Here is a 217,719-nt window from a genome sequence, read left to right as displayed (position 1 = left end):
GGTAGGTTATGCAAGAAACTGCAAAATATATATTCAGGACAGATGAATCTGTAGTTGTGGTTGGTTATAAGCTGCAGTGGTTTTGTACTGATAGAACCGTCATTCCAAAGACCTGCTGCTCAAGCAGTTTTCTGGAATGTCTTGTACTCACTATCAACTCCTTGCATAGCTGGTTGGCAAGAGCACATCTGCTACCCATCAAGAAAATAGAAGAGCAGATAACAAGTGTCTCTGGTCTGTGGCTCATACCCCCAAACTTGGTTACTCCAGCAAAGTGGTTTTGGGATTTGACTCATCTGGTTTTTTATTTGAGGAACTATTTGGGGGAGGTAATGCTGCGAGTAGGTAAGTGAGGGTGGATTTGGCAAGTGTTTAGTCATGATTTTATCCCAACTGCCCAACCTGAATTTTTTTTCAGTGAAGTCTGCCAAGTGGTTAGCATTTCAGTTCTATTACCAATGGGAATTGTTGCAATTGGAAGATAACGCCTATAAATTGTTCCTATCTGTTTAGTTGTGTGTGGATTGATGACAGTGTTGACTAGAAATAGAAGAGGATCCTGCAGGCGCATTTTTTACATCTTAATATCATTTGACCTCACTTATTAAGCAAAGAGGATTCTAAGCAGCTTTTTCTGAATAGAAGCCTTGTTCTAATAAAATGGTTCTGTCTGAAAAAGTGTGACCAATAATAGAGCTAATGAACATAGGAAGCAACGTTTACATTCTTTAGTTAGGCTCCTTGGTCTCGGAAGTATCCCTATGTAAGCAGTTACTTAGCGTCAGAATTCTGTATTTTTATCTTCTATGTAAAAGACACTCCCAATTGAAAAATAAGCAAGCACTTGATCGTAGGGCATTGTGCCAAGCTAAATCGGGAAATACGAACATAAGATTATTTCCCTGGCTTTAAAGAGTTTCAAGCTTAGGTGTGCAGAGAAGAGCGAGAGAGCACTGCTTTGCAAGAATAAGGAAGGAGTAAGAAGACACTCGCCCTCTGCAGCCATTCTCAGGAGGCCTCTCTGGTAGGTGAGACTGAGAAGGGTAGGCTAACAAGACACTACTATTTATCAATTTTATATGGATTTTCTTAATACCAAAATAAGATCTCTGATATGGTTTGACTCTGTCCCCACCCAAATATCACATTGAATTGTAATCCCCATTGTTGCAGGAGGGACCCAGTAGGAGGTGATTGGATCGTGGGGGTAGATTTCCCCCTTGCTATTCTTGTGATAAGGAGTGAGTTCTCAGGAGAGTTAGTTGTTTAAAATTGTGTAGCACTTACTCCTTTCTCTCTGTCTCCTGCCGTCATGTGAAGATGTGCCTACTTCCCCTTTGCCTTCCACCATGATTGTAAGTTTCCTGAGGCCTCCCAGTCATGTTTCATGTTAAGCCTGTGGAACTGTGAGTTAATTCAACCTGTTTTCTTCATAAATTACCCAGTCTCAGGTAGTTATTTATAGCAGTGTGAGAACACACTAATACAATGTCTCTAGTCACCTACCTCAAAATTTTTACTAAGCAAGATCGTTCTCACAAAAATCAGAAATGTCAAATGATTTTTTTTTTTTTTTTTTTTTTTTTGAGACGGAGTCTTGCTCTGTCGCCCGGGCTGGAGTGCAGTGGCCGGATCTCAGCTCACTGCAAGCTCCGCCTCCCGGGTTTACGCCATTCTCCTGCCTCAGCCTCCCGAGTAGCGGGGACTACAGGCGCCCGCCACTTCGCCCGGCTAGTTTTTTGTGTTTTTAGTAGAGACGGGGTTTCACCGTGTTAGCCAGGATGGTCTCGATCTCCTGACCTCGTGATCCGCCCATCTCGGCCTCAGATGATTTTTTTTAACACAAAAGCCTAGTACAAATGTTGGGTTTCAGAAGTTGAAGCAGATTTGTGGATTGTTGCCATTTAAGCTTGTGCTGCTGTTTTAATAATCCCTAAGTTGATTTACTGGGCGACAAGGGGCTGGGGAAGGAAAGGCTGGCTCAGAACCACAATATGGAAGTCCTGCTTTAGCTTGAAACTGTCTTAGGAACTGTGCTTTGGTTCACTGCTAACTTTGAAAAGCAAACTGGTTCCTGCTTCCCCAAGTAGGAGTGTCTGAGTCTTTGTGTGTATTTTAGAGACAGAGGCTCACTGTGTTGCCCAGGCTGGACTCAACTCCTGGTTTCAAGTGATTCTCCCACCTCAGCCTCCCCAGGAACTGGGACTACAAGTACACACAGCTGCACCCAGCTTTTTTTTTTTTTTTTTTTTTTTTTTTTTTGTTGAGAACAGAGTCTCGCTCTGTCGCCCAGGCTAGAGCACAATGGTGTGATTTCAGCTCACTGCAACCTCTGCCTCCCAGGTTCAAGTGATCCTCCCACCTCAAGCCTCCCACGTAGCTGGGACTACAAGCACGCACCGCCATGTCCAGCTACTTTTTTGTATTTTTAGTAGAGATGGCATTTCGCCATGTTGGCCAGGCTGGTCTTGAACTTCTGGCCTCAAGTGATCAGCCTCCCAAAGTGCTGGGATTACAGGTGTGAGCCACCGCGCCCGGCCAATGCCCAGCCTTTTTTTTTTTTTTTTTTTTTTTTTGATACAGAGTCTCATTCTGTCGCCCAGGCTGGAATGCAATGGCACAATCTCAGCTCACTGCAAGCTGTGCCTCCCGGGTTCACGCCATTCTCCTGCCTCAGCCTCCTAAGTAGCTGGGACTACAGGCGCCCGCCACCACGCCCGGCTAACTTTTTTTTTTCTTTTTTTGTATTTTTAGTAGAGACAGGCTTTCACCGTGTTAGCCAAGATGGTTTTGATCTCCTGATCTTGTGATCTGCCCACCTTGGCCTCCCAAAGTCCTGGGATTACAGGCGTGAGCCACTGCGCCTGGCCCTATGCCTAGCTTTTGAGTGTTAGTTTTTCATGATAAACCACAAAGTATATAATCCAATCTAGGACTCTTAAAAACAGGCCTGAGAGGAGGTTGGAACTGACCAGATTACTAAGTGAATTGAACCCAGAATAATAGTCTATTATTCTAAGCTTCAAACATTGTTCTGTAGACCTAGAGTCTGAAATTTTATGAACTAGATGAGGACACATTGATAATGTGTAAAGTTGAGAGGAAAAGATATTTGTTTTTTAGAACATTATTAAATATTTATTAAGCACCAAGTATGTGCTCAGGAATTTTGCTGGGGAATACACATTGAAAAGGTAAATTAAAAAAATGGTTCTTAGAACAAAGGTATATAATCACTGTGACAAAAAGCAAATTATATATAAAAGAGGGAGAACAGAAGAATCACGATGTCTATTGCTACATGTCTTACATATATCATAAACATCAAGTTCAAAACTGAGTTATTTTTCCTCCAAACTATCCTTTTTTTTTTTTTTTTTTTTTTTTTTGAGACAGAGTCTTGCTCTGTTGCCTAGGCTGGAGTGCAGTGGCAGGATCTTGACTCACTGCAACCCCCATCTCCCTGGTTCAAGCAATTCCCCTGCCTCAGCCTCCCGACTAGCTGGGATTACAGGTGCGTGCCACCATGCCCAGCTAATTTTTTTGTATTTTTTAGTAGGGATGGGGTTTCAGCATGTTGGCCAAACTGGTCTCGAACTCCTGACCTCAGGCAATCCTCCTGCCTCGGCCTCCCAAAGTGCTGAGATTACAGGTGTGAGCCACCATGCCCGGGCCCTCCAAACTATTCTTAATAGCTCTATCCCCCACTCCAAACATTCTCCCAAAATCAATACTTTAGCACCACATTGTCTACCTTGATTCATTTTTTCCTCTCAAATACTCAAAGCCAGTCCGTCCCTTCATCATGTCTCTAAATCTCTCACCATCGTCAGTCACTACTGTAGGTACCTTAGTCAAGCCATCACACTTCGTAAAAAACATTTTTTTAAGAGGCAGAGTCTTGCTTGGTTGCCCACGCTGGAGTACAGTGGCACAATTACAACTCACTGCATCCTACAACTCCTGGACTCAATTGATCCTCGCACCTCAGCCTCCCAAGTGGCTAAGACTATAGGGATGTGCCACCATGCCTAGCTAATTTTAAAACAGTTTGTAGAGAGGGGGTGTTGCTAGGTTACCCAGGCTGGTCTTGAGCTCCTAGCTTCAGGTGATCCTTCTGCGACAGCCTTCCAAAGTGCTGGGATTACAGGTATGAGCCACTACGCCCAGCTTTCTAGTCTTTTTTTTTTTTTTTGAGATGGAGTCTTGCTCTGTGACCCAGGCTGGAGTGCAGTGGCACAATCACGGCTCACTGCACAGGCTCAGCCTCAAGACTCAAGCAATCCTCCCACCTTAGCCTCCCAAGTAGCTGGAACTACAAGCATGCACCACTGTGCTTGGCTAATTTCTGTTTTTCTCGTAGAGATGGGGTTTCACCATGTTGTCCAGGCTGGTCTCGAACTCCTGAGCTCAAGCAATCCTCCCACCTCAGCCTCCCAAAGTATTGGGACTACAAATGTGAGCCACCACGCCCAGCCAATTTTTAGATTTTTTTTTTTTTTTTTTTGTAGAGCCAAGGTCTCACTATGTTACCCAGGCTGGTCTCCAACTCCTGGGCTTAAGCAATCTTCACACCTCCCACAGTGCTGGGATCACAAGCGTGAGCCACCATGCCCAGCTGGTTGTTTTATTATTGTTAAGCTTGAAGAGTTCTTTGTATATTTTGGATAACAGTCCTTTATCATATAAATCTTTTGCAAATATATTCTCCCAGTCTGTGGCTTGTTTTCTTTCTCTTGAATGAATTTTGAGAACTGTACTTTGAACATTTAGTTTTCTTTTTTGCCCAGACTCCAGAAAAATAATATTATATATGTTGATGAGAGTTTTCTAAAGAATTAAAAATAAGAGATAAATGTTGATGAGGATGTACAGAGAAGAGAACCCTTGTAAACTGTTTGGGGAATATAAATTGGTACAACCATTATGGGTAGCCATATGAAGGTTCCTCAAATAATTAAAAATAGAACTACTGTATGATCCAGCAATTCCATTTCTGGGTATATATCCAACGCAAATGAAACTGGCATGTGGAAGAGATGTAAGTGTCCACCAACAGTTGAATGTATAAAGAAAATGTGTATATACACAGTGGAATATTATTCAGACTTAAAAAAGAAATGCTGTCATTTGCAAGAACGTGGATGAATCTGGAGGACATATATTAAGTGAAATAAGCCAGGCACAGAAATACAAATACTGCATGACCTCACTTATGTGTGGAATCTAAAAAAGTAAAACTCAGAAGAGCAGAATGGGCCAGACGCGGTGGCTCAGGCCTGTAATCCCAGCACTTTGGGAGGCCAAGGTGGGCAGATCACGAGATCAGGAGATCGAGACCATCCTGGCTAACATGGTGAAACCCCATCTCTACTAAAAATACAAAAAAAATTAGCCAGGCGAGGTGGTGGACACCTGTAGTCCCAGCTACTCTGGAGGCTGAGGCTGGAGAATGGCGGGAACCCAGGAGGCGGAGCTTGCTTGCAGTGAGCTGAGATTGCGCCACTGCACTCCAGCCTGGGCGACAGAGCGAGACTCCGTCTCAAAAAAAAAAAAAAAAGAAAGCCTGGGTGACAGAGCGACACTCCGTCAAAAAAAAGAATAGAATGATGGTTGCCAGTGGCTGGGGTTTGGGGTTGGAAATATGTTGGTCAAAGGGCATAAAGTTTCAGTTAGATGAAGGAATAACTTTAGGCAATCTATTGTTAAATATGGTGACTATAGTTAATAACAGTGTTTTGGCTGGGTGCAGTGGTTCACCCCTGTAATCCCAGTACTTTGGAAGGCCGAGGTAGGAGGATCACTTGAGGCCAAGAGTTCAAGACCAGCTTAAGTAACATGGTGAGACCCTGTCTCTAAAAAATAAAAAATAAGATGAGTTGGGTGTGGTGGTACATGCTTGTAGTTCCAGCTACCCGGGAGGCTGAAGCGGGAGGATTGCTTGAGCCTAGGAGGTCAAGGCTGAAGTGAGCTATGATTGTGCCACTGCACTCCAGCCTGGGGGACAGAGTGAGACCCTGTCTCTAAAAAAAGAAAAAAAAAAATTAATAATAGTGTTTTATGTACTTGAAAATTGCCGAAAGAGCAGGTTTTAAATGTTCTCAGAATGAATGAAAAAATAAGTATATGAGGTGATGGATGTGTTAGTTTGATTTAACTATTCCACGATGTATACACATATATCAAAAACGTGTGTATACACCATAAATATATAATTTTTATTTGTTAATTTAAAAAATTAGAAGGGTAATAGAAGGGTATATTCTTCTTTTAGAGATCTTCTAGATTTTTTATGTAAATGCAAGTGAGTAATAATGTGATGACTTTGTTGTTGTTTGTTGGTTTGTTTGAGATGGAGTTTTGCTCTTGTTGCTCAGGCTGGATTGCAATGGTGTGATCTCGGCTCACTACAACCTCTGCTTCCTGAGTTTGAGCTATTCTGCTGCCTTAGCCTCCCAAGTAGCTGGGATTACAGGTGGCTGCCACCATGCCCAGCTAATTTTTTTTACATTTTTAGTAGAAACAGGGTACATTTCACCAAGTTGGCCAGGCTGGTCTTGAACTCCTGTCCTCAAGTGATCTGCCCACCTCGGCCTCCCAAAGTCCTGGGATTACAAGTATGAGCCACTCCCCCAGGGCCCTTTTTTTTTTTTTTTTTTTTTTTTTTTTTTTTTTTTTTTTGAGACAGAGTCTCACTCTGTTGCCCAGCCTGAAGTGCAGTGGTACAATCTCGGCTCACTGCAACCTGTGTCTCCCAAGTTCAAGTGATTCTCCTGCCTCAGCCTCCTGAGTAGCTGGGATTACAGGCATGCACCAAGACGCCTGGCTAATTTTTGTATTTTTAGTAGAAACGGGGTTTTGCCATATTGGCCTTGAACTCCTGACCTTAAGTGATCCACCCACCTCAGCCTCCCAAAGTGCTGGGATTACAAGCTTGAGCCACAGCACCCAGTCGACTTTTCTTCTCTCCTTCTCTCCCTTCCTTCCTTCTCTCCCTTCCTTCCTTCCTTCCTTCCTTCCTTCCTTCCTTCCTTCCTTCCTTCCTTCCTTCCTCTCTCCCTTCCTTCCTTCCCTCCTTTCCTCCTCCTTCTCCCTTCCTTCCCTCCCTCCCTCCCTCCCTCCTTCCTTCCTTCCCTCCCTCCCTCCCTCCCTCCCTCCCTCCCTCCTTCCTTCCTTCCTTCCTTCCTTCCTTCCTTCCTTCCTTCCCTTCCTTCCTTCCTTTCCTCCCTTCTCTCTCTCTCTTTCTTTTTCAAGGTCTCCCTCTGTCTCCCAGCCTAGAATGCAGTGGTGCAGTCACAGCTCATTGCAGCCTTAACCTCCCAGGCTCAGGTAATCCTCCTGCCTCAACCTCCAAAGTAGTTGGGACCACAGGTGCACACCACCACGCCTAATTTTCTAAAATTTTTTGTGGAGACAATGTCTCACCATGTTGGCCAGGCTGGTCTCAAACTCCTGACCTCAAGTGAACTTCCTGCCTCAGCCTCCCAAAGTGCTGGTATTATAGGCATGAACTACCATGCGCAGCCTAGTTCAATTTTTTTAAATGACAAAAAGATCCACTTGCTGGATTTACCTATATTCAGAAGATGTGGATAGACAATACAAGATATAAGTTCAGAACATATCTTGAACATTTCAGATACTCTACTAAGTGTATTACATGAATTAGTTCATTTAATCCCCAAAACAATAGAGCTAACATGAGAAAGACTTCGTTAGATCTAGGGTCACCTAGATCATTGATGATTTTAGTGAGAGTGTGCTCGTTGGCCTTTTGAGGGTGGAAAGCCACATTGCATGGGGCTGAGGAATGAGTGGAAGGTGTGGAAAGGGATACTGCATGTATAGGTAGCTTGTTTTAAAAGTTTAGTTGTGAAACTGAAGACAGAGGCTGGGCACGGTACAGATTCATGCCTGAAATCCCAGCACTTTGGAAGGCTGAGGCGGGCAGATTACGTGAGGCCAGGAGTTTGAGACCAGCTACTTGGGAAGCTAAGACATGAGAATCGCTTGAACCCGGGAGGCGGAGGTTGCGGTGAGCTGAGATTGCGCCACTGCACTCCAGCCTGGGCGACACAGTGAGACACAGTCTCAACAAAAAAAAAAGAAAAGAAAAGAAAAAAAGAAAATGAAGACAGAGAGAGAATAGACAAGATAGGGCTGGGATTTGTATGTTTATATTTTAGAAATTGTATAGATATGGGAAGAGAAGTTTCACTTCATATATAGGACAAGTGCTCACATTACTAGATACTGTTTAAAAATTAATCACCAGTAATAAGTTTGAAAAAAGAACTATGAAAGTACCCAGCCAAGCCAGGCGCGGTGGCTCACGCCTGTAATCCCAGCACTTTGGGAGGCCGAGGCGGGCAGATCACAAGGTCAGGAGATCGAGATCATCCTGGCTAGCATGGTGAAACCCCATCTCTACTAATGCTGGCGGGCAACTGTAGTCCCAGCTACTCGGGAGGCTGAGGCAGGAGAATGGCATGAACCCGAGAGGCGGAGCTTGCAGTGAGCAGAGATCACACCACTGCATTCCAGCCTGGGTGACAGAGCGAAACTCCGAGAAAGAAAGAAAGAAAAGAAAGAAGGAAGGAAGGGAGGAAAGGAGGGAGGGAGGGAGGGAGGGAAACAAAGAAAAGAAAGAAAGAAGGAAAGAGTGAAGGAAGGAAGGAAGGGAGGAAGGAAGGGAAGGAAAGGAAGGAGAAAGAACCCAACCAATAATCCTGCCTTCCTATTCTTTGAATCAGCTACCTCCCTATCTGTGCATGTTATTTTTTCCCTATGCTTCTGTAGGCACTAAAGCTGTGCATATTATACTATGCACATAATGTTAAGTATTTCTTTTTCTTTTTTTTTCCGAGACGGAGTCTTTCTCTGTCGCCCAGGCTGGAGTGCAGTGGCGCAATCTTGGCTCACTGCAACCTCCTCCTCTCAGGTTCAAGCAATTCTCCGAGCTGCCTCGTCCTCCTGAGTAGCTGGAATTACAGGCGCCCACCATCATGCCCAGCTAATTTTTGTATTTCTGGTAGAGACGGGGTTTCACCATGTCGGCCAGGCTGGTCTCGAACTCCTGACCTCATGATCTGCCCACCTCGACCTCCCAAAGTGCTGGGACTGCAGGCGTGAGCCACCGCACCCGGCCTAGTGTTAAGCATTTCAGAGTGGCATCTTCTCAGCCTGGTTTTTTCCTTAAAGCAATGCCTAAAACACATCACTGTTTTCTATGCTGTAGGTTTATGAGATCTATATTAATATTTTCCATTATTTTCCTGTTATTTGCCTTCAAAAGTTCATCTATTTTTAAACCATTAATTAGTTTCCAAGCAGATGGCACAACAACTGAAATCTTTTTCAGAGTCAGAGGCTTTGGTACATATTGTTAGAACCCCAAACTTTGTGGCTCTTTGTTCAGACATCTTATTAACAATAGGTATTGCATCCAAATTTTAGTTATAATACAAATTAAAATAACTACTGGTGGCAAAAAAAAAAAAAAAGAAAAAGCTACTAAAAATTTTTAAATCACCACCCCCTATTTTTTGTTAAATGACATTTTGGACGGTAAAATGGCAGGTCTTGTAGGAAGGCGATATTCCAACGCCCCATAACAAAACACTTGAGCACAGAGCTAGACAGCTCAGAGCTAATTTTGGAGCTCAGCCGTCAAAGCAAAATTTTTCAAAATGGTATCTGAGAAAAAACAGGGCTTAAGTTTACATTCTGTTGTTTAAACTCCATGTGTACAAAACTAAACTCAAACTTTCCCCAGCAAATAATGCCACAACTGTGGAGGAGTGTCTTCCTGGCGCCCATGCCAGGCACCAAGTCGTCTTTGCTGTGCCCTTCTTGCCCTCACGCCTACATCTCATAGGTTTCTACGCTCTGTCAATATTGCCATCAGAATGACCCTTGAATCTGTCCTTGTCTAGCTTTTCAGTGTCTACTCTTTCTTTGATCCTTTATTACACACCCCCCAATTAGTCTTTTTCAGTCCCTTCTCTGTCACCCTCGCTCATCCTGGATATTATCCAGGATATTCCCGGATATGATTATCTTTTTAAAACAAATGTAATCATACATGAAAATATTCCCAATTTTACCACTTGTAGTTCCCTATAGATTGCAGGATAAAATCAAAATTTAATTTGCCCATAGTCCCTTCATGCTGTGGCCCTGGTCCACAAGCATATTTCCAAGCCATATTTCTTTCTGCCCTCTATATGTCCCCTGGGTTCGCGTGAAGCTCAGCTGTCTTTTTTTTTTTTTTTCCTAACACAGGTCTTGTTTCCTTACTTTCTTTTTCTTTTCTCTGAATAGCAACTCTCTAACATTCTGGTATTTTCTGCCTTTTAGGTCAAATTCCACCTCCTACATTAAGCTTTTTTTGTGTGTGTGATTTTCTTCCTTTGAATCCCTATTATTATTTTACGCTTCTTTCTCCCATATCGCATCTGCTGCTCTGCATTATAAAATTATGTCTACCTGTCCTCTCTTTCCCTGGACTAATCACATCTTTCTTCAATATTTTCTAACTCATAGGAAGGTACACGCTGAATGTTTAATTATTCTCGAGTCTTGAGGTACAGTAACTAGTGAAGCATTAGTATGTGATTCCAATCTGTAATGATGGAGCCCTGTTGCTCATCTACAGCTGGATGTAAATGGACGGGCCAAGATGAAGTTTGCATAGATTCCAATGCCTTGGATTTTTTTTCTTGATTGGAGGTAAGAAGACATTCCAGCTGCGCTGCTCTTCCTCTCTTTTCTCTAGATCTGGACACAAAAGCAAACTTGCTGGACTGTCAAGGTATGCAAGGATGCAAGGTATGTGTAGATGCTAACAGATGGGATTTGGCCTAACACAGAAACTTCTATTCCATTTACTTTGAGCTGAGTTTATCTACGCTGTGGTCCTACAGTATTCAAAGGTGATGGGGATCAGTGCTAAATTAGTGATACTTGGATCCTCTCTCAGGGAGGACTGGAATAGTTTGGTTTGAAGAGCCCTCTATTTCCAAATGCTGCTTAGCAGGGAAACATGGTGATATTTTATATACATATATATATATATATATATATATTTTTTTTTTTTTTTTCTTTTTTTTTTGAGATGGAGTCTTGCTCTGTCGCCCAGGCTGGAGTGCAGTGGCTGGATCTCAGCTCACTGCAAGCTCCGCCTCCCAGGTTTACGCCATTCTCCCGCCTCAGCCTCCCGAGTAGCTGGGACTACAGGTGCCCGCCCCCTCGCCCGGCTAGTTTTTTTGTATTTTTTAGTAGAGACAGGGTTTCACCGGGTTAGCCAGGATGGTCTCGATCTCCTGACCTCATGATCCGCCCGTCTCGGCCTCCCAAAGTGCTGGGATTACAGGCTTGAGCCACTGCGCCCGGCTGATATTTTATATTTTTTACTGACATGTCAGTCCATGGAGATACAAATGTTAATTTCTACAGATGTGTCCATTTTGCTCAGTAAAAGGTGTCAGGACATTGTACCATCACCAAAAATAGCTTCTTAAAGGCAATGGGTCCCTGGATGTAGAAAGGTTAAAAATAAAACAAAAACATTTTTATATATTTTTCAAATGCTGGTAAAATATGCTCTACACAAGGACTTTCTCAGTGTACTTCTTATCAGGATAGTTTCTTGCATAACCCAAATGACAAATATATCTGCCAAGTTTTCATAAATTCCCAGGGAGTTTTCATCTGCTTCTTTCCTTTCGAGCTATTTATTGATACGGGAAGGCTTATTTAATAGCATTTTGTTATCCGTGTGCATCTTAATCCAGCTTGGAAGATAATTTGGTTTTGGCTGCTATTCAATTCCAAGACAACAATTTAAGGTAGGTGACTGGATAGCCGGTTGGCAGCTGGGGTTTAGAATAGCTTTGTTCTTAATTTGGTTTGCTTCAGTTAGACATTACTCTAATTTTCTTCTTACATTCAAACAGCAACAATAAGATTTTACTAAGTATTGTCAAAGTAAAGGAGAACTGACGAAAATAGGAAATAGGGTGAATTTATGGATATGGAACCACATTACACCTTTGAAAACAGAGGATGCCTTTTTATGACATGAAGTTGGCCACAGTAGCAGCACCATGTCACTACATATATTAGGTTTTACTGTGACTGTAATCATTTCCCCTGAAAATTAACAAATGCAGTTGGCCCTTTGTATTCCTGGGTTCCACATCCATGGATTCAACCAACCTTGGGTAAAAAATATTTGGAAAATAAATTACATCTGTAATAAACATGTGCAGACATGTGTTCTTATCATTATTCCCTCAGCAATACACTCTAACCACTATTCACACAGCATCACATTGTATTAGGCAGTATATGTAATCTCAAGATTACTTAAACTTCCGCCCTCGAGATGACTGAAAGTACATGGGAGCCAGGCACGGTGGCTCATGCCTGTAATCCAAGTGCTTTGGGAGGCCATGGCAGGAGGATCACCTGAACCCAGGAGGATGAGGCTGCAGTGAGCCATGATTGCACCACTGTACTCCTGCCTGGGTGACAGAGTGATACCCTGTCTTGGAAAACAAAAGTGAAGTATATGGGAGGATGCACACAGGTTATATGCAAATACAGTGCTATGCCTTTTTTTTTACATCAGGAATTTGAACATCTGCAGATTTTGGTATCACAGGAGGTCTTGGAACCAATCATCTGCGGACATGAGGGACAACCACACAATGAAAACTTGATATGATGTAGTGTATTAGTCTGTTTTCAAAATGCTGATAAAGACATACCCAAGACTGGGCAATATACAAAAGAAAGAGGTTTATTGGACTTACAGTTCCACGTGGCTGGGGAGACCTCACAATCATGGCGGAAGATGAAAGGCACATCTCACATGGCAGCAGACAAGAGAAGAGGGCTTGTGCAGGGAAACTCCCCTTTTTAAAACCATCAGATCTCCTGGGACTTATTCACTATCACGAGAACAGCACGAGAAAGACCTGCCCCCCGATTCAGTTACCTCCCAGGGGGTCCCTCCCACAACAAGTGGGAATTCAAGTTGAGATTTGGGTGGGGACACAGTCATGTATCACACAGGTCATTTCCAAAGTGTCTCCACCAGGTATTGGTGCATCTGATATTCCAACCCAGGCAGCCTCTGGAGCCTGTGCTCTTGAAGTAGGTGCACCAGTATTGCCACCTAAGTCCATGTTACACCTCTTTCATCTGCTATTTGTTTGTATTGCTCTTTGCATATTTGTGTTTCTATTATCTTCTGGGATATGCATAAAATCCAAGGTCTCTACCATGGCCAGCAAAGGTCTACATGATCAGGGCCTGACCTGCGTCTCCAGCATCATCCATTGCTCTTTCCCCATGCTCATTCTTTGCCATTCCTCAGACAGCCCCAGCTCATTCCTACCGCAGGAGCTTAAAGCACTCTGTCCCTTTTGCCTGGATTGCCCTTTCCACAGATTACTATCACTTGCTCACTCAGTTTACTTAGGTTTCTGTCCAGTGTTACCTCCTCCTTGATTACTCTATAACCCCCTCCCCGGTTTTATTTTTCACTGTAACATTTATCACTCTTGAAATTTTCTCTTTGTTTATTCTTGTTTTTGTCAATCTCCCGTTCCACTAGAATGCAAACTCCACGGAGGTGAGGATTTTGTCTGTTAATTGAATCATGGGGGCAGATATTTCCCATGCTGTTCTCATGATAGTGAACAAGTCTCAGGAGATCTGATGGTTTTCAAAAGGGGAGTTTCCCTGCACAAGCCCTCTGCTCTTGTCTGTTGCCATGTGAGACATGCCTTTCATCTTCTGCCAAGATTGTGAGGTTTCCCCCACTATGTGGAACTGTAAGTCCTATAAACTTCTTTCTTTTTTGTCTGTTTTGTTCATGACATGACTCTGGTGTCTAGAACAATGCCAGGCAAATGATAGATGCTCTGTATTGATGGAACAAATAAATTTAGTTTCTCCCAAGAGTCCGTGAGGTAGATAAGACAGAGAGTATCATATTCCCTTTAGAGTTGAGATGGTCTCAGAGAGATGAAGTCAATACCTCAAATGTATTGGCTAATAAGTGGTTGGGACTAAAGTGAGACTAAAATCTCTTCTTCACTATCAGGTCTGGGCATTTTTCACTGAACCAGCATCGTTTCTCTGATGTCATCTGTTTTTCTTTTCTTTGCCTCCAGTGTGGTTACAAAACATTTCTGAAATGACTGCCTGCTTCACTCATGACATCAACCATACCACAGGTAAGACTGACTACAGAGTTTGACAATTCTGAGTTAGTGGCTCTAACTTTTGCTATTTCCTGACATGATTCTTCTATGACTAAAACTTTGACAGGTTTATAAATCTGTATCCTTTTCCCCATCTCCCATTTCATATGCAGCCAGAATATTTAGATAAACCCAAATTTTTGCTTAATTTGAATGAATTTATTTATTTAATATGGATTAAATCTCAGTTCTTCTATTTACTGTTATAAGTCATTTGATCTCTCTGGGCCTCAGTATCCTCAGTTAGTAAGAGGGGATAATAATAGTAACTACTTCATAAGGCTGTTCTGATTTTTTTTTTTTTTTTTTGAGATAGAGTCTTGACCTGTCGCCTAGGCTGGAGTGCAATGGCATGATCTCAGCTCACTGCAACCTCCCGCTCCCAGGTTCAAGCGATTCTCCCACCTCAGCCCCCTGAGTAGCTGGGATTACAGGTGCACACTATCATGCCCAGCTAGTTTTTTATATCTTTACTAGAGATGGGGTTTCACCATGTTGGTCAGGCTGGTCTCGAACTCCTAATCTCAAGCTCCACCTGCCTCGGCCTCCCAAAGTGCTGGGATTATAGGTATGAGCCACCGTGCCTGGCCAGCTGTTCTGATTATTAAATAAGAGTACATAAAGTGCCTACTGTATAATAATGGCTCAATAAGTAGTAGCTCTGCATTGTTTTGCTGTGTTCCGTGCACTCATAGATGTGAGGATACAACAACGAGGAAGCTAGATTTGGGGTCTTCTCTGTCAGAACTTTCGGTGTGATAAGGAAGACGGTTGAACAGTTGAATAAAGGAGGCATCTGTCAAGTACTATAAGCAGGTGGAGGGTCAGTCTTGGAGTTATCCTTGACTCCTCTTCTCTCACACTCCACATCCAGTCCCTCAGCAAATCCTGTCAGTTCTACCATCAGAAAAAGGCCAGACCTTGATCATATCCTGCCACTTCTTCTACTGGCACCCAGGTCTGGGCTTTGATCAACTCTTGAGAACCTGGATTATGCCAGTAGTCTCCTAAGTATCTGTCTCCCTGCCTCCACCCTTGTCCCCTATAATTTATTCCCCACAGAGCAGCCAAGGGTGATCCTGTTAAAACTCTTCAGATTATGTCACTTGCTATAGGCGGAATACTCCCTCCCCATCACCAAACATGGCCGTGTCCTAATCCCTGGGGCTTATGAATGTGTTGCCTTACATGGCCAAAAAGATTTCACAGGCCAGGTGTGGTGGCTCACACCTGTAATCCCAGCACTTAGGGAGGCTGAGGTGGGCGGATCACAAGGTCAGGTGTTCAAGACCAGCCTGACCAATATGGTGAAACCCTGTCTCTAGTACAAGTACAAAAATTAGCCAGGCATGGTGGTGCACGCCTGTAATCCTAGCTACTCGGGAGGCTGAGGCAGGAGAATTGCTTGAACCTGGGAGGCGGAGGTTGCGGTGAGCCAAGATCATGCCACTGCACTCCAGCCTGGTGACAGAATGAGACTCCATCTCAAAAAAAAAATTTTTTTTTTTAACAGATATGATTAAGGACCTTGAGCTAGGGAGATTATTCTGGATTATTCAGGTGGGTTCAACCTAATCACATGAATTCTTAAAAGAGGATAACCTTTCCTGAGTGTGGTCTGAGGGAGACATGACCACAGAAAAACAGTCAGAGAAAGGCAATGTTGCTGGCTTCGAAGATAGAGCAAGGGGACCTTTAGAGTCTGGAAGAGGCAGGGAAACAGACTCTGCCCTAGCGCCTCCAGGAGGAATGCAGCCCTGCCAACATACTGATTTCATCCCAGTGAGATAACTTCTGACCTCCGGAACTGTAAGATAATAAATTTGTGTTGTTTTAAGCCACTAAATTAGTGGTAATTTGTTCTAGCAGGAATAGAAAACTAATACATCAGGCTTCTGCTCAAAATCCTCCAGCGGCTCCCCAGCTCACCACAGGGTAAAAGACAAAGAGACCTCCAAGGCCCTAAGCCATCTGGGCCCCGGTATCTTGCGGATCTCACTTTCTCCAGTTGCCCTTGGCTTACTGTGCTCCAGCCACACTGCATTCCTGGACCATCCAAGCATTCTTTCCACTCAGGGTCTTTGCACCGGCTGTTCTCTCTTTCTGGACTACTCCTCCCCCAGAAATCCACAAGGCTGTCTCATACTTCCTTTGGTCTCTCTGCGATGTCACTTCCTCCATGAGCCCATCCTCAGCCTCCCGATGAAATAGGCACGTGTCCAGCCCACCTAACCCTGCCTTTTCTCGTTAACACTTATCACCACTTGACATATTATTTAATCGTTTATTATCTCCATACTCCCCCTTCGGAAAATATGAGCTCACGAGGGCGGGGACTTTGTCTTCGTGGCTGCTGCATCTCCTTGCATGGGGTAAGTGCTCAGTAAATAATTTATTGTCAGATAAATTGAATGGACAGGCCGGGCGTGGTGGCTCACACCTGTAATCCCAGCACTTTGGGAGGCCGAGGCGGGTGGATCACATGGTCAGATTGAGACCATCCTGGCCAACATGTGTGAAACCCCGTCTCTACTGAAAATACAAAAATTAGCCGGACAGAGTGGCATGCGCCTGCAATCCCAGTTACTCGTGAGGCTGAGGCAGGAGAATCACTTGAACCCTGGAGGTGGAGGTTGCAGTGAGCCGAGATCACACCATTGCACTCCAGCCTGGGCAACGAGAGTAAAACTTCATCTCAAAAAAAAAAAAGAGTACCTGGTACATTGTAAGCATGGCGTGAGTGTTAGCTAGTATTATTACCAGCAACAGGGGGATGCTGGAATTTTATTAAAAGGATTAACTTGATAGGCCTTAAGTTTTCTGTTTGTTTTTTGAGAAAGGGTCTCACCCTGTTCCCCAGGCTGGAGTGCAGTGGTGCGATCTTGGCTCACTGCAGCCTTGACCCTTTGTGCTCAAGATCCTTCCACTTCAGCCTCCTGAGTAGCTGGAACCACAGGCCAGCACCACCATGCCCTGGCTACTTTTCTTTAATTTTTTTTTGTAGAGACAGGGTTTCACTATGTTGCCCAGGCTGGTCTTGGACTCCTGGGCTCAAGCGATCCTCCCACTTTAGTCGTCCAAAGCATTGGGATTACAGGCGTGAGCCACTGAGCCCAGCCTTGTATGGTACTTTTTTTTTTAATTCAATTTTAATTTTATTATTTATTTATTTATTTATTTTTATTTTTATTTTTTGAGACAGAGTCTCGCTGTCTCCCAGGCTGGAGTGCAGTGGCGTGATCTCAGCTCACTGCAAGCTCTACCTCCCGGGTTCACGCCATTCTCCTGCCTCAGCCTCCCGAGTAGCTGGGACTACAGGCGCCCGCCACCACGCCCAGCTAATTTTTTGTATTTTTTTAGTAGAGACGGGGTTTCACCATGTTAGCCAAGATGGTCTCGATCTCCTGACCTCGTGATCCGCCCACCTCGACCTCCCAAAGTCCTGGGATTACAGGCTTGAGCGCCTGGCCTTAATTTTATTTTATTTTTTAGAGATGAGGTCTTACTATGTTTCCCAGACTGGTCTCCAACTCCTGTGCTCAAGCAATCCTCCCGCCTTGGCCTCCCAAAGTGCCATATTACAAACAAGAGCCATTGTGCCCAGCCCTGTACAGCGGTTTTTAAACTTAAGGTTGTGACTCATTAATGGGTCATCAACCAATTTAGTGGATCAAAAGCAGCTAAACGATCCCCCACAAGAGGCTGGGCGTGGTGGCTCACGCCTGTAATCCCAGCACTTTGGGAGGCTGAGGCAGGTGGATCACCTGAGGTCAGGAGTTTAAGACCAGCCTGACCAACATGGAGAAACCCTGTCTCTACTAAAAATACAAAATTAGCCAGGTGTGGTGGCGCATGCCTGTAATCCCAGCTACTCAGGAGACTGAGGCAGGAGAATTGTTTGAACCCAGGAGGCTGAGGTTGCAGTGAGCTGAGACCACGTCATTGCACTCCAGCCTCGGCAACGAGAGTGAAACTCTGTCTCAAAACAAAAAACAAACAAAAAAAATCCCCCACTCAAGAATACAAAGTGGAACATAGGATTAGGATTTAGAAAGGGTAAGTAATGTGTGTGACACCTCTGTTTCAATTATCTATATATATGTATGTGTATATATATACACATACACACACACAATTGAAGGATATATTATAGATATAATTGAGGATAAATATACATATATATATACACACATATGTTTATCCTCACACATATGTATATTTTATACTCATTGCTCATCAGGTAAAATGTATACCTGCCTCTGGATCCCAGTTTCCCAAGTTTAAGAAATGCTGCTTCATGGGACCTGCTCTAATTCTTGTTCTGCAAGCTAGTTGTGCCAACCTGGGTGAGTCCTTTCCAGGATCTTTGAAGTTCTTATAGCTCTGTAAGACGATGACTCTAGATGTAGGAAATCCTCCCTGTTTGGGTGTGTGGCTAAATGTCTTGCTGTGATATACAGTGAGTTACAAGCAAAGCCTAACCACTCCTCAAGGGACAGCCCTAAGGAAGCATTTGGCAAAGCATAAGTCATAGCACAACAGCTGAGGGAGGCTGATTCCAGATCCCAGAGCACCTTGTGTTTCCAAGTTAGGGAGTGGGAGGCAATATGGGGAGGTGTGAATTGCTTATCTCCATAGTGCCACCCACCTCTGCTGTGTTCGAGAGTCACATCGACAAGCTGCCGACAGCTCAGTGGGCAATGCCCCTGCCTACCCAGGCTCCCCTTTTAGTTGCCAATTATGGAATCCGCTGAGGAGGAAAGTAGGGCTGGTATGATCACCAGAAGATTGGAGGCCCACATGCCCACTGGTCATCTCTGCCGAACTCCTTTGCCAGATAGTTGCCTGGCAGGTCAGCTGTTCCATGGGTGGAGGGAAGGGTTGACTCTGACTAATTGCATGTATGTAGCAATTTAGCCAATGCAGTAGTGCTACACACCCGCTTTGTCAGTGGCAGCATGCCCTTGGCACTAGCCTACCAGTTAGTTTTGCTCTAACAAATCTAATTATCTGAGAGCAGTTAAGAAAGCCAGGAGACAAAACCATGAGGATCCGGAGCAGTGGGAGCTGGGACCAGGGGAGCTGGACAGTTTCTGTTCTTTGAATTAACTATGTTGTGACCAATCATGTAGAAATCACAGTCCACTGAACAGCAGTGCACTTGGAGGGACAGAGGCTCAAGGGTGGGGGTGGATAACTCCTTGCACTTCTGGACTCTGCCATTTCTCTAACAGTTTATTCCTCACTCTGGCTATTTTTACTAACTCAAAACATCATTCTTCCTATTGCATACCCAGAGCACACACTTTTTTTTTTTTTTTTTTTTTTGAGACAGAGTCTTGCTCTGTCACCCAGGCTGGAGTGCAATGGCGCAATCTCAGCTCACTGCAACCTTCGCCTCCTGGGTTCAAGTGATTCTCCTGCCTCAGCCTCCTGAGTAGCTGGGATTACAGGTGCCTGCCACCATGCCGGCTAATTTTTGTATCTTCAGTAGAGAAGGGTTTCACCATGTTGGTCAGGCTGGTCTCGAACTCCTGACTTCAAGTGATCCGCCTGCCTCAGCCTCCCAAAGTGCTGGGATTACAGGTGTGAGCCACTGTGCCTGGCCACATCTTGTATTTTGAATATGTAGTTTTGGACTTGTAGCATTTTGGCAAGCATTTGTTTTGGTGCAAAGGGCTATTAGTAATGTTAACATTAGAACATTTTAAAAACGAATACTTCTTTCTGGTGAAACAAAACCTCTTTTTAAAAAACTTTTTTTGAAGTCATGATGGTAATATAAACTTGTACTATGACATAGACAGTGTCTACAAAGGGACTAATAAATTGGTAAAATTCATCCCCTCAACACACATGTTTTTTAAACAAATATGACATCAACAACAATCTCCTGTCATTTTAAGAGATTAAGGAATGAGGCATCTACAAACCATATTTAGGAGGTAGTTTGGGGTAGGGAGCTGATCTTTTCTGGTAAGGGTCATATTTGGCTCCATTCCTATTGTTTACAAAAATTAAAGAAATGCTTTAACTTCAGCAAAGAAGTAAACAGCTTGGCTTTATCGATCAGTACCAGTTTGATCACATGATGGGGGAAGAGGAAGAAATAGACAAATTCATTTCTATTGGCTTATGTTTCCCTAGCACCTCCACCAAGAGGCAGTTCAAGGGAAAAGGCAGATAAAAGAAAGGCAGTATATGTTCATGTTGAAGGTGGTAGGTGACTTTTGGCAGGTAAGGAGAGAAACACGAGTGCCCCAGGCATCGGCAGCAGAGTGGGAAGGGCAATTACTGGTCACTGCAGACCCCTTTGTACTATGTGCAAACTCTTACAATTTTAAAATAATAAACAATAGCAACAAAACTAAAGCTCCCTAATATTTGCATTAAACCTTTTCATTTTTGTATTTAGGAATATCAACATTAAAAAAAAAAAGTTAAAATAAGGTATGTAATTTGGTGCCTCCTCAAAGGAAATATCAAAATGTCCTTGATAATATTGCATGCTTATGTGGAAGCGCTTTCTTTTATCTTTTTTTTTTTTTTTTTTTGAGACGGAGTCTTGCTCTGTTGCCAGGCTGGAGTGCAGTGGCACCATCTGGGCTCACTGCCACCTCCGCCTTCCGGGTTCAAGCAATTCCCCTGTCTCGCCTCCCGAGTAGCTGGGACTGCAGGTACGTGCCACCGTGCACGGCTAATTTTTGTATTTTAGTAGAGACGGGGTTTCACCATGTTGGTGAGGATGGTCTCGATCTCCTGACCTTGTGATCCGCCTGCCTCCCAAAGGGCTGGGAGTGCTGGGAGTATAGGTGTGAGCCACCACGCCTGGCCTGTGTAAGCACTTTCAAAGCCATGAACTAAGCATGAAAGTGAGGATCCAGTGGAAGGGCATATTTGCCAGCTAACAGGTAGTAGGAACAGAAGTTAAGTCTTATAATTTCCTCTGAGTTTATTTTTAAAAATTCTTTATTTATTTTAAAGACAATTGCTAATCTTCTCTGTGTCATTCCAATTTTAGTATATGTGCTGCTGAAGTGAGCACATTATTTTCTCTTGGAACTGAAGAAAATATTTGTCTTTCCTGACAAACTGGTATGAGCTCTTTTCTCAGTTACTTACAACAATATCACAGTGCATTTTACTTTTTTCTTTGTCTAAAAAATGAAAAAGCCTGGGTTCTCACTATAACTTTTTACTCTCCTCCTTATAAGTTTTTCATTGTTTAACTTTCATTTTAACTTTGTTATTATTTAATTTTTTTAAATTCAGGAGACATACACGATACAAGTGATTAAAAGAAATAAATAAAAATTGAAATTCTTCAGGGTCCACCTTTCTTGGAATAATAGGTCTGAAATATTTTTTTCAATTGGAATTTTTTTTTCTGATTATAAAACAATCTACTTGTTTACCCTAAAAAAAGGAATAAAGCAAAAGACATAGTCACTGCTAACACTGGATTGACTTCCTTCCCCCTCCACCTTTTTTCTTTTTTTTTTTTTTAGGACTAAACATGCTCTACATGGTATTCTACTGTATGGATATACTGTAATTCATTTAACCCATCTATTAGTGAAAATTAAGGATGTATCCTTTTTTTTTCTCTAGAAACAACATTGCAACAAACAGCCATATTTGTGTGTGTGTGTGTGTGTGTGTGCGCGTGTGTATCCTTATCATTTGTCCTGTCCTTTTCTGAGGATAAATTCAAAAGATAAACATATTTAAAATTTGGATATATATTGCCAAACTAGAAAGGTTCTATGATCCTACCAATAGGGTGTATGAGAATCTCTATCCACAGAGTCTCACCAATACTTACATAATGTTTCCTCTTAGATGTTTCCTGTTTCGTTTTTGAAGGTAACTTATCTTCTCCGGAACCAGCACTTTCAGAACTGCGCAGCACAGCAAGCCAGGCTTTTTTTTCAGAACAGGCATTTCCTAATGGACTGTGTGTGTGAGAAGGAGGGCTGGAGGATTTGGATTTGCTCACTTCTCAGCAATAAGGAAAGCTCATATCTGGCAGGTGTGCTAGTTGTATATTAAATATTAAATATGAATTGAGCCTAACTATTGGCCAGGCCCAATGCCACATGATAGGGATATGATGGTGGAAAAAACAGTTGCTCTCTGCTCTCAGGAAGTGCACATTCTCATGCAGTATTTTCTAAGGCATTCTCTTCTATCTTGACCATGTGATAGGGGACGAAGAGGTGCACCTTTCTAACTTGCATGTGTTTGATTTTTGAATTCAATTTTTTTTTTTTTGTCCATTTGTATTTCTTCCACTTTTTAACATAACTACTTTTTGGGCTTTTCCTTCTTTCCCTTTTGGATTTGTAAGGGTTAAATGCATTAATCCATTGCCATTGTAACAGACACCAGCCCCTGTCTTTGTCCTTGGTAACGGAGCTCTGATTTTGTTTCAGGACTGTGTGAACAGGGTAAGTGGAGCTGGACTCAGTGCCTGGAGTTTGAGGAGAAACAGGAAGCGGTGCACTGAGCCCTGGCCCCAGCACCGAATCATGTGAGCTCACAAATGCACCGTTTACTCTTACAGGGCCTCCATTTCCTCACCGGTAGAATAAAGGCACTAAACCAAGATAATGCTTTTGGGTTCCTTCTAGCTCAGGTGGTCTATGGTATTTAGGAACTTAAGAGTATAGAAACAAATTTAACAATATTTATAGAATGTTTGCAGTGCAAGAAACTATTCTAGGCATTGAGAAAACACTGAAAACTAACACACTGTCCCTACTTTTAAAGAATTCATGGGCCGGGCACGGTGGCTCACGCCTGTAATCCCAGCACTTTGGGAGGCTGAGGCGGGCAGATCACGAGGTCGGGAGATCGAGACCATCCCGGCTAACACAGTGAAACCCCCGTCTCTACCAAAAATTAAAAAAAATTAGCCAGGCATGGTGGTAGGTGCCTGTAGTCCCAGCTACTTGGGAGGCTGAGGCAGGAGAATGGCGTGAACCCGGGAGGCGAAGCTTGCAGTGAGCCGAGATGGTGGCTCCAGCCTGCACTCCAGCCTGGGCAACAGAGCGAGACTCCATCTCAAAAAATAATAATAATAATAATTCATGATGGCCGGGCACAGTGGCTCATGTCTGTAATCCCAGCACTTGGGGAGGCCAAGGTGGGAGGATCACTTACAACCAGGAGTTGGAGCCAGAGTGTGCAACATAGTGAAACCTTGTCTCTAGAGAAAATAAAAAATTAGCCAGGCATGGTGGTGCATCCCTATAGACCCAGCTACTCAGGAGGCTGAAGCAGCATTGCCTGAGCCCAGAAGCCCGAGGCTGCAGTGAGCCACAATTGTGTCACTGCACTCAGCCCAGGTGACAGAGTGAGGCTGTGTCTCAAAAAAGACCAAACCAATACAAAAAAGAATTCATAAGCTTGTAGAGGAAATAGAGCTATAGACATGAATGGATTTTCCAATGCACAGAATTAGAAAAAATTAATTATCAATTTTTTTTTAAGTGTTATCTTTTGGCCAGGTGTGGTTACTCACACCTGTAATCTCAGCACTTTGGGAGGCCATGGCAGGTGGATCACTTGAGGCCAGGAGTGAGAGACCAGTCTGGCCAACATGGTGAAACTCCATCTCTACTAAAAATACAAAATTAGCCAGGCATGCTGGCGGCGCCTGTAGTCCCAGCTACTCGGGAGGCTGAGGCAGGAGAATTGCTTGAACCCAGGAGGCAGAGGCTGCAGTGGGCAGTGATTGCATCACTGCACTCCAGCCTGGATGACACAGCGAGACTTTGTTTCAAAAACAAAATAAGTTATCTTTTTATATTGAATATTGACAATGAAAAGAAAAAATGTTATCTTTCTTATACCATTGACAGAAATTGATAACATGTGAGATTGAAGACTTACATGAGTAAAACAAAACTTTTAAAGAACATATAAAAGAATGTCCTCAGAACTTCAGGGTATGAAAGAATTCCTTCAGGCACAAGAAGCACAAATCATAAAGGAAAAGATAGATTTGACTACATTAAAATTAATTACTTCCATTTATCAAAAGACACCATAAAAAAAGAAGAGTATCCTGACTAGGTGCAGTGGCTCATGCCTGTAATCCTAACATTTTGGGAGGATTGTTGTAGTCCTAACACCAAGGCTGGAGGATGGAGCCCTGGAGTTTGAAACCAGTCTGGGCAACATGGCAAGACCGTGTCTCGACAAAAAATAAAAAATTAGCCAGGCATGCTGGAGCATCTGCACTCCCAGCTCCTCAGGAGGCTGATGCAGGATTGCTTGAGCCCAGAGTTCAAGGCTGCAGTGAGCTATGATAGCCATTGTATTCTATCCTGGGCGACAAAGCAAGACTCTGTCTTGAAAATCAACCAACAGGCCAGGCGCGGTGGCTCATGCCTGTAATCCCAGCACTTTGGGAGGCCGAGGCAGGTGGATCACAAGGTCAAGAGATCGAGACCATCGTGGCTAACATGGTGAAACCCCGTCTCTACTAAAAATACAAAAATTAGCTGGGCATGTGTTGCGGGAAGTCAGGGATCCCCATTGAATTATCGGGGGCGGGTTCCCCTGATAGCATGGTGGCACGTGCCTGTAGTCCCAGTTAGTCAGGAGGCTGAGGCAGGAGAATTGCTTGAACCCGGGAGGCGGAGGTTGCAGCGAGCTGAGATGGCACCACTGCACTCCAGCCTGGCAACAGAGTGAGACTCCGTCTCAAACAAAACAAAACAAAACAAAAACAAAAACAAAACAAACAAAAAACCCCAAACCAAATCAAAACAAAAACACTTGGCAAACAAGCTGCCTGTTATAAAGTTGAAGACATACATCCTCCCATGGCTCAGCAATTCTACTCCTGGGCGCAGGCCCTGAAGATATTGGGTAAATGTGCGCTAGGAGGTATGGACAAGAATGTTCACAGCAGCATTGTTTCTGAGAACAAAGAACTGTAAACAATTCAAATGTCCAGAGGAGAATGGATCAAGAAATTATACTCACAGAGCAGTGAACATGAATGATGTAGAACTATAGGATCAACATGGGTTGGCTGGGCGTGGTGGCTCACGCCTGTAATCCCAGCACTTCGGGAGGCCGAGGAGGGCGGATCACTTGAGGTCAGGAGTTCAAGACCAGCCTGGCCAACATTTTGAAACCCCATCTCTACTAAAAATACAAAAATTAGCTGGGGGTGGCGGTGTGTGCCTGTAATCCCGGCTACTTGGGAGGCTGAGGCAGGAAAATTGCTCAAATCCAGGAGGTGGAGGTTGCAGTGAGTTGAGATCATGCCACTACACTCCAGCCTGGGTGACAGAGCAAGACTCCATCTCAAAAAAAAAACACAAAAAAACAAACAGGCTGGGCACAATGGCTCACGCCTATAATCCTAGCACTTTGGGAGGCTGAGGTGGCCAGATCACGAGGTCAGGAGATCGAGACCATCCTGGCTAACACGGTGAAACCCTGTCTCTACTAAAAATACAAAAAATTAGTCAGGCATGGTGGCAGGCGCCTGTAGTCCCAGCTACTCGGGAGGCTGAGGCAGAAGAATGGCATGAACCCAGGAGGCGGAGCTTGCGGTGAGCCGAGATTGCGCCACCGCACTCCAGCCTGGGTGACAGAGCGAGACTCCATGTCAAAAAAACAAAACAAAACAAAAACAAAAACAAACAAAAAACAAAGTAGGTGAATCTCACACGATTTTTTCATTTAAAAAAAGTTGCAGGTAATATATACAGTATTGTATCACTTATATAAAGATCCAAAATAAAACTAAATAATAGAGTGTTTAGGGATACATATAAAAGTAGAAAGAAAAGAAGGGAGTAGTAAACACCGAATTCAAGACAGTGGATATTTCTGAAGAGTTGGTAAGGAGAGGCAGTCAAGGAGGAATTCACGGTGGGGTTCAACAGAGCAGGTAATGTTCCATTCCTAACACTGGTTGTGCGTATGAGGCACACACATGCACACACACAGGCACTTACAGAGGCTTTTGGGGGTGGCAAAGGGGGAAAAGGTCATTTGTTGGATGAAGGGACCCCAAAGCCTTGAAACGACATGGTACACCTGGAAACTACAGGCAGTTTGTCACTACTTGAGCATAAAGTGTGCGAAGAGGAATGGTGAGAAACTGCTTCGACATACGTTTGTAGAACGTGCACTAAGAGCCGGGCGCTGTGCTACACTCTGGCACATGCAAGTAAAAGGGTCACTTCCCGCCCTTGAGCTCACACTCTATGGATGGACAGACTGGTAAGTGCTATGGTGGGGAGGGTACAGAAAGTGTATGGAGAGAACAAATAAGGAGCCCAAATCCAGAGGCAGGTTTTCTGGAGAAGAAGACATTGCAATGGATTTTGAAGAATCAGTGGCAGTGATCCTGCTGAAGACCCGAGGAACACTGATCCCAAAACAGGGAATGCTGTGTACTCGTAAGAAAATAGAGTAGAGGCCGGGTGTGGTGGCTCACACCTGTAATCCCAGCACTTTGGGAGGACGAGGAGGGTGGATCGCCTGAGGTCAGAAGTTCGAGACCAGCGTGGCCAACATGGTGAAACCCTGTCTGTACTGAAAATACACAAAATAATTAGCTGGGCATGGTGGTGGGCACCTGTAATCCCGGCTACTCAGGAGGCTGAGACAGGAAAATCGCTTAAACCTGGAAGGCAGAGGCTGCCGTGAGCCGAGATCACACCACTGCACTCCAACTTGGGTGATGGAACGAGACTCTGTCTCAAAAAAAAAAAAAAAAGAGAGAAAAGAGTTAATACAGTAGGTAGGGTCAGGGTAATGAACATTAGCATCCTTTTTTGGTCACTGTTAGGGACTGAACTGTGCCAAAATTCATAGGCTGAAGTTCTAACCCCAATGTGACGGTACAGTATTTGGAGATATCCCTTTGAAGAGGGAATTCAGGTTTCAATGAGGTCAATGGGTGGTGCGCTAATCCAACATGACTAGTGTCCTCATAAGAAGAGGAGCAGATACACCAAGGATGTACAAAGGGAAAGGCCACATGAAGACACAGTGAGAAGGCAGCTATCTGCAAGCCCAGGGGAAAGGCCTCAGGAGACACCAAACCTGCCAACACCTTTCAGCTCCTGAACCTTGAGAAAATACATTTCTGCTGTTTAAGCCACCTAGTTTGTGGTATTTTGTTATGGCAGCCCTAGTAAACTAATACAATCATCCTGCTTTGAACACCTGAATTCCTGGGGAATCCTCCACTTAGACAGCAGAGTCAACCTGCCACTTTCAAAACAGGAAGCTGACATTGTCTCTCCCAGCCCTCACACACAGGGAGGATTGTGACCTAGGGCTGGTCAATGAAAAGCACCCTCCCCAGACTTGGTCTCAAGCCACAACAGAAGGAGCAGCAGTTGCACAGAATCCAACAGAAGCGGCAACAATGGGAGAGGCATGTTGATGCCCAAGGCTCAGTGGCATGGCTCAGGCTCAGTGGCATGGCTCAGGGTGGCAGTGTCCTGGGTTAATGATGGTGCAGGCTGTAATGTCTGGAGTGGGTGGCAGAGGCATATTATCTTCACTGGACTAGTTCTAGTTGGTGGGTATAGGCCTTGTCACTGTCTTCATGGACCCCAAACCTCGATCTCTACCCTCCTGGTGATCTTGGGAATTACCTAATAGACTTTTTGTAATTTCTTAAAAATCAAATTTTGCTGGGCACGGTGGTTCACGCCTGTAATCCCAGCACTTTGGGAGGCCAGGGCGGGCTGATCATGAGGTCAGGGCGCCAACACGGTGAAACCCTGTCTCTACTAAAAATACAAAAAGACTCCGTCTCAAAAAAAAAAAAAAATTTTTTTTTGCCAAGCATCATGGCTCACACCTGTAATCCCAGCACTTTGGGAAGATGAAGTGGAAGGACCACTTGAGCCCAGGAGTTCCAGACCAGCCTAGGCAACATTGGGAGACCTTGTCTCTGAAACATACAAATAAATAAGTAAACAAATAATCAAATTTACTCTGGTATGGTTTACAAATTAAAATATACCTATTTTAAATGTGTAAGTTGATAGGTTTTGATGAATGTCTATACTTGTATAATTATCACTACAATCAAGATGTAGATCAATCCCATCATCCCAAAAAGTTCCCTTGTACCCTACTGTAGTTAGTCCTTCCCCACCCCCTGTCTAGACAATCACTGGTATGTTTACTGTCACTATAGATGAGTTTTGTGTTTTCCAGTATTTTATAGAAATGGAATCATACAGTATATACTCTTGTGTCTGGCTTCTTTCATTCAGTGTAACATTTTTAGAATTTGCCCATGTTACCTTTTTAATTGCTGAGTATTGTTCTGCAATTTGTTTATCCTTCTACCTGTTGATGGACATGTGGATTGTTTCCAGTTTGGGGCTACTATTAATAAAGCTTCTATGGACACCTAGCAGCATTTCAAGGAATACTTTTCCTGCTTAGACTAGCCAGAGTTGGTTTCTGGTGCTTGTTGAAGGCCATGGCTGAAATGGTTTGTACGATCAGAGTTTTGGAGGTGGCGGTGAGAGGATTAAAGATGTGGTTGGTGAGAAAGGCCAGCGCCTGCTCTTGTGAGCTGGAAACAATGGGAAGACACTACAGATACTACAGTATTTTGAGTCTGGAAATGACTGACCAGAATGGCTTTTAAGTTTTTTGTTTTTTGTTTTTTGTTTTGAGACAGAGTCTTGCTCTGTCACCCAGGCTGGAGTGCAGTGGTGTGATCTCGTTCACTACAACCTCCGCCTCCTGGGTTCAAGTGAGTCTCCTGCCTCAGCTGCCCAGGTAGCTAGGATAACAGGCACCCACGATCATGCCTGGCTAATTTTTGTACTTTTAGTAGAGATGGGATTTCACCACATTGACCAGGCTGGTCTCGAACTCCTGACCTCAAGTGATCCACCCATCTCAGCCTCCCACAGTGCTGGGATTACAGGTGTGAGCCACCACACCCAGCCCTAAGGTAGTTTTTAGTAGCAGAGAGAGGCTAAGTTGGAGAGAGTGAGACTATGGCAGGGAGACCAGTTGGATGCCATTTGGAGTAATCCAGGCAAGGAAGAATAAAGGCCTGAATCAAGGAAATGTCCCTGGGGTTTGGAAGGAGGGCACAAATGGAAGAGTTGTCACATGAAAAGAGTTCACAGGATTTGAGGGTCAATTAAATGTCATGGTTATGAGACAGGAAGACTTTCAGAAGGGCTCCCAGAGGGTAGGCTGCAGCCAAATCAAGACATTAGGAAGCAAATTCTTAGAAACCTGGGTGTTTTGGGGTTTGGGGGTTGTAGCTGGGTAGAGTACATTTTTTCCTTACTATGTAATAAAAGCAGGAAGCGGGGCAGGGGTAGAAGGAAGCAGGAGCAGCAGAGTTCACTCGCACACAGATCCAGCAATAAGGAACCCAATTGAATTGTGGTCTGGGTCCCATTAGCCTCAACCTACCTTCTTACCTCAACCTCTTGGCTTGTTAGATATAAAAATGGTCCCATTTTGAAAGTGGGAAACATCTTTCAATTTAACTCCACCTATATTTATTGAACACCTACTATGTTCCTGGTCTCTGTGCTAGGTCCTAGAGTTACAAAATGAGCCTAAGCACCTGAGTTTCAATTGTGAAGGCTGGGCATCAGAGTCATCTGTGAGACTCACGTCCAGGCCCCACCCCTGGAAAACCGGATTCAGGAGGTAGGACCCACTCATCTATATTAAATCAAACAAACAATAACCACAGAAAATGATACAGACAGTTCTGTTATATGGTCGTAAACCACTGATGAATCAGGCCCTGTTATCTGTATCTTATCCTAACAGCCACCCTAACAGGTCGGTATCATCTGCTAGGTAAATATACGCATGTGCACAAGTAATTATAGAAGCAGAGTCATACTGGGAGAAGAAAATATCTATTTATTCAATATTTATTAGGCACCTAGTGCTATGGTTTGACTGTGTCCCCCAAATCTCATGCGCTGGAAACTTAATCCCAGTGCGGTAGTACTGAAAGGTAGGGCATTTAAGAGGTGGTTGGATAGTGAGAGCTCTGCCCTCATGAATGAATTCATGGGTTAACGGACTAATGGGTTAATGGATTAAATCAAGAGAGTAGAACTGGTGGTTTTCTAAGAAGGGGAAGAAAAGAGGCTGAGCCCAGTGGCTCATGCCTGTGATCCCAACACTTTGGGAGGTCGAGGTGGGAGACGGTTTGAGAGCAGTAGTTAAAAACCAGCCTGGGTGACACAAGGAGACCATGTCTCTACAAAAAAATCAGAAGCCAGGCGTGGTGGCTCACGCCTGTAATCCCAACATTTTGGGAGGCCAAGGCAGTGGATCACTTGAAGTCAGGAATTTGAGACTAGCCTGGTCAACAGTGTGAAACCTCATCTCTACTAAAAGTACAAAATTAGCCTGGTGTGGTGGTGCACACCTGTGGTCCCAGCTACTTGGGAGGCTGCCGCAAGAGAATCGCCTGAACCCAGGAAGCGGAAGTTGCAGTGAGCTGAGATTGTACCACTGCCCTCCATCCTGGGCAACAGAGTGAGACTCCATCTCATAAATAAATAAATGAATAAATAAATAAATTAGCTGAGTGTGGTGGTGCGCACCTATAGTCCCAGCTACTCCGGAGGCCTAGGTGGAACGACAGCTTGAGCCCTGGAGGTCGAGGCTGCAGTGAGCTGTGATCACACCACTGCACTCCAGCCTGGGTGACAGAGTGAGACCCTGTCTCAAAAAATGATTAGTAGTAAATACACTTTGAAAATGAAAAAAAAAGAAGAGGAGAAAAACCTGAGCAAGCAGTAGCACGCTCAGCCTCTCACCATGTGATCCCTTGCCCTACCCTGGGGACGCCGCACAGTCCCCACCAGCATGAAGGTCCCCCCTGCCGAGAAGACCTTGGACTTCTCAGTCTCCATAACTGTAAGAAATAAATCCTTTCCTTTACAAATTACCCAGATTCAGGGATTTTGTTATAAGCAACATAAAACTGACTAAGACGCTAAGAGTATCAGGTGCTGGGCTAGGTTCTAGAGCTACAAAGATGAAATGAACACAACATCACCGCGCAGAAGGTCTGGCAAGTATACAGGCATAAAAATCTCAGATCGTAATACGGAACTGAACCCTGTTCCAACAGTTATGTACAATGGGTGACGGAACAGCCAGAGTCCCAAAGTCACATCACTGTGATGGGAAAGTACCTGAGGAGATCCCATTTAAGCCAAATTTTAAATAATAAAGAGGAGTTCACCAGGTCCACAAAAGGGAGAAGGCCCATTCAGGCTGAGGAAACCTCGTGTACCCAGATGGGCGTGAGAGAGAGGCACGCTGAAACAAGCGAGAGAATTCAACTGCTTCATGGATGGATGAACCTATTTGGAGTAGAGAGACCGGAGCAAAGAAGGCAGGAAAGGTTGGCAGGTGCTGGATACTGAAGGGACCTTATTTATGAAATTAGATATTCAGTGTTTGTCCTACAGACCTGTGGTTTTCAAACTATACTCAGTGGAACTGTGAGTGCTCCTTGGAGTCCACACAGGGGTCGTCTGGGGGTGGGCAGTGGGGCCAGGTGGGCAAGGCTCTGGGTCTCCCATTCCTGTTTCAATCAACTTTGCTTTTACTTACTTTATGGTTGGCATCAGTGAAATGCTTTTTCTTTTAAATAAAGGGTTTCACAATTGGGGAAAGTTGAAAAATCATAGCTTAGGCAATGACCAAGCCTTGAAGAATTTTAAGCAGGAAAGCGGCATGAGTTTCCAAGGTGGAAAGACTTGGAAACAGCGGCAAATGCTGAGGAGACGTCAGGAAAACAAGTACTGAAAGTGTGCTTTGGGTTTGGCTATTGGAAAGTGACCTTCCTGAAACAGTTGGTAGGGAGTACGGGTGTTGGAGAGAGCGGAGAACAGAATGCAGAGGATATTGGAATAAATGGGAGGAGAAACTGTGGAGCTAGGGAGTGGAGACGGTGCTCTTAGTCTTAGATATAAAGCAACAGAAGGAAATTTGGCAATAGCCAGGGGGAATTTCTCTAACTCACAAGTCCCTCTTCTTAGGTAAGCGATTTCCCAACTACAAGGTCACAGGGGCAGACTCTCAGGAGCCATGTTTGTACACAGCTGCCTCCTTAACTATGGTTGATTGGCCTTTGGTGGGGGTACGGCATCCAAGCTGGGCCAATACTTTCCCCAAGAAATTCAGATTTGGGGCCTAGAGAGAAAGCCCATCCTCTCTGGTTAGTTGGGTAGTGTTGGGAGCTGCTGCCTGGAGAGTCAGATGAAGTAAGCTGCAGATGTGCAGATGGACAGACAGGACAGACAGGAATGAGCTGCTGGCTTTACAGGCCCCCGTTCTAAATCCTTCTCAAGGTTCAAGGAAAGCCAGCCATTTGGGTTCTGGGTGAAACTAGCCCAACAGGAACCCTTTGTTTTCATTAACTCACATCGTTTCTCTTACAACAAAAATAATCCTTTCTGGTACAGATGGTGTATGATTTTCTTTCCCTTTTTTCCAAAGAGAGAAGAATGGTCAGTAGAGAGTTTGAAGACATAGAGAAAGAGTGGATAACTGATAGAGCCATTCTCCAAAAAGAACAGAAGGGGTGGAGTCCCTAGAGCACAGATCAGGAGTGGCAGAAAGAGATGCCACCTTCCTCTGAGACAGGTGGGTAAGAAGTGAGAAAAGTGTGAACATAGATGAGTATGTGGGCTGGGGGCAGAAGAGTGTTCCTAATGACTCTTATTTTCTTTTTGAAGACTCAATGTGGTCTACAAATCATGAGTAGGGTGGGGCACATTTGCTGGGAGACTTGAGGAGAGTGGCAAGGTTTGAGAACAGCCGTTGTGCCAGCGGGCCAGGGATCTGGTCACAGACAAATAATACAAAGACGGCTGCGGCCGGGTGCAGTGGCTCACGCCTGTAATCCCAGCACTTTGGGAGGCTGAGGCGGGTGGATCACCTGAAGTCAGGCATTCGAGACCAGCCTGGCCAACATGGTGAAACCCCATCTCTACTTAAAATACAAAAATTAGCTGGGTGTGGTGGTGGGCGCCTGTAATCCTAGCTACTCAGAAGGCTGAGACACAAGAATCACTTGAACCCAGGAGGCGGAGGTTACAGTGAGCCAAGATTGCGCCACTGGACTCCAGCCTGGGCGACAAGAGCAAAACTCCATCTCAAAAAAAAAAAAAAAGACAGTTGAGAATCCTAAGCATGTGCTGGTGAATGCAGTGATAGAGTCTCCCTAAAAGCCTTCACTGATTTGCCTACCTATTCCCCCTTAAAATACAAATCAGGCCACGGACAGCAGCTCATACCTGTAATCCCAGTACTTTGGGAGGCTGAGGCAGGGAGGATCCCTTGAGCTCCGGAGTTCCAGACCAGCCCTGGCAATAATAGTGAGACCCATCTCTACAAAACATACAAATATTAGCCAGGTGTGTGGCAAGCACCTGTAGTTCCAACTACTCGGGAGGCTGAGGACGGAGGATCACTTGAGCCTGGGAGGTCGAGGCTGCAGTGAGTTATGATCACACCACTGCACTCCAGCACAAATTAGATGATATCATTCCTCTGTTTAGATTTTTCAAATGGCTTCCTACTGCTTTAAAATAGAAATTATTTCTAATCTTGCTCAGTAACTAGGAGAGGGGAAAGCAGAAGGAAAATGTATGGATCGATCCCAAGCTGTGGGTATGAAACTGCCCTGAGGTGGAGGGTGAGACAGGGTGGATACCAACAGCCTGGGAGAAAAAAGGAATACTGGGGTGGGGGTGGGAGTGGGAATGTGAGTATGAAGTGAATATATGGGAATGAGACAACTAGAGACATCTGTGCTGAGCTTGTGCATGGGATGTTCTGGGTGAGACAATGGCACAAGGTGGGAACATTTAAGGACTTTCTGAAGTGACATATTTTGAGATAAATTTCTCCCCTTTCTATGAATAGCACTAGCTATTACCCAGTCACCCAGATCTGCAACCTGGAGTCATCTGAGGAGTTGTCTTTATTTTTAACTCCTCCTCACATTTGGTTGGCCATCAGATTCCTTCAATGTTATTTATTTATTTTTATTTAGCTTTTTGAGACGGAGTTTCGCTCTGTCGTCCAGGCTGGAGTGCAGTGGCCGCCATCTTGGCTCACTGCAAGCTCCGCCTCTTGGGTTCACACCATTCTCCTGCCTCAGCGTCCCGAGTAGCTTGGACTACAGGTGCCCACCACCACGCTTGGCTAATTTTTTGTATTTTTAGTAGAGATGGGGTTTCACCGTGTTAGCCAGGATGGTCTCGATCCCCTGAGCTTGTGATCTGCCCGCCTTGACCTCCCAAAGTGCTGGGATTACAGGCGTGAGCCACCACGCCTGGCCCTCAATTTTATTTCTTAAACATCTCTTGCTTGCAATTGCATCAGTTGAAAATGTCCCACTCTCTATTAAAAGACAAATAACATTATGTCATTCCCATGCTTAAATTCTTCCAATGGCTTTCCTTCACTTTAATATACACAGTCCTTAGCATGGCGTACAAGGTTCTTTGTAATGTTTGTATTGATGGTACGATCCTTTCCGATACAGATGGCGTATGTATCAGAAATTCATTTCTTCTTTTCTAAAGCCATATTCTCGATTTACAATGCTTGAAGATCATGTGTTTCTTTTGCTTCTGTGCTTCAGTCAAAATAGTTCCTTGTGACTAAGTCTTTTGATCCTTTGAAAGACATTACTTGCCTTTTCTTGGATCTTACTTTTTCAAGACTGTTCATATCTACAGAGATATGAGAACCCTAATTTCCTTCCTTAGTAGAAATGACTATCAGATTATAGTAGGCCCCTGTAAATACTCAAAGACTCCTGGCACAGAACTTACCATAGTCTGAGAGTTGCAGGGGTAAAAGATTATTTATTTCACCTATAAGTCTCACAGCCTATTTATTTATTTAGAGACAGAGATTTATTTAGAGACAGCTCTTGTTACCCAGGCTGGAGTGCAATGGTGCAATCTCGGCTCACTGCAACCCCCACTTCCTGGGTTCAAGCGATTCTCTTGCCTCAGTCTCCCAAGTACCTGGGATTATAGGCATGCGCCACCATGCCTGGCTAATTTTGTATTTTTAATAGAGACAGGGTTTCACCATGTTGGCGAGGCTGGTCTTAAACTCCTGGCCTCAGGTGATCCGCCTGCCTCAGCCTCCCAAAGTGCTGAGACTACAGGCGTGAGCCACCGCGCCTGGTCATTTTTTTTTTTTTTGAGATGGAGTTTCCCTCTTGTCGTCCAGGCTGGAGTGCAATGGCATGGTCTCAGCTCACTGCAACCTCCGCCTCCCTGGTTCAAGCAATTCTCCTGCCTCAGCCTCCCAAGTAGCTGGGATTACAGGCACGTGCCACCATGCCTGGGTAATTTTTGTATTTTTAGTAGAGACAGGGTTTCACCATGTTGGCTAGACTGGTTTTGAACTCCTGACCACAAGTGATCTGCCTGCCTTGGCCTCCCAAAATGCTAGGATTACAGGTGTGGGCCACCGTGCCCAGCCTCCCAGAGCCTATTATAAGGTCTGGCCAGAATAAATGCTCAATGAATATTATTGAATGAAAGAAAAATGAGTGAATGTTGATGTCCCTTAGTTGATGGTAGAAGTTGGGGTACAGGACTGTGAGTCAGGGGCCGAAGTCCTGGATGAGTGTGAGTATTAAATAGCTGTCTTTTGTGGGGCTGAGCCATCAGCATCTTCTTACAGGGAAATTGCCTTGAGTGCTAGTCAGCCGTCCTGCAGCCCCCACCCTTGTAGAAATGATTAGCTTGAATGTTTCCATCCCTCTACTGGCTTGCCAGGCACCCACTACCTGTGTGGCCTGATATGAGAAGATGAGCTGGGCGAATGCAATTGTCTCCTGGGATCTGGGAGTTGGGAAACAGATTGAAGCAATTAACACCAGGAGCCTAAGTTGAAAGGCTGTATAAAGAATTGTCAGCTGGGCACTGCGGCTCACGCCTGTAACCCCAGCACTTTGGGAGGCCGAGGCGGGCAGATCACTTGAGGTCAGGAGTTCGAGACCAGCCTGGCCAACATGGTGAAACTCTGTTTCTACTAAAAATACAAAAATTAATCGGGCATGGTGGCATGCACCTGTAATCCTAGCTACTCAGGAGGCTGAGACAGGAGAATCTCCTGAACCCAGGAGGCAGAGGTTGCAGTGAGCTGAGATTGTGCCATTGAACTCCACCCTGGGCAACAAGAGCGAAACTGCGTCTCAGAAAAAGGAAAAAAAAAAAATAATAATAATTGTCAAGAAATATCTAGCAGAAGTTGCAGAGTGGCCCTGAAACTTATTTTTATAACCTGTACAATGTTTTGTAATATTTTGAAAGGGTTGTCAATATTTGAAAATAGGGAGATTTCACATGAAAATCAGGCTGTTTGGCTTCTCTCATTAAATCTGAGGTCTGGTATGGCAGGAACTGACTGGAACTGAGGATACAGGGCACATGCTTTCTGTTTGTCATAGCCTCCACCACCCCATGCTGCTCACACCTGGAAAGTTTCATTGTTTTATACTACCTGCTGGGCATCTCTAGAGGAATCAGTAGCAATGATAGATTCTATGCAAACCAGGTTCACAGGGGAGCAGAACCTAGAAGAAAGCAGAAAGGAAAGTTGATGGGGTTGGGCAAGTAGGAAAGAAAGAGGATGCAGATGACAAGAGACAAAACCAGTTCTAAGAGTTGCCTGAGTTTCTGCCCTTGTGAATTCCAGTAGTGCCCACAGTCACCCTCATTGCAATTTCCTTTTCTTGAGATAATCTGCAACGCAATTAGCCAGACTAAGTCAGGGAGTTACTAGAAATTGTTGGATAACAGCAACAAGGAAAGTAAGACAGTGTAAGGCTCTTGCTGACTGTGTATCCTGACCAAGGAGTACCAGGGAGGAGAGATTGAACAACCTCTGCTCAAGAGGATGTATGGTCAACAGTGTTCTCAGAGGAAATCAGCAGCTTTCAGGAAGAACTATGGCTGTCCAGGGTTCCAGAGGGTTCATAGAGAGGGACTGAGAAGTCTGGGGAGAAGAAATTTGGAAGACTTTTAAGGTTTGATACTTTATATTCTTTTAGAGTGCAGACTGGGCCTAGTAAGGAGCTTTTACTGTGTGTTGAATAGAGAGGTTTGTATTTCAGCCAAGAAAGCTTCCCGAGGGGGTGGCATAAGAGCAGTGTTTTACAGAGAAGATGAAAGGGAGATTGCTACACGGGCAGACAGAGTTACAACTGCAAAGGCAGAATTCTTAAGGGGAGGGAGGGCAGTTAGCAGTTAGGATCTGGCGTCATGCAGCCTGTGTTTGGCCTGAGTCACCTGGCAATTTATTTTCATATCTTGGGACCTTGGTTTCCATTATTATACTAAAAATACAAAAATTAGCCAGATGTGGTGGCACATGCCTATAATCCCACCTACTCAGGAGGCTGAGACAGGAGAATCACTTGAACCTGGGAGGAGGAGGTTGCAGTGGGCCGAGATTGTGCCACTTCACTCCAGCCTGGGCAGTAGAGCAAAAGTTTGTCTCACCAAAAAAAAAAAAAAAAAAAAAAAAAAAAAAAAAAAAAAAAAATTGAGGATAATAATATTGTATTTCTTTTATTCTAAGACCCACTGCTCCCACCCCATCCCACTTTAATGTTTCTTTATTTAGGACCTATCTTACAATTGACACCCCAAAATGCTTGCTTTACCACAGGGCAAGGAAAAAAAATTGTGACAGTGTTATCACTAACTGGGTATATGCAAATTTAGCCATCCACAGAAAGATGTTCACTTGATAATTAGCTTAGTTATTTGCCTTTGTGGTGCCATGCAGTTGAATTTTAATTTGAACCCCAAAGTGTCACTTTAGGTATCTTCTAAAAGGCTACACTGTGGTGGAGTATTAAAATAATAAGTTATTGTATATGCAGATTAGCTGTCACACATCAGGAATGCAACCAAATGTAGCAGAGATTGCCAACGCTCTTGGTAAATCTGACATTGAAGTTACAATGTTGGGGAAGCTAGGCCTGACCACTGATGTGCTTGAGGACCCTGAATATTTAACAGTCAATAGTCTGTTTTTAGCTAACAAGAAAAGCTGTATAGATTCCAGGGATATACAATTAAAAAAAGAAATCAAGTGTATAAGCAAAGAATAAATGTATATAATGCTTCTATATTCTTTGAAATGCCTCAAAATTATACTGTTAATTTTTCTTTGTCCTTCCTTCCTTTCTTTTTTTCCCTTTCTTTTTTTTTTTTTTGTTTGATACAGCGTTTTGCTTTGTCTACCCAGGCTGGAGTGCAGTGGCACAATCATGGCTCACTGCGGTCTTGACTTCCTAGGCTTAAGTGACCCTCCCACCTCAGCCTCCTGAGTAACTGGGACTATAACTGGGACTATAGGCATGTGCCTGGCTAATTTTTGTATTTTTTTGTAGAGTTGTAGAGACAGGAGTTCACCATGTTGCCCAGGCTCGTCTGGAACTCCTGGAGCAAGGGATCTGCTCACCTCGGCCTTCCAAAGTGCTGGGATTACAGGTGTGAGCCACCATGCCCTGTCTATACTGTTAATTTCTAAAGATGCTAAAAAGATCAAGATATCTCTTGATGGGTTATAAAAAACAGTATGTCATCATGCCATACTTAGCCAGATGGTCAGAAAGTTATATTAAGACTTTAGAAGGCTAGGTGCGTGGCTCACACCTGTAATCCCAGCATTTTGGGAGGCTGAGACAGGAGGATCACTTGAGGCCACGAGTTTGAGACCAGCCTGGGGAATGGAACGAAATTATTTCTGAGACAAACAAAAACCTCAGACAGTGAAAGTGAGAGAGCTTAGACTTAAGCCCTTTGATTATAGTACTGAAGAGGCAAATGGTACAATTACAATAGCCAACATTTACTGAATGATTGATATGTGGCACTGTGTTAACCGTACAACTTTATCACATCTGTGGTGTTATGTTCATTTTAAAGTGAGAAAGCTGGGACCTAAATCCAGGAGGTTTGCCTCCAGATTCTCACTCAGAGCCACTATGCTGTTAGAACACCCTACGTATGCATTTTTATAGATACGCCCATGCTTTTTAGGTTGCCTTAAAAATTATTCATTACATATAAGACATCCTTGTACTTTTTACAATCAATGGCATCTTAAAATCAAGGAGTATGGTAAATACCTGCCGTAGGATCAGATGATAAGTATCTTAAAGTGCTTCTAGAAAGAGTGGATTAGAGGGGCAGGTGTTACAAGGTGAGTATGCTGAGCCTGGTCTTCAGAACCCCACCACTGCAGAACAGGTGAAAACCACCGGGAGTAGTGTCAGTAAAGCCGGAGTGCTTTCTGCAGTTTTGAGAGGAGTTCCTCCACACGAAGCACCCTACCTCCCCTACCCGCCTAAATCTATGTCCAACCCAAACGGCAGCTCCTTCAGGAAGTGGTCTGTGGCTATATGAGAAGATGCACATGGGAGCAATTTTCAAATTATGAAGGGATGGAACCAATACGTGAAAGATGGATTTTATCACTAAAGTTATCCTCGCTCCTCTCCTGGCCTCAGTTTCTCTAAACTGAAAGGAAGAGGTGGCTTAGCCTATCTCTTCCTTTTATAATTTCTGCCTCTAACCTCTTCAGATTTCTGCCAATCTGCTTTGAAAAGCAAATTTCCTTCCTCAGACCTGCAGGAGGCGGCTCCTCCGGGCTGGCAGCTCAGCAGGGCGGGGCTCGGGGAGCAGGAGAAGAGGCGGGGGCTCGGAGGGAAGCGCGGCCGCAGCCACGTGACTTCCTTCCCAAGGAGCCTCAGCTGCCGGCCTCCCAGCAACCGGTACGTCCCGCCTAGCGACGCCTGCGCATCCCGGTTGGCCCTCGGGGGCGGTTGTGGCAAGGCGGTGCCCACGGTCGGGATGCTCATTGGCTCGCGCTGCCGTCGATCAGACCCGTTGCCCGGGCGCCCGCAGGCGGTGCTGTCGGATGCCCCGCCCCTTGGCCGCCAGGTTCGTGGCTGGCTGGCCGCTGCTGTCACTCCCCGGCCGTTTCCCTGCGGCCAGCGCTCTACTTGGGGCGGGAGGAAGAGGGGCCGGACTGGGGCCTGACGAGCCGTAGCCGTCTTCGCGGCTGCTATGACCAGCGGGCTAGGCGCCCTCCGCAGCTCCGCGCAACGCTAGTCGCGGCCGTGCGCCCGCCGTAGCCGTCTGCGTCCCCAGCGCGGCCGCTCCCGCGGCCCCCTCGGCTCCCTCGGCTCTGCCAGCGCCGCCTGCGAGGCGAGGCGAGGCGGAGGCAGGATGAAGATGACGGTGGATTTCGAGGAGTGTCTGAAGGACTCGCCCCGCTTCAGGTAACCGGCACGGCCGCCCGGCGTCACCGCGGAGCTGCCTTCTCGGCGCTGGGGGCGTGAAAGCCGGGCCCGCGCACCGGGAGGAGGCCCCGCCGTCCGCGCCTTCCGACGGGGCGAGCGGCCGTTGCCGCCGCTTCCAGCCTGCGAGGGCACTGCAGTCCCCACCGAGCCTTCCCGAGGGGCGAGGAAGTGGCGGGGACGGGGACGGGGACGTCGCCTCCTCTTTTCTTTCCTCGCCCTCTGCCGGGCCGGAGCGCCCCGAAGGCCGGCGCACCCGCTCCCGCTGGGGGAAATGGGGTGCAGCCGCGCTCCCGAAGTCTCGTCCCCTTCACGGGCGCTCGCTCTCGCCCCCTTCCTCCTCTGGCTGCTCTTCCTTCCCCCTTCCTTCCGCCCCTTCTTGGTTTCCACCCCCTCCCCACCCCCTCTTTGAGGGAGCTTTCAGGGCATCCTCTGGCAGTTCACTTAGTTCCTCTTTGCGCTTTTCTGCCCCGCTTCCCCGGGGAGGAGGGAGTAGGGGGCGAACTGGGACGCCGGCTTCTGCTTCGCGGTGCCCCCGGCCAGAGCGACTCTCCGGAGGGCGCCGGCGGTGGGTGCGTGGGGGAATCGCGGGGGGAAGCGCTGTGACCAGCCGCGGTCCATGGACCCTAGTTGGTGACTACCTGCTTTTCTTTCCACTTACGCTGGTTGAAGGGGGCGCAGCTGTCGAGGGGTACTGGGCTGAGGGCGGAGGACTAGGAGAAAAGTGCATTTCTGTTTTGAGAACGGAAGTAGGAGGGCCGTGAAGATTGCCTGTGTGTTCCTCTTCCAGCAGCCTCTGCCTTGGAGGGCCCGGATCACAGTCGGATGCTCCCAGTGGATCTGTCACAGAGCTGACAGGGGGGCACTACGACTCACATGGGCTGCCCTTCTTTCCATGTGAGTGGCCGTCCAGGACACAGGTTCTTTCTGTTTGGAGTATGGTAGGAAACTCTTGAGTTGTTTTGGACAATGGAGTTTTTTCTAGGTTGCATTTTACAGGGCTGGCCACAGTCCTTACAAATGTAAGGCCTTAATACTTCCGTTAGATAGTGACATTTCTTGAAAGCTTCCTCTGAACGTCGGCGTGTGTGTGCCCGCTGATGTCTGGGCCAAACCTGGATTGTAAATTGCATCTTCTGCCTGGGAACTAACTGTTCTCATCCTTAACACTGTTAATTGGATTTCTTATTCTCCTTTCAGTGAAAAGCAAGGAAAAGAATTGTAAAACTAAAGAACTGATACTTAGAAAAAATTTAAGAACACTTTTTGCCTTTGCCCTTTGATGATTTTGGGGTGTTAATTTTATTGGAGCTTAGGGCTATTGCTTACTTAACAAAACCCACTTCCTTCGATAGCTGTTGTTGCCATTCGTTTTTGAAACTTTGATGTTCTGCATAATTGAAGGACTCAAGAGACACAAATAGATTGGCTAGGACAGGCGTGCAGGTTGATTTCCAGAACAGTGTGGCAAGTAGAGTAATTTTTAAAGTGCACCTTAGAAAGCTTTTTGTGAAATTTTGTTACTATGACTCAGCTATTTATTTTTAAGTGAAATAATCACAGCATTTTTCTCTTAGAAGATGTAGCTTTGAACTCCCTTTGTTTCACATTAAATTTTTTTTTTTAAAGTTGAGAGAAGTGATTTGGAAATACTTCTAGCTACTGGGGTTGGTCACAAACCATGTGATGTCTTTTTGAAATAAAGGAATCATTGAATATAAAATGAGAGGGCAAGATACTGATTAAAGTTGTAGGGAATATTATAGTGAACTTTTATTAAGCTCGATTGTAACATAAATTCTATGTTAATTAAAATATTAGAGGTTTTCAAGAGTTGTTTCCCATATTCCAATTATTGTTAGCTGCAAATTGGGAAGAGATATCAATTTCAATAAATTCAACATCTTATATACATTTTGGGGACAAATTAGATTTGCAATAGAGGGAAGACTGCCAAGAAATAGAAGTTTCATTATTCATATTCTTAATTTTTTATGTTTTTTCCATAATCCTGTTACTATGAGGACTTGTGTAGCATTTGAAAAGAATATTTCAGAAGTCTTCGTTCACATGTTGTATGTATAAGAAGAGCTTTACTTTTGAGCGTATTGTGTATGTTGAGTGATAGTGAAACTTGCATCAAAATGAAAAAACTTGTGAGGTCTGGGGCTTGTTTTTTGATAGTAAGGCAGCTGCACTTGTCTCCTGATCTATTGTGCTGTCTTTAAACTAATACCTATTTTTATTCATAAATGAATCTTACGGCTTTTAAGTCTAATGTGTGCACATAACTGCCTTGGTGCTGTAGAATTAATGCAAAAGGCACATCTTGCTGATGAAAATTTCATCACTGTTGGAGCTTTAAACATTCATTTTCCTGTTAAATCAATGAGGAGAATACAAGGGGACTGGTTGAAACAGGGAGAAGGATGTTGCAGTTGCAACATTGTCTTTTGTAGTTTGAATAGTCAATGGTTACTTTTACATCCCAGTGAACATTTTTTTGTTTTGGATTGGAGGGTTCATTTCGTTGTGTAATTTTGGGTTCCCTTTTTGGTTTTTTAAATACCAGTTTAAAATCAGCTTAAAGGTCAAAATCTTGTTCATCTAAAATCTAAAAACCTTGTTCATCTAAAAATCTACAGGAATGTAAAGTGCTTAAGTATACTTTTTTTTTGAGTGGAAATTTTGTATTTTGGCCAAAATATGTTGAAGTTTGAATTTGTTTGGGCCCTACATTGTATGTAGTTGCATGTAGTAGGTCTTTAAAACTTTACAAAACCTCCGTAAAAATACTGCTTTTGTTTTATTTAAACATACTCTTGGACTGAACACTGTGGCTCACATCTGTAATTCAAGCACTTTGGGAGGCCGAGGCCGGCCGATCACTTAAGGTCAGGAGTTTGACACCAGCCTGGCCAACATGGTAAAACCCCATCTCTACTGAAAATACAAAAATTAGCCAGGTGTGGTAGTGTGCACCTGTAATCCCAGCTACTTGGAAGAATGAGGCATGAGAACTGCTTGAACCCGGGAGGCAGAGGCTGCAGTGAGCTGAGGTCGCGCCACTGCACTCCAGCCTGGGCAACAGAGGGAGACTGTCTCAAAACAAACAAACAAACAAAAACCCAAAACGTATTCTGTTTTATTTAGGAAGTGAATATCTGTTTGAAATAAAACGTAAAATAAATCAATAAATAAAAATCTTTCTGAATTATGAGAGATTTTTGTCCTGAGCAGTGTTCAAGTATAAAAATACTATGGCTGGTGCAGTGGTTCATGCCTGTAATCGCAGCAGTTTGGGAGGCTGAGACAAGAGGATCGCTTGAGGCCAGGAGTTTGAGACCAACCTGGGCAACAAAGTGAGACTCCGTCTCTACAAAAATAAAACAATTAGTTGGACATAGTGGTGTGCACCTGTGATTCCAGCTACACGGGAAGCTGAGGCAGAAGAATTTGTTGAGGCGGGAGGTCAAGGCTGCAGTGAGCTATGTTCACACCTCTGCACTCGAGCCTGGGTGACAGAGCTAGACTCTCTCTCTCTCTCTCAAAAAAGAAAAAAAAAATTGGCCTTAGCCTTAGTATGCTTTAGTTTTTATCTGATAATTTATTTTTATCGTTTAACAATGTCTATCATACACCATCCTGAAGGTTTTTCATTTCTAGATTCTATTTCAGATATGATTCTTGTTCAGTAACTTAGAATCACTTGTTTTTTTAAAAAGGTGTTTGTGGGTGAATTTTGTTTGACAGAGTGAGTCTTACTTTGCTATCCAGGGTGGTCTCCAACTCCTGGACTCAGGTTCCCCTGCCTCAGCCTCCTGAGTAGCTGGGATTACAGGTATGAGTCACCATGCCCAGCCAGGTGAAAGGTTTTAATGGGTGAAAGACATTGTAATAAAATGTGAGTACTAAATACACCTCAGTTATGTGTTGCTATTAAGTCTGGATTGGTGCCAATCCTGTCTCCTTCCTTTGCCTTCCATCTTTAGAATAAACTTTTAGCAACTGGCAGTTAATACAGTGGGCAAGGGCTAAGGGGAAATGTGTGTGTGTGTTTTTTAATCTCAGAAGCAGTAGAATGGAATTATAAAGTAATTTTATTATGAACCAAAATACAGAAATCCTGACTGGGTGTGGTGGCTCACACCTGTAATCTTAGCACTTTGGGAGGCCGAGGTGGGTGGATCACTTGCAGTCAGGAGTTTGAAACCAGCCTGGCCAACATGGTGAAAAACCATCTCTACTAAAAATACAAAAAAATTAGGGGGGTGTAGTGGCGGGCACCTGTAATCCCAGCTACTCGGGAGGCTGAGGCAGGAGAATCGCTTGAACCTGGGAGGTGGAGGTTGCATTGAGCTAAGATGGTGTTGCTGTACTCCAGCCTGGGGGACAGAGTGAGTGTCAGTCTTGAAAAAAAAAAAAAAAAAAAAAAAAAGTCTTGTAGGTGGGGTGCAATGGCTTACATTTGTAATCCTAGCACTTTGGGAGGCCAAGGTGGAAGGCTCACTTGAGCCCAGGACTTCGAGACCAGCCTGGGCAACATAGAGACCTTGTCTCTAATTTTAATCTTAAAAAAAAAAAAAAAAAAAAAGCTTGTAAAGTAGGACTTATCCTCATTTTAAAAATGTGTGTGTGTGTGTGTTTTGTTTTGTTTTTTTTGAGACGGAGTCTCACGCTGTCGCCCAGGCTGGAGTGCAGTGGTGCGATCTCCGCTCACTGCAACCTCCACTTCCCGGGTTCAGGTGATTCTCCTGCCTCAGCCTCCCAAGTAGCTGGGATTACAGGTGCCCACCACCACGCCTGGCTAATTTTTTACTAGAGATGGGGTTTCACCATATTGGCCAGGCTGGTCTTGAACTCCTGACCTTGTGATCCGCCGGCCTTGGCCTCCCATAGTGCTGGGATTACAGGCGTGAACCACCTCGACCAGCCTAAAAAATGTTTTAAAAAATCCGCAACTGGACATTTTGATAGATGAGTTGACTTTTTAAAAATAGTTACTTCTTTTGCTAGTAATTGACTTTCTTAATGGTGGACTTTCACATGGTGGACCTGGAAGGGAATTCACTCGTTTACTCTGTATGTTAAGCCAAAGGCTTCAATTTCATTTGTTAGGCTGGGTGTGGTAGTTTATGCCTATAATCTCAACAGTTTGGGAGGCTGAGGAGGGAGGATCACTCAAGGCCAGGAGTTTGAAATCAACCTAGGCAACAGAGTGAGACCCTGTCTTTATAAAAATTAAAACAACAACAAAAAGTAGCCAAATGTGGTGAATGTGGTGGCCCACGCCTGTAGTCCCAGCTACCCAGGAGGTTGAGGCAGTAGGATTGCGACGCCCTGGAGTTTGAGGTTACAGTGTGCTATGATCATGCCACTGTACTCCACCCTGGAAAACAGAGCAAGACCCTGTCTCTTTAAAAAAAATTATTTAAGAAATTGTGTCAGTTAAATTTGCGTTGTTTATGGTATCTTTTATCATATAGAAATTTAAAAGCTGGCTTTTGTTTATTGCCTAGAAAAGTCTTCCCTAACCCATTATAGTTTTCTGTCATTTTATAGTGATTTTAAGTTTCATGTAATGCAACTGGGTCTTAGTTTTGGTTGTAGAAGATAATCTATTTTCTTCCTAGTGAAAACCACTTGTTCTAACACCTTTGAAAAAATTCATTCTTCATTGATTTAAAATGAATCGCACACCCCTTTTGTGATGTGTGGGAGAACAAATTTCCCCTTGTTACATGTTTTACAAATTTAGTCTTTACAGTGCTTTCTTCTTCAATTTTAGAAGAGGGTATGTCTTTCTATGTATTTTGGCCTTATTTATTTAAAACTTTTATTATGTAAAATTTCAGGGATGATTCAACTACATGGTATTTAGGAAGAGACATACTTTAGATTTAAAGACATAAATAGGTTGAAAGTAAAAGACAAACCATGCAAACAGTACCCAGAAGAGAGGTGGAGTGGCTGTGCTAATAGCAGAGAAAATAGACTTGAAGACAAAAATTACTACAGACAAGTATAGTAAGAGGGCTGGGCGTGGTGGCTCACTTCTGTAATCCCAGCACTTTGGGAGGCTGAGGTGGGCAGATAGCTTGAGCTCAGGAGTTCGAGACCAGCCGGGGCAACATGATGAAACCCTGTCTCTACCCAAAATACAAAAAAATGTTAGGTGTGCGTAGTGGCACATGTCTGTGGTCCCAGCTACTCAGGAGGCTCAGGTGGGAGGATCACTTGAGCCTGGGAGAGGTGGAGGTTGCAGTGAACTGAGATTGTGCCACTGCACTCCAGCCTGGGTGACAGTGAGACTGTGTCTCAAAAAAAAAAAAAAAAGTGTGTGTGTGCGTGTGTGTGTGTGTGTGTGTTGTGTGTATAAATAAAAGGGTCAATCCATAACAAAGACATAATGACTATAAATATATATTCACTTAGTTGAGCTCCAAAATACACGAAACAAAAACTGACAACATTGCAGGCAGAAATAGACAATTCAGCAATCATAGTTTGAGATATAAATACTTCCAATAATGAATGGAACAACTAGGCAGATGATTAATAAGGAAACAGAAAATGTGAACAGCACTATAAACCAAGAAGACTTAATAGTTATCTATAGGACACTTCATACAGCAGCAGCAGAATTCACATTCTTCTTGAGTTTACATGAAGTTTCCTTCAGCATAGACTATGATGTTAGGCCATTAAACAAGCCTCAATAAATTTTAAAGTATTGAAATCATACAAAATGTTTTCTGACCACAAGGGGATAAAATTTGAAATCAATAGCAAGGAAATCTGAAAAATTCACAAATATGTAGAAATTAGCAGTACACTTCTAAGTAAACAGTGGATCAAAGAAGTCACAAGCAAAATGAAGAAATGCTTTCAGATGAATGAAAACAAAAATAGAACGTGCCAAACTTACGGGGTACAGCTCAAGCACTGCTTACAGAGAAATTTATACCTGCAAACGCCAATATTAAAAAAGAAAAAGAAAAAAAGAGGCTGGGCGCAATGGCTCACGCCTGTAATCCCAGCACTTTAGGAGGCCGAGGCAGGCAGATCATGAGGTCAGGAGATCGAGACCAGCCTGACCAACATGGTGAAACCCCATCTCTACTAAAAATACAAAAATTATCGGCATGGTGGTGCACACCTGTAATCCCAGCTACTCAGGAGGTTGAGGCAGGAGAATCACTTGGGGGAGGCAGAGGTTGCAGTAAGCAAAGAGTGCGCCACTGCACTTCAGCCTGGGCAACAGAGTGAGACTCCGTCTAAAAAAAAAAAAGAGAGATCTCAAAATAGTAACCTAATCTTTACCCCAACAAACTAGAAAAAGAAGAGTAAGCAAATCTCAAAGCAGCAAAAGGGAAGAAACTAAAAAAGGTAGAGCAGAAATAAGAGAAAACAGAGAAGAGAAAAATCGAGAAAAATAATTGAAACCAAAAGTTGGTTCTTTGAAAAGCCTAACAAAATTGACAAATCCTTAGAGTGACCAAGACAAAAAGAGCAGTGATTCAGATTACTACATTCAGGAGTGAAAGAGGGCACATCTCTATTCATTTGAAGAAATAAAAAGGATTATGAGGAAATACTACAGATAATTGTATGACAGTAACTTAGAAGAAATGAATATATTTCAAGAAAGACACAAACTACTGAAACCGACTCAAGAAATAGAAGATCTGAACAGAACTATAAAAAATAGAGATTGAATTGATATTCAGAAAGTTTCCCAAAAAGAAAAGTCCAAGCCAAGATGACTTCACTGGTGAATTCTACCAAGTGTTTAAAGATGAATTAATGACATTCCTTCACACTCCTTTAAGAAATAGAAGAGGAGACATCACTTTCCAAGGCATCCACATTCCTCATCATTAGTCCATTGTTACCCTGCTACCAAAGCCAGGTGATATATCACAAAAAACCCTACAGACCAGCTGGGCACAGTGGCTTATGCCTATATTCCCAGCACTTCGGGAGGCCGAGGCAGGAGGATTGCCTGAGCCCAGGGGTTCAGTCTGGGCAACATAGTAGAGAAACTTTGTCTCTACCAAAATAATAATAACAATAATAATAATAAATAAATAATAAAAGTAGCTGAGTGTGATAGCATGTGCCTGTGATCCCAGCTACTTGAGAGGCTGAGATGGGAGGTTTGCTTGAGCCCAGAATGTCAAGGCTACAGGGAGCTATATTTGTGCCACCGCACTACAGCCTGGGTGACAGAACAAGATCCTGTCTCAAAAAAGAAAAAAACAAAACCAGGCCAAGCATGGCGGCTCATGCCTGTAATCCCAGTACTTTGGGAGGCTATGGTGGGAGGATTGCTTGCATCCAGGAGTTCGAGACTAGTCTGGGCAACATAGTGAGACCTTGTTTCTATAAAAAAATTAAAAATTAATTGTGTGTGATGGTGCACGCCTATAGTCCCGGCTCCTCAGGAGGCTGAGGCGGGAGGACCACTTGAGCCTGGGTAGTTGAGGCTGTGGTGAGCTGTGATCGTGCCACTGCACTCAGCCTGTGTGACAGAGTGAGACCTCATCTCAAAAAAAATGAAACAAATCCATCAAAAACAAAGCAAACAAACAAACCCTATAGACCAGTATTCCTTATGAATGCAGATATAAAAATCTTTGACAAAAGTACTAGCAAACTGAATATAGCACCATATAAAAAGGATTGTATACCATGACCAAGTCATATTTATCCCAGGAATGCAAAGTTGATTTAATATACAAAAATCAATTAATGCAATATACTATAATAATAGGGTAAAGGTTTAAAACAACACAGTCATCTCAATAGATGCAGAAAAAGCATTTGACAAAATCCACTCTCATGATAAAACTATTCAAAAAACGAAGAATAGAAAATTTCCTAACTTGATCCTAATTTGATAACGGCCATCTTTAAAACACCCTCAGCTAACATCATATTTAGTGGTGAAAGACTAAAAAGCTTTCCCCTAACATAAGGAGCAAGAAGCCTGTCACCCCTTCTGTTCAACACTGTAGGAGAGGATAGAGCCAGAGCAGTTAGGCTGGAAAGACAAATTAAAGGCATCCATATAGGAAAAGAAATAGTAAAACTATATTTTTAGATAATATGTCTTATACAATCAGCCTTTGTATCTATGGGTTCCACTTTTGTGAGTCAGTCAATCATGGATTGAAAATATTTTGGGAGGCCGGGCGCGGTGGCTCACGCCTGTAATCCCAGCACTTTGGGAGGCCGAGGCGGGCGGATCACAAGGTTAGGAGATCGAGACCATGGTGAAACCCCGTCTCTACTAAAAATAGAAAAAAAAAAAATTAGCCGGGCGCAGTGGCGGGCGCCTGTAGTCCCAGCTCCTCGGGAGGCTGAGGCAGGAGAATGGCGTGAACCCGGGAGGCGGAGCTTGCAGTGAGCCGAGATTGCGCCACTACACTCCAGCCTGGGCGACAGAGCGAGACTCCGTCTCAAAAAAAAAAAAAAAAAAAAAAAAAGAAAATATTTTGGGAAAAAAACAATAAGAAATAACTATAACAATTAAAGTACAAATAAAAAATAGTATAACAATTATTTACATATAACATTTACATTGCATTAGGTATTAGAAATAATCTAGAGATGATTTAAAGTATGTAAGACCATATATGAAGGTTATTTGCAAATACAATGCCATTTTATATACAGACTTGAGCATCTGTGGATTTTGGTGTTAGTGGGTAGTGCAGGGGGTTGACAGGAGGAGTCCTGGAACCAATGTCCTTTAGATACCAAGGGATGAAGGTATATAGAAAATGCTAAGGAATCCACAAGGATCAGTTATAACTAGTCAGTTCATCTAGGATATAGTGTATAAGGTCAATGTACAAAAACTATTTGTATTTCTGTATACTAGCAAAGAAAACCAATCTGTCTACGGTGGCATCAAAAAGAGGAAAGTACTTAGAAGACAGTACACTGAAAACACCAGCGAAAGACCTTAAAGACCTGAGTAAATGGAAATGCATCCCATGTTCATGGATCAGAACGCTGAATATTGTTAAGATGGCAATACTCCCCAAATTGATATTCAAACTAAACACAATCTATTAAAATTCCAACTGGTTTCTTTGAAGAAATTGTCAAGCCGATCCTAAAATCCATGGGGAAATATAAGTAACCCAGAACAGCCAAAACAATCTTAAAAAAGAACAAAGTTGGAGGATTTAGTTTCCAGTTTCAAAAGTTACTACAAAGTGATTGTAATGAAGACGGTGTGGTACTGGCATAAGGATAAACGTATAGATCAGTGAAATAGAATTGAGAGTCTAGAAACAAATCCTTACATTTATGGTGAGCCAGTTTTAACAGAGGTACCCAGACAATTCAATGTGTGAAAGAATAGTCTTTTCAACAAATGGTGCAAAGACAACTGAATATCCACACGTAAAAGTATGAAGCTGGAGCCCTATCTTATGCCATAGGCAAAAATTAACTCAAAATGGATCACAGGCCTACATGGAAGACCTAAAACTATAAAGCTCTTAGAAGAAAACGTAGAATTAAATCTTTGTGACCTTGAATTAGGCAATGGTTTCTTAGATATGAAATCTGAAGTACAAGCAACCCAAGAAAAGATTGATAAATTGGATTTCATTAAACTTAAAAACTTTCATGCTTCAGAGGACACAGTAAGAACATTAAAAGTCATGCACAAAATGGGAGAAAATATTTGCACATTATACCTGTTAAGGGATTTGTATTAGAGAATATAAAGCTCTGCAACTTGAAGGGCAAATAATCCAATTAAAGAATGGGCAAAGGATTTGAGTAAGTATTTCTTCAAAGAACATGCCCAGATGGTCAATAAGCACATGAAAATATGCTCAATGTCATTAACCAGCAGTGCATATAAATACAAATGAAACCATGATGAGATACCACTTCATACCCACTAGGATGGCTGTACTGGAAAAGACAGATAATAACCAGTGTTGGGAAGAATGTGGAGCTGTTAGAAACCTTACACATTGCCAGTGGGAATGTAAAATGGTGAGCCACTTTGGAAGAGTTTGGTGGCTCCTAAGATAAGAAGTTAAACATAGAGGCCGGGCGCGGTGGCTCACGCCTGTAATCTCAGCACTTTGGGAGGCCTAGGCGGGTGGATCATGAGGTTAGGAGATCGAGACCATCCTGGCAAACATAGTGAAACCCCATCTCTACTAAAAATACAAAAAAAAAAAAAAATAAAATAAAATTGGCATGGTGACTCGCGCCTGTAGTCCCAGCTGCTTGGGAGTCGGCTGAGGCAGGAGAATGGCATGAACCCAGGAGGCAGAGCTTGCAGTGAGCCAAGATCACGCCACTGCACTCCAGCCTGGGTGACAGAGTGAGACTCCGTCTCGGGGGGGAAAAAAAAAGTTAAACATAGAGTTACCATATGAGTTCTAGCCAGCCATTCCACTTCTAGGTGTATACCCAAGAGAAAAGAAGGTATATACCCACAAAACTTTGTACAGGAATGTTCATAGGAGCATTATTCACAGCCAAAACAATCTGTGTCCGTACATGGATAAATAAAATATAGATTATACAAATAGAGTGAAGGTATTCAGCTGTCAAACGGAATGAGGTACTGTTAGATGCTATAATATGGATGAACCTTGGAAACATTTTACTAAATGAAATAAGCCAAACACAAAAGCCACATATTATATAATTTTATATGAAATGTCCAGAATAGGCAAATTTGTAGGGTCAAAATAGATTAGTGATTTCTAGGGATTGGAGGGTGAGGGAAATGCAATTAGTGATTGCTAATGGATATGGGGTTTCTTTTGGGAGTGATGAAGATTTTCTGGAGTTAGATAGTGGTAATGGTTGTAGAACTACTAAATATACTAAAACCCACTAAAGTGTATTTTTAAATGGTGAATTTATGTTGTGAATTAAATCTCAATATAGCTGTTACTGAAAAAGGTTTGAAGTGTAGAACATTTATAATCAAATGCATAGGTAGAATAGAAAATACATGTTGAGCCTCCATATTCCTTTCACCCTGACTTAACAGTTATCAATGCATGATGATCTTTAAACCCCACCCCCTTGTTTCCCCATGTATATGTGTGTGTGTGTGTGTGTGTGTGTGTGTATATATATATTTATTTATTTTATTTTTTTTAAGTGAGACATGGTCACACTCTGTCACCCAGTCTGGAGTGCAGTGGTGCAATCTCGGCTCACTGCAACCTCTGCCTCCCGGGTTCAAGTGATTCTCCTGCCTCAGCCCCCCGAGTAGCTGGGATTACAGGCACGCACCACCATGCCCAGCTCATTTTTGTATTTTTAATACAGATGAGGTTTTGCCATGTTGGCCAGGATAGTCTTGAACTTCTGACCTCAAGTGATCCGCCTACCTCGGTCTCCCAAAGTGCTGGGATTACAGGTGTGAGCCACTGCTCCTGGCCTCCCCATATGATTTTTGAAGCAAATCTCAGAGTATAGAATTCCATCAGTATGTATGTGTATGTCTCTGAAAATATATACACTTTAAAAAAATTATATAGGCCGGGCGCGGTGGCTCAAGCCTGTAATCCCAGCACTTTGGGAGGCCGAGACGGGTGGATCACGAGGTCAGGAGATCGAGACCATCCTGGCTAACACGGTGAAACCCCGTCTCTACTAAAAAATACAAAAAACTAGCCGGGCGAGGTGGCCGGCGCCTGTAGTCCCAGCTACTCGGGAGGCTGAGGCAGGAGAATGGCGTGAACCCGGGAGGCGGAGCTTGCAGTGAGCCGAGATCCGGTCACTGCACTCCAGCCCGGGCGACAGAGCAAGACTCCGTCTCAAAAAAAAAAAAAAAAAAAAAAAAAAATTATATAACTACACACCATTATCACATCAGAAAAAAGTGACAATAATTAATAGCATCAAACATCCGTCAAATAAGCTTCATAGCTTATGTAGGATTTATTTTGTGTCCTTTATCATGTTAGAAGATTGTGTCCCTTCTTTATCAAGTAAATTCCCTCATTCCCTCCCCTATAATCTGTAGATAAGAAATCCCGGTAGATCATCTTGGCAGAAACAAATCATTAGAGAACATTTGGCAGTCATCCATGGACTGTTTTGGACCTATACTTTTCATACTTGTTCATCTTCCTTTCTAACCTGAATTTGTTGCTGTCCTGGTATTTTGCACTTAATTTTTTGATTATAGAAAATTTCAAATATATACAAATTAAACAGAATAATATTAGTGACCCCTCATTATCCAGTTTAAGCAAATACCAATGTTGTGTCATTCTTGTTTCATCTATGTTTCTATTATACTTACTCTCTCTTATGCCATAGGCAAAAGTTAACCCAAAATGGATCATAGTTCTAAATGGAAGACCTAAAACTATAAAGCTCTTAGGAGAAAACGCAAGATTAAATCTTTGTGACCTTGAATTGGGCAATGGTTTCTTAGATATGAAACCTAAAGTACAAGCACCCAAAGAAAAGAAATTAAAAAGTATTAATTTGTATTCAGTTTTTTTCACGATAAAAACTTGCATACATTGAAATGCACAATTGTACACTACCCATCACCGGCACCTCTGTCTCAATACAGCCTGTTTTCCATCTTCCCGGAATGCTTCCGCCACCACCCAAAGGCAACCACTGTTCTGCTTTTTTTAAACTTAGATTCATTTTGCCTGTTGTTAAACATTATAAATAGATTCTTACAGTTTATATGTCAATTACTATTCTCAGCAGTTTGGTACTTTTGCTTAGCATTTTGACTATGAGATTCATCCATGTTTTTCTGTGTGTCACTAGTTCATTTTTTTTTTTGAGATGGAGTGTTGCTCTTTCACCCAGGCTGGAGTGCAGTGGTGCGATCTCGGCTTACTGCCTCCTGGGTTCAAGCTCTTCTCTTGCCTCAGCCTTCTGGATAACTGGGATTACAGGCACACCCCACCACACCCAACTAATTTTTGTATTTTTAGTGGAGATGGGGTTTTATCATGTTGGCCAGGCTGGTCTCGAGCTCCTGACCTCAAGTGATTCACCCACCTCAGCCTCCCAAAGTGCTGGGATTACAAGCGTGAGCCACTGCACCTGGCCAGTGTCACTAGTTCTTTCTTACTGCTATGTAGTATTTCTTTGTGAATGTACCATAATGTATTCATTCTCCTGATGATGAATAAATTGCTTCCATTGTTTGACCATTGTGAATAAAGTTGTTATGAACATTCTTATACAGCTTTTCTTATGGTAGGTTTTCATTTCTCTTAAGATAAATACCTAGGAGTTGAATTGCTGTGTCAAGGGATAAACGTGTTTATAAGAAATTGCAAAGCATTATTCCAAAGTGATTATACTGTTTATAAATCTGCCAACAATGAATGTTTGAGGGTTCCTGTTCCTCCACATTCTTGCTAGCATTTGGTAATATCACTTTTAGATATTACCCATTGTGTGAGTGTATAATGTATTCTTGTGTGTGTGTGTGTTTAATTGCAGTTATATGTTAATGACCAGAATACCTTCTGAGATATGCATCATGATTTTGTCATGTAGACATCATAGGGTATATTTACACAACTTAGATGGTATAGCCTACTACACATCTAGGGTATATGGTATAGCCTCTGGGTCCTAGGATACAAACCTGTATGGCATGTTATTGTACTGAATAGTGTAGGCAATTTTAGCACAGTGGTATTTGTGTATCTAAACATACCTAAACATAGAAAAGGTACAGTAAAAATATATAATTCCATGGGACCACTGTTGTATTTGTGGTCTGTTGTTGATTGGAATATAATTATGACTGTGTGTGTGTATACATATACACACACACACACGTATATATATACACACATGTATATGTACCTATATATGACTATATATACGTATATATAATTATGACTGTATACATATACGTATACATGTATGTATATATATACAGTCATATTCCAGTCAACAACAGATTGTGTCATATATTCTGTTAAGTTGTTATGACATGATACTGCTGAGTCCTGTTTTGGACATGTTGATACCCTGCTTTTCTGGATTATTGGTAATTTAATAATTTTATATTACTTTTCTGGAGTGTAGACTGATCTTTTAGACATGTACATACATATGCATCTCTGTGTGTGTATATATACATACAGATGCACATAAAATTGAATGCATTGCTTTTTCTTTTTTTTGAGATGGGGTCTCACTCTGTCACCCAAGTTGGAGTACAATGGTGTTATCTTGTCTCACTGCAACCTCCACCTCCCAGGCTCAAGTGATCCTTCCACGTCATTCTCCTGAGTATCAGGGAACACAGGTACACATCACTATGTCTGGCTAACTTTTTGTATTTTTGGTAGAGATGAGATTTTGCCATGTTGCCCAGGCTGGTCTCGAACTCCTGAGCTCAGGCTGTCCACCTGCCTCAGCTTCTCAAAGTGCTAGGATTACAGGAGTGAGACACTGCATCCGGCCGAGATATGTTTAGATAACACAAATACCATTGTGTTACAATTGCCTACAGTATTCAGTAAAGTAACATACTGTACAAGTTTGTATTCTAGGAACCGTATAGGCTATACCTTGTACCCTAGGTGTGTAATAGGCTATACCGTCAAGGTGGCTTACAGTCTGTGATGCTTGCACAGTGAAGAAATCCCCTAACAGTGCACCTCCGAGAAGGTATTGCCTTTGTTAAATGATGGATGACTGTAGCTTTTTATTGCTGTTATAGCAAATTACCCCAAACTTAGTGACCTAAAACAACACAAAATGATCTTACAGTTCTGGAGATCACAGTTTTGATACAGATCTCACTGGGCTAAAATTAAAGACCAGTTGGCAGGGCTGCATTCTTTTCTGGAAGGTCTGGGGAAGAATCCTTTATTTTAGTGTTTTATACCTTGCCTTCTCCAATTTCAAAGGGCTGCCCATATTCCTTGGCTCATGGCCCCTTTCCATCTCCAAAGCCCGCAGTGGTTGTGATACTCCTTCTTCTGTCCTCTTCTTTTACTGATAAGGACCCTGGTGATAATGTTGGACTGATGTTCCAGAATCATCTCCCAATCTCAAGGTCAGATGATAGCAACCTTAATTTCCTTTTGCCGTGTAACCTAACGTATTTGCAAGTTCTGAGGATTCAGATGTTGACATCCTTGCCGGGGGCGGGGGAGGGGGGTTATTTTGTCTACCACAGTCCACCCCCTGGCTCCCCAAAATTCACCTCTATTCCACATGCAAAACATACTCACCCTATCCCAATATCCTCAAAAGTCTCAACTCAACACTTGTTTGTAATTTTGCCAAAGATCTAATCTGTGTTCATTAGTTTGCATATGACCTTATAATCATAGTGCAAATTTTGGTGGCTTTGCTATTTTTAATTTAAGAGTATATTATAAAATTTTCATATTGTTAGGAAGGCTTTTCTTTTTTGGACTACTCAATGGTTGTAGTGAGAAAGGGGAAAAGAGTAGAACTAGCTAGGAAAGTTCTATGGTTAAAGACTGCATCATATATTCTATGAAGTTGTTGTGACATAATACTGCTCTAGGTTATTGATAATTTGCTAACTAACAATTTATGTTAGTTGCTTTTCTGAAGAGTTTAGACCAATCATCTTTTAGAATGACCCCCTTTCTGAATTTTTCTGATTGTTTCCTTGGGGCGGAGACAGTTTAAACTTCTTTGACACGAATACTCATTGGTGATGATGCATTGTGTCATCTCCACCTGGAAACCCATGATGGTTGCCTGTCTTCCTGTTGGGAATGCAAGGTTTGATCCCTGGAGTTATGGGTAGGAAAGGGTGGCTAGCAGGTGATGGTGGTTATGGGGAGAAGCTTATAGATTAAAGGCTCAGGGAGAAAGGAGCTTGATCTTCAAGGAACAGAAGGAAGGCCAATGTAGTTGGAGCAGGGTGCGCAAAAGGAAGGGATAGTTAAGAATTAAGATCAGAGGTAGGCAAGGATGAGGTCATGTTAGGTATTATAATTCGTCTGTAGTAATGAGTTTGAATGTTGTGGTTAGTGCAATAGGAAGCAATTAGAAAGCTTTTAGCAGTGGTGGGAGATAAGGTTTATGTTTTAAAAATATTTTGACTACTGTTGGATAATGGATTGTGTGGGGAAAGAGTGAATGGAGAGAGACTACATAGGAAGCCATTGTAGGAAACTAGTTATCAGGCTGGGCCATGTGAGAGACAACTTGGGAGATAGCTGAGAACATTTTTTGGTACAATCAAGAAGAGTTGCTGTTGACTTTTTTATAGGGAATTAGAAGAATAAAAAAATAGCATTTTTGGCTTTAGCAACTGGGTGGATGGAGGTTCTGTTTATTGATAAAGAGGAAGGCAAGGGAAGAATAGGTTTTTTTTGGAAAAAAAATCAAGAGTTATATTTTTTACATGTTAAATTTGAGATACCTAGTAGACACCGAGGTAGAGTTGTTAAGTAGGGCTGGCATTGCTGTGCAGCCTTGTGTAATTTACTTTAAAAACTGATGTGATTCCATCTTATATTCCCTTTTAGATGGTAAACGCTTTGGGACAGAGACCTCCAGTATCTTTTTATTCCTTTGTTCTTGAGCACGATGTCTTGCAAACAGTAGATAGGCAGCAGGCTTTTACTGCCAGTAAGTACTTTCTTAAAATAGTTATACATTCTCCGTTTTCACATAACATACTATAATTTTTATTTTAGGAATTTTTCTGTTATTGTACAATTGATGAATTACAAAACTGTAAGTAACTTATGACAGCTGCTAGGGCTTATTTAAATTTCCTTTCACAATGTAGTAATTAAGTCAGTCCAAAATCTTTAAGTCTTGATGTGTAGTTGTCATAATTCTTGAGAAACTCTGACTAGTCCAAGCTACCAGGGTATTTTTATATGGGGACTCTACGGAAATATTATATTTAATTTCATAAACATTTTGACAAACAACTATTCAGATAATACTTGTAGTTGTATAGCAAGTTTAAAAAATGTGTTTGATATCCTGCTACCTTCATCAACTCTTAAAAACTTTTTTTTTAGACAGGGTCTCACTCTATCACTCGGGCTAGAATGCAGTGGCACAATCATAGCTTACTGCAGCCTCGACCTCTTGGCTCAAACGATCCTCTCACCACAGCCTCTTGAATAGCTGGGACTGCAGGTGTGTGTCATTGTGCCTAGCTAATTTTTAAACTTTTTTGTAGAGACGAAATCTCACTATGTTGCCCAGGCTGGTCTTGAACTCCTGGGCTGAAGCTATCCTCCCATCTTGGCCTCCCCAAGTGGGATTATAGGCGTGAACCACCACACCTGATCTTAAAATTTTTTTAGTTGACTATAAGTAGTCAAAACTAAAAATATAAGACAACTTGAAAAATATAAGACAGTCTTTTTCTATTGTCCCTGGACCACCTGAATCAGAATGAGATATTTGAAAAAAATGCAACTAAGGTTCCTTGAGTTATTATTCGTTTGTTTATTTATTTATTTATTTGAGGCAGAGGCTTACTCTGTCACCCAGGCTGGAGTGTAGTGGCACGATCTTCACTCACTACAACCTCCACCTCCTGGGCTAAAGCAATTCTCCCACCTCGGCCTCCCTAGTAGCTGGGACTGCAGGCGCCTGCCACCATGCCTGGCTAACTTTTTTTTTTTTTGGTAGTGACGGGGTTTCACCATGTTGCCCAGGCTGGTCTCGAAACCTGAGCTCAAGTGATCTGCCTGCCTTGGCCTCCCCAGAGTGCTGGGATTACAGGCACGAGCCACCACACGCAGCCTCCTTGAGTGATTTTAAAAGACGCTTTTGGGCAGTCCCCAGATCATTAGAATAAACATGTTTTTCTAAGGTAATCTTTGAAAGCACAGATCCATTTGGAGATCTATAATCCTGAAAATCAGTGTTTACTCTTAAATCATATTCTGGTTATCTATTGCTGTGTAACAAACCAACCTAATATTTAGTAACTTTTATTTATTTATTTATTTATTTAGAGACAGAGTTTTGTTCTCTCGCCCAGGCTGGAGTGCAGAGGCTTGACCTCGGCTCTGTGTCCTCTACCTTCTGGGTTCAAGCAATCTACTGCCTTAGCCTCCTGAGTAGTTGGGACTACGGGCATGTGCCACCACACCTGGCTAATTTTTATGTTCCCATGTTGGCCAGGCTGATCTTGAATTCCTGACCTCAAGTGATCCACCTGCCTTGGCCTCCCAAAGTGCTGGGAGTACAGGTGTGAGCCACCGTGCTTGGCCTGATAGAGCTTTTTTGAAGGATAAAGTAGTAAGGTATTTCAGAATTTAAAAAATACATATATTTTGATTTAGCATTTTTACATCTAGGAATATCTTCTAAGGAATGACAGGACAAACATGCAATGTTATATGAACAAGGATTTTGTTTCCTGGGTTGTTTATCAGAACATAGGAAAAGCAAAAAATAATGTATGTAGTATGTTGGCTACGTAAAATACTGTTTTTGTATTTTGTTTTTGTTTTTTGGTAGAGGTGAGGTTTTACCTTGTTGCACAGGCTGGTCTTGAACTCCTGAGCTCAAGATGTTCACCCACTGTGGCCTCCCAAAGTGCTGGGATTACAGGTATGAGGCATGGTGCTTCCTGGTCAATACTGTTACTAAAATATAATAATAGCTAGCATGTGTAAAAAATATATACGAGGACTGGCCGGGCGCAGTGGCTCACGCCAGTAATCCCAGCACTTTGGGAGGCCAAGGCAGGCGGATTGTCTGAGGTCAGAAGTTCAAGACCAGTCTGGCCAACATAGTGAAACCGCATCTCTACTGAAAATACAAAAAAAATTAGCTGGGCATGGTGGGCAGGCGACTGTAATCCCAGGTACTTGGGAGGCTGAGGCGGGGGAATTGCTTGAACCAGGGAGGTGGAGGTTGCAGCGAGCTGAGATTGCGCCACTGCACTGTAGCCTGGGTGACAGAATGAGACTCTGTCTCAAAAAAAAAAAAAAGAGATATACACACACACACGACCATTCTAAGTATTTTATATATAGTAAATCATTCACAACTCTGTGAGATACATACTATTTATACTAGGGGACAGAGAACACAACTATTAAGTGGTAGGAGGAAGATTTGAACTCTGTCATTTCTGCTCTGAATCTTGAACCATCTTCAGTAGAATCTAAGCCACGAGTTGGTAAACTATGGCCTGTGTGATTTGTGGATATGCATGCTTTGTAGTCATACAGGGACCCTCCCTGAGAAAGGCCCTGTGCTTGGTTTAGTGCTCTGCTGTTACTATTTTGAAATTCTTAATAACTTTTAAACAAGAGACTCCATGGTTTTTTTCTTTTCAATAGTCCCTGCAAATTATATCATCATTTCTACATGTGAGCTAAGGTTTTACATTTTAAAAGTCAAAAAAATTTCATGACTTAAGAAATTATATTTTTTTGTAAATATGGTTTTATTGGAATATAACCATGCGTATTTATTTACATATTGTCTGTGGTTGCTTTTTTTTTTGCTACAACAGCAGAGTTGAGTAGTTGCAACAGGGACTGTATGACCTGCAAAACTTAAAATATTTACCTTTTTTTTTTTTTTAGATGGTGTCTCACTTTGTTGTTTGGGCTGGAGTGAAGTGATGTGATTGTGGCTCACTGCAACCTCCATCTCCCAGGTTCAAGTGATTTTCGTGCCTCCGCCTCCCAAGTAGCTGGGATTATAGGTGCCTGCCACCATGCCTGGCTAATTTTTGTATTTTTAGTAGAGATGGGGTTTCACCATGTTGGTCAGGCTGGTCTCAAACTCCTGACCTCAGGTGATCCGCCTGCCTCGGCTTCCCAAAGTGCTGGGATTACAGGCGTGAGCCACTGCGCCCAGCTGAAATATTTGTACAGTGAACAAATCCAAGAAAGGATTGTGCAATGAACACCTGTCTAACCTTCATCTGGAGTTACCAGTTGTTAATACTTTGGCACATTTGCTTTATGTGTGCCTCTGTCTCTCTATCTTACACACATGTATACGTAGGTATATAAAATACATCCCACATGTACTTTTTCTTCCTGAATCATTTGAAAGTTTGACCTGCATCTCCTAAAAATAAGGACATTCTCCTACATAACCACATTTATAACACTAAAAGTAATTTCATGTTGAAATGTTCCCAGTTGTGCCTGTTATACCTGTTGTAACCAATTTGACTAGTTTTATTCCTTTGAATCAGGATATTCCATCAAGGTTCATGCAGTGGGTTGCTTTTTCATTACATTTAGCCAGTGGCACATTCCTGATCTTTTAATCCATCATATCTCATTGGAATGATTTAAAAACTATGAAAAATTTGGATTATGGTGGAGCCTAGGAGAAGTCTCAGTCATATCTGAGGCCTTGGATTTGAATAAGGGCCAAATCATGCAAGATATTTTATGTCATGTTAAGAATTTTGGGGGATCATCATAGAAAACGTAGTGAGAAGCTTTTAAAGAAATGTGACATGTTCAGATTTGCATAGTACATATGACATTGACTTTTAGCCTGGGCAACATGGCAAGACTTTGTCTCTACAAAAAAAAAAAAAAAAATTAGCCAGGTGTGGTAGTGCATGCCTGTAGTTCTATAGCTACTGGGGAGGCTGAGGCAAGAGAATCACTTTTGAGGCTGCAGTGAACTGTGATCAACTCACACTGCACTCCAGTCTGGGCAACAGAGCAAGACTCCATCTCTAAATAAAAAAGAACACAGAATGGACTTTCCAGGCAAAAATATTTTAGCGTTTCACAATATGGAACAAAAAGATACAACCTTGAGGGAAAACTAGTGTAAAAATACATTCAGAGACAATACGGGAAAGTGAATTATGAAATGAGCGTGAGGCATTAAGGATTTTTTGTTATTATTATGTGTGATAATGATAAAGAGGCTCTGTTAAAAAATCTTATCTGTGAAGGATCAATAAAATAATACAGCATCTAGGATTTGCTTTAAAATGCATCAGTTAAAAAGGGACAGGACCGTATGAAGCAGGAATGACAAAGTTCTGATAATTGAAACTAGGTAATGGGTACAAAGTAGTACATTATACACTTCTCCATTGTGTCTGATTCATTTCATAAGAGGTTAGAAAAAGACATAACCTCTGATACCTCATTTTTTTTTTTTGATACACAAAAAATGAACTGGAAGGTTAGCTTGTATGTGAAAGTTGTCTCTTATCCAAAACTTTTGTTTTGGATATAACAGAATAGCAGAAATGTTCTTTATATAATAGTGTCAAGATGTGTATAACAAAGGAACTTATTTCTAAATATTTGGTTAGGAAAAGAATTCAGAGCAAGAATAACTTATGTATTTCTGAATCTCTTGAGCATATTTTAAGATATTAAGAAATAATCTTTCCAGGTGAAGTGTGCAAGAAAATTTTTTTAAAAATCTTGCTTTTACAGTATTCATTTAAAAACTCAAATCTTTTAGGTATGGAAGAAAGCTAACTATGACAATAGAAAACTTCTGTACAAATTACAAAACTGTTTAATTCAAACCACCACTCACAATTGTACAGCAACAATTGTAGAGATTTCTTGCTCATCAATCAGCTATTGTGTAAGTAGTATGTAATCTTTCCTATGACTACAGCACTAATGCATTACTAGTACTGCTTTCCTATGATTCCAACAGATACAAACAATGGCATCTCTTTTGGTTTGAACCCAGCAGCTGTATCCTGGCGACAGGTGCTAGTAGCGATCATTGAAGTAAAAGTTATGACGGTAGAGTTTGATCCTAAGAAAGATAGCAGATGACTTCGTGTCAAGACCTTTGCCTTCTATATTATTAATGTTTTCATTTGGCTTATTTTAATGTTTATTTCATCATTTGAGAAGTCAGATAGGCGATGCACATCAGAATGACCCAAGGAGCTTTTTCCAAAACGCCTTTGTTTGGACTCTGCCCCAGACCTACCGAATGAGAACTTCTGGAGGTGAACAGGACTCAGGCATAGATACTTTCAAAATGCCCTGTAGGTGATTCTGATGTGAACCTTTCAGGACCACTGTTCTAAAGGTCTCAGAATGAATTACATACTATTCATTATATATAAACAGATAATAATAAAGCGCAATGACTTTTAGTCCTTTCTTCTCTTTAACCTAATGGTTAAAAAGGTAAGGCATAGTTTTCCATTGGCTGTCTATAGCCCTGTTTCTTATTCTATCACTATAGAACAAGTAAGTCATTCAAAATTGCAATAGGGCCGGGTGCAGTGACTCACGCCTGTAATCCCAGCACTTTGGAGGGCTGAGGCAGGTGGATCACTTGAGGTCAGGAGTTGGAGACCAGCCTGGCTAATATGGTGAAACCCTGTCTCTACTAAAAATACAAAAAATTATCTGGGCATGGTGGCTCGTGCCCGTAATCCCTTCTACTTGGGAGGCTGAGGCAGGAGAATCACTTGAACCCGGGAACTGGAGGTAGCAGTGAACTGAGATGGCGCCACTGCACTCCAGCCCAGACAGAGCACGACTGTCTCAAAAACAAAAACAGGGCCGGGCGCGGTGGCTCAAGCCTGTAATCCCAGCACTTTGGGAGGCCGAAGCGGGTGGATCACGAGGTCAGGAGATCGAGACCATCTTGGCTAACACGGTGAAACCCCGTCTCTACTAAAAAATACAAAAAACTAGCCGGGCGTGGTGGCGGGCTCCTGTAGTCCCAGCTACTCGGAGGCTGAGGCAGGAGAATGGCGTAAACCCGGGAGGCGGAGCTTACAGTGAGCCGAGATCGCGCCACTGCACTCCAGCCTGGGCGACACAGTGAGACTCCGTCTCAAAAAAAAAAAAAAAAACAAAAAAAAAAACCAAAAACAGAATTGCAACGGATAGCCATTAAAATGTTTCTAGCAGGCAAGTGATACGTTAACATTTGTATTTCAGTAACAAATTATTAGTAGCAATTAGTAACAAAAATGAGCCTGCCCGTTGGCTCAGGCCTGTAATCCTAGCACTTTGGGAGGTCGAGGTGGGCCAATCACTTGAGTCCGTGAGTTCAAGAGCGGCCTAGGCAACATGGCAAAACCCCATCTCAACATAAAATACAAAAGTTAACTGAGTGTGGTGGCATGCACCTGCAGTCCCAGCTACTCAGGAGACTGAGGCAGAAGGATTGCTTGAGCCCAGAAGGCAGAGGTCGCAGTGAGCCCAGATTGAACAACTGCACTCCAGCCTGGGTGATAGACCGAGACTCTGTCTAGAAAAAAAAAATCAAACAAAATTATTGTATCACACCCCAAACTGATGTCAGTAACAAACCCTCTATAGACAGCCTCATCATAGCTTGTTTTGAGATAATCTGTCCACCCCACTGCTACCTACTGTTACATTGTATTAATGATAGTCTCCCTGTGATACTCATTTCATCATTTTTGCTTTTATGCACAAAATTTCTCAGTTTACATTTCGTTTAAACTTTGCTAAAGCCTTCTAATTTACGCCCCCTGGTGTGTCTTCTACTCTCTAATAAACTCGTCTTTCATGTCACCTAAACATTGCCATAGTGACCGCTTCAAACATTCGTATGTATTGTAACTTCAGTTGGCAAGCCCCTGCTTTTTCTCTTGTCTTTGAAAAAAAATTGTGAAGCTTTATTTTTTCTTGTAAAAGTTTTAAAAAACAATTTGTTAGTTGGAAAAATAACATACAAACATTTAAAATAAATTCTAAGTAGTATTAACTTAGCATTTGATTTGGGGTGTAACTATGCTAACATGTTTTTCTGTCATGAATGGGATCAGGTTTTATTTGGTCTTCTGTACTTGGCTTTTTTTTCACTTACCAATACAGTATTCATTTTTCTTTGTTATCAGTGTATATAGATCCACCTTATTCTTTTAAATGGCTGCACACTAATTCAATGGCTGTATTTTAATTTGATTAACCAGTCCCTTGATGGGGTTTTCATTTTTGGTTTATTTACTTTTTTCTATAAACTTCCCTCTGCACTTCTGTTGTATTTGCCTTGACATATCTGTAGCATAAATACCTAAAAGAGTCATAATAATTTGGTTCAAAGAGGGTATTTACTTAAAATTCTAGAAGATGTTCATAAATTTTGCTCCATTAAAAAAAGAAAATGAGGGAGATCAAGTTCAACTACATATACTATCTTTCTTTTGTGAGTGTGCATTATCATAGTTATTTTAAAAATTATTTTTATTTTATTTTAGAGACAGGGTCTTGCATTGTCACCTAGGCTGGAGTGCAGTGGTGAGATCATAGCTCACTGTAGCCTTGAACTCTTGAGCTCAAGCGATCCTCCCACCTCAGCTTCCTGAGTAACTAGGTCTATTGGCTTGTGCCACTGTGCCCAATTTTTTAAAAATTTTCTTGTAGAGATGGGCCTTGCTATGTTGCCCAAGCTGGTCTCAAACTCCTGGATTCAAGTACTAATCCTCCTGCCTGAGCCTCCCAAAGTGCTAGGATTACAGGCATGAACAACTGTGCCTGGCTGTCTCTTTTATTTTTAAAATAGAATTTTAAATCAGGAATGGCTAATTTTGTCAAATGCTTTTTTTTTTTTTTAAACCCAAGACAATCTCACTTGGTCACCCAGGCTGCGGTGCAGTGGTGCAATCTTGGCTTACTGCAACTTCTGCCTCTCGCGTTCAAGCCATTCTTGTGCCTCAGCCTCCCTAGTAGCTGGAATTACAGGCACATGCCACCAAGCCTGGCTAATTTTTCTTTTTGTATTTTAGTAGGGGCCAGGTTTCACCATGTTGGCCAGGCTAGTCTCGGAACTCCTGACCTCAGGTGATCCATCTGCCTTGGCCTCCCCAATTGCTGGGATTATAGGCATGAGCCACTTTGCCTGGCCTACTATGGTGGTTTCTGATCATTATATTACTTTGATAACTCCGCATTGCATAATGTAAAGCAAAGACTGTAAAATGTCTTAATAAATGAGACTTAATAAAGGTTTTTTTTTTGAGATAAGTTCTCACTGTGTTGCCCATGGCTGGAGTGTGGTGGCATGATGTCAGCTCACTACAACCTTCACCTCCTGAGCTCAAGCGATCCTCCTGCCTCAGCCTCCTGAATAGCTGGGCACCACCACGCCTGGCCAATTTTTTGTCTTTTTGGTAGAGTCTGGGTTTCACCATGTTGTTTAGCCTGGTTTCAAACGCCTGGGCTCAAATGATTTGCCCACCTCAGCCTCCCAAAGAGCTGGGATTACAGGCATGAGCCATTTCACCCAGCCAGACTTAATTAATGTAATTCTCATTCCTGCTTTTTCCATTCTAGTAATAATAAACTAATTATTGGGGATGAAGTGGGGAGTGTGTGAACATTCCTTAGTAGAAAGCAAATCTCAACATTTCTAGCACCTGGACAATGGAGTATGTTCTGTGTTCTAATCCTTACTGTCATTAATTTGCTGTCATATTGGTCTATGTACTTTACATCTGACTTGTTTATTATCTATAAACATCCAGTTAATATCATTGACTGGGTGTGGTGTCTCGTACCAACATTTTGGGAGGATGAGGTGGGAGGATCACTTGAAGCCAGGGTCTTAAGACCAACCTGGGCTACAAAGCAAGACCCCATCTCTATTAAAAAAACAAGAAAAGAAAAAAATTATCCTACTTCTCTCAAAGAAGTTTTCTTTCTTGTTTACTGTTTTTTGAGACAAGGTCTCACTCTGTCACCCGGGCTGTAGTGCAGTGGCATGATCATGGCTCACTGTAGCCTCAACCTCTCAGGCTCAATCGATACTCCCACCCCAGCCTCCCGAATAACTGGGACTATAGGCATGTGCCACCATGCCTGGCTGATTTTGTTTATTTTTTTTTGTAGCGATGAGGTTTCAATGTGTTGCCCAGGCTGGTCTTGAACTCCTGACCTCAAACAATCCTCTCACCGTGGCCTCCCGAAGTGCTGGGATTACAGATGCGAGTCATTCTGGCCTCAAAGTTTTGAGAATCCTAAAATCTGAGCTGGGAGACATCAGAGAAATAATAACCCATTTTAACTCTTTATTTTAAAAATAGAGAAAACAAATCAATTCCACTGAAGTGCTTGAAAGGAATTAGATAAATACAAAAGAAGAAAACACCCAAAATAAAGAATTAGACCAGGCGTGGTGGCTCATGCCTGCAATCCCAGCACTTTGGGAGGCCGAGGCGGATAGATAACCTGAGGTCAGGAGTTCGAGACCAGCCTGGCCAACATGGTGAAACCTTGTCTCTACTGAAAATGTAAAAGTTAGCTGGGTATGGTTGCGGGTGCCTGTAATCCCAGCTACTAGGGAGGCTGAGGCAGGAGAATGGTGTGAATCTGGGAGGCGGAGCTTGCAGTGAGCCTGTATTGTGCCACTGCACTCCAGCCTGGGTGACAGAACGAGACTCTATTTCAAAAAAAAAGGATTAGCTGAGCATGGTGGTACTCTCCTGTAGTCTCAGCTACTTGGGGGGCTAAGGTATGAGGATCCCTTGAGCCTAGGAGTTTGTACTTCAGTGAGTTATGATTGCATCACTGCATTCCAGCCTGGGTGATAGAGCAAGACCATGTAAAGAAGAAGGAAAAGAAGAAAGGAACTAAGAAGTGGGAAAGTGATTCTTTGGTTTGAGCCCAGGAATTTGAAGTTTCATTGAGCTGTGATCATGCCACTACAGTGGTCTGGGCAGCAGAGAGAGACCCTGTCTCAAAAAAACAAAAAACGAGATTTATTATGATTAGCATAATCAAGTCATTAATTTTGATCGTGAGTCTCTGAAAGGGTATCCAAATGCCCAAAAGAAGGAAAAGCAACACAGCTATCCTCCTCACCCCAAAATCAACACAAAAATCATTCCAAATAGTTCACCACTGAATACATTTTCATTATCTTTCTATCATAATTTGTTCCAGATTTAGTGAGATTCCTCTTAAGGATATGTTTTCGTGGCATGTCAGTTTTTTCCCCCAGGAAAATAAATATATGTCAGTTTGTTAGAAAAATTCAGTATTTCAAAGTTAAGTAGTAAGTCGCTTTTTTTTTTTTTTTTTTTTTTGAGAGAGAGAGAGTCTCGCACACTTGGCTAGTTTTTAGTAGAGATGGGGTTTTACTGTGTTGTCCAGAGTAATCTCAAACTCCTGACCTCAAGCTGTTTGCCCGCCTTGGCCTCCCAAAGTGCTGGGATTACAGGGGTGAGTCACCGCGCCCGCCTGTCAGTCACTTTTTTATGGCAGATGTTCATGGCTGTGTAATTCATTCTGCTGTTTATTTGGAAATATCTCCTGTCTTCCTTGGGAGATTTAGCTTGTTGAGTATGGTTACAAGTGGGTGTATTTTCTGATTTTATCCCTGTATGCCTTTTTCAGCTTAGAATATTTCGATCTGATTATAAAATAGATGTAATAAAAATTGGTCAGGCACAGTGGCTCATGCCTGTAATCCCATCACTTTGGGAGGCCGAGGCGGGTGGATCACGAGGTCAAGAGATTGAGACCATCCTGGCTAACATGGTGAAACCCTGTCTACTAAAAATACAAAAAATTAGCCAGGTGTGGTGGCGGGTGCCCGTAGTCCCAGCTACTCGGGAGGCTGAGGCAGGAGAATGGTCTCAACCTGGGAGGCAGAGATTGCAGTGAGCCGAGATTGCGTCATTGCACTCTAGCCTGGAAGGCAGAATGAGACTCCATCTCAAAAAAAAAAAAAAAAGATATAATGAAAATTAATAAAATAATTCAAAAAGACCTCTAAGAGGGTGTATACATTAAATAAAGTAAGGAACTTTAATGTATACCAGTAAGCAGATAGGAAATAAGTAGAGGTGAAATTCCATTTATATTAATAACAAAAACTATAAATAGAAATGAAATTAACATAAAATGTGTGGGACTTTATAATCTATTTATTTATTTATTTATTTATTTATTTATTTATTTATTTATTTTTGAGACGGAGTCTTGCTCTGCCGCCCAGGCTAGAGTGCACTGGCCGGATCTCAGTTTACGGCAAGCTCCGCCTCACAGGTTAACACCATTCTCCTGCCTCAGCCTCCCGAGTAGCTGGGATTACAAGCGCCCGCCACCTTGCCCGGCTAATTTTTTTTGTATTTTTAGTAGAGACGGGGTTTCACTGTGTTAGCCAGGATGGTCTCAATCTCCTGACCTCGTGATCTGCCCGTCTTGGCCTCCCAAAGTGCTGGGATTACAGGCTTGAGCCACTGCACCCGGCCAGGCCTTTATAATTTATAAAACAACTATAAAACTTGACAGAAAGGGGGAAATATGAGTAAGGAATCATCTGTTACATGAAGACTTAACATTGCAAAAATATCCGTTCCTCCTAATTTATAAATATAAATGCAATGTCAATCAGCATTTTAAAGTTTGTATAAAAGAACAAACATGTGAGACTAGCCAAGAAGATTTTGAAAAATTAAAGCAGTGAGGACAATGTCCCATATCAAACTTCAAAATGTATTGTTGAAGTATAGAGATTGATCCTAGAACAGACAGATGAACAGAATTTTTAAAAATCCAAAGACAGACCCTAGTGCATATAAGACTTTAGAGAATGGTGAAAGTACTATTTAAAATCAAGGGGAAAAGTATCGTTACTAGATAATAATGAGAGACAACTGGCTGTTTGGGTAGGATACATACATTTCCTTAGAATAAATTTTAGATGGTGTAATGCTTTAGATGTTAAAATTGAAGCTGTGAATGTACTATTGGAAAATATACGTGAAAATATATGCTAGCTTGGGACCAGGACAGTCTTTCTAAGCATGACAGCAAAGACAAAGGCCTTGAAATAGATTTTACTATATAAAAATATTACTGCTCCCCCAGCCAGTCTGAAGGTAGTCAGTGATCTCAGTTCAGTCAGTTACGGATTGATCTCCTGGTTCTGCTCTTTCCCCTCTTCTCACTACTACGTTTAACTAGTCTTAAAAAAAAGTTTCTTCTTCCCCAGCAAGTGAAAGATAGGAAAATATTTGAAAAAATGTGAAAGTAGTTTCAAATCCTGTATATTTGGAGAGCACAGAAAAATGTCCTGCAATTCCAGTTGAATGCAATGTTACGTATAGGCTGATCTACCCAGACAGAAAGTCGATTAATGGTTGCCTAGGGCTGGGCGCAGGGAAAGAGGTAATGGGAAGTGACTGCTAATGGGTATGGGATTTCTTTTTGGGATGATGAAATGTTCTAAAATTAGATTGGGGTGATGGGTGCACAACTCTGAGTATGTTAAAAACTATTGAATTGTACACTTCAAATGGGTATGGTATTTGAATTTTGTCTCAACAAGGCAACTAAACATTTTTTTATGCTGATACTACCTCTGTAGAAAATGGGCTAATATCATAAAAAAGGAAATTGAAGCAAAGAGAAATAGAATAGAAAACAATACAGTCTATTGCAAGCATCTCCATGTTATTATATAGTGTCTCAATATTTTTGAATAGCCCCATATATAATTTTTAGGAGGTTGTACTCACTACAAAACACTTCTACAGGACAGTGTTTTTATCTGGGCTTATTGTTTATCTCTTTAATAGTTAAGCGACTATTAGAAACAATCTTGAAGATGCGTTTTAAGGCAGACTGAGCAAGGACCTGAAACAAGTTAATGGCAAATTGATAGAGTAGTGACTTGGCCTGGGCGCGGTGGCTCCTGCCTGTAATCCCAGCACTTGGGGACGCCGTGGTGGGAGGATTGCTTGAGGCCAGGTGTTTGAGACCAGACTGGGCAACATAGCCAGACCTGTTTCTACAAAAATTAAAAAGTTAGCTGGGTGTGGAGGTGTGTGCCTGTAGTCCCAGCTACTTGAGAGGCTGAAGTGTGAGGTTGGAGGATCACTTGAGCCTTGGAGTTTGAGGCTGCAGTGAGCTGTGATGGTACCACTGCACCCCTGCCCTAGCAAGAACAACAAAACAACGGTTTCTTCCTTGTTGAAGGAAAGTCTACCTTTTAATCCTTTGAGCTAGGTTTTGCAGCTTTACTGGTGAGCAAGACTCCCGTCTCTGCCCTCATGTAGCTTGTCATATCTGGATTATTGAAAAGCAAATGGACACTTAAATTACAGTGTAAGTGATGTAATTTAAGTGAATCCTGGGAACTGTGGGAGAAGATAAGAAAGCCTCTGTCTTGCATAGGAAAGGAAAGCTTCTTAAGGTAAGGAGTATTTAAATTGACAGGTGAAAGACAAATTGGGAATTACCAAGGTGAAGTGCAGTTTAAGAGGAGAAGAGGACTTCTGGCAGAACTGTAAGTTCAAAGGCCCAAATGTAGGAAAAGAGTGTAGAATGTGGAGGATGGAGGCATTTTAAATAAGGGTCAGATCATGGGCCTTTTGAGTCACGTTAAGGACTGTAACTTGAGGATAGTGGAGTGCCATAGAAAAATATTAAGTAGTAGGTGACAGTATCTTTTTTTTTTTTTTGAGATAGGATATAACTCTGTCACCCAGGCTGGAGTGCGACTGTGGCTCACAGCAACCTTAAACTCCAAGGCTCAAGCGATCCTCCCACCTCAGCCTCCTCAGTAGCTGGGACTACAGGTGCATACCACCACGCCTGGCCAGTTTTTAAATTTTTTTTGTAGAGATGGAGTATCTGCATGTTGCCCAGGCTGGCCTTGAAACCCTGGGCTCAAGTGATCCTCTGACCTTGGCCTCCCAAAGTGCTAGGATTACGGGTGTGAGCAGCTGTACCCAGCTGTTGACAGTTTCTTGATCATATTTATGCTTGTTAAAGAACATGATACTTGTAGCGTGTCAATGTAATTAACTTCACTGGGGCAGGAGAGTCCTTTAGAAGGTGGTCGCTGTAATCCAGGTGAGAAGAAATGATGGTTTGCTTTTGGTAGTTAGTGGAGGTAAGAGTGAGATAGCCTCAAGGTATTTAGTAGGTAGACTGATAATAGGACATTGTGATTGCTTGGACATGGGGCACGAGGAAGGATTTCAGGATGATGTCTAGATTTATGTCTTGAGCACCTGTGAATGGTGTTGCTGCTCACAGAGAGAGAACAACATATTTTTGGAGAATTTGATGCCCGTTTTTGAGTTATGCATGGCACATTCAGGTAGAGATGGTCATTAGGCAGTCTGAAAGCTCTGAGAGAGATCTAGGTTGGAGATAAAGATTTGAGGCCAGGTGTGGTGGCTCACGCCTGTCATGTCAACACTTTGGGACGCTAAGGCGGGAGGATTGCTCGAGGCCAGGAGTTCACAATCAGCTAGGGCAACAATGGGAGACCCAGTCACAGTAAAAAAAAAAAAAAAAAAAAAAAAAAAAAAATTCCAGGCATAGCGATGCCCAGCTGTAGTCCCAGCTGCTCAGGCAGCTGAGGCAGGATTGCTTGAGCACAAGGGTTCGAGGCTGCAGTGAGTCATTATTGTGTCACTGTACCTCAGCATGGGTGACAGAGACCCTGTCTCTTAAAAAAAAAGACTTGAGATCTTGATATTTATGATCTTGAAGGTAAATTGGCTTTACAAGTGAGGGTAATTTCTTTTACATTTTAAGATAGATGCATATTAAACTTAAGTTGAAAGAGCTGCTCTTTTGTTGGACATGTTCTAGTGTTGTGAGATTCAACCAAATTGACACATTCCTTTAGTTTTTTTTCACAGTTTTTTTGCCACTTGGAAATTCATTATAAGAAAATACTTCATTGCAGTTATCCATTCTCTTCTGGATATTTATTTCCTATTTTTCTTTGTGAAAAATGAACACTTGTGTTCATAGTGTTACTATGACATTTCCATGTAAGTTTGTGCACAGGTGAGAGCTAGGGAGTGGAACTACCACGTTGAAGGGTATGCGTCAAATGCTTTCTAAAGGCGTTATATTAGTGTACACTCCTACAAGCTGTATAGGAGATGGTATATGTTTCATATCCTCTCCTATGTTTTGTATGGCCAGACTTTAAAACTTTTGCTAATCTGATGGGTGTGAAATGGTATTTCGTGATTTTAAATTTGTGTTTCTTAACCACTGGTGATGTTGAGCATCTTTTTTTTTTTGGATGGCGTCTCGCTTGGTTACCAGGCCAGAGTGCAATGGCATGATCTCGGGTCACTGCAGCCTCCGCCTCCCGGGTTCAAGCTATTCTCCTGCCTTAGCCTCCCAAGTAGCTGGGACTACAGGTGTGTGCCACCACACCCAGCTAATTTTTTGTATTTTTAGTAGAGACAGGGTTTCACTGTGTTAGCCAGGGTGATCTCGAACTCCTGACCTCATGATCTGCCTGCCTTGGCCTCCCAAAGTGCTGGGATTACGGGCGTGAGCCACCGTGCTCATCTGACGTTGAGCATCTGTTCATGTTACTTGTTCATTCATATTTCCTCTTCTATAAGTTGCCTATTTATATTTTCTTATTTTTCTGTTGGCCTGTTTGTCCATTTCTTTTTGATTTGTAGAATTTGTAGACAGTCTAATCCTTTGTTAATAAAAATCACACCTCCCAGTTTGTGGGTTGTATTCAACCTTATTAGCATTCTTTTTTTCCCCATCCTAAAATTTCACCTTCTGTGACTTGAAATTTTAAAAAATTTACTGACTCATGAAAATACATTTATCATTTTGTATGTATGTTTTATTTTTTCTAAATAAAGTTTTTGTCTTTTGCACATGCAAAAATTTATCCAGTCAATGGTATGCAATAAAATCATATATCTGAAAATATTTAAAAATAAGTGATACAAATGTCAGTAAGTGGTTTATCTGGTTTCTCTTTAATAAAAAGAACTTACCTTTTTTGGCTGAAGGCAATATTTACTTTTTAAAAAAATGGACGAGGTCAGGAGATCGCAACCAGCCTGGCCAACATGGTGAAACCCCATCTCTACTAAAAACACAAAAATTAGCTGGGCATTGTGGCGCACACCTGTAGTCCCAGCTACTTGGGAGGCTAAGGCAGGAAAATCGCTTGAACCCCAGAGGCAGAGATTGCAGTGAGCCACTGCACCACTGCACTCCAGCCTGGCGACAGAGCGAGACTCCATCTCAAAAAAAAAAAAAAAAAAGACTATGTTTTAGAGCTGTTTTAGTTTCACAGCAAAATTGAGCAGAAAGTACAGAGAATTATATTCTCTGCTCTGACACATAGAACCTTCCCCACTATCAACATCCTGTGCCAGAATGGTACATTTGTTACAAGCAGTGAGCCTGCTTTGACACATTATCACCCAAAGTCCGTGGTTTCCATTAACATTCATTCTTGATGTTTAGACAAATGTATAATGACGTGTAGCTACTGCCATAGGATCATGCAGAATAGTTTCACTGCCTTAAAATTCTTTGGGCTTTACTGATTCATCCCTCCCTTTACCCCAACTCCCAGCAACTACTGATATTTTACTGTCTCCATAGTTTTGTCTTTTTTTAGAATGTCATGTTGTTGAAATAATATAGTGTATAGCTTTTAAAGATTGGCTTCTTTCACTTAGTACAGGTTAAGTATCCTTTATCTGAAATACTTGGGACCACAGGTGTTTTGGGTTTCAGATATTTTTGATTCTGGAATATTTGGATTATACTGGTTCAGCATCTCTAATCCATGAATTGGAAATCTGAAATACTCCAGTGATTATTTTCTTTGAGTGTCATGTGGTTTCTCAAAAAGCCTCAGATTTTGTAGCATTTTGTATTTTCTATTTTTAATTTAGGGATGCTCAACCCTATGCATTTAAGGTTTCTTCATTTCTTTTTAGTGCTGAATGATACTCTGTTGTCTGGATGTACACACTTTATCCATTCACCTAGTGAAAGACATCTTGGTTGCTTCCAAAGCTGGTGTAACATCCTTGTACAGGTTTTTGTGTGGATATGTTTTCAACTCATTTGGGTGAATACCAAGGAGAGTGATTGCTGGAATGTATGGCAGGAATGTATTTTGTAGGCTGGGTGTGGTGGCTCATACCTATAATCCCAGCACTTCGGGAGGCTGAGGTGGGAGGATCACGTCAACTCTGGAGTTCGAGACCAGCCTTCACAACATAGTGAAATCCCGTCTCTATAGAAAGTAAAAAAAAAGGGCCGGGCGCGGTGGCTCACGCCTGTAATCCCAGCACTTTGGGAGGCTGAGGCGGGCAGATCACGAGGTCAGATCAAGACCATCCTGGCTAACACAGTAAAACCCTGTCTCTACTAAAAATACAAAAAATTAGCCGGGCGTGGTGGCGGCGCCTGTAATCCCAGCTACTCGGGAGGCTGAGGCAGGAGAATGGCGTGAACCCGGGAGGCGGAGGTTACAGTGAGACAAGATTGCACCACTGCACTCCAGCCTGGGCGACAGGGTGAGACTCTGTCTCAAAAAAATAAAATAAATAAATAAATAAATAAATAAAAAAGAATGTATTTCATTTTTTAGGACACTGCTTAAGTCTTCCAAAATGGCTGTACCATTTTTTTTTCCATCAGCAAAAAATGAGAGTTCCTTTTGCTGAACATCCTCACCAGCATTTGGTATTGTCCGTGTTCTAGATTTTGATCATTCTAGTAGGTGTGTAGTGGTTTCTCCTTGTTTAATCTGTAATTCTCTGATGACATATTATGTGGAGTATCTTTTCACCTACTTATTTGCCATCTGTGTTTCTCCTCCTTTCCTTCCTTCCTCCCTTCCTTCCTTCCTTCCTCCCTTCCTTCCTTCCTTCCTTCCTTCCTTCCCTCCCTCCCTCCCTCCCTCCCTCCCTCCCTCCGGCAGGGTCTCATTCTCTTGCCCAGGCTGCAGTGCAGTGATACAGTCATAGCTCATTGCAGCCTCAAACTCCTGGCCTCAAGTTATCTTCTTGCCTCAGCTTCCAGAGTAGCTGGGACTACAGGTGTGCACCGTCATGCCTGACTTGTCTGTGGATTTTCTTTAGTAAGGTGTCTGCTCAGGTCTTTTGCCCAGTGGGTTTTTTTGTTTGTTTTTGTTTTGAGAGACAGAGATCCTCACTCTGTTGCCCCAACTGGAGTGCAGTGGCGTGATCTTGGCTCACTGCAGCCTCCGCCTCCTGGGTTCAAGCGATTCTCCGTGCCTCAGCCTCCTGAGTACCTGGGATTGCAGGTGTACCACCACACCCGCCTAATTTTTTGTATTTTTCATAGAGACAGGGTTTTACAGTGTTGGACAGGCTGGTCTCAAACTCCTGACGTCGAGTGATACGCCCGCCTCAGTCTCTCAAAGTGCTGATTTTATAGTCATAAGCCATTGTGTCTGACCCCCTTTTTCCCAGTTGTTATTTGGGTTGTATGTTTTCTTATTGTTGAATTTTAAGAGTTTTTTGTATATTTTGGGTAACAGTTCTTTTATCAGAAATATACATATAATTTTTTTTTTGGTGAATACTTTCTCTCAGTCTGTGGCTTCTCATTGTCTTAAGCAATATTTACTTTAAAATAAATGTCAGGCAGTTTAGTCTGTGGACTATAATTTTCTAATGAACTGATGAATGTCGTGACATAAGAAATTAAGACTGTGGTGTCCCTCAACCAAAGAAAATACGGCAATAGCAATACAATTTTAAATAAGCAAAGACTTTCAACCAAAACTACTTACAAAAGGAACAAAGTTTAAATGCCTTAAGGTCTAAATTTAACTATTTTAATATAACAAAAATCACATTAAATTAACTGTTTTCATCACTGTATCTTTATGTTGTTGAAGTAGTTTCTTTTCATTCCTCAGTATATTTCAACCATGAATATTTTAATTTTTCTTAAATATTTAAAATTGAATCTTCTGTTACTCTGTGTCCTCTTATCCTGCTTTTCTTAAAAGCACTTATAACCCCTTACATGTATACGTATTTCATGTCTGTTTACTAATTGTGTTTCCTTCACTTAGACGCCATGAGATCAGTGGCTTGTTTTACCGCTCGCTGTTTCCTAAGTCTCTAGTACAGTGTGTGACGCCCAGTAAATGCTCAAGGGATTTTTTTCGAGGAAACAAAAAACATTACTTTACTATTTAAGTTATTTCTTAAATTACTGCTTATTTCAAAGGTAATTGTTATGGTTTTAATTTGTTATCTTCAAGATGGATTTTACAAAGACTTCTTATAGCTCAAAAGGGCTTAAAATCTCTGCTTATTACTAACTACTGCTTCAAATTTCACATTTCATAATCTTATTTTATATTTTGTTTTTTGAGGCAGAATCTTGCTCTGTTGCCCAGGCTGGAGTACAGTGGCACCATCTCAGCTCACTGCAACCTCCAACTCCCGGGTTCAAGCAATTTTCCTGCCTCAGCCTCCTGAGTAGCTGGGACTACAGGTGCCTGCCACCATGCCCAGCTAATTTTTGTATTTTTATTAGAGATGGGGTTTCACCATGTTGGCCAGGCTGGTCTCAAACTCCTGACCTCGTGATCTGCCCACCTCGACCTCTGAAAGTGCTGGGATTACAGGTGTGAGTCATCATGCCTGGCTCACATTTCATAATCTGAGCAACAAATTATGCTACCTAATAGAGTATAGTATGAGCCAATTTTTCTTATTTATTTATTTTTGCAATTTACTCATGTAACAGGCCAATTCTTTTTGAGACAGGGTCTCACTCTGTGACCCAGGCTGGTCTTGAATTTGAACTCCTGGCTTCAAGCAGTCCTCCTTTCTTGGCTTCCCAAAGTGCTGGCATTATAGGCATGAGCCACTGCACCCAGCCCCCAGTTCTTATTTTTAGCCAAGTGTAGATTCTTAAGCATTTTGCTGACAGGTCTGTGTGGTAAGTGATGATACAATCCTTTACCATCATCAAGACCCAGCTTAAGAACAATTTGTTTTTGACATTCATTGTGAGTTTTTTTTTTTTTTTTTTCCCCTTAGTACTAAAGAGAGACAATGTCTTGCTTGTTGCCCAGGCTAGTCTCAAACTCCTGGCTTCAAGAGATCTTCCTGCCTCGACCTCCCAAAGTGCTGGGATTATAGGCATGAGCCACTACTCCTGGCCTTACAGTGTGTTTTAATCCTGCATATTTATTTTATTTTGTTAATTATCTGTAAGTCTCTCCATGGTTTGATCTAGAAATTTGTCTGAAATTGGCGTGTACTAGGAATATGTCAGTTAGAGGAAAAATACTGTAGATTACCAAGGAAATAGCTAAATAAATGTGTGCCTTTTGATGTGAAAAATTGTTTTAATGTTTTTTTCTTCCAATTTAAAAAATTGTGTTTAAATACAAATAACATGAAACTTACCGTCTTGACCATTTTTTAAGTATACAACTCAGTGATACTAAGTACATTAATTTTGTGTAAAGGATGCATATTCTATTATATGCATATGTCATGTTGTGCTTATCCATTTTTTTGTTGGTAGACACTTGAATTGCTTCCACGTTTCATCTATTGTGAATAATGCATCTGTGAACATGGGTATACAAATATCTCTTTGATACCCAGCTTTTGGGTTTTTTGAGTATATACTCAGAAGTGAAATAGCTACATCGCATGGTAATTCTTTTTTAATTTTTTGGAGTGTTGCCGTAGTGCTTTCCACAACAGTGGTACCGTTTTACATTCCCACCAGCAGTGCACAAGCGATCCAGTGACTCCACATCCTCATTGATACTTGTTATGCTTTTTTTAGTAGCCATCCTAATGGGTGTAAGATGGCTTCTTAGTCTGTTCCTGCATCGATGACAGAATAGCATTGACTAGATAATTTATAAATAATGTACATTTATTTCTCACAGTTCTGGAGCTGGGAAGTCCAAGATAAAGATGCCAGCAGATTAGTGTCTGGTGAGGGCCAGCTATCTCTGCTTTCAAGATGGCACCTTGTTGATGTGTCCTCATATGGCAGAAGGTGGAAGGGCAAAAAAGGGAGCATTAGGACCCTTTCTTCAACCTCTTTTATAAGAGCCCTAATCCATTCATGAAGGCGGAGCCCTCATGTCTTCATCACTTCCCCAAAGGCCCCACCTCTTCACACTGTGACAATGGAGATCAAGTTTCAACATGAATTTTGGAGAGACACAAACATTCAAACCATAGCAGGTAGTATCTTATAGTTTTGATTTGTATTTCCCTAATGATTATTATGTTGACCTTCTTTTCATGTGCTGATTGGCCATTTGTATATCGTCTTTGGAGAAACGTCGATTCAGATCCTTTGCCCATTCTTGTATCATGTTGTTTGTGTCTTTCTTGTTGAGTTTTAGGAGTTCTCTGTGTAGTCTGAATATTAATCCCGTACCAGATGGTTTGCAAATATTTTCTCCCATTCTGTGGATGGATTTTTTACTCTGTGTCTTTTGATACACAGAATTTTTCAGTTTCATAAAGTGCAGTTTGTCTGTTGTCTTTTGTTGCCTGTGCTTTCGGTATCATATCCAAGAAATCATTACCAAATTTAGTGTCATAAAGCTTTTAATTTATGTTTTCTTCTAAGAGTTTTATAGTTTTAGATTAAAACTCTAGATTTAGATTTAACATTTCAGTCGTGGATCTCTTTTGAGTTAATTTTTGTATGTGGTATTAGGTAAGGGTCTTCATTCTTTTGCATGTGGATATCCAGTTTTACAAGCACCATTTGTTGAAAGGACTGTCTTTTCCCCATTGAATTATAGTAACACTCTTGACAAAAATCATTTGACTATATATATGAGGGTTAATTATGGACTGTGTTCTATTCTGGAGGTCAACATGGCTGTCTTTATGACAGTATTAATCTGTTTGATTACTGTGACTTTGTGGTAAGTTTTGAAATCAGAAAGTGTGAATCCTCCAGTTTTACTTTTCTTTCTCAGAATTGTTTTGGCTATCCATTGTCCCTTGAAATTTCATATGAATTTTAGGATAGGTTTTTCTATTTCTTTTTTTTTTTTTTGGAGATGGAGTCTCACTCGCTCTATCGCCCAGGCTGGAGTGCAGTGGTGCAATCTTGGTTCACTGCAACATCCGCCTCCCAGGTTCAAGCAATTCTCTTGCCTCAGCCTCCTGAGTAGCTGGGATTACAGGTGCCCACCACCACACCCAGCTAATTTTTGTATTTTTAGTAAAGATGGGGTTTCACCATGTTGGCCAGGCTGGTCTTAAACTCCTGACCTCAAGTGATCCTCCCACCTCGGCCTCCCAAAGTGCTGAGATTACAGGCGTGAGCCACTGTGCCCGGCCAGGTTTTTCTATTTCTACAAAAAACGTCATTGTAATTTTGACAAGAATTGCATTAAATCTGTAGAAGGCTTTGGGTAATTGACATCTTAACAATATTAAGTCTTCCATTTCATTAACGTGGGATATGTTTCCATTTGTTTATTTCTTTTATACTTTCTTTTTTTTTTTAGGTATGTCTCATAGTTTCTATTGTACAAGCCTTTCAACTCATTGGTTAAGTGATTTTCTATGTGTTTTGACTGTTTTGATGCTATTATAAATGGCATTGTTTTCTTAACTTTCTTTTCAAATTGTACATTCTTAGTGTATATAGAAATGCAACTAATTTTTGTGTGTTGACTATATCCTGCTACTTTGATGAATTTATTTATTCTAACAGGTTCGTTTGTGGAATCTTTAGGGTTTTCTACATACAAAATAAGGTCATATTTTCTGTAAACAAATACTTTTACTTCTTCCTTTCCAATTTGATTGCTTTTTGTTTTTCTTTTTCTTGCCTAGTGACTCTGACTAAGACTTCCGGTGCTATGTTGAATAGAAGTGTTGAAAGCAGTATCCTTGCCTTGTTTCTAATCTCATAGGGGAAGCTTTCAGTAGAGTATGATGTTCACTGTGGTTTTTTAGTATATGGCTTTTATTTTGGTGAAGCAGTTTCCTTTTATTCCTTTTTGTTAAGTGTTTTTTATCATGAAAAAAAGAATTTTGTCAATATGATTTTTCTGCATCAGTGGAGATGATCATGGATTTTTTTCCCTTCATTCTGTTTATGTGGTATAGTACGTTGTTTTTTCTTCATATGTTGAATTATCCTTGCATTCCAGGAATAAATTCTACTAGGTCATGGTGTATAATCCTTTTACTATGCTGTAGAATTAAGTTTGCTAGTCTTTGTTGAGGATTTCTGCCTCAGTGTTCATAAGGGATATTGTTCCATAGTTTTCCAGTTGTGTCTGGCTTTGGTATCAGGGTAATGCTGGCAGCATAAAATGAGTTTGGAAGTTTTCCTCCTCCTCACTTTTTTGGAAAAGTTTGAGAAGGATTGGTGTAAGTTCATCTTTAAATGCTTGGTAGAATTTGCCGGTGAAGCCATTAGGTCTAGGACTTAATTTTTTTTTTTTTTTTTTGAGACAGGATCTCACTCTGTCACCCAGGCTGGAGTCCAGTGGCATAATCTCCACTCACTGCAACTTCTGGTTTTTGGGCTCAAGTGATTTTTGTGCCTCAGCCTCCCGTGTAGCTGTGACTGCAGGCTGCGAGCCACCAATGCCCGGCTAATTTTTGTATCTTTTCTAGAAACAGAGTTTCGTCATGTTGTCCAGACTGGTCTCGAACTTCTGAGCTGAAAGCAATCTGCCTGCCTTGGGCTCCCAAAGTGCTGGGATTACAGGCATGAGCCACTATGCCCTGACCTGTTTTGGAGATTTTTGATTACAAATTCAGTCTCTTTACTAGTTATAGGTCTATTCAGATTTTCTCTTTCTTTATGAGAAAAGACTAAAGTCTTGATAAGTTGTGTTTCAGGGAATTTTGCATTTCGCCTGGGTAGTCCAGTTTGTTGGCATGTACTTGCTCACAGTACTCTCTTATAATCTTATTTCTCTGGAATTGGTAATAATGTCCCCATTTTCACTTCTGATTTTAGTAATTTGAGTCTTCTCTTTAAAAAAAATTCTGTGTAGCTAAAAGTTTGTCATTTTGTTGATATTTCTAAGAACCAGTTTTTGGTTTCATTGACTTTTCTCTGTTGTTTTTCTGTTTTCTGTTTCTTTTATATGTGCTGTAATCTTTCCTTATTTCCACTTGCTGGCTTTGGGTTTGGTTTGGTCTTCTTTTTCTAGTTCCTTAAGTCGTAAAGTTAGGTTTTTGATCTGAGATCGATTTTTCTTTTCTCTTTTGAGACAGAGCCTTACTCTGTTGTCCAGGCAGGAGTGCAGTGGCATCATCTCATCTCACTGCAACGTCTACCTTCAGGCTCAGGTGATCCAGCCTCCCAAGTAGCTGGGGCTACAGGCATGCACCACCACGCCTGGCTAATTTTTGTATTTTTTGTAGATGTGGGGTTGTGTCATGTTGCCCAGGCTTGTCTCAAACTTCTGAGCTTAAGTGATCCACTTGCCTTGGCTTCTCAAAGTGTTGAAATTACAGGTGTGAGCCACTGTGCCCAGTCCTTTCTTGTTTTTTAATATGAGCATTTATAACTGTATTTTAATGTTTTTTTTTCCTTTTCTTAATTTAAAAAATAACTCAAACTTTTTTTTTGTGGAGATGGAGGCTTGCTATGTTGCCCAGGATGGTCTCAAACTCTTGGGCTCAAACAATCCTCCCACTTCAGTTTTCCAAAGTGCTGGGATTACAGACATGGAGCTACCACCCCTGGCTTGTTTTTTTTGTTTTGTTTTTTAATAACAAAATGTTCTTTCCATAAGTTTAGTTTCCAAATTTTATTTCCATTCACTACTAAAAATTATTTAACTGCATTTTTTTATATTGCATGTACAGAAATTTAAATTTTTATGAAGTGAAAATGTCATTTTTTGCCTATCTGCCTTACTTCCTTCCTCCCTCCCTCCCTCTTCTTCCTGTTCTTCCTCCTCCTTCTCCTTCTCCTTTCTTCCTCTCTCTCTCACATAGGATCCTTTTATAAGGTGGGTCATTAAAGACATATTTAAATATGTTGCATGACAAGATTTAAGCTATAGGACAAATAATATTTAAACATTTAAGCCAATCTATCAGTCTGCAAAGATTTTAGTAGTTTATATTTCTTTCTCCTTGAATTCTGTTAAACACAACATATTTTGAACTTTTGTAGCGTGTCTTAGTTTATACTTCCTTGGAAGTGTCATACTTAGGAGTTTTGTGAAGCTAAGTACGTGACTTACTGTCAAAGCTGTCAGCAGACTTACTCAAATCCAATCAATGTAAAGTGGTAAAATCTAGGGCCAAGAATAAAGTCATATGAAATATTTACTCAAAATACGAACACTCGGGAACAAAAGGGGAACTGAGTGATCAAACCTGTAGCTTAGAAGAAAGAAAAGAAGGCTCACCCTTGTAAACTCAGCACTTTGGGAGGTCAGGGTGGGAGGATCACTTGAGGCCAGGATTTTTAGTTCTCTCAATCTGGTGTCTTGCGATGAATAGTTTTCTGTTATTTAGGTGGTAATATTAAGTATCACCAGGAATGTGCAACTGTGAGACTGTAGAGATCAACAGGTGTTTTAATGAGTATCCACTGTATCTGTAGTCCTTTCCTAGCCATGGTAAATCAGTGGATTATATCTAGTGATAAACTATGGAATATAAATAAACGCCCAACCTGAGTACACATGACTGAAGTTTTACAATCTATCACTTATATTACACAATCTCCTTTTAGAATATGAAGATATTTAAATAAGAGGGTGAGGACTTATTGATAGAAAATAAATTTTGAAGTATAAAGATTCTTGACTCTTGATTCTTGATGTGATTGCATTAAGGTTAATGTAGCTAGATTGATTATTCAAGCAAAGGTAACCCAGTTTTCCAGTTATGTTTATTGCTGAAAAACAAGATTGCTAAATTTGTAGAACAGAATGTATAATCCACCTGATGTGGTTTGGATCTGTGTCCCCACCCAAATCTCATGTTAAACTGTAATCCCCATTGCTGGAGGTGGGGCCTAGTGTGGGGGTGATTGGATCATGGGGACGGTTTCTCATGAATGGTTTAGCATCATGCTCTTGGTGCTGTTCTTATGATAGAGTTCTCCCGAGATCTGTTCATTTGAAAGTGTGTAACTCCTCCCCGTGCCCCTGGCTCCTGCTCTAGCCATGCAAGACGCGTTTGCTTCCCCTTTGCCTTCTGCCATGATTTGGTTTCCTGAGGCCTTCCTAAAGCCACTATCACACTTCCTGTACAGCCTGCAGAACCATGAGCCAATTAAACCTCTTTTCTTTATTAATTACCCAGTCTGAGATACTTTCTTTTTTTTTTTTTTTTTGAGATGGAGTCTCGCTCTGTTGCCTAGGCTGAGTGCAGTGGCACAATCTCGGCTCACTGCGACCTCTGCCTCCCAGATTCAAGCAATTCTTCTGCCTCAGCCTCCTGAGTAGCTGGGATTACAGGCGTGCACCACCACACCCAGCTAATTTTTGTATTTTTAGTAGAAATGAGGTTTTACCACGTTGGTCAAGCTGGTCTCCAACTTCCGACCTCATGATCTGCCCACCTTTGCCTCCCAAAATGCTGGGATTACAGGCATCAGCCACCGCACCAGGCCTCAGGTATTTCTTTATAGCAATGCAAGAATAGACTAATACATCATCCTTAACAGTTAATGAAATTAATTGGAAGTGATTGGGCTTGTATATGTGTTCCTTTAATTTTGAGAGTTCATCAGCAAAGGGCAACAATAACCATAGCCATACAAAATGAAACATAGAGTTGGAATGCAATCAATCCTAATTTTATAGAAAGACAAGAAAGCACAGATCTCAGTGTGTCTATGCCTTGTCTCGTGGAGAGTGAGAGCTAGATCAGGAGTTCTTATATTTGTAGGAGTTAGACCGTGTTTAATGTAAGTGGCAATAGGTTGGTTGCAGTGGCTCATGCCTGTAATCCCAGCACTTTGGGAGGCTGGAGTGGGTGGATCACTTGAGATCAGGAGTTTGAGACTAGTCTGGACAACATAGTGAAACCTGTCTCTACTAAAAGTACACAAAAAAGTAGCCGGGCGTGGTGGTGCTCACCTGTAATCCCAGCTACTCATAAGGCAGAGGCAGGAGAATTGCTTGAACCTGGGAAGCAGACTTTCAGTGAGCGGAGATTGCACCATTGCACTCCAGCCTGGGTGACAGAGCAAGACTCTGACTCAAAAAAAAAAATTATATATTATAATTATATAGTTAAATTATATTTGCATTATATAAATATGTGTGTATATAAAATAAAATATATATGTATATAAATATATGATGTGTGTATATATATATAAATATATGTATGTGTGTGTATATATGGCAGTAGAACTTTTGCCTCAGCCTTCTGAGAAAGAAAATGAAGATTTCTTTTTCATCCAATGAATTACCTTTCACTTCGGGGAATGGGTTGAGAATGGAAAGAGGAGGCAGGGAATCTGCTTACTTACCTTTCTTCCTGAATGCTACAACGCATTTTCAGGGTATCTAGTTGGGAACATTTTTATTCTCATGCGCTGCCTATAATTCAATAATTTTATATTTCTGGGATATTTAAAAATATTTGATTAATCTCTTCCTTAGAAGCACATTTTTGGTTCATCAAAATATCAGGCCAGAAGTGTTTTTCAATGTTTCTAAAATTGTTTTTCAGCCATTTTAATTTGACTTAAACCTGATGTTAATTCTTAGTCCTCTTGTTTGACCTGTCAGCAGCTTTTGACATACTTGATTACTCCTCCTTCTTTGATACACTTTTTTCACTTCCCTTCTCTGTGGCACTCTCTGGGTTTTCTTCTTACTTTATGTGTGTATATATGTGTGTTGCCTAGGCTGGTCTTGAACTCCTGGGCTCAAGTGATCTTGTGCCTCAGCCTTCCAAAGTGCCGGGATTGTAGGAATGAGCCACCTCGTGGGGCCTGGTTTTCTTCTTATTTCATCAGTTGCTGCTTCTCAGATTCTTTTCCTCATTCCTTTTGTTCTTCCTGACCTTTACTATCAAAATGCCCCAAGCTTAAGACATCTCTGCCTTTACTTTTTATTTTAATAATGTCCAGTCTTATCGCTGCCGATACTGTCTATGTGCTCTTGATTCCTAAACTTACACCTCCAACTCAGACTTCTAAACTGGAGACTCATGTGCATCCACCTATTTGAAGTCAAAATTTATTAATATTTATCTTAATAAATATTTTGGAGTCAAATCCAAAACTGAGCTCTAGATCTTCTCTCCCTAAATCTGTTATGCCTGTAGTCTTCCCCATCTCAGTTGGTTATAACTAGTTTTCTTTTTGCTCCAGCCTGAAACTTTGGAATTATACTTGATTACATATTTACCTGTACCTGGTGTACCCATGCATATGCTTGCATGTCACATCTAATTCATCAAGAAATCCTCTTGGCTCTACATACAAAATATATCCAGAATCTTAGCATTTCTCACCACTGATTGCTACTTACCTTGCGCCGTCTTCATCTTTCATCTGGATGACTGCTGTAACCTCCTTACTAGTCTCTTTGGTTCTTCCTCTTTTGTTTCTTTGCAGTCTTCTCCACATAGCAGCTGAATGAGTCTTGACAAAGTATGTTACAGCCTGTTTCTTCTCTGGTGCAGACCTTTCGGTGGTTACCTAGTATAGCTGCTGTTATCATTGCTATGGGCCTACAAGGCTCTGATTGTGATGGGGCGCTCCGTTAGTATTCTGACTTTTTCTGCAGCTCTCTCCCTTTCTGGTTCTGTTTCGGCCATACAGGCCTCCTTGCTACTGAACGTTCCAGGAATGTTGCATTGGTGGCTTTTTCGGCCTGTAACACCCTTGTCTGCATGGCTCACTGTGTTACTTCAGGTCTTTGCTCAAATGTCACTTTCTCAGTGAGAACTATTTTGATCAATTTTAAATAGTAAAATTGTAGCCGTCCCTCTCTCCCCTTGTTTCGCTTTTCTTTTTTCCCATAGTACTTACCACATTATCGCATAGCATCCAATTGACGTCTTGATGATGTTTACTGTTTATAGCTTGTCTTCCCCTTCAGAATGTAAGCTCTAGGATGGCAAGGATCATTGTTTATTTTGTTCTTATATTCCAAACAATACACATTTGCTGCCATTTGTTGTTAGAGAAAAGGGAAATTTCTTCATTTGCCAGAATTTTTCTAGGAATGGTATTTTTTTTAAATAAATTTTTCGTTGTTGGTTTTAAACTTTTCCCTGCTTCTGATTAGTGTGACTTGTTTGATTCTTTTCTTCAAGTGTCCGCGGATCCTGTCTGATCGTAAATTGAATGCCTTGAAGAAATCATGATCATGTAATTTTGTGCTCCTGGTGGAGCAAATACCTCCTTAGCTCACGTCAAATTTCTGTCAAGGCCTGTTTTAGAAGCCCAAATCTGTGTTATTCTAGAAGAGTATTACATTATAAAAATTTTCCTTTTCTGTCAGCTTAAAAAATTATACCTATAATAATGGTTACACATAGGTAAATAGGTACGACCTTGTATGTCAAAAGAAGACTTTTTCCTTTTTTCATTGTAACTTTAGTTTTAAGGTCTATGCAATTATGTGTAGTTCTTTATTATTTTATTTTTTTCTGGTGACTTTTATAGTAACATTTATATAAGGCTGGAGAGGCCATAGCAGATTAGAATAACAAGGCTGCATGCAGCAAGAGGGAATTGGAAAGTTGCACATAAATACATGTATACTGAGATACAGGTATGTAACCATTTTGAGTGACCCCAGGCCACAAATAACAGTTGTTTTAAATGCTCCATTCATCCACCCATTCAACAAGTGTTTACCTGGTAACTAACTGAACTAGAGATAGCTAAATGAATCATAGTGTCTGCTTTTGAGGCCCTCAGTCTAGACATAATGACCAGTAATTTAATTATCATTAGTAAATTGAATGTCAGGCGCTCTATTTGAAGTGCGCCGAGTGCTCTGTGGAAATGGTGGTGGGGGGTTGCTCATTCTGCTGGGGAGTAGAAGGTGCTTCGGTGTTAGACGTTTACCATCCCAGGTGGTTTATGTGTGAAGATTGTCTTTAAAACCCAGAGCCTGTTTATTAGGCTCTTAAATTTGTATTCAGCTTCCTCTTTACAGATCTTGTAAAATTTCTGGGGCTTAATGGAGATGAAATACTGTGTAAAATGATTTTTTTAAACACAGCTGCTTTACTTTCATCTAATAGTTCTGTCATTTAGCAGCTAAGTTTTCTCTCAATTCAAGATTCTGTGATTCTGGGGTTGTTGCTCATGTACTCAATGCTTTTCTCTTTGTGTTTTGCATTACTGTTCTGTAGTCATCTCTCTTTGTTTTGGAGACAGAGTTCACTCTGTCTTCCAAGCTGGAGCGCAGTGGCACAGTCTCAACTCACTGCAACCTCCGCCTCCTGGGTTCAGGTGATCCTCCTGCCTCAGTCACCAGAGTAGCTGGGATTACAGGCGTGCACCCCCACGCCCGGCTAATTTTTTTGTATTTTTAGTACAGACAGGGTTTCACTGTGTTGGCCAGGCTGGTCTCAAACTGCTGACCTCAAGAGATCCACCTACCTCGGCCTCCCAAAATGCTAGAGTTACAGGCGTGAGCCACTGTACCCAGCCTAGTAGTCTTCTCTGAACATACAAATGTGATACCATGCATGAAGGTGGCATGTAGATGATAAAATATAGGGAGATGTAATGCAGATTAACTTTTATGTATTAATACAGATGTTGGTTGTTTATGGAGGAGCCTGGGAAAGTTATAAATGTGACTGTTGAGCAGCCCATGATATGTTGTGGAGAGAACCCTGCAAGGCTGAGTATTTGGTTCCCTACCTGCTGTGATTTGCAGAATATTTTGTGCCTCCAGTATTACTTCCAATTCCTGAAAAGGGTAATGGGAAACAGCCATAAAAGCAGGAATGTGGCAGGTTTCTGATTATAACGTAGTTAATTAGTTAATTATAGAGACCAGAGTCTGGCTCTGCTGCCGGGGCTGGTCTGAAACTCCTGGGCTCAGGCTGTCCTCCTGCCTTGGCCTCCCAAGCTGCTGCCAGTATTACAGGCATGAGCCACCTCGCCTGGCCTCTGATTCTAATTTTTGACAGTTTTGTCTGGGCCTGTCCCTAAATACTCCACCATCTTGCTTCCTTCTCTCATTGAGGGTCTGCTTATATCCCATCTTTGAAATACTTGGTCGTCTTTTCATTATTATCAGCCACCATGTTCTTTCTTCATGGAAATCTCCTCTGCCCCTTTTGTGAATCATGAAGTTTACAATGCTGTCTTCTCCTTAGATGTATTGCCTGTGACACTCTACTAATAACACCAAACTTTAACTGCTTTGGTTGAAAATTTGATTTTAACCCTTTAAGCAATGATAAGCTAATTTTCCTGTCATGTTGAAGCCTACTACAATGGTAAGAATTCTTGGAAATGGAATGATTTTGTAGAAAGTCAACTTTAAAAAAAGTTTTTTTTAAAAGACTTTCTCCCTGTAATGCTCATTTTTCTCATTAACGTAACCTTACCCCTCTTTAGATGACCAGTGCCTTCATTCTAGTTTTACACCCTGTGTGGTGAAAACTGGAAGCGACTCTTAGCCATTTGTCACCAGTTATTTATTTATTGATCCCAACATGATAAATGGCCATGCCTTCTTCTGCCACCTTTTTCTTATGGCACAGTAGAATGATGTTAACTGGCATTGTAATTATAGTGCCATTTTGCCTACTTGGGTCTGCTAACTCCCTGAACAAGAAACACAGGCTGTTAAAGGAGGAGGGTGAAATAGAAATAGAGCTTTCTAAACTAGAACGGATTTTTTTTTGTTTTTTTCAGGGAAAAAGAATAACTTAATATCTGATCACACTTAAAACATTACTAGTATTTCCTTAGATTAGTATTCTGTAAATAATGAATATTTGCCACTGCACATGTTAAAAATGACTGTATATAGCTACTATCTTTATGCAGAGCAAATTTGGAAGTGACTATTGAAATCATCTACCTGTTAATATGAGAAGCTGAAGCCCCAGGAACAGAAGATTCTATAGACCTCTCCTCCCACCTCAAATTCTCTATGTAGGATGATTATCTGGAACATATATATATATATATATATATATTTTTTTTTTTTTTTTTTTTTTTTTTGAGATGGAGTTTCACTCTTGTTGCCCAGGCTGGAGTGCAATGGTGCAATCTCAGCTCACTGCAACCTTCAACTCCCAGGTTCAAGCGATTCTCCTGCCTCAGCCCTCCGAGTAGCTGGGTTTACAGGCATGCACCACCATACCCGACTAATTTTGTATTTTTAGTAGAGACAGGGTTTCATCATGTTGGTCAGGCTGTCTTGAACTCCCAAACTCAGGTGATCCTCCCACCTTGGCCTCCTAAAGTGCTGGGATTACAGGCGTGAGCCGTTGCACCTGGCCCTATTATCTGGATAATATTTTAAGTTCTTCCTTTTTTTTTTTTTTTAAAATCATGAGCTGGGATTTAAAGGGGTTATTGATATCTGAGTTATGACTTAAGAGTGTGATATTCATTCACCAGGGCCATACCATTTGCATCTCAACCTTGTGCTGTGATTTGGTTGCTTTTTCAATTATACACCTCCCTGGCTCCCTGATGGTTTTATTTTGGATACTATGTATTGACAGGGGGAAATTTGAGGGCGAAAGGGTTATAGATTTTTTTTTTAAGCTACTTTTTTTAAAAAAAGTTTTTCCCCTCCCCCCTCCATCACTGGGAAGTGGCAGAGTAATGTTTACAATCCGTAAAACAGAAATATAATGGAGCTTGCTAAGAAAAATACAAATGTGGATGGAAAACAAAATTTTTTTTTTGGCCAAGTGTGGTGGCTCACACCTGTAATCCTAGTACTTTGGGAGGCTGGGACGGGAGGATTGCTGCAGGCCAGGAGGTTTGAGACCAGACTGCTCAACAAGACTGGTCAACATAGTGAGATCCTGTCTCTACAAAAAATAAAATACATCTGTTTTCCTCCAAAATATTAAGCCAAACAAAAAACTTGAAAAATCCCACTATTTTCATCTATATTCGTACTCTTGTCTTTTAAGAAGTATGCAGAGGAGACTTTTGAGAAGATGGATGAAACTTGTTAATATAAAATCTGGTGAGGCTTTTTTTTTTTTTATGGCTTAATCATTTTCTTCCCCCCTTAACTCTGTTGAGAGCACAAGCAAGGGCCACCTGGAGGAAATCTTACTTAGAAGAGAAACAAATCCAGGTTCTATTAGATTGGTGCAAAAGTAATGGCAAAAACCGCAATTACTTTTGCACCAACCCAATAGCTTTCCTTTGAATACTTAATCCTGAATAATAGAATGTTAGGTCTTGAAGTGATATTAAAGATGTTCCAGAGTGAGAGAACTGAGGTCTGGTGTGGTTAAATGATTTTCTCAGGGACTCATATTAGTTGACAGACTAAAATGTTGGTTTTCTTTTTTTTTTTTTTTTTTATTATTATTATACTTTAAGTTCTAGTGTACATGTGCATAACGTGCAGGTTTGTTACATATGTATACTTGTGCCATGTTGCTGTGCTGCACCCATCAACTCGTCAGCACCCATCAACTCGTCATTTACATCAGGTATAACTCCCAATGCAACCCCTCCCCCCTCCCTCCTCCCCATGATAGGCCCCGGTGTGTGATGTCCCCCTTCCCGAGTCCAAGTGATCTCATTGTTCAGTTCCCACCTATGAGTGAGAACATGCGGTGTTTGGTTTTCTGTTCTTGTGATAGTTTGCTAAGAATGATGGTCTCCAGCCGCATCCATGTCCCTACAAAGGACACAAACTCATCCTTTTTTATGGCTGCATAGTATTCCATGGTGTATATGTGCCACATTTTCTTAATCCAGTCTGTCACTGATGGACATTTGGGTTGATTCCAAGTCTTTGCTATTGTGAGTAGTGCCGCAGTAAACATACGTGTGCATGTGTCTTTATAGCAGCATGATTTATAATCCTTTGGGTATATACCCAGTAATGGGATGGCTGGGTCATATGGTACTTCTAGTTCTAGATCCTTGAGGAATCGCCATACTGTTTTCCATAATGGTTGAACTAGTTTACAATCCCACCAACAGTGTAAAAGTGTTCCTATTTCTCCACATCCTCTCCAGCACCTGTTTTTTCTTGACTTTTTAATTCATTTCTAGTTTGTTTTTCCACTACTCCCTTTCCTATTACAGGATTGAATTTCTCGTGGATCTTGCTAGGTTTGCTTAGTAGACCAATTTGAGCACATAGGAGCAGTTACAACATTTCTAAGATAATAAATAGAGAAGAAAGGCCTTTTAATTTCATCCATTGAAACTTCTGAAAACAATGAAGGCAGAGACATTTATTTTCTTTATTTATTTAGAGATGGAGTTTCACTCTTGTTGCCCAGGCTGGAGTGCAATGGCACGATCTTGGCTCACTGCAACCTCTGCCTCCCGGGTTCAAGCGATTCTTTTGCCTCAGCCTCCCGAGTAGCTGGGATTACAGGCGCACACCACCACGCCTGGCTAATTTTGTATTTTTAGTAGAGATGGGAGTTTCACCATGTTGATCAGACTCAAACTCCTGACCCCCCGTGATCTACCTGCCTCAGCCTTCCAAAGTGCTGGGATTTCAGCCGTAAGCCACCACACCACACCTGGCCAGCAGAGACGTTTATAAAAGATTATTATTATATAACAAATACACAGTTGCTTCTTGGCCTTTTGGCTAAGATTAAGTATAAGTATAAATTTAGAACTATAACCTTCCTTTTTACTGATTCTGTATTGGTTCTGCTCTGTTTTTTAGGCTCTTACAGGAGCTGGATAGAACCTACCTTGATAACCCTAGAAACCAAGTGGATTTTAAAATATATTATCATCGTATGTATCATACATATGTAGTCCTCTAGCCTAGATTGAAGTTAGGAAATTAGAAGAAGACTCCAGTCTGTATTTGACATGTGATCTTTGGAAAGGGATAGCAGTATTGAAGTGTTTTTATCTTTCTTCCAGTAAGCCTTTTGTACTTCTAGAAGTGTTTTCTCTTAAAGAAAATTAGATTTGCTGTTTTAATTGCTGATTTTAGGCCTGTTTTAACTGTTTTTTGCCCCTTTTTCACACTATTTCAAATTCATTTTGGAAGTATGTGATGATCTTACTACTGCTTTCTTCTCATGTGGCCCCATAACATGAAAACAAAAAGAGATTGTGTATTTTCTTTAACACTGTGTAAATGATCATAGCGGACATTCACTGACTACTTAGTGTTTTCACATGTATATTAACATTTGTCAATGTCTCTGGGAGAGACTGTTGTTTATCTGTGTTTTAAAGAAGAAACTGAAACACAAAGAACTTGTTCATCATTACACAGCTAGTACGGAGTAGAGTAGGGATTCACACACCAGCAGTTTTCTTTCTTTTTTTTTTAAACTTTATTCTACTGCCTCTCAACATAAAGATGTTGTAGAGTCCCAGCATAAAGGACCCAGAACCTAACCAAACTAGTAAGGGGTGGCCATTCACATTCTAAAAGTATTTAATGGGGGATTTCTATTAAAAAGCAGGTTTCTAGAGTGTGTGTTGTGTTGTTTTGGTCCAAAACAGAGGGAATAATCTCATTGGTATAGGGCCTTTTCGTGACTCTTTTTTTAACCACTTAACAAATCTCAGGATTACCTTTGGGTCAGTGAGCCTTCCTTGGTGCAGCTGTTGTCCTTTCCTTGCAAAGAATAGTCCAGCATTGCCCAAGGTGCGTAAGGCTGTTGAACTGAAAGAGGAAGCTGGCTTAGGATGATAGGTACTGTGATTGACACATACATACAGGCACCTTTCCTGAGTCTCTAAACGGTTATTCAATTCACATGCAACTTTTTGAAATACATGTATTATATAAAACAAAGGAATACAACAGTTTCAAAATCTGCACATTTTGAATATCTATTTCTATTTGATGATTTTTTATTAGGTAGTTATGACTTAGAGCCTGAAATCCACCTTTAATGTTTGAGGATATTTATGTGCCTATTAATGATCTTGAATATCCTTCTATTGGCAATTTAGATTGCATCACCATGTGACCTAATTTTAAATTATTAATTTTATTTTAAAGCTATTGCCAAGTTGGAATGAAGGGTTTTTTTTTTTTCTTGGTTGTTGTTGTTAGTTTTTAAGGATTTTAAATGAATGGGAAAAATAATTTTTTAGCATACTACTTCTTCTTTTTCTTTTTCTTTTTCTTTTTTTTTTCTTTTTTGAGACACAATCTCACTCTGTCTCCCAGGCTGGAGTGCAGTGATGCGATCTTGGCTTACTGCAACCTCTGCCTCTTGGGTTCAAGCAATTCTCCTGCCTCAGCTTCCCAAGTAGTTGGGATTACAGGCATGCGCCACTGTGCCTGCCTAATTTTTGTATTTTTAGTAGAGACAGGGTTTCGCTGTGTTGGCCAGGCTGGTATTGAACTCCTGACCTCAAGTGATCTGCCCACCTCAGCCTCCCAAAGTGATGGGATTACAGGCGTGAGCCACTGTGCCCTGCCCATACTTCTTTTTTCTTTCAAATAATTTTATAAAGAAAATGTAATGCTCATATTATACATACTATTTAGTTATTTTAATGTATACTCTTTTATAAACAGTAGCTTAAAAAGTTGATTGCTACAACAAGGATATACAGTTATCTGAGTGGAGAGAGTTCTGTTTTTGAGCCTCATTCATTTCATAGCCATGTCTTGGTGTTAAACTTGCTATTGGATTTTTTTCTCTTCTAGTTTTCTTCTTCTTCTTTTTTTTTTTTTTTTTTTTGAAATGGAGTTTTGCTCTTATGGTCCAGGCTGGAGAGCAGTGGCGTGATCTCAGCTCACCGCAACCTCCGCCTCCTGGGTTCAAGCGATTCTCCTGCCTCAGCCTCCCTAGTAGCTGGGATTACAGGTGTCCGCCAGCACGCCTGGCTAATTTTCGTGTTTTCATTAGAGACGGGGTTTCACCATGTTGGCTGGGCTGGTCTTGAACTCCTGACCTTACGTGGTCCACCCACTTCAGCCTCCCAAAGTGCTGGGATTATCGGCATGAGCCACTGCCCCGGCTTCTTTTCTAGTTTTATGTTTTGAGGTAACTGTTTTCTCAGTTGACAATAACAAACTATGATGCATGAATAGATAAAAGAATGAAGGTATTGTTATTAAAAATAAGTTATCTGTTTTTTTGGAATTCTGGGCTTATTCAGCTTCTTAGAGTACAGACAACTAGAGCTAAGTCCAAATTTTATTTTCTTTTATGTATTTCATATATGAGAAAAGATTTTCATTCATGTTCTTATATTTGACATTCATAATAGTCAGTAAACTTTTTCTGTAAAGGGCCAGATAGTAAATATTTTATGCTTTGTGGGTCATATGGTCTCTCTTGCAACTACTCAACTGTGCCATTATGGCGTGAAAACTGCCATAGAGAGTACGGAAGTGAATTAACTTGTCTCTGCTTCCTTAAAACTTCAGAGGAACAGAAATTTGAGTTTAATATAATTTTCATGCATCACAAAATATTATTTTTTAAAAATGTTGTTCAGCCACTTAAAAATGTAAAAACCATTTTTAGCTTACGGACTTTGTAAAAACAGGTTATGGGTCAAACTTGGCTGTTGGGTAATTGTTTGCTGACCCTTGTGACTGTTCATTGTCTTCTCTTTTCTTCCCTTTCTCTTAACATCTGTCTCCTTTATTTCTTACTTTCTGTTTTGCTGCTCAATCGTGTATTTTATTTCATTGTTAATGTGTGTATAACTTGATTTTTTTAGATTAAATTTTAAGCTATGGAGGGTAGGGGTCTATAATTTTGGCCTCTTTATTACCTTGCATTTTTATAAAAGTTATATGCTTAGTAAGAATTTGGGAGGATAGCAGAGAAATAATGTCTGTCATTTAATATTTGAAAGATTGTTGTGTAAATTCTTTTATTTCACTTATTAGTTTATTAAACATATGTCCCAGAATGGTTCTATCTCATTAATGAATAGAAGTCATCTCAGTGGTAAGCTAAAGGAGAGGAAGAATCTGTGAATTGATTTTGTTCCTTGTGTCATGTACTGTGATTGATGATATGAACAGTACTCATTTAGTCTTTACACTCCCTGTTTTTTTGTTTGTTTGTTTGTTTTTTAAACGAGATGGGGTCTTGCCCTGTGGCCCAGGCAGGAGCGCAGTGGTGCAGTCATAGCTCACTGTAACTTGAAACTCCTGGGCTCAAGCGATCCTCCTGCCTCAGAATCCCCAGTAGCTGGGATTACAGGCACACACTACCATGCCTAGCTGACATTTTTTATTTTTAATTTTTTGAGAGACTGGATCTTGCTTTGTTGTCCAGGCTGGTATCAAACTCCTGGACTGACACTACTTTTTGTATTTTTTGTAGAGACTGGGTTTCACTCTGTTGGCCAGACTGGTCTAGAACTCCTGACCTCAAGTGATCTGCCTGGCTGGGCCTCCCGAAGCGCTGGGATTACAGGCGTGAGCCACTTTGCCTTGCCTCTTACCTTTCTTTAAATGTGTTGTTTCACAAAAGTGAATTAGTAGAATCGCGCAGTGAAATAAGATTGGAGAAGTTACAAACAGTTTCTACCAACCCATTTGTTTAGTAGAAACCAACGATTAAATCTCAAACTGGTCATTTCAACTAATTTGCTTGAAAGAAATGGAAGATTGAGTAAAGATAAATAAAGATTAAAATGTAAATGAAGAGGGTATCTGATAATTAGAGTACTTGGTGAGTTTCTCCCTTGGCTCAACATTTTGTTTGTGTGTCTGTACTGATATGGGGAACTGAGACTGGTGAGCGAGGTGCACAGTGATAGAATGTGTGTGAGGTGCTGGAGGGGCACAGGAGGGTATGCTATTCAGCTTGAGTGGTTGAGGGGTTCCAAAAGGACCATGTATTGGGGAGGTGGTATTTGGACTTCTTTTTCCCCTTTATTAGCTTTAAAAGTTACTTAAAAATGCATAGTTATTGAAAATAAACAATCCAGAATTTAGTAAAAAGTGCAAATCCTTATTTATCCTTTCTGCTGTCAAATTCCCGTTCTTCAGAGTTGTAGTTTGTTGACTGATAAATATGCTTCCAAATTGAGCTTTTGCTATGCATATAATTTTGTAGCTTGCTTTTTTCCCCCCATATAATACTCCATCCTGTGCATATTTCCATATTAGTAGATATAGATCAATCTCATTTAAGATCTTCTGCCTCACGTAATGGTATGGATATATCGTAATTTATTTACATTATTTCCTATTGCTGCACATCTAGGTTTCTAACCTGTTACAGTGAATATTCTCATACATATACATTTGTTCTCTTGTGTAAATTAAGTTTTAGATGATGAGTAGGTAAAGGGACTGAGGACTGATGTGGATGAAAAATGTTTTCTAGGTTAAGGGGACAATGCATAGTTTGAAAAACTTTGCTGAAGCGAATGAGAAGCTTTTAGTCAGGAAGAAGTGTTTTTGTTTCTGCGCTAGAGAGTGCAGCACCTTCTATTTTCCCCAGTTGTATGCTAGTGCATCTCATTTTATCATAGGCATTTCCTTACTGAATAATTCATGGTTATTTTCTGATTTTAGAGATTTAAAAACTTCTTAAAAATAAATGTTACCCGATGGGGAAGCAGAATCACAAGCCGATAAGGTGATGATTATTCAGAGGTGTCACAGAGGTGAAGTGGGAGTTCTGGAAATAGAGTTTTTTGTTTTATTTTGAGACAGGGGCACCTAGGCTGGAGTGCACTGAAGCCTCAACCTCCCAGGCTCAAGTGATCCTCCCACTCAGCCTCCTGAGTAGCTGGGACTACAGGCATGAGCCACCACGGTTGGCTCATCTTTTTATTTTTTGTAGAGACAGGGTCTTCCTGTGTTTCTCAGGCTGGTCTCTAACTCCTGGGCCCAAGCAGTCCTTCCCCTCAGCCTCCCAAAGTGCTGGGATTACAGGTGTGAGCCACCACGGTTGTTCCGGAAATAGTTTTTATCCTACCTCTGTCTCCTGAGAATATCTTACTCAGTGTAAATCCCCCATTACTATCCAACTTTAAAAAAATTTAGTTAAATCTTAAAATACCTCTTTGAGAATTGCTAGTTTATCAAGTAGATATATGAAAATGGCATAAATGATTTAAAGTAGATGAATTACATTTTGTTATACATACTCTTGAGTGTAAAATGTTTTCATCCCTAAAAACTTAGTTGCTACTATTTTGTTTGAGACAAATTTCCAATTTTGAAATGTTGTCTTATAGTGTGATATGAAGTGCTAACTGCCATTATAATTGTATTCTCTTTTGTCAATAAAGTATTTGGCTTATTTAATTTCTGCATTTTTCATAATCTAACCTTCGCTAATTTTTCTGTATTAAAATTATATTGCTAGGAGAAGAAGAGAGACTAAAATTAGTGTTAGGTGCTGATTAAAAAAATACTTTGGAAACAAAAAAGGGTGATATTTTTCTGAGCTATTTCTAAAAGTAAAAGCTCTTCTTTTTGGTTGCCGACAATGCCTTGCAGTTTGGTTGCATGTGTTTTGTTATCAAGAAATCTGATTCTTTGTACGCCTCAACTTTTAAAATTTCTCCTTTATTTAAAAAGTGCATGCTAAATAGCTGTATTTAGTATTATTAATTGGAATAATGCTAATGCTTTGAGTATAAATTAGCGTAATGTGTTCTGTCGTTGTCCTAAACAATAATTGTGTTATCTGTTGTATTGCATGATGATGAAGTATTTATACTAAATTCCAAGGTAATTATTACTTCATGTGAAGTGTAATTTTTAAGCATTCATATCTATCTTTTCATTTAGAGTTACTTTTCAAGAGTAGAGTATACATCTGAACAAATGAAATAACTTATTTTATATTTAACTTTTCTAGGGCAGCTTTGGAAGAAGTAGAAGGTGATGTGGCAGAATTGGAACTAAAACTTGATAAGGTAAATTTTACATGTGTAGCTTTTTAAAACATCGATTCTTGTTTGCCATAAATAACTATTAGTACCTACAATAGTAGGTACCGTTTTTATTTTTTGGAGACAGAGTCTCACTCTTGCTCAGGCTGGAGTGCGGTGGCATGATCTCAGCTCACTGCAACCTGTCTCCTGGGGTCAAACGATTCTCCTGCCTCAGCCTCCCAAGTAGCTGGGATTACAGGCATGCACCACGCCCAGCTAATTTTTTGTGTTTTTAGTAGAGACGGGGTTTCAACATGTTGGCCAGGCTGGTCTCAAACTCCTGACCTCAGGTGATCCACCCACCTCGGCCTCCCAAAGTGCTGGGATTACAGGCGTGAGCCGTCACACCAGGCCTGGTAGCTTTTTATCTCTATGAGGGTAAATGCTATTATTATCCCAGATTTACACATGAGGAAAGTAAGACTAGAGACACTAAGTAGCTTGTGTAAAGTCTAATCTAAGTGCCAGAGCAGGAATTCGAATCTATGTCTGACTTCAAAGCTCACTAAACATCCTTTATGTTGTTAGAAGCTTTTTCTGGGGCCAGGCGTGGTGGCTCACGCCTGTAATCCCAGCACTTTGGGAGGCCGAGGCGGGCAGATCACCTGAGGTCGGGAGTTCGAGACCAGCCTGACCAACATGGAGAAACCCTGTCTCTACTAAAAAAATACAAAATTAGCCGGGCATGGTGGTGCATGCCTGTAATCCCAGCTACTTGGGAGACTGAGGCAGGAGAATCGCTTGAGCTGAGGAAGCGGAGGTTGCTGTGAGCTGAGATCGCACCATTGCACTCCAGCCTGGGCAACAAGAGTGAAACTCCGTCTAAAAAAAAAAAAAGGGAAGCTTTTTCTGTATTTTCTACCAAAAACATCTTTCTTTTTTGTTGCTTAATGGATTTCATATATAACCTGACCATTGTATAAATTTGGGTGTGACCACGTTCAAATATAAATATAATTTAAAATATTCAATTTTTAAGCTAATGCCAGAAATGCTTAAAATATACTTAGTAATCAGTATGGTCATATTTTATGGAAGGATAAATGTACATTGATTTCCTCCATCTATATTATTGATGATTTTTTTGGTGTCTGTCCAAGAAACATTGTTTGCTATATAGTAGGCAGAAGTAGTAGAATGAGAAGACAGCTTATGATCCATTTGTTTAGATGTACTTCTGAAGCCACTGCTCATTAAAATGTTTCTCTTTAAATTTCTGGAGATAAATCAGATGTATATATTTGAAATACCTTTTCTGGAAATGATTTTCTAGTTTAATGATTATTATAAATGGCATTGCTGTGTAACGTAGTGCTTCTCAAACCTAAACTTTGCATAGGTATCCCTTGGGGATCTCATCTTGTGAAAAAACAGATTCTGCTTCAGTAGCTGGAGATACCTGAGATTTTGTGTTTGTAACCGGATTCCAGGTGACGCCCATACTGTTGGCCCATGGGCCACACTTTGAGTAGCAAGGATATAAAATACATTAAGCTGAAGGTTTTCAAACGTTTTGAAACCATGAAACACAAATCTTTATATCATATAAATAGTCTAGAAACTATATAAAATAGCATTCGTTCTATATGTAAACAAATTACATCAAAATTTTAGATGTTTAGAGATAAGTTATTTTTGTATAGTACTCTATAATTTTTAAAGCCCTGTAATATGTAGTATCTTTTTAATTTTTACAATAATCCTGTAGTGTAGGTAGGACAAGTGTTATTATTCCCATTTTATAGATGAAGATAGCAAAGCCCAAGGAAGTGACGGGGACTTGCTTCAAATTACAGAGTAGAAGAGGCACGACCAGGGTTAGAACCCCTTTTCTTTTTTTTTGGGGGGACAGAATCTTGCTCTGTCACCCAGGCTGGAGTGCAGTGGCATGATCTCAGCTCACTGCAACCTCCACCTCCCAGGATCAAGCACTTCTCCTGCCTCAGCCTCCCTAGTAGCTGGGACTATAGGCTCATTCTGCTATGCCCAGCTAATTTTTTGTATTTTAGTAGAGACGGGATTTCACTGTGTTGCCCAGGCTGGCCTGAAACTCCTGCACTCAGGCAATCTGCCTGCTTTGGCCTCCCAAAGTGCTGGGATTACAGGCATGAGCCACCGCACCCGGCCCCCTCTGTCTGTATGATCAGTTCAGTGCTCTTCTTGTGCACCCTGCACCTCAGGATCCGTGCCGGGGGAGCACACGCCACTGGGAGATGTTCTGAGGAATGCTAGCTAGCCTCCAGGCAAGTCTTTGCAAAAAGTAATGTTTTAATTTTGGATAAGGATATTTGAAAATGCCTTCCTTCGTTTTCCACTTAAAAATTACATGTCTGGCTTTTTATTACTCTTTTATTTTATTTTATTTTTTACCCTGAGGCATTACATTTGTTTTCAAGTACTCTTTGAAACAAAATTTTAAACTCTTAAGGTAGAAAACAGAAAATATAGTTTTGATTTTATGGAAGATTTATGAGAGAGTATGTAGAGGGGCAAGGCCTTTTAAAGAATCACAGTGGTGTAAGAAGGATATCTTAGTACTTATATATACAAAAATAATACATATATTATTACATATAATATACATGAAATAAGAGTAATGTAATAAGGTAGAACTGCATGTAAATCATATGAAACACTGTGGTGGGACACCTCAGAGTTTAAAATACCTAAACAGATAGAATCCACTGACAGTGTTTTTGCTGATTATTTTGCTGTTATGAGTGAATTCTTTTTTCCTTTGTATTATTCACTTGGGGTAGTGCACACTGCTAGAATCTTCAAACCAAAAGATCCAAATCTAAAACAAGTTACTGAAGTATTGACATTCAGTACTAAGAACTATAAGCCCATTCTAGAGTCTGTCTTACCCAAAGGGCTACTAAGGACACATGGAAACCTGACAGCTTAAAAAATATCACCTATTTTCCCTCCCACCGAGGTTCCATAGTTACTTTTATATTTCTCTGGTTTCTGTACCTCTCCCAAATTCTTTTTTTTTTTTTTTTTAATTAAAAAAATTTTTTTTTGAAATGGAGTCTTGCTGTGTCACCCAGGCTGGAGTGCAGTGGTGTGATCTCGGCTCACTGCAGCCTCCACCTTCCAGGCTGAAGCAATTCTTCGGCCTTAGCCTCCTGAGTAGCTGGGATTACGGGAGCACGCTACCATGCCTGGCTAATTTTTTGGTATTTTTAGTAGAGACGGGGTTTCACCATATTGGCCAGGCTGACCTCGAACTCCTAACTTCAGGTGATCTGCCTGCCTTGGCCTCCCAAAGTGCTGGGATTACAGGCATGAGCCACCATGCCTAGCTCAAATTGTTAATCTATTAACTATTATTTTTATTTTAGAAACTATGGGGAGTTAGCATAGAGAAGAGAGGCTGAGAGGAGGAAATGGTTGTTATTGAAGGTAGTGGCATTGAAGGACTAATAGGGGTGGTGGAGGGGTTGCTCCAAGTCTAGGTTAATGATTGCATAGCTTTGTGTGGGGCAAGTTCCACCTATAGTATCATTGTAAATCATACCAGGGACAGGTTAAACTAGCTTGTTGGCTTTGCCTATAATGTATGCCACCAGTAGTTCCATTCTTTCTGGTGAATAATGCTTTATGAGTGGCATTGCTCTACTGAGTTCAATTATTGATCCATTCTTCCTGGTGTTCTGTCATTGACAGCATCATAGTGCATCATCGTTGCCATCTAGACTTAATTTCTGCATGTGTTGCATTGTCTCACTGGCATGCTTGTCCCCCATTGAGCAGATACTCTTTAAATCTCAGCCGAGTACTACCAAGTGTTGGCTCTTTTTCTTCTGTTGCGTTATTTCGTGCATGTACTTCGATTTAAGCTGTTATAATATTGTAATTTTGGGGGGCAGCATAGCCTGGTATTAAGAACACAAAGCCTGGAGCTGCTGCTGGGTTTGAATCTGGCTCTCTCATTTACTAGCAGTATGGCCTTGGACAAGCTCTTCAACCTTTCTGTGCCTCCGTTTCTTCTCTCCAAAATGGGGAAAATAAGAGTGTCTATTTCGTAGGATTATTATGAAACTAAAGTGAGATGATACATGTGAAGTACTTAGCACAGTTCTTGGCATGTGGTAAATTCTAAGTAAACAATGATGCTGTCTCTTCAACAGACTGTTAGCTCCTTGAAGACAGACTGTCCTTAGAAAGGAAAAAAACTGGCCCGGAGTGGTGGCTCACACCTGTAATCCCAGCACTTTGGGAGGCCGAGGCAGGCGAAGCAATTGAGGTCAGGAGTTCGAGACCAGCCTGGCTAACATGGTGAAATCCTGACTCTACTAAAAATACAAGAATTGGCTGGGTATGGTGCCCCTGGCGTGGTGGCGTGCATGTGTGCGTGCGTGCGCCACTGCACTCCAGCCTGGGTGATGGAGCAAGACCCCGTTTCCAAAGAAAAAGAAAAAACCCTTATTCGTTTTGTATACTTAGTGTATACAAAGTCCTATGTTTTACTTATATTATTTCTTACCATTATAGCAATATTGCAAAGTGGATACCCTAATTTGCACATGAAAAAACAAGAATCGGAGAGTATGTTACTCAAAGATAGTCAGCAGATCAGTTGTTTGTATTCCTATTATCTGGCAAAGTATCTATGACATAGTAATTGCTTAGTAAAAAGGTGTTGAATGAATTAGGGATATTAGTTTGATAATTTAGATGGACTTGACGTTTAATCTTGTTGTAGGTAAAAATCTTCCCTCTTTGTAGGTTTATATTATTCAGTTATAATCTCGTTTATCAGCATCATCTAACAAGTATTTTGACAGCTGGCAAAATCTCAGTCTTCTCTCTTTCTGCCTCCCTCCCTCTTCATTGCCAAGTCCATCCTTCCTCCTGGATAGCCGCAGTGTATATGTGGTTCTGCTGTATGACAATTTCCTTTCCTCTGTAACTCCTGTGATAGTGACCACTGTTCTACTTCTGCTACCTATTTCATGGCTATGTTCTGTGCCCCCTCACCCAGGGTTCTAATCTTTGAAATCTGGAATGCTGGTATCCTACTTTCTGACTTGAGTCTCCAGTCCTTCCAGTTCTCAGCCTCATTACTGCTTCTGTTTTTCAGTCCTATCTCTGGTCTTTCACTATCCACGTGTGATATTTCAGATCACTTTTTTTTTTTTTTAAATTTTAAGTTCTGGGATACATGTGCAGACTGTGCAGGTTTGTAACACAGGTATACATGTGCCATGGTGGTTTGCTGCACCTATCAACCCATCATCTAGGTTTTAAGTCCCGCATGCATTTGTCCTAATGCTCTCCCTCCCCTCGCTCCACCCCCGAAAGACCCCGCTGTGCGATGCTCCCCTCCCTGTGTCCATGTTTTCTCATTGTTCAACTCCTACTTATGAGTGAGAACATGCGATGTTTGGTTTTCTGTTCCTGTGTTAATTTGCTGAGAATGATGGTTTCCAGCTTCATCCATGTGTCTGCAAAGGATGTGAACTCATTCTTTTTTATGGCTGCTCAGATAGTTTTTAAATACACTTCAATGTATTCCTCTTTTTTGTAATTAAAAAAAGTTGAGATAAAATTAACCTAACATAAAATCCACTGTTTCAAAGTGTGTGATTCATGGTTTTTAGTATAGTCCCAGTGTTGTACAACCATCACCACTATCTAATTCCAAAATATTTTTCACCCCAGAAAGAAACACTGTATCTATTAGCATTCACTCCCAATTCTCTTCTCCCTCTATCTTCTGGCAACAGAATCTACTTTCTGTCCCTGGCATGGTGCATTTTCTGAACATTTCAAATAAATGGAATAATACAATATTTGGTCTTATGTGACTAGCTCCTTTCTCTTAGCATAATGTTTTTAAGATTCATCCATGTTATAGCATATATCAGTCCTTTGTTTTTATAGCCGGATAATGCATCATTGCATGGATGTACCTCATTTTGTTTCTCCGTTCATCAGTTGATGGACATTTGAGTTGTTTCTCTTTTTTGGCTGTTGTGAATAATGCTGCTATGATCCCTTTCAGAGTACCCTTAATTTTATTACATCATTATTTCTCTTCAGAGACTTTCATGTCCCTTCCGTAACACCTACTCTGCAGAATTCTCCACTATTTTAAGTCTAACCATCTATATTATTTGTCCCATATCTGGCCTACAAAACCCTACAGGGGAAGTTACACAACTGTTTGGTGAAACCAACTGATGGTGCTACACATTCCTGGAATTCTTGATATAAAGCAGTTTCCCCCAAACCTAGTCAGGTTCCTTTCTTGTTACCGTTAGTGGCTCTTCAAGACCTCAAGATTTGCCACATTGTTCTTCATTCTTAGCAGATGACCTTGTCTCTTCTTCTGCTTGGTGAGAAATGCCTTTATTTCTTGCTCCTAATCTAGAAGTTTAACAGGATCTGTTCTTAGCATTTTAGTTTTTCTGCTTCTTTGAATGATAAAAGTATCCCTTTTTCTATGCATTTGCAAGCCCCCTGCCTCCTCAGGACTTCGCTTTAGCATCTCTCTCCTTTCCCTTCTCTGCAACCTCTACCTTAAATTGATAAAGTTTATTTATTTGTTTATTTTTTAAATAAGTTTGTTTCTTAGTAAAACAAAACAAAAGCAAGCAACAATAAGAAAACCTCCCCCTCTGACAAGGAAGCACAAATCTCTATTGAATAATTACCATGTGCCAGTAACAGTTTGTGCTAAGAATCTTTTTTTTTTTTTTTTTAAAGACAGACATAGGGTCTCACCATGTTGACCAGGCTGGTCTCAAATGCCTGGCCTCGAGAGATCCTCCCATTTTGGCCTCCCAAAGTGTTGGGCTTACAGATATGAGCCACTGACCTGTGCTAAGAATCTTTATGCGCATTATCTTACTCTTTTTTATTTTTTAGTTACCATATATGGTTTGGTACTATTGTTACGTATGATACAGAAGAAGAAATGGAAGTTTGTTGAGGTTAAGGTCACTCAGGCTCACTTAGATGTTTAACAGTAGGTTGAACCTAAGCAGACTTAGCTGAGAACCCTATGTTTTTTACCATATGTTTTACTATTAACCTGTCTCTCTTTGTTTTTATGGAAACTTTTAATTATTTTTTAATTTAATTTGTTGCATAATACGACCTGTGTAGTACACAATTTGAAGGTAAAAAAGTGTGTACCCAGTGAAAATCAGTCATTTTCTAATCTCTTTCCTAGAGGAATGCACTGAACTAGTTTCTCTTGTGCCCTTGCACAATTCTCTTTTTTTTTTGAGACAGCCTTGCTCTGTCACCAAGACTGGAGTACAGTGGCATGATCTCAGCTCACTCCACCTCCCGGGTTCAGGCAATTCTCCTGCCTCAGCCTCCCGCCTAGCTGGGACTACAGGTGCGCACCACCATGCCTGGCTAATTTTTGTATTTTTAGTAGAGATGGAGTTTTGCCATGTTGGCCAGGCTGGTCTTGAACTCCTGACCTCGAGTGATCTGCCCATCTCGGCCTCCCAGAGTTCTGGGATTACAGGTGTGAACCACTGTGCCTGGCCTTTTCACAAAATTTTCTACGCATATAAAAGTATTTGTACTCTTCAGTACAAATGACTGTCCCCATTTCAACAAAAATTTTAGCACTGTTCTACGTTTTGATTTTTCTCTTAATATATCATGGATGTTATTTGTTGTTATAGAGCTGTCTCATTTTAAAAAAGTAGTTGAATTGTGTTACCTTGAATGGATATATCGTAATTTATTTAGCTGTCCACTGACGGACACTTAGCTTGCTACCAGTATTTTACTGTGACTGCAGTGAATAACTTTACATGTGTCATATGGCTATCTGTAAAATATAATTGTATAATACATTTTAAAAAGTGAAATTGCGAAGTTAGAAGGTATGTGTGTTTTAAATTTTGGTAGCTCTTGCTAAACTGCCTTCTGTAGATATTGTACCACCTTGGATCCAACAAGGGTGCGTAGGAGTGACTATTTCCCCATACCTACCCTCTTTAAAACAGCATGTTATCAAACTTTTTGATCTTTGCCGTTAGTTTTAAAAAAAAAAAAAAAGTAATTTCTGTTTCTTTTATTATGAATGAGAATGAATATCTTTTCATGCGTTTAAGACACATGTATTTCTTTTTTTGGGGGGGGATAATTATCTCTGCATGTATGTTATCCATTTTTTCTAGTGAATAGTTGGATTTTCAAAATAATTTATATACCCTTTCTTATGGTAGGGAAATTTCTCCTTTGTGATTTATCTTAATATTGTTCTCCTATGTTGTTTCTTTTGATTGTGTCTGTTTTTTCCTTATAGGAATGTCTTATATAATTGGATCGATCAGTTTTTTTTTTTTTTTTTTTGCATAGTATTTGAGCTTTGCATCCTTCTCTGACTTCCCACTTTGAGATTATTGAAAAAAAAGAAAAACCTTCTGTTTTCTCTTTGATTTCTGATTTTGTTTTTATGTTTAAATCTTTATCTGTAATTAACTTGGGGGTCTGTAATACAATTTAATTTCTTTTTTTATCGCCTTAGGTTGACTATCCAGTGTCCCTAATATCATTTATCAGATAACTTTTCCCCCACTGGCTGGAATATTACTTTAATCAAATATGGCATATTTGTATCTGTTTTTTTGACTGTGTATTCTCTTACATTATCAGTTTGTCTATTTGCATTTACTACCAGACTTTTATTTACTTTCCTTTTATAATATATTTTAATATCATATAATAGTAATGTTCCTACCTTATTACTCTTCTTCAAATATTTTTTTTGCTCTTCTTGCATAGCGGTTACTCCATATGAACTTTAGAATCAGTTTTTCTGGCAAGACATTTTATTTCATATTATAAATAGCAAACGATTTAAAAGACATCGGTGCCAGCATTTCTCACGGTGGGTTTTGTGGAACGTTGGTCATATAATAATGCTTCCTCTCACACGAATTGTTTTTGGGAAATGCTACCTATTGTATACCTCCCCTCTTGGATGCACACTGATAAATCAAAAGCCCGTAAGAGTATAGCAATATCTTCTGTTGCCTTTTCTAGGAATCTTGCCCTGGTCCCCACAGCCCTGGTTAGATGGTCTTCCTTTTTTCTTTCATGCATAGTTTTGTCATAGTAGTTGTGTTTGTGCTCTATAGAATTTATCTACTTGTTAGAATTATAGAATTAGAGTTTTTGAGAGCAGAGATTATGCTTTCAATTTCTGTTCCCCTAGGTCTTAGGGCAGCAGTTTTAATTTATACTCTTGAGATCCTTCAGGGGTTTTCTAAAGTTTTTCTTGGCTCTTTATCCTCTTCTTGGTGACCCCCCTTTCCGTCCCCTCAGTACTTTTCTCTCCTTTGTCTAGAACAGTTTCACTTTCATCTGTTTTTTAATATTTGACATTTACCCAAGATTTTGGTAAAAAAAAAAAATGTTCTGTGCCTGAAAGAAAGGAGAGAAAGAAGGAAGGAAGGAATGGAAGAACAGGGAGATGGAGGGATAAAGGGAATGAAAAGAAGGAGGGGAGAGAGAAAGAGAAAGATGAAAGAAAGAGAAGAGCCCAGTACGAAGGCGTAGACGATGCCTGGAACAATGGGTATTAGAGAAATTTTTTTTTTGAGTACATGGTTGATCAATCACTTTAGACATCTGCTTTGATAGACTAACATTGAAATGATCAGTAAGCTATCATACTAGTTTACTTGCCTTTCCTCCAACATACTTTTGTTATTGTTATCACACAACCTCTGGATCCTAAAAGGTCAACTTCTTTGGTACAACTCTGCTATGGATTTACCTTATAAACCAAAGGAGAAAAGAATACTTTTCAATTAGTCTGTTTTGAGTTTATTGATGAAACAAATTGAACTTAACTAGGTCACCTCGTATAGTTACTGCCAGCACTTGTTCAGCTAAGTAATTTGTAAAATTATCTTCATCCTGATGAATATTTTTTTCTTTTTCAGCTTGTGAAGCTTTGTATTGCAATGATTGACACTGGAAAAGCCTTTTGTGTTGCAAATAAACAGTTCATGAATGGGATTCGAGACCTGGCTCAGTATTCTAGTAACGATGCTGTAGTTGAGGTTAGTATTACTGAAATTACAGTTAAAAATGAAAAAAAAAAAAAAGCAATAAGAGATTAAAGAATTGTGCATTCATCTACCTCATTTAGTTATGGAGATACTTAGAAGTAGAAAAGTGATCACCCCTAGGTGCTGTCTTGTATTATTCTGTTTTCTACGATAGAAGTTGATGGTTTATTTGCAGTGCGCATTATCTAGCATGGCTCTTCTCACCTAGTTTCTTACTATTTTGTTTAGTTTACTAAGTTTACTTGCTGCTAGGTGAGCTGAAGCACCTGTCAGAGGGCCTGAGCAGGAAGATCAAGATCATGCCTCCTAGTAGCTGCTTATAGGGACACGCAGAGGGCATTAACCTGAGTGTAGTGTCTAACTCTATGTATGGGGGCTGTGTAGGTACTGGTCAGCCAGCTTATGCTGGGTTACCTTAGATCCCTTGGTGTACTGTGTGGTGTTATATTTCTTTCATGAGAAATAATAACTGGTGAAGAAATGATTGTAGTTTGATGATTATTTGATCCTAGATGCCTACATGGGTCATCTTGATACACTCAAAACAGTTTTACCTTAGGTTTATATTTGCCATTTCTATTGGTAGCATAATACTATTGAAGGGGCAGTACTAATTCTTTCACATTTTTAGGGTTTTATTTGTTACCACATGTAGACTTGACCTCTGCAGAGTGTACCTGTGAGGTAGTGAGATTGTCCCCGCAAATAAATGTTACTGTTTACAGTGTAACTTGATCTGTCAGAAATGCTGAGGTCACATTTTTGTGACCTGTTTAAATGGCTCTTAAATGATTTGGTTTTCTTTTGATTTCTTTCTTATAGACAAGTTTGACCAAGTTTTCCGACAGTCTTCAAGAAATGATAAATTTTCACACAGTAAGTGTCAGTAAGTAGGTGTTAACTATGACCGTATTAACATTTTAGTATTTTTCTTGAGTCGCAATATTTTATGAAATGACTAAAAGTGAATTACATGGCTTTGATTTGTCATCAGCTTTTTAGTTGGGTGAATCTAAAATGTACACTGTGTATGTATTTGTGTGTGTGTGTGTGTGTGAAAGAAGAGAATAAGAGTATTATTTTCCATTCTAATACAGTGAACTTAATATAATTGAAGGACATACCCCCAAAAGTTAATTTTTTTTCCCTTTAAGTTGTGGTTTTTAAAATTTTTAAGCATGTATTTTAAGAATAAAGAAGCAAAAGTCATTTTAAATGTAGCTATTTCTTTTTAGATACTTACCAATATATCCCCTTTATCTAAACAATTACCAATATTAAAGAGTGCTGTATTCTTTGAGCTATTTATATGTGCATTTAAGATTTGTGGGCATTTATCCTTCAAGAATGAGGGATATATATTACTTTGGGAATGTACAAAATTCCTTTACAAAGTTTATGAAAGTTTACTGCAAAAATCACAGCTTATAAGCTGTATGTTTCTTATATTTTTAAAAAAGCTTAACTGATATGGCTGTTGTATAATTATTTAATCAGTGCTTTAAAATTTATTAGCTGCTGTCTGTACTAAGAATATCAATACTTATAATCTTCATAAAATCTGCTTGTTTTTGGTTCTTAATTTGATTTTCTTAATTTTTTTGTTGGTTAACATATTTAGGATGAAGTAATATGACAATGTTGATTTTAATTGCAGTTCAAATTTTAGCTATACCAATATTGACATGTACAAGTATCTGCTTGAGTGACTGTTTTCAGTTCTTTTGGGCATGTACCTAGGTGTAGAATTACTGGGTCATGTGGTAATTCTATGTTTAACTTTTTGAGAAACTGCCAAACTGTTTTCTACAGAGACTATACCATTTTACATTTCCACCAGTAGTGTTTGAGTGTTCCAAGTTCTCCGCATTGTTATCATCACTTGTTATTTTCAATTTTTTTAAAAAAAATTTATAACCATCCTAGTAGGTGTGAAGTGGTATCTCATTGTAGTTTTGATTTGCATTTCCCTAGTGACTCATGCAGTTGAGTATCTTTTATGTGCTTACTGGTTTCTTGTGTATCTTCTATCATTGTTAGCATTGTTGTTTATTGAAGTCCTTTATTTATTTAGAGATAGGGTCTCACTCCGTCACCCAGACTGGAGTACAGTGGCACAGTCATACCTCACTACAGCCTGGAACTCCTAGGCTTAAGTGATCCTCCTACTGTAGCCTCCCAGTGAGCTAGGACTACAGGCGTGTGCCACCATGCCAGGCTAATTTTTTTTTTTTTTTTGGTAGAGATGAGGTCTTGTTCTTTTGCCCAGGCTAGTCCTCAACTCCTGGGCTCAAGCCATCCTCCTGCCTCAGCCTCTAAAGCACTGGGATAATAGGTGTGAGCCACTGCACCCAGTCCCTTTGTCAGTTATTTAATTGGGCTTTGTTGTTGTTGTTGTTGTTGTTGACTTATACTTGTTTTACATAGTTTGGATATTAAACCCTTATCAGTATATGTTATACAAATATTTTCTCTCATTTTGTAGGTTTTCTTTTTTACTTTCATGAAAATATCCTTTGACACACAAAAGTTTTTAGTTTTGATGAAGTCTGAAGTTCAGTTTCTCTACTTTGTCTTTTGTTGTTTGTGTTTTTGGTGTTATGTGTGAGGGAATTCATTGCCAAATTCAAGGTCATAAAGATTTAGCCTTACGTTTTCTTCTAAGAGTTTTATGATTTTAGCTCTAGTATTTGACACCATTTGACCACATAATAGTTTTCTTTTTGCCTTCTGTTGAATTTAGATGGCAGTGTTTGGTATATTTGATTTCTCTTTAAACCAAATGTAATTTAGTAAGAAAGTTTTTTTTTTTCTTTTTGATGTAAGTGATTGACTTTAAATTGACATAATAGACTAGATGTTTTCTCTATAATTTATTATCCTTTGAAATATTCCTCTCCTTAAAGCAGTAAACCTTATGCTGTTTCTTTATATAATAATACCTTGCTCTTTGTTACGGTTTTATATGTGAAAAGTTATGATTAAGATAAACTTTTGGTAAATTTTTTTTTTTTTTTTTTTTTTTTTGAGACAGAGTCTGGCTGTGTCTCCCAGGCGATCTTGGCTCAACACAGCCTCCACCTCCTGGGTTCAGGTGATTCTCGTGCTTCAGCCTCCCAAGTTGCTGGGGCTACAGGCATGCACCACCGTGCCTGGCTAATTTTTGTACTTTTAGTAGAGACGGGGTTTTGGCATGTTGGCCAGGCTGGTCTCAAACTCCTGGCCTAAAGTGATCCACCCACCTTGACCTTCCAAAGTGTTGGGATTACAGGCGTGAGCCACTGCACCTGGCCTTGAAGCAAGGTATATATGTATTGTTTCCTTTGGAGGAATAGAGATTGGTCTTTGTTTTGTTTTGTTTTGTTTTTTTTTGTTTTGTTTTGAGACGGAGTCTCGCTCTGTTGACAGGCTGGAGTGCAGAGGCGCAATCTCAGCTTACTGCAACCTCTGCCTCCTGGGTTCAAGGGATTCTTCTGCCTCAGCCTCTGGAGTAGCTGGGACTACAGGTGCCCGCCACCATGCCCAGCTAATTTTTTTGTATTTTTAGTAGAGTTGGGGTTTCAACATGTTGGCCAGGATGGTCTCGATCTCTTGACCTTGTGATCCACCTGTCTTGGCCTCCCAAAGTGCTGGATTACAGGCGTCAGCCATTGTACGCAGCCGAGATTGGTCTTTTTAATACCAGTGCTCTTAATCTTAATGTGCACTTACACTCCTGAAACCTGTGCAGATTCCACTTTTCTCACTTTTCTTTCTCTCCTCTTCCTTCCTCCCTTCCTCCACCTCCCTTCCTCCCTTCCTCCCTTCCTCCCTCCCTCTTTTTTTTTTTTTTTTCTATTCCTTATACTTGAGAAACCTCATACTCTCTGTTGACTATAAAACTCGTTGCTTTAAAAAGATAGTTTGTATACTAAGAAAAAAATCACTCTTTGTCCATCTGCCTGGAGGTCTGAAGGCTGCATGTTGGTCAGCTTGTTTGTGTTTACATACATGTTTCTATACAAGAAGAACTTTTTGTCTGACACTATACCCAGAAGTCCACTGTGTATTTTATTCTCTTATTCTTTTTGACAGCATCTCAGAAATTTTCCTTTTAATAGATATAAAAATGAAATTGTGAGTCCTTGGTTTACTTTCTTTTAATTTTCTTCTTTTTATAGTTAACATGCCATCTAAAATCTGGTCTTTTTGTTGTTTTGTAACCAATACTTTAAATTTTTTTCAGTAGGAATGACTTGTGTCACTTGAACTAGAATTCCTATATTTGTGGCAAAAGTTCTTCCCTCATCATAGCCCTGTTATACTTCACTTTAATTAGACTATGGCTAGGGATAACACTTACCTTGTTTACTGTTATACTCCCGGTAGTTACATAATTCTCATTTTAGGGAAGTCATTTAATTTTTCTGAGATTCACATTCCTCCTCTGTAGGCTGGGCGTGGTGGCTCATACCTGTAATCCCAGCACTTTGGGAGGCTGAGGTGGTTTGATTGCTTGAGCCCCATTAGAGACCAGCCTGGGCAACATGGCGAAATTTGGTGTCTACAAGAAATAGAAAAATTAGCTGAGTGTGGTGGCTCACGTCTGTAGTCCCAGCTCCTCAGGAGGCTGAGGTGTGAGGATAACTTGAGCCTGGGAAGTTGGGGTCACAGTGAGCTATGATTGCACCACTGTACTGCAGCCTGAGACACAGTGAGACCATGTCTCCAAAAAAAAAAAAAAAAGATTTACATTCTTCCTCTATAAAATGAAGGGGATTTACTAGATGACTTTTCATTATTAAAAATTTATTATATGATTTCAATTTGTTCTCAGAGCCATTTGTTAGAATGCAGAAAAAGCCTAGTTATATAAAATGCTTTTTTTTTTTTTGTAGCATTCTCTGGAATTCTAATTGCATAGCATCCCAGTAGAAAGGATGATCAAGAAAAACTGCTTTCTGAAACAATAAATAGTGTAACCTGCATTAGATTCTGTAGCAGAGCTCATAACAATTGGGCTTTGGTATATCAGTTTGTGTAAGGATAAAAGTCTGGATATTTCAGAGGGGTCATTTATGAACTTTGTGGGCTTAAATAAACATTTGAAAATAATAAAACCATTTGTGTTATTAGCCAAATAAAGATTAAACATATGTTGGAGTCAGATTGTCCGGTCATTTAATACAATAAATCATTTAGATTATCATGTAATTTATTTATTTATCTGTAAAAATGGATAGAACTCTTCTTACTCCTTTTAGAATGAGAATATCCTAGGTTTCTCTTTAACTCATATGTTGTTGTTGTTGTTGTTGTTGTTGTTTCTGTGAAATGGAGTCTCGCTCTCTCTCCCAGGCTGGAGTGCAGTGGCGCGATCTTGGCTCACTGCAACCTCCACCTTCCAGGTTCAAGTGATTCTCTTTCCTCAGGAGTATTATGTTTAAAATTCTTTTGTTTTATCACTATACATATATATGTATCTTTTTTGAGACGGAGTCTTGCTCTGTTGCCCAGGCTGGAGTACGTGGTCTTGGCTCACTGCAACCTTCGCCTCCCAGGTTCAAGCGATTCTTATGCATCAGCCTCCCAAGTAGCTGGGATTACAGGTGCCCACCACCACACCTGGCTAGCGTTTATATTTTCAGTAGAGATGGGGTTTCACCATGTTGGCCAGGCTGGTGTCGAACTTCTGACCTCAAGTGATCGGCCCACCTTGACCTCCCAAAGTGCTAGGATTACAGGTGTGAGCCACTGCGCTTGGCCTTAACGCATATATTTTTATAAGATGTGAGCACACATGACTTTTTCAGAGCAGGTCATGTATGCTACATTCTACTAGATATTAGAATTTGTTTGAAGAGTGGCTTATTTTCCTAGAATTTAAGAGATTTTGGTGATTCCATTGATGACACTTTTGGATTCTAACTTGCTGTTGGTATAAGGAACTTGGAGTATTTATTTGATTATTATCTTTGCTGAATGCAGCTTTAAAGTTGATTTGGTACATAAATTCTGTGAACATGTATGAGTCTTTTTGCTATCTGTCTGTCAATCATTTTTGAGATGGGGTCTTGCTCTTTTGCCCAGGCAGTTAGTGTGATCATAACTCACTGCAGCCTTGAATTCCTGGGCTTAAGTGATTCTCCTGCCTCAGCCTTCTGAATAGCTGGGACCACAGGCATTCACCACCATGCTCAGCTAATTTTTTAATTTTTTTGTAGAGATGGGGTCTTGCTATATTGTCCAGGCTGGTCTCAAACTCCTGGGCTGAAGTGATCGTCCTGCCTCGGCTTCCCAAAGTGCTGGAATTACAGGTGTGAGTCATTGTGCCTGGCCAGTATTTTTTTTTTTTTTTGTACATTTGATTTTTCAATTTAGAGCTGTACACTTACTCAACAAATGGTTTTAGACAGTGAGAACAGGGTAGTTTCAGTGTTTCCCAACTCCTGTCATCTCATGGCACAGATCGAAAATGACAGTCATGTTTGTATGGAACACTGGAGAAAACTTCATGGGGAGATAAGGGCACCTATCTGGGTGAAAAAATTTTAAGTTTCTTTTTAATCAAGTTATATTTTTAGAAAACACAGTGTTAGGGAAGATATTGTGTATTGAATGTGTATAACACTTCCAGATGTTTTATTTTTATTTATTTATTTTTTATTTTTTGAGACAGAGCCTTATTCTGTCACCCAGGCTGGAATGCTGTGGTGCGATCTTAGCTCTCTGCAACCTCTGCCTCCCGGGTTCAAGCGATTCTCCTGCATCAGCTTTCCAAGTAGCTGGGATTACAGGTACCTGCTTCCAGGCCCAGCTAATTGTTGTAGTTTTAGTAGAGAAGGGGTTTTACCATGTTGGCCAAGCTCGTCTCTTAACTCCTGACCTCAAGGTGATCTGCCCACCTTGGTCTCCCAAAGTGCTGGGATTACATGAGTGAGCCACCATGCCTGGTCCAGATGTTTTAAAAAAATAGGATTGTGGCCGGGCGCGGTGGCTCACGCTTGTAATTCCAGCACTTTGGGAGGCCGAGGCGGGCGGATCACGAGGTCAGGAGATCGAGGTCCGTACTGGCTAACACGGTGAAACCCCATCTCTACTAAAAATACAAAAAATTAACCGGGCGAGGTGGCGGCGCCTGTAGTCCCAGCTACTTGGGAGGCTGAGGCAGGAGAATGGCGTGAACCCGGGAGGCGGAGCTTGCAGTGAGCTGAGATCGCGCCACTGCACTCCAGCCTGGGCGACAGAGCGAGACTCCGTCTCAAGAAAGAAAAAAAAAAAATAGGATTGAGCTTGCTTCAATAAACATAACTTTTTAATAAAGGTCTTTTACGGGAGGCTGAGACGGGAGAATGACCTGAGCCCGGAGAATGACCTGCGCCCAGGAGGTGGAGCTTGTAGTGAGCTGAGATGGCGCCACTGCACTCCAGCCTGGGCGACAGAGCAAGACTCCATCTCAAAAAAAAAAAAAAAAAAAAAAAAGAGGTTTTCTGCATGAAATACTTTCAAGCAATTCCTGGTCAAGATTTAAAATTGATGATCCTATCAAATTATTGGTCATTGTTAATGATGAGAAACTGCCTATATAGGCATATTAGCAAAAGGCAGAGGAATATTCGTTGCCCTTTTCTTCTGACTCTCAGGGGCTCCTCTCTCACATGTAATTAGAACTTAAATAATTGTATCTTCTTAAGTTGTATTTCAAAGAGGCAATCATTCATAAAATGGAAGTGCTCTTCTTTTTCTCTGATTGACACGAGTAATGCTTATATTTTCTGGGACAAATTGGATTTTTTGTTTTTTAGGTAGCGTCTTGCTCAGCCCCCAGGCTGGAGTGCAGTGGCGTGATCTCGGCTCACTGCAACCTCCGCCTCCCGGGTTCAAGTGAATCTTGTGCCTCAGCCTCCCTAGTAGGTGAGACTACAGGCGCTTGCCACCATGCCTGGCTAATTTTATTTTTTATTTTTTATTTTTAGTAGAGATGGGGTGTCAACAAGTTGGCCAGGCTGGTCTCAAACTCCTCACCTCAAGTGATCCACCCGTCACTACCTCCCAGAGTGCTGGGATTACAGTGTGTGACCTGGATGGATTTTGAATAAAATAATGAAGCCTTTCTGCAGGTTTACACAGAAGTTGCTCTACCTCTTCCCCCTTCTACCTACTTTTAATGATTCTCTTTTTGAATTCAGACGATTGCACTGACTCACTTAGTGACTCATTTTCAGCTTCATATTTCCACAGTCTGAATCCATAAAGTTTGTCAGTATATGTTTTTTTGTTTTGTTTTGTTTTGCTTTGTTGGTTTTTTTTTTTTTTTTTTAAAGACAGAGTCTTGCTCTGTCGTCTTGGAGTGCAATGGTGTGACTCTGCTTACTGCAACCTCCGCTTCTTGGGCTCAGGCAATTCTTCTGCCTCAGCCTCCTGAGTAGCTGGGATTATAGGTGCCCACCACCACACCTGGCTAATTTTTGTACTTTTAGTAGAGATGGACTTTCACCATGTTGACCAGGCTGGTTTCCAACTCCTGACCTCAAATGATCCACCCGCCTTGGCCTCCCAAAGTGTTGGGATTACAGGTGTGAGCCACCGCCCCTGGCAGTGTATGTGAATTGTCAAAAATTTTAAGGACTGCTTCATATAAGTTAATCGGATAGCAGGGTGCCAGTTAGTAAAGCCATGTTTTACAGTCAATAACTAGTGTTAAACAAATCTGCAAGTTGAGAATTATTCCTCCCAAGCTGTTTGAATTCTACTTTTAATTCATAAAGTTTAGCAGAATTTGTTCTCTGGAAGTCAGTGCACTTTTGTATGAAATAGAAGATAATGATATTCTCATAGTATTTCTTTGATGATACTAAATGTTTAACTAGTCTTAGATTTATTATTTTGATAACATTTAGTTTGGGATTAATATGTATCATATCTCTATGCATACTTTTATATATGAAAGATCCTCTGTGAAATGTTTTACTAGATCATCAGAGTTTTCCAAATAAATTTATTTTTATTTTTAAATGAACTTCTGGGCTCAAGCAATCTTCGCATCACCAAGTGCTGGGATTACAGATGTGAGCCACTGCGCCTGGCTCCAAATAAATTCTTAATGTAAATTTATATCTTGCGGTCATTGTTAGCTACACTATCAGTATGCAAAATTCAGTGTTTCCATAATATCTTTTTTGTTTCAAAGTTTTTCTTCAGCATTTTTACTTTCATCATTAGGCCTTTTTTTTTTTTTTTTTGAGACGGAGTCTCTCTTTCTCGCCCAGGCTGGAGTGCAGTGGTCCCATCTCGGCTCACTGCAAGCTCCGCCTCTTGGGTACATGCCATTTATCATTAGGCATTTCTTTAGGTAGTTTGCAAACAGTCAGTGCTCTTCCAAGATACCATATTCAGAATTTATTTATTTTGATTTGAGATAGAATTTTGCTCTGTCACTAAGGCTGGAGTGCAGTAGTATGATCATAGCTCACTGCAGCCTCAATCTCCTGGGCTCAGGTGATCCTTCTGCCTCAGTCTTCCAAGTAGTGGGACTGCAGGTGTACCACCATGCCTGGATAATTTTTTTTTGTAGAGAGGGGTGTCTTGTTGTGTTGCCCAGGCTAGTCTTGAACTCCTGAACTCAACTGATGTTCTTGCCTCAGCCTCCCAAAGTACTGGGATTACAAGATGTGAGCTATTGTGTCTGGCTTTTTTTTTTTTTGTAGAGACAGGGTCTCACTATGTTGCCCAGGTCACTATTGAGCTCTTGTGCTAAAGCGATCCTCTCTGGGACTCCCAAGTGCTGAGATCAGAGGCATGAATCGCTGTGTCCAACCTCAGATATTTTTTTCTGCTATTGAGCACAGTTACTAATGTGCAGAAGCATCACTCAGCAATGAAAACTTTTTGATAGAGTATTTAGGATTAGCCATTATGCATGTGTTTATCTGGCATGCCATAAAATGTTATTCTCTTGATGAAATGTGGCACCGTTTCTATTTCTTGTGCTGCTTTGGGAATTAACAAAGTTCTTGACCTTTTTTTTCTGTAGGCTGGTACATTGTACAATTCTGCAATTGTATGCAGCATTCTGGCTGTAGCTCTTAATTGAGTAACCTTGTAGTTAGCTTCTTGATCTGATATTATTGTAACTAATCTTGGAAAATAACTTTCTGTCTAATTTTGTGTTTGCAGAGGTTTAGCATGCAAATCTTTCTGTATGAATGTACTTCTGCATTCTTAAAATGTTTCAATGTAAGTTTTTTTGAAAGACTATAAAATTAAGAATTTTGGGCTGGGTGTAGTGGCTCATGCCTGTAATCTCAGCACTTTGGAAGGCCACGGCAGGTGGATCACTTGGGGCCAGGAGTTTGAGACCAGCCTGGCCATGGCAAAACCCCATCTCTACTAAAAATATAAAAATTAGCTGAGCTTGGTGGTGTGTGCCTGTATTACCTATATAACCAGCTACTTGGGAGGCTGAGACATGAAAATTGCTTGAACCTGGGAGGTGGAGGTTGCAGGGAGCCGAGATCGCACCACTGCACTCCAGCTTGGGCGACAGAGGAATACTGTCTCACACACACACAAAAAATATATATATATATTTGGGAGCATTCCCCTTGCAAGCCAGCATAAGACAAGGATGCCCTCTCTCACTACTCCTATTCAACATAGTATTGGAAGTCCTGGCCAGAGCAATCCGGCAAGAGAAGGAAGTAAAGGGCATCCAGATAGGAAGAGAGGAAGTAAAACCATCCCTGTTTGCAGACAACATGGTGCTATATCTAGAAAACCCTATAGTCTCAGCCCCAGAACACCTTCAGCTGATAAACAACTTCAGCAAAGTTTCAGGATACATAATCAACGTGCAAAACTCAGTAGCATTTCTGTACACCAACGACATGCAACCTGAGGGCCAATTCAGGAACACAGTCCTGATCACAGTTGCCACAAAAGGAATAAAATACCTAGGAATACAGCTAACCAAGGGGGTGAAAGATCTCTATAATGAGGATTACAAAACATTGCTCAAAGAAATCAGAGATGGCACAAACAAATGAAAAAACATTAAATGCTCATGGGTAGATAGAATCAATACTGTTAAAATGGCCATACAGCCCAAAGGAATTTCCAGATTCAGTGCTATTCCCATCAAACTACCAATGATAGTCTTCACAGAACTAGAAAAAAAACCTTTAAAAACATTCATATGGAACCAAAAAAGAGTTTGAATAGCCAAAGTAATCCTAAGCAAAAAGAATAAATAGAGCTGGAGGCATCACATTCCAGACTTCAAACTATTTTTTTATTTTTTATTTTTTGAGACAGAGTTTCACTCTAGCTGCCCAGACTGGAGTGCAATGGCACAATCTCGGCTCGCTGCAACCTCTGCCTCCCGGGTTCAAGCAATTCTCCTGCCTCAGCCTCCCAGGTAGCTGGGATTACAGGTGCACACCACCACTGGGTCTGGCTAATTTTTTGTATGTTTAGTAGAGACGGAGTTTCACCATGTTGCCCAGGCTGGTCTCGAACTCCTGACCTCAAGTGATTCTCCCGCCTTGGCCTCCCAAAGTGTTGGGATTACAGGCGTGAGTCACCACACCTGGCCTAGACTTCAAACTATGCTACAGGGCCACAGTAACCAAAACAGCATGGTACTGGAACAGAAACAGACACATAGACCAGTGGAACAGAGAAGAGAGTCCAGAAATAAGGCCGCACACCTACAACTATCTGATCTTCAACAAAGCTGACAGAAACAAGTCATGAGGGAAAGGACTTCCCTATTCAGTAAACGGTGCTGAGATAAGTGGCTAGCCATGTACAGAAGATTGAAACTGGACCCCTTCCTTACACTGTATACAAAAATCAACTCAAGATGGAGTAAAGACTCGAGTGTGAAACCCAAAGCTATAAAAACCCTGGAAGAAAATCTAGGAAATAACATTCACGACATAGGCCCTGGCAAAGATTTCGTGACAAAGATGCCAAAAGCAGTTGCAACAAAAACAAAAATTGACAATTGTGACCTAATTAAAGAGCTTGTGCACAGCTAAGGAAACTGTCAACAGAGTAAACAGACAGCCTACAGTGGGAGAAAATATTTGCAAACTACTCATCTGACAATGCTCTGATATCCAGAATCTGTAAGGAACTTAAACAAATGAACAAGCAAAAAACAAACAACCCAATTAAAAAGTGGGCAAAGAACATGAACATTTTTCAAAAGAAGGCATATACAGCCAAGAAGCATATGAAAAAATGTTGAGTATCACTAATAATTAGAGAAATGCAACTCAAAACCACAATGAGATTCCATCTCACACCAGTCAGAATAGGTATTAATAAAAAGTAAAAAAATAACAGATGCTGCCAAGGTTGTGGAGAAAAGGGAATGCTTGCTTATACACTGCTGGTGGAAGTGTAAATTGGTTCTACCATTGTGGAAAGCAAAAAGGTGATTTCTCCTTTATTTTTCCCATTTACGGGGACTGTATCTGCCATGACACACACTGAAGAGTGGTCCTTTTAATGTTAGTGAATGTGACTTAGTGGTTTAGCTGCCTTTGATGAATTCTTCTCAGTAAAGTAGTGGTGGATGAACCAGGCTGCAACACGGGCTAATTAAAACCAGATTGTTTGTGAGTAAGAAGCAAGCATTAGTAATTTTTAAAGCTCCCCAGGTCATTCTAGTCTGCAGCCCAGTTTAAGAAACAGTGGATTTTTTCATGTGTCTGTTGGCTGTATGAATGTCTTCTTTTGAGAAATGTCTGTTCATATCCTTTGCCCACTTTTTGATGGAGTTGTTTGTTTTTTTCTTGTAAATTTGTTTGAGTTCCTTGTAGGTTCTGGATATTAGCCCTTTGTCAGATGAGTAGATTGCAAAAATTTTCCCCCATTCTGTAGGTTGCCTGTTCACTCTGATGGTAGTTTCTTTTGCTGTGCAGAAGCTCTTTAGTTTAATGAGATCCCATTTGTCAATTTTGGCTTTTGCTGCCGTTGCTTTTGGTGTTTTAGACATGAAGTCTTTGCCCATGCCTATGTCCTGAATGGTACTACCTAGGTTTTCCTCTAGGGTTTTTATGGTATTAGGTCTAACATTTAAGTCTCTAATCCATCTGGAATTAATTTTCGTATAAGGAGTAAGGAAAGGATCCAGTTTCAGCTTTCTACTTATGGCTAGCCAATTTTCCCAGCACCATTTATTAAATAGGGAATCCTTTCCCCATTTCTTGTTTCTCTCAGGTTTGTCAAAGATCAGATGGCTGTAGATGTGTGGTATTATTTCTGAGGACTCTGTTCTGTTCCATTGGTCTATATCTCTGTTTTGGTACCAGTACCATGCTGTTTTGGTTACTGTAGCCTTGTAGTATAGTTTGAAGTCAGGTAGCGTGATGCCTCCAGCTTTGTTCTTTTGACTTAGGATTGTCTTGGAGATGCGGGCTCTTTTTTGGTTCCATATGAACTTTAAAGCAGTTTTTTCCAATTCTGTGAAGAAACTCGTTGGTAGCTTGATGGGGATGGCATTGAATCTATAAATAACCTTGGGCAGTATGGCCATTTTCACGATATTGATTCTTCCTATCCATGAGCATGGTATGTTCTTCCATTTGTTTCTGTCCTCTTTTATTTCACTGAGCAGTGGTTTGTAGTTCTCCTTGAAGAGGTCCTTTACATCCCTTGTAAGTTGGATTCCTAGGTATTTTATTCTCTTTGAAGCAATTGTGAATGGAAGTTCATTCATGATTTGGCTCTCTGTCTGTTACTGGTGTATACGAATGCTTGTGATTTTTGCACATTAATTTTGTATCCTGAGACTTTGCTGAAGTTGCTTATCAGCTTAAGGAGATTTTGGGCTGAGACAATGGGATTTTCTAAATATACAATCATGTCATCTGCAAAGAGGGACAATTTGACTTCTTCTTTTCCTAACTGAATCCCCTTGATTTCTTTCTCTTGCCTGATTGCCCTAGCCAGAACTTCCAACACTATGTTGAATAGGAGTGGTGAAAGAGGGCATCCCTGTCTTGTGCCAGTTTTCAAAGGGAATTTTTCCAGTTTTTGCCCATTCAGTATGATATTGGCTGTGGGTTTGTCATAAATAGCTCTTATTATTTTGAGGTAGTTCCATCAATACCGAATTTATTGAGCTCATCATCACTGGCCATCAGAGAAATGCAAATCAAAACCACAATGAGATACCATCTCACACCAGTTAGAATGGCGATCATTAAAAAGTCAGGAAACAACAGGTGCTGGAGAGGATGTGGAGAAATAGGAACACTTTTACACTGTTGGTGGGATTGTAAACTAGTTCAACCATTATGGAAAACAGTATGGCGATTCCTCAAGGATCTAGAACTAGATGTACCATATGACCCAGCCATCCCATTACTGGGTATATACCCAAAGGATTATAAATCATGCTGCTATAAAGACACATGCACACGTATGTTTACTGCGGCACTACTCACAATAGCAAAGACTTGGAATCAACCCAAATGTCCATCAGTGACAGACTGGATTAAGAAAATGTGGCACATATACACCATGGAATACTATGCAGCCATAAAAAAGGATGAGTTTGTGTCCTTTGTAGGGACATGGATGCAGCTGGAAACCATCATTCTTAGCAAACTATCACAAGAACAGAAAACCAAACACCGCATGTTCTCACTCATAGGTGGGAACTGAACAATGAGATCACTTGGACTCGGGAAGGGGAACATCACACACCGGGGCCTATCATGGGGAGGGGGGAGGGGGGAGGGATTGCATTGGGAGTTATACCTGATGTAAATGACGAGTTGATGGGTGCTGCCGAGTTGATGGGTGCAGCACAGCAACATGGCACAAGTATACATATGTAACAAACCTGCACGTTATGCACATGTACCCTAGAACTTAAAGTATAATTAAAAAAAAAAAAAATAAAGAAACAGTGGATTGTTTCCTATAAACAAACCACCTGGAGATCTTGGTAAATGGAGATTCAGATTCTCCATTTCTAACAAGAATGGGGTGGTTCTAGAGATTCTGTAGTTCTGACCAGCTCCCAGGTGATGTGGATAATGTTCGGTCACACCTGGCAAGCTTTTAAAATAGTGATTCTGGAGTCTCACCAATGTCTCTAATTATTGCAACATCTGTGTATTTAAAAGTTGCCTAAGTTATTTCAATGTGCAACCAATTTGAGAACCTCTGGGTAGAGCAGTTTGGTACCAATGTTTGTATGACAGAATCATCTAGCAAACTTCCTAAAAATGCAGAAGCAGCCTGTATTTCTTCAACACGGTTGCGTCTTTGTATTTTCTTTTAGCTTTCCATGTGATTGTGATACAAACCTAAGCCAGAGGAGAACCACTGCCTTAGAGGAAGGAAGAAATGGTTTGGAGAAACAGATTAGTAGAGGTAGAGGGGCCAGATATGGTAGCTCACACCTGTAATCCCAGCACTTTGGGAGGCCGAGGGGATGGGTAGATCACTTGAGGTTAGGAGTTCGAGACCAGTCTGGCCAACATGGTGAAACCGTATCTCTACTAAAAATACAAAAGTTAGCTCGGTGTGGTGGCGTGCACCTGTAATCCCAGCTACTCAGGAGGCTGAGGTAGGAGAATTGCTTGAACCCAGGAAGTGGAGGTTTCAGTGAGCTAAGATTGCGCCACTGCATTCCAGCTTAGGTGACAAAGGGAGACACTGTCTCCAAAAAAAAAAAAAAAAAAAAAAAAATTAGGCAGAGAAAGTAGAGAGGACTAAATAATACTCATTTACATATTGGGACCAATCTGATGATGATTACAAAGAAGAGTTCTCTTCATTGATTTTAGGCCTCTCTATTATAGGCCTAATGAGATTAACCGAAAGATCCAGTGAATCTGTAGTGGCACAAGCCATAGCCTTGCCCTTTGCTGTATATTCTGGAGAGGACAGGAATGATTGTGTCGTGGAGAATCATCAGAAGAGCGTGCTGTGGTAGCTGGGTAATACTTAATGTGTGTTTTTAGAGACAGGGTCTCCCTTTGTCACTCAGGCTGGAGTGCAGGGCCATGATCATAGCACTGCAGCCTTGAACTCCTGGGCTCTGGGAATCCTCCCACCTCAGGATGGTAGGTGTATGCCACAATGCCCTGCTAATTTTGTTGTTTAAAACAGTATTGAAAACAATTTTTTTATTTAAAATGTTTGTGGGTGCATAGTAGGTGTATATATTTAGGGGACATATGATATGGGATATTTTGATAATGGATAATAATCATACCAGGGTAAATGGGGTATCCGACACCTCAAGCATTTATCCTTTATGTTATAAACAATCCAATTATACACCTTGTTATTTTAAAATGTGCAATTAAATTATTTTTGACTATAGTCACCTTGTTGTGCTAGCAAATACTAGGTTTTGTTCTAACTATATTTTGTACCCATTAACCACCTCCATGTTCCGCCACCCTCCACCTAGCCTTCCCAACCTCTGGTAACCATCATTCTACTCTCTATGAGTTCAATTGTTTTAATTTTTACCTCCCACAAATAAGTGAGAACGTGAGAGGTTTGTCCTTCTGTGCCTGGCTTATTTCACTTAATATAATGACCTCTAGTTCCATCCACGTTGTTGCAAATGACAGGATCTCATTCTTCTTTATGGCTGAATAGTACTGCATTGTGTATATGTACCACATTTTCTGCAACCATTCCTCTGTTGATGTACACTTAAGTTGCTTCCAAATCTTGGCTACTGTGAATATGCCACAGTAAACATGAGAATGCATGTATGTCTTTGATATACAGATTTCTTGTCTTTTGGATATATACCTAAGAGTAGGATTACTGAATGGTATGGTAGCTCTATTTTTAGTTTTCTCAGGAATCTCCAAACTGTTCTCCATGGTAGTTGTACTAATTTACATTCCCACCAACAGTGTACAAGGGTACCCTTTTCTCCACATCCTCACTAACATTTGTTATTGCTTGTCTTTTGGATAAAAACCTTTATTTATTTGTTTATTTGAGACAGAGTCTTGCTCTGTCACCCAGGCTGGAGCGCAGCGGCAGGATGTCAAGTTTACTGCAACCTTCACCTTCCGTGTTCAAGTTATTCTCTTGCCTCAGCCTCCCCAGTGGCTAGGATTACAGGTGCCCACCACCACGCCTGGCTAACCTCAGGAGATCCGCCTGCCTCAGCCTCCCAAAGTGTTGGAATTACAGGCATGAGCCACTGCACCCAGCCTTAGATAAAAGCCATTTTAACTGACATGAAATAATCTCATTGTAGTTTTGATTTGCATTTCGCTGATGATCATTGATGTTGGGCACCTTTTCATATACTTGTTTGCCATTTGTATGTCTTTTTTGAGGAATGTCTGTTCAGATCTGTTGCCCATTTTAAATTAGATTCTTAGATTTTTTCCTAGTTATTTGAGCACTTTATAATATTCTTGTTATAAATTCCTTGCTAGAGGGATAGATTGCAAATATTTTCTCCTGTATTGTGGATTGTCTCTTCACTTTGTTGACTGTTTCCTTTGCTGTGTAGAAGGTTTTTAACTTGATGTGATTCCATTTGTCTACTTTGCCTTGGTTGCCTGTGCTTTTGTAGGGTATTAAGAAATTTTTACCCAGTCCAATGTCCTGGAGAATTCCCCCTATGTTTTCTTTTAGCAGTTTCATAATTTGAGGTTTTAAAGTCTTTAATCCACTTTGATGTGATATTTATATATGGCAAGAGATAGGGCCCTAGTTTCGTTCTTCTGCATTGGTGTTGTCTGAGCTTTATTTACTGAACAGACTGCCCTTTCCCTGTTGTATTTTCTTGGCACCTTTGTCGAAAATGAGTTCACTTTAGATGTATGGATTTGTTTCTGAGTTCTCTATTCTGTTCCTGTGGTTCATGTGTCTGTTTCTATCCCAGTGCCATGCTGCTTTGGTTACTATTGCTCTGTAGTATAATTTGAGGTAATGTGATTTCTTCAGTTTTGTTCTTTTTGCTTAGGATAGTTTTGGCTCTTCTGTGTGTGTGTGTGTGTGTGTGTGTGTGTGTGGTTTCATATCAATTTTAGGATTTCTTTTTCTATTTCTGTGAAGAATGTCATTGGTATTTTTTCTTTTTCTTTTCTTTCATTTTTTTTTTTTTTTTTTTTTGGGATGGAGTTTCACTCTTGTTGCCCAGGCTGAAGTGCAGTGGCACTTTCTCGGCTCACTGCAACCTCCGCCTCCTGGGTTCAAGCGATTCTCCTGCCTCAGCCTCCCGAGCAGCTGGGACTGTAGGCGTGTGCTACCACGCCCAGCTAATTTTGTATTTTTAGTAGAGACGGAGTTTCTCCATGTTGGTCAGGCGGATCTCGAACTCCCGACCTCAGATGATCCACCCGCCTCGGCCTCTCAAAGTGCTGGGATTACAGATGTGAGCCACCGTGCTCATCTGTCATTGGTATTTTGATTGGGATTGCATTGAGTCTGTAGATTCCTTTGCGTAGTATGGACATTTTAACAATATTAGTTCTTCCAGTTCATGAACATAGAATGTCTTTCCATTTCTTTGTGTCTTCGACTTTTTGCATCAATGTTTTATAGTTTTAATTGTGGAGATCTTTCACTTCTTTGGTTAATCGCTAAGTATTTAATTTTATTTGTAGCAATTGCAAATGGGATTACTTCCTTGATTTCTTTTTCAGATTCTTCACTGTTGGCCCATGGAAATGTTACTGATTTTTGTATGTTGATTTTGTATCCTGCAGCTTTACTGAATTTATCAGTTGTAATAGTTTTTTTGGTGGAGTCTTTAGTCCAAATATAAGGTCGTATCATCTGCAAACAAGGATAATTTGACTTTATTCTTGCCAACTTGGATGTTTTTTATTTTCTTCTCTTATTGCTCTAGCTTAGGACTTCCATAATATGTTGATTAACAGTGATGACAGTGGGCATCCTTGTCTTCTTCCAGATCTTAGAGAAAAGGCTTTCAGTTTTCCCCCATTCACTGTTATACAAGTTCTGGATATCTTGCATATGGACTTGATTATGTTGAGGTATGTTTCTTCTATACCTGGGTTTTTGAGAGTTTTTATTGTGTTGACTTGTATCAAATGCTTTTTCAGCATCAATTGTGAAGTCATCATATGGTTTTTGTCTTTAATTCTACGTATCAAATTGATTTGCATATGTTGAATCATCCTTACATTCCTGGATTAAATCCCAGTTGGTAATCCTTTTAATGTGTTGTTTAATTGAGTTTGCTCATATTTTGTTGAGGATTTTTTCATCAATGTTCATCAGAGATATTGGCCTGTAGTTTTGTGTGTGTGTGTGGTTATTTTTTATGCATCTCTGTCTGATTTTGGTATCAAGGTAATAACTGGCCTCATAGAATGAGTTTGTAAGCATTCCCTCCTTTGCTATTTTTCAGAATAGTTTGAGTAGGATTGGTATTAGATGTTCTTTAAATGTTTGGTAGAATTTTGAAGTAAAGCCATCTGGTCTCATGTATTTCTTTGCTGGAAGAATTTTTTTTTTTTGAGGTGGATTTTTCACTCTTGTTGCCCAGGCTAGAGTGCAATGGTGCGATCTTGGCTCACTGCAACCTCTGTCTCCGAGGTTCAACTGATTCTCTTGCCTCAGCCTCCTGAGTAACTGGGGTTACAGGTAAGTGCCACCACGCCTGGCTAGTTTTTTGTATTTTTAGTAGAGACGGGGTTTCGCCATGTTGGCCAGACTGGTCTCGAACTCCTGACCTCAGGTGATCCACCCACCTTGGCCTCCCAAAGTGCTGGGATGACAGGCATGAGCCACCAGGCACAGCCTGGAAGACTTTATTTGAGCTTTGGTCTCGTTACTGGTCTGTTCAGCTTTTGAATTTCTTCGTGGTTCAATCCTGGTAGGTTGTGTGTGTCTAGGAATTTATCCATTTATTCTAGGTTTTCTAATTTATTGGCGCATAGCTGCTCATAGTAGCCTCTAATGATCCTTATGATTTCTGCAGTATGGGTTATAATGTGTCCTTTTCCATCTCTGATTTTTTTACTTGGGTCTGCTCTCTTTTTTCTTAGTCTGGCTAAAGGTTTGTCAGTTTTTTAATCTTTTTGAAAACCAACCTTTTCATTGATTTTTGTATTGTTTTCTTCTTTTCAAGTTCATTTATTTCTGCTCTGGTCTTTATTATTTATTTTCTTCTGCTAACTTTAGGTTTAGGTTTGGTTTCCTTTTGCTTTTCTAGTTAAGATGCATCATTAGGTTGTTTATTTGAAGGTTTTTTGTTTTTGATGTAGGCACTCTTAGCTATAAACTTTGCTCTTAATACTGCTTTTACTGTATCCCATACAAAGGCTTCAGTTTGTTGTGTTTCCATTATCATTTGCTTCAATAAATTTTTTAGTTTCTTTTTTTTTGAGATGGAGTCTCGCTCTGTCACCCAGGCTGGAGTGCAGTGGCGCAATCTCTGCTCACTGCAACCTCTGCCTCCTGGGTTCAAGTGATTTTCATGCCTCAGCCTCCTGAGTAGCTGAGATTACAGGTGCGTGCCACTATACCTGGCTAATTTTTGTATTGTTTAGTAGACATGGGGTTTTACCATGTTGACCAGACTGGTCTCAAACTCCTGGCCTCAAGTGATCTGCCTGACTTGGCCTTGCAAAGTGTGGGGATTACAGGCCTGAGCTACTTCCCCCAGCCCGGTTTCCTTCCTAATCTCTTCATTCACCCACTGTTCATTCAGGAGCATATTGTTTAATTTCCATGTGTTTATATAGTTTCCAAAATTCCTCATTATTTCCAGTTTTATTCCATTGTGGTTAGAGAAGATCCTTGATATTATTTCAAGTTTGTTTGTTTTGAGTTTCTTACCACTTGTTTTGTGACCTAACATATGGTCTTTCCTTGAGAATGATTCATGTGCTGGGAAGAAAAATATGTGTTCTACACTCCTTCAATGAAATGTTCTTAGATATTCATTAGGCCTGTTTGGTCTATAGTGCAGACTTTTTTTCTTTTTCTTTTTTTTTTTGAGATGGAGTCTCACTCTGTCGCCCAAGCTAGAGTGAGTGCAGTGACACGATCCTAACTCACTGCAACCTCTGCCTCCTGGGTTCAAGTGATTCTTCTGCCTCGGCTTCCCAAAGTGCTGGAATTACAGGCATGTGCCACCACACCCAGCTAGCTTTGTATTTTTAGTAGAGATGGTGTTTCACCATATTGGCCAGGTTGGTCTGAAACTCCTGACCTCAGATGATCCGCCCGCCTTGGCCTCCCAAAGTACTGGGATTACAGGCGTGAGCCACTCTGCCTGGCCAATAGTGCAGATTAAGTCTGATGTTTCCTTGTGAATTTTCTGTCTGGATGATCTGTCCAGTGCTGAAAGTGGGGTTTTGAAGTCTCCAGCTGTTATTATATTGGGGTCTGTCTCTCCCTTTAGCTCTAATGATACTTGCTTTATATATCTTGGTGCTCCGGTGTTTAGTACATATGTAATTACACTTGTTATGTTCTTTTGCTGAATTGAACCGTTTATCATTATCATGACCTTGTCTCTTAACATTTTTTTTTTTCCTTGAAGTCTGTTTTGTGTGACATAAATATAGCTGCTTCTGTTCCTTTTTGGTTTCCATTTGCATGGAGTATCTTTTTCCATTCCTTTGTTTTCAGTTTATTTGTGTCTTTATAGGTGAGATGTGTCTCTTGTAAGAGAACAGATTATTATGTCTTGTTTCTTTATCCGTTCAGCCATGCTTTGTCTTTTGATTGGAGGGTGTAGTCCATTTACATTCAATGTCATTATTGATGAGTAAGGATTTACACTTGCCATATTGTTATTTGTTCTCTCCTTGTTTTGTGGTTTTCTCTTCCTTTGTGTCTTCCTTTTAATGAAGGTGATTTTCTCTGGTGATATGTTTTATTTTCTTGCTTTTTATTTTTTGTTTATTATATGTTTGTAGATTAGAGGTTACCATGAGGCTTGCAAACAGTAGCTTATGGTAACAAATTAACACTGATTGCATAAACAAACCAACAAAAGGAAAACTAATAAAAACTCAATACTTTAACATTGTGTCCTCACTTTGTAACTTTTTTACTGTTTCCATGTGTATATTATTGTACTGTCTCTGTTGGAAAGTTATACTCATTATTTTTGGTTTATTTTCTCATCTTTCTATTAATACTTAAGATAGGAGTAGTTTACACAGCACAATTACAGTGTTATAATGTTCCATGTTTGTCTCTGTACTTACTGTCACCAGTGAACCTTGCACCTGCAGATGATTTCTTCTTGCTCGTTAACCTCCTTTCCTTTCAGAGTGAAGAACCTCCCTATAGCATTTCTTGCAGGACAGGTCTGGTGTTGATGAAATTCATCAACTTTCGTTTGTCTGGGAAAATCTTTATTTTTATTTTTGCTTCATATGCTATTCTAGAGTAAAAAATTTTTTTGCTAGCACTTTAAATATGTCATGCTACTCTCTCTTGGCCATAAAGTTTCCATTGAAAAGTCTACTGCTAGATATTTTGGAGCTCCATTGTGTTAATTTGTTTCTTTTCTTGTGCTGCTTTTAGAATCCTTTCTTTATCCTTGATCTTTGGGAATTTGATTATTAAACTAATAATGGATTAAATCTTTAAATCTACTTGGTATTCTATAACCTTCTTTTACTTGAATATTTGTATCTTTCAGTTTCAGAAATTTTCTGTTACTATCCTTTTGAATAAACTTTCTATTTCTCTCTTTCTACCTTACTCTTAGATTTGTCCCTTTGAGGCTATTTTGTAGATCTTATAGGCATGCTTCATTCATTTTTATTCTTTTTTCTTCTCTGTTTTTAAACAGGGCACATAAGTCTCATGAATTCTTTCTTCTGCTTGATCAGTTCTGTTGTTAAGAGACTCTGATACTTTCTTTAAATGTCAAGTGCATTTTTCAACTCTAGAATTTCTGCTTGGTTTCTTTGTTAAATTTATCTGATAGGATTCTGAATTTCTTCTCTGTTATCTTGTATTTCTTTGAGTTTCCTCAGAGCAGCTGTTTTGAATTCTCTGTCTGAGAGGTCACATATCTCCAATTCTCCGATTTGCCCCTGGTATGTCGTTTAGTTCTTTTGATGAGGTTATGTTTTCTTTAATGGTCTTGATGCCAGTGGATGTTTGATAATATCTAGGCGTTGAAGAATTAAATATTTATTGTAGGCTTCACAGTCTGGGCTTGTTTGTATTCATCCTTCTTGAGAAGGCTATCCAGGTATTCAAACCTACTTGGTTGTTATGATCTAAGTTTTTGGTCACTACAGCTGCATTAGAGGGTACCCCAAGCCTCGTAATGCTGTAGTTCTCGGACACTTACAGAGATACCAGCTTGGTGGTTGATATGGTTAGGCTTTGTGTCCCCACACAAATCTCATCTTGAATAATAATCCCCGTAATCCCCACATGTCAAGGGAGAGACCAGGTGGAGGTAAATGGATCATGAGAGTGGTTTCCCCCATGCTGTTCTGGTGATAGTGAGTGCGTTACGTGAGATCTGATGATTTTGTAAGTGTTTGGTAGTTCCTCCTGTGTTCATTCTCCTTCCTGCTGCCTCCTGAAGAAAGTGCCTTGCTTTCCCTTCACCTTCCACCAGGATTGTAAGTTTCCTGAGGCCTCCCCAGCCGTGTAGAACTGTGAGTCAATTAAACCTCTTTCCTTTCTAGATTACCCAGTCTCAGGCAGTTCTTTATAGCAGTGTGAGAATGGACTAATACTGTGGTCTTGGATAACATCTGGAAGAATTCCCTGGATTACCAGGTAGAGACTCTTGTTTTCTTCCCTTACTTTCTCCAAAATGAATGCAGTCTGTGTCTCTCTCTCTGGCTAAGCTGCCTGGAGCTCGGAGAGGGGTGACACAAGCACTCCTGTCGCCACCATTGTGGGGACTGTACTTGGTCAGATCTGAAGCCGGCAAAGCACTGTGTCTTGCCCACATCCTGCTGTAACTATTACCTGGCTGCAACCTGTGTTCTCTCAAGACCCTCAGGCTATACAGTCATTATTTCAAGAGTGGCTGGAGCTAGTCATTCTTGTGTATTTCCCTTCAGGGCGTGTGCATTCCCCTGGGCTCCGGGCTCCAGACAGGCTCAGAGATAGTGCCTGGAAGCCAGGGCCTGAAATCGGACACCTTAGAAATTTCCCTGGGGCTGTATTCAACTATGTTTAAGCTGGTACTGAAATCACAAGACACAGTCCTTTCCAGCCTTCCCTTTCCTCCCCCAGGCAGTGGAGTCACCCCCGGGGTCCACCTCCACACAGGCCCACAGGGAGTACTGCCCCAGTGTTGTCACTGGTCACTTAAGGCCCAAGGGCTCAGCTTTTCATGAATGTCGCCATTCCTGGGACTCACCCTTCAGGGCAGTGAGTTCCCTTCTGGTTTAGGGTAATTCCAGAGGTGCTGTCCAGTATTCTCTGGAATCAGGGACCCTAGAAGCCCACTTGGTGCTCCTCCCAACTGTGTTTGTGGTGGTACCTAATCTGCAAGACAAAATCCCCTTTATTTTTCTCTCCCCTTTTCTGAAGCAGAAGGAGTCTCTCCTCATAGCCATTGGAATTGTAAATGTGCCCGGTCACACCTGGAGCCTGCGTGTGTCAGAGAGTCTTAGCTGAGGCCCACAGTGTGTATTACTTGGTTACTGCTGGTGATTATTCAGGGTCTAAGGTCTCTTTAGTCAGCAGGTGATGAATTCTTCCAGGCCTTGGTCCTTCCCTTCAGGTTCCTTCTGGCCCAGGGTGTGTCTAAAAATATCATCCAGGAGTTAGAGCCTAGAATGGGGACCTCACGACTCTGCCTGGTGCCTTATTCAACTGTGGCTGAGGTGGTATTTATGTTGCACAACAGAGTCCTGTTTATTCTTTCCTCTCCTCAAGGAGAAGGAAGGAATCTCTTGGAGCTGGGAGCCTTGCTGCCTTTGGTTGGGGAATGTGTGACACAAGCTCCCTTAGCCACACTGGCTGGTGTCTCACTAGGTCATGTACCTCCAAGTCCACTGGCTCCGAGCCCAGCACAGCACTACAGCTTGCCTAGGAGTTACAGTCCTTGTGACCCAGCCTGCCTTTTCATGTTATTTAGGACCCCAGAGCACTTCAGCCTGTGGTGGCCAGGCTTGCGGAAACTCCACTTCCACCCTCCAAGCTGTGTGATTGTCCGGTCCCGGGGCTGGTCTCAGTGCTGCATTCATCGGCGCTGGCTGAGTCCTGCTGGGGTTGGCAGCGCCGCATTCCGGCGAATGGTCCCACGGTGGCTGTGCCCTTTCCATGCGCAGCACAGATTCTTCCTCCTGCCGGGTGGTTGCTACGAGCGCATGGGGGAGGGCTGGGGCCAGCTATTGAAGACTGTCTTTTCTATCCTTTTCACTGCCTCTTTCAACAAGACGAAGGTAAAAGCAGATACTATGATTGCTCACATGATTTTTGGTTCTTATGAAGGTGCTTTTTGTGTACGTGGTTGTCAAATTTGGTGTTCCTGCAGGGAGGACCATCAGTGGAGGCTTCTGTTTGGCCATATTGCTCTGCCTTTTGTTGCGATGAAGTCTTATTATGTTCCCTAGGCTGTTCTCGAACTCTTCGCCTCTAGTGATCCTCCCATCTTGGCTTCCCAAAGTGTTAGGATTGCAGGCATGAGCCACTTTGCCTGTCCCTGAATAATATTTAAATAAATCACAGGGACTTTAAACTACAAAATGTGTACTTAGAGCCAAAGACGCCTTACTTGTAAGAACTGAAAACGGGGATAATGCTGTCTATGGATATGCAGCCTATTCTTTTACTAACCTTTCTGGACTAGATCTTTGAAGTGCATCTTAGCTTTCATCCTTTCCTGAAGAGAGCAGAGATAGTGCCGCTTTAACTGTGTTCATACATGTATGAGGAATAACTTTAGTGTGAGCTGTTGGTTTTAAAGAATCATACATTATTCTGTGCACTTTTGTAAGTTCATAATGAGCAGATTGGTCAACTGACATTTTTGATTATTTGTAATATATATGTTGCTTGGAATAAAACTGTTAATTTCCAGAAATATAAGTGAACCTTAGCTTTTCTGTTGGTGGCTTTTAAACTTTTATGATGGGAAAATGTGTGAATTTTCTTCTGGGAAGGTATAGACTACAGATTTAGATACCAGTAGACTAATTGCAGAATTTCTGTGTAGCAGTTTAGTATAGCAAAGACTTAGCTGTCCATGAGGAAGGGCTTTAAGAACAACAACAACTACCAAAAAAAAAAAAAAAGAAAGAAAGAATTAGCTGTTAGGTAGCGGTGACTTGAGAATTGGCAAGTCAGAGACAGAATCGTTGCTTTATTGACAACATACTTTTCACACTAATGGAAGTATTGAAAGTATATAGCCTACATTATTGTGGCTGGGTGCAGTGGCTCACGCCTGTAATCCCAGCACTTTGGGAGGCTGAGGTCAGGAGTTCGAGATCAGGCTGGCCAACACGGCGAAACCCCGTCTCTGCTAAAACTACAAAAATCAACTGAGCATGGTGGCACATGCCTGTGTTCCAGCCACTCAGAAGGCTAAGGCACAAGAATTGCTTGCCGAGATCATGCCGTTGCACTCCAGCCTGTGTGATGGAGTTATGCTCTTGTCTCCAAAACAAAATCAGTAAATAGCCTAGATTATTGACATCTAATTTCATGAAATACTTGTCATTCTATTCAAGTGTATAGAAAATTTAATTTTGGTAATGTTACATTTTAAAGGCAATAGCATCCTGGATATAGGTATGGGCCAAGGTTTCATGATGAAGTTGCTAAGAGCAACTGCAACAAAAGCAAAAATTGACAAATGCGATCTAGTTAAAGAGTTTCTGCACAGTCAGAGAAACTGTCAACAGAGTAAACAGACAACCTATAGAACAGGAGAAAATATTTGCAAACTATTCATCTGGTAATGCTCTTACATCCAGAATTTATAAGGAACTTAAATTATAAAGAAAAACACAACCCCATTAAAAAGTGGGCAAAGGACATTAACAGACATTTCTCAAAAGAAGACGTACATGTGGCTAACAGTCATATGAAAAAAAGCTCAACATACTGATTGGAGAAGTGCAAACCCAAACCACAGTGAGATCCCATCTCACATCAGCTAGATGAGATACCATTGCTGGGTATATACCCATAGGAATATAGTTCTGTTACGAAGACATATGTATGTGTATGTTCATGCAGCACTATTCACAACAGCAAAGACATGGAATCAATCTAAATGCCCATCAGTGGTAGACTGGATAAAGAAGATGTGGTACATATACACTGCGGAATACTATGCAGCCATAAAAAAGAATGCGATCGTGTGCTTTGCAGGAACATGGATGGAGCTGGAGGCCATTATCCTTAGCAGATTAACATAGGAACAGAAAACCAAATGCCACATGTTGTCACTTATAAGTAGGGGAGCTAAATGATGAGAGCACACGGACACATACAGGGGAGCAGCATATACTGTGGCTTTTTGGAGTGTGGAGGGTAGGAGGAGGGAGAGGATCAGGAAAAATAACTAATGGATAGTAGGTGTAATACCTGGATGATGAAATAATCTGTACAACAAATCCCTGTGACACGTTTACCTATGTAACAAACCTCCACATCCTGCACATGTACCCCTGAACCTAAAAGTTAAAAAAAGTTGAAAAGCAAAAAAGAGAAAAATGTTCTGCTTTTCTCTTTGGAATATAATGATTTTTAAAACAGCTTTATTAAGGAATAATTGACATAAACTGCATAGTTAGAGCATACAAATTTGATAACTTTTGAGATCCACATATCTCCATGAAATCATCACTACAAATAATTTAGTGAGTATAACGATCATGCCTTAAAAGTTTTTCTTTGCCACTTTGTAATTTCTATTTCTCTCTCTTCTTCCCTCATTCCTAGTCTGTCGTGAATATGTTTTCTATCATTATTGGTTTGTTTGCATTTTCTAGAGTTGTATGTAAATGGACTTTTGTGGTCTAGTTTCTTCAGTGTTGTTATTTTGAGATCCAATTATATTGCATGTTTCAGTCCTTCATTCCCTTTTTATTGCTCAATACGATTGCATTGTATGGATTTATCACACGTTTTAAAATCCATCCACCTGTGGATGGTTATATTAGCTGTCTACTGCTGTATAACAGATTATTTGAAAACTCAGTGGCATGAAACAGCATGCATATCTTACAGTTTCTGGGCCAGGAATTTGGGAGTGGCTTAGTTGGGTGACTCTGACTGAGGAATTTCATGAGATTGCCTCCGTCTCTGGTCCTCTGACCAAGGAGCCTCTTTGCAGGGATGCTTGATTGAGTGTCCTTATGACATGGAATCTGGTAACTGCTAAAACAAGTGATCCAAGAGCAGCATGGGCAAACAGGGAGCTTCAATGCCTTTTTTTTTTTTTTTTTTAAAGACAAAGTCTCACTCTGTCGTCGAGGGTGGAGTGCAGTGGCATGACCTTGGCTCACTGCAACTTCTGCCTCCCAGGTTGAAGTGATTCTTGTGCCTCAGCCTCCTGAGTAGCTGGCATTACAGACGTGTGCCACCACAGCCAGCTAATTTTTGTATCTTTAGTAGAGTTGGGGTTTCACCAGATTGGCCAGGCTGGTCTCAAACTCCCAGCCTCAAGTGATCCGCCTGCCTCAGCCTCCCAAAGTGCTAAGCCACCGCGTCTGGCTGGAAGCTTCAATGCCTTTTATAACCTGGTCTCAGCAGTCACACGTTGTCACTTTCTTCATGATACTATTTGCTAGAAATAAGTCACTCCATCCAACCCACACACAAAGAGCGAAGAACTGGGACTGCTTTTGAAGAAAGCAGTGTTAAAGAATTTGTTGTCGTATTTTAAAACTACTCAGTGGACTTTGGGGTTGTTTTTAGGTTTTGACTATTACAAATAAAAATGCTTATTAAAATACATGTAAAAATCTGTGTAGACATATAGTTTTATTTATGTGAATAGCTAGGCATAAAACGGCTAGTTTGTAAGATACTGTTATGCTTAAATTTTTACTGTTTTTAAAGTAAAGACTATAAACCATTGCTAAGAGAAAATAAAATATTTAAGTTCTTTTATTAATGTTTATATTAATTTTTAATACAGTCACGCGTCATTTGACAACAGTGATATATTCTGAGTAATGTGTTGTTAGATGATTTCCTCATTGTGTGAGTATCGTAGAATGTGCTTAACACAAACCTAGACAGTGTAGCCTACTGCACACCTAGGCTATGTGGTATAGTCTATTGCTTTTCGGCTACAGACCTATACAGCATGTTTCTGTAATGAATACGTTAGGCATTTGTAACACAATGGTAGGTATTTGTGTATTTAAACATAGAAAAGGTACAGTACAGATACAGTACTATGATTTTATGGGACCACTGTTATATGTGTGGCCTGTTTTTGACCAAAATGTCAGTATGCGGCACATGACTGTTTTACATTTGTTAAAAAGGTTAATATCTGTAAAGGAAACCTGCACAAATGTTGTTTTGCAGAGTGGGTTGTACCATTTTCCATCAGCAGTGTACGAGAGTGCGGGGGTTCCACGTGCCCGCAGCACTTGGCATGGTCACTGTTTAAAATTGTTTATGGTTTTAATTTGCATTTCCTTATTAATAAGTAATGATGTTGAGTATTTTGTTTCTTTGCCATCTATGGATCTTCTTTGGGGAAGTGTCATCTTTTGTTCATTAAAAAAATGGATTTAGGCTGGGCACAGTGGCTCACGCCTGTAATTCCAGCACTTTGGAAGGCCGATGCGGGCGGATCACAAGGTCGGGAGATCAAGACCATCCTGGCTAACACGGTGAAACCCCGTGTCTACTAAAAATACAAAAAAATTAGCTGGGCGTGCTGGTGGGCGCCTGTAGTCCCCGCCACTCTCGAGGCTGAGGCAGAATGGCGCGAACCCGGGAGGCGGAGCTTACAGTGAGCCGACATCGCGCCACTGCACTCCAGCCTGGGGGACAGAGCGAGACTCCATCTCACACACACACGCACAAAAAAAGAAAAAAAAAAGAAGAAAATGGATTTATCAGTTGGGGTGGTAGCTCTTGCCTGTAATCCCAGCCCTTTGGAAGGCTGAGGCGGGCGGATCACTTGAGGTCAGGCGTTCATGACCGTCCTGTTGTTTTAATGTTCAGTTTCTGTTTGGTCATTGCTGGTCTTAGAAATACAACTGATTTTTATATTTTGACTTTGTTTCTACAGCCTTCTTAAACTCACTTATTAATTTTAGCAGTTTTTTTTTTGCAGGTTCCATAGGGTTATCTATAGAGCTGATCACATCATCTGTGGATAAAGACAATTTTATATTCTTCCTTTCTAATCTGTATGCTTTTTATTTCTTGTAAAAATTTATTTATCGCATTGCTAGAATTTCTAGTGTAATGTTGAATAGAAGTGATGAGTAGACATTGCTGGCCTTGGTCCTGGTCTGAGGGTGAAAGTAGCCTTTTGCCACTAGCCAGGGTGTTAGATACAGAGTTTTCATATGTCCCCTTTGTTGCACCGAGGAAGTTACCTTATATGTCTGTATTCCCGAGAGTTTTTAAAAATCAGGAATGGATGGTTTTTGTTCCGTTGCTTTTTTGTATCTATCATACAGTTTGTTTTTTAAGTCTGTTAACCTGGTGAGTTACGTTGATTTTTTTGAATGTTAAATCCATCTTTCATTCCTGGAATTTATCCCAATCGATCATGATGTATTTTCCTTCTTATGTATTATTATGATATGTCATTACTATATATTGTTAAGAATTTTGGCATCTATATTCATGAGGAATATTGCTTTGTAGCTTTCTTTTCTTACAGCATCTTTGGTTTTGTTCTGTATTCTCAGAGAATAGATTTTCTGATAGAATTTTTTTCTGAAGAGTTTATGTAGAAGTACTGTTCTTTCTACATTAAATGTTTGGTAGAATTCAGCAATGAAGATGTGAAGACATCTTTGTGGAGTTTTTCACATTTTTTCTTTTTATTTTTAATTTTTAATGTATTTGTAGGATGTGTTTTCCTTTTTATTTATTTTTTAAGGTGTGTGTGCCATTTCCTTCTGATACTTTATAATTAGAGGTTGAAACTGCTTTACAGTTGACATCCATATACTCGCCCCAAAGGTATATTATGCTGCATTTGCTTTATCACATATCTATTCATTTATCCTCCCCTCTGTCCATGCCTCAATATTATTAATGCATTTTAAAATAATTTATAGACAAAAGAACATTTCTTTTTCAAATAGATTCCCAGGTTTAGGGTTTTTTTTACAGTTCTTTCTTTCTCTCTGTCTTTTCTTTTCTTTTTCTTTCTTTTCCTTTTCTTTTCTTTTCTTTTCTTTTCTTTTCTTTTCTTTTCTTTTCTTTTCTTTTCTTCTTTTACTCTGTTGCTCTGGCTAGAGCGCAGTGCAGTGGCATGATCACAGCTCACTGCAACCTTGGACTCCTGGGCTCAAGTAATTCTCTTGCCTTAGCCTCTTGAATAGCTAGGACTACAAGTGTGTGCCACCATGCTTGGCTCATTATTTTATATATATATATATATATATATAGAGAGAGAGAGAGAGAGAAATACAGTGAAATGCAAAAATCCTATTTGTATCATTCAGTTAATTTTGGCAAGCCCATCCACTTATGTAAGTCAAATCCTTTTTAAGATACAGATCATTACCATTATCCAGAAAGTTCTCCCATACTATTTCTCAGACAGTCCCAACCCACACCTCCAAAGGCAAGTCCTGTTCTGATTTTCTTCCATAAAGTAGTTATGCTTTTTCTATAACTTCATATGAATGGAATCATATTGTACATATGTGTGTCTCTCTGTGTGTGTGTGTGTGTGTGTGTGTGTGTGTGTGACTTCTTTTGTTTGGAATAACATTTTTGATATTGGTATTGTTGCCTGTTTCAGTAGTTCTCTCTTTTTAATACTTTGTAGTATAACTTAATATAATGTCATATTATTGCTTTATGCCCTACTATATGATCAATTCTCTTAAATGTTGTTAGTGTTCCTGAGAAGATTGGATGTTCTCTTTTCATTGGTTTTATGTTTCTCTGTCTTTTCAACCAACCTAGTTAATATGCTATTTGTTTCTTCTTTATTCATTTAAAAATCTATTATTTCATATTTACACTGTCATTCTTTATATTTTAAAGTTATTTTTAAATTTAAATATAACAAAATTGATTTTTTGTGGCATATAACTTCATGGGTTTTGACAGATGCATATAGTTGGGTTTCCACACCAAAGTCAAGATGTTCAGCAGTTCCATCAACTCCCCAGAAACCCTCATGTTGCCCCATTATTAACCCTTCCATCTTCCTCCTGTCAGTGGAAATCGCTGATTTTTCATCCCCTCAGTCTTGCCCTTTCCTGGATGCCATACAAATTTTGTTTCATTTAGCAAAATGCATTAAGATTCACCTATGTTGTTGGCATGTATTAATAATCGTTCTTTTTTATTGCTGTATGAATGTATCATAGTTTGTTTCTATATTCACTGGTTGAAAGACATTTGGGTATTTTCTATATTTTGGCAATTAGGAATGAAACTGCTATAAACATTTGAGTACAGGTTTTTGTGTGAACATAAGTTTTAATTTCATTTGGCCAAATACCTAGGATTGGGATTGTTATATTTCATGTTCATGTAATTTTAACTTTATATGATATGGGACGTTTTAAACGGTAGACTGTGTCTTTTAAACTCTGTTCAGGGTATCAGTTTCATCTTGAATGAGACTTGATAGTTTTTGTCTTTCACAAAATGTATGCATTTCATCTGTTGAATTTGCAGGCCTACAGTTGTTTCTTAGCTTCGCAGATTACCTTTTTAATATACATGCAATCAGTAATAAAGACATGTCTCTCCTTCATAGTGTTTGAAATTTGTGTCTTCTTTCTGATCACTGTGGTTAGAGGTTTATTGATTTTATAATCTCTAAGAACCAAATGTTTTGATTCTTTGATTTTTCTCTGTTAACTTTCTATTTTCTATTTAGTTGACTTCTCTGATCTTTATTATTTTCTTTCTTCTGCTTACTTGGGTTTAGTACTTTGAGTTTAACATAATACATACAAAATTTAATTTCTCTCTGGAAGTAAATTGACAGATTTTGAAACGTCCAGATTCCTGGGGAATGTGTGTATGGTGGTATTCGGGAGAAAACGGAAGACAGAGCTTCAGAGATAATGAAATTGTGGTATTTTTAATTAGTAGAAGAATGGAGGATTTTCTTTTGGATATTGATCTTTCTGCCTGTTCATCTAACTTTCTTTCAAACTCTGAATGAAGTGTATCTGTAAATTATTAAAGGTGGAATCCCCACGACAAGCATTTGGATGTTTATCCTACACAGAGCCATCTGTGCGAAATACGTGGCATCTTTTAAGTTGGGCAAAATACTATCTGGAGGAATCAGATTTCATTCTTGTCTCTACTGTTAGCAGTTACTTAACCTGAAGGATGATATAATGTTTACTTGAATTCAAAATACTCATTTAAGTCTGCAAGTCTTCCCAAATGAGTAACCTCTACCTCAGCTAAGGTATATGGTGTTTCTGGAGTTGTTTTCATTTGGTATGCTGTGGTATATTGGAGTAAATAATTTCTGTAATGTGTAGAGCAGAATTTGTATTCGTGTTTTAGATTGTCTTCCAAAGCCTGAATTAGAATTAAGGAACTACATTGCTCCACTGTTTGAGCACTCTATTTAAATATTAAAGCAGGTTTGTTTTCCTCTGTAAATAGAAGTAATATTATTTCTGAGAGATGAAATTGGCTTATCTGTTTTGGGTTCTATTTTTAAATAGTTATTTCTTTTGTAGTCTTCAAGAAGAAATATAGGCAGTATTAGAATTGGAGAATTGATGAAGGGGTATGGTATTTATAGCACGATAAGAAAATTATTTTGTTTACTTTTTTAATCACTTAATATTACATTTTATTTTTTAGATCCTGTTTGACCAAACTCAGAGATCAATTAAGGCACAGCTTCAGAACTTTGTTAAAGAGTAAGTCAATTGCAGTGAAGAGGAAAGAAAATTAACTAGTTAATGATCAATCTGCGAATTGGTATCTTTTGGAAGAAGTTATATACCGTGAATTATTGAAAATATTGGTGTTTTTATTTGCTTTGTGAAATGTATGCTTCATTTCTTCCTGAATTATTCTATAAGTAGATCAGACCTGATATCTTTCAGTGAATCACTTCTTCCACAAATACGTGTTCTGGAGGATACTTAGCTAGGATACATAGCTGTAGGTTTAAAAAATATTTTTAATGTAAATAATCTAATTGTTCTTTCACCATCAAAGAAAACCCCAAAAGTGGATGAAATACTATTAGTTATTGTAGTTGAAACTATGTTTTCCATTATTTCAGTGTTTCAGTGTGGTGTTTTCTTTGAAGAGAAGATAATGGAATATATGAGAATGAGTCATGAAAGTACATGATTTTTAGACCCTGGTGTGGTGGCTCACACCTGTAATCCCAGCACTTTGGGAGGCCAAGACGGGAGGATCACCTGAGGTCAGGAGGCGAGACCAGCCTGGCCAACATGGAGAAACCCCATCTCTACTAAAAATACAAAATTAGCTGGGCGTGGTAGCGCATGCCTGTAATCCCAGCTACTCAGGAGACTGAGGCAGGAGAATCGCTTGAACCTGGGAGGTGGAGGTTGCAGTGAGCTGAGATCGCGCCATTGCATTCCCGCCTGGGCGACAAGAGTGAAACTCTGTCTCAAAAAAAAAAAAAAAAAAAAAAAAGTACATGATTTTTGTTACTTATGAGTATTTTGTGTCACATTCATCACATTTTCTTTGTGAAATAAAATAGAACTGGAAATTTTAAAAATCAGAAATTTCCAAATTAGGAAAAGTTTTTCTTTTTCACATTAATAATACAGTTTTTTCTCTTTTGATTCCTGGCTGGGAATATATAAAATTACAGATAAAGTTTATTATAATAGAGCTGTACGGTGGTGTTAGATCTCATTAAGATAGTACACTGTTTTTAATAGGTTAGAATTTGTTGTTCTGGAGGTTATGTATCACAGTTTCTTTTCTTTTCTTTTTTTGTTTTTTGAATATAGAGACAGGGTCTGACTCTGTTACTCAGGCTGGAGTACAGTGGCTTGATCATAACTCACTGTAACTTCGAATTCCTGGGCTGAAGTGATCCTCCTGCCTCAGCCTCCTGAGTAGTTAGGACTACAGGCGTGGACCACTTCTGGCTAATTTTTCTTTTATTTTTTATATTTGTAGAGGCAGATCTCACTATGTTGCTGAGGCTAGTCTCAAACTCCTGGCCTCAAAGCAGTTTACTTACCGTAACCTCCCAAAGCACTGGGACTACAGGCATGAGCCAGTGCACCCAACTAGATTCTTTATAAATTACTTCGTGATAGATTAATGCTTAGAATGTCTTCATAGAATGCACACATACAGTTTATGGCTTCTTTTGAGGAGTTGAATGTCTTTCTTACATATACTTTATTGTGATTTTTATAAAATCATTTGTCTTCAAGTTATTTTACCTAGCTCCCTAGTAGAAAAATAAAAGCAAAGGGATGTTATGTGAGTAAGGTCATTAATGAACCAAGTGTTTCAGATTTTCAGACTATTGAAAGGGATACTGTTATTCTTTGCTGATGTAATGGTTCTTTCAGAAATTGTTGTGTTCCAGCCTGGGCAATAATGTGAGGCCACAGAAATAAAAAATAAAGATTAGCCTTGTGTGGTGGCATGTGCCTATAATCCTAGCTGCTTGAAAGGCTTGAGGTGTGAGGATCGCTTGAGCCCAGGACTTTAAGGCTGTAGTGAGCTATGATCTTGCTATGAGAAATGAATGTTGTTTCTTAGAGTGTGGTCTGTAGACCACCCGTAGTAGTAAAATCACGGGTGTGTCTTAAAAATAAACTCCTCAGATTTCTAGGATTTTTCCTGAAGGCTAAAGAATTATAATCTCTTGGAAAGAGCTCTGGAAATTACATTTTTAATAAGTGCCCTATAGTGATTCTTATGTATAGTACCGTTTACAAATCATTTGGTTAAATAAGGGTACGTATCCCTGAATTTGTCTTTAGAAAAACAATTAACTTTTCCTTTATGTTTCTGTAATGTTAACTTGATAATTTATTGTCACCTCAAGTTATATAGATTTAATAGTGAAATTTTAGCTGACTTCATCAGGTTTTATACAAAATTGAGAAACAGTACATATTTTAGTTTGAAGAGTGAATGTGTTTCAGTGTGAGGTGAAACAAAAAATGGAGGAACATAGGAATTCAATTCTAAATGTTATTTTGCTAAAGTTGTTTGTTTGTTTGTTTGTTTTTGAGACGGAGTCTTGCTCTGTTGCCAGGCTGGAGTGCAGTGGCGTGATCTCAGCTCACTGCAACTTCCACCTCCCATGTTCAAGTGATTGTCCTGCCTCAGCCTCCTGAGTAACTGGGACTACAGGCATGTGCCACCACACCCAGCTAATTTTTTTGTATTTTTAGTAGAGACAAGGTTTCACCATGTTGGCCAGGATGGTCTCGATCTCTTGACCTTGTGATCCACCCACCTCGGCCTCCCAAAGTGCTGGGATTACAGGCATGAACCACTGCGCCCGGCCTGCTAAAGTTTTTTAATGAAGCAAGTTATAAAAGTTTCACTTTTTCTTTTTTTAGAGATCTTAGAAAATTCAAAGATGCCAAGAAGCAATTCGAAAAAGTCAGTGAAGAAAAAGAAAACGCATTAGTAAAAAATGCCCAAGTACAAAGAAATAAACAACATGAAGTTGAAGAAGCCACCAACATTCTGACAGCAACAAGAAAATGTTTTCGACATATAGCCCTCGATTATGTGCTTCAGGTATGTAGTTTCTTACTGTGTAGGTTTTCAGACAGTGCTTACTAAATAGGTTGTTACTTTTGAGTGATTGCCCTAAGAAGAGTAAATAAATACTTTTACTTTGAGCTTAAAGTTAAAACATAATCTTTCGTGGAAAATTTCCATCTGTATAGCTCTAGTGTATCTATGTGTGTATGGATATATATTCCTTTGGTTCTGAGTTCTGCCTCTTTTCTTTTAACTTTATATTCCCCATTTAAAAATGTTAAAAATCTGTTTATTGCTGTATTTTGTTCTCTGGAGTTGTTATATCAATTTAATTATCTTTTATACCATTTTATTATTTCAGTGAATTTAGGGGTACAGGTGGGTTTTTGGTCACATGATGAATTGCATAGTGGTGAAGTGTGGGCTTTTTTTGTATCTGTCACTCCAGTAGTATACAGTGTACCCAATAGGAAATTTTTCATCCCTCACCTCCCTCCCAACCTTCCCCCTTTCTGCGTCTCCAGTGTGCATTATACCACTCTGTATGCCCCTGAAAACCTACAACTTAGCTTCTACTTATAGGTGACAACACACGGCATTTGTTTTTCTGTTCCTGTGTTACTTCCTTTAGGGTAAGGGCCCCTAGTTCCTTCTAAGTTGCTGTAAAAGACATTTATGGTGTTCAAGTTTTTACTGGCAATAGGGAAAATATAATTTTCAGTAATTGTGAGTGATAATAACATCTTTACACTTCCTATTTCTTCAGATTAGATTCTTAGAGGTGCTAAGGTTCACCATATTGCCAAATGAAAAATCTTTCTAGAAGTAGTATTACCATATTTTTGCATTAGGTGCTGCTTTTAAAAACTAGAAATCTGTATTTGGTATATTGCTTGGTGATCTTCCAGTCTAATTTATAACTGAAACTAGTTTGAATGTGATAGGTCTCCAAAGGTATTTGAAACATGGGAAAAATGAAGGCATATTATATTGCTTGTTTCTATATATCATGGAATTTAAAGCAAAAAACCTTGAATGCTTAGGGAATTACCTCATATAAATCTTCTTTTACAAAACAGTAGTGGTTGTCTTCAGAGATTGTTTACTTCACAATGATCGCAGAGTATTTCTTAAGAAAAAATGCCAAATAGAAATTAGTAATTAAAAATTACTTAGGTAACTTTGCAAAACAATAGAAAATTAACTAAGTTTTTTTCCATTAAGTTCCTGTTCAGTAAGTGGGAAGTTAAAGTTTTAAAATTAATTGACTGTACTTTTGGAGGAAAGGTTGCTAGACTGGAGTAGGCTATTTCCTGGGTCCTGTACCTACCTCACATTGTACCATTTTCTGCTGTAGTGTGAGTACTCGCTCTGCCTAACCCACTAAAATGGCTCATGCAGAGGTTTTATTCGCTAAACATATTTCAGTTTTTAACCAACTTGGCTATTCTGTTTTACTCCTTCTTGAAACATTCTTTTATCTTGATTTATCTGAAACTGCTTTTAGGTCTTCCTCCCAACTTCTGTTTCTTTTCCAGTTCTGTCTTGGGCCTCACTCCTTTGCCTTTGCACTTTCCTTTCTAGTGTTCCATCTTTGGTTTTATTTTTTCTTTTCTTCATTGTTTTCTGTCAGTCTCATCATGCCCCTTGCTTGAATCACTACCTGTTATAAGTAGATGACCAAATGTTTTTTCACAGAGGTACTTCGTTCTCGTGTTCAGAACTGAAATCTCTCATCTTCCAAAATGGCTTCTCTTTCCCTTTTGCCGCCCTTATCTATTTGAATGGTGTCACTTTTTTACTCTCATAGAAGTTTGAAATGAGAGAATTATGTCAGATATTCTCCTCATTCTAAGCCAGTATATGTAGTTGCCAAAATGTCTTGAAAATTCCTCCTACGTACCTCTTAAATGGGTTCTTTCTTCACCTTTGCTGCAGCCCTAACCAAGCCTTACCATATCTTGTCTGGAGTATTAAGGTATTCTCATGAAATTGGTCTGCCTTGCGTTGCTTTTACTCGCCCTGTCACTAATTCATTCTGTTTTATGATCAGGGTTACTCAGACTTCTCCAGGCCAAAAGGAATAATTTTTGCCCCTGCCTTCTCTGTGTGCCTGTATTTTCGTACACATTGCAGTTAGACTACTTACATGTTATTGCAAATATTTATTTATATGTTTTTTCTATTTCTAGATTGTGTCCATAGCCTCTAGTCCAGTGGTTAGAAAATAGATATGTAGTAAATGGTTTTTGAGAGAGCGAATGGCTTAATGTTACAAATTTTATAGTGAGAGGATTAGCTAAAATTTTCATTATTTTTAAACTTATATGTTATTTTCTTGGGTATCCATATGTAAGTTAGGAATTCTCACACTGCCTCCTCATGCCCACCCCCCCAACAAATACCTATTAGTTTGTTTGATTTTTCTGATGGGAACTATTTTATCATTTTATGGCCTTTATTTCATTTATGTCTACTTTAGAGAATAGTAAGTAATAAATATCCAAATGTATAAAGTTTGTCTTAACTACTCTAAATATTTGAGTTTACTTCTTTCCTCTAGTAATTTAAATGCTATATAATTTAATTATATAATATAAAAATCTATTTTATATAGCATTTTATTTTATTTATAACATTTAAATTTAAAAATTTTATATAGCACTTCATTTTTTTTCAAATAGAAAAAAGGACATATAAAACAGGCATTTTAACATTATTCAGCGTTTGAGTAGTAGGCTATTTGCAGCTTCTGCTTTACTTAGAGCATTTGAAAGTAAATATTGTAGTTCTCTAAACTGAATAGGCTTTGAAATACATGTAGAAGAAACTAGGCTTTTGTTTTTGTTTTTGTTTTTGTTTTTTTGAGAAAGAGTCTTACTCTGTTGCCTAGGCTGGAGTGCAGTGGTGCGATCCCAGCTCACTGCAACCTCTGCCTCCAGGGTTTAAGTGATTCTCCTGTCTCAGCCTCTGAAGTAGCTGGGATTACAAGTGCCCACCACCATGCCTGGCTAAGTTTTGTGTTTTTAGTACAGACAGGGTTTCACCATGTTGGCCAGACTGGACTTGAACTCCTGATCTCAAGCAGTCTGCCCACCTCAGCCTCCCAAAGTGCAAGGATTACAGGCATGAGCCACTGCACCCAGCCAGAAACTAGTCTTATAGTTAAGTTACTTAGATTTTTCTTGTTTTTTTTTTTTATTTATTTAATGCTTTAAAATTATTTGATAAAACACAGAATTCAGTCGGAAGGACATATTAAAAAGATATTTTATAATCTTTTGACAGTATTGGCAAAGAGTGAGTGATTCTTTTCTTAAACATTTCGTTAAGCTGATACATAATAACAGACAAAAATAAAATGTTTATTGTGAATTTCTAGAGTTGGGAGAGATCCCCTAAAAGGCAAATCTTTTAATTTATTGATCTTTCAGTAAATTTAGTCTAATTAAAACATTTACTTAAAATCTGGCCAGGTGCAGGGGCTCATTCCTGTAATCCCAGTGCTTTGGGGGGCCAAGGCGGGAGGATTGCTTGAAGCAAGGAGTTTGAGACCAGACTGTGCAACACAGTGAGAACCTATCTCTACAAAAAGTAAAAAAAATTAGCCAGGTCTGGTGGTGTGCACCTGTAGTCCCAGCTACTCAGGAAACTGAGATGGGAGAATTGCTGGGGGCTAAGGCAGGAGGATTGCATGCCCAGGAGTTCGAGGCTGCAGTGAGATCTGATTGTGCCACTGCACTCCGGCCAGAGTGGGCAGCAGAGTGAGACTCTGTCTCTAAAAACAAAACCTGTTAATTTATTTAAGAAGTATTTATTGAGTGCTTAGTGTATGCCACTACAGCCGGGAATAAGGCAAAGACCCTGCTCTCACTAGAATTTACACTTTGGTTAGGGAGACGACACAAATCAGAAAATATAAGGTAGTTATGAATGTTCTGAGTAAAATAAATAGGGTTGGTGTACTAGACAGTGCATAGGAAGCTACCTTACACCTTTGTGAGGAGACGGTATTTAAGTTGAGACCTGATTGGTATGAGAGAGCCTGGTACCCATCTAGGCAGAACATCAGAACATGTAGACAGAACAGCCAGTACAAAGGCATTGAGGTGGGAGTGGTCCCAGGTTGTGGTTGGAGTACAGAAAGGGGGAAAGTAATAGAAAACTAGGTTGAAGAGGTGAGGTAGGTAGGGGCTACATCACAGTGGGCCTTGCCAGCCATGGTAGGAAGTTGGAGGGTGTTAAGGTAGAGGTAACGTGATCTTATTTATATTTTTTTAAGGTGGGCCCGGCGTGGTGGCTCACGCCTGTAGTTCTAGCACTTTGGGAGGCCAAGGCGGGTGGATCACCTGAGGTCAGGAGTTGAGACCAGCCCGAGCAACTTGGAGAAACCGTGTCTCTACTAAATACAAAAAATTGGCTGAGCATGGTGGCGCATGCTGGTAATTCCAGCTACCTGGGAGGCTGAGGCAGGAGAATTGCTTGAACCCAGAAGGCAGAGGTTATAGTGAGCTGAGATCGCACCATTGCACTCCAGCCTGGGCAATAAGAGCAAAACTCCATCTCAAAAAGAAAAAAAAAACAGAAAAGAAAAAAAAAAGCGGACTGGTTGCTGTGTGTATAATGAATTGTAGGGAGTCGAGAATGGAAGCAGATGGAAGCAGAGGAGAGACTAATTCATAGCCTTTTGCAGCAGTCTGGAAAAGACATGATGGTGATAGTGGTAAAGTGATGAGAATTTGCATTTAGGTTGTATGTTGAACTTTGATGAGCAATGAGATAAAGAGGGTGGGAAAAAGATGGAATTCTCAGAGTTTCAAATGTCAAAATAGTTCCATCACTCTAATATTTAAATAACCAGTTTTTCTTTTAGCTCAGAAATGTATGAGAATTTCACTGGAATGTTTGTCTTAACTGTGTTTTGCAAAAGGATAGTTGAAGGATAAAAAAGCTCGAACTTTGTTTTTATTTGCTTTTTGGAAAAGTGTTAAGCCATTAAAATAAATTTTATAATATTGCATTATGGATTAGCTTTAAAATAATGCATGGGTGATTAACCACATGTGTTTTCCCTTAGATTAATGTTCTTCAATCAAAAAGGAGATCAGAAATCCTAAAATCAGTAAGATATTAATTGAAATGATGTTTTAAATATTTTAATATGAAACTAAATGTACATATTTAGGTGTTGAAAGAACATCTGCTATATACATGATAAGGTTTATGATTGCTCTTCTTTTTTATCTTCATCTGTATTTCTTACGTGGCACTGAACTTCTTTGTCTCCTTCGTGTTCGAGTTGTTTGTGTGTCTCGTCTGTTGATACACTGTGAGGTCCTTAAAGGGACACTCTCTACTGTTAAACGTTTTTGTTTTCTTTTATCCTAATATGTTGCTTTACATGCACTAGATGCCCAGTACCATTTGGTAAATAACTAAAAATGTTTGGTGTAAAAACCTGTGAGAATATTTCAGAATTTGTTTCGAAAGTTATGAACATAAGAAACTGTTACACTTAGGTTTTGAATTTTTTCTCACTTGTTTTGCGTTAAAATTTTTTTGCCCAACCTCTTTCAACATATTTACATTTTTCTCTATGATTTTTGGCATTATTTGGACTTTAAAAATATTTGAGATTGAGGATTTTTATGAATAGTATCATTTTTGGAGAATTTTTCCCTTAGAGTTGATGGTGGATCATTCTTTTGGTTTGTTCTTTGGTATGCAGTTACAGAATCAGTGGGATGAAATTGGGGGATCACTTTTTTCCCTGAGCCTCTTCACCCCATGACAATGAATTTTTTTTTTTTTTTTTTTTGCGGTGGGGAGCCGTTTTTTTGGTCTTAAAAGCTAACGAAGGCTGTCTGTGGTGGCCCATGCCGGTAATCCCAGCACTTTGGGAGGCTGAGGCAGGTGGATCACCTGAGGTCAGGAGTTCAAGACCAGCCTGGCCAACATGATGAAAACCCATCTCAACTAAAAATACAAAAAAATTAGCTGGGTGTGGTGGCGGGTGCGTGTAATCCCAGTTACTTCATGATGCTGAGGGGAATTGCTTAAACCCAGGAGGTGAAGTTTGTAGTGAGCCGAAATCGTGCCATTGCACTCCAGCCTAGGTGACAAGAGCAAACTCTGTCTCAAAAAAAAGCTAATGAAGAAGTGTGCAGGGCATGATATGGTATGGCATATCATATCTTTATATTTTGATAACTTTAGTAATAATCTCTCAACTCTGAATTACTTACTGACTTTTCCCCCAAAAGGCTATATTTAAGTAGCCTTAGATCCTTGTCCCCACCTAGCTTTTTTTCTAAATTGTATGTATATATTTGTGTTATAAATTATCAGGTAAACACATTGTACTTCCTGTTTTTTAAAAGATAATGTTTATACCCCATTTGTTTTCGAGATTGACAGTAATGTGTATTAATTGTAGAAAATTAGAATGTGTATGAAGAAAAATAAAAATGACTTACTAGTTCTGCTACCAAGGGGAAGCCACTATTAATATCTTGGCATACATCTTTGTCTTTTTACTCTCTATGTCCGTCCTTGTGTGTGCGTGTGTGTGTGTGTGTGTACATAAACTTGAATATATGCCTTTTAAAATCACATTTAATGTTTTAATGGGAATCATTCCTACATACTATTTTATAACTTTCTCTTTTCACTAATACACTGCAAAGTTATATGTCATTAAATATCCTTTATTTAATGATGGCGTTTGTGGCCAGGTAGAATTCTGCCACCTAAATATCCTAGGGTTTGGCACATGTTTTTTGTAAAAGTCCAGGTAGTAAATATGGTGGGTTTTACAGGCCTCATGGTCTCTGTTGGAATTATTCAACTGTGCTGTTATAACGAGAAAGACAATATGTAAATGAATGGCCATTGCTGTGTTCCAGTAAAACTTTATAAATAAACACAAATTTGAATTTCATGTAATTTTCACATATCATAAATTTCATTTATTTTCATTGTCTTTAAATCATTTAAAGATGTAAAAACCATTCGTAGCTCATGGACTATCAAAAAGGTGGTGAGGCCTAATAAAGTTTGCAGGTCACAGTTTACTGGCCTTGAAGGAATATACCATAAATTAATTTCACCTATTAATGGATATTCAAATAATTTCCTTGTTTTTGACATTAAAACATAGCTTTGTCCTCATCATTCTAATGAATAATCCTATTATTTTCTTAGGATAGATTTATAAAGAAGATATTATATAGTCAAAGAATTAAGACTTTAGAAAAATATTGTCAAATTTCAAGAGTTATACAATATTTCTTCTAATATTGTGTGAAAATGGGTTTTTCTCCACATTGTACCAACACTGAGCATTCCAGTTTTTCCCCCCATGCTGCCCCTAGTTTGTTGGATAGAAAGCACGATCTCATTATTCAGTTTTGCATTTTGTTAATACAAATGAGTTTGAACGTTTTTCCGTGTTTTTTGGCCAGTTAGGTACCTCATATGTCATTTGTCTTTTTTTCTGTTGGAGTGTTCATCTTTTTCATGTTGATTTGCAACATCTCTTACATCTTAAGACTGTTAATTCTTTGTCATGTGTTTTTCCCTAGTTTATCGTTTGTCTTTTAATATGCTCGTTTTGCATTTTGATGTACAGGCATATTTTATATTTTTATGTAGTCCTAGCTATTAATCCCATCCCTCTTTTTAAATTGTTAATTAATTTTTTAAAATAATTTATCAGTTTTTATTCACAAATTTGTGCAATGATCACTATTATCTAATTCTAGAATAATTTTCCTCTTCTGAGTTTTATCCTTTTGCCTCTGTGTTTTAATGTTTTTTTTTTTTTTAAGTAGTTTTTTTTGGAGGATTTTTGAGTATTAAGGACTTTATGACCTATTTTAGACTTCAGAAAATTGAACAGATGCCACTTGTTAAAAATAACATGGATGTTTAGAATATTTTTTCAGTATTCATTTAATTATATAATTCCTTCTATGTAAAAACTTAATTAAAATGAGGGTGATTTTTCTCTTTAAAATAGGTAAAATATGGGAAAACGTGGACAAATCTCTGCTCATTAATGTCAGCTTTTTAGATTTGTGGAATGAATGTAAACAAACTTCCATATTGGCAAATTCAGTTGACTCATTTTATTTTGGTATCTTGAGAGAAAAACCAGCGTTCTCCTACTTTAGGTTGTGCTTGGTGCTCTAGTAGATTGTAAAGTATTTGTGTTTTATTTTGAGCACTTTATATTTCTCTTATCTTTTTGCCTTTTTTGCAGTTTAAGGTTTGTCAGTGAGCTTGTTTGAAGGAGCACATAAATACTTTATAATGGACTTAGGAAAATAGTAGAGTTATTGAAAATTGGATTATTTGAATCTGCTGTATACATTTTGATCACCTAAATATAGTCTAAACAACTAAAATTTTGAGCATTTAAAAAATTTTAAACCACTGGGAAATTTCTTTTAAATAAAATTTATTTTCATTGTATTTGAAAATATTTTTGAAATACTCTTTTAAAACAGATGACTCAGTTTAATTTTCAAATAGGTTTGATGAACTGGGCACAGTGGCTCACGCCTGTAATCCCAGCACTTTTGGAGGTGGAAGTGGGAGGATTGCTGGAACCCAGGAGTTCGAGATCAGCCTGGGTAACATGGCAAGACTTTGTCTCTACAAAAATTAGCTGAGCATAGTGGCACATGCCTGTGGTCCCAACTACTTAGGAGGCTGAAGTGGGAGAATCACCTGAGCCTGGGGAGGTACAGGTTGCAGTGAACTGTGTTTGTGCCACTGCATGCCAGGCCTGGGTGACAGAGCAAGACCCTGTCTTTTTTATATATATAAAATATTTCAGAATGTCTATCTACGAGTAGATTTTAAAATGGTCATCTTTTTTTTTCCCCTTTAGATGTTGTCATTTATGTATGCCCATTTGGCCTTCTTTCATCAAGGATATGATCTGTTTAGTGAGCTTGGACCCTACATGAAGGATCTTGGTGCACAGGTACTGTTGTGGTATATTTCTTGATTCTGTTTTATACACTGGTATTTGTATTTTTAAAGAAATTTAGCATATTGGAGGTGTGTTAGTCTCTTCTCATACTGCTATAAAGAGCTGCCTCAAACTGGGTAATCTAGAAAGGAAAGAGGTTTAATTGACTCACAGTTCTGCGTGGCTGGGGAAGCCTCAGGAAACTGACAATCATGGCAGAAGGCAAAGGGAAAGCAAGGCATCTTCTTCACAAAGCAGCAGAGGGGAGAATGAATGCAAGAGAAACTACCAAACACTTATAAAACCATTAGATCTCGTGAGAACTCACTATCACGAGAACCAGCATGGGGGAAACCCCCCGCATGATTCAGTTCCCTCCACCTGGTCTCTCTCTTGACACATGAGGATTATGGGGATTATAATTCAAGATGAGATTTTGGGTGAGGACACAGCCAAACCATATCAAGGAGGACTTGATGTTTTATTTATTTAATGAAAATGAAGTTGGATGCTATAGCAGATTTATATGTGGGTTAATACTCAAATGTTTGCATTTTGGGTATACCCAAAAAATGAAATCAGAGGTAAAAAGAACCTTATGTTATAGTTTGTATATGAAGGTATTGAAAAGGAGAATTTAAAAACAAAGTGTGGCCGGGCACAGTGGCTCACACCTGTAATCCCAGCACTTTGGGAGGCCGAGGCGGGCGAATCACAAGGTCAGGAAATCGAGACCATCCTGGCTAACACGTTGAAACCCCGCCTCTACTAAAAATAAAAAAAACTTAGCCAGCCTTGGTGGTGGGCGCCTGTAGTCCCAGCTACTCAGGAGGCTGAAGCAGGAGAATGGCGTGAACCTGGGAGGCGGAGGTTGCAGTGAGCCGAGATCACGCCACTGCACTCCAGCCTGGGCGACAGAGCAAGACTTCATCTCAAAAAATAAAAAATAAACTAAAAAATATAAAAACAAAGTGTGTGTTTTGCAGTCTACATAACTGGACTTATTTTTAAATTTCATACATTTGGATAATTGAATTATTGTTCCAATTTGCTTTTCAGTTGAGTTAGAGCTCTTTTTTATTTTCTAAAAACTTGTATCTTGTTATTTGAATAAAAAAATTTTAGAATCTTAAAATTGTAGAGCTCTTGGGAACTTTTTCATTTCATATAGTCACATGTGGCTATCTATGGCTATGTGTAATAGCTCTATACATATATATACAAATTTTATATGTATAAAAATGTCGTTATGTTCAAACTATTTTTTCATATCTGATCATAACATTATATTAGATGTGTTCGGGGGACTTTGTTTTTTGTTAATGAGCATTCTTTATTTAACACTGTTGATTTTTAGGTGATTTTCTTTCTCAAGATGTTTCAGTTTAGTTTCCAAGAGGAGGGGACTGATGATAAAAAATAGAGTTTAGGCCAGGCACAGTGGCTTATGCCTGTAATTCCAGCACTTTGGGAGGCTGAGGCTTGCAGATTACATGAGGCTGGGAGTTTGAGACCAGCCTGGCCAACATGGTGAAATCCCGTCTCTACTAAAAATAAAGAAATTAGCTGGGTGTGGTGGCATATGCCTGTAATCCTAGCTACTCAGGAGGCTGAGGCATGAGGTGGAGTTCTCAGTGAGCCAAGACTGGGTCATTGTACTCCAGTCTGGGTGACTGAGGGAAACTCTGTCTCAAAAAAAAAAGGAAAGAAAAATTGAGTTTAAGGAAAAAGGTAAGAGTGGAATGGGAATTGCATTTACTGACCAGAGTATGTGTGAATTGTGGGGGGTGTGTGTGTGTGTGTGTGTGTGTGTGTGTGTGTTGAGACAGGGAAGGACATGTAGGGCATATGCCATGGATTACATGTATTCTGTTTTCCGCCTCTACATAACTTACTCTCTTGGGAGAAGCCAACAAGGCACCACACTCTTAATCTCTGTGCTGAATACCTTGTGTGTGTAACAGTTGGGATGAGGTTTGTTTGCAAATAATAGAAAACTGAGAATATTAGTAGTTTAAAAAAGAGAGTTTTATTTCTCTTATGTAAAGTTAAAGACATGGTATGGTGGCAACTTGGTTAGCAGGAGTGCAGGCTTCTGTTTTTTGATTCTACCTCATAGTTCAAAGTGGCTAATCAAGCTTTAGCTAACATACCCAAATTCCAGCTAATAGGAAGAAGGAAGGGAGAATGAAAGATACGTTTTCTCTTTTTAAGCACATTTCCTAGAAATTGTACATATCACTTCTACATACATCCCAATGCCAAGTCCTTAGTCACAGGGTCACAATAGCTGCAAGGGAAATTAACCTGAATGCCAGGTAGCCACGTGACCTGCTAGAATTTAGGGGTTCCATTGTTAAGAAGGAGAAAATAGATATTGAGGGACAGCTGACCTTTTCCACCATATAGGGAAGGGTCAGAGTGTTGCAGGAACATATAGACAGGACATGTAAGCTGGACCTGGGGGGAAGGAGAGAGCTTCCTAGGTTTTAGACATTCCTCACATACTATCAAATACTAGATTACACTGTCATCTTATATTCAGTATAATTTATAAAAGCAGTGTGAGTTGAATTGCAGTTGGCTAGCTGAAAAAACTATGTATTTTTAAAACATTTAATCATTTTAGTTTTATAGGTTCCCCCCCCCCCCCCCCCCCCGCCCCAGATCTCAAATAAGTCTGCAGGTCCTTGAAAAACATCTAAGCCCCAGAGCCTGTAGTGCCTGGTCGATAAGATGTCCGGGTTGGAGGTGGCCAATTGCGATATTCTTTTCATAATTAGTAGATAATGTCATCTGCAACTAAGGTCATGGCAGTAGAGATAGAAATGGTTAGATTTGAGGGTTAATATACAGCCCATTCGAGGGTGGAAGGGTGTGATGAGTTCACGCTTAAATATATTGATTTGTGAGGATAAGACGTGTAAGTGGATATTTGTGGAGCTCAAAAGAGGGAAATAGACTAAATCAGTAGCATATAGTTGCTGATTGCAACCACAAGAGTGGGTGAGTTGATGGGGGGTGAGTTAGATATCTCTGAATCATAGAGCTATTTTTTAAAAATCTAGTTGCCTAGACACCATACATAAAGATTTTTATTTTGTAAGTTAAGGTTGAGGTCCACTGGTATTGAGTTAAAAAAAAAAAGCTGACTTGGGGCAGGGACCTAAGAAGGACTAAATTTTGAGATGGCTCAGTAAGAGAAGCTGTGCTAGGACATAGATGAGTGAGGGGGTGGAAAAACAGGAGACTGGCATTGTAGGCCAGGAAAAGTGTTCCAAAGGGAAGGAGTGGTTATCAGCTTCAGTTATTAGAAAGTTAAGTAAACCTAGGACTGAGAAATACCTGTTGGATTTAGCAGCAAAAAGTTGTTACCTCTGTGAGAGATGCTGTTTCCATGGCGCTGGGGACCCGGGCAGTAGAAGCTGAATTACAGTGGGTAGATTAATATGGAAGGGGCAAATAGAGAAGGTGGTGGTATTTTAAAGAAGTTGTGTTACGAAGGAAAGAGGGAAAGAATGTGGTAGCTGGAGAAAGAGTATGGGTTAGCGGTTTTATTTTATTTTATTTTTAACTATAACCAATCAAATATTGTGTTTGCTTTATTTCTGTGTCTGTTCTGTAAAAGCCTCCCCATTGCATTCCCTCAGTGGGGCTCAGGAACTGCTTTTGATTTGGAGCTTCCTGATTCTTTTTTCTTTTTCTTTTTTAAAATTATTATTATTATTATTATTATTATTATTATTATTATACTTTAAGTTCTAGGGTACATGTGCATAACGTGCAGGTTTGTTACATATGTATACTTGTGCCGTGTTGGTGTGCTGCACCCATCAACTCGTCATTTACATTAGGTATAACTCCCAATGCAATCCCTCCCCACTCCCAGCGGTTTTATTAAGGTAGAATGATTTGCACCAACTTAAAAGCAGATGGTAGTTCGAGGGAGAAGTTGAAAAGGAGAAAGAGAAGTGATGATATCTGAGGTTGGTGGGAGTGGAAGGGATTTAAAACACAGAAGGACCAGGGATACCTGCTTAGTGATAGGAACCTATTAAAATGGATAATGTCCAGTACTAACACAAACATGGGGCCCTTTTTACTGTGCTCCAAGTTATCTTCCTGATACATTTCCCAATGTCTAGAAGATAAGACTCTGCCAGTCTTCACATTTCCCCAACTCGTGCCTTTTCCCAAACCCCCACCATCACGAAAGATATTTTTTCTTTATTCTTTTTCCCCATCAGAGAGGGGGAATTGTCCCCACTTTCCTGTTGTAATAGCAATGGGGTTAGGGATGCAAGAGACATTTCTTTTTTCCTTTTTCTTTTTTCTTTTTTTTTTTTTGAGATGGAGGCGTGCTCTGTCGCCCAGGCTGGAGTGCAGTGGCAGGATCTCGGCTCACTACAAGCTCCGCCTCCCGGGTTCACACCATTCTCCTGCCTCAGCCTCCCGAGTAGCTGGGACTACAGGCGCCCGCCACCATGCCCGCCTGATTTTTTTTTTTTTGTATTTTTAGTAGAGGCGGGGTTTCACTGTGTTAGGCAGGATGGTCTCAGTCTCCTCACCGCGTGATCCGCCCATCTCGGCCTCCCACAGTGCTGGGATTACAGGCGTGAGCCACCGCGCCTGGCTGCAAGAGACATTTCTTATCAATTAGACAGGCAGAAAACCATCACCTACATTGCAGAATTCATATGTAAAGTATATGCGTGCATATTTGTAAATATTTTGAATTTGGGGGCTCCCTTGTGCTGCATTTCAGTCTGAATGAATAATATTTATATGCCACTCAGAGCCATAAAAACCATAGGATGGTTAGTCCACTCATTCCGCGTAAGAAATTTGTGTGAGAATATATTTTTCTAGTGCACCATGTATAGCATTACCCACTAAATCAATGCTACATGTCACTAAGGTGTGTGTGTATTAGATCCTAGAGTAGTATGGTTGCCAGCTGTATCACGTACTTTATAATAGTGATAGATCTGTTTTATTGTGGGTATTTTTTTGGTTAATCTCTATTACTATTCAGTAATACTATCTGACTAGAATTATTCTTCTGTAGAAAAAAATCATTTGTGATAAAGGATCAAATAGTTTTTTTGAAAGAGACTTTAAAAATTTAGTTTTTAAAAGCTACAACTTAAAATGTTTAGACATTTAACGCTTATCTTTCTCCATATTCCTGCTGATCTGATATGTATGTTTTAATTTTTTCATTTATCAAACATGTGTTAATCATTTATGGGTGATGGAGGTTCAGAGTTGGAAAGCATCATCGTAGTTTAGACAATGAAACCCACATAATTTATAATGTATAACCCAATTATTGTTAGTTTAGCAAATATGATTTCAAGAAGCCAGTGCATTTCTTGTGACATATTACCAGAAATCGAATACTTCCCTTATGATGGATATCCTTTCTAATGCAAAGGAACAAGAAATAAATGGGTTTTTTATAATGTGTATATTATTTTGGGGGGGTGGGGGATGGAGCCTTGCACTGTCACCCTGGCTAGTGTGCAGTGGTGTGATCTCAGCCCACTGCAACCTCTGCCTCCTGGGTTCAAGCGATTCTCTTGCCTCAGCCTCCCGAGTAGGTAGGATTATGGGCACCTGCCACCACGCCCAGCTAATTTTTTGTATTTTTAGGGTAGATGGGGTTTCACTATGTTGGCCAGGCTGTTCTTGAACTCCTGACCTCCTGATCCGCCCGACTTGGCCTCCCAAAGTGCTGGAATTACAGGCGTGAGCCACTGCACCCGGCTGGGTTTTATAGTTTTATTAAGTTTTTTGAGCTTTTAAAAATGAGCCTTAAGAATTGCTGATTTCCTACCTTGGTCTTATGAATGATTACTATTCTTTTATTATTTTTAGCTTTCTCTTTTATCTGGTGAATTATTTTTTCTTCTTTTTAGATTTGATTATGACGTTAGGGAGCCAACCTGAAAACATGAAGAAACATCTTGAATGATTGGAAGTAGCTGTTAGAGTGAATTTGTGAGAGCTGGTTTAGCTGGTTGGTACTAGTTTAGCTGCACTACTTTTTGCTATTATGGGAAAGAAGTCACTAGTGTCTTCTTTGTATCTTTGATTTTAACTACCAGAATTTGCTTAGTAGGTCAGCAGGCAGCTTAAGCTAGAGCCATTTTCCTTATTTAAGGATTGAAAGTGTCACTGGGGTACCTATGACAAGGCCTCCAATCGTATGTACGGCACCATGACTATTCTTGGAAATCTTTTTTTTTCTAATGTAGATATGGATCTTCTCAAAGAGAACTTGATAGCAGAAAAAAATATGAACTTCTACTTCAAAGTTTAGCCAAAACCTTTTTAAATAAGCTTAAATTGAGTGATTTTTTAATTTATCTGTGAAATGATTTGGAATATGGTTTGAAAAAATAATCCATACTTTTTTTAAGTCTGCAGTTTTCTCTTTTTCCCTTTTTACAGTTGGATCGACTGGTTGTGGATGCAGCAAAGGAGAAAAGAGAAATGGAGCAAAAACATTCCACCATTCAACAAAAGGTACCTCAGGGGAAATGAAAAATTAATTCCGTTTTATACAGTCGCTTGGTTGTTGGTTTATGCAAGGTGTCATTGTATTGGAACACATCTTTGGGTTGTTCTAATAATTAAATTGTGCAGATAAATTCCTCTTCTGTTTTTGAAGAGCGAAATGTTCTTCAGATTTTAAGGGACGTATTTTATTATTTTTTCGGATCTTTGAAAGCTGTGCTCCTTCAATCAGTTTATAAAAATTTAAATCTCTTAGAGCCTTAACTAAGCTAAAAGTGGCCTTTAGTTAGAATTTAAAACACTATTCATAATTACATTCAGGATACCACCAACTCCCTGTAAAAGAGTGTGTCTGTGTGTATGTTGCGGGGCAGGGGGTGTGGATGCATCTTAGTGTCAACATGCGTGTTTGGCCTTATAGACTTTCCAACTGCAGTCACTGCAAGGCAGCCTTTCCTCTCTGTGACGAGATGCTAAAGCTTCACCTGCATTGCCTGTTAAATTGCCTAAACATAGCAAAACTGACTTTGAAAATAATGTTTTTAAAAATGAAAACTCAAATATTAAACCAGTTTTTATTTCTTCATGCTAAAAGAGTTGAGTGTGACATGCCTGCAACTCAACTTGCTTATATCATCAGTGGTACTTTTTGTGTAGTTATCTGAAAATAAAGGGAGAGTGTTAAAGTTGAATATAGAAATATAAGTATGTACAGGATGCCTTCTAGCATTGCTTTAAGAAATCTGTTTTCTTGGTATTGAGCAGTAAAATCAACTTTTTAATGGTTTATTTAGAATTTAAAATACCAGTAAACTAGATCTGATATAGAAGATGTCAGTGGAAAAAGAAAACAAAATCAGTAGTAAAAGTAAGAAAAATTTAATTGATGATGGAGTATTAATGCTCAAAGAAAAATAATTAAAAAAGGAAAGATTTCTACAAGACCACCTTTAAGTTAGTTACTTTCTGGTTAGTGTCAGGTGAGACAAACTCCACATTTTATTGTGTTTTGTTTAAAGTTAGATTAACTTTTGTTTGGGTAACTTTGACAAATAAAAATTTTACGTAATTAAAGTGTACAGTCTGATGTTTTGATGGGTAACGAGTTTTAATGACATGATCATGAAAAGATTGCTAAAAATTGGGACCAATTGTTTTTAATTAAAATGAGATATCATGGTATTTGTAGGAATATTTGAATATTTCCTTAAATTAAATTATTTAATAAACAGTACACATCTTTTAATATCTTTTCCTATTGTGAACACAGTTCAGTGTTGTACTGAAGGTTCAAAATGGTAAATTATTAACTCTAAGAATAACTTATTTGATTTTAAATAATATTCAACTGTTTTCCTTTAAAGAAAATAGTGCTGCTTTTTGCTCATTATGAATGCTCACCTCTTTTTTGCCCTTAAATGCTGACACAAGGCTGCATTACAGGTAAAAAAAAAAAAATCCACTAAAAACTAAGGGAAAGTGTGTCTCATGTAGTTATTTAGATTTTTCAAAAATTTAAATTGATCAGTTGGAGAAACAGTGATGCTTTGAACATTCATGTGTGGATACGTGCATGCATTTTGCATTTCTGATATATTTATACCTAGGAGTAAAACTGCTAAGTTAGAAGGTGTATTAGCTTTAGTAGATCATTTAGCATAAGCAGATAATGCTACATTGTTTTTCAAAATATTATACTCTCTTAGCAGACAGCACTGTATGAGAGTTCCTATTTGCCACCTCATTATATTATGAGACTTTTAGATTTTGGCCGATTTGATCAGGAGATACTGACATCTTCTCGTAGTTTTAACTTCTTCAGTGACTAATGAGCTTAAGCACCTTATCTTGTATCTGTTGGTCTTTTGCGTATCTTACTTGTAAAACGTCTATTAATCTTTCTCTCATTTTTCCACCAGGCTGCCTAACTGTTTGATCAACTTAATAATACATTTGAGGCATATGTGTTTTTAATTTTCATATAGCTTATTTTTATCAGTCTTATGGTTGATGCTTTTTGTGTCTTGTTCAATAAATTCTTTCCATTTCAAGATCATGAAGAGATATATCTTGTATTATAGATTTACTCTTTAGATTATTTTTATTATTTTTTTTTTTGGTCCTGTCACCCAGGCTGGAGTGCAGTGGCACGATCTCTGCTCACTGCAATCTCCTCCTCCTGGGTTTAAGTGATTCTTCTGCCTCAGCCTCCCAAGTAGCCAGGATTATAGCTGCACGTCACCATACCCAGCTAATTTTTGTATTTTTAGTAGAGATGGGATTTCACCTTTTTGGTCAGGATGGTCTTGATCTCCTGACCTCAGGTGATCCATCCACCTCAGCCTCCCAAAGTGCTGGGATTACAGGTGTGAGCCACCGTGCTACTTTTTAGATCTTTAATTGGGTTTTTGTGTGTGGTGTGAGGTAGAGATCGTTTCCTTTAATTCTCCCACTGGTAGTCAGTTGATCCAGACGAGTTATTAAAAAGTTTGCTCTTTCCCAAATGCTCCGTGGTATATCCTGTGTTATATATCACGTATGTGAGGTCCATTTCAGTTTCTCTATTCTGTTTCACTGTCTTTTTGTCTAAACTGTCAATACTATGCTGTCTTAATTATTTTTGGCTTTAGAGTGATTTCTTTAGTGACTAATGGGCATCTTATATTTACTGGTCATTTGGATATCCTATTTGTGAACTATTAGTCTTTTTATCTCATTTTCCTACCAGGTTGCTTAATTGTTGATCAAATGCTTTTAAAATTTTTTTATTTCATTTTTAGCTTTTGGTAGTACATAGCAGGTGGTATTATTTATGGGGTACATGAAATATTTTGATACAGGCATGCAATGTGTAATAATCACATCATAGAAAACGGGATATCCATCCCCTCAAGCATTTATCCTTGTGTTACAAACAATCCTATTATATTCTTTTAATTATTTTTAAATGTAGAGTTATTTTGACTGTAGTCACCCTGTTGTGCTATCAAATACTAGGTCTCATTCATTCTCTTTTTTTTTTTTTGTATCCATTAACCATCCCCACTCGCCCACACCCCCAGTGCCCACCACACCTCCCAAGCCTCTGGTAACCATCCTTCGACTCTCCAGCTCCCTGAGTCCAGTTGTTTTATTTTTTAGATCCCACAAATAAGTGAGAACATGAATGTTTGTCATTCTGTTCCTGGCAAGCAAATTCTTGATATGTAATAGCAAATCTTCCTACCTTTCCTCCTTCAAGCTTCTATGAATCAAAATTGATATGTTTATTTTATTATATCTTTGGTTCTATGCGCTTGGTATGTTCTCCATTTGTTTAAGTTTTCTTTAATGGCTTTCATAAAGTTTTATGATTTTTCTTGTACATCTTTTGTTAGATTTATTCCTAGACATTTATATTCTAAATGTTATTTTTAAATTTATTTATTTTACCACTGTTCCGTCTGTGATAACATTGATTTTTCTGTATTGATTTTGTAACCAGTAATCTCTTTTAATATTGATTTATTTCTCAATTATTTTGGATGCTGTGTGTATAAAGTCTTATCATCTACCAATAATGATAGTTTTTTCCTTTCTTTCTAATCCTGTACTTTTTTTTGTTGTTTTGCTGGCTATGAGTTTCATCGTCATCTTGAGTGAAAGTGGTAATAGTGGTTTTTCTTGTCTTGTTTGCTATTTTAAAGGGAAGTTTCTATTAGATTCCCCTTTGACCAACCTTGGTTTTACATTCTGTTCCCTGGACCTCACACCAAAACTCAAGTTCTCCTGATAGGCAAATGTCCTTGCTCTCCTTACCTCTTTGAATTCCAGTGCTCACTCAGTCTCTTGCCTTTGAGTATTCCTTCCTGATTTATCAGGTCATCAATGTATTTAAGGAGATTCTAACACTATGTCTTTCATCCAACATATTTCATTGCTAAAATTATGAAATCTGTCACATTTTAAGTACTACAAAATATTAGTTGATATTAATAGTAATTAAAGTGAAGACAGTTTATCTCAAGAAATATAGTTGAAAATTAGAGAAACACTTGTAATGCACTGCACTTTCAAGGAAGTCTTTTAAGTTGACCAAAGTTATGAAAAACTGCAGATGTGTTACAAACGAAACCTTTAGAATGTTAACAAAGTCAATTATATTTATTGCTTACTTAATTCTATCTGTATAATTAAATAAATTATAGCCTCAAATAAATTTTAAATGAGGGAATTAAAGTTTCCCTGATTTTTTTTTCCCCAAAGAAAAAGTAGGAAGAAATGTAGCAAGTCGTTTACAGATTCTGCTTCATTTGATTACTTTGGATTATCATGTCTTTTCATGGTTAATGTTTCAAAGGCGTCAGGAGAGGTTATTATTATTATTTTTTTCTCTTTTAAAGTTCTGAATTTAGTCTGTTTCCTGTTCCTGACTTAGTACTCTCTTCAATTTGGAGGGCCCTTAGATGGTTGTCGCTCTGCTTGCCTCCAGGCAGGGCCCCAGCGTCTCAGCAGATGCTGCCACAATGTTTTCCACCACAGGAGGTTTACTGCTCCTTAGTAGGGTAGAATTCTCATTTTCAGTATTGGTCCAGGAAGAATTTTAAAAGTTATGGGACTGGCTTTAGAGTTTTAAATTTGCTGAAAACAGCAGTCTTGGAGTTTTGCTCAAAATGCTTTGGAAGTTTGTTAGGCAATATTTTAAATATTGAATTTCTGATTTCCAAACTTCGTGAATGTTTGGAAGAAAATTGAAAGTTTAAATTGCATTCAGGTGAAGATTTAGATCATTAAGACCCTTGAAGAAGACTATAAGTGATTTCATAGTACTCATAAAAAAGGGAGTTCAACTTGCCCGCTTCAAACTGTAGACTAAGATCCATTTCCTTTGAAAACTAAATTTTATTTTAGGAAAAAATGCCATAGACACTGTCAGATTCAAGAACTACCATACCCAGGCACAATAGCTCATGCCTGTAATCCCTGAACTTTGGGAGGCCGAGGCAGGTGAATCACTTGAGGTCAGGAGTTTGAGCCCAGCGTGGCTAACATGGTGAAACCCCGTCTCTACTAAAAATACAAAAATTAGCTGGGCGTGGTGGCACACGTCTGTAGTAGTCCCAGCTACTCAGGAGGCTGAGGCAGGAGTATCACTTGAACCAGGAGGCGGATGTTGCAGTGAGCTGAGATTGTGCCACTGCATTCCAGCCTGGGCAACAGAGTGAGATTTTGTCTCAAAAAAAAAAAACAAAAAAACTATCATGGTAGTAATATATTTAGAAAATAGTGGTAACTTTAAATAATCCCAATTACATATAACCATATACTTTAAAAAAATTGTTAACACATATCATCATAAAATATTGTGATGGACTGGGTGCAGTGGCCCATGCCTGTAATCCCAGCACTTTGGGAGACTGAGGCAGACAGATCACCTGAGGTCAGGAATTCAAGGCCAGCCTGGCCAACATGGTGAAACCCTGTCTCTACAAAAATACAAAAATTAGCTGGGCATGGTGGCGTATGTCCGTAATTCCAGCTACATGGGAGACTGAGACGGGAGAATCACTTGAACCCCGGAGCAGAGGTTGCAGTGAGCTGAGATCACTTCATTGCACTCCACACTGGGCAGCAGAGCGACACTCTGTCTCAAAAAAGAAAAAAAAAAAAAAGTTGTGATAATTTTAAACATAATAGCCTGTGTAGTATTTAGTTGTTTCCCTTGTTTATTTGTATACATATTATTTTGTGCTTTTAATCACAATGTAGATACAGTTTCTATTGATTTATTTTCTGTTTTGCATTATATTCTATACAATTATCTGTCCTTAGGTCATCACAATAAGTATTGCATAAAATAATTCACTAAAGTCAAATACTTTAATGTATTGCAACATTTATTTATTATTGATCATTTAAGTCTCCCTTCATTTTTCTTATTAATATTGTTGTTGTAACTGTCTTAATGTAAACCTTTTCTTCCTTTTGAACTCTTTCCTTAGGATCCATTTCTTGTCTAGGAAACTTAGTCAAGTCATATGAACTTCTTTATATGTTGTTTTGTCTAGGATTTCTCCAGTGATGATTCTAAGTTAGAATATAACGTAGATGCTGCAAATGGCATAGTTATGGAAGGATATCTGTTCAAACGAGCCAGCAATGCCTTCAAAACTTGGAACAGGTAATATATTTCAAATACTGGTCTTGATCTGTACATAGTTTTGATTTTCCGACTTTCTCTGTGATTTGACAGCTCTCTCTTTCGTAATTCTTTAACTTCTGTAAATTCCATAGAAGCTTTCCTGAACCCAGGCTATTGAAGAGAGATACCCTTTAGAAGCAGGTGAAGAATAACATCATTAATTCTAAATTCTAAAAGTAAGCAAGGATTAAATAAGGAAGCAAGGAAAATTTTTATAATGCTTGGTCTATAGTGGCTGGCTAGCTCATTATAGTAAATCAGTTTTGAATATGGTCTACCTCCTGTATTTGTCATAAATAAATTTGAGTACAAATTATGAATATGATAGATGAATAGGACAAGTGAGCTTTCTTTTTTGGTTTCTCCTCTATATGATGTTTATGTACATTTTGACTTAGTGTTTGCTTATTGTATTAGTCCATTTTCTCACTGTTATAAAGATACTATCTGAGACTGGGTAGTTTATAAAGAAAAGAGTTTTAATTGATGCACAATTCTCCATGGCTGGGGAACAGTCATGGCAGAAAGTGAAGGGGAAGCAGGCACCTTCTTCGCAAGGTGGCAGAGAGAGAGTGCTCAGGGGAAATTACCACTTTTAAACCGTTATATCTTGTGAGAACTCCCTCACTATCATGAGAACAACATGGGGGAAACCACTCCCATGATCCAATCACCTCCCACCAGGTCCCTCTTTCAACATGTGGGGATTACAATTTAAGATGAGATTTGGGTGGGGATACAGAGCCAGACCATATTTCACCCCTGACCTTTCTCAAATCTCATGTCCTTTTCACATGTCAGAATCAAACATGACTTCCCAACAGTTCCCCAAAGTCTTATCTCATTCCAGCAATAACTCAAAAGTCCAAGTCCACAGTCTCATCTGAAACAAGGCAAGTCCCTTCTGTCTATGAGCCTGTAAAATAAAAAACCAGTTAGTTACTTCCAAGATACAATGGAGGTACAGGCACTGGGTAAATGTTCCCATTAAAAATGGGAAAATATGACCAAAACAAAGGGGTCACAGGCCCCACACAAGTTTGAAATGCAGCCAGGCAGTCATTAAATCTTAAAGCTCTGAAATCTCCTTTGACTCCATGTCTCACATTCCAGGGCAGGCTATGCAGGGGGTGGGTTCCTATGGCCTTAGGCAACTCCATCTCTGTGGCTCTGCGGGTATAACCCCTGTGCTGCTTTCAGGGCTGGCATTGAGTGTCTGCGGTGTTTCCAGGTGCATGGTGCAAGCTCTTGGTGGATCTGCCTTTCTGGGGACTGGAGGATGTTGGCCCTCTTCTCAAAGTTCCACTAGGCAGTGCCCCAGTGGGGACTGTATGTGGGGGATCCAACCCCACATTCCCTTCTGCACTGCCTTAGGGGAGGTTCTCCATGAGGGCTCTTCCCCTGCCGCAGACTACTTCTGCCTGGACCTTCAAGCGTTTCTATACATCCTCTGGATTCTAGTTGGAGGTTTCCAAACCTAAATTCTCATCTTGCATGTATCTATAGGCCTAATACCACGTGGAAGCCACCAGTGCTTGGGGCTTGCCCACTCTAAAGCAGTGGCCCGAGCTGTACCTTGGCCTCTTTTAGCCGTGGCTGAAGTTGGAGTGGGTGGGACGCAGGGCACCAAGTCCCAAGGCTGCACAGAGCAGCAGGGTCCTGGGCCCTGGCCCACAACTCTATTTTTCCCTCTCGGTCTCTGGATCTGTGATGGAGGGCCTGCCTCAAAGATTTCTTACATGCCCTGGAGACATTTTTCCCATTGTCTTGGATATAAACATTCAGCTCCTCATTACTTACGCAAATTTTTGCAGCTGGCTTGAATTTCTCCTCAGAAAATGGATTTTCTTTTATACCTCATGGTCAGGCTGCAAATTTTCCAAACTGTTATGTTCTGCTTCCCTTTTAAAATAAGTTCCAATTTCATATCTTCTCTTTGTGAAAGCATATAACGGTATGCTTTCAGGAAAAACCAAGTCACCTCTTGAATGTTTTCCTGCTTAGAAATTTCTTCTGCCAGTTATCCTAAATCATCTCTTTCAAGTTTAAGAACAGATCTCTAGGGCAGGGGCAAAAATGCTGCCAGTCTCTGCTAAAGTATAGTGAGAGTGACATTTGCTCCAGTTCCCAATAAGTTCTTCATCTCCATCTGAGACCACCTCAGCCTGGACTTCATTGTCCATATCAGTATCAGCATTTTGGTCAAAAGCATTCAACAAGTCTCTCGGAAGTTCCAAACTTTCCCTCATCTTCCTGCCTTCTGAGCCTTCCAAACTGTTCCAACCTCTGCCTGTTACTCATTTCCAAAGTGGCTTCTACATTTTCAGATTATCTTTATAGCAGTATTCCACTCTGCTGGTACCAGTTCTCTGTATTAGTCCATGTTCACACTGCTATAAAAATACTACCTGAGACTGGGTAATTTATAAAGAAAGGAGTTTTAATTGACTCACAGTTCTCCATGGCTGGGGAAGCCTCAGGAAACTTAGAATTATGGTGGAAGGGGAAGCAGGCATCCTCCTCACAAAGGTGGTAGGAGAGAGCGAGCTCAGGGAAACTACCACTTTTAAACTATCAGATCTCCTAAGACCTCCCTCACCATCCCGAGAACAGTGTGGGGAAAACCACCCGCGTGACCCAGTCACCTGCTACCAGATCCCTCCCACGACACGTGGGGATTACAGGTCAAGGTGAGATTTGGGTAGTGACAGAACCAGTCCATATCACTTATGAATCTTTTTTTCCTGCACTTTGTGAACAAAATGTTTATGAATCGTTAAGCTAGGTGATCCTGATCTTTAGATCTTTGCAATAACTTCAATAAAACAGGAGTTTTAGGAAATGGGAATTTTTTCATATGTGAAGTTGTGGCAGCTGATGCTCCTTTATTGTAAACTTGATGGCTACCAAAAACTTTGAAGGTGTTGCTAAACAAATTTTTATAAAATATAAATCTGTTAAATGTCTGTTAAGAGAATGTATAAAATATTTCATTGTATTTTCTCATGTAGTAATATACTAAAATGAAATAACTTCAGACATTAAAGCTTCAACCGAAAGATTGGTTGTCGCAGGATCATTCTTCTGGGTATCAGTGATTAATCTTTAATCAAGGATGCCTCTATTTTTGCCAAAAGTAAAAAAGTAGTCAAAATTCTGTAATATGAGTAGTAGTTGGATTCTGGTTGATTTATTATTATTGGTTATAATGTGTTTATTTTATTACTTGACCAGAATATGAATTTAATGATAAAGAAGGTTGTTTTTATTTTTAAAAAATGGACGTTAGTAAATATAATTTCCTGGTAAGTTTAACTTTGTGTACATTTTTGTTAAATGGAAAAATTTAATGTTTTATTAAAATGGATTTCTGGTGTAATTATTTTTATGTCTTGGTGTCAAGGTTATATAGAAAAAACATTCACTGGGTGGGTATGGTGGCTCACGCCTGTAATCCCAACACTTCGGGAGGCTGAGGCGGGTGAATCACTTGAGGTCAGGAGTTTGAGACCAGCCTGGCCAACGTGGTGAAGCCCCATCTCTACTAAAAATACAAAAATTAGCCTGGCGTGGTGGTGCATGCCTATAATCCCAGCTACTCGGCAGGCTGAGGCAGGAGAATTGCTTGAACCCAGGAGGCAAAGGCTGCAGTGAGCCGAGATTGCTCCACTGCACTCCAGCCTGGGTGAGACTCTGTCTCAAAAAAAAAGAAAGCATTCACTGACATTTCTGAATGTCAGTGATTTGTTGAGCATTTCCCCAGCATTTGATATTGACAGATGTTTACATGGTAGATGGTTTGTTTTATTCAAAATAATTTTTCTGAACCTGAGAGTGAATATAAAAATGGAAAGAAGAATGATTATATTTGATGTTAAACCTGAGTTTAGAGACCTTTAAAAATAATACATGGGCTGGACGTGGTGGTTCATGCCTGTAATCCCAGCACTTTGGGAGGCTGAGGCGGGTATATCACTTGAGGCCCGGAGTTTGAGACCAGCCTGGCCAACACAGTGAAACCTTGTCTTGACTAAAAATAGAAAAAATTGGCTGGATGTGGTGGCACATGCCTGTAATCCCAGCTATTTGGGAGGCTGAGGCAGGAGAATTGCTTAAACCTAGGAGGCAGAGGTTGTAGTGAGCCAAGATTGTGCTGCTGCACTTCCAATCTGGGCAACACAGTGAGACTCTGTCTCTTAATAAATAAATAAATAAAAATAAGAATAGTACATGAATATAGGAGGACCAACTCAAGTGATGTGGTTAGAAATAATATTTCTAGCTAAAGTGAAAATGAAAAATTAAAATTACATTTTCTAAGCTCTAAAAAGTAAGACAGTAGTAGTCTTTTAAGCCTTTCCTGATAAATTTCTGTAGCCAGAGTAGAAGTTGGGGGGGAAAAAAAAAAAAGGCAAAAAAAAACAGCTTGACTGGTGAGTCTTTATAATAAAGATTACTCACCAGTATGTTTTCATGGTATAATGGCAGAATTGAATTTTAGCCTTCAGATTTCAAAACAACCTACTTAGAGTTTAGCAAAGTGAAAATACAGTAAATCCGTAGAAACATACCATTATGTTAAGAAGAAAAGAAACGAACTTCCATGGACTACTCCAATGAGAGATGGTCTCAGACTTCAAAATGAAGCATAGTAAGTGTTAGTGGAATATTACACTGCCATTTAGGACAGTAGAAGGAAAGTAATTTTGATTTATTCATGAACCTTTTCATTATTATTTATTTTCTGAATTACATTGGCATGGATATTAAAATGCAGCTAAAATCAAGTGAGGAATAATGGTTAAATTTTCAATTGTAGACATTACCTCCTATTTACAAAGTGAAAAAACATTGCTTTGGAAATTAGGCTATTTTTAAAGGAGATGCCATCTGTCCGTAGTGAAATGGCAGTTATTGGTTAGAATCATAGACTGTAGAACACCCTTATTTTCAGTAAAGAAATGGAGCTTCAGAGAGATAGTCACTCTTTCAAAGTCACACAGCTGGTTTGTGAACAAATTGAGGTGCAAAACCTGGAACTCTGAACTCTTCCTCAAGTATCCTATGGCATTTTTCTTACTTGCTGCGAAAATTCCAAACCATCTTTATTTTGATAGAACAAAATACAGCTTCAACTATGAAAAAATACTTCACTTTAAAAGAACTTCCTGAAACACTTACATTAGGAAAAATTATGGATAGCAAATTAATACTATTTTCACATCCTGTTGAAGAACGTTTTACCAGAAACACTAGTAAAATTCTGACTTGTACAAGAATATAGCATATAAGGCCAGTCATTGTGGCTCATGCCTCTAATCCCAGCAGTTTGTGAGGCCAAGGCAGGCAGATTGCTTGAGCCCAGGAATTTGAGACCAGCTCGGGCAACATGGTGAAACCCCATCTCTACAAAAAACAAATACAAAAATTAGTCAGGTGTGGTGGTGTGGTGCCTGTAGCCCCAGCTACACAGGTGGCCGAGGCAGGAAGACCGCTCCAGGCCAAGAGATTGAGGCTGTATTGAGCCTCTGCATTGTGCCACTGCACTCCAGCCTGGGTGACGGAGACCCTGTCTCAATCAGCCAATCAACAACGAAAGTCCAAACCTTGTGACTAAAGTCTTTAAGTATTTACTAGGCGATAGATAAGGAACTAGACAGAGGGAGAAGAAAGAAGAGTAATCTTTTAAATGTTATTTAGAATTATCTTCTGCTTTTTAATATTAAAAATTTGGAATTTAAATTTCTTAAAGTATCTCAAAATTCAGTTCTCTGTCCAGCTTAATTTATTTTACTGGACTTTGAGTAAACGACTGTATTTATGATATTGGTGAGTTAATTTTAAAAATTCAGGAATCCAGTGATTCAAATATGAAGATTTGGGGGATTGTTTATGGATTACTTTTAGGGCACCTTTTTTGTTTTAGTCACCATAGGGTACCACACATTTGCTATTACCTATACTTCTGTGGAATTTTTGCATACAGTCTTATCAAAATCAACTATTTAAAAAGACCTTCTGGCTGGGCATGGTGGCTCATACCTGTAATCCCAGCACTTTGGGAGGCCAAGGCGGGCAGGTCACTTGAGGTCAGGCGTTCAAGACCAGCCTGGCCAACATGGTGAGACCCCTGTCTCCACTAAAAATATAAAAATTAGCCGGTCATGGTGGCACACATCTGTAATCCCGGCTCCCTGGGAAACTGAGGTGGGAGAATCACTTGAACCCAGGGAGGCAGAGGTTGCAGTGAGCTGTGATTGTACCACTGAACTCCAGCCTAGATGACCAGAGTGAGACTTCATCTCAAAAAAAGAAAAAAAAAACTTATTTCTCCCATAAATATGATACACTTACTATGTACCCACAAAAATTAAAAATAAAAAAAAATACTTTCTTCCTCAGGGAAATGTGAGTGTAACTAGGAATTTCCAGATAGTTTTTAAACCTCACTTTGTGCTTCATAAATTACAAGTGTATTTCAGATGATTCCAAAATCTGGAATTTAATTGAATAGATAATATTTTGTATGATGTGATTGAAATAGCATAAGGAGTAAAAAGTTTTATGTCTTATGTGGACTGTTGTAGTTTGTAATATCTCAAAAATTTTATAAATCTATACAATATATTTTTCTGAAGATAATGTGAGGTCACCACAATAATTTTTCTTTGTCGGGTCATTTTCTCAGTATGGCAGCTTCCTTTCAGGCTCACATTATTGGATTATTAGAACTTAACTTCTCTTTTGCTTTTTATGGTAAATTCAGAAAAGGTGAATGAAGAAGGAAAATAAATAGATACTAACATAATTTATTTAGTGATAACTTGGAAAAACTAATAAAACTGAGTAATTGCTTGCTATGCTCTTTGTTTAAATAGAAAATACAACTAAAAGCATAGAATATACTACACGATACTTTAAAGCAAAATATTCTGTATGCTGCTGGTATAGATGTAAATGTTTTATTTCTATTGGCCTTTTGTATTATAAGAAGTAGATACATAGATGAAAGGTTAATACAATGTATGTGTGGCCTTCAATTCCGTATATCATTTCATGAAAATGGGATGGGCAATTGGGAGAAATGTTTATTTGGCTAATATTTTAGAATCTTTGACATCCTCTGTTTAGTGAACCTACTTTCTTTATGAAAACTTTTCATTTATCTCAGGTTTATATAGACAATTCCTACAGTGATTATTTTCCTTAACTTTTAGGAGCAGCTTATTAAGATGAGGTGCGAGGTACTATCTATATTTTATAGCCATGAACTTTGAGGCAGAAAATAATAGTAGAGAGATGCCCAAGTATGCTAAGTCCTATCAGAACTTCCTATGACATAGTATCTGAAGAACTTTTTGAATATTCCTGAAATTTTCAGAGTCCTAAGAGTTGGAATTAATTGTACAAATGCATATGTGTATAAAAAGTAAATAAAATGCAATAGATACTTTTGATTATTTTGTTAGGTTCAGAGCTTAAGCTTATTTCTTAATTCTTGCTTTATTTTCGTATCATGCTAGTCCTTTGCTTATTTTGCACATTTTTCGTTTTCATTCTTTTACCACCTTTCCTTTATGTTTTAATCCTGCCCCGTTTTTTCACATGACAGGAAAAAGCCCGATCATATCAGGTACCAAATGGCTTCCTTCCCTTTACCCTCATCTTACTCCAGTTTCCTTTTTGGCACGAGAAAGCTCATAATTAACTTGCATTTCAGTTGGATTACTTGCAATGGATAAAAAGTCTCTTTATGTTTTAAATTGGGAAGAAAATATAAATATTTTATTTGAGAAATGGAATTATACCTTTTAATTGCACATCTCCTCAATTTGTTTTAATCTGTAAAGGAATATTTGATTTATTTATAATTACCCAAAGAAGATACAGATTGAGTAATTTTCCTTTTTTAAATATGTCTTATTTTTTTTAAAAAGAGAAAGGCTGGATATGTGGCTTATACCTGTAATACCAGCATTTTGGGTGGTCGAGGTTGGAGGATCACTTGACCCCAGGAATTGGAGACCAGTCCTGGCAACATAGTAAGACCCCGTCTCTGCCAAAATACATATAAACAAATAAGAAATTAGCTGGGTGTGGTGGCATGCCTCGGTGGTCCCAGCAGCTCCAGAGGCTGATGTGGGAGGATCACTTGAGCCCAGGATTTCCAGACTGCAGTGAGCTGTGATTGCACCACGACACTCCAGGCTGAGTGTCTCTAAAAAAATTACATATATGTCTAAACAAATAAAAATATAGAGGGAAATAAGCTAGTAAACTCTTTTTAAAAATTTGAGCAGTAACTAGGATTAGTCCTTTTGGCAAAACCGTATTGATTATGTTGAAAGAATACATTGTCAGTTCCTTACCTTTTTGTGTTTTGCCATTATTTTCTCTGTATAAAAATAAATTGAAGGCTGGGTGCGGTGGCTCACACCTGTAATCCCAGCACTTTGGGAGGCCGAGGTGGGTGGATCACAAGGTCAGGAGATCGAGACCATCCTGGCTAACATGGTGAAACCCCGTCTCTACTAAAAATACAAAAAAAATTAGCCAGGCGAGGTGGCGGCGCCTGTAGTCCCAGCTACTCGGGAGGCTGAGGCAGGAGAATGGCGTGAACCCGGGAGGCGGAGCTTGCAGTGAGCCGAGATTGTGCCACTGCACTCCAGCCTGGGCGACAGAGCGAGACTCCGACTCAAAAAAAAAGAAATAGATATATAAATTGAAGTAAAGGAGCATTCATGTTCAGGCTTTTAATTTTTACCAATTGTTTACCTGTTTGACACTTAAATGGATATGTAAATAAACCCATCATCCTTATAGTTCTAGTAATAAAGCTTCTACAGGTTTCGAAGTTTGACTTTTACTCATGTTCTTGATTTTAAGAGCAGTGTGGGACTAGTGATCAAACATGGTAAAAGTTTTTTTGTGTATATATATATATACATTTTTCCTGCCCAAATGTTGTCATTTGGAAACTCTAATTGGTATGTTAATATTAATAACTAATAATTTATAAATTTAATATTTACAACATATTTTTAAAGTATAATATTTAGAATTTAATAAAATGTATATTATATTGAGTTATTTCAATTTGAGATACAAAGTGGTACCTTATTTTTCTTAATGAAGCAAATTTTTCTATTTTAAAAACTGTCTTGGTTGGGCGCGGTGGCTCATGCCTGTAATCCCAGCACTTTGGGAGGCTGAGGCAGGTGGATCACCTGAGGTCAGGAGTTCAAGGCCAGCTTGGCCAACATGGCGAAACCCCGTCTCTACTAAAAATACAAAAATTGCCGGGCATGGTGGTGCATGCCTGTAATCCCAGCTACTCGGGAGACTGAGGCAAGAGAATCTCTTGAACTCAGGAGGTGGAGGTTGCAGGGAGCCGAGATCGTGTCATTGCACTCCAACCTGGGCAACAGAATGAGACTCCTTCTCAAAAACAAAAACAAAATCAAACAAAACAAAACAAAAAGCTGTCTTGTATTTTGGCTTTGTGGTCAGTTTCTGAATCCAAACTTAAGTATTTTTTCTATATTTCACAGTCCATGAGCTGTTTTTAAGTCTTACTTTTCCTTTTCTTAGAAATGTTAGTAACAATTAGAGCCGGGCGTGGTGGCTCATGCCTGTAGTCCCAGCGCTTTGGGAGGCCAAGGTGGGTGGATCGCTTGAGACCAGGAGTTAGAGACCAGCCTGGCCAACATGGTAAAACCTCATCTCTGCTAAAAATACAAAAATTAGCAGGGTGTGGTGGCGTGTGTCTATAACCTCAGCTGCTCAGGAGGCTAGGGTACCAGAATCGCTTGAACTCAGGAAGCGGAAGTTTCAGTGAGCCAAGATCGCACCCCTGCACTCCAGCTTGGGCGACAGAGTGAGACTCTCCCTCAAAAAAACCAAAAAAACAAAAACAACAACAACAATGAAATGTTAATAACAACTAGGATTATTCTATAGAAAGAATTAAAAATTATATTCCCTTTTACTTGATTAAAGTTTTGGTCAGTGTTAGGTTATTAGTTTTTTTATTTGTAATAACAATGGAGGAGTGATAGTGTCATAAGACACACAGATCTTAGTATAATAATTGAAAAAATGTTTTCTACCTAGGATGTATGACGTTTTTCCTTAAGAGATGTAAAATTAAGAGTTTATATTTTCTTTCCTCAGTTTATAAAAACTGATGATATGAAAACGTCATTCAGAAGCAGATAGATGGCAGAGGAACTGGGTTTCAGAAATACATGTGATCCTTAGAGTTAATAATCAGAGGGATAGGTCTCTGACAACAACATACGTTTTAATATAGCATTTTGATACTATTTTTAGAAGATATTGTCCTAAGATGCAGCAGGTCAAGAGAAGTTAATTTTTTGAAGACCTCAGAAGCGTGAAAAGTTTACATAAGTGTGATTTTTGTTGCTCAGTAAAACTCTTGGTAGCTTTCATCGAATTATAGAATTGACTATGATATAAAACAAATGATTTTGTATTACTACAGTTCACCCTACTTCAAATGATTTTTACATAAACGCTTTCATCAGTATCAGAGATTGTTTCCATTGCATGTCATCCCATGTGGCAGGGTTGCACCATTTTGTTTGTTTGTAGGTACTTCCTTAACATTTCTAACCAACTATCTGTCCCAAAGTAAAGAAACCCAGAAGTTCTTCCTTTTCTAGCCTACCTCTTGATGATTTGCATTTAGAGGCAACCCAGCTCATTTTATCTAGATGCTTCTTTAACAAATGTCTTTTTTAATGGTAAAGGTGATTCCTCTTTAAGTGGTAAGAAAACCTAACAGTCTTTCTAGTGAATGGCTTAAAAATGGAAAAGCATCTCCTAGTCATGAGATGAGAACAGCTTTGGATAATTAACTTAATTTTTAAAAACAGAAATTCTAAATGTCTAAATACAATTGCTAATGCTTCATATTAGTACCAATGAAAAGGTAGAATCTCTATCTGCTAATTGATTAATAACTAATGTTACAGTAGAAATCATCTCACATGAAACTAATTTTAAAATAATGATTCAAATACTGTTTTACTTTTCATGCTTTATAAGAAGTTTTGCTTTCTTTTCTGAATGGCTTTTGGCTGTGAATTTTTTTTTATGCCTTTAGGTCTTTTACTGTTTTAATAAATTAGAATTAGTAAATATGTCATACATAGCTTAGATTTTTCTTCTAAAGAAGGTCGTAAGTAAATTGTTTGCCTAATAATTTACAGTAACGAGCAGAACCATATAAATACTTGAGTGAATCATTTGTAGTAATAACTTTGATTAATTTGCTTAGGAGTATTTTATATGAAACTAAGACCAAGCTAATTTGTGATTGTCTCTTGTTAGATGTCAGTTCTGACATGATTAGTTTTCTGTTGTGCTTATCAAATCAGATTCTTACTGCTGAAAGGTTGAAAATAAAGCACAGTTTGTTTCAATGTTTTTCTGTATATAAGTGGGTACTTTTTTTTTTTTTTTTTTTTTTTTTTTTGGAGACAGAGTCTTGCTCTGTGGCCCAGGCTGGAGTGCAATGGCGTGATTTTGGCTCACTGCAACCTCTGCCTCCCGGGTTCAAGTGATTCTCCTGCCTCAGCCTCCTGAGTAGCTGGGATTACAGGCACTTGCCGCCATACCAGGCTAATTTTTGTATTTTTTATTAGAGACTGGGTTTCACTGTGTTGGTCAGGCTGGTCTCAAACTCCTGACCTCAGGTGATCTACTCGCTTTGGCCTCCCAAAGTGCTGGGATTACAGGTGTGAGCCACTGTGCCTGGCCACAAGTGTATACTTTTATTCACAATATACATTTATACCAACTTTATAAGAAAAACAATTGTTTCTGGGGAAAGAGTTCAGTTATTTTTGAGGAACCCCAAAAACTAAATTTGTACTTTAAAACAGTTATTATTTGGTGATAGCATAAAGGGTAACTGCTTTTGTTAGGATGTAAATTTATGACATGAAATTAATCAAAATGTAGTACTTTAATTTTCCTAACCTGTGGTTTTAAAACGTTTGTTCTTTACTTTCAATAGTTTTCCCATATTAGAATCAGTTTATATAAAGCAAAATAATACAATGCACTTCTCAAAACATAATTACCACAATGTGATTTCCAGTGCTTTCTCAAATATTTCATTTCTAACAACAATGGAAATAAATTATGTTTATGAAAACTTTATCTATTTTGTGTTTCTGTAGGCGCTGGTTTTCAATACAGAATAATCAGTTGGTTTACCAGAAAAAATTTAAGGTAGGTGTTAATAAGTGAAAACCTAATGAGTTATCAATTTCAGTTATTTATCTTTTTGGTTTGGTAAACATTGAAGTCTATAAATACTCGTGTGTAAAATTAATATAATTAGTAGTTTTCTGTTTGAGCAGGTATAAGAGGACTCTAGGGTGGAAAATTTAAACATTTCGTTCTTAAAAGCAAAGTGATGTTGAATCCTGAGTTCTTACTTCCTCACTTTGAGATGGATTTTTCTGGGTCACAGGATTTTAAAAAATGTTTTGGTAGCTTTTAAATGGTATATATTAGTTGTACATACTTTTGTGGTACATGTGCTATTTTGATACTTGTATATAGTGTGTAAGGATCAAATCAGGGTAACTGGGGCATCAATCACCTCAAACATTTTTCTTTGTCTTAGGAACATTACAAATCTCCTTTCCTAGCTATTTTGAAATATACAACATACTTTTATTTCTTTAAATGTATCTTTGTCTAGTGCATGACAGAAATAACACTGCCATTCCATACCACTGTTTTGAAGATGAAAGAGAGGATGCCTTTTAAATAATGTCACAATAGGGCCAAAGGTGATAGGACAGAATGGTTAAAAATTACATTAATTAAAATGTAAGCTGAAAGTAATTTAAATAGAACCCCTTATATTTGTTAATATTGTTTTATATGTTTGTTTTCCTGAACCTTATTTTAAGGATGAGGAAGTATTATTTATGGGAAAGACATATTGGGATTACATGTGAGTTGAGAATATTAAAATAACTAGAAACAAAAGAATGAATCATTAGTTATTCTCATAACTAATGATTATCTGAATGACATTCTGTAAACTGCAGATTTCAAATCTCTACTCTTGAGATGACACTGAAATTTTATTTGCAAGGTTCTATGGTAGCAGGTTTGTATGACAGAAGCCGTTTAATCAGCTAATTAGTTCATGGTTTCTTCTATTCTGATAAACTTGGTATTAAATAGTAGAAAGTGATAAAATCTTTTTGATTCACTTAGGTATTTTAGGAAGTTGTAGCTTTCTTTGATCTAAAACTTGACTGAATAAAGGCTTCTCTTTTGGAGGAAAGTAGCTTTATTATATGTGAGTGGGGACCAGGAGAGTGGATATGAAAGAAAATGGAAGAAAAGCTGCAGAACATTAACATTTATTGAGAATCTACTAAGTATCAACTGTTGGACCAGGCTCTTTATATGTAAACCATTTCATTTACTCTCTGTGTAATTTATGAAGTAGATACAATTATTAACAGGACAAAATTACTTTTATGTCTATATTGATAACCCCTATCTGTGTCTAAAAAATTAGACTGGTTATGCCAAGTAATATTTTTAAGTATTTTGTTATTGGTAGTATTAAAACCTAAGTGGAAAAGTGTGGAAATGTGGTTTCCTCACTGTAGGATAATCCGACTGTAGTAGTTGAAGACCTCAGGCTCTGCACGGTGAAACATTGTGAAGACATAGAGCGACGATTCTGCTTTGAGGTGGTCTCACCAACAAAGTAAGTGGTTCTAAAGGATCTGTGATTTGCTTTTATGTTTTTATAGTTTGTCTTAAAGAACTTCCCAGAGTAGAGGAATTTGCATTTGTCTGTAATTTTCTGTGCTAAAGAGGAAAAAAAGTTTTAAAAATAAATTTCAATAATTAATGGTTACAGATATAGTCAGATATTTATGTAACTTCTACCATTTATCCTATTCTTTAATTCCATAAAGGTGATTTATGTGCTCATATGAAAATTTTAGCTATTATGATGATGAATTAAAATCATATGAGTTTCTTTGATAACTATCATTTTATATTTGTACCCAGTAGAAAAAAAATGAGTATTTTTATGTTTATATGGTAAATTTAAGAGGTTTTTTTTTTTTTTAAATATTCAGGGATGGGTTATTTGTTTTTAAGAGATAATTTGTTTCATTGGCACCTTGATTTCCTCGTCAACATATTTTGCCCTAAAGATACATGAAATAAAAACTTTTTTCAACAAATTATATATATTTTTTTTTGCTAGAAAATTATTAAATAGCAAAGTGAAAAACATACAAAGCTTATAGGGTGTTTTTGGCATTAACTGAGTTTCTGAGAAAATATGTTATTTCCTTTTAGAAGTTGTATGCTCCAGGCAGATTCCGAAAAGCTGCGCCAGGCATGGATTAAGGCTGTTCAGACCAGTATTGCTACTGCTTATAGAGAGAAGGGTGATGAATCAGAGGTTAGTAGAGGTATTAGCAATACCAAATAATATATTGCCAAAATTCTTGATTTTAGTTGCAACGTTATATGACTATATGTAACATCGTTTTTTACGGAAGATGATTTTATGTAATTGAAATGAGTTTTATTTTTAAAATGTGGATTTCTTTTTTATTTCTCTTGATTTCACTTGCCATTTTATTTCAGTATTTATGAATGTATGTTTGTTTTAATATTTGAATGTATGAACCAGATTGGAATAAGGTATTTCCCTGTTTTTTTTTTCCCCCAAAGTATTGTGCCATTTTAGTTAATTATAAAATAAAGTAATCATCATGAAAGGTATTTATAACTGAATGAAAGCAAAAAAGGGAAGCGCAATATTGACTCTTAGGTGAAGGCCCCTTAAAAAGATAAGGTGAATGTGGAAACTTAGGTCATAGTCTGGCCTCATTTCTCAAAGAGCTTACTAAGAAAGTCTTTTGGGCAAGGCAATGAGTGAGTAAATGAGTCCTGAGAAATGGAACTCAGCACTTTTGGGTCATCTGGCAAGACTGTGGCATAGACTTAGTGATAGATAATTGTCAGGAATATGGGGAATCGATTTTTCTCTAAACTGTATTTCAAAACTTACCATGGCCAACCTCCAGCTCCCAAATATAGATCAAAGCAGAACCTTTTCAGGCATGGGATTGTGGGGGGCGACTAACTTGATCCAAGCAGAAAGGCGTAGAGATGAAAGCAGGAAGTGGACCAGAAGCCAAGCTTATGTGAACTTGTCTGGGTACAAATGATGGAAACATTGACAAAGGGCATGTTGGCAAAGATAGCCCTCAATATGTCTGTCTCTAGAATCACACGTCTCCAATCTGGACCAGTTGCTCCCTAAGCCTGCAGTATGGCTGTCAGTCTGGAATTTCCTTACAAAATCATTTCTGGAGATTCTTCTCTTTCCTGTATCCCGTATCTTTCTCCTTCTTAAGAAAAACTTAAGTACTTTCTCTAGTAGCTTCCTGAAAATGAGGCATTTGTGATTCCATGCATGTCTGAAAATGTCTTGATTCTGTCCTCATATTTGATTGGTAGTTTGGCTGGATATTTTAAGATTGGAAATAATCTTGAGAATTTTAACAGCATTGTTTGTTTTTTTAGTTTCCAGTGTTGATGTTGAAGCTTTTCTTATTAATGATCTTTTGTATTTCTCCTCTGCAGTTTCTCTGTATTTTCTGGATTGGTATTATGATTTTCTTATTTTTGTGTCCATGTGTGTTGTTTTGCTCTACTTTCTGGGAAATCTTCTCAGTTAATCTTTCAAGTCTTCTATTGAATATTTCAGTTCTGCTAGCACATATTTAATTTCCAAGAGCTCCATTTGTTCACTAACTGTTTATATATACAGACCTGTTCTTTTTTCATGGAATCAGTGTTAGAGCTGTGGTTCTTAACCATCATTGCATACTATGATGTCATCACGCAGGGAGCTTAAAAAACCCCCATTGCTTAGGTACCACCCCAGAACACTTGATGGAGTTGACCATCAATACTTTAACAGGCTTTCTAGGTTAGTTCCATAAACAACCAAGGTTGAGAGGTATTGCGTTAAAGGCTTCCTTTGGCTATCTGATCATAAATGTTAGGCACTAAAAACTTCTTTGGAAGCTCTGAGCACAGAATTAGGACTTTGTTGTCTGTGGCCTTCGCCTAAGTCTGGACCATTTGTTGAGGAACAACCATCGTCAGGGTCTTTTTGAGTCTTTTCGCCTGGTGTGATTTCCCGGAGAAGGCTCATTGATCTCGCCTTACAGGTGTGAGGGACTGGTGGGGAGCTAAGCACTAGGTATCTTAGCATATTGTATGTATGTTCATTTAATCCTCTGGCTTCCACGTTTCAGGTAAAGTCGATCCAGAGACACTCTGTTTTAATCCTCCAGAGGATAACTTCGTCCTTGTGTTTATGTGTAGAGAGCAGTCAGTCCCCTAGTGGCATGGAGATGGGGGGCGGCGACAATAGGATTGAACTGTCCTGCTTAAACAATCATTCCTCCTATTAATACTTTTGTGAATTGGTGTCATATTCAGTGCTATGTTCCTTGGAGTGGCTGACCCAAGTTATGCTGTGCTTGTGTACTTAGTTCTCTAATTTGGTGCAAAAACATTAGCATATAGAGAAAACTTGGGAATGAACCAACCTGATTTCTGTATATAATATTGACATTCTTTCCTTATATAGTTGCTCATTAGCTAATTCCCATTATCAAACATGTTCTGGTAAAACAAATATTTCTTTCTTAAAATTTCGGAATAATCCTAAACTTACAGGGAAGTTTTTTTTTGAGATGGAGTCTCATTCCATTGCCCAGACGGTCGTGCAGGGGCATGATCTCGGCTCACTGCAACCTCCACCTCTCAGATTCAAGCGATTCTCCTGCCTCAGCCTCCCCAGTAGCTAGGATTACAGGTGCCTGCCACCACGCCCAGCTAATTTTTGTATTTTTAGTAGAGACGGGGTTTCACCATGTTGGCCAGACTGGTCTCGAACTCCTGACCTCAGGTGATCCACCCACCTCAGCCTCCCAAAGTGCTGGGATTACAGGCATGAGCCACTGCGCCCAGCCCCACAGGGAAGTTCTAAGTACAGAACAAATAACTGTTTCCCCCAAACCTTTTGAGAATAAGTTGCCAGCGTGATGTCACATCACTGCATCATTACTTTTTTTTTTGGAGACAGTCTCTCTGTCCTCCCGGATGGAGTGCATTGGTGCAGTCTGAGCTCACCGCGATCTCCACCTCCTGGGTTCAAGTAATTCTCGTGCCTCAGCCTCCCGGGTAGCTGGGATGACAGGCGCACATCACCATGCCTGGCTAATTTTTGTATTTTTAGTAGAGGTGGGGTTTTACCATGTTGGCCAGGCTGGTCTGGAACTCCTGGCCTCAAGTGATCCACCCACATCTGCCTCCACCCGCATCTGCCTCCCAAAGTGCTGGAATTACAGGCTTGAGCCACTGCACCTGTCCTGCATCGTTACTTTCTTTTGTTCATTTTTTGAGACAGAGTCTCACTCTGTTTGCCCAGGCCAACGTGAAGTGGCGTAATCTCAGCTCACTGCAACCTCTGCCTCCTGGGTTCCAGGGATTCTTGTGCCTCAGCCTCCAAAGTAGCTGGGGTTACAGGTGTACACCAACACACCTGGCTAATCTTTTTTGTATTTTTTAGTAGAGCTGGGGTTTCACCATGTTGGCCAGGCTGGTCATAATCCCTGACCTCAAGTGATCCGCCCACCTCAGCCTCCCAGAGTGCTGGGATCACAGGTATGAGCCACTGCACCCGGCCTGCATCATTACTTTAATGAGTACCTCCTACAACCTAGGACATTCTCCTAGATAATCACAGTATAGCCACCAATCAAGAAATAAACATCGATACGTGACTACCATTTAATTTCCAAACATCATTCAAGTTTTAGCAATCGTCCTAATGACGTTCTTCATGGCAAAAAGATCTAGTTTACAAGTATAGATAGCATTTAGTTGTTATGTCTCTTTAATCTCTTTGAGTCAGGAGTAGTTCCTCATTCTTACCTTGACCTTCTTAATCTTGATAGTTTCGAAAATTAAAGACTAGTTGTTTTGTAGAATGTCCCTCAATTTGGCAGGAATGTTACATAAGTAATACTGTGTTCTTTTCACTTTATCCTCTCAGGGGTCACATGATTTTGATTTGTTCCCACTGGTGATGTTAACTTTGATCATTTGATTCAGGGAGTGTCCTGGTGGGTTTCTTTACTGTAGGATTAATCTTTTAAACTTTGTAGGTAATAAGTATTTTGTTGAGGAGGTGCTTTGAAATGAACTTTTGGCAGAGAATGGTGTTTAGAAATCAAAATAAGTTTTTGGGTGTGTATACACATATACATATTTACATCTTTTAAAAATACATTTATTTACGTTGAAAACCATTAGTGTGCCTGTTGGTATCTCCAGGTTTGATAGGATTCATTCTGGTTTTCTCCTTTTCCATATCAATAATTCCTTTCTCTGTGTTGAGAAATCTGGCTCCCATTTGTCTTTAACATGTTTACTTTTATGTTTGATCCCCCTGTATGTAACCGATATTCTGTATCTGTTGCCACCTGCCCTAACCTTGTCCTCCCAGCTCTGCGTGGGGTGCCCTCTTGCTCCGTCAGACTCTGACACCTCACACTAGGTGGCACTCCTGGTTCGCAGCCTTCCTTTCCCTACTCAGGCTTCAGCTTCCCTCGCTGAGCCACCTCCCTGTGCAGACATGCTCTTCCTTTCCCTACTCAGGCTTCAGCTTCCCTTGCTGAGCCGCCTCCCTGTGCAGACATGCTCCTTACCCTTCTTGGGATCTGACAGCCTGCGCCTGGTTATGCTTCTGTTTTTCATCCAGCTCGATCCTCGCTAGAATACTGTGTGCATACTCTTACTTGCGTGGTCCTATCTAATGACTGTTGAACAGAGTTTTCAAGAAGGGCAAGACGAGAGCCAAATTGCATTTTTATTGATTCTTTACTAATATACTGGCTTGTTAAGGTTGAAATTTTTTTATTTATTCTTTTTTTTTTTTTTTTTGGAGACAGACTCTCGATCTGTCGCCCAGGCCGGAGTGCAATGGCGTGACCTCTGCTCACTGTAACCTCTGCCTCCCAGGTACAAGCTATTCTCCTGCCTCAACCTCCCAAGTACTAGGACTACAGGCATGTGCCACCATGCCTGGCTAATTTTTTTTTGTATTTTTAGTAGAGACAGGGTTTCACCGTATTGGCCAGGCTGCTCTTGAACTCCTGACCTTGTGATCCACCCACTTCAGCTTCCCAAAGTGCTGAGATTACAGGCATGAGGTACTGTGCCCGACCTGAAATTTTTTTAAACCAGAAGACTTTTTATAGACCATATCTGTCCTTGTTTAGGATCTAAGTACCACATCTTTGTATTTGGTCATTATGGCCATGTAGTGGGACGGTGGGGAGACAGAGTCTTGCCCTGTTTCCCAGACTGGAATGCAGTGGTGTGATCATAGTTCACTGAAGCCTTGACCTCCTGGGCTCAAGCAATCCTCCCACCTCAGCCTCCTGAGGGACCACAGGTGTGTCCTACTATGTCTAGCTCATATGTATGTATGTATGTATGTATTTACATACATATGATGGAATCTCACTCTGTCACCCAGGCTGGAGTGCAGTGTCATTATCTTGGCTCACTGCAACCTCCGCCTCCTGGGTTTAAGTGATTCTCATGCCTCAGCCTCCTAAGTAGCTGAGACCACAGGTGTGCACCTCCAAGCCTAGCTAATTTGTATGTATGTATGTATTTATGTACGTATGATGGAGTCTCACTCTGTCACCCAGGCCGGAGTGCAGTGGCATGACTCACTGCAACAGCCCTTTCCCAGGTTTAAGCAATTCTCATGCCTCAGCCTTCTAAATAGCTGTGACCCACAGGTGTGCGCCACCATGCCTAGCTAATTTGTATGTTTGTATGGTATGTATGTATGTATGTATTTACACTCGTATGACAGAGTCTCACTCTGTCACCCAGGTTGGAGTCTCACTCTGTCAGCATGACCTTGGCTTACTACAACCTCCGCTTCCCGGGTTGAAGTGATTCTCATGCCTCAGCCTCCTGAGTAGCTGGGATCACAGGCGTGTGCCACCATGCCCAGCTAATTTTTTTGTATTTGTAGTAGAGACAGGGTTTCACTGTGTTGGCCAGGCTGGTCTTGAACTCCCCACCCGCCTCAGCCTCCCAAAGTGTTGGGATTACACACGTGAGTCACTGTGCCCAGACATATTATTTTTTATTATTTTTTAGAGACAGGCTCTTGCTCTGTTGCCCAGGCTGATCTTGAACACCTGGACCCAAGTGATCCTCCCGCTTCAGCTTCCTAAAGTGCTTGGATTACAGATGTGAGACACCCCACTGTCAGCCAAAAAATTAGCTTTTTGTTAGTCAGCTATCTTTTATTTTTTTCCTCTTTTTCCTGATATCCCTTGAAGTTTTAAACATTATATGTTCTATATTTGATGAACTCTGTAGTTATAATTATGTAGTTGATCTCTTCGTTAGTATTTATATAAGCTCATACCTTTCCTAGTTACTCACTGTAGTAATTAAAATAACTTGCTTTATCCCTGAGAAGTCTGAAAAAAAAAATGACTAGCTTAAAGTTTATTGGACACCTTGGAAAAGTGTGGTATAAAACAATAATTTATTTCATTCTTGAGTTTTAATAATCCCTTACCTATTACCTCTGTCTCCACTCTGCATGTTAAACTAGTGTTCCCCTTTCTCTCTGTCTTCATTTTCTGTACATATGTTCATTGTGTCATTTATTATATATAATTTTAAATGTTTACAATGTTTCTCCCCACTAGAATAAAAGTTCACTGATGGAAGAACCTACATCTTTTTATCCTTGAATTTCTAGCTAGAATATTGCCTGGCTTATGCCTGTAACAGGCCTTTAATTTATTGATTGGAAGCTTTAGTTTGGAGCATGTAGTGTGCGACAAAGTATTTCAATCTTTTTTTTAAAAAAACAAGTAATTCTTAATTCTTTTAGAAGCTGGATAAGAAATCATCTCCATCCACAGGAAGCCTAGATTCTGGAAGTGAGTCAAAAGAGAAATTATTGAAAGGAGAAAGTGCGCTTCAGCGGGTCCAGTGTATCCCTGGCAATGCCAGCTGTTGTGACTGTGGCCTGGCAGATCCACGGTGGGCCAGCATCAACCTGGGCATCACCTTGTGTATCGAGTGCTCCGGAATTCACCGGTGGGTAGGCCTGCCCAGGATTAGAATTTCTTCTTTTGGATAAACACAGATTGAAATGGTCATGTTTCATTTGTTAGCTGCCCTTTTCCACTTCCCTAATTTAATCACCAGTTTGTATCTTTGTACCTTTTAAGAAGTGGTTAAAATCCTGGTTTGTAAAAGCTTTTGAGGACTTTGATTTATCATTCATTACTTAACAGAAGATATTTCCCTATCTGTGTATGTTGAGGGCTTTATTAAAGCCTGTGTCACATTAAAAAAGAATTTGCACAAATATGTAAACGGAGACTTGATAGTAATGCGGTCGTCTTTTTTCCACTTAGGAGTCTTGGGGTTCATTTTTCAAAAGTACGATCTTTAACTTTAGACACCTGGGAGCCGGAACTTTTAAAGGTAAAACAACAACAAAAAATTTTGCTTTAAAATTTTCATATTTTCACATAAAAGTGAAGATTTTAGAATCTTGGTTTGCAAATGTATGAGTTCTTCATGCTGACAGTGTATGCTAGCTAAATTGTATTGAAACATATCTGAGGCTATTTTGGCAAATCTGGTGTTTTCATTGTAAGTTTTAAAAATGGCTGCATTTGGCTGGGCGCGGTGGCTCACGCCTGTAATCCCAGCACTTTGGGAGGCCAAGGCGGGTGGATCACAAGGTCAGGAGATTGAGACCATCCTGGCTAACACAGTGAAACCCCATCTCTACTGAAAATACAAAAAATTGGCCAGGTGGGGTGGGCATCTGTAGTCCCAGCTACTCGGGAGGCTGAGGCAGGAGAATGGCATGAACCCGGGAGGCGGAGCTTGCAGTAAGCCGAGATCGCGCCACTGCACTCCAGCCTGGGCGACAGTGAGACTCCGTCTCAATTAAAAAAAAAAAAAAAGAAAAAGGCTACATTTGTATATAGCACTCTTAACTCCAGGTTAGTTCACTGTTCTTGTTTTTCCTTGAGACAGGGTCTTCTCGCTCCCTTGTGCAGGCTGTGTAGTGGTGCCATCACAGCTTACTGTAGTCTGGACTTCCTTGGCTCAAAGAATCCTCCTGCTGCAGACCCCCCGAGCAATTGAGACCATAGATTCATGCCACCATGCCTGGCTAATTTTCGTACTTTTTGTAGAGACAGGGTTTCACCATGTTGCCCAGACTGGTCTCGTGCTCCTGGGCTCAAGCAGTCCATCTACCTCGGCCTTCCAAAGTGCTGGGACTACAGGTGTGAGCCACTACCCTTGGCCTAGTTCAGATTCTGTGCCTTAATTTTAATCTTTTCTGATTAGATTCTTATTAAATATATAAGAAGTCTATTGCTATACTAAACTTCATGATGGATTAGTAAAGCTTTTGACCCCACTGGGTTGTTTTAGCATAGGGTGAGTTGCAAATTTACATTTGTCAGGTTAGGAGTCATCATACCAAGTCTTCCTTTTTTCCCTAAGAATTTATATCTATGAAAATGTCATAAATAATTTTAGACCACTACAGGTTTCTGATAAGATTTACAAAATTTGAAATAGTAGTATAATCCTTTTAATGCCTGCCATCTGGTTTACCATATTGTAGAAAATAGATGAGTTTAAGGGTTGGAATATATACTCATTTGTTTCTGTCTGAAAATTGTGGCCGGTGTGGTGGTTCACATCTGTAATCCCAGCACTTTGGGAGGCCAAGGTGGGCAGATCACTTGAGGTCAGGAGTTTGAAACCAGCCTCGCCAACGTGGTGAAACTCTGTCTCTACTAAAAATACAAAAATTAGCGGGTTTGGTGGCACATGCCTGTAATCCCAGCTACTGGAGTGACTGAGTCAGGAGAATCACTTGAACCTGGGAGGCGGAGCTTGTAGTGAGCCGAGATTGCACCACTGCACTCCAGCCTGGGCGACACAGCAAGACTGTCTCCAAAAAAAAAAGAAAGCAGATACTAATTCCCATTCTTTTTAAAATAGAATGTTTTTTATTTTTTTTAAATTCACTCATTTTTATGACAATATTTTTCAAATTTTAATCATAGTATATTGTGAATTTATTTAACGTAAAAAATATGTGCCTAACTCTTGATAGTTTTTTCCAAGTTCTCTCTCTTTTTTTTTTTTGTGGAGAGGCAGTCTTGCTGTGTCGCCCAAGCTGGAGTGCAGTGGTGCGATCTCTGCTCACTGCAAACTCCGCCTCCCGGGTTCACGCCATTTTCCTGCTTTAGCCTCCTGAGGAGTTGGGACTACAGGCACCCACCACCACACCTGGCTAATTTTTTGTATTTTTAGTAGAGACGGGGTTTCACAGTGTTAGCCAGGATGGTCTCGATCTCTTGACCTTGTGATCCGCCTGCCTCGGCCTCCCAAAGAGATGGGATTACAGGCGTGAGAGCCACGGTGCCCGGCCTTTTTTTTTTTTCTTTTTCTTTTTCCTTTTTTTTTTTTTTTTTGTGACGGAGTCTCACTCTGTCGGCCAGGCTGGAGTGCAGTGGTGCAATCTCAGCTCCCTGCAACCTCTACCTCCTGAGTTCGAGTGATTCTTCTGCCTCAGCCTCCCGAGTAATTTTTTTTTTTTTTTGTATTTTTTGTAGAGACAGGGTTTCGCCATGTTGCCAAGGCTGGTCTTGAACTCCTGGCCTTAAGTGATCCACCTGCCTCGTTCTCCCAAAGTGCTGGGATTGCAGGCATGAGCCACCACACCCAACCAATTTTTCCAAATCCACAGCCAACCTTCTTAGCATCAGTAATTGAAAGATCCTTTCCTTTCCCATCATTTTCTTATTTTTCCTTTGCCTTACATTGAATTTCTTGTAAGTAAGGTTGATTTCTGTGCTACTAATCTCATGCAGTGATGCCTCACAGTACCAGTGAAGATTTTAAAGAAGACTTTGTATATAATAATTAGTATCTTTACTTTAAAAATGAAAAATATGCTGTGTAAAACTAGGAGTAATAATTGGTCAAAGAAGGAATTAGCACATTTAAGATTTTTAAGAGGTAGCTGGGCTATGGGACGAGGGGAAAGAAAGTGACAGGGAGAGATAATAGAAACAATAAATGGAAGACCGGGCACGGTGGCTCACGACTATAATCCCAGCACTTTGGGAGGCTGAGGCAGGTGGATCACCTGAGGTCTGGAGTTTGAGACCAGCCTGACCAACATGGAGAAACCCCGTCTCTACTAAAAATACAAAATTATCCGGGCGTGGTGGTGCATGCCTGTAATCCCAGCTATTCTGGAGGCTGAGGCAGGAGAATCACTTAAACTTGGGAGGCGGAGGTTGCGGTGAGCCGAGATCGTGCCATTGCACTCCAACCTGGGTAACAAGAGTGAAACTCCATCTTGGGGAAAAAAAAAAATTAAAAAAAAAAGGAATAAATGGAAATGACAGAAGAGGGATGTCATAGAAGTAATGGAACCTCAAAAGGGCTCATGATTAAGGAAAAAGAGGCTGGTGTGGTAGGTCATGCCTGTAATCCTAGCACTTTGAGAGGTTGAGGTGGGCAGATCATCCTTGAGGTCAGGAGTTTGAGACCGGCCTGGCCAACATAGCGAAACCTTGTCTCTACTACAAATACAAAAACTAGCTGGGTTTGGTGATGGCCATCTGTAATCCCAGCTACTCGGGAGGTTGAGGCAGAAGAATCACTTGAACCCGGGACGTGGAAGTTGCAGTGGGCCAAGATCACGCCACTGCACTCCAGCCTGGGTGATGGAATGAGACTCTGTCTCAAAAAAATTAAAATAAAATAAAATAAATAAAATAAAATAAAAATAGGAGAAAAAGGGAAACCATTCTCTTGCCTGTGAGAGTGCTCTTCCCAGACTTTACTCCTGTCGTTGGGTCCAGAGAGCATTTTAATCCTCTTGTTATCTCATCCCAGGCCTTGCCCACTCCCACATCTCACCTGTCCCAATACTTTAACCTCTATTCTCTAGATAGTGGTAAAGTCATCTTAATGTCTATTAGTGTCCCTTTTACCTACATATGATTTTTCAGGGAAATGGTTTGGGTGATCTGCTGTTGGTAAAAGTGTTTGTTTTTGTGGTCAAGCCTGGAATTGGGCATAACTAGAAGCAATAAGATTAGCCAAGAAGGTAGAGATATAATTTACTAGCGAGGCAAGGAGAGCTTGAACAGAATTAAAGAGGTGAGTAGCAGATGGAAAGGAAAATCTAGAAGAATTTGGAACATATGACTAGGAGTTGTTTGTTATCTGAAGACAGAACCCAACCCAAAAAGAGGTACGTTCAAAAATAATTACCAGAAAGTTGTAAATTTGATAGATTTGCATATTTCTAGGAACTAGACGTGAAAACTGAAAAGAATAGATACTTAATTTTTAACTTACCGTCCTAAGACTGGCTAGTACTTACTGTGTAGATAATGCTTTGTTGTCATACTTCTTGCCTTACTGTGGACATAGAGATAGATACAATAGCTGTGATATGTGGATAGACAGACATGTAGAGAGAAAGAATGACTCTGGTGGGGTTGATAATCTTCTAGGGGAGGTAGTTTGGTGAAGAACAGCAAAGTGATAATATTACTCTCAGTTCTTGTTTCATTTTGTTTTAACATAAAACTTCTTTGTAGAATAAGCAACTATAGAATATGCAAGGGAATTAGTTAACTGTACTTGCTTAAAGGACTTTTAAATTTTAGCTTATTTTAAGGTCTTTAACGTATAGCTTATTTTTCTTTTTTTTTTTTTTTTGCCAAATAGCTTATGTGTGAGTTGGGGAATGATGTTATAAATCGAGTTTATGAAGCTAATGTGGAAAAAATGGGAATAAAGAAACCACAACCAGGACAAAGGTACTATTTCACTCGTCTGTTTCCCCCTAATTAGGAATATAGCTATGATTTTTATTTCACTGTAGTGATTGATTTATAACATTGAGACAAAGTGTTTAGAAGCAGTCACTGCCACTTCTGTTAAAATGCTGGCTATCTCTTTCTTCAGTATGTTAATTAGATAATTATATTGTATTGAACATATAATCAATGATAGTCTCTAGGGTAGAGAGAGCTTAAAAATTAGGGCTCTACAAGGCCGGGCGCGGTGGCTCACGCCTGTAATTCCAGCACTTTGGGAGGCCGAGGCGGGCGGATCACGAGGTCAGGAGATCGAGACCATCCTGGCTAACACGGTGAAACCCCGTCTCTACTAAAAATGCAAAAGTTAGCTGGGCATGGTGGCGGGCGCCTGTAGTCCCAGCTACTCGGGAGGCTGAGGCAGGAGAATGGCGTGAACCTGGGAGGCGGAGCTTGCAGTGAGCCAAGATCACGCCACTGCACTCCAGCCTGGGCGATAGAGCGAGACTCCATCTCAAAAAAAAAAAAAAAAAAAAATTAGGGCTCTACATAGGAATGTAGAAACCCTTAACAGTCAGTTAAAGCAGAACTAAGTTCTGTCCACGGCAGCAGCATTCCAAAAGGGGTAATCTATTCATTACTGTCTCTAAGGATCAAGTTTCTGTTCATCTACAGTGGATAATTTTACATTGTTCATACTTAATTTAGCAAAGATTTATTAATCACATAGTTTATGCATGTCATTATAATATCGAAGAACTAAAGATGCGAAGTGTGCCTCCGGAAGGGGAGAATACTTGATTGCTGTGTTTGAAATTATTCTTCCAATTCTGTATAAGGAGGGCTCATTGAATGCAGTGGCTAAGGGTTGGTACCTGCAAAGCACATGATTTTTGTTGTTGATACTGATTTCATTCTAAGTCTTTATGTGTGGCCAATTGTATTTGAAAGTTATTGCTGTCTAAACCAATATCATTTAAATCAGAATCTTACTTAATCTGCTGAAACAAGACTGAGTTATTTCAGACCTTGAAATAGCCTTCTGTTTTAACCAAAGACCTAAACTTTTTAAGAGGATATAAGTAAAAAGTATAGAACAGATATGGCATTTTATGATGGTATAAATTAGAAGTTTATTTTATTTCTTCTTAAATTAATAATGCTATATGTTGTTTTAAAGTGGTCTTATGAAAAATTATGGCCATCAGTAGTGCTAGTTCAGTATGTGAAATTATTTCTTTGAGTAAAAATGAAAATAAAGTTACTTTCTATAAATGTTTAAGTTTTTTTTCTGGTGATGTTTTCTACTCTGCAAAAAGCATGCGGGGAGTATAGAAATGAATAGCACAGAAATTAAGAGAAAGGAAGAGTATCATATTAATATTTGTGATTTTTCAGTTAGGTTATTGTTTATATTTCACTTGAGTGTGAAATCATAGTTCATTAGGTATTTGGAAGGAAAACATAATATATATGTGTATAATGTCACAGATTCAGTTTTAACCAGTATTACATTCAGTGACTTTGTTTGAATATATTCAATATATAATGGTTTGTTTGGTATTAGCCATGCTAAGAGGTTAAGCACAACATCATGACATTTTTATGTATATCAGACAGGAGAAGGAGGCATATATCAGAGCAAAATATGTGGAGAGGAAATTTGTGGATAAATATTCTATATCATTATCACCTCCTGAGCAGCAAAAAAAGTTTGTCTCTAAGAGTTCTGAAGAAAAGAGGCTGAGCATTTCTAAGTTTGGGCCAGGGGACCAAGTCAGAGCATCTGCCCAAAGTTCAGGTATTGCAAACTTTCTTACTGTGTCTATAGCTGTTTTCTTAAGCTCAGATCACTTTTATAATCCCTGAACTAATAGCCATTGTTGTATTTTTTAATGTTAAAAACCTGTTCCCTTCTAAATATTCTAAGAAAACTGAATTTCTATGTCTTTAAAATAGTTAACTTTAAACAATGCCATAATATTTCACCTTTCTAGGTAATATGTATATTCTAAGGAATAAAACTGCTTAAAATGCAAGGGGAGATGGGAATTGTAAACCTGACATTCCAAAAGCCCTAAGTATCTGATTAACTACCTGATTTCCTTCCTATTTTTTCCTCCTAAATTTTTTCCCAGTAACGTTTTTTCCTGCCCTTTTCCCTTCTTATGGCCTGCTTTGTGCTTTGCTAACTTGCATGTCCCCAGTGATTGCTGTAAATAGCGACGAGGCCAGGCGGGAGTCTCTGTTTTGTCCTGATGAGCTAGATTCACTCTTCTCCTACTTTGATACTTCTTCAAAACTGCGTAGTAGTAAGTACTGCTCTTGTGGAGCGTTCCAAGTCTGTGCCAGTGGTCATTGTGCGGTGTGGCCATCTCTGTAGATGTTACCCATTGTCCGAGAATTACACATTCTTACAGTCATATCATAAATTAAGCTCTTTACCACCCCTGACATATTATGGAGTAATGAGATGTGTTACAACTCTGAAAATAAGTTTATTTTCAGGTTTTGTGATTGATTTATATCTTGATAAGCTAAGTGTTGAAAAGGGTTAAAATTATATTAAACGCATTCTACTCGTGGTGCCTGAGTTCATGTTGATGTGTAAGAGCTCATTTTAAAACCTTGTTTGTGGGAGATTGTTTTCTAAATGGCATGAACTTTAATCATTAGTTAATTTTTCTTTAAAACAGTCAAAAGTAATGACAGTGGAATTCAGCAGAGCTCTGATGATGGAAGAGAATCTTTACCCTCCACAGTGTCAGCCAATAGTTTATATGAGCCTGGTGAGTTCTGATGAAACTCAATGTTAATTGGTTTTGTTTGCTGAAAAATGCATGTGGTAAATGTCTATTCTTGATTTTATATTTATATATATATATATGTGTGTGTGTGTGTGTATATATATATGTGTGTGTGTGTGTGTGTATATATATATTTTTTTTTTGAGATGGAGTTTTACTGCCCAGACTGGAGTGCAGTATTGTGATCTTGCAGAGGATCACTGCAACCTCTGCCTTCCAGTTTCAAGTGATTCTCCTGCCTCAGCCTCCTGAGTAGCTGGGATTACAGGAACCCACCACCACACCCAGCTAATTTTTGGGTTTTTAGTAGGGATGGGGTTTCACCATGTTGGCCAGGCTGGTCTCAAACTCCTGACCTCGCGATCCACCCACCTTAGCCCCTCAAAGTGCTGGGATTTGAGTGCCCAGCCCTACTCTTGATGAAATATTTTAAAGGAAGGGGTTAGTTTTTTAGACGGTAACTAGGGGAGGAGTAATACTCTTAAATGAGAAAGCATCAATTTCTTCATATTTGGAAATTCTGTCCTAGTTATATATTGTTCATACATTTTTTAAATTTTTATTTATTTATTTATTTTTGAGATGGAGTCTCACTCTGTCACCCAGGATGGAGTGCAGTGGTGTGATCTCTGCTCACTGCAAGCTCCACCTCCCGGGTTCACGCCATTCGCCTGCTTCAGCCTCCCGAGTAGCTGGGACTACAGATGCCCACCACCATGCCTAATTTTTTTTTTTTTTTTTTGTATTTTTAACAGAGATGGGGTTTCAATGCGTTAGCCAGGATGGTCTCGATCTCCTGACTTCGTGATCCACCCACCTCAGCCTCCCAAAGTGCTGGGATTACAGGCGTGAGCCACCGCACCCGGCCTACATTTTATTTTTTATTTTGAGTCTCACTCTGTTGTCCAGGCTGGAGTGCAGTGGCACAATCTTGGCTCACTGCAACCTCCACCTTCTGGGTTCATGCAGTTCTCCCACTTAGCCTCCCGAGTAGCTGGGTTACAGGCGTGTGCCACCGTGCACAGCCAATTTTTGTATTTTTAGTAGAGATGGGGTTTCACCATGTTGGCCAGGCTGGTCTTGAACTCCTGACCTCAAGTGATCCACCTGTCTCAGCCTCCCAAAGTGCTGGGATTATAGGCATCAGCCAGCACACCTGACCCATAATCGTACATTCTTCCAAGCCTCATGGTATGTACTAAAATTGCCTTACCAACTGCCATGGATAATTTTTAATCCACGTGAACTGTGTGTCTTATTATCCTTTATCATTCCTTGTGGCTGTCCTATCAGGAGAACGAGATCGGCAACTCCCTCCCCATTAGATTTCTCTTTTGACTTGTACTTTATGCCTTTGTTCTCTCCTCATGATTTCAGTGATTTTGGTCCTGCAGAATACTCAGGGGAGTCAGCACTCCTCAAATTATTTGAAGTGCTTGTAGTGCAAATTGGGATGGTATTGGACCATCCTAGGAATGAAGGGAGGTTTGGTCTAGTAGTAAAAGTTTTTATGGATTCTTGCTGCTTCTTAAGTCCCAACATTTAGGAATATACTCAATTTTAATATAGTACAGAGTAATTAGCCTATCCCTTGGATACTGGCAAGAACAGAAAGGCCTGACGTATCAGTGATTGTCTTTATAGGAGAAGAAGGTGGAATGTTGGGGAATATCTATGTGAAAATCTCCCATAAGCTCATTATGATAGATTAATGGTTTCTTATATCATAGCTTTATTTTTTAAAAATTGTGATAAAATGCACATAAAATTTATCTTAACCTTTTTTTTTTTTTTTTTTTGGAGACTGGGTCTCACTCTGTTGCCCAGGCTGGAGTGCAGTGGTGCAGTCTCAGCTCACTGCAAGCTCTGCCTCCCAGGTTCAAGTGATTCTCCTGCCTCAGTCTCCCAGGTAGATGGGATTACAGGTCCCTGCTACTATGCCTGGCTAATTTCTGTATTTTTAGTAAAGACGAGGTTTCACCATGTTGTCCAGGCTAGTTTCGAACTCCTGACCTCAGGTGATCCATCCACCTCAGCCTCCCAAAGTGTTGGGATTAGAGGCATGAGCCACTGTGCCTGGCCCATCTTAACCATTTTTAAGTGTACAGTCTAGTGGCATTAAATGTATTCACATTAGTGTGCTACCATTACTGCCGTTCATCCACAGAACTCTTTTTATCTTGTAAAACTGAAACTATACCTATTAAATATTTTTTTTCTTTTTCTGCCAAGAGCTCATTTTTATTGATGTATTTGTGTTTGCTTTTCAGAAGGAGAAAGGCAAGATTCTTCTGTGTTTCTGGACTCGAAACATCTTAATCCAGGACTTCAGCTTTATAGGGCGTCATATGAAAAAAACCTTCCTAAAATGGCTGAGGCTTTGGCTCATGGCGCAGATGTGAATTGGGCCAATTCCGAGGAAAACAAAGCAACACCACTTATTCAGGCTGTATTAGGGGTATGTGTTTATACAATGACATTTTCAGTAGTAATTGAATATAAAAAAAATTATAATACATTCTGAACTGGCTTTAGTATTATCTTGGCTTCAAGAGATGGGTTGGAAAATAGAAGGAGCCTCTGTGCTATTAATAGTAGTGGTTTTTGAGCATCACTTTGATTGTTTCAACAGTTTTTTTGCAGTGGGAGAGAATTCTGATAATGAAAGTAGTGTGTTTTGCTAGTTCACAAACTGCAAATGAATCTCTATTAGAATTAATTCTTGGGAAGAAAATAATATAATTTATAATTTCTCTGCTTTGGCTGAGGGATATTCTTTCTTTTGGAGAGAATGAAATGGAAATGCTATTTGAGTAAAGAAAACTAATTGTTTTTAAAAAGAAATGTATTACTGTTTCTTGTTATTTGCTTTTGTATATAGTTATCCTCTTTTTTCCTTTAAGGGCTCTTTGGTGACATGTGAGTTCCTCCTACAGAATGGTGCTAATGTCAACCAAAGAGATGTCCAAGGGCGGGGACCACTGCACCATGCCACCGTCTTAGGGCACACAGGGTAACTGCAGTGCTTTAATATTTAAGGAGACTTTATTTGAAAAATTGTTTTGAATTAATGTTTTAGTTTTTCTCCGGTTAAAGTTTTTAGGTAGTGTTTGTAAGGAGATGTGTTCCATGACTTATTTTGTCATGATGGAATTTGAAAGTTAAAAAAATCTCATTCAGAAAAAGCTACTATTGGTTTTCAGATATGAAAATTTCAAGGCTTACTTTGACCTTAACTTGTCACTAAATAGATCAGTTTTAGTACTTAACTTTCTCTGTTACTAAAATTTGGTGATTTTGTCAGACAACTTAAGCCTGTGTTTGTGTTTATGCAGGTACATACATTATTTCCATAGCATGCACACACATCACCTATTTAAGGATAATTTGATGACTTTGTAATTTTTAGTTTTTCCATAGAGTAACTAAAGTCAAATTCTAAACTAATTCTTACTTTGGGTTAGGGATGTGTCTTCTGGAGTGATAGTAAGATTCACAGAACAATAAGACCTTGAAAATTGACTTTCTATTATTAGGAAGTATAAATGAAAGAAAATGTTGGCTTTATATAAAAAATTTGTGTCTTAAACGCTTGTTTCTTAATAAGACATCTCAGGGTATCCGATTATTACGTGGCAGATAAGCAAGAAGCTCTTATTTTAAAATATTTTTAAAATAGCATCTTCATTTATTTAGAGACGGGATCTCACCCTGTTGCTCAGGCAGGAGTGCAGTGGTGCGATCATAGCTCACTATAGCCTTGAGCTCCTAGGCTCAAGTGATCCTCCCCTAGTAGCTTGCATTATAGGCGTGAGCCCTGTGTCTGGCTATTTTTATTAATTAATTTATTTGTTTATTTTGAGATAACGTCTTGCTCCGTCACCCAGGCTGGAGTCTAGTGGCACGATCTCAGCTCACTGTAACCTCCGCCTCCTGGGTTCACGCTGTTCTTCTGCCTTAGCCCCCTGAGTAGCTGGGATTACGGGTGTACGCTACCACACCTGGGCTAATTGTTTGTATTTTTAGTAGAGATGAGGTTTCATCATGTTGGCCAGGCTGGTCTTGAACTCCTGACCTCAGGTGTTCCGCCCGCCTCAACCTCCCACAGTGCTAGGATTACAAGCATGAGCCACCGTGCCCAGTCATGTCTGGGCATTTTTATCATGGCTTGTTTTCTTCTATCAGCAAGGAGCAAGGAGATTCAGTCTGACAACTTCATCATTAAAACTTGCTACACTTAAAAAAGGTAGTATTTAAGGTAGTACTTAACTCATACTTTGTATTTTCTTCTTTTTTTTAAGAGATGGGAGTCTCACTGTGTTGCTCAGGTTGGAGTGTGGTGACTGTTCATAGGCACATTCACAACTCACCACAGCCTTGAATTCTGGGGCTCAGGGTCTCCTGCCTCAGCTCCCCAAGTGGCTGGGACTACAGGCACGCCCTGCCACTCCCAGCTAATTTTTAAATTTTTTTTAGAGACAGAGTGTTGCTATGTTGCTCAGGCTGGTCTTGAACTTTTGACCTCAAGTGATACCCCCTACCTCCGCCTTCTGAGTAGCTGAGATTACAGGTGCTTACCTTGCCCAGCCATTATTTTCTTCTTAAACTATCAAAATTCTTTCCATTTTATTTCATAGACTCTATTTAGTCATTCTTTCATATTTTTAAATTTTTGTCAGTTTATTCAAGTCATTAATATTTGCGAGTACAGCAAGGAGATTACTTCCCATTCTTTGCTGTTGTATTATCATTATTGTGAAGTTTACATTGCCTTGGCTTTCTTCATTTTCAAATAGTGACCTTGAGTGATCTTTTTTTCATTTAGGTTTATAGATACCTGTGCGCATCTTTGTATGATATTCTTTTTTTTTTTTTTTTTTTGAGACAGTGTCTCGCTCTCGCCCAGGCTGGAGTGCAGTGGCACGATCTCGGTTCACTGCAAGCTCTGCTTCCCGGGTTCACGCCATTCTGCTCCTTCAGCCTCCTGTGTAGCTGGAACTACAGGCACCCGCCACCATGCCAGGCTAATTTTTTTTTTTGTAGTTTTAGTAGAGACGGAGTTTCACCATGTTAGCCAGGATGGTCTCGATCTCCTGAGCTCGTGATCCGCCCGCCTCGGCCTCCCAAAGTGCTGGGATTACAGGCGTGAGCCACCGTGCCCGGCCTTTTTATGATACTCTTTGAGGGCAGGGACCACACCTTATATATCCACCATGCTGTCTTTATAGCACCGGATTAAATAAGATAACATATGCAAAAATACCTTGAGACTTGTAAAATGTTGATCTTGATAAGCTTTTATTAGTAGAGTTAGTGTTCAATTAATAGTTGTGGAATGAAAGAAGAATTTCCTAATGAAAATGTTATTTCTTTAAGTTAAGTAGTACTTTTTTAAGGTGAATACTAATTTTTTTTTCTTACTGACGATATCTCAAAAATGCTGTTTTCTTAAACAGGCAGGTATGTTTATTCCTAAAACGAGGTGCCAATCAACATGCCACTGATGAAGAAGGGAAAGACCCTTTGAGTATAGCTGTGGAAGCAGCCAATGCTGATATAGTAACCTTGTAAGTACTTCCTTTTTACTTGACTATTTCCATACAGTGAATTGCAGTTGTCCCTTGGTTATCCGCAGTGAATTGGTTCCAAGACCCTATGGATACCAACATCCACATATGCTCATGTCCCTTATATAAAATGGTATGCATTTACACGTAACTTACGTACCTCCCCCCATATACTTTAAATCATCTCTACTTATTACACCTCATACAATGGAAATACTATGTAGTTTTTATACTATAGTGTTTTGTATTTGTATTTACTTATTTTATTTATTTATTTATTTATTTATTTATTTATTTATTTATTTATTTATTTTTGAGACCGACTCTCGCTCTGTTGCCTAGACTGGATTGCACTGGCTCACTGCAACCTTCACCTCCCAGGTTTAAGAGATTCTCCTGCCTCAGCCTCCCTAGTAGCTGGGATTACAGGTGTGATCCACCACAACCTGCTAATTTTTGTATTTTTAGTAGAGACGGGGTTTCACTATGTTGGCCAGGCTGGTCTTGAACTCCTGACCTCAAGTAGTTCACCCACCTTGGCCTCCCAAAGTGCTGGGATTACAGGGGTGAGCCACTGTGCGTAGTGATTATTTTTTATTTTTATTTTTATTTTTATTTTTATTTTTGAGACGGAGTCTCGCTCTGTCACCCAGGCTGGAGTGCAGTGGGACCATGTTGGCTCACTGCAACCTCCCATCTCCTGGGTTCTAGCAATTCTCCTGCCTCAGCCTCCTTAGTAGCTGGGATTACAGGCCCCCACTACCACGCCCAGCTAATTTTTTTATATTTTTAGTAGAGACAGGTTTCACCATGCTGGCCAGGCTGGTCTTGAACTCCTGACCTCAGGTGATCCACCCACCTCAGCCTCCCAAAGTGCTGGGATTACAGGTGTGAGCCACCACACCTGGCCGATTATTTGTATTTTTAAATTGTTGTATGGTTATTTTTTATTGCCTTTTTTCCCCTGATTATTTTCCATTGGTGATTGGTTGAACCCACAGAGAAGGACAGCCAACTGTACTTCCACAGAGTGTTAACATAGCGTTGTGCATTGTGTGAACTTCGAAGTTGGCTGGTATTTACTTTGTGCCACGTACTTCTCTAAGCACGTTAAATGTATTAAACACTTTAAATGCATGAATTTATTTGGTTCTCGCAGCAGCTCTATGAGGAAGATATTGTTAATATTGTCTTCATTTTATAGAAAAAGAACCCAAACCATAGATCATTTGAGATGTTAGTACGTGGTGGAGTTGGGATAGGAAACCAAGAATTGTGTCCCTAAAACCCATGTTCTTAGCCATTTGTGCTACACTGCCTGATACAGAAACAGAAAACCAGTGACTTTAAAATGGTTTCTTTTTTTTTTTTTTTTTTTTTTTTTTGGGACAGAGTGTTGCTCTTGTCGCCCAGGCTGGAGTGCAGTGGCACGATCTTAGCTCAGCAACCTCTGCCTCCTGGGTTCAAGCAATTCTCCCGCCTCAGCCTCCTGAGTAGCTGGGATTACAGGCATGCGCCACCATGCCTGGCTAATTTTGTATTTTTAGTAGATGAAGTTTCTCCATGTTGGCCAGGCTGGTCTTGAACTCCTGACCTCAGGTGATCTGCCCACCTCGGGCTCCCAAAGTGCCGGGATTACAGGCATGAGCCACTGCACCTGGCTAAAATGGTTTCTTTGTCTCTCTGTATAGTACTAGGGCAGAGGCTGGGATTGTTAGAGTAACAGGTAATTATTCTACTACCTTGAGAATTAGAGGATTCTACAATTCTGTAGGCAAGACAGTTGCATTGATGTTAGTAATTTGTGAAGTTCCATTACCTTTGGGCAGTGGTAGGAATTTGTACTTGTTTTTAAAAAGAATTGTTCACATGAAACCAGGTGCTGCCACCCCTAATCCAAGCTGCTCAGGAGATTGAGGTGGGAGGGCTGCTTAAGCCCAGAAACTGGAGAAAAGCCTGGGCAACAAAGTGAGACCCTGTCTCTACAAAAAATTAAAAATTAGCCAGGTGTGGTGGCACATACTTGTAGTCATAGCTACTTGGGAGGATGAACGAGAAAAAAAAAAATTATTTACCTGAATACTTAATTTTAAGATTAAAATGCATGCTTTTGAATGTTTGAATAAGATTTAATATTATCTTTTAAATAATTTTGAGGTCTTAATTTGATTTACATATCAGATCAAAGTAGTTTATTACACATGGAATTCAGAAAATTAATTGCCACCTATACCTTATTATGTAGGAAATCTCAAGCATATTTTGTATTGTCACTTACTCATTTTATCCTGGGCTAAATGAAGCCCATAATTGCTTATCCCCCATCACTGGAGAAGAAATAGGTCCATTCACACTCCTGAGCTCCTACTGAGAATTCTTGACTTCTCATATGTCACCCTTCTGCCAAATAAAAAATCAAAACAGCAAAACAGACTTTCTCAGATCCTTTCCCCCAAGGAGGGGTTACTGTTATTATGGAGGCTATTACAGGAAAATGTAGAACTCTTAAATCATTACAGATTGACAGTAGAAGAAAGATAAGTTATTCAAGAAAAGATAGGAATGATATAAAGAAGCTCTGCAGGCAGCTTCCAAGGCAATACCTGTATAGCAATGGACGCTTCCCTTAAAAATAATCTGTTCTCAGATCGTCTAAATTTTCTTGTTTTACTTGGTGTGAGTGCTTCAGTTTCACTTAAAAATTTTTGTAAGTAAGCATCCTCTGTAAAAACCCAAATGCCAAAGGAAGATTTATGAAACTGTTGTTAATACACAGAGTGGTCAAGTGAGGAGATGAAGGGAATTGTGGAACGTTGAAGATAGGAAAATTTCATGTCACACGCTGCAGTTGCCAAAGAGAACATTTCAGAAGAGGGTGATGGAGGTCTGAGAAGGTAGTGGAAATATGGTGGCCCAGAAGGACAGACGAGAGGTACAGAGTAGGAGAGGGGTACCAAACACAGTATTTGTCTATTTTAAAATGTTGCTTAAAGGAAATACTTAGCTTCTGAACCTGGTGCTGCATGTCATCTGCTGCCAAGATGAATAACCTAAAAAGAATATATAAGCAATAGGTAATGTTGGAAAATTCTTGATAACCCATAGTCATTTATTATAATGTTTGTATATCAAAATATATTCCCAGTATTTAGAGGCGACACATGCTGCTTATATGTCTGGAACGACCTCACTTCAGGGCGAACCAGAGTGAACTTATGACAGGGTCTCACTTCTGCACTGTAGAAGCAATAATTTCAACAGTTGGCAGTTAAAATTTGACAGGTTGCTGTAAGAGCCAGGAATTCTCAGGCATCTGGAGGAAGCAAGCCACTAGAGGTACTGCAGGGATGCTGCTGAAATAGAACTAAAATGCAGTGGTCGGAAAAGTTTTATTGTCCTTTCTCTTGAGAGTTGTATGAAGGTGAGATGGTTACCTTTGTACCTCAGATTGCTGGGTTTGATAAACTAAAAGCCAGATTATTTTAATGGCAAATAAAAGACAGTTACATTAGTACATGTGTTACCTGTTTATAGACTTTCTTTATGACATTGTATAATGTCATCTAAAACGCTATTTTATGTGTTTTTAGGTTACGTTTAGCAAGAATGAATGAAGAGATGCGGGAATCCGAAGGACTTTACGGACAGCCAGGTCAATATTCTACTAATAACCACACTGAGATGCAGTATAAGAAATGCATTCAGGAATTTATCAGTTTACAACTGGAAGATTCATAGTTCTTTAGCAAACTAATGTGATACTATAGAGTTTTTATAACCTACTTGTAAATTGTGAGTTGTTAGCTTTATACTGTACTTAACTGAATCCTTGGGTGGCTAATCCTGGGCCTTTAAAAATTCGTAACTCTTCCTATGACAGTACACGTCGACTTGCTCTATTTAACTCTGGCTGCTGACTTCTTTATTTGCTGTACAGATGTCTTCCATATACATTCCAGTGAAGTGAATGGAATGGTAAAAATATTCTTTATATACTTACAGCAGCAAAATAGTTGTTTTCTTTTTGGAATTCTTTTTAGCTGTCAAGTGAATATAACAAAATTGTTTTCTTTTTGTTATTCAGGGAATTTCTATAAATTACGTTCAGGGAAAAAAAAAAATCACCATGTGTCTGGCATATAAAAAGCCAGTATGGAAAATACCAAGAAAACGTTTACTGATGAGTTTTGTACTACAATCTAAAAATGAGTTGAAGATTTAAAATGAAAATTCACCAGGTGGAGAAGTCCATGATGTGAGTGGAGCTAGTTTGAAAGACTGAGGGCAAAGGTCTCATCTTATCTAAAGCTAAAGCTTTGCCTCCAGGCAGTTGTACATTATCTCTTAGATAAGTGGAATTATTTAGAACAATACTTTTTGCAGCTGATGGCAGAGTAGATTTATTCTACTTGAGAAATTTCAATTCATGATCACCTCAAGTTTCATTTTGAGTAATTTTCACCTTTGAATCAAGACGTCAAGGAAGAAATATTGCCCATCAGATTCTTCTCTTTGATGAACACGTTGATTAGACATTTTTCACAGAGAAGAGAGTAATTATTGGTTCTCTTGTTTCATGAATTTGAGTATGTGAATTACTCTGTTTAAAATTTATATGCACATTAGTAAAAAATTTCAGGAATTCATGACTAAAATACTTGAGAATGTTCAGTTTGCAATGAGTAGGTTTGGTTTTTAAAAAATGAATATGGTTACATTATTTTTAAAGTGACCTGGTAATATCATCTCTTCTTCCTGCTTAAATATATTTTGAAATTTCTGTACTTCAGCCATTTATTTCAACGAGATTAATATATAATTAATGTGAGGCCATTCTTTCCTCAGAGGACCATATTTACTACTGCTTATTTTTGGCCTAATTTAATATGGAACAAGTAAGAACGTTAAGAATAGAGGCACTTCAGCTAGATATTTCTAATCTAGGGTGTCCCACTTTAATCCTATGGATCATACAATACTAGGCGGCTCATGAAGTTTCAGGATGTAAGAGTACTGATTAAGGGTGAAGCTCTAGCATTAATTCTGGATTTCACCCATTTGTTTTAAACTTGAATGTTAGATTTTAAATAGGTTATAATTTTGTAACAGATATTCTTAACTGATAGTATTACTAGGCCATTTTTGAGGCCTTTGTGTTTAAGCACTTTAAAATAAAAATTGTTTAAAAAATATGACCTGCTATTTGTGAGAGAAGAGTGAACCTCAAGATTTTAAGTTGAACAGTTATTTTCCCCCTGAAATTTTTAACTTCAATGTTTGGTTAGCTGCTCTTTCCTTAAGGTGTTTGCTGATGATGTTCACCCAGCTGATTAGCCAGGTGGTCAGTGGTAGACTCTTCTCTGAAGTTGGGAAGCTTGAAGGGAGAGGGCCTCTAAGTTCTTGCCACTTCTAGTTGCACCCAGATTGCTTGGGTTTCTGCTGCCATCATTTAGGAGCGTTCAAATGTCTTTCACTGTCATTTTTGAGTTTATATATACATAAACTTAAAATGTATAAAAAAGATTTTTCCAATTTATTTTAATGAAAACTTGAAAAAAAAAGCCTCGTTTTAAAACAAGCTCTCCTACCATTCTCACATTCTACAGGTTAAAAGATCAGAATTCTGGAAATAGTATATCAGAATAAAATTGAGATTTTTGTAATTTATTTGAGGATCATCTTGAAAAGGGTTAGATTTTTAACTCATTCAGAGGGCCTGATATTTAAAGCAGGATAATTTTATGCGTAGACAGGGGACATGGTGAAATGGCATAGCAGTTGCTCTCCGGTTACTGTTCTTTTCCTTTATGAGTCTTTAGACAGCGGGTATGTTTGGCTCAGGCAGCGGCTCTTTGTTTTTCCTCTGCTTATCACTGTACATTTTTCTGTCAAACGCTTTGGTTACTTGTTTTATTGGGATCCTTTTTTGGTTTTCTTAGCAATAGTATGAAGACTTCAGAACTCTGGGTAACTTAAATGCAGGTATTTTTAATCTTTTGATAATGAAGAGCTCTATCCTTTAAAAGATTCAGATGTAATCTTTGGCAATCACTGATTTATTTCTAAGAAACCCCACTTGTGAACTTTCTATTTGTACAACCCTGAGGACCTGGGACTCCCTGTTTCTTGCGTGGGGTGATGTGAGAGCACACATTTTTTTTCAAAAGGTGTGTCTCTCTTTGGCAGTCCCTGTAGCCCTTAGGAGACGTGGGTGGGTAAGGGAAACAGCACACTCTTCTCTCAATTATTGGAAACCAGTTTGGTGGTTCCCACAGTCTCTGGCTCTGTGACTCTTCTTGATCGTTGGCAGGCTCTCAGCCAGTTGAGAATCATCACTGCTTTAGGGACCCACTGCTGGTTATGTGAGTATGTAGCAAGCACAAGTTGGGAATCGTTGATCTAAGCAATTATGAAAGTAAGCTGTTACCAACCCAGAAGGGGTAAGGTCATGCATATGATGACCTGGGGGTGGGTCTCACATGCTGCCATCCCTTTGAGGGGAGTACATTTCAAGAGCAAAATCAGCAAACTCTTGAATCGTCATAACTGCTGTTGTGGTAGATATTCTGAATACCAAAAATTAAAAATAAATTTAAACTGTCAGTGGAAACACAGCAGTCTGCATTTTAAAAACTCAGAGCTGTCCAGGCACATAGAATAGTTAAGTGTCTGAAGGGAAATAGAATGTGGTTAAGTTTAAAGAATATGCTTAGTATTATAAATGTTGAGTGATTAGTTGTTTACCATTAATAATAAACTGTTAACTGTATTTCTCGGAACATTCCGTGGCAGCATATTCTGGGTTGTTGTTATGTAGACAAATTATATTTGCCTTGGGAAAAATTCTAAGTAATCAAAATTATATTTAAATATTAAAAAATCACATTGAAGTTCAATTTGTGTTAGCTGTATTAAATATCTTGGTCACTATTGTTCTTGTAACGTTTGCTTTGCTTTTGGCAACACATTTTGAGATCTAAGAAAGGTAGTACTTTAACAGTGCATTAATTAATGTTTTGTTAGAAGCTAAATGTTAACAAAAAGTTTTGTGTGTGTATGTGAAGGTGGCAACTTCCTTTTGTATTAACGCTTTTTAAATGTATTCAGTCAGTGAAACCAATGATTATTATAGCACCAACACTTTCATTCAAGGAAACATTTAATAGAGTCTTATAATTTGTTTTGCATGGTACAATGGTTCTACTAAAATATACTTCTGTAATAGGTACTAGATGATTTAAAAACAAAAACAGAGAAACCATTTAAAAAATTCCATAGCTTGTTACACAAAATATGCATTGCTAATAGTAGAAGCCATATATTGCCATTGTACTGTTGTAATACTTAACAGTGCTCATCTGGTGCTACCTGTAGACTGTTTGGTATTCACGTCTGCTAGACCCTTCTTCCTGTTTCTTCTTGAATGTATAATGTGTGCCTTTTAAGTTACTTCTAGTGTTGAATGGTAAAATCTTTGTGGTATTTTTGTATTATAATCTGCACTTTACACTTCTTGGAAAGGAAAATTCCAGACTATCCGGTTTAAATAGTCTTTTAAAAATATTTATAATGTTTACAATAAATATTTTAAATATTTTAATTCAATATCTAAAAATTAGAAAAAATATTTTATATGGTTTGTTGCTATTTGTTGCTCTCTCCTCTATTTATTTTATATCTTTTAGAATGGTTAAAAATGAAAATAGCAATGTTTGTCTTTTGATGTGGAAGTAAACTTTTACGAAATCATGGGTATAATTGGATTGTCTTACCAGTTGTTCCAGCGTATCAACCTTTTATTTTGGTCATGTCAATATGAGTTAGATGTTAGTTACTCTCAGCCACCTGTTAATAATCTCTTCTCACTGTTTTTTTCTTTAAAAAAGACTTTTTTCTTTAAAGTAGATTGATTAGGTTTAATTGATTGATTGAAGTCAGGAATAAATTTCCAGGGCTAAAAGAAAACTATATAGAGATATTAATAAGTTGCTTTTTACCTAGACTAAATATAAAAAGTGACTAAAAAGTGTTAAAAAAACATTTTTTTTTGAGGCAGTGTCTTGCTCTGTCACCCAGGCTGGAGTGCAGTGGCCTGAACTCGGCTCACTGCAAGCTCCGCCTCCCAGGTTCACGCCATTCTCCTGCCTCAGCCTCCCAAGTAGCTGGGACTACAGGTGCCCGCCACCTCGCCTGGCTAATTTTTTGTATTTTCAGTAGAGACGGGGTTTCACCGTGTTAGCCAGGATGGTCTCGATCTCCTGACCTTGTGATCCGCCTGCCTTAGCCTCCCAAAGTGCTGGGAGAGGCGTAAGCCACCGCGCCTGGCCAAAAGTATTAAAATTTTTTAATTCAGAATCTTGGCTTATGCTGTTAGACCTTTTTACTAGATCTTTATTCCTATCCTCACTTTTTTTTAATTCTCTAGCTTTTGGTATGACATCTCTTGCCTCAAAAATCTCACCTTTTAAAAACTGACAAAACTTACTGCAATATTAACAACAGCTGTAGCAATGAGTGTGTTATAAGATGGGTGCAAGGTATCTTTTTTATTTTATTTTTTTTTTGAGACGGAGTCTCGCTCTGTCACCCAGGCTGGAGTGCAGTGGCCGGATCTCGGCTCACTGCAAGCTCCGCCTCCCGGGTTTACGCCATTCTCCTGCCTCAGCCTCCTGAGTAGCTGGGACTACAGACACCTGCCACCTCGCCCCGCTAGTTTTTTCTGTATTTTTAGCAGAGACGGGGTTTCACCGTGTTAGCCAGGATGGTCTCGATCTCCTGACCTCGTGATCCGCCCGTCTCAGCCTCCCAAAGTGCTGGGATTACAGGCTTGAGAATGCAAGGTATCTTATAGGAGATAATTATAAAACATGTTACAACAATAATATTCAAAAACAGTATTTTATGGTTGAAATCTTAAGAACAGAAGTTGAAATCTTAAGAACAGAATTATGCCAAGCATTTGTATAAGGCTAATGTTAGCAGGAAGCATTAATGATGAATGATTTGTCTTGAAAATAAGATTCCTTTGTCTGAGGGATTGATCTGTATGTGTGTGTATATTTAGTTTCTCATGACAAGAAAAATGGTATTCAGTCAGCTATAATATCAGTATCTATAATCTCTTTCTCGACAACATATTTATACATATACACATTTATTTTTCTAATTTAACAGATGTCCTTGGTATTTACTTGCATTTTGTCATAGCATTCTTGCTCATATGACCTGCAGCAAAACAAAAACAAACCCAACTTTTAAATATGCAAAACTATGATTTTAAAGCCTTTTTTTTTTTCTTTTTTTTTTTTTTTGAGACAGAGTCTTGCTCTGTCGCCCAGGATGGAGTGCAGTGGCGCGATCTCGGCTCACTGCAACCTCCATCTCCCGGGTTCAAGCAATTCTTCTGCCTCAGCCTCCCGAGTAGCTAGGATTACAGGCACTCACCACCACGCCTGGGTAATTTTTGTATTTTTAGTGGAGGCAGCGTTTCATCCTGTTGGCTGGACTGGTCTCAAACTCCTGACCTCAGGTGATCTGCCCGCTTCGGCCTCCCAAAGTGCTGGGATTGCAGGCATGAGCCACCACGCACTACCTTAAAGCCATTTTCTAGGATTTTGTTGTTAATTTTTGTAGAGACGTAGTCTCACCATGTTGCCCAGACTGGTCTTGAACTCCTGGCCTCACCCAGTTCTCCCCCCCACCACCCCTTAGCCTCCCAAAGTGTTGGGGTTATAGGTGTGAGGCCCTGCACCTGACCAGATTTTATGAGTTTAGTAAGCAGTGGATGTAGGTGCATTAGTTTTAATTACGCACTAAAGTTTGACTAAAAAATTACTTTTTTACATGCTCTTTTAAATTCCTTTTAATTAAAAGACAGTATTATTTTTCCCTGAGTATCAGTTTGTCCTGATTATCGGTTTGTCTTGTTACTAACTTGTATCCATCCAAAACATTAGTATTTAGGTTTTAGTCATTTCTTTTGGCCTTTATCAAGGGAAACATTTATTGAAAGGAGGTCTCATTTACTATACCTCATTTAGAATGACTTTCCCCCTCATGTGTTAATAAACGTATTTCTTCACATTGCTTTAACACACTTGCATCTTTGCTCTTTTCTAACTCCGAGCTTTCTTCTGTGGCTGCATCTGAGGTGCTTTTTTCAGGTATAGTTTTTTTTTTCTTTCATTACATAATTTTTCAGCATTTATTTTTAGTTGCCCCTTTTCTTCCAAAAATGCTCATCTGAACAAAATTTTAATGTAATGAATTATAAAATAGTACTAGTAATAAATATGAATGTTGTTTTATTAATACTTGTGTAAATGTTTAAAGTGCCTTTATTTTATTTCATGCAGGTGATGAAACTTACCAGGACATATTTCGTGATTTTTCCCAAATGGCATCCAATAATCCAGAGAAACTAAATCGTTTCCAGCAAGATTCACAGAAATTCTGAATTGTTTTTAAAATGGGAAAATATGAAATCTGGTGACCCCCTAATGTATACAGCTAAAACTTCACAATTTTTTACTGCTTTAATTCTACTTTATTTTGGTAGATATTGAATGGCTTGGAAGAAAGGTACCCATTCATATATTTACAAATTAAAACAGTTATCTGGTAGTTGGAGAGGAACCTAATTTAGGACCTCTTTTATTAAAAAAGCCTATTTAAAGGGCTATTTCTGTAGGTAAAAGTTCAGTCTAGATTTAGGCCATCTCTAGGTTACCATATGCTAGGCGGTCAGACGGAAATGATTCTTTTGCCAATGGGTGGTAGCACTGAATTTTTCCCACCGTGCGTCTTGCCCAGGATCATTCAGTCGAGCATGTCTTCATCAAGTGGGAGCCAACTGTCCTGCCTGCCTCAAGAATATGTTTTTTCTTTAGCTTTCCTGATGATTTTTGGTGGTTCAGAAATAGGTGTGTGTGTTTATGTGTTTTGGTAACCTAGCTTTCATACACTCAATATACGATTTATTAGAACCAGAGAATGTGTTTTCCCCATTTGTTCATAAATGCAGTTATACTTCTTAGATGACAGGTTATTGTCCAGTACTTTAATGTATGTATGTATAATGGCTGTACAGGTAGACCATAATTCAGTCCTTTAGATTTATTTTATGCAGCAAATTTTAATCACAAAAAAAACCCCAGTTCAAAATGTGTAGTTCTTCATTGTTGGGTTGATTTCCTGAAGCCTTGACAGATGTATCGATGTAATAAAACTGTCTAACAGGTTACTTGAATGTTGCAAAATTATGCTTTCATCAAAATTTAACTTTTAAAGGAAAAATCAATTTATAAAATAATATAGGCCATTTTTATATTTGAAATTTGTCCTTTTAAAGATATAGTTTTGCTGTTGCTCCTAGTGAAAGAATCTCTGTACAAAGGAGAAAAAGAACCCCACTTATTCTTAGTTAATACTAAAATATATAGTAATAAATTGCTGTTTATTTTTTTCTACATCTATTTTGTGTACTTGTACACAGTGTACATTCTTTTAAATTATATCATGTATATAGCTTTAGTGTTTGGTTACATGATTCACAGACCCCTGAATTCCAAAATATTATGGATAAACATATTACGATTTATATGCCACAAATTAGTCTGATTCCATCTTTGAAATGTCTTATCAAGTATAAAATAATTAATTTGCCTTTTTTTTTTTTTTTTTTGAGATGGCGTCTTGCTCTGTCACTGAGGCTGGAGTGCAGTGGTGCGATCTCAGCTCACTGCAGACTCTTCCTCCCGGGTTCACGCCATTCTCCTGCCTCAGCCTCCCAAGTAGCTGGGACTACAGGCACCCGCCACCATGCCCAGCTAAGTTTTGTGTTTTTAGTAAAGACGGGTTTCACCATTTTGGCCAGGTTGGTCTCGAACTCCTGACCTCAGATGATCAGCCTGCTTTGGCCTCCCAGAGTGCTGGGATTACAGGCATGAGCCACTGCACCCAGCCTAATTTGCGTTTTGATTCCTTTCCATTGTTGTCAACAATTAAGTTTATTCTTCTTTTAGAAATTATATGTAAATGATATTATTGATACTTTCTAAATAAAAGAGGTTTTTAAATATTTAAAAATGTTATGATCCAATTATAGATACATTTTCTAACATTTCCCAGTAACTAGAGTTTTACAAATTGATTAAACATCAAATCAGAATCTAGCCAAGCAGGAATTATATTGAAATAAGTTCACATCACAGAAAAGGTTCCATAATTTGGCCAAATTGCATGTACGCAATGCTTATTTAGTAATAGTCACTATATGTTAGATGAGGATAAAAATATATTTGTGAATTATTTCTGAGGAAATGCTAACTCCCACAGCGTTGTATTTAATTATAACAATAACAGGAACATTAAATTTTTATCTTTGCTGTGTGATCTCAAAGTCATAGATCATCCGGCTTTTTAGGTACCTTCACTAAAGGCAAAAATCTGATTTGTAGTTTTTATTAGCGTGTACCTTGAAATTATTTGACCAAGAAGCTCAAAGAAAAGAAGGATGTTAAAGAAAAAGAAAGAAAGCTCACTTTTCCATTGGTGATAGTGCCCCTGCCTGTTTTAATCCCAGGATTTCATTCCTAAAGACCCTGACCTTTGTCTGAGGAAACCGAGGCAGTTTTCCTTTTGGATCTGGCCATTGGTGTGCGCTTCAGGTCACCTCTGGAGTCTCTGTGGCTGCAAAGGCGATTCCTTACAACACGCTCACCTCCTGCGGCTCGAGTTATGAGTTGTTAATGTGGCAGTAATTAGTATCTACTTACATTTAGTGGTCAGAAATGTATTTGAAGTGCCCTAAAGATGATCATGGTTCAGAATATCTTCAGAGAAAGCAAAATCTTTAATATTGCAGGGAGGCTGGCAATACAGAAATACATTTCTGTGACTTCATTTCTTGAATATGCTGAGACCCAATTTGGACTGCATTTGGCAGAAATGATGGAGTAAACAGCAAGGCTTTAAATTAAATTAATAGTTACAAGGTAGGTTGGCTCTTAGGTGAATTTAGCCATGTCAACTAATAGCTTTTCTATGGTGTGCAGCAAATCTGAGTTATGTTATGCTGTGAATTATTCAGTGCATTATAAGCAATCATAGTTTAAACAATGTTAGTCATGCTTCTGGGCTTCATTGGTCAATGTAATTGGCCTTTTTATTTTCTTTCCATAACTTTTCTGCTATTATTAATTTCTTATTCCTTATTAATCTGTTAGCTCATTATCTTTAGCTTACTAACTTAAAAATTAGATTAATATCAAAATAAGAATAGCACTATGAAGAGTTAATAAAATGCAATTTCATGTTAGAGCTAGAATAAAAGTAATTGAGCAGTTATTTGCAGTGTTTCATTACAACATTTATGTGCTTAAGATTTCTAAGGTTTTAAAAGTGACCTTTAATACAATCCTTAGAAATTCAGAAATTTTCTGATATTAGATTATGGTGTTTGCCTAATTTATACTGGTTTTCACTGTAGATTTTAATGAACTTTGATTGGTTACTTTTCCAGACATACAGATTTAATTTGGAATATGAACTTTGGTTCTTCATGAGTGCAATTTGAAAAAGAAAAAAATACACATTCAGAATCTTGCCAATTTAAGTTTGTATTTTAAAAATATTTTATGCATGTTAAGTATGGTCGCAGTAAATTGTGTGTAAGACTAAATTTACTACCATTTTGAATAATCAGACATTCCCAGATCATTCTTATATTGTCAGATAACACTTCTGTATAGTATCACTTTGGACCATGGACATGAGCTGGAAGAATGATGTATTTTTATAGATTGTATGTCCAGAATGACTTTAGAACCGCATGATACAGTGGAAGGAGCACCAGACTAGTAGTCACTACCCTTTTTGGATTCAGGGCTCCTCACAATTAAAATGAGTGGAATGAAACAAGGTGAAAACATAAAAACATCCCTTTGTATACTGTTTTGCTACTTACAGTGTACTTTGGCATTGCTTTATCTCGCTGGATTCTCACGGTAGGATTTCTGAGATCTTAATCTAAGAGCTCTGAAGTTGTCTACTTTTTTGACCCTAGGGTGCTCCTTTTGTGTTACAGAGCAGGGTCATTTGATTTGCTAGCTGGTGGCAGAGTTGGCACCATTACCCAGGTCTGACTACCAGTCAGAGGCACTTTATTTGTATCATGAAATGATTTGAAATCATTGTAAAGCAGCAAAGTCTGATAATGAATGCCAGCTTTCCTTGTGCTTTGATAACAAAGACTCCAAATAATCTGGAGAACCTGAATAAAAGTTTGAAGGGCTCGACTGGGATTTGAAGACAAAATTGTAGGAAATCTTACATTTTTGCCATAACATTAATGAAAGCAAAACATTATAAAAGTAATTTTAATTCACTATATACTTATCAATTTATTGATGCTTCCAGATGACATCTACAGATACGGTTTTGTGGACATCTTTTTCTGTTTACATAAATTTATCCACTTAAAATGTGATAATGTGGAGACAAAGCAAGGTTTGATTACATAAACTTTTCTCTGCATTGGTCTTTTCACTATCTTATTTGCTAAATTTCTTGATTTTCTTCAACCTCCCCACCCTCCATTTTTTGGATATTAAACAGGGAAAGCTTGCTACATTATAAAGGTTGTTGGCACCATTTATTTTACACAAAGGCTAAAGGTTAACTTTTGGAAATGATGAGCTACTTTTATATATGTGTTTACTCGTGCTTTGTGATATTTCTGGATCATTCCAGTCATAAAGACTTATTACATGTACTATTTCTTGCTATCTGTGAAAAGGTATATTTTAAAGAATGTATAACCAACAGTCCATTTACTTTTTATTAGTATGTAGAGGATTTGTATCTAATTCATGAATGTAGTTTTACAATAGTTTCTCATTATAAATGGAGCAAAGTACATTATCTTTATTCCAAAATGTACATTATGTAAGAATTGTAAATATACTTGATTAAGTACTTTGTATGCCAAAAAATTACAATAAGTCAATAAAAATCTCACCTCTGGCTTAGTTCTTTCATGCTGACTTACATTTTCTTGTGAAATACACTGTGAACATACCTGTCACCAGCAGTTATTTTTAAGGTACCGTATTTCTTCCCAGCCCTTTCAAATCCACATTCATCCTATTTGCTGATTACTTCAATCAATAAATCCATTTGGATCTTTTAACTATACAATTCTCTGTTCGCAGAGCTGTTATGGCCCCTAATTCATTGGCAAAAAGATAAAAAGCTTTTTTGGGGGGTGGGGAGGGGCTTGCTCTAATTTTTTTCCATTATGATGGACATTAATGTTCCTAATCTATGCAGTACATTCACATTTTATCCTTCTAGTAACAGACACACGTTTTATCCTTTTAGTAACAGACACACGTTTGTCTGTGACTGGGACTGAAGGAATGGAAGGTT

General features: G+C 39.6%; 1 protein-coding gene and 1 long non-coding RNA gene across 8 annotated transcripts; both read left to right on the top strand.

Moving 5' to 3' along the window:
- The first annotated feature begins 40,296 nt into the window (after nt 1-40,296).
- ACAP2 (ArfGAP with coiled-coil, ankyrin repeat and PH domains 2) lies at nt 40,297-217,328 on the top strand. 7 transcript variants are annotated; one of them, XM_073023763.1, is made up of 26 exons: nt 40,606-40,620; nt 79,267-79,570; nt 99,272-99,329; nt 103,484-103,599; nt 109,277-109,396; nt 110,228-110,281; nt 143,321-143,379; nt 146,041-146,224; nt 151,269-151,313; nt 155,088-155,183; nt 161,628-161,702; nt 167,741-167,853; nt 175,487-175,507; nt 180,084-180,135; nt 181,545-181,645; nt 182,254-182,359; nt 188,921-189,129; nt 189,453-189,522; nt 193,825-193,916; nt 195,533-195,717; nt 196,613-196,705; nt 198,994-199,181; nt 199,627-199,736; nt 202,180-202,290; nt 205,881-205,942; nt 212,646-217,328. In XM_073023763.1, exons 5-26 carry the CDS (start codon nt 109,298-109,300, stop codon nt 212,744-212,746), a joined length of 2,226 nt encoding a protein of 741 aa, XP_072879864.1. In that variant the 5' UTR covers nt 40,606-40,620; nt 79,267-79,570; nt 99,272-99,329; nt 103,484-103,599; nt 109,277-109,297; the 3' UTR covers nt 212,747-217,328. The 7 variants fall into 7 exon arrangements, with proteins under 7 accessions (XP_037859020.1, XP_072879865.1, XP_008007786.1 ...); XM_073023762.1 differs by having other exon boundaries at nt 103,484-103,671; XM_038003092.2 differs by lacking the exons at nt 79,267-79,570; nt 103,484-103,599 and having other exon boundaries at nt 40,297-40,620.
- On the top strand, nt 50,111-64,559 carry LOC140713509 (uncharacterized). The gene is made up of 2 exons (XR_012095632.1): nt 50,111-58,257; nt 61,200-64,559. It is a non-coding gene; the product is annotated as an uncharacterized lncRNA (long non-coding RNA).
- Nucleotides 217,329-217,719: the final 391 nt, after the last annotated feature.

This window comes from Chlorocebus sabaeus, chromosome 15, assembly GCF_047675955.1.
Source record: "Chlorocebus sabaeus isolate Y175 chromosome 15, mChlSab1.0.hap1, whole genome shotgun sequence".
Lineage (NCBI taxonomy): Eukaryota > Metazoa > Chordata > Mammalia > Primates > Cercopithecidae > Chlorocebus > Chlorocebus sabaeus.
This window is presented reverse-complemented; position numbering and strand designations above follow the sequence as displayed.

Bases quoted from the DNA above. Each gene is read 5' to 3' on its own strand.
- ACAP2 (XM_038003092.2), top strand. From the start codon at position 40,568: ATGAAGATGACGGTGGATTTCGAGGAGTGTCTGAAGGACTCGCCCCGC. The intron at 161,703-167,740 runs GTACCTCAGGGG...TGTTTTGTCTAG, and splicing joins ATTCCACCATTCAACAAAAG to GATTTCTCCAGTGATGATTC. The intron at 189,130-189,452 runs GTGGGTAGGCCT...TTTTCCACTTAG, and splicing joins GAGTGCTCCGGAATTCACCG to GAGTCTTGGGGTTCATTTTT.